General features: G+C 35.6%; 12 protein-coding genes across 16 annotated transcripts; 5 read left to right on the top strand and 7 right to left on the bottom strand.

The window, feature by feature from the left end:
• Positions 1–5,702: 5,702 nt before the first annotated feature.
• On the bottom strand, positions 5,703–6,827 carry LOC132553692 (uncharacterized). The gene has a single exon (XM_060217952.1). The coding sequence runs from the start codon at positions 6,825–6,827 to the stop codon at positions 5,703–5,705; it is 1,125 nt and encodes a 374-aa protein (XP_060073935.1).
• Positions 6,828–59,639: 52,812 nt separating this feature from the next.
• Positions 59,640–66,117, top strand: LOC132553720 (kelch-like protein 26). Its single transcript, XM_060217993.1, has 2 exons — positions 59,640–59,768; positions 64,492–66,117. The coding sequence occupies exons 1-2, from the start codon at positions 59,640–59,642 to the stop codon at positions 66,115–66,117; spliced, it is 1,755 nt and encodes a 584-aa protein (XP_060073976.1).
• A 15,351-nt stretch (positions 66,118–81,468) lies between these two features.
• Positions 81,469–88,571, bottom strand: LOC132553724 (myosin essential light chain, striated adductor muscle). 2 transcript variants are annotated; one of them, XM_060217998.1, is made up of 7 exons: positions 88,474–88,571; positions 87,981–88,008; positions 83,926–84,072; positions 83,432–83,596; positions 82,743–82,829; positions 82,240–82,327; positions 81,469–81,560 (listed from the first exon to the last, which is right to left on the bottom strand). In XM_060217998.1, exons 1-6 carry the CDS (start codon positions 88,474–88,476, stop codon positions 82,284–82,286), a joined length of 474 nt encoding a protein of 157 aa, XP_060073981.1. In that variant the 5' UTR covers positions 88,477–88,571; the 3' UTR covers positions 81,469–81,560; positions 82,240–82,283. The 2 variants fall into 2 exon arrangements, with proteins under 2 accessions (XP_060073981.1, XP_060073980.1); XM_060217997.1 differs by having other exon boundaries at positions 81,469–82,327.
• A 2,667-nt stretch (positions 88,572–91,238) lies between these two features.
• Positions 91,239–132,779, top strand: LOC132553714 (protein toll-like). Its single transcript, XM_060217987.1, has 2 exons — positions 91,239–91,293; positions 129,036–132,779. The coding sequence occupies exon 2, from the start codon at positions 129,132–129,134 to the stop codon at positions 132,633–132,635; it is 3,504 nt and encodes a 1,167-aa protein (XP_060073970.1). The 5' UTR covers positions 91,239–91,293; positions 129,036–129,131; the 3' UTR covers positions 132,636–132,779.
• Positions 132,780–142,936: 10,157 nt separating this feature from the next.
• On the bottom strand, positions 142,937–170,748 carry LOC132553696 (structural maintenance of chromosomes protein 4-like). Of its 2 annotated transcripts, none has more exons than XM_060217956.1 (25): positions 170,601–170,748; positions 169,069–169,211; positions 168,288–168,482; positions 167,735–167,914; positions 167,195–167,359; positions 165,059–165,186; positions 164,258–164,398; positions 163,797–163,947; positions 163,115–163,258; positions 161,287–161,364; positions 160,328–160,449; positions 160,059–160,167; positions 159,708–159,839; positions 157,604–157,806; positions 157,218–157,402; positions 155,833–156,065; positions 155,337–155,463; positions 154,954–155,005; positions 154,093–154,230; positions 153,104–153,248; positions 151,978–152,151; positions 151,203–151,382; positions 147,382–147,614; positions 145,191–145,374; positions 142,937–144,627 (listed from the first exon to the last, which is right to left on the bottom strand). In XM_060217956.1, the coding sequence occupies exons 1-25, from the start codon at positions 170,746–170,748 to the stop codon at positions 144,472–144,474; spliced, it is 3,846 nt and encodes a 1,281-aa protein (XP_060073939.1). In that variant the 3' UTR covers positions 142,937–144,471. The 2 variants fall into 2 exon arrangements, with proteins under 2 accessions (XP_060073939.1, XP_060073941.1); XM_060217958.1 differs by lacking the exon at positions 170,601–170,748 and adding an exon at positions 170,133–170,199.
• A 6,639-nt stretch (positions 170,749–177,387) lies between these two features.
• On the bottom strand, positions 177,388–196,987 carry LOC132553713 (kinesin-like protein KIF28P). The gene is made up of 26 exons (XM_060217986.1): positions 196,946–196,987; positions 194,925–195,119; positions 194,371–194,595; positions 193,680–193,797; positions 193,240–193,351; positions 192,520–192,627; positions 191,540–191,658; positions 191,251–191,321; positions 190,721–190,781; positions 190,239–190,388; positions 189,858–189,973; positions 189,325–189,439; positions 188,976–189,039; positions 188,319–188,447; positions 187,430–187,590; positions 186,953–187,101; positions 186,170–186,184; positions 184,738–184,875; positions 184,314–184,449; positions 183,877–183,962; positions 183,438–183,506; positions 183,082–183,201; positions 182,115–182,252; positions 181,491–181,853; positions 180,364–180,420; positions 177,388–177,474 (listed from the first exon to the last, which is right to left on the bottom strand). Exons 1-26 carry the CDS (start codon positions 196,985–196,987, stop codon positions 177,388–177,390), a joined length of 3,144 nt encoding a protein of 1,047 aa, XP_060073969.1.
• Positions 196,988–205,860: 8,873 nt separating this feature from the next.
• On the top strand, positions 205,861–206,511 carry LOC132553691 (uncharacterized). The gene has a single exon (XM_060217951.1). It carries the CDS (start codon positions 205,861–205,863, stop codon positions 206,509–206,511), a length of 651 nt encoding a protein of 216 aa, XP_060073934.1.
• A 7,322-nt stretch (positions 206,512–213,833) lies between these two features.
• LOC132553646 (arylacetamide deacetylase-like) lies at positions 213,834–216,774 on the top strand. Its single transcript, XM_060217906.1, has 6 exons — positions 213,834–213,977; positions 214,305–214,409; positions 214,733–214,850; positions 215,279–215,342; positions 215,745–215,866; positions 216,125–216,774. The coding sequence occupies exons 1-6, from the start codon at positions 213,834–213,836 to the stop codon at positions 216,772–216,774; spliced, it is 1,203 nt and encodes a 400-aa protein (XP_060073889.1).
• Positions 216,775–220,386: 3,612 nt separating this feature from the next.
• Positions 220,387–221,828, bottom strand: LOC132553690 (uncharacterized). The gene is made up of 2 exons (XM_060217950.1): positions 221,759–221,828; positions 220,387–221,093 (listed from the first exon to the last, which is right to left on the bottom strand). Exons 1-2 carry the CDS (start codon positions 221,826–221,828, stop codon positions 220,387–220,389), a joined length of 777 nt encoding a protein of 258 aa, XP_060073933.1.
• An 18,501-nt stretch (positions 221,829–240,329) lies between these two features.
• LOC132553698 (uncharacterized) lies at positions 240,330–251,910 on the top strand. 3 transcript variants are annotated; one of them, XM_060217961.1, is made up of 8 exons: positions 240,330–240,475; positions 245,795–245,988; positions 246,642–246,750; positions 247,279–247,351; positions 247,828–248,013; positions 248,596–248,708; positions 250,649–250,736; positions 251,354–251,910. In XM_060217961.1, the coding sequence occupies exons 1-8, from the start codon at positions 240,395–240,397 to the stop codon at positions 251,446–251,448; spliced, it is 939 nt and encodes a 312-aa protein (XP_060073944.1). In that variant the 5' UTR covers positions 240,330–240,394; the 3' UTR covers positions 251,449–251,910. The 3 variants fall into 3 exon arrangements, with proteins under 3 accessions (XP_060073944.1, XP_060073946.1, XP_060073945.1); XM_060217963.1 differs by lacking the exon at positions 240,330–240,475 and adding an exon at positions 241,707–241,820; XM_060217962.1 differs by lacking the exon at positions 240,330–240,475 and adding an exon at positions 242,709–242,844.
• Positions 251,911–253,686: 1,776 nt separating this feature from the next.
• On the bottom strand, positions 253,687–256,186 carry LOC132553718 (mannose-P-dolichol utilization defect 1 protein homolog). The gene is made up of 5 exons (XM_060217991.1): positions 256,084–256,186; positions 255,066–255,131; positions 254,790–254,922; positions 254,385–254,589; positions 253,687–253,959 (listed from the first exon to the last, which is right to left on the bottom strand). The coding sequence occupies exons 1-5, from the start codon at positions 256,184–256,186 to the stop codon at positions 253,717–253,719; spliced, it is 750 nt and encodes a 249-aa protein (XP_060073974.1). The 3' UTR covers positions 253,687–253,716.
• Positions 256,187–261,997: 5,811 nt separating this feature from the next.
• On the bottom strand, positions 261,998–285,020 carry LOC132553695 (amine oxidase [flavin-containing]-like). Its single transcript, XM_060217955.1, has 15 exons — positions 284,583–285,020; positions 274,260–274,354; positions 271,480–271,617; positions 270,996–271,100; positions 270,707–270,798; positions 269,416–269,557; positions 269,099–269,162; positions 268,187–268,275; positions 267,356–267,515; positions 266,488–266,584; positions 265,928–266,039; positions 265,332–265,429; positions 264,606–264,717; positions 263,704–263,766; positions 261,998–263,449 (listed from the first exon to the last, which is right to left on the bottom strand). Exons 1-15 carry the CDS (start codon positions 284,629–284,631, stop codon positions 263,306–263,308), a joined length of 1,560 nt encoding a protein of 519 aa, XP_060073938.1. The 5' UTR covers positions 284,632–285,020; the 3' UTR covers positions 261,998–263,305.
• Between the last annotated feature and the right edge of the window lie 3,338 nt (positions 285,021–288,358).

The raw sequence follows: 288,358 nt of genomic DNA, 5'->3' as shown, positions 1-288,358 counted from the left end.
TGTTTCATGACAAAAAGGAGGCTACTTTATTAAACATTTCTATGATACGATTTTCCGAGTCATATAGGTATGCGTTGATTTTATATCATGAAATATATGACATTAAAATAATCTGATAACATCTACCGATATTTGTACAAAGAAATAAGTTATCTTTTTCCTATAAAAAGTCGTTATTGTATTAAGTATCCACAAACGCTGTCAGGAAGGAATATATTCATCATTTATAGACAATGCTTTTCGTTGATGAGTTTTTAGTATTCGTTTATTTATTCGTTTACATATCCCATCATGTGTCTATTAACAGTCATTAAGAGGCATTTAAACAGTTTACTCATCAATAAATCGATGCTAAGGGTTAAATAAATGACGTTTTTCATTAGCATTCTGACGTATAAATAATAAGCATTATAAATATACATTCAACACTTCATCAGTCTTCAAGTTTCCTGCAGTTATAGTTGATATCTATATTTCAATTAATCTGATATGATAAATGAACAATTTCTTTGCTGACTTATTCCTTAATTTTCAAATCCTCCAATTAAGTATTAGAAATGGGAGTCTTCAATCAATGATGGATATATAGACATACACCATTGTTTTACTTATATTTATTTTTGCTCACTTTGCTAATATTATTATCAAATGATAATAAAATGACTGCTCTATCAAACATATAATTTGATTGATTTTATTATCAGTTTAGCTATTCCATCCTATAGACAAAAATATTTCATAGTTACAGTTTTACAATTTTTACAGCATTTCATGAATTTTATTTTCTGCTTGTCATAAATCTGATAAACGTTTAATATATATATATTTATTGAGTTTTATCCTATTTTATTTTTTACGCCTACACAGTTTATCAGCACCATTCGTATCTCTACATTAACCAAAATAAACTTAATATAATTAATTAGAAATGTTAACGAAATGAAAATTAGTAATTGAAGAATTTAATTATGTAAAAAAAAGAAAAAGTAAAGTATTTTTAATGTTATTATCATTATTACATCGTTTAACTACTGGCCTAACTGACGAGTCATAGTGAGACATTTTATTTCTCGGACATTAACCCTTTACGTTTGTCATTTATTTGCTTTATATAATCGATGTTTAAAGATGAAAGTAACTCTGCATACAGGAAAAGTTATAAAGCATTATAACAATTCTAAGTAATCGTATTATGTTTCATAGAAAATGCAGCTCTTGGTTCTAATTGATTCTTGTATTACAACTATTAAAAAGTTAATCGTTGTAACACAGTAACACTATAGCATTATATCCTAATATGTATAATTGATCACATGGATTTTTGTTATCTATAACTTTTTTTCATAATGGACTCACTCCTGTTCTTACACTGTGTTGATATTGTGATTGTTATTAAGAGTATATATGAAAAAGAAGTCACATTTGGCTGTATGTGTCGTGACACAAAAGTTATCGACGAAAAAGCAAGACGTTCAAACCAATGAATGATGTACAATAACGACAAAAATATGCTGCCAAATTGTATCCTACAATATCTACATAAAATACCTCTAACGGTTTAGAATTCAACACTGTGTCATACTATTTGGTGTGCCACGTGTCAGCATAGGTTAAACACTACTAGTACCAACAAGGAAATAAAACCTTCTTACATTATAGGTCCAAATAAGAATCAACTAAGAAACTAAATAGATAAGAAGTCCTAATTATTTAGCTAATAATCATAAGAGATACAATTTAGTTAAAATATCACGTTAATTCCAGATTGATTTGTACGCTTGTAACGTATATTTGTATATGTCGCTGACGTTCAAACTAAGTTTTAAAAATCCATTGACTGTTGCACGAAAACATCTTATATATCGAAAAGTCGTTATGTAAAAAATGACACAAATGTTTGAAAATCATATCGATAATGAACTCCAAAATATATCTTATATTCCATAGAGTATTTTCTAAAACAAACAAGCTGCTATAAAATAACTGATATATCATGTATTTATCTTAACCTTAATTGTTATTATACCTTGAGCTTATCATTTCCAGCCGTATAAAACATGCCAAAGTATGGATACTGTTTGTGGATAGCAATTCAAATCTCGATAAATTATATTAAGTTGCTTAATCTTGAACAAACAAGGATATGTATTAAGATGTAGACAAAACTACTAAATAAATGACAAATACTTTCAATAACAAAATGAAATGATATCAGACAATTGGATTATAATGGCGATTGAAGATTTCCTTTATGGTAGGTATTGAATATTGATAACTGTATACTGTAACATGTAATGTTAGGCATTATTAGCGACTGCTGTATTGCAGATCATTAATCTTTGTCAACTACAAACAAGCCAACTTACAAAAACCTGACAATCTTTACTCTCTTACACTGACACAAATTAATCGCTGTTATATTTGAACTACAATTTTAGCTATTACAAACGTCAGGAAAATTAATTTTAAACAATCAAACCTCTACTTGTCAATCAGAAGTATAAAAATACAACAAAATTGTACCTTAAACAAGGAAACAGAACCTATAGTTCGTCAACATTCCCACACAAACGACAATTCAAATACCGAAATAACTAATATCTTAACAATGAAACATCTCCTATCTTGGCTATGGAATACATATTTGAATGAAGTTATATTGATTTTATAGATCATGTTTGCCATATCTATAGACACATCGTTTGTAACAAACCCCGATAGACTCCACTATGTTTACAATCAGTGGTATGATAAGCCTAGTGGTCAACGCTATACAGACGTATATGTTAGAGTAAATTCTCATGATGGTATATACTTACCAACACTGATGATAGGATGGTGTTTACTGGAAAAGAAATATTTATGCATTATAATTAACAACATTTTAAAGACAATACGGATAACTTGCCGTCTCAACAGTAGAAATCATGAAGTCTAATTAATAACAGAATTATGAAACGTTCAGTCATTGACAATTCAATTACAATTTTCATTAAAATTTACATATTTTTATTTTCATTATCATTTTTATCTATATTTGATTTTGAGTAGCAATTGATATATGAAGTGGAGTGTGTGTTCATCAGATCACGTGATCTATTTAACACCAATACGATAAATCACACTGATAATGTGCTTTCTCTAAAGTCATACTAATGTTTTGGTTGACCTTGGCTTTACCATGTTTTCTAGCCTGTATATCTCACAGTATTTGTTTAGAACTCATATGAACCTAATTCCTACCTGTATGAAGGTAAAACATTTCCCTATTGTATATTATAAATAACATAGACAAAAGATTATGATACAATTTAATTAGTTGTTTCTGGCTTAAATTATATTTGACATTTATTTCACTGCCTCTATTATGATATATTATACTACTGTAAAAGTAATTAAATGTTAAATATAAACCTATTGACATCATCTTTTACGTAATGTTATATAATAACAGACACAACATTAAATAACAACAACAGAATAGATGACAGTGTTGCTAACATTGCAGACTTATCAATGGTGAATGTTTGGAACTATAAGGAAGTATGTACGTTTCTATGTAAACCTCATACAACAATTATTCAAAATGTTTTAACAAACATATTACTTCAAAATATATATGACACTTTCCATCATTTTCAAACTGCCAATGTCGAGTTCGTAGTGCACAGTAATGATAATCTTCAGTATATTTCTATGGCAGGGAGATGTATTCCTTAATATTGCCGAAAATTTCGTATTTACAAAAAATATTTGCACACATCCGCCCAAACCCACCCAGCCCCCACCTTGCCTAAAATGGAAAAAGAAAAAAAAAGACTTTTAAAAAATTAGATTTTAAAAAAGTGAAAATACACAAAACAAAACAAAAACGAAAAAACGAGAAAAAAAAATCAAACAAAAACAAAATAATTGTTCTGTCGTTGTATTTTATTATATATTTATTTTCTTTTTTTTTTCTCTGTTCGTTTTTTCCACTTTTAACTCTTTATAAAGTGATCATATTTTTGTCTGTAATGACATCAGGGCCAAAGGATGAATATTTAGTCTATCTCACAAAAAACATGAGATACGTGTGATCGAGATCGCTAGTTTTTTGCTCTAAATCTTCTACTGATGGCATATTGGAGAGGTCATTACTATAAATGTTTGTATCTTAATTAAAGTTTCCTACTGACTCTAGTCTTCCTGCCTAAATAGTATAGTACAAAAGACTTTCTATAAAAACAATTTTGTAGAAGCCAAATGATGAATAGAGCTGCGGTATATACTTTTGTCCTTCTCTTCCGGGAAGTAAGTTGAATGACTTGAGTTATCTGGATCAAAATACCCAACTATTTCGTCAATTAAATCCAAAATGTATATAAATAATGTTAGAACTAAGAACTGGTTCAAGACCATGTGTGCCAAAATAGTTTAATTTCTTTTTATTCGGAGAATCGCAAAGTTATTAGAAAACACGAAGACTTAAATTCGATTTTGTAAGCAATAACAAGATCAATGTACGCATGTCCTGTTTTTGTCTTTCCTAGGATTGTTACGTCGTTATTCATTTAAAATGTGTTAATGTTGAATAAAATTATTAGGGATTTTAAATGATATTATATGAATCGATTCTCCTATAATGATGTTTCATTTTATTTTCCCGTTAGCATTATTGTCTATCGTAAATACCGGTTTTTTTTTTGTTTAAACATATTTTGTTGTCAACAAACAAGCAAACGTATCGGGCTCAAGTTATTACGACATTATATAAATACCAAAAAGTTTTCAAAAAAATATGTTTCATACCAAGCCGCTAGTAATGATAGATTTACATTATTAACAAACAAATGTTTCGATTGTTTACGAGTAGACGATTTATCACTGGCTGCTGGATAATTCCGCATTTGATAATTTACCAGATCAGTTCTGCTAAGTGCTTTTGTCTCACAGTTTATGATAAATGGTGAATTAAGATCAACATAAATAATACTATTCTGGTTTTTATAATGACTTTTTTTCTAAATAGACAAAATTGATATCTCTGCTTTCAACAATATTCTGCAATGGATATATCCTTAGATTGTACAAAAGGCATATCTGTAAACAGCACCTTTCAATACAAATTTCAGATAGAACTGCGGTATACAGCTGTTTCATCTCACAAGGGTCTAACTTAAGTCAAATCAGTCGAAAGAAACGTCTAGACAGGTAGGCTCTCTGCCATCATTTTTTATTACAAGCTTGAGTTTGCTTTTAATTATTTAAGATGTTGTCAAATAAAAAAAGAAAATGTATCAACACTTAATTAATTAATTATCTCCGAAAATCATGGAAAGGCTAATTCAAGGAACAGTTGGTCATTTCGAAATAATTCCATATTTTGACAATAAATAATGTATCGGCCATATCTATATATCAGGGTTCGTATTACATTGAGCTAACCTCACGCTAATGTCTCTGTGTATATTTAACAGGGTTGTACAATAGACACACATATAAATAGCATCCTTTCAATAGAAAACTAGAATTTGATATAGTAGAGCATAATAAACAAACATTAGAAATTGATTTATAGTCATAATAACCGAGTGAACAAACATTATAACCGAGTGAACAAACATTATAACCGAGTGAACAAAAGCTTTGTTTAGCATTATAAAAGTTAGTTTGCAAACACTGTTTTATTAAATGTAAGGTTGAACGGCCTAGTTTATTATTTAATATATTCTTTGATGCAAGCAACTGACTAAAATATCGAGGATAGTCCAAGTGATGTCACTGACATTATCCGTCATGTTAATGTCGAGGATAGTCCGAGTGATGTCACTGACATTGTCCGTCATGTTAATGTCGAGGATAGTCCCAGTGATGTCACTGACATTGTCCGACATGTAAATGTCGAGGATAGTCCGAGTGATGTCACTGACATTGTCCGTCATGTAAATATCGAGGATAGTCCGAGTGATGTCACTGACATTGTCCGACATGTAAATGTCGAGGATAGTCCGAGTGATGTCACTGACATAGTCCGTCATGTAAATATCGAGGATAGTCCGAGTGATGTCACTGACATTGTCCGTCATGTAAATATCGAGGTAAGTCCGAGTGGTGTCATTGACATTGTCCGTCATGTAAATGTCGAGGATAGTCCGAGTGGTGTCACTGACATTGCCCGCCATGTAAATGTCGAGGATAGTCCGAGTGATGTCACTGACATAGTCCGACATGTAAATATCGAGGATAGTCCGAGTGATGTCACTGACATTGTCCGCCATGTAAATATCGAGGATAGTCCGAGTGATGTCACTGACATTGTCCGACATGTAAATATCGAGGATAGTCCGAGTGATGTCACTGACATTGTCCGTCATGTAAATATCGAGGTAAGTCCGAGTGGTGTCATTGACATTGTCCGTCATGTAAATGTCGAGGATAGTCCGAGTGGTGTCACTGACATTGTCCGCCATGTAAATATCGAGGATAGTCCGAGTGATGTCACTGACATTGTCCGACATGTAAATGTCGAGGATAGTCCGAGTGATGTCACTGACATAGTCCGTCATGTAAATATCGAAGATAGTCCGAGTGATGTCACTGACATTGTCCGCCATGTAAATATCGAGGATAGTCCGAGTGATGTCACTGACATTGTCCGCCATGTAAATGTCGAGGATAGTCCGAGTGATGTCACTGACATTGTCCGTCATGTAAATATCGAGGATAGTCCGAGTGGTGTCATTGACATTGTCCGTCATGTAAATGACGAGGATAGTCCGAGTGATGTCACTGACATTGTCCGACATGTCAATATCGGGGTCAGTCCGAGTGATATTACTGGACATCGTCCGACATGTAAATACTATGGAAAGTCCAAATAATGTCACATTTTCAAAAATAGAAACGAGGTTAATAAGTATTAAAGCGAAAGCTTCAAGGTTGATGTATCATCTATATTATTATTATTATCTTGAAAAAAAAGGTTAGCAATCTGTTTTCCTGATCCTAACATGGTTATAATACTGTAGTAAGTAGTTCCTCTTGTTGATTTTTTATTCCTTTTTCTACATAAATTTGTACATGACATATAATAATCTATTAAATATATAACTTTAGATACCATACTCATCAATACTGGATTTTATAGCTGATGATAAATACGGGAACCATACAGCATTATAATACATGTCCGTTTAATCAGACATAAAAATATCATTGTCATACAAGATATACGTTCTTATATTTAATGTTTGATGTAGTGGAGATCTTCGTCAATTTCTACACCACCAATATCGTCACACGGAAATCAGAAATCACGCGGGTTTGTTTCTTTATGTGATTTTATATTGTTGATTGGATAGAGTCTTACAGATAAACAGCGGTAAGTCTTGTAAAAATACACAGGAGAATATTACCATTTTTAAGATTAGATACAGTAAAGCCAAACATTGAAATAAACTGCATCATTTTGTCCGTCAATGTCTTAAATTGTTTCATGTCGGAGTCGATTTGGGGAAATCAAAATTGACCGAAAAGTATGTTAATTAAACGGACTAATGACTAAATATCTACAGTAAATCTGTAGAGTGATTTCCAGCCTGGACAAATTCCTTACTATCATTGGTGTTCATATACTTAATAACAAAACTAGCATACCTTTTAAAATTTCCAGGAGTTGATTCGAGTGACATTTTCCTGGAAGATTTATTTCTCAGATCTGCTCTTTCCACAATAAGCTAACTTTGAAATACAGTCTCTATATAGAGACGTTACACAATCTTATGTTATGTCAGTAAGCGATATCAATTTTCACTGAGGTCGATAGTCTCGCCTGCTCATTATATGGCAGGTTGTTATTGAAATAAAATCGCAAGGTCTGCAACATATTTGAACACATTATCAGCCATATGTTATTGCATTCTATTTCTGTACAGGGACAAATTAAATGCAGACGTCTGTAAGAATTCTCCTCCCCAAATAAGGAAAGCAATAATAGAAATGAAAAATCACGTTTACAAAGGTAAAACATACAGGTTTACAAAGGTAAAACATACAGGTTTACAAAGGTAAAACATACAGGTTTACAAAGGTAAAACAGACAGGTTTACAAAGGTAAAACATACAGGTTTACAAAGGTAAAACATACAGGTTTACAAAGGTAAAACAGACAGGTTTACAAAGGTAAAACATACAGGTTTACAAAGGTAAAACATACATGTTTACAAAGGTAAAACAGACAGGTTTACAAAGGTAAAACATACAGGTTTACAAAGGTAAAACATACAGTTTTACAAAGGTAAAACATACAGGTTTACAAAGGTAAAACAGACAGGTTTACAAAGGTAAAACATACAGGTTTACAAAGGTAAAACATACAGGTTTACAAAGGTAAAACATACAGGTTTACAAATGTTTGCTACCGATTTTCTAAGCTATTCAATGTTGTGAGGAAAAGCTGGTTGTGGAGTTTGTGGTTCAATGATAAACTTACAAGATCTACAACATATTTGAATATTTTATTAACCATAAAGCAAAAACTGATATTATCACATTGTATTTCCGTAAGTATAAAAGTAAAGTGCAAACCCCCTAAACTCTCTAAATAAGGAAAAATAGTAATTTATAAAAATATTACATTTCTCGAAGCAAAATATGTACCTTTACAATTGGTTGCTATGCAATATAAACGTTTACAATTGGTTGCTATGCAATATAAACGTTTACAATTGGTTGCTATGCTATCAAAGCATCAATTAGTCAATATTTTGAATTTTGTTTTGCTCGATGATGGTTAAGATTTCGGATGATTCGCTAGAATCCATCCGGATTCTTTTTAGAGCATGGTGTTCATTAAACTGACCTTGAATTTATTGGCGGTTGTCGTCGATAGAGCAGAAAATGTTTACTATTTTGCATTTTCCAGAGTAAAGGTATTGGCACATTTCCAGTTACAGATTTTTTAAAAGAATTTTATCTGTTTACATTGTATTTTTGTACTGGTATCGAAGTTTTATTACATTGCGGTTACTTCATACCCAATGTAAATACGCTTCGATGCACGTGCTGATTTTTATAAAAAAAAGTTATGCTTATATTTGCATGTAATATCCAAAGATTTTCTAAAACATTTTAAAATCCAAAACATCTTATACAAGTCCTTACAAAAGCATTTAGTGCAATTGAATTGCCATATAACACCGGAAGCAGTATGTTGCTCCACTTAAGCCTTGACAACAAAATATTTCTAACAGCAAATTATTACATAGCTGATTTATTTACTCTTTGTAAATGTTTTATGTAATATAATATTACATTTAGATGTCTTACATGTCTCCTCACCATGTTTATATAAAACTAGAGATGTAATCAAACACCACTCATTTACAACCTGTAAAGGTATTATCTATATAATAGTGGTCATATCACCATCCTCAAATTGTACAAGTCACAAATGATATTTACACAACTACACAGTTACAAATATTCTAATTTGTCATCTGTGTCGTTCAGGCTCCAACAGAAATTAATGATAAAAGTATCGATTTATACCTATGTCACTACAGAATTATAACATATAAGTGTTAAAATTTTACTTATAATTGACAGTCATAAAACGTGTCTTATTCCATGATAAGTAGTAGTAATGTGATATAATAAGGTATCTATATTATAAATAGCGCAATTAAACTCTGTGTCAATGTACCAAATATTGACACTGGCACGTCAAAGATAGCATAATTATGACGTCACAGTTGAATGCTGAAGTTGAGATCAAACGAGAAATATAAAAAAAATCTAGAATTGAATTTTTTTCTGATGGTGATTTTTTGAAAGGTTTGATTTTAGAAAGCAGATAAAAAGCAAGAGACCGATGTTGCCGCACTACTTTTTGTGGTACAGGCGTCAGAATATGTGTAACAGGATATAGGTTATTTTCTCATAGTATTCTTACATTTTCCTGAATAAATATTCGTCTTTATTAACTGCATAGTAACGAAAAAATGAAAATGTTCCAAAATGCATTTTTCACATTAATGCTGAAATATTTGTTTCCGGGTCCCTAAAATCCGTGAAAGTGGTCATCAGGCCGGAATTCAAGAACTTGCAGAGTTGTACTTAAAGGAAGTAACATAGCAAACAGAAAACATTGACGCTATTAACCGAATCACGCCGTCAACTACGCCATCAAAAATGTAGTCCACGGTTGAAATGTCAAAAGAAGAAAGTCCAAAATAATATGTTTGCTTTCAGTCTTATTTCCGGTCAAAACATCACCGTCTATTGATGTATTCATTATAGAAAAAATAAAACCGCCAACCTTCATCACGAATGTTAAGAAAGCAACAACTCTATTAAGAAATGTCAATAACAATCAATCCAGGTATTGGGTAATGGTGAAAGACTCTTATTCACTGTATTGCTAAGTAAGAAGAGGGACATTGTAAAACATCAAGTGGCTATCTCCTATTCCAAGTAGATAAAGTGCTTTATTAGCTTGCCTGCATTGTATCACTCATTAAACTGCATTCAGCATAGCCAGGTATAGATCAGATGTACACTTACTTCTAGTGTCTGTCTGGTTATAGATCAGATGTACACTTCTAGTGTCTATCTGGTTATATATCAGATGTACACTTCTAGTGCCTATCTGGTTATAGATCAGATGTACACTTACTTCTAGTGTCTATCTGGTTATAGATCAGATCTACACTTACTTCTAGTGTATATCTGGTTATAGATCAGGTGTAGACTTCTAGTGACTATCTGGTTATATATCAGATGTACACTTACTTCTAGTGTCTATCTGGTTATAGATCAGATGTACACTTATGTCTAGTGTCTATCTGGTTATAGATCAGATGTACACTTACTTCTAGTGTCTATCTGGTTATAGATCAGATGTACACTTACTTCTAGTGTCTATCTGGTTATAGATCAGATATACACTTCTAGTGTCTATCTGGTTATAGATCAGATGTACACTTACTTCTAGTGTCTATCTGGTTATAGATCAGATGTACACTTACTTCTAGTGTCTGTCTGGTTATAGATCAGATGTACACTTATTTCTAGTGTCTATCTGGTTATAGATCAGATGTACAGTTACTTCTAGTGTCTATCTGGTTATAGATCAGATATACACTTACTTCTAGTGTATATCTGTTTATAGATCAGGTGTAGACTTCTAGTGACTATCTGGTTATATATCAGATGTACACTTACTTCTAGTGTCTATCTGGTTATAGATCAGATGTACACTTACTTCTAGTGTCTATCTGGTTATAGATCAGATGTACACTTACTTCTAGTGTCTATCTGGTTATAGATCAGATATACACTTCTAGTGTCTATCTGGTTATAGATCAGATGTACACTTACTTCTAGTGTCTATCTGGTTATAGATCAGATGTACACTTACTTCTAGTGTCTATCTGGTTATAGATCAGATGTACACTTACTTCTAGTGTCTATCTGGTTATAGATCAGATGTACACTTCTAGTGTCTATCTGGTTATAGATCAGATGTACACTTCTAGTGTCTATCTGGTTATAGATCAGATGTACACTTACTTCTAGTGTCTATCTGGTTATAGATCAGATGTACACTTACTTCTAGTGTCTGTCTGGTTATAGATCAGATGTACACTTCTAGTGTCTATCTGGTTATAGATCAGATGTACACTTACTTCTAGTGTCTGTCAGGTTATAGATCAGATGTACACTTACTTCTAGTGTCTATCTGGTTATAGATCAGATGTACACTTACTTCTAGTGTCTATCTGGTTATAGATCAGATCTACACTTACTTCTAGTGTCTATCTGGTTACAGATCAGATCTACACTTACTTCTAGTGTATATCTGTTTACAGATCAGATGTACACTTACTTCTAGTGTCTATCTGGTTATAGATCAGATGTACACTTCTAGTGTCTATCTGGTTATCAATCAGATGTACACTTACTTCTAGTGTCTATCTGGTTACAGATCAGATCTAAACTTACTTCTAGTGTATATCTGTTTACAGATCAGATGTACACTTACTTCTAGTGTCTATCTGGTTATAGATCAGATGTACACTTACTTCTAGTGTCTATCTGGTTATAGATCAGATATACACTTCTAGTGACTATCTGGTTATAGATCAGATGTACACTTACTTCTAGTGTCTATCTGGTTATAGATCAGATGTACACTTACTTCTAGTGTCTGTCTGGTTATAGATCAGATGTACACTTACTTCTAGTGACTATCTGGTTATAGATCAGATGTACACTTCTAGTGTCTATCTGGTTATAGAACAGATGTACACTTACTTCTAGTGTCTATCTGGTTATAGATCAGATGTACACTTCTAGTGTCTGTCTGGTTATAGATCAGATGTGCACTTCTAGTGTCTATCTGGTTATAGATCAGATGTACACTTACTTCTAGTGTCTATCTGGTTATAGATCAGATGTACACTTACTTCTAGTGTCTATCTGGTTACAGATCAGATGTACACTTACTTCTAGTGTCTATCTGGTTACAGATCAGATGTACACTTACTTCTAGTGTCTGTCTGGTTATAGATCAGATGTACACTTCTAGTGACTATCTGGTTACAGATCAGATGTACACTTACTTCTAGTGTCTATCTGGTTACAGATCAGATGTACACTTACTTCTAGTGTCTGTCTGGTTATAGATCAGATGTACACTTCTAGTGTCTATCTGGTTATAGATCAGATGTACACTTACTTCTAGTGTCTATCTGGTTATAGATCAGATGTACACTTACTTCTAATGTCTATCTGGTTATAGATCAGATGTACACTTACTTCTAGTGTCTGTCTGGTTATAGATCAGATGTACACTTCTAGTGACTATCTGGTTACAGATCAGATGTACACTTACTTCTAATGTCTATCTGGTTATAGATCAGATGTACACTTACTTCTAGTGTCTATCTGGTTATAGATCAGATATACACTTACTTCTAGTGTCTATCTGGTTATAGATCAGATGTACACTTCTAGTGTCTATCTGGTTATAGATCAGATGTACACTTCTAGTGACTATCTGGTTATAGATCAGATGTACACTTCTAGTGTCTATCTGGTTATAGATCAGATGTACACTTACTTCTAGTGTCTATCTGGTTATAGATCAGATGTACACTTACTTCTAGTGTCTATCTGGTTATAAATCAGATGTACACTTACTTCTAGTGTCTATCTGGTTATAGATCAGATGTACACTTACTTCTAGTGTCTGTCTGGTTATAGATCAGATGTACACTTCTAGTGACTATCTGGTTATAGATCAGATGTACACTTACTTCTAGTGTCTGTCTGGTTATATAGATCAGATGTACACTTCTAGTGACTATCTGTTTATTGATCAGATGTACACTTACTTCTAGTGTCTATCTGGTTATAGATCAGATGTACACTTACTTCTAGTGTCTGTCTGGTTATAGATCAGATGTACACTTCTAGTGTCTGTCTGGTTATAGATCAGATGTACACTTCTAGTGTCTGTCTGGTTATAGATCAGATGTACACTTCTAGTGACTATCTGTTTATTGATCAGATGTACACTTACTTCTAGTGTCTATCTGGTTATAGATCAGATGTACACTTACTTCTAGTGTCTGTCTGGTTATAGATCAGATGTACACTTCTAGTGTCTGTCTGGTTATAGATCAGATGTACACTTACTTCTAGTGTCTGTCTGGTTATAGATCAGATGTACACTTCTAGTGTCTGTCTGGTTATAGATCAGATGTACACTTACTTCTAGTGTCTATCTGGTTACAGATCAGATGTACACTTCTAGTGTCTGTTTGGTTATAGATCAGATGTACACTTACTTCTAGTGTCTATCTGGTTACAGATCAGATCTACACTTCTAGTGTCTGTCTGGTTATAGATCAGATGTACACTTCTAGTGACTATCTGGTTATAGATCAGATGTACACTTCTAGTGTCTATCTGTTTACAGATCAGATGTACACCTACTTCTAGTGTCTATCTGGTTATAGATCAGATGTACACTTCTAGTGTCTGTTTGGTTATAGATCAGATGTACACTTACTTCTAGTGTCTATCTGCTTACAGATCAGATCTACACTTCTAGTGTCTGTCTGGTTATAGATCAGATGTACACTTCTAGTGACTATCTGGTTATAGATCAGATGTACACTTCTAGTGTCTATCTGTTTACAGATCAGATGTACACCTACTTCTAGTGTCTATCTGGTTATAGATCAGATGTACACTTACTTCTAGTGTCTATCTGGTTATAGATCAGATGTACACTTACTTCTAGTGTCTATCTGGTTATAGATCAGATAAAAAAATACTTTGATCTAGTGTCTACACAGTTTTAGATTAAATTGTGATAATCTCGTGTTATAAGTGAGGAGTGAGGTTATTCATTCGTGATCATATTGCGGTATTAGTGTGGCGGTATGTAACTTAACTCCTGATCAGGTCGTGGTAATAGTGAGGCGGTATGTAACTTACCTCGTGATCAGGTCGTGGTTATAGTGAGGCGGTATGTAACTTACCTCCTGATCAGGTCGTGGTAATAGTGAGGCGGTATGTAACTTACCTCCTGATCAGGTCGTGGTAATAGTGAGGCGGTATGTAACTTACCTCCTGATCAGGTCGTGGTAATAGTGAGGCGGTATGTGACTTACCTCCTGATCAGGTCGTGGTTATAGTGAGGCGGTATGTAACTTTCCTCCTGATCAGGTCGTGGTAATAGTGAGGCGGTATGTAACTTACCTCGTGATCAGGTCGTGGTAATAGTGAGGCGGTATGTAACTTACCTCCTGATCATGTCGTGATATTAGTAGGTCGTTATGTTATCTACCTCCTGATCATGTTGTGGTATTAGTGAGTCGTTATGTAAATTACCTCCTGATCAGGTCGTGGTAATAGTGAGGCGGTATGTAACTTACCTCCTGATCAGGTCGTGGTAATAGTGAGGCGGTATGTAACTTACCTCCTGATCAGGTCGTGGTAATAGTGAGGCGGTATGTGACTTACCTCCTGATCAGGTCGTGGTAATAGTGAGGCGGTATGTAACTTACCTCCTGATCAGGTCGTGGTAATAGTGAGGCGGTATGTAACTTACCTCCTGATCAGGTCGTGGTAATAGTGAGGCGGTATGTAACTTACCTCCTAATCAGGTCGTGGTAATAGTGAGGCGGTATGTAACTTACCTCCTGATCAGGTCGTGGTAATAGTGAGGCGGTATGTAACTTACCTCCTGATCATGTCGTGATATTAGAAGGTCGTTATGTTATCTACCTCCTGATCATGTTGTGGTATTAGTGAGTCGTTATGTAAATTACCTCCTGATCAGGTCGTGGTAATAGTGAGGCGGTATGTAACTTACCGCCTGATCAGGTCGTGGTAATAGTGAGGCGGTATGTAACTTACCTCCTGATCAGGTCGTGGTAATAGTGAGGCGGTATGTGACTTACCTCCTGATCAGGTCGTGGTAATAGTGAGGCGGTATGTAACTTACCTCCTGATCAGGTCGTGGTAATAGTGAGGCGGTATGTAACTTACCTCCTGATCAGGTCGTGGTAATAGTGAGGCGGTATGTAACTTACCTCCTGATCAGGTCGTGGTAATAGTGAGGCGGTATGTGACTTACCTCCTGATCAGGTCGTGGTTATAGTGAGGCGGTATGTAACTTTCCTCCTGATCAGGTCGTGGTAATAGTGAGGCGGTATGTAACTTACCTCGTGATCAGGTCGTGGTAATAGTGAGGCGGTATGTAACTTACCTCCTGATCATGTCGTGATATTAGTAGGTCGTTATGTTATCTACCTCCTGATCATGTTGTGGTATTAGTGAGTCGTTATGTAAATTACCTCCTGATCAGGTCGTGGTAATAGTGAGGCGGTATGTAACTTACCTCCTGATCAGGTCGTGGTAATAGTGAGGCGGTATGTAACTTACCTCCTGATCAGGTCGTGGTAATAGTGAGGCGGTATGTGACTTACCTCCTGATCAGGTCGTGGTAATAGTGAGGCGGTATGTAACTTACCTCCTGATCAGGTCGTGGTAATAGTGAGGCGGTATGTAACTTACCTCCTGATCAGGTCGTGGTAATAGTGAGGCGGTATGTAACTTACCTCCTAATCAGGTCGTGGTAATAGTGAGGCGGTATGTAACTTACCTCCTGATCAGGTCGTGGTAATAGTGAGGCGGTATGTAACTTACCTCCTGATCATGTCGTGATATTAGAAGGTCGTTATGTTATCTACCTCCTGATCATGTTGTGGTATTAGTGAGTCGTTATGTAAATTACCTCCTGATCAGGTCGTGGTAATAGTGAGGCGGTATGTAACTTACCGCCTGATCAGGTCGTGGTAATAGTGAGGCGGTATGTAACTTACCTCCTGATCAGGTCGTGGTAATAGTGAGGCGGTATGTGACTTACCTCCTGATCAGGTCGTGGTAATAGTGAGGCGGTATGTAACTTACCTCCTGATCAGGTCGTGGTAATAGTGAGGCGGTATGTAACTTACCTCCTGATCAGGTCGTGGTAATAGTGAGGCGGTATGTAACTTACCTCCTAATCAGGTCGTGGTAATAGTGAGGCGGTATGTAACTTACCTCCTGATCAGGTCGTGGTAATAGTGAGGCATGTCGTGATATTAGTATGTTACTTACCTCCTGATCAGGTCGTGGTAATAGTGAGGCGGTATGTAACTTACCTCCTGATCAGGTCGTGGTAATAGTGAGGCGGTATGTAACTTACCTCCTGATCAGGTCGTGGTATAGTGAGGCGGTATGTAACTTACCTCCTGATCAGGTCGTGGTAATAGTGAGGCGGTATGTAACTTACCTCCTGATCAGGTCGTGGTAATAGTGAGGCGGTATGTAACTTACCTCCTGATCAGGTCGTGGTAATAGTGAGGCGGTATGTAACTTACCTCCTGATCAGGTCGTGGTAATAGTGAGGCGGTATGTAACTTACCTCCTAATCAGGTCGTGGTAATAGTGAGGCGGTATGTAACTTACCTCCTGATCAGGTCGTGGTAATAGTGAGGCGGTATGTAACTTACCTCCTGATCAGGTCGTGGTAATAGTGAGGCGGTATGTAACTTACCTCCTAATCAGGTCGTGGTAATAGTGAGGCGGTATGTAACTTACCTCCTGATCAGGTCGTGGTAATAGTAATTACCTCCTGATCAGAGTGGTAATAGTGAGGCGGTATGTAACTTACCTCCTGATCAGGTCGTGGTAATAGTGAGGCGGTATGTAACTTACCTCCTGATCAGGTCGTGGTAATAGTGAGGCGGTATGTAACTTACCTCCTGATCAGGTCGTGGTAATAGTGAGGCGGTATGTAACTTACCTCCTGATCAGGTCGTGGTAATAGTGAGGCGGTATGTAACTTACCTCCTGATCAGGTCGTGGTAATAGTGAGGCGGTATGTAACTTACCTCCTGATCAGGTCGTGGTAATAGTGAGGCGGTATGTAACTTACCTCCTGATCAGGTCGTGGTAATAGTGAGGCGGTATGTAACTTACCTCCTGATCAGGTCGTGGTAATAGTGAGGCGGTATGTAACTTACCTCCTGATCAGGTCGTGGTAATAGTGAGGCGGTATGTAACTTACCTCCTGATCAGGTCGTGGTAATAGTGAGGCGGTATGTAACTTACCTCCTGATCAGGTCGTGGTAATAGTGAGGCGGTATGTAACTTACCTCCTGATCAGGTCGTGGTAATAGTGAGGCGGTATGTAACTTACCTCCTGATCAGGTCGTGGTAATAGTGAGGCGGTATGTGACTTACCTCCTGATCAGGTCGTGGTAATAGTGAGGCGGTATGTAACTTACCTCCTGATCAGGGCGTGGTAATAGTGAGGCGGTATGTAACTTACCTCCTGATCATGTCATGGTATTAGTGAGTCGTTATGTAACTTACCTCCTGATCAGGTCGTGGTAATAGTGAGGCGGTATGTAACTTACATCCTGATCATGTCGTGGTATTAGTGAGTCGTTATGTTATCTACATCCTGATCATGTTGTGGTATTAGTGAGTCGTTATGTAACTTACCTCCTGATCAGGTCGTGGTAATAGTGAGGCGGTATGTAACTTACATCCTGATCATGTCGTGGTATTAGTGAGTCGTTATGTAACTTACCTCCTGATCAGGTCGTGGTATTAGTGAATCGTTATGTAACTTACATCCTGATCATGTCGTGGTAATAGTGAGGCGGTATGTAACTTACCTCCTGATCAGGTCGTGGTATTAGTGAGTCGTTATGTAACTTACATCCTGATCATGTCGTGGTATTAGTAAGTCGTTATGTTATTTACCTCCTGATCAGGTCTAGGTATTGAGTTGTTTCGCTATTCACCTTGTGTTCATGTCATTTTACTGTGGTGGTTTTAGGTTTCTGAGATACAATAAAAATTCTGTCATGTGTTGATAAGTGCCCTATTTTACTTTTTTTGAAAAATTGAAAAATATCATTATGTTTCCTGTTCTGAGCCGATCCTTTCTACTTGTGAGCTGTTATCAGTAGATTTACTCCTGCTTCTCTCATGTCGTAAACATGAGTCATAAAATGCATTTAAATACGATTCCTTTATTTCTACTGTACACCTGTATTGACACCAGCATGGTGAAGATAGGTTCAAAATAACACCATACACAACAGCAATCAATGTAAATTTGAAATTTACACCCAAACACAAGACAGCAACATGTTGTTGTCTGACAGTTAATCATTGACAAGTTTGTTACGTAACGTGGTGTGGACCGAAATGCTCCTTACTATTAACTTCACATATTTTTTGAACAAAATATAGTAATCCACTGAGAAATTGTTTATAATTCAAAATATTTTTTTACATTTTCCGATTCCTTTTTAACACTAAAATGTCTTATTTTGTTATCTGTTTATGTAGGATATGTTTCAAACAATGGCTTTGGCAATGGCCTTCAGTACCAAACAGATTTCCCTGAGATACTGTCGTTAAAAATTGTAAAACATTGTGTTTTTACACTTGTTGATATTAGGATTACAGACAAAATTACCCAGATCAGGTATGTTTCTTTCAATCATAAAAGTATAAAATATCTATATTTCCTTTATCAAATAAAGTGGTCAAAATGTACCTGTTGTCTACGAGATCAGAATAAGGCTTGGTATGACAGTTTTCATGTTTTTACATGTTTTAACAGTGTGTGCTAATATGGAAATATTGCGGTATGACCTTATTTGAACTTTTTGTATTTTAAATTGTAACGAACAAAGAATTATCTTGTTTGAATTTTTTACGATTTTTAATATCATAGATTCTAGTGTGGTCCTGTACGCTACATTTAATATTTAAATTTGCAACGATTATATACACAGAAAATCTTCCGAAATATCACATTTTATATAGAATAGGTGTTCTCGTGTACACAGAAAATGTTCCGAAATATCACATTGTATATAGAATAGGTGTTCCCGTGTACACAGAAAATGTTCCGAAATATCACATTGTATATAGAATAGGTGTTCTCATGTACACAGAAAATGTTCCGAAATATCACATTGTATATAGAATAGGTGTTCTCAGGTACACAGAAAATGTTCCGAAATATCACATTGTATATAGAATAGGTGTTCTCGTGTACACAGAAAATGTTCCGAAATATTACATTTTATATAGAATAGGTGTTCTCGTGTACACAGAAAATGTTCCGAAATATTACATTGTATATAGAATAGGTGTTCTCGTGTACACAGAAAATGTTCCGAAATATCACATTGTATATAGAATAGGTGTTCTCGTGTACACAGAAAATGTTCCGAAATATTACATTTTATATAGAATAGGTGTTCTCGTGTACACAGAAAATGTTCCGATTGATGGACAACGATTGTTGTTAAGACGGCTATGATTTCGTTTGTTGATCCGTTAGATGGCGCGGTTGATATCGCCCTCACTTTCTCAGGAGGATAGTTGAGAATAGATCATCACACAGACCGCAGAATGTATGGATTCATCCGGTTGATCGCTAACATAGTTTTGAGTACAGACCTCAACAAAACTGCATCGTTGAGAGTGTAGATGTTATAAGGTACAAAATGGTATATATGCCTGTTTATTCCATTGTGGATGAATATGCATAGTCCCGAAATAGAGACGGAATATAGCGATATCTAAACAAAGCCCATGTTATGCATGCAGCTTTAGTGAACACGTCCGATTCAGAAAATTAAACATTAACATCTTACAGGCTTTGCGTATCCGTGTAAATATAGTATAATTTACTTTATTTTTTAAAGAAATACTTATTTGAAACATATTTGCTTTGTTTGATAAAAGAAAACCATCTATGTTTTTATCTTGAACGGTTGAAATTGCGCTTCAATCCAGTGATTCGTGTTTTAAATTAATTTTGATTATCGGACGTTTTCAGGATTTTTTTCACGTGAATGTTTCATAGGCATGTTTTGCAATTCTGGACAGTTTTTAACAAGTGACTAGATCGAAAGTGCCTACAGCGGCCTATATCTAACAACCTCGTAGTCAAAGGCTGTTTTGTTTTGATACATGATTTCGTTTTGGTATGCCATACCTTTTATTCACTTGAACAGCGGTGCCTGTACTTGGAGTTATTATTAATTTTTTCAATACGTTTTTTCAATGATACGATTCGTGTAAATGGCTAGTTTTTCTCAGTCTCTTTCTTGCACTTTATATCCTAGCATCATTGAATGTTGTCATTTTTAACTTAATATTTTCCAGTGTCCTTTGTAATCATACATTTTATCTCAATTTGACTTTCTGGTGAAGAAAGTTTATAAAAAAGTAGACATAGAGAGTGCTATTTGGGATGAAATTGTGCACAATAATGTGTAGACAGAAATAAAGTCGAAGCAGGAAATATTCTTCGTGAGTCCAAAATTAATGAAGTACTCATTTGAATCTTAATATCCATTTATTCAGCTTCTACAGCATACCGATTGGGGAGTAACCCACTTCTAATATCTTTATGAAATGTTATTCGGACATTAAGTTACATAGTTGGTTGAGCAACAGGCCGAACCAACCTTTAAACATAGCTTTAAAATAATGTTGTAATAGAAGAATATGCTAGAATTTGCCAGTCATCTGAAAACCCACATATTACATATCAATCATGCCGTCTTGGGGTAAACGTCGTTAGAACAGATGTGAGATTTCCATCTTTATGTCCAAGCTTAGTATTTTGCAGACAATTATGCAGATGTCGTACTGTAGTAATTAGATACAATTTCAGCCATCAGATTTTCATACAAACTTTGACGTCAGATTACGACTTGAGGGAATGGAGACAGACTTGTCTTTCGTTTTCTTTTCACATTGACGTAAAAAGTGAATCTAATACCACGGACAAAAAATCTACTTAGAAGTCGGGAAAATGATCACATTTCTAGCGATGGTTGGTGATGTCTTCCAACAGACTATTGATATACTGCTATCTAGGCAGACTAGGGTTTTTTGTTCCCATACGTATCAACGTATCAAACAAATCCTAAAGAGCTTGGGAAGTCCTTTAGATCAATTTTGTATAAATATTGTATGGATGCTATTTTGTCTTCACATAGCAGCCATTGTTTAAACATTTGTCCATCGTACCTGTATATCATCAAAATCCTTACATCATTTACTCCACCGGAACCAATTACCACGGACAACTTCCCGGTAAAATGATTGAAAATGATGAGTTCGATTTCCCTCTTATGATTTTCTACAACCTACGATGTTATCATTCAATGGTATTTGTGAGAGCTGATGGATAATTTAAGAATTTCTTGACGTCAACAAGTGACAGAAATAGCCCTATAAACGTTTTTTTCACGGAGATATATATCAATATAGACTAGAGGAAGTTTAATGGCCATCGCCGTGATCTTATTGGGAAATGTTCTATTTTGTTTTTGATATGCAGTTAGACGTGTTCGGTACTCTGTAGTAAGTTTAATGTTATTGTTGTCACATTATTTACTTGGATTAACCAGGATTTTCTATATCTAGTATTTTCTGGGAGATATAGGCAGTGGTGTAAGATACCTGGTAGATATAACTATGTACATATCAAATATATAAACTACATAAAAATTGCTCTGTTTGAATATATAAATATCTCACTTATTATACGACTCCTTTCCTTCTTCTTCTTTTTTTGTGTGTGTGTGTTTTTGTTTACTGATGTGTAAACTGCTTGGCTGTACAGATATTTAGCGCGCCATATTGAGATATATTTGTAAAAAAATAAAAATATAGTTTTCACACTAGTAAACAACAAACACGACAGGAGATTCACACTCATTTCTCGCGCTGGTGTACACGGTATACGAGGTGAGAGTTCCTTCCCGCCAGATCTGTCGTGTACCGTAGTGTAAACATCAGTTTTATTGGTAAAGCCATATAGAAAACACACATCGAAATTGTAAATGTATATATGTAAATAACTTGAGCTGCACCACTAATACTGATTGCAACAACACTAAAACTATACAGATTTTCCCCATTTACATATAGTACAAAACCAAACAGTTATTTTCCGTTTATTTTACAAATATAAACTTTAAAAATGAGTTCGTCTTTGTCATATCACATGTGTGCTGAATGATATTGAAATGATTTACTGAAGGATATGTCGCTTCGCCAAGTGAGTCAGTCACGAGGAATTTATATCAGATGTTTTTATACGAGGATTTATTATTCCATATGAGATAATATGAAACCAGTTTTAAAAGCTTTATTTTTCCGATTCTTGGTGACAAATTTAAGATATATTTGATCACATAACTCAGAAAGGTTACATTTTGATTTGTTTTAAACTCAAGATACAAATGACAAACCAAATGGAGGCAGCCATTGTGTTGCACCATTTTCAAATCGTGACGTAAGATCGTTGTCCAGGTATTGACATCACCATCTATTTCTAAACAAATCGATTTTCTATGCAAAACTATTGCACGAATGAATTCATTGGATAACGGGCTGATTATGTGATGAAGATGTGTTTCAAACCAAACAAAACCTTAGGAGGATTTTCAACATCCAATTTTAAAGTTGGCGACGTTTTAAATTCAGAAACCGATTAATCAGAAACCAAGAAAGTAGTGACGTTGATTAATGAACAAATAAAGAAATAAGTTAAATTATCGGTATTTTCATCCATTTAAACAAAATAATTTCTTATTTATCTTCTGTAAATCTGAGTTAGAGATATCAGAGAAACCCCGCCGTAAAAAAATGTCAGTCATAATATGTCGGGGAAACGTCGAACGAAATCCTTCAGAAATGTCCTACTTTCTGATTGTCTGTAAATAACCTCGCGCATAACAGCCTTGAAATGTCTTGTTTTACATACTGTCTGTAGAGAGTCTGTATCAACAAAATGTCCCATAATCAAATGTCAGTGATGAGACTAAAGTTGTTATGTTTCTCCAGTGTAAAGTATTTTACGTTTGGTTTGTAATTACTTTTCTAATTCTCGTCAATAAATGTGAGTTTATATATCAACATGATATTTTAATAAGTATTTTTATGAATATACTAATTTTGATGTTGATATTATGTAAATCTTGACTAAATGAGATCACGCGCCCAAACATGCGTTATTTTAAATAAAAATCCAAGCTCTCCGGAATAACCTCCCTTCAATAAATGTTAAGTGAACGTTTCAATAATTTCAAAAAATTGATAAGTTACGGTTGATAAGTTAAGCTTGCTCAAAATCACTTTTAATAGGATTGATCATTTGACATTTTAAATAGATATTTACATTATTATTACATGCATATTACAACATGTTTTAGTTCATTGAATAAATAATGTCAGTATGCAAATATACGTGTGACCTCAGTTCTGAATAAAACCAGTCTTCGTGACTGAATTACAAGGGCCTTGAAATTCATGTTTTAGGAGAGAATGATGATTGTGAGCAAATTTTCACTTGATTAATCACAAAAAAGTATTGATGTTTTGCAACGGCAAACGTATACCTAAACACATCTTAAAGGTAATATATATATTTTTAATCACGAAGATACGATTATACCATTTTCAATAGATATGTAACAGCATGAATTACATATCACAGTAATGTCATCGACTGAAGTGACGCCCATACCCGACTAATTACTCCAATAAAAAGTGGAACAGTAGATACTTTCTAAACCTATAAGTAACTTGTGTGTTAAATGAATGTTACATTCCACATCTGTAATATACGTTTCTTTAATAGTTTCTTTATTTCTGTTTTTATAATGTCCTGTAATTATTTTCGTTTAGATAATTTCTGAAAGTCTGGAAAAAACAAGGACTATTAAACAATATAGCACGAGGCTTGAACTCTTAGAAAAATGAAAAAAAAAACAGTCCCTAACAATCAAGTCCACTATACACGTCACATGGTTGAACTTGTCAGCTGTTTGGTCATCTGAACCAATGTACCTGGTATTAGTGTCAGTACATCCTGAACTGATCCCAAGTGGAGGAAAACATCAACAAGAATCCCTTCAGTAAAGGTATATGGAGGTAAAGAATTTAAACAGTTGTCAGATTACAGTTGTCCATGTTGCATGTACTTGAGGTGGACAATGTTTTCCTGATAGCCTCTTGGTTTTCTGATAAAAAAATGCCAGGTTGCGTAGTCTGTGACACCAGGATAAAGTATATCGATATTTTGATGTACATGAATTTCATTTTAAAAAATCAATGACCGTCTGAACCCGTTTATATGGACAAAAATGTGATGTACAAACTTGTTATATAGGTAAATGTGTATAGGTATATCATTCAAGTTTATCAAATATTTATGCAAAACTGAAATCAACCGGATTCGTCATTGTATCCAGACAAAGGTCTATTTAGTGTTTCTGGAGAAATAGTGATTTAATTATGTTGTTGGAATTATGAATGATTTTCATTTTCTGATTCATAATGTATACGTCATTGATTGATGGAATTATGGAATGATTTAAAGATTTTTTTTATTGATTGATTGATTATTTTATTGATTGATTGAGTGATTGATTGATTGATTGATTGAGCGAGTGAGTGAGTGAGTGAGTGAGTGAGTGAGTGAGTGAGTGAGTGAGTGAGTGAGTGAGTGAGTGAGTGAGTGATTCATTGATTGATTGAGTGAGTGAGTGAGTGAGTGAGTGAGTGAGTGAGTGAGTGAGTGAGTGAGTGATTGATTGATTGATTGATTGATTGATTGATATTAGGCACTTTACAATGTTATGGCTGCCGATTTAAATACGTGTTAACAGATAGAGATCTGTCTTATTAATATCAATGCTTTATCCATCGCTTATTGTTAAAACACACTTGCTTCGCTACTTAAGTTGTTTACATTGAAAAATCAACTTAACAGTACACACACGCTCACACACACGCTCACACTCACGGACGTGATGATGTGATTCCGGATAATGAGACCCGTCTCTTGAATGCATTAGTCTGTTCTCGTGTGAACATCCGATGTAGAACCAGCACATGCGAAGGTACATAAGTCAAGGATTCTGGAACATCTCAATAATACAAATTAATGGTTTGATTACGACCTAGTTTCAACCATACACTGTCTTCTGCTCGGGATGACTCATTTACTCAGCGTGTGACACGGTCGTATAGGCAATACTTTTTCTAAATAATGATTACCATCCCTGTGTTTATACTTTACATGGACGACACTTCAACAACCTAGTCTTTTGACACGTGTTTATACTTTACATCGACGACACATTAACACTCGATTCGGTATTGACACGTGTTTATACTTTACATCGAAGACACTTTAACACTCTAGTCTGTTGACACGTGTTTATACTTTAAATGGACAACACTTTAACACTCTAGTCGGTATTGACACGTGTTTATATTTTACATGGACACCACTTTAACACCCTAGTCGGTATTGACACGTGTTTATACATTACATGAACAACACTTTAACAACCTAGTAGGTATTGACACTTGTTTATACTTTAAATGGACGACACTTAAACATCCAAGTCGGTATTGTCACGTGTTTATACTTTATATGGACGAAACTTTAACACTCTAGTCGGTAATGACACGTGTTTATACTTTATATGGTCGACACTTTCACTCTCTAGTCGGTATTGACACGTGTTTAGGCTTTACATAGACGACACTTTAACACTCTAGTCGGTATTGACACGTGTTTGTACTTTACATGGACGACACTTTAACACTCTAGTCTGTTGACACGTGTTTATACTTTACATGGACGACACTTTCACTCTCTAGTCGGTATTGACACGTGTTTGTACTTTAAATGGACGACACTTTAATACTCCAGTCGGTATTGACACGTGTTTATAATTTACATGAAAGACACTTTAACACCCTAGTCTGTTGACATGTGTTTACACTTTACATGGACGACACTTCAACAACCTAGTCTTTTGACACGTGTTTATACTTTACATCGACGACACATTAACACTCGATTCGGTATTGACACGTGTTTATACTTTACATCGAAGACACTTTAACACTCTAGTCTGTTGACACGTGTTTATACTTTAAATGGACAACACTTTAACACTCTAGTCGGTATTGACACGTGTTTATATTTTACATGGACACCACTTTAACACCCTAGTCGGTATTGACACGTGTTTATACATTACATGAACAACACTTTAACAACCTAGTAGGTATTGACACTTGTTTATACTTTAAATGGACGACACTTAAACATCCAAGTCGGTATTGTCACGTGTTTATACTTTATATGGACGAAACTTTAACACTCTAGTCGGTAATGACACGTGTTTATACTTTATATGGTCGACACTTTCACTCTCTAGTCGGTATTGACACGTGTTTAGGCTTTACATAGACGACACTTTAACACTCTAGTCGGTATTGACACGTGTTTGTACTTTACATGGACGACACTTTAACACCCTAGTCTGTTGACATGTGTTTATACTTTACATGGACGACACTTTAACACTCTAGTCTGTTGACACGTGTTTATACTTTACATCGACGACACTTTAACACTCTAGTCTGTTGACACGTGTTTATACTTTACATGGACGACACTTTCACTCTCTAGTCGGTATTGACACGTGTTTGTACTTTAAATGGACGACACTTTAATACTCCAGTCGGTATTGACACGTGTTTATAATTTACATGAAAGACACTTTAACACCCTAGTCTGTTGACATGTGTTTACACTTTACATGGACGACACTTTAACACCCTAGTCTGTTGAAACGTGTTTATACTTTACATGGACGACACTTTAATACTCCAGTCGGTATTGACACGTGTTTATACTTTACATGGACGACACTTTAACACTCTAGTCAGTATTGACATGTGTTTATACTTTACATGGACGAGACTTTAACACTCTAGTCGGTATTGACATGTGTTTATACTTTACATGGACGACACTTTAATACTCCAGTCGGTATTGACACGTGTTTATAATTTACATGAAAGACACTTTAACACCCTAGTCTGTTGACATGTGTTTACACTTTACATGGACGACACTTTAACACCCTAGTCTGTTGAAACGTGTTGATACTGAACATGGACGACACCTTAAAACTCTAATCAGTATTAACACGTGTTTATACTTTACATGGACGATACTTTAACACCCAAGTCTGTTGACATGTGTTTATACTTTACATGGACGACACTTTAACACCCTAGTCTGTTGACATGTGTTTATACTTAACATGGACGACACTTTAACACCCTAGTCTGTTGACATGTGTTTATACTTTACATGGACGACACTTAAACACCCAAGTCTGTTGACATGTGTTTATACTTTACATCGACGACACTTTAACACCCTAGTCTGTTGACATGTGTTTATACATTACATGAACAACACTTTAACAACCTAGTAGGTATTGACACTTGTTTATACTTTAAATGGACGACACTTAAACATCCAAGTCGGTATTGACACGTGTTTATACTTTACATGGACGACACTTTAACACCCTAGTCTGTTGACACGTGGTTATAATTTACATGAAAGACACTTTAACATCCTAGTCTGTTGACATGTGTTTATACTTTACATGGACGACACTTTAACACTCTAGTCGGTATTGACACGTGTTTATACATTTCATGGTCTACACTTTATTACTCCAGTCGGTATTGACACGTGTTTATAATTTACATGAAAGACACTTTAACACCCTAGTCTGTTGACATGTGTTTACACTTTACATGGACGACACTTTAACACCCTAGTCTGTTGAAACGTGTTTATACTTTATATGGACGACACTTTAATACTCCAGTCGGTATTGACACGTGTTTATACTTTACATGGACGACACTTTAACACTCTAGTCAGTATTGACATGTGTTTATACTTTACATGGACGACACTTTAACACTCTAGTCGGTATTGACATGTGTTTATACTTTACATGGACGACACTTTAATACTCCAGTCGGTATTGACACGTGTTTATAATTTACATGAAAGACACTTTAACACCCTAGTCTGTTGACATGTGTTTACACTTTACATGGACGACACTTTAACACCCTAGTCTGTTGAAACGTGTTGATACTGAACATGGACGACACCTTAAAACTCTAATCAGTATTAACACGTGTTTAAACTTTACATGGACGATACTTTAACACCCAAGTCTGTTGACATGTGTTTATACTTTACATGGACGACACTTTAACACCCTAGTCTGTTGACATGTGTTTATACTTACTTTAACATGGACATGTGTTTATACTTTACATGGACTTTAACACCCTAGTCTGTTGACATGTGTTTATACTTTACATGGACGACACTTAAACACCCAAGTCTGTTGACATGTGTTTATACTTTACATCGACGACACTTTAACACCCTAGTCTGTTGACATGTGTTTATACTTTACATGGACGACACTTTAACACCCTAGTCTGTTGACACGTGTTTATACTTAACATGGACGACACTTTAACACCCTAGTCTGTTGACATGTGTTTATACTTTACATCGACGACACTTTAACACCCTAGTTGGTATTGACATGTATTTATACTTTACATGGACGACACTTTAACACTCTAGTCGGTATTGACACGTGTATATAATTTACATAAAAGACACTTTAACACCCTAGTCTGTTGACATGTGTTTATACTTTACATGGACGACACTTTAACACTCTAGTCGGTATTGACACGTGTTTATACTTTACATGTACGACACTTTAACACCCTAGTCTGTTGACATGTGTTTATACTTTACATCGACGACACTTAAACACTCTAGTTGGTATTGACACGTGTTTATATTTGACCACGACGACACTTTTACACCCTAGTCTGTTGACATGTGTTTATACTTTACATGGACGACACTTGAACACCCTAGTCTGTTGACACGTGTTTATACTTTACATGGACGACACTTGAACACCCTAGTCTGTTGACACGTGTTTATACTATACATGGACGACACTTTAACACCCTAGTCAGTATCGCCACGTGTTTATACTTTACATGGACGACACTTTAACACCCTAGTTTGTTGACATGTGGTTATACTTTACATGGACAACACTTTAACACTCTAGTCGGTATTGACACGTATTTATACTTTACATGGACGACACTTTAACACTCTAGTCGGTATTGACATGTGTTTACACTTTAAATGGACGACACTTTAACACCCTAGTCTGTTGACATGTGTTTATACTTTACATGGACGACACTTTAACACTCTAGTCGGTATTGACACGTGTTTATACTTTACATGAACGACACTTTAACACCCTAGTCTGTTGACATGTGTTTATACTTTACATCGACGACACTTTAACACCCTAGTCTGTTGACATGTGTTTATACTTCACATGGACGACACTTTAACACCCTAGTCTGTTGACAAGTGTTTATACTTAACATGGACGACACTTTAACACCCTAGTCTGTTGACATGTGTTTATACTTTAACACCCTAGTCTGTTGACACGTGTTTATACTTTACATGGACGACACTTTAACACTCTAGTCGGTATTGACACGTGGTTATAATTTACATGAAAGACACTTTAACATCCTAGTCTGTTGACATGTGTTTATACTTTACATGGACGACACTTTAACACTCTAGTCGGTATTGACACGTGTTTATACTTTACACTGACACCACTTTAACACCCTAGTCTGTTGACATGTGTTTATATTTTACATAGACGATACTATAACACTCCAGTCGGTATTGACACGTGTTTATAATTTACATGTACGACACTTTAACACCCTAGTCTGTTGACATCTGTTTATACTTTACATCGACGACACTTAAACACTCTAGTTGGTATTGACACGTGTTTATACTTTACATGGACGACACTTTAACACCCTAGTCTGTTGACACGTGTTTATACTATACATGGATGACACTTTTACACCCTAGTCTGTTGACACGTGTTTATACTATACATGGACGACACTTTAACACCCTAGTCAGTATCGCCACGTGTTTATACTTTACATGGACGACACTTTAACACCCTAGTCTGTTGACATGTGTTTATACTTTACATGGACGACACTTTAACACCCTAGTCTGTTGACATGTGTTTATACTTTACATGAACGACACTTTAACACTCTAGTCGGTATTGACACGTGTTTATACTTAACATCGACGACACTTTAACACTCTAGTTGGTGTTGACACGTGTTTATACTTTACATGGACGACACTTTAACACTCTAGTCGGTATTGACACGTGTTTATAATTTACATGAAAGACACTTTAACATCCTAGTCTGTTGACATGTGTTTATACTTTACATGGACGACACTTTAACACTCTAGTCGGTATTGACACGTGTTTATACTTTACATGGACGACACTTTAACACTCTAGCGTTATACTTTACATGGACGACACTTTAACACCCTAGTCTGTTGACATGTGTTTATACTTTACATGGACGACACTTTAACACTCTAGTCGGTATTGACACGTGTTTATACTTTACACTGACACCACTTTAACACCATGGACTTTAACACCCTCTGTTGACATGTGTTTATACTTTACATGGACGACACTTTAACACCCTAGTTGGTATTGACACGTATTTATACTTTACATGGACGACACTTTAACACTCTAGTCACTTTATTGACACGTGTTTATACTTTACATGGACACACTTTAACACCCTAGTCTGTTGACATGTGTTTATACTTTACATGGACGACACTTTAACACTCTAGTCGGTATTGACACGTGTTTATACTTTACATGTACGACACTTGAACACCCTAGTCTGTTGACATGTGTTTATATTTTACATAGACGATACTATAACACTCCAGTCGGTATTGACACGTGTTTATAATTTACATGTACGACACTTTAACACCCTAGTCTGTTGACATCTGTTTATACTTTACATCGACGACACTTAAACACTCTAGTTGGTATTGACACGTGTTTATACTTTACATGGACGACACTTTAACACCCTAGTCTGTTTGACACGTGTTCACTTTACATGGACTACTTTACATGGACGACACTTTAACACCCTAGTCTGTTGACACGTGTTTATACTTGTACATGGACGACACTTTAACACTCCTAAAAGGAAGTATTCTCACGTGTTTATACTTTACATGGACGACACTTTAACACCCTAGTCTGTTGACATGTGTTTATACTTTACATAGACGACACTTTAACACCCTAGTCTGTTGACACGTGTTTATACTTTATATAGACGACACTTTAACACTCTAGTTTGTTGACACGTGTTTATACTTTACATGGACGACACTTTAACACTCTAGTCGGTATTGACACGTGTTTATAATTTACATGAAAGACACTTTAAAATCCTAGTCTGTATTGACACGTGTTTATACTTTACATGGACAACACTTTAACACTTCTAGTTGGTATTGACACGTGTTTATATTTGACCACGACGACACTTTTACACCCTAGTCTGTTGACACGTGTTTATACTATACATGGACGACACTTTAACACCCTAGTAGTTATTGACACGTGTTTATACTTTACATGGACGACACTTTAACACTCTAGTCGGTATTGACACGTGTTTATACTTTACACTGACACCACTTTAACACCCTAGTCTGTTGACACGTGTTTATACATTACATGAACAACACTTTAACAACCTAGTAGGTATTGACACTTGTTTATACTTTAAACATCCAAGTCGCTATTGACACGTGTTTATACTTTATATGGACGAAACTTTAACACTCTAGTCGGTAATGACATGTGTTAATACTTTATATGGACGAAACTTTAACACTCTAGTCGGTATTGACACGTGTTTATAATTTACATGAAAGACACTTTAACACCCTAGTCTGTTGACACGTGTTTATACTTTACATGGACGACATTTTCACTCTCTAGTCGGGATTGACACGTGTTTATACTTTACATATACGACACTTTAACACCCTAGTCTGCTGACACGTGTTTATACTTTACATGGACGACACTTTCACTCTCTAGTCGGTATTGACACGTGTTTAGGCTTTACATGGACGACACTTTAACACCCTAGTCTGTTGACACGTGTTTATACTTTACACTGACGACACTTTAACACCCTAGTCTGTTGACATGTGTTTATATTTTACATAGACGACACTTTGACACTCTAGTCGGTATTGACACGTGTTTATACTTTACATGGACGACACTTTAACACTCTAGTCGTTATTGACACGTGTTCATACTTTACATGGACGACACTTTAACACCCTAGTCTGTTGACACGTGTTTATACTTTACATGGACAACACTTTAACACTCTAGTCGGTATTGACACGTATTTATACTTTACATGGACGACACTTTAACACTCTAGCGTTATACTTTACATGGACGACACTTGAACACTCTAGTCGGTATTGACACGTGTTTATACTTTACATGGACGACACTTTAACACTCTAGTCGGTATTGGCACTTAGTAATTCTTGACTTCACGTATATAGCAATTCATGTTTTAAAATAAAATTTGATAAATAAATTGAAAAATTAATGAAATGTTAAAGGGATTTTTGTTAAAGTTGCAGGAGTACAAGACCATGTGTCCCTGCAGGGTAATCGTCTTCTGCTTCACTAACGACACCTGCCTTGTAAATCTAGACAAAAAACTAACAATAACAAAAGGAAGTATTCTCTCTAACGAAATCGTTGTTACAACCATGTTATTTATATTTCTAACCTACATATCTTGAGACCCTAACATACCAAGCAGTTGCCGTATTTGATGGAGGAGAAACAAAGTGGTCATTATCTAAAAGTTAAAATTATACAATACACCTCAACGAAAGTAAATCAAGGTTAACGGCTGACGTACACCAGTCTGTCGAACTGTATGGTGGATACAAACGATAGACATGATCAATACATTTCAATATTTTTCTCGCATTAAGTTGCATTATTACGGAGTGTGAAGCATGCTAGTATTTCCATACGTTATCAGTGGGTTTTAAAATGATAATCCTTGTCAAGAGACCCTTTGTTTCAATACTCCTTTTGTTCGTTAAGTGGAATCATACTTAGTGTAAGGCTTAATGTGAACGATGGAGAAAAAGTATTCCTTTGAATGTCCGTCGCATGGTTATTATTTCTGTGCAAAAACAAATGCTCCACGTTATAGTAGTATATTTAAACTACACAATGACCCATATTATATGAATTCTAGTGTCGATTTAAAATATGAATGGATTTATCTGACGTTAGCGTTTTATTAACAGAGAAATGAAATGCAGTAAAATATCGACTCTGCAAATGATTTGAATCCAGTGTAAGTTTAGGACCAAGAATCGGTCATTAAATTTTCTAGTAATGTAGGAAAAGTCCCAGCAGAGTCTGGATTTCGTTGAGACAAAACATGACCTTTTAATGTATGATCTATTTTTGCCTATAGCATATTGAATATCACTAATATTATTGGTGCGGCATCTCATCTAACCTGGTTCAGACAGTTTGAAGTAACAAAGCTATGTAACCGAGAACAATGCCTGGGATAATTTATTTGTTCTCAATATCAGATGGTTCTCAGTATTGAATGGTTCTCAGTATTGAATGGTTCTCAGTATTGAATGGTTCTCAGTATTGAATGGTTCTCAGTATCAGATGGTTCTCAGTATTGAATGGTTCTCAGTATTGAATGGTTCTCAGTATTGAATGGTTCTCAGTATTGAATGGTTCTCAGTATTGAATGGTTCTCAGTATTGAATGGTTCTCAGTATTGAATGGTTCTCAGTATTGAGATGGTTCTCAGTATTGAATGGTTCAGTATGAATGGTTCTCAGTATTGATGGTTCTCAGTATTGAATGGTTCTCAGTATTGAATGGTTCTCAGTATTGAATGGTTCTCAGTATTGAATGGTTCTCAGTATTGAATGGTTCTCAGTATTGAATGGTTCTCAGTATCAGATGGTTCTCAGTATTGAATGGTTCTCAGTATTGAATGGTTCTCAGTATTGAATGGTTCTCAGTATTGAATGGTTCTCAGTATAGTATGGTTCTCAGTATTGAATGGTTCTCAGTATTGATGGTTCTCAGTATTAATGGTTCTCAGTATTGAATGGTTCTCAGTATTGAATGGTTCTCAGTATTGAATGGTTCTCAGTATTGAATGGTTCTCAGTATTCAGTATGGTTCTCAGTATTGAATGGTTCTCAGTATTGAATGGTTCTCAGTATTGAATGGTTCTCAGTATTGTATGGTTCTCAGTATTGAATGGTTCTCAGTATTGAATGGTTCTCAGTATTGAATGGTTCTCAGTATTGAATGGTTCTCAGTATTAGATGGTTCTCAGTATTGAATGGTTCTCAGTATTGAATGGTTCTCAGTATTAGATGGTTCTCAGTATTGAATGGTTCTCAGTATTGAATGGTTCTCAGTATTGAATGGTTCTCTGTATCAGATGGTTCTCAGTATTGAAAGGTTCTCAGTATTGAATGGTTCTCAGTATTGAATGGTTCTCTGTATTGAATGGTTCTCAGTATTGAATGGTTCTCAGTATTGAATGGTTCTCAGTATTGAATTGTTCTCAGTATCAGATGGTTCTCAGTATTGAATGGTTCTCAGTATTAGATGTTTCTCAGTATTGAATGGTTCTCAGTATTGAATGGTTCTCAGTATTGAATGGTTCTCAGTATTGAATGGTTCTCAGTATTGAATGGTTCTCAGTATTGTATTGAGTATGGTTCTCAGTATCAGAATGGTTCTCAGTATTGAGTATGGTTCTCAGTATTGAATGGTTCTCATGGTTCTCAGTATTGGTTCTCAGTATGGTTCTCAGTATTGAATGGTTCTCAGTATTGAATGGTTCTCAGTCTCAGTATTGATGGTTCTCAGTATTGAATGGTTCTCAGTATTGAATGGTTCTCAGTATTGAATGGTTCTCAGTATTGAATGGTTCTCAGTATTGAATGGTTCTCAGTATTGAATGGTTCTCAGTATTGAATGGTTCTCAGTATTGAATGGTTCTCAGTATTGAATGGTTTGAATGGTTCTCAGTATTGAATGGTTCTCAGTATTGAATGGTTCTCAGTATCAGATGGTTCTCAGTATCAGATGGTTCTCAGTATTGAATGGTTCTCAGTATCAGATGGTTCTCAGTATCAGATGGTTCTCAGTATTGAATGGTTCTCAGTATTGAATGGTTCTCAGTATTGAATGGTTCTCAGTATTGAATGGTTCTCAGTATTGAATGGTTCTCAGTATTAGATGGTTCTCAGTATTGAATGGTTCTCAGTATCAGATGGTTCTCAGTATTGAATGGTTCTCAGTATTGAATGGTTCTCAGTATTAGATGGTTCTCAGTATTGAATGGTTCTCAGTATTGAATGGTTCTCAGTATTGAATGGTTCTCAGTATCAGATGGTTCTCAGTATTGAATGGTTCTCAGTATTGAATGGTTCTCAGTATTGAATGGTTCTCAGTATTGAATGGTTCTCAGTATTGAATGGTTCTCAGTATTGAATGGTTCTCAGTATTGAATGGTTCTCAGTATTGAATGGTTCTCAGTATTGAATGGTTCTCAGTATTAGATGGTTCTCAGTATTGAATGGTTCTCAGTATTGAATGGTTCTCAGTATTGAATGGTTTGAATGGTTCTCAGTATTGAATGGTTTTCAGTATTGAATGGTTTGAATGGTTCTCAGTATTGAATGGTTTGAATGGTTCTCAGTATTGAATGGTTCTCTGTATTGAATGGTTCTCAGTATTAGATGGTTCTCAGTATTGAATGGTTCTCAGTATTGAATGGTTCTCAGTATTGAATGGTTCTCAGTATTGAATGGTTCTCAGTATTGAATGGTTCTCAGTATTAGATGGTTCTCAGTATTGAATGGTTCTCAGTATCAGATGGTTCTTAGTATTGAATGGTTCTCAGTATTAGATGGTTGTCAGTATTGAATGGTTCTCAGTATTAGATGGTTCTCAGTATTGAATGGTTCTCAGTATTAGATGGTTCTCAGTATTGAATGGTTCTCAGTATTGAATGGTTCTCAGTATTGGTTCTCAGTATGGTTCTCAGTATTGATGGTTCTCAGTATTGATGGTTCTCAATGGTTCTCAGTATTGAATGGTTCTCAGTATTGAATGGTTCTCAGTATTGGTTCTCAGTATGAATGGTTCTCAGTATATGGTTCTCAGTAATGGTTCTCAGTATTGAAGTATCAGATGGTTCTCAGTATTGAATGGTTCTCAGATTGAATGGTTCTCAGTATTGAATGGTTCTCAGTATTGAATGGTTCTCAGTATTGAATGGTTCTCAGTATTGAATGGTTCTCAGTATTGAATGGTTCTCAGTTTCAGATGGTTCTCAGTATCAGATGGTTCACAGTATTGAATGGTTCTCAGTATTGAATGGTTCTCAGTATTGAATGGTTCTCAGTATTGAATTGTTCTCAGTATTGAATGGTTCTCAGTATTGAATGGTTCTCAGTATTAGATGTTTCTCAGTATTGAATGGTTCTCAGTATTGAATGGTTCTCAGTTCTCAGTATTGATGGTTCTCAGTATTGATGGTTCTCAGTATCAGTATTGAATGGTTCTCAGTATTAGATGGTTCTCAGTATTGAATGGTTCTCAGTATTGAATGGTTCTCAGTATTGAATGGGTTCTCAGTATTGAATGGTTCTCAGTATTGAATGGTTCTCAGTATTGAATGGTTCTCAGTATTGAATGGTTCTCAGTATCAGATGGTTCTCAGTATTGAATGGTTCTCAGTATTGAATGGTTCTCAGTATTGGATGGTTCTCAGTATTGAATGGTTCTCAGTATTGAATGGTTCTCAGTATTGAATGGTTCTCAGTATTGAATGGTTCTCAGTATTGAATGGTTCTCAGTATCAGATGGTTCTCAGTATTGAATGGTTCTCAGTATTGAATGGTTCTCAGTATTGAATGGTTCTCAGTATTGAATGGTTCTCAGTATTAGATGGTTCTCAGTATTGAATGGTTCTCAGTATTAATTGGTACTCAGTATTGAATGGTTCTCAGTATCAGATGGTTCTCAGTATCAGATGGTTCTCAGTATTGAATGGTTCTCAGTATTGAATGGTTCTCAGTATTGAATGGTTCTCAGTATTGAATGGTTCTCAGTATTGAATGGTTCTCAGTATTGGATGGTTCTCAGTATCAGATGGTTCTCAGTATTGAATTGTTCTCTGTATTAGATGGTTCTCAGTTTTGAATGGTTATCAGTATTAGATGGTTCTCTGTATTGAATGGTTCTCAGTATTAGATTAGCCTCAGTATCGGATGCATTGAGATCCATTGATATGCTAATGTTGGTATCTAGGGTTGTACAGTATAAGAATTTAATGAATAAGTAAATTTATCTCGTCTCTGGAATGAATACCAATTACAGAATTAAAATATCTATAGGAACATGACTATATCTACATGTAAACGTGTAGTAGGCATTTAAAAGCTGTTGTATAATGAGGCACTTGGCCTTGGTTGCAGCAGCGATCGATCTATCAACCAATTGACATTACATGTACGACCAAGAAACATTGCTTTACACGGTCTGATCTGACATTGCTCTGTAATTTACTGCCACTGTTTTAATGGCTTATGTAGACCTAAGTTTCCGGATTACGAACAACTATCTTCCTATTTGTCCTCTTAACCTCCTGACCTCCTAACCTCCTGACCTCAGTGTTTATTGCTAACTACATGTACACCGCCACCTTAAAATCTATCAGCAAAAAGAGTATGTTGTCTTTAATAATCGATAGAATTGTGTTCATTGTAATCACTCTCGTTATAACATACTATGTATACAACTGTAGGATGTAGTTTACTTCAGTATCTCACAATATTCTTCTTAACTTTAAATTGATATTATTCACTCGTAAGTTTTGTACTGTGCTTGGAGATGAAGATAACGATTGTAAAAGTGGATGGGTGGGTGGGTAAGGAGCGAGGTTGGGAAGGGTGGGGTTGGGTGGGGTAGGTTAGGGTGGTTTGGGGTAGGGTAGGGTAGGGTAGGAAGGTAGATAGGTAGGTAGGTAGGTAGGTAACTTAAATTGAAGTATTGAATGGTTGTCATAATGACGCATTCTATTTGTCAACCATAACACAAATATATTGGCTATGAATATAATCTAAGGGTTATTTAATAGTAGAGGTTTCTCTGTCTGTATCTGGTTCTGTCGGTATAATGGTATTTTTATATTTCGAAACAAAAAACCGATTGTTTTTCTTCGACGATTTGTAAAAGGTTATAGCCAGAAAATAAAGCGTCTATAACTGGGTAAAGCCTGTGTTATTGCCATTACTATACCATAGTGTATCATAAAAAAACATTGGATACAGAAAAACAAATGGATAGTAAAGGAATTAGTCAAATGTTTATTATATAAACAGATATCATAATACTATGTTATACAGGCTTCTCGTCTCCCTGCTCCTTCCTGTAAATGGTCGTCGACATTCTGGCCAGCGGAGGGGGTCGACCGCCATCCTCCTCCTATATATTATAAATACATGTTTTTTATTATGAGAACTTACATTCTATAGAAGGGAATAAAAACAAACAAGTTAAATATCTCCAATATCCATATATATATATATATCTTTATTTGATTACGATAACGTATGGCATCACAACAGAAACATTGTGACTCGTGTACTGTTCAAAGATCTACATGTGTCTGAAAGCTTTGGTGATGGGGACGATAACACAGGGAGCAAGATTGTACGATAAAAGTCAATTTGATAGAACAAACCTTTAGTTAATTATGAAGAATCTAACAAAGTGAACATGAATAAAAATGACAATATTTGTCATCCTAAATGATATGCCCATATTAGTCCATTTCAGCAAAAACTCTATAGAAGGATTTGAACTGAGATTTCAAACTTCCTCGTAAACCACGGAGAGTTGTTAAATGGTTATGTATAATAAATAATGTAAATGATAGATATAAAAAATACACACATGTTAATTATATGTATTTATATAAAGAAAACATTTTCTTATCGCTTCAGGCGCTTCATTTTTGCAGTCCCCAATGTCGACACTTTAGCAACTGTAGCGGTTGTGAACGCTGTCGTTCAGTTGACGTCGACACCACTGGGTTACTATATATGGTGGTTTTATTCTCTCTCTTAAAAAACACTTTGCAGTCATAATAAAACATAAAAAACTTCAACCTATTATGAATACTTTTTATGCCAAATGTCAAATAAAACGTCTTCCTTACCTATTATGAATAACTTTTTATGCTTTGATTAATCTGTACTTGTCTAGTTAAATATACTTAGATTTTACCTAAATGTCAGAATAAAACGTAAAAATAACTTCACACACCGGAGAAAGTACCTATATATATAACTTTGTTTATCAGCCAACTGACACAGGTGTACATATATATATAACATCTCTGTTTATCAGTTTGGACAACTGACGCAGGTGTACATATATATAACATCTCTGTTTATCTGTTAGGACAACTGACACAGGTGTATATATATATAACATCTCTGTTTATCAGTTAGGACAACTGACACAGGTGTACATATATATAACATCTCTGTTTATCACGACAACTGACACAAGTGTACATATATATAACATGTCTGTTTATCAGTTAGGACAACTGACGCAGGTGTACATATATATAACATCTCTGTTTATCAGTTAGGACAACTGACACAGGTGTACATATATATAACATCTCTGTTTATCAGTTAGGACAACTGACGCAGGTGTACATATATATATATAACATCTCTGTTTATCAGTTAGGACAACTGACACAGGTGTACATATAAATAAAACATCTCTGTTTATCAGGACAACTGACACCGGTGAACATATATATAACATCGCTGGTGATCAGGACACCTGACACAGGTGTACATATATATAACATCTCTGTTTATCAGTTAGGACAACTGACACAGGTGTACATATCTATAACATCTCTGTTTATCAGTTAGGACAACTGACACAGGTGTACATATATATAACATCTCTGTTTATTAGTTAGGACAACTGACACAGGTGTACATATATATAACATCTCTGTTTATCAGTTAGGACAACTGACACAGGTGTACATATATATAACATCTCTGTTTATCAGTTAGGACAACTGACACAGGTGTACATATATATAACATCTCTGTTTATCAGTTAGGACAACTGACACAGGTGTACATATATATAACATCTCTGTTTATCAGTTAGGACAACTGACACAGGTGTACATATATATAACATCTCTGTTTATCAGGACAACTGACACAGGTGTACATATATATAACATATCTGTTTATCAGGACAACTGACACAGGTGTACATATATATAACATCTCTGTTTATCAGTTAGGACAACTGACACAGGTGTACATATATATAACATCTCTGTTTATCAGTTAGGACAACTGACACAGGTGTACATATATATAACATCTCTGTTTATCAGGACAACTGACACAGGTGTACATATATATAACATCTATGTTTATCAGTTTGGACAACTGACACAGGTGTACATATATATAACATCTCTGTTTATCAGTTAGGACAACTCACACAGGTGTAAATATATATAACATCTCTGTTTATCAGTGACAACTGACACAGGTGACACAGGTGTACATATATATATATACATCTCTGTTTATCAGTTAGGACAACTGACACAGGTGTACATATATATAACATCTCTGTTTATCAGTTAGGACAACTGACACAGGTGTACATATATATAACATCTCTGTTTATCAGTTAGGACAACTGACACAGGTGTACATATATATAACATCTCTGTTTATCAGTTAGGACAACTGACACAGGTGTACATATATATAACATCTCTGTTTATCAGTTATATAACATCTCTGGACAACTGACACAGGTGTACATATATATAACATCTCTGTTTATCAGTTAGGACAACTGACACAGGTGTACATATATATAACATCTCTGTTTATAAGTTAGGACAACTGACACAGGTGTACATATATATAACATCTCTGTTTATCAGTTAGGACAACTGACACAGGTGTACATATATATAACATCTCTGTTTATCAGTTAGGACAACAGACACAGGTGTACATATATATAACATCTCTGTTTATCAGGACAACTGACACAGGTGTACATATATATAACATCTCTGTTTATATAACAGTTTATCAGGACAACTGACACAGGTGTACATATATATAACATCTCTGTTTATCAGTTAGGACAACTGACACAGGTGTACATATCTATAACATCTCTGTTTATCAGTTAGGACAACTGACACAGGTGTACATATATATGAAATCTCTGTTTTATATATAACATCTCTGTTTATCAGGACAACTGACACAGGTGTACATATATATAACATCATCTCTATATATATCACATCTTTTTATCAGTTAGGACAACTGACACAGGTGTACATATATATAACATCTCTGTTTATCAGGACAACTGACACAGGTGTACATATATATAACATCTATGTTTATCAGTTTGGACAACTGACACAGGTGTACATATATATAACATCTCTGTTTATCAGTTAGGACAACTGACACAGGTGAACATATATATAACATCTCTGTTTATCAGTTAGGACAACTGGCACAGGTGTACATATATATAACATCTCTGTTTATCAGTTAGGACAACTGACACAGGTGTATATATATATATATATATATATAATATCTATGTTTATCAGTTTGGACAACTGTGCTTTTTTAAAACAGGGAAGGTTTCAGTCTGTCTGGTTTTATTTTGCACGTTGTTCCACAGCCATATGATAATGAAGTTTCTAATCATACGTTGTCGCACTTGCATTTGGTTCATTTCTTACTCGCCGAAAACTGTAGTTGAGGGTTTTAAATATGTACATATCCCGTTTTTATTATCTACGACAGCTAAAAAAATAGTTTTATATTTTCATAAAGAAATGCACAGCTAGATTTGGAGCTGGATTGAAAATTCAAGATTTCAAGATTCAAGTTTCAATCTTGAATCTTTGGATTGGAAAACAAACTTTTTTTATCAATTCCTCTAGAAAAGTACTCCGAGAGGAAATAAAATACTATTGACTGTGCTTTTGTTTCCCGGCAGAGAGTCATACTTTAATTATAAGATAAAGGTTACCCTCGATCTTCCAGTACGTACGATCACTTACGACCATTTCACTAAACACAATTGGCTCACGAAGATGTACTGAGTCCAACCTCGTACTGGTTTCTTTCTCTCAAAAAAGAACCGGTTCTAAAACGTTTATCTCCTGTAAATATGTCGTGGTTTGTCTTTAATTTGGCTTCTTTGTCTGTACAATTACCAGTTCACTCAGGTGTGTTTGACTAAACAATCGTAAAATCGAGGTCACTAGTAATATATCGAACAAAGAAACATATCACGATTAATTAGCCAATCAGACAGGCAGTTGTGTAAGTAGCCAATCAAAAAATTCTATAAACAAAATAAACCAATCATTCAAGACAATGCATCAAGTAAAGGGACAATTAATCAATTAATGCATGAGGAGCGATACGAAGCATCAAGACCTGGTTTTGTCGAGGTTTGAGAGCTGTGTCTGGAGAGCGGTTTATACCAGCAATCGATTCCATGATGTACTAAGGACATGTGTACGTAATATCTTATCAATGCGTCACTTCAGTTATTACGGGAGACACGGCTAGTCTCCAATATTTCATTTTACCGTTAAGATAGCTTAAATACAATCATCCGATAACTTTTGTCATCTACGACAAAAATAGAAAACATGAGTCATCTTCATTGTATCGTTTTCATACATTACTGACCTCAACCCTTCCTGTTTTATTATTTAATTTTTTCTGTCTCATATATGATTATACTGCAATATTTTTATATCATGTTATATTCCCCCATTTTTCTTATACATATAATCGAATTTTTCAAACAAAACTTATCCAAAACTGAAACGTGGTTTCTGTAACGCTGTACACTATTTGGCAAGACATGAAGATATTATTTTTTAAAAAGAGACAGTGTGCGTCTGGATAATTTGATATCATACCAATTCAAGTCATTCGGGAGTCAAGAACGTGCTGGGTATTGTTACCATAGGGTCTAAGCAATGTCCACGGCAACACAAATGCATTGCTCCACATATAAAACATTGAAAGCTCTGTCTCTGTTATCTCAGTGAAGATATAAAACTATTATACTCTCAGTGAAGATCTCTCTCTCTCTCTCTCTCTCTCTCTCTCTCTCTCTCTCTCTGAAGATCTCTCTCTTATACTACAGTGAAGATATCTCTATTATACTACAGTGAAGATATCTATCTATCTCTCTATCTATTATACTACAGTGAAGATATAAACTATTATACTACTGAAGATATAAACTATTATACTACAGTGAAGATATAAACTATTATACTACAGTGAAGATATAAACTATTATACTACAGTGAAGATATAAACTATTATACTACAGTGAAGATATAAACTATTATACTACTGTGAAGATATAAACTATTATACTACAGTGAAGATATAAAACTATTATACTACAGTGAAGATTATACTATTAAAGATATAAACTATTATACTATTATACTACAGTGAAGATATAAACTATTATACTACAGTGAAGATATAAACTATTATACTACAGTGAAGATATAAACTATTATACTACAGTGAAGATATAAACTATTATACTACAGTGAAGATATAAACTATTATACTACAGTGAATATAAACTATTATACTACAGTGATATAAAACTATTATACTACAGTGAAGATAAAAACTATTATACTACAGTGAAGATATAAACTATTATACTACAGTGAAGATATAAACTATTATACTACAGTGAAGATATAAACTATTATACTACAGTGAAGATATAAACTATTATACTACAGTGAAGATATAAACTATTATACTACAGTGAAGATATAAACTATTATACTACAGTGAAGATATAAACTATTATACTACAGTGAAGATATAAACTATTATACTACAGTGAAGATATAAACTATTATACTACAGATATAAAGTGAAGATATAAACTATTATACTACAGTGAAGATATAAAACTATTATACTACCGTGAGATATAAACTATTATACTACAGTGAAGATATAAACTATTATACTACAGTGAAGATATATAAACTACTATGAAGATATACTACAGTGAAGATATAAACTATTATACTACTGTGAAGATATAAACTATTATACTACAGTGAAGATATAAAACTATTATACTACAGTGAAGATATAAACTATTATACTACAGTGAAGATATAAAACTATTATACTACAGTGAAGATATCAAACTATTATACTACAGTGAAGATATAAACTATTATACTACAGTGAAGATATAAAACTATATACTACAGTGAAGATATAAACTATTATACTACAGTGAAGATATAAACTATTATACTACAGTGAAGATATAAACTATTATACTACAGTGAAGATATAAACTATTATACTACAGTGAAGATATAAAACTATTATACTACAGTGAGATATAAAACTATTATACTACAGTGAGATATAAACTATTATACTACAGTGAAGATATAAACTATTATACTACAGTGAGATATAAACTATTATACTACAGTGAAGATATAAACTATTATACTACAGTGAAGATATAAACTATTATACTACAGTGAAGATATAAACTATTATACTACAGTGAAGATATAAACTATTATACTACAGTGAAGATATAAACTATTATACTACAGTGAAGATATAAACTATTATACTACAGTGAAGATATAAACTATTATACTACAGTGAAGATATAAACTATTATACTACAGTGAAGATATAAACTATTATACTACAGTGAAGATATAAACTATTATACTACAGTGAAGATATAAACTATTATACTACAGTGAAGATATAAACTATTATACTACAGTGAAGATATAAACTATTATACTACAGTGAAGATATAAACTATTATACTACAGTGAAGATATAAACTATTATACTACAGTGAAGATATAAACTATTATACTACAGTGAAGATATAAACTATTATACTACAGTGAAGATATAAACTATTATACTACAGTGAAGATATAAACTATTATACTACAGTGAAGATATAAACTATTATACTACAGTGAAGATATAAACTATTATACTACAGTGAGATATAAACTATTATACTACAGTGAAGATATAAAACTATTATACTACAGTGAAGATATAAAACTATTATACTACAGTGAAGATATAAAACTATTATACTACAGTGAGATATAAACTATTATAATACAGTGAGATATAAAACTATTATACTACAGTGAAGATATAAACTATTATACTACAGTGAAGATATAAACTAATACTATTATACTACAGTGAAGATATAAACTATTATACTACAGTGAAGATATAAACTATTATACTACAGTGAAGATATACTACAGTGAAGATATAAACTATTATACTATTAGTGAAGATATAAACTATTATACTACAGTGAAGATATAAACTATTATACTACAGTGAAGATATAAATTATACTACAGTGAAGATATAAACTATTATACTACAGTGAAGATATAAACTATTATACTACAGTGAATATAAACTATTATACTACAGATATAAACTATTATAAACTATTATACTAGTGAAGATATAAACTATTATACTACAGTGTTAAGACATTTAGTCTCTGTTTCCCGGTGAATTACAGTTAGTTGTACTGTAAGACATTTAGTCTCTGTTTCCCGGTGTAGTACAGTTAGTTGTACTGTAAGACATTTAGTCTCTGTTTCCCGGTGTAGTACAGTTAGTTGTACTGTAAGACATTTAGTCTCTGTTTCCCGGTGTAGTACAGTTAGTTGTACTGTAAGACATTTAGTTTCTCAGTGTTTCCCGGTGTAGTACAGTTAGTTGTACTGTAAGACATTACTGTTTCCCGGTGAAGACATTAGTTGTAGTCTCTGTTTCCCGGTGTAGTACAGTTAGTTGTACTGTAAGACATTTAGTCTCTGTTTCCCGGTGTAGTACAGTTACTGTAGACATTAGTTGTACTGTAACAGTTAGTTGTACTGACATTTAGTCTCTGTTTCCCGGTGTAGTACAGTTAGTTGCATTTAGTCTCTGTTTCCCGGTGTAGTACAGATAGTTGTACTGTAAGACATTTAGTCTCTGTTTCCCGGTGTAGTACAGTTAGTTGTACTGTAAGACATTTAGTCTCTGTTTCCCGGTGTAGTACAGTTAGTTGTACTGTAAGACATTTAGTCTCTGTTTCCCGGTGTAGTACAGTTAGTTGTACTGTAAGACATTTAGTGTTTCCCGGTGTAGTACAGTGTTGTACTGTAAGACATTTAGTCTCTGTTTCCCGGTGTAGTACAGTTAGTTGTACTGTAAGACATTTAGTCTCTGTTTCCCGGTGTAGTACAGTTAGTTGTACTGTAAGACATTTAGTCTCTGTTTCCCGGTGTAGTACAGTTAGTTGTACTGTAAGACATTTACTCAATGTTTCCCGGTGAATTACAATTACTTGTACTGTAAGACATTTAGTCTCTGTTTCCCGGTGAATTACAGTTAGTTGTACTGTAAGACATTTAGTCTCTGTTTCCCGGTGTAGTACAGTTAGTTGTACTGTAAGACATTTAGTCTCTGTTTCCCGGTGTAGTACAGTTAGTTGTACTGTAAGACATTTAGTCTCTGTTTCCCGGTGTAGTACAGTTAGTTGTACTGTAAGACATTTAGTCTCTGTTTCCCGGTGTAGTACAGTTAGTTGTACTGTAAGACATTTAGTCTCTGTTTCCCGGTGTAGTACAGTTAGTTGTACTGTAAGACATTTAGTCTCTGTTTCCCGGTGTAGTACAGTTAGTTGTACTGTAAGACATTTAGTCTCTGTTTCCCGGTGTAGTACAGTGAGTTGTACTGTAAGACATTTAGTCTCTGTTTCCCGGTGTAGTACAGTTAGTTGTACTGTAAGACATTTAGTCTCTGTTTCCCGGTGTAGTACAGTGAGTTGTACTGTAAGACATTTAGGGACTGTTTCCCGGTGTAGTACAGTGAGTTGTACTGTAAGACATTTATCAGCTCCAGGGTTAGTCTCTGTTTCCCGTGTTACAGTTTTGTTATGTTAATTAGCAGTGAAATGCTGTGGAATTTGTTGTGATTCCTTTCGGAGATTTATAAGGCTATGTATTCCTATGCCATCACATCTAACAAGGCTCTGTGGTTGTTGACCCTGTGATCAATTATATACCACGGTTAATATGTCAGCTTTGTCGACTTGTGATTTCCTTGGAATCTTGGTCAACGCAATTACCTTCTTTGTCGTTGTTAAAAAAAAACACTTTCTCTTTGGAATCTTGATGAGCGAAAAGTTACGCTTATAACTCCAGCCGTCTACCTCCTAAATAATTAGACAAGCTCTTTGTTGTGAAACTGACCTTGTAGACAGACCTCTCCACGGGTGATACCTCCTATCATTGATCCGGGCTTTTAACAACTGCCAAGGGATCAGAGACATGTACAATATAGTCACTCCCGAACCTAGGGTCATACAGCAAAGGCACGTCATGTAGTGTTGGAACATACTACGGCGATAGATAGATTCAGATATACATCTTGGGGTTATCTGTTAATTGTTTTAATTTGAATGAAGATTCTGTTGACGTGTTTATATTTTCTGCCTTATGTATTTAATATGGTCAATGAATATATTATATATTGCTGTAAAAAATCTCTACAAAATCATACTTATTAAGTGTTAACAAAACTGGAAACACGTTTCGACCAGTTTCACAAAGGAAAATTTGTGATTGTGCGCAATTTCATCTGTTGTGTTTCATATTTTCTGAAGGAAAGTTTCTTCACACATCATCGGTTTGACAGTTTTGTAACGTCAAGGAAATTATTGAAGATTTCAACCTGTTTTCATTAAAAGTAAATTATGAGTAAGAAATTCGGCATCGAGGTCCCTTCCTAAAGCCGTGAAATTCACACTAGTGAAAGAGAACAAACGAATTTATTTATGGCAAACGACCAAATGGTGTGAATTTATCACATATTAAATGGGCGCAAATGATGAAATGCGTACGAAAGTATGATTCCTAAAATGTTCACGAAAAATCAACTTTAGCTTCATCTTAAAATATTGACATCCACATCATGTCACTTACATAATAATCTACACTGCACCATCTTAATCTATGGGATGATAAAAACCATCTATTTGTCTATTGTGATCAGAACAATTATAAGTGAAGTGCTTTGTTTAACATACGACAGCCAGGTACTGAGGGGGTGGTGTGGAAATTTAAGATTCGTGCAACTGACTTTTGAAAAAGTACAATGATTATAAAACCTTATAACATAACAACACACGGAACAACAAACGATCTCAAACTCATCGAATCCGTATCTTTACAAGGAAGTAAAATCTTTAAGAAATGGGACAGAAGTATCTTATAATCTGGAAATTACACAGTTCTTTTTTACGTCGAAAACTGGAGGTTTTTTTTAATGTCCACATCTCCACAAAGAACGAAATATCACTGAACTCGCTCAATGACACCGACATGATTAATGGTATAGGATATGTTGTTTATGAGAGTATCGTTTAAAATGATTTACGGAATGGTTTTATATGCAATTTCTATAATTACAAAGAGTATATTTGGCTTGAAGCTGAGTTTTATGCACGAGTGTCAGTTATCTTAATATATATGTACATGTATATAATGATTGGTAGTATGACTCGGAGAGAGGCTAGTGTTTTGGTACAGACACAGTACAATATTTGAGAGAAGCACTGCTTCTGAATAGCTTATTAAATTAAATTCTTTACTTACATGTGACTTACACGATTCTTTAATATTGCATGGCTGTACAATTCTGTCAAATGTGTGTATGTTGGGTGGGGGCAATTCAAGTCACGGGATATACATAATGACTCGGTGATTTTAATATCGGTTTCGTCGATATTTTGAATCCCTCCTCTCCAGCTTGATTTCTTAAATTTTCAGTCTTTAGAATCACAAGGACGAAATAGTACGTGATGCAGTTTAATTCATTAATAGATACTATATACATCTTACCTAATTTTGTGACGGAATTAAATAAAAACATACATCTAATTATTTCTTTTCACGTGCTCTACAAAATTTAATTGACTTACTGAATATTTTCTTTTAGTTGGCATTTTAAATGTTTAAACAATCACACTATACATAGCTCTAAATGAGTTATTTTAGTATAAACGACAGTCTTGTTTACTTCTGTTGAATGGAATCTTTTCCCAATTTACATAATTTTAAAGGGAAAAGGATGCAAAATGGCAGAGTACATATATATTAATAGAATAGTCAGTGTTTATACACGAGGCGTGCCGAGTGTTTTACAACTTAATCACACACACACACCACACACACCACACACCACACACACACACACACACATACACACCCTCACACACCACACACACAACACACACACACACACACACACCACACACAACATACACACTACACACACCACACACACATCACACACACACACACACTCACACTCACACAGACACCACACACACACACCACACACACACAACACACCACACACACACACCACACACACAACACACACAGCACACACACAACACACACACACACACTACACACACAACACACACACACACACACACACAACACACACACACACACACACACACACACACACACACACACACACACACACACACACACACACACACACACACACACACACACACACACACACACACACACACACACACACACACACCACACACACAACACACACACACCACACACACAACACACACAGCACACACACACAACACACACACACACTACACACACAACACACACAACACACACACACAACACACACACAACACACACACACACACACACACACACACACACACACACACACACACACACACACAACACACACACCACACACACAACACACACACACACACACCCTCACACACACCCACACACACACAACACACACACACCACACACACAACACACACACACACCACACACACAACACACACAGCACACACACAACACACACACACACTACACACACAACACACACAACACACACACACCACACACACAACACACACACACACCACACACCATCTCACCAACAAGGAAGATAATTATGTTCTTTCCTTTATCCTCCTTCTAGGTTGTTAATCAGCGGCTTTGCAAGTTGTAATTTTTTTTATTTTAAGCTTCACATATCCAGTGTATCAGAATATATGCAGACAAAAGGATATATTTCAAATCATAATATCATTTATTTGTTTGTACAGAATTTTCCGACAAAAGGATAATTTCCTATGTGGCTACACATATCCAGTGTACAGAGGAGTAAACACAAACCTTTAATTTCCTATGTGGCTACACATATCCAGTGTACAGAGGAGTAATGCGACAAAAGGATAATTTCCTATGTGGCTACACATATCCAGTGTACAGAGGAGTAATGACAATTTAGGATAATTTATATGTGGCTACACATATCCAGTGTACAGAGGAGTAATGCGACAAAAGGATAATTTCCTATGTGGCTACACATATCCAGTGTACAGAGGAGTAATGCGACAAAAGGATAATTTCCTATGTGGCTACACATATCCAGTGTACAGAGGAGTAATGCGACAAAAGGATAATTTCCTATGTGGCTACACATATCCAGTGTACAGAGGAGTAATGCGAAAAAAGGATAATTTCCTATGTGGCTACACATATCCAGTGTACAGAGGAGTAATGCGACAAAAGGATAATTTCCTATGTGGCTACACATATCCAGTGTACAGAGGAGTAATGCGACAAAAGGATAATTTCCTATGTGGCTACACATATCCAGTGTACAGAGGAGTAATGCGACAAAAGGATAATTTCCTATGTGGCTACACATATCCAGTGTACAGAGGAGTAATGCGACAAAAGGATAATTTCCTATGTGGCTACACATATCCAGTGTACAGAGGAGTAATGCGACAAAAGGATAATTTCCTATGTGGCTACACATATCCAAAGTACAGAATACTGAGAAATCATTATCATCACCTGCTTCTTATTGGAGGTTTATTTATAAATCAGTACGGTTTACACACTTGTAGGACACTTAACCCCACAATTAGGTCAAAATTACAGTAATGCGAATTGGGACTTTAGGCAACGAATAAACCAGAACTTTAACAGAAAATAAAAAAGTTTTTTAAATGATGCAAAGAGTACAATAGATTGATTTGCTTGCTTCGTTCCCTGAGCAGGGTATATATATATATATATATATATATTCCTCGCTTTAGTCACCTCTAACAGGTAATTGAGTAGGTAACAAGAGGTGGACAGTCCGAATAGTTCGGGATATGTATCTGTTTTTGTTATCGAGACAACAAATACTAACAAAGTCGCGGGTAGTGTTAACCATCCTCGTTGGTATAAAGGATATTTTCTTGGTTAATCCCCTTCCTGTAAGAATAACTGATAGAAATATCTAAGTTATTATGATAAGTAAAATCTTCAGACCAAAGTTTCATGATATAAAAATATGAAAATAAGGAGACAAGGTGTCCAATGGCTTATCACTGTGGTCGCTTTACGAACTTGAAAGATAATTCTGAATTTTTTGTGCGCCTCCTTTAGGCCCGGTACTAAATAAAATAAACGGCTTCAGATCAATGCATGAGGTTTTACTGCCTTTACAAAGTATACGTTATTTACTTTCTTTGTAGCCCGAAAATATCCGGGATAATAATTCGGTCGTATTCATAAGAAATATATCAAAATATCCGGAATAACGGACAGACATATGTATGTAGAAAACGTTGACATACAAAAGATGTTGGCCTACAATGAGACACTTTTTGGTCTAAACTTTTTAAAATTATGTATGGCTTGAAATGACTCATCTACGTGACAGATAATAGAATTAAGTAGTATAGATAACTGTAAATAACTAATTTCGGGAAAAGAACTCTTGCACTTTTCCTCAATTTCTCAACGAAAAAATCGGCCGCGCACAGGGCCTACATTGCCTCATCATGCAGATTGCACTGTATATCAACATTTAGAAAAATAGAATGAAATTGAAATGCACAAGCGATTAATTATTTCATGGAGTGATACTTCATAATTAAATGAGTGTTGACTTCTACTTTATTTTCCAGTTTGATTCATAAGTAGCTTGAAGAAAGCGGGACGCATCCAGTGCTCTGTAATGCTGCGACCTGTAGCGCTCTTCAGTGGAAGAAGGTAAGGAATTTCGTAAATAATTTCAAATATGGCAGCCACACCAGACGAGTTGAGGTGCGCTATCGACGAACGAGAAAAAAAGGGTTAGTCCTATGTAATGCGATGAAATTAAATTACATATCAATCTGTCTTGTGACCTTAATGCTGTTAAATACCACTCGGTAACAAATCCTCGCCGTACGTATGCTGTCAATTGCACGCGAGCTGGACGGGAATGAAAAAAAAATCAATGACCTAGTTTTTAGTGAGCTCATGTGACCTTGGCCTAGTGTTGTGGCGAGTGGTAGGCACCAGGCGAGACTAGCCACTGAGAATATTAACTGTACATTGGATGGTATGCTGGGACGGTGAGAAGGTGCACATCTGAAGGTACATATCCACACGTGTTAGTTGTTTGTACATTTTCTAAACACAACTCCGACAACCTGTTGAGTGTGTATTGCATCTGTGCATGTTATTTTGCGCATGCGGACTACTTGTAAATAATGTTGTGTGTAGGTATCGAACAGCTGATTCTTAGGTTCACGAAGAGCATTCGTGTCTGAATGATAATGTCTTTGGTATTTCCATTTTTTGAGATATTGACATCAATGCACGTGCTTGGATTTAATATGATATAACGACGTATTAAAATCACAACCTCGGTTTCCACATAATGTTATTTGATTTTCGTTAAAGGATACTGATGAACCAAAAAATGGATTTCTGTGCAAATAATTTTGAGGTCAAACTTCTTTTTCATGTTAATGATATATTTTTGGCATATATCCACATCTAAAATTTCACTGTCTGTGGCCTTAGGGGAAAGAAACGTCTTTGTATTTAACCTGTGTAAAGCAGTTGTTAACAGGAATTATTTGTTGAAAAGAGAAAAAAACCAGTGATAGAATGTATATTTGTTGTTTGAAATCTGCTTCATCAATTTAATTTGGATAAAAGTAATGACCCACAAACTCCAAAGGGACATGTAGTAATGATTTTTTTTCTATGTAGGTCAGATAGTCAGAGACATGATGTGATGTCATTGCCACAAGTAGTCGGTAGGGAAGCAAATGTTGCATATAGATTACTGTGAGGTAGTGGTGGGTATCAGTTTTAATTTTACTGTTGATATTGGGCTCTTAAAAAATTATTTACTATCACTGATTATTAATCTGGATTGATTGTTTTTCTAGGCAAGTCAGTTTTCTGTCAAAAAAAAAGAAGAGAAAAAGTATTATGCTTCATTTTAGCAGTGTTCTTGTCGACTGTTCCTGCTACATCATCGTGAACTGAATAAATTACGCAACATTTTACCTGATTCATGAATATGATTCGGCATGATTTGAATAATACACAGAACTAGTCTAGAATGACAAAAACAAATCTTTCAACATTTTACCAGATACATGTGAATTTGATACAGCATGATTTGATTAAAATTCAAAGTACGAGGATAAAAAAAAACCTTTTCAAAATTTATCATAGCAGAAGTTACAAGTTTAATATCAAGTTCATGTTGAAATTTTTATGTAAAAATCAACAAAACTCCGAAGGAAATGATGAAATATATCTGTCGTAAAATCACTGTAAAAGAAATCTATGTATGGAAGTGAAATTTCAATAATCAACAGTTAAGTATGTAAAGACAAAAGAAGAAAAAAATTATTCGAAAACTATCATCAGTAATTAATTCTGAAAGATTTTTTTTCTGGTGATTCCAGAGCACCATTTCTAAAATTTGATAAGTCCAGTTACAAAGATCTAAAAAACTGAGTGAGTCCCACAGGAAAAGCACAAGTTAAGGATTTAAATATTTGAGTCTCAAAATTTTCTACATTAGTATATTTATGTGTGTTGACTTCTTCATACATAAGAAATCAACAAAACTTCAAAAAAAGTTTTTTCTTTTTATTTATTATTGATTATAAAGTTATAGTAAGAATATGTGAACATTAGTTCAGACAATCATTTAAACTTGTTTGTGAGTTTTGCAAACAAGATGCTGGTCTTTTATTTTTTAGAAATTAATGACCATGACAGAATTTCTGATTTCTCTTTGGGTGTTGTAACATACCGTTAAAGAATCAATTTTATTTTCAATCATTTATCAGTGGAATTTACTTCCTTCTTTTTCATGATTTGTTGTTGCATTGCAAGTGTTTATGTTCTGGTTTTTAGTCCATACATTGTTTTCTGGATGATAAACACTTCCTTGCCAGATTGACAAATGTATGTTCATGTACATTGTAACCTTCTTGAGGAAGCCATCTTTGGAGTCACCATTTTACTTCTACTTTTTTAACAGATTAAGAATATTTATAGCCAATTTTTGTTTTTGATAGACTTTGGCAAGTCTTCATTACAATACTCTCCCATAATTGAAATTTCGCTTTTTCTATTTTCATTGTAATAAATTTTATGTTCTAGAAGAAGATATTTAAGTTGGGAACTTTGATGTATTTATGAATTTGAGTTATCTACCATGTTGATATATGGTTTATTCAATATTCAGTAAGAAATTGTGTATATACCCTTGCCATCTTACAAAGGCCAACTTATAGTGAATGTTACACCTGTACAAAATGTATTTATTTAGATTTCTTTTTAAATATGAAAATTATTTGTTATGTATCTGTATAAAGAAAAAGAAATACTGTACCCTTGTGCTTATGTTTATGTGATGTAAATGATCAGAAATGGCCTGCTTATACAATGCCTATTATTTTCACTATCATAAGTGGTAGTGCTATATTCACATTATGAACATTTCTAAATACAGATTTCATGTGATTTACAAAATGCAGAATTCATGTACAATTTAAGGAGTTAAAATGAAAGAGACCCCTAAACATGGACAGATTGACAGGTATTACATATATACATGTCACTGTAATGATGGAAGGCTTAATCTTTTACCCTGTCCAAAGTTCGGCAGAAAATAATGATTGCACTTTAATGTTTTCAAAAGATTTTGTGCAAAATACAGATCTGTTCACCTGGTATGGTATTTGATGTCTGTCTGTAATAAACTTCTATTTTTGTCGAGATCTGCTACAGCTTTCAAGCTATCACTTTCAAACATGGTAGACTTAATCAGTTTGGCATGAGGTTGTGTTTTCCTGATCATGAACACAGTTTGGTTCAACTATATTCTGTTTTTTCATATAAATGTTAATTTTGTCTGGAGATTCAGTGATTGTTGGGATTGTTTTGTCATGGTTTCATCATTTTTGTCTGGGATTCGCTCGGATTTGAGGACCCAATATATCTCTTAAGTATTTGGTCTCATCAAAATTTTGAAATTCAAGTTCTGGACTCGCCTGAAAGAAACCTATGTCTCCTGATATGCTTTAGGTATTATCATTTATTAACATTTTGAAACAATAAGTTATGAATATTTCTGTGGCATGGGACAGGTACACACAATTATGTTGTTTCTCTGGCGATACCCTTGATCACTAAATGTACTTGTCAGTATTTAAGCATGTCTAGGCTTGAGACTGATTTCAAGAACAAGATGGCATGGTGTTGTTAGTTGCATAACATCATTACTAAATACTTCCTCAAATTTACAATATGAAAAAAACATGGTTTCTGTTATTGAATGTTTGATCAAATTGCTGTTTGATGCAAAAGTCAGGAGCTAAGAAGAGTGAAGAAAAGTAACTCTGTATTTGAGATTATACAATGGTTGATACCACAACCTCTCTGGGATCTCTTTGTTTCAGAAGGATGCATGTTAATTAATATGATTTTCGTTCAAAAATTTTCAGTACCTAAAATGTTGTCGTTTCTTTGTTTTTATATATCTATTAGATTTATTATTTATTTTAATGCAGAAAAATCATATTATTTTTTAGAATAACTGCTCAGAGATTATTTTTCTTCTCTTTCACTTTCCAGAAATCTAATCTTAAATGGTAATCGCAAAATATCACACTTTTTTAGAGTCAATCTTTTTAGACCGCCATCATCAGGTGGTGGGCTATTCAAATTGCTCTGCGTCAGTGGTCCATCATCCGTCTGTATACAATTATTGTGATCTTGAGAATCACTTGATGGATCTTTCTCAAATTGCATATATGTTTGTTCCCCTTGGTCCCTATTTGTGCCTATTGGATTTTGGGTCTGATAAAAAACATAATGCCCGAAAGGCAGCCATCTTGGATTTTTTCAATGAAGTTTGTTACCGCTATTTCTTAAAAAGCAAGAGACAGATCTCTCTCAAATTTTATATGTAGGTTCCCCATGGTCTCTAGTTGTGCCCATGTAATTTTGGGACAGTTCAGAAAAACAAATTGACTGATAGGCGGCTGTCTTGGATTTTGATTTTGATAGATTTTTATCACTATTTCTTGAGAATTATGGGAAGGATCTCTCTCAAATTTCATATTTAGGTTCCCCTTGGTCTCTAGTTGTTACCATTTGATTTTAGGTCTGATCAGATTAAGCAAATAGCCAAAAGATGGCCATCTTGGATTTTGATTTTGAAAGTTTGTTATTGCTATCACTTTGGAAGTCCTTGATGGATGTTCCTTAAATTTCAGATGTAGGTTCCCCTTAGTCCCTAGTTGTGCCAATTTGATTTTGGCACTGATGGGAAAAACAAAATGGCTGACAGACGGACATCTTAGAATTTAACTTTGAAAGTTGTTATCACTATTTCTTGAGAATTCAACATAGATCTTTCTTTCATTTCATGTGTATGCTTTCCTTGATTCCTAGTTTGTGCCTGTTTGATTTTGGTACTGATCAGAAGAAACAAAATGACCCACAAGTGGCCATCTTGGATTTTGACTTTGAATGTTTGTTACCACAATTTCTTGAGAACTACTCGATAGATCTTTCTCAAACTTCTTGTATAAGTTCCTTTAGGTCCCTAGTTGTGCCTGTATGAGATTGGGACTGATCAGAGAAACAAAAAGGTCAAAGGCAGTCATTTTGGATTTCACCTAGTAAAGATTATTATTGCTATTTGGTAAGAAGTACTGAATGGATATCTCTCAAATTTCATACATTTGTTCCCTTTGGTGTCTCCGTGTGTTTGTTTGGTTTTGGGACTGATCAGAATAAACAAAAGGGTTTCCAGACGGCCAGTTTGCATTTGGCAGGTAAAGATTATCATCACTATTTCTGCAAAGGAATGTTCGAATGTCTTATCATTAACACCAAAAGCAGAAAAGAGAGGGCAAAAGATCCAACATTCAAAGAGCAAACAAAGATCAAACAATGGTGGACGCCAAGATCCCTCTGGTTAATATTGTCTAATTTGCATATTTTGTGTGAAATGTGTTAATTTTTTATTGTAAATTGCAAAGTTAAGGTACAATACAATGATTTGAGGTGATAGATGCCATATCTACGGTGTAAGTTGTTACAGGTAGGTGGAACATGTCTACGGTGTAAGTTGTTACAGGTGGGTGGAACATGTCTACGGTGTAAGTTGTTACAGGTGGGTGGAACATGTCTACGGTGTAAGTTGTTACAGGTGGGTGGAACATGTCTACGGTGTAAGTTGTTACAGGTGGGTGGAACATGTCTATGGTGTAAGTTGTTACAGGTGGGTGGAACATGTCTATGGTGTAAGTTGTTAGAGGTGGGTGGAGCATGTCTACGGTGTAAGTTGTTACAGGTGGGTGGAACATGTCTACGGTGTAAGTTGTTACAGGTGGGTGGAACATGTCTATGGTGTAAGTTGTTACAGGTGGGTGGAACATGTCTATGGTGTAAGTTGTTACAAGTGGGTGGAACCAATTTTCCACAATACCTACATATAGAAATCATTATTTATCTAAGACAGTTCTTGTATCTAATTGCCAATAATATGTCACTTATGATTCTAATTAAGACGAGACTACCTACAGGTTGATGGTGTAGTTTCGATTCTCCTTGCTTTCACCTAATAATTTAGATTGTAGCATAAGAAACCTAGACATTCACATGTAAAGGAGACTTATCCTGTTTTATAGACACGGTCATTCATACTAAGCTCTAAAAAAGTACATGTACATATATCCTCTCAGTAATATCAATTTGTACGATTCTTTGATTAGATACTTAATTTGCAGGGACATTCCTTATGTTAAGCCATCCATAACTTGATACTGCAAATTTAGTAGCTGTTGTCAGTGTGGAATAAATAAGAATATTTACAAGATATGCTACAGGACATTATTACACTAACTGTATAAACATCCAAGGCACATAAAGGGCAGGTTGTAACGTTTACCTCTCCCCTTTATATTGAAGCTGGTTGTGTTCTGCAACACTACATGAATATTTGATACCCAGCAGGTGTGTTTGGGTTTATTGGTGGCCCTTCCCTCCCTTACACTGTCCAACATTATAAGCTCATTCTGTTCAATACACTTTTACCTGTGACCCATCTTTTCTCTTTAACCATATATTTAACCAGTATGTGATTACAAGGCAAGTAATATACCTGTACAATAATGAATATTTAGTCTGTTAGGTTAGCACACACCCCCTCCCCTAAATAAGCATTTCAATTTTGGAACAAAAAGTAGTATATATGCACATATGCACTGCACATAGATAAGATGGATATTTTAATCAGAGGCAGTGCTACAGACTGCATTAATTTTTCAATTTTCTCTTCACGATTACATTTTTTATTGGACAAGAAATGTTCGGTATTTGATATAGAGATTGTGTTATTGGCTGGTGAACTGTTAGTTATATTACTGATCATCATTGTCTTACATCTACACTTCATCATTAATTACAGGTCAAGCGATGTTAATAATGTTACCAAGATGACGGCAGAGCACCAGCGTGTGCAGGCCGAGGGATATGGAGACTCGGTTGTTACGCAAATGAAAAACCTTCGCACCAACAATGAGTTGTGTGACTTCAAAGTGTCGGCAGAGGGACGGACATTTGATGTAAGTACACATTTCACTGAGTCAAAACCAATGGTCAAAGGTTACACAATAAGACACCTTTATTTCATGTATTCATGATAATTTGATGTCGCTGAAATTCCTTGAAATCATTTGAGGATAATTTCTATGTCTGACTTACTTCCCTTTCATGTGTTTAATGCCTAATTTAAATCAAAACTGGCAAGACAATTAAGCAACAGTACCCGACTTCTGTCAAAAATACTTGTGATGATCTTCTTTCACGGATGATCTGAAGATGATAGGTCAATCCAGGGTTAGGCTTTGGATGGTTATGTAATTAGATTGTTGTTTTTGTTGCTCTCCCAAGGGAAAAATACAATAGGCTGTCTAAGGTTTGAGTCTGATAGAGACCTGATGTAGTTCAAGTCCTCATGAACAGATGCTGTATACTAGATTACCAGGTGTGAGCCAAGATATATTTACACATCCAATGTATATGTCCAGCTTCCTTTTGGAACAAATTATTTCATTAGAAAATATCAAACTGCTCGTGTTATATTTTTAAGCCCACTATCATCAGGTAGGCTATTCAAGTTAATTGATGCGGTGACCTGACCATCGTCCGTCCATAAAAAATGTCATAATTACCATTTCTTAAGAAGTACTTGATGGTGGCCATCTCAGATTTTGACCCCCTCCCCACCTTGGTACTTAGTTGTGCCTTTCTGATTTAAGGACTGACCAGAAAAACAAAATGTCTGAAAGATGGTCTGATCTTGGATTTTGGCCATGAAAAAATCGTCATTGGCATTTTTTGAGAAGTACAAGATGGAGCTTTCTTTAATTTCCTGTTTTGATTTTTTTGAGAGTTTGAACTTATACAATAAATTCTATATAACATTGAAATTAATAACATTGAAATTATATTATAAATTCTTTACAACATTGAAATTATATAATATATTCTATATAACATTGAAATTATATAATAAATTCTTTATAACATTGAAATTACATAATAAATTCTTTATAACATTGAACTTATATAATAAATTCTATATACCATTGAAATTACATAATAAATTCTTTATAACATTGAACTTATATAATAAATTCTATATACCATTGAAATTACATAATAAATTCTTTATAACATTGAACTTATATAATAAATTCTATATAACATTGAAATTACATAATAAATTCTTTATAACATTGAACTTATATAATAAATTCTATATAACATTGAAATTATATAATAAATTCTATGTAACATTGAAATTATATAATTCTATATAATATTGAAATATATAATAAATTCTATATAACATTGAAATTACATAATAAATTCTTTATAACATTGAAATTATATAATAAATTCTATATACCATTGAAATTACATAATAAATTCTTTATAACATTGAAATTATATAATAAATTCTATATAACATTGAAATTACATAATAAATTCTTTATAACATTGAAATTATATAATACATTCTTTATAACATTGAAATTATATAATAAATTCTATATAACATTGAAATTACATAATAAATTCTTTATAACATTGAAATTATATAATACATTCTTTATAACATTGAAATTATATAATAAATTCTATATACCATTGAAATTACATAATAAATTCTTTATAACATTGAAATTATATAATAAATTCTATATAACATTGAAATTATATAATAAATTCTATGTAACATTGAAATTATATAATTCTATATAATATTGAAATATATAATAAATTCTATATAACATTGAAATTACATAATAAATTCTATATAACATTGAAATTATATAATATATTCTATATAATATTGAACTTATATAATAAATTCTATATAACATTGAAATTATATAATACATTCTTTATAACATTGAAATTATATAATAAATTCTATATAACATTGAAATTACATAATAAATTCTTTATAACATTGAAATTATATAATAAATTCTATATAACATTGAAATTATATAATATATTCTATAACATCGACACTCATGTAAGAATTTATCTTGTTTTTGATTTTTAGACTGATTACATAAAATGGCTGACTGTTGGTCTTTTGTCTATGCCTTTTTAGATTTTATTGATAGGTTCCCCTTGGTCCCTAGTAGTGCCGTTTTGATTTTGGAAATGATCATAATTAACAAAATGGCTTTCAATGGATTTGATGTTTAAGATTATTATCACTATTTCTTATGAATTCCATACAATAAATAGCAAGCTTTTGTCAAGGCTGCCATTTTGAAAAACACATTTTAATCTTCATCTCTAGTTCAGTTTGTGTCATTGAGCTGGAAATTTGTTGGGATGTTAAGGAAAGGAAGCTGACAAAGTGTTGTTGTCATTTCGCCTCCTCAAAACCCTGACATAGCAGTCACAGTGACCTTTTAATAACATGATTCATGGTTGTCCAAGGCAGTACCTGTTTTATAATAGTTTTCAATCCTGAACAGAAATAATTATACATTAGCTCTTGACTTTAGTTGCAATACTCCTTATTGATGTTTGGATGAGGGTTTGATGTAGAATAATAATTCTTAAAGAAAATTGAAGACAAATTGTACATGTAATAATAAAATTTCAGAATATGGAAATGTGAGATTGTCTTTTTCATTCCTTTATTTTTAGAGCTACCATTATGTGTTAATTTATTTGTCTTGTCTGAATCTTAATTTGAACACATAGCTTGGGATATGGGAGTGTACTAATATAAGTAAGAGTGCTCTCCCCTTTTAAGTGTACTACAATGTTGCTCCTCCCATTTCTTGTAAAGGACATAATTTCACAAGTTGCTGAAGCACAATTATTATCTTTGTATATACATATACGTCTTAATTTATCATGTAGCTGATGGGTGCTTATTTTCAGTGTTATTGATATTTATTAAGATCCCAAATTCAATCGGTTTGAACCTAGAGTCATTTTATTTTGAACACACACTTAAGGTGTTTGAGGTAAATTATTGGCAGTCATCCATTGAGTGACTTTAATTGACAAGATTTACTGCCCTTAGGTTTTCTTCCCTAACAAGTCAGTTTAGTTACATTGCAGAAATGGAACTGCAGGACACTATTAATGACACATTGGACCTCAGCCTTTACCAGAGTTATTGCCCTTTGTTTATTGTGGTCTTGGCCATAGCTTTATCAATTATGGGTCTGTGTTAGCATTTTCTCATAGATACAGGATACATTATGTATCAATATATCTGCATATGATTCACCTTTCATCACTAGAGCCGGTATGATTTGTCTTCAAGAATCCAACTTCTGATGCATTTAGTACATTAATCAGTTTGGTTATTGATTATCACTGGAACAATGTGTTTCATGTATGTGTATCTATCAGTAGAATATTAGACTCTTTAATTGGCTTGATCATGTTTTGTGCAACACCTGAAAATGTTTGGAAGTCCCTGGCGATTTCACTTGTTTTTATAGCTTCTAAATTGTCACAGAAAAAACCTGTTTCCAGACAGAATGGTTTTAATGGCTGCCCACAGGGACTGTTGTAGACCTATTGATTTTTAGCCTGGTGGTCATTTCATTGTTTATGTCCACATGCTAAAGGTATATTAACCTCTTGTGACAAACAACGGCTGAAGAATGTAATTATTTTGCCTAATTGGTTCTGTTTTTGTAGCAGATACTTTTTGGTCAGCTAGGAAAGCCTTGTACTGATGGTTAGCGAGGAAAGTCTGGTACTGATGGTCGGCTAGGTACTGAAGGTCAGCTAGGAAAGTCTAGTACTGATGGTCAGCTAGGAAAGCCTTGTACTGATAGTCAGCTAGGAAAGTTAGTACTGATTGTCAGCTAGGAAAGTTAGTACTGATACTCAGCTTAGAAAGTCTGGTACTGATGGTCAGCTAGGAAAGTCTGGTACTGATGGTCAGCTAGGAAAGTCTGTCACTGATGGTCAGCTAGGAAAGTCTGTCACTGATGGTCAGCTAGGAAAGTCTGGTACTGATGGTCAGCTAGGAAAGTCTGGTACTGATGGTCAGCTAAGAAAGTCTTGTACTGAAGGTCAGTGAGGAAAGTCTGGTACTGATGGTCAGCTAGGAGAGTCTGGTACTCTGGTACTGATGGTCAGCTAGGAGAGTCTGGTACTGATGGTCAGCTAGGAAAGTCTGGTACTGATGGTCAGCAAGGAATGTCTGGTTCTGGTGGTTAGCTAGCATAAACATGGAATACCAGGGGAGCAATGCAAGCCCATTGGGCATCTTGTTATTGAAATAGAATTTGAACTATTTATTGAAATAGAGTCTAAACTATTAATTGAAATAGATTTTGAACTAACTAAAACATTTAAATGTGTCAGTTTCTTTGTTGTAATAGACTGTATTTTCCAGTCCTTTCATTGTTTTTCTAAAAATGTACAAGCCAAAGAATATTATAGTATTAGATATTATAAAGTGAAACAGCACACTCATTATATATTTACATACATGTATTACCACAAGGATAATGGCATATAGCACTGTGCTAAATTAATAGCATTTTCTTGGGTTAAAATGCATATTCTGTTTCTTTATTTAAAATACTCTTTTTTTATTTCACATATCCCTTGTCTTTATTTCACATTTTCTTTCTTATTATTTCTTAAAATACAAAATAATCAGAATACATGTATTATCAATAAGCTCATTGAGTTTATCAAATGGTTTGAATTTGTCAAATATAAGTTACAGGGGAGATAACTTATGTCAACTTTTCTAATTATTTTTTATATGGACAGGTCCATAAGGTCCTTCTTGCTGCCACAAGTGATTATTTCAAGGTCATGTTTGGAGGTGTCATGGCCGAGAGCAAGCAGAACTCCGTGGACTTAAAGGGAGTCACAGCTGATGGTCTCCAGCAAATTGTTGAGTTTATTTATAGTGGGGAAATGTCTCTTCATTATGATAATCTCACAGAAATCATCAACACTGCCAGTCATCTACAGGTTTCCTCAGCGATAGAACTCTGCAGTACCTACATCAAGTCCCTAATGACCTTTGACAATGCTGATGAGTTTCTTACCATAGCCGACACATATTCCCTCGAAAAAGTTCAATATCACTGGGATAACATGATCTTGAACAGTTTCTATGAGTTTAGTCAAACCCAAATTTTTCTAAAACTTGATGCCTCTTCGCTTACTAAGTACCTCGCACAAAATGCGCTCAGGACCTCGTCAGAGTATAAACTCTTTCAGTGCCTGGACAAGTGGTTTCGATACAGCCCAGGACGATTTCAAAATGATGGGCCTGATGTACTTAGTCACATTAGGTTTCCACTGATGACAGAGGCAGAGTTAGCTTCTGTGCAGGAGAATGAAATAATCAAACGGTGTCCAGGGGCTATCCAATATGTGGCACGTGGCTTCAAATACCACATCGACTGTAAAGAAGGACATCCAAATATCGAGGAAATCTCCACAATTCGAAGTGAAATCCCGTCACTAGTATTAGTTCACCATGGGTCATCATATATGCCATTTCAGATAACTGCACACAATCATATCTCAGGGGTTTTTTACCGTCTTTTCTCAGATGTTAATGGAAGCAGGGATTGTAGACTTGTAGTTGTGGACAATTTTGGTTACATATGTCGTGTGGTAGACTTCGGAGGGGGGACCTTGATGAGTTCTTTAGTGCGCTTTGATCCACGTCATTTAGTCAGTCAAGAACTTCGTCCAATGCGGCGGTTACGGATGGATTTCGCACTTGTTGCTCACAAGTGTTGCCTGTATGTATTTGGTGGTTCAACTGAGCAGTTCGCAATCTTGGACTCAGTGGAGTTTTATAATGTCACAACTAACATTTGGGGTGATCTACCTCCACTTCCCACCCCTCTTCACTCGTTGGCATCAACAGTGGAAGGTGATAGTATCTACCTCTCCGGCGGAGTGTCCAGTCAGGATCGGCAGGCGACCAACACATTCATGTGCTACTATCCAGCCACCCGTCACTATGAGTCACTTCCTGGCATGTTTTATGCACGACGTCTACATGATATGGTATCATTTCAGCAGAAAATTTATGTTGTGGGTGGCATCCCAAGACAGGGAGCACCCCTTCATGGACAGATCCCAATCGAGTGTTTCAACTTTTCAACCAATCAATGGACAATGCTATCATCCACGCTAAGTGGGCGATCTGTGGGTCATTATATGACATTTGAAGGACAGATTTTGTCACTTGGTCATGAGCACCATAATGCCACAGAGGATGAGATCTGGATCTATGATCCTGAAGTAGATGACTGGGTGAAACACGCTAAGGCACCTCAGCGTATGAACCTCACCTCAGCCATTTGTACTGTGTTACATGTTAATTATGATAATGAGAAAGTATGTAAAACTTTCTTGAAGGACAAATAGAAATGGTTCATGTAATACTGTAAATCACTTATATTTCGTGTGATTTTATTTTCGTGTTTATACACCAGGGAGAGTCAACCATGAATTCAAATACCTCGCGATTATTTTTACAGAAATAACTCTGGATGACAGTCCTGTTGATTTGGTTACCGATATCAGGGTCCTGTATGGTGCAGGTCTCTTGTAGCTTATCAGTCGCGACTTTAAAGACTTATTCAGAAATATGTCTTAAGAGGAATTTCGCAAAATAAAGTTTTACCGAAATCCAAGTGATTTGCAATACATAGATAATTGTAAAATATAAAGGTATTTTCAGTACAGTTTTCTTTAAACTTTAATTTAGTCACTTAAAAAAGGGAAAATACCTTGTCAGTAAAATGTTAATTATATCATCTATTTGAAAGGGTTTATTATGAATGAAATGGAGAATTATTTTTCATAGTGATACGTATCAAAGATTTGTCAGTCAAAATCGGTATGTGATGTATTGATGAATTCTGACAATAATGCTGGCTTTATATAGTTCAATGTTAAAAGATTTTCACCAAAGAATTATATATTAAATTCTTATAGGAATAAAATATGAATTTAAGTAATTTGTATGAACATGACAAATAGTTGAACAAGGGAGGTAACTCTAGTTTACACATTCAGAAAGTAGATGTAGTTAAGAATGAGGTGGAGAGATGCTATTGATTGATGTGATGCCATGCAGGTTACATACAGGGAAATGTACAGATATTGTTATATTGTTGGCAGGTGTAGCACAGTATACATATTATCTGTTATCTGGTATAAAAAAAGTTGATGTTTTTTCTTTGTTTTCATAAGAGCACATTAATTGTGATCTATACCAATACTGAAGTATTTTATTTTCAATGCAGAGAAGTCAAAATGGATTTGTTATTACTACCATTAGTCATTTGAAATGCAATTTTGTATTGCTAGTTTTGTCTATTGGCTCATGAACAACTATGATCATTTAAAACCATGATCTCCTTGTAATAGCTGGTAGCTTAAGTACAGATTGAGAATCATGAAGGAAGTTCATACATAGTGACAGTATAGCTGTTGTATATAGTGACAGTATAGCTGTTATATATAGTGACAGTATAGCTGTTATATCTAGTGACAGTAAAGCTGTAATATATAGTGACAGTATAGCTGTTAATAAATAGTGACAGTATAGCTGTTACATATATTGACATTTTAGCTGTTGTATATAGTGACAGTATAGCTGTTATAGTGACAGTATAACTGTTATATATAGTGACAGTGTAGCTGTTATATATAGTGACAATATAGCTGTTATATATAGTGACAGTATAGCTGATACATAGTGACAGTATAGCTGTTATATATAGTGACAGTATAGCTGTTATATATAGTGACAGTATAGCTGTTACAATGACAGTATAACTGTTATATATATTGACAATATAGCTGTTACAATGACAGTATAGCTGTTATAGTGACAGTATAACTGTTATATATAGTGACAGTGTAGCTGTTATATATAGTGACAATATAGCTGTTACAATGACAGTATAACTGTTATATATATTGACAATATAGCTGTTACAATGACAGTATAGCTGTTATATATATTGACAGTATAGCTGTTACAATGACAGTATAGCTGTTACAATGACAGTATAGCTGTTATATATATTGACAGTATAGCTGTTATATATATTGACAGTATAGCTGTTACAATGACAGTATAGCTGTTATATATAGTGGCAGTATAGCTGTTACAATGACAGTATAGCTGTTATATATAGTGACAGTATAGCTGTTACAATGACAGTGTAGCTGTTAGAGTGACAGTATAGCTGTTACAATGACAGTATAGCTGTTATATATAGTGACAGTATAGCTGTTACAATGACAGTATAGCTGTTATATATAGTGACAGTATAGCTGTTACAATGACAGTATAGCTGTGATATATAGTGACAGTATAGCTGTTATATATAGTTACAGTATAGCTGTTATATATAGTGACAGTATAGCTGTTACAATGACAGTATAGCTGTTATATATAGTGACAGTATAGCTGTTACAATGACAGTATAGCTGTGATATATAGTGACAGTATAGCTGTTATATATATAGTTACAGTATAGCTGTTATATATAGTGACAATATAGCTGTTATATATAGTGACAGTATAGCTGATACATAGTGACAGTATAGCTGTTATATATAGTGACAGTATAGCTGTTATATATAGTTACAGTATAGCTGTTATATATAGTGACAGTATAGCTGTTATATATAGTGACAATTCATCGTAAAGATATTTCTCTCTATTATTTACTATACTGGTATTGAATAAAACTATGAAGTTGAATTGACATCTCACATTTGTGTCATGTGGATGTGAATTGCCAATTAGTTGATGTGAATATCAGTAGAATATCTAGTACATACTTAGCTCTGTACAGGAAAACTTCATCCTTCATAGTCATTGTTCACTCGTTGTATTTGATGAGGAGACTTGTGAATTAAGTGCCACAATTTTAAAGTTCACAGTAAAATGTGAGGTGAAGCTCTGTTTTACCATATGATGAGTTGGGTATTTGTATTAACTCTCCTACATAACAGCAGTATTCTGAATACCATTGTGTTGTTGTGTCCATGTTAAATGCTGCTGTTACAAAGTTTTTAAAGGGGAATATGTTTTAGATATTACACACAATAGTCCCAATTACAGCCTCTTTCAAGTGGGTTTGATTGTTGTTATCATTGAAAGAAAAATAAAGACTTTTTGTATGTTCTACACATTTACAGTTACAAGGTAGAAAGAAATTCAAATGTTTCAAGGATCGTTGTATATTTTCTTTATAAATCTCTGTATTTCTATGTTAGGACCTGTTACCTATACATATACTTTGGAAAATTCATTAATGTCATTCATAATATCATGTTCTGAAGATACAACAAGATTTAAATTTTAACATAGTACAGACTATTATCATCAGAATGACATTGATCATTTTTAAGCTAAAGGTGACACAGTTACAGTTTCAGCCTATTGTCATAGACATTGGAACTAGCTGTTACTAACAATCCTTGCTTTCTGATTGGTGGAAATCTGTTACAGTTTCAGCCTATTTTCATAGACATTGGAACTAGCTGTTACTAACAATCCTAGCTTTCTGATTGGTGGAAATCTGTTACAGTTTCAGCCTGTTCTCATAGACTTTGGAACTAGCTGTTACTAACAATCCTAGCTTTCTGATTGGTGGAAATCTGTTACAGTTTCAGCCTATTGTCATAGACATTGGAACTAGCTGTTACTACCAATCCTAGCTTTCTGATTGGTGGAAATCTGCCAACAGACTATCATAGATACCTTTTTTTTTTCATTAAATCAGCATAACTAAGATCTATCTTAAATGTGTAGGACAATGATGTTATGTGAAACTATCAATTAAAGATTCACAATATTCTGTTATGTTTCATCAGATGTGTTCAAAGCAATCTACATGTTGGATATAAGGAATTTGTCATTATGATATATTTGTTAGATAAATTGTAAATATGAAAATATTTAAAATCAATATGTGTTTTATTATTACATCTAATTCTTATCATTCTGTCACCAATAGAATATCCATTGTCTAAATAAACCACAGCCATACAAATGTGCTCTTTTATGCTCTGGTGACTTTTGATGATAATAGTAAAATGTGTATATAACCATCTATATAGGACTTAATTGTTGTATCCCTGCCATAAGACCTACAGACTGGAGTTCACTGGTCTCAGTTACTGCCAATTCCTCATTGTTAACATAGATATTATTGTTCATAAAAAATAAGTAACTAGATAAAAAAAATAAACCTCACATACATGATCTACCTTCATTGATTCTATTTCGTATTATAAACTGTCAATGTCAAAAACCTGTTTTATTTTGTTTTATAAATATTTTTATCAATTTCTATAATTTAAGGTAGTGTAATATGGTTTATTGTGACAAATACATAATAGCACTTTGTGTATCTATTTGCAAATGATAATAGATGTTGATATTTAAGAATCATTGTTCCTAAGTTCAAATATATACTGCTTCTGTTCTTGAAAATACCAGCTGTGTTTATAATTTATGGTAAATATTTTATATAGCTTTCTACTATGTTGTAAGGTGTGACTTTATAAAACTTTGTAAAGGTAACATGTATGCAATTTTTTCAATTTCAAAATTTGGATGTCAAACTGATTTGAAGATGAAGGGTAGTTTTATGTGCATTTTATTGAGGGAATGAAAAATGAATGAAATTTTAATTTGATAACACTGTTTTTGGAGGGGGGGTTGTCTGCATGATTTAACAACATGCGACGCAAAAATTTTCATATTTCTAATGTGATTGTGATTGCATACATGATACTTAAAAGATGTCAGTTGATCATTATTAACAGTTCTTTAGTAGTACTTTTCAACTTGAATGTTTTATATCATATATCAAGTCAAGTTACTATATGCACATATTGTATACCATGCATAAAATTCAGTAGAGAATCAACATTTCAAAGTGCTCTAAAACGTAAATGATATACCTCAAGTCATTTCAGTCTGAACCTTCATTTACTGCGGACCTCAGTCTACCCTCTCACTCCCAATCTATAAACTTTTAAATCATTAAGATAGAAGAATCTTTCATTATGTCATCTTGAAGTATAGGCAATGTTGTAGACTCTTTGTTCAGTTGTAACAATATCTATTGTCAATGTATGGTCATTTTACCTTCTGTCTCTCTAATCAAACACTTGAACTGTAGAGATGGTGGGACTCATTCTGTTGGCTAATGTTTCACCTTCAAGGAGACAAAAAAAACTGTAATCCTTATCAGCTTTATTGAATTAATATTGTTATGGAAACAGGCAGAATTTATTGTATGTCTATAAATTTTTAAAAACTTTTGAATAATGATGTTTGAAGTATGTTTACTAAGGATGTTGGCAGTGAGAGGGTTAAACCACTGGAACACAGGGAGAGGGTAGCAATGGATACCTCATGATCTATTTTCATTCCATTTTACAAAAGAATAGTGTCTTTTTCAATGTTATAAGCTGTTTAACTCCATAGTCATCACATTCACAAAGTGCAGTATATTGGTGGTCTATGAAAACCCCCTTTCTGATTTTCTCGGGAAATTATAGCTAGCTGTGTATGCACTTGTTTTGTACAAGAATGTATTGCATAAAGGTTAGTTCACATATATAAGTAAATGTTTTATCAAAAGGTTTAGATACAAAACACTCTAGACAGCTACTAACAGTTTTTTTTTCTGTAGAACTGTAAGGCAACTTTGTTCTTTGCATTGTGTACAAATAATACTCATTGAATTTGTATATGTGGTAAATTTATAGATCTAGTGTAGTTGCTATATAGCCTGGGCTCTAGGACTATGACCAAACTGTCTCTCATCAAACATACGCCACTGTTCTCACGCAACAAACTCTCAGTCTACTCACAAAACACCAAACGCTCAGTGTATTACACAAAACACCAAACCCCAGCATATCTCGCAAAACACCTAAACTCCTATGTTCTCAGAAAACGTCAGACCTGATGTTCTCACAGTGCAGCAAACCCCCTGTATTTAAGGGTTTTACTGTAGAAAACCCTGTCACCAGGTTGTGTTCTTTTGCCTTTTTGAAATGTGTTGTTTTACTAAGTTGAAAGATTTCCCTGACATTGGTACTAAGGTCTACTTGATTCATCTGCTTCAGTTGTGCAATTTGTCTGATTTCACCAAACTTTTATGTTCGTACAGTGGCCTAGTTTTAAAGACATCCAGTTTTAGATGATCGTGTTTCCCTGAATGTTGTTGCACCAGTAAAGCACATGTTTTTAGATTTCCCTGTCTAAAGTATTAGGTTTATACTGCCATGTTCTATTGTATATTGTAATGCAGCTACATTTCTCTGTACCCTAAGATGCATTTTGTAATATTCAAATAGTATCGTTTAGTTGAAACAAATACTGTAAACATATTTATTTTTGCACAATTAAATGTCGATGCATTATCATTTTTAAAAAATATACAAAAATGAGTTTGTGAATTCACAAAAATTGCTTTACAAATGATACACAGAAACTGCAATTAGTGATATAATTTTAAGTGTGTAAATAAATCAGATTATTACAATATAAATGTTTACAGTTGTCAAACTGTTTTGAAGGAAAATTGCAATCTAGTTTTTTCTTCCACATTGTACAGAAGATTGATAATACTTTTTGGCAATACAACCCAAAACAAGCAGACAGATAGAAACAAAATGTTAATTCCTTGTCTATAAAAATTTCTGCTAATCTTTCTAATCTTTTGTTTCTTTGTTTGAGATAAGTTTGGTGCATAGTAATTAACCTTCACTTAGTTACAACATCACATAGATATAAAGTGGTAGGTCAACACATTGTACAATGGCACACATGTATCCCAGATCTGCGACGCGCACACTTAAATGATTTCATGGTTAGTGGACAAATACACATTACAAAGCGTCATATCTACCTCAATTTTACTCTCTTTCCTCTATTTCATGCAGTATCAATGACACAAATCTTGCAATAGCCTGTCTTTCTATGCTTGCTCTGTAGTGCTTATGACTTGTTGTGTGCTATACCTGTGTAAATGTTTCTGATACATTTATTGTTGTTGGTGATGCAGTGTCTGTATTGTTGTCCTTGTTCAGTAGGTTTTAGGGTCGTGTGAAGAACGTTAATAACAAGACTATTCAGCATTTCAATGACTGTTATTTTGAACAGTAGTGGTAAAGCAGTATCTTTGCTGAAGGAAAGGAATTGTGCTATGAAAAGTGAAATATCTTACTTGTGAAAAAAAAGATAAGTTCGGTACTTAAGTCTGAATGTTATGATATAATATTCAGCCATGAAGTTTTACTTGCTGGCAGGAAATATTTGAAATGTCTTGCCTAGCTATGAAAATAAAACGGATGAATTGAAGATATGGCTTTTGATGCCAAACTAGGTCTAATATCTTTGCAGCCATCAAAGTTAAGCTTATAATGTTTTGTAGTTTCTGCCATATTTTTCTTTGATCAGAAGCTTCAGAAATGTCACTGAAAATGGAGCAGAAAACAATTTTTTTTAAGCATGAACACAATTTTTCAAAATAATCATTTTCATAACGCAAATATGAAGTTGTTCCTTAAGAAAATTAGTATATATATATATGTGTGTGTGTGTGTATGCACTCATATATATATATATATAACAATGTCAGAATCCTATTGACTTTTAAATACCAATGACAATCGGTGGGGTTTTTTTTTTTTTTTTCATTTCATTTAACCTCGTAGTATTTCTCAATATTTTGAATGCTCCTTTTTCTTTTATGCTTGAACTAGTAGCTACATTTTACTTTCATTTGAACAGATATTTTGTTGAAGTCCTTGCCAGTTACACACAGGGGAAACATTCTTATTTGTGTGTCATTTATCATATAAATGACATATACATCGTTTTTGCCTGCTTTGCATGACCTTTTCCTGACAATCCATTACCTCTGATTTCACCTAACAATAAACATGTGGATTTCATTTGCTTTCAGCTTTTTGTTGCTTCATTTGTGTTTAAACATAGCACCTGTGCATCTTTTATACTGCTTATTGCTTGTCGTTTTTCAGACTTTTCTCTCCTAAACGATGTATGCTTGAATTTGTTGCATGTTTTTATTTAAGGAAAAAAGAAACTAAAAATATTACAAAAGATACTATTGAAAGTTTTAGTGGGGTTAGAATTCGGTGGTTTTCAATGACATTGTGAAGGCACTTGTTTTATACATAAAAAGTAACCTCAAATTTACATAATTCTAGAAATATAAATTCTTATCGAAATTTAAACTCTTACTGGTTCATGGGCACATGGACTAGAGAAAAATAGTATCCCACTAAAATTGATAATTTATCAGTATCTGAAAGGTAGAAATGGGGATCTCTTATATAGGACGTATCTGTTGATGAAGCCAAAAAAAAACCTAGCTATAGTCACTCTGATTCTTATTTTCTCGTGTAAATACTATTTCTGCTACAAATTGTAATATCCTCTACATGTACATGTACGTTTGTGTCAAGATGTAATGCATTTCCTTCTTCAGTGGATCTAAACATCTACTCTTGTATAAAAAACGTTTGAAATTTACACATTTCTGTCGCTTAACAATAAGTTAATATAAAGGTTCAAGGTTGTAGTCACAATAACGAATGTAAAAACTTCGATCAATTTGATTTTTGTAACTGATGTCATAATTTCTTTGTCAAAAAATCAGTCTATGAAAATTTGGTAGGGAAGCTCATAAAAGGTCAAATATTGTTAGAAGGAAGCCAAAACATATTTGTTGGAATAACTTTGTAAAGATTTGAACGTAAAACGAAACGCAACAGTCAGTATGTTCGACCGAAGTATAGACGATATATATTGTCGTAATATAATAGAGACGCTGAGTAACGTCTTTTTAAGTCTTTGAAAATGAGGAACACGATAGATAGGAACCTATAATGACATGTCGGAATAGTCTAAATACACGAATACTGTAAGAAAACACGAAAAAGATGCAAGGAAAAGTTACTGCAGGAAAATAAAGATTAAGTAAGTATACTTGGGGAAAAAATGCTACAAAATTACTCAAGGAAAAATAAGAAAGGAAAAAGATGTAGTAAAACTTATCAAAGGAAATTAAAACAAAGAAAAGGGAAAGCAGGTAAAATGCAGAAGGGAAATTCAATTTAAAATAAGAAAATAAAAGCATTAGAATAACTGAAGGAATGCTGTTGGTTTCGATGAAATCGTAAAAAATGTAAACGATGTTATATAGTTTTGTGGAACTTTGCTTGCTACACTTCTATGCTTCGTTGATTACTGATGGATATCAAACCTCGCTGTGTCCCGTTCCACACACCCACTATTTGCACAAAAACAAAGATGGTGTAGTAGTGTATTAGAAATTAACGGTTTCGTGATTATGAAAATTATGTACATTTTAAAAATGATTATTTTCAAACGTTACCTAAAATCTTTAAACAGACATTTTGAAATAACACAGTTACCTCATTACACACGTGGCCTGTTGAAAATTTAGCTCAATGATATGTCCAGAGCTTTATAATGTTTATATATTGATAGGTGGAATTATGTGCCACTCACTTTAGATTTGAATAAAGTTATTCGAACAATTAGCCTAGCTAGATGTCAAATTCATGTAGACAATGAAAAATAGCTATAGTGTTATATCCTGTTTTCAAGTCCCTTGAAATGCATTTTCTAATTGTCCCGATCATCGTATGAAAAAAACTGGTTAAATACATGGGATCTGTAAATAACTCGATATTAAGGTATGGTCTTTATCTCGAACTGATACCTCGAAGACCTCTTTTGACTTGAAGTGCTCCTCTGGTCCAAATCTTTTGTCTGTCCTATGATTTCCTGGAATACTATTACTTGAAAGTCTTAGACCATCCCTCCTACTTCAATATGATGAAGTCTGACTGTAAATTTTGTAGTTTGTATTTTGATATTGTAATATCTATAGAACATTATCTGATCTTAAGTAGGTAACATCCCACAACAGTTTTCATAATGTGTTGGATGTATTTAAACATGAGATGTTTACTATTGTTGTTCAGGTGTCGTGATTACACGTGTGTTCAGTCACCCGGCAGTACAGTCAGGATAAGTATAAGATAATTACAAGGTACTGAAAACCGGCCTGCTCAAGTTTCTCTTGTTATCATTTTGTATATATTTATGCAGTTTAACAAATGTGTGAAGTTATCAAAATCAACTAGAACTCAGGATAATCCTTCATTTTGTTTTACAATGAAAAAGAACCTCATACTGGATAATGTTTTAAGACGTATTCACATATAACGTGTGTGTCGGTGTATGTATCCCTCTTAAGTGTGTTGTTCATCGCAATATTTCATTTGTGCTGCACTTCTGTGTCGTAAAATTTAAAATGCAACTTTTTCAAGGTAAACGACAGTAACAACTATAAACACATCTTTTCTAGTTCCTAGTAATTATAACAGCATTTCCTTTTAAGCCATTCATTAGGAACACCTCAGTGCTTACCAAACAGTCATAATCGTTAATGTGTATAAAGATGATTTTACGTGTACCATGTTTTGTTGGGGGAATGGGAGTGATATGATTATAATGACACGGAACTATTTATAAGTACGTATCAGAAATGAGGTAGTGAGGGATTAATTGATACAATGATATCGTCAAGCAGTTTATTGGTCATTTGTACAACAGGTAATTGTATATATATATCCGGTGACAGCTATAGGTGCCTAGTTACAAACAGTAACTTCACGTCGTACATAAGCATTATACAGAATATGAATTATAACAAAACAAATAATCAATTAGTTTACATGGAAGGTACTTCTTGCTGGTTTAGATAATAAGTTCGTTCATATCAGTTTGTGGTGTTATTCAAATAAGTCTTCGCTGGGTTTTTTTTCTGTCATGAAATTTAACCATGTACGATATAGAAATACCGGTGATAACACATTACATACTATGTATATATAAAACTATTGTTTGTCTGTGTGTTATACATTGATATATAAGTAGAAAGAATTCAATAGTTTTATCTATAAACCGATGAAACAATCGATTTTATCTCCTGTCCCGTGTTTACCAAGAAATTAAAGGCGTTAAGAATGATTATAATGCTACCGGTGATATTGTTTATCTAGACCGAAAATTTTTGTTTTAAAATTATAATTCAATGTTTATCTTTACATTAATTTTACTAGTTGATATTCAACACCATGAAATGTGAATACCAGTAACAACACCATGAAATGTGAATGCCAGTAACAACACCATAAGATTATCATTTTAGAGAAAGAAATTTTCGGTCTAATTGTTTATCATATAAACCGGTGTATTGTCTCTATATAGCACCCGGTGATTAACACGTCTTTCCTTTGTATTGAAATATTGAAGTAACTTATTGAATGCAAAGTATTTACATAAAAAACGACTTCTATGTTCTTAGTGTGTCTTGTTGATGCGATTAGATAAACAAAACAGAAATATACTAATAGGATAGCGGTGCATATACCTTTTGGTAAAATGTTAAAATTTGTTGGAGTTGAAGAACCGGTGGATTACTATGAATAACATTTTATGTTTGATTTTTTTCCTTGAAATGGGAACTTAGACGTGGAGATATGCATGTCGTTTATTCTGAAAGTTGTCGATTGGTGTGCATATTTTGTATTTAATTAGCACAGCTGTCCGTGTCCCGGTGACCTCCCATTCATATCGTTGTTAATATTGTGCCATGTATGTAGTAGTATGCTGTGCTCTATAGCTACACATTATATTGTTTATGTTTTAAGCTGTTCTGTAGTGTTACAATTAGATATTTGAAATAAAGTTACATTTTACACCAACATATCTGTGTTGCGTTTATCATTTGACTTGTAGAAAGATGAGCTTGTTTCAAAAGCCTAATTTTATCCATTTGATTTTTAGGTCACCTTAGAGGAAGTCTCAAGTGACCTATTTCAATCTTTTGTCTAGCGTCGTCCGTCGCTTGCCATTGGTCGTGCGTCATACACAATTAAGAGCATTTTCGACTTCTCAGTAACCAAAATGCCTAGAGTCTAATATGCTAAACTACTTAACAGACAGAGTTATCAGTTCCGTTTAATTAAAGATTAGGCCAGTGTATTGCTGGGATAAAGGGCTGGAAAGTTCGTTCCAACAAATGGTCTATTTTCATTGGTGTCTAATATGCTAAACTATAAAACTGACTTATCTTTTCCGTTTTATTGAAAATTTAGCATTCAAACTTACAAACATAAAAAAATCTTTGTAAATATGCTTATATCAGTTTTGTACTGTCTGCTCCAAAGCTGGGACTGATGGACAGGTTCTGAAACTGGCAAAGTCCTGAAAAACCTCCGGTGACCGTTATTATTAGATTCGTTAAACAGCGTTAACTTGTCGAAGATCAATCAACATTTAAAACCCAATACTCGCTTCAGGAGGTAGATGTCACATCTTTCCATCTGAAAGAAAGAAGGTGATTTTGTCAAATTTTCGATGATGTGTGATTTTTTAAAATTACGTGTATTTTAAGTTGGTGCTACTCTTCAACAGAATGTAGACGTGTCTTCCACGGATATGAAGCTCTGGGCTTGTCGGACGTGAAGCCATTTCACTAGTTCAATCTGTGCTCTTAACTGTTAACACACAACTCTGAATAATGATAATAAATCTGGATATGTAGTGTATCCCAAGGTTTTGATCTTGTGTGAATGTCGGATGGATGTGTCAAGTTGATAGCTTAATCTGTGCTCTTAACTCATGACTCTGAATAATGATAATAAATCTGGATATGTAGTGTATCCCAAGGTTTTGATCTTGTGTGAATGTCGGATGGATGTGTCAAGTTGATAGCTTAATCTGTGCTCTTAACTCATGACTCTGAATAATGATAATAAATCTGGATATGTAGTGTATCCCAAGGTTTTAATCTTGTGTGAATGTCGGATGGATGTGTCAAGTTGATAGCTTAATCTGTGCTCTTAACTCATGACTCTGAATAATGATAATAAATCTGGATATGTAGTGTATCCCAAGGTTTTGATCTTGTGTGAATGTCGGATGGATGTGTCAAGTTGATAGCTTAATCTGTGCTCTTAACTCATGACTCTGAATAATAATAACAACAAATCTGGATATGTAGTGTATCCCAAGGTTTTGATCTTGTGTGAATGTCGGATGGATGTGTCAAGTTGATAGCTTAATCTGTGCTCTTAACTCATGACTCTGAATAATGATAATAAATCTGGATATGTAGTGTATCCCAAGGTTTTGATCTTGTGTGAATGTCGGATGGATGTGTCAAGTTGATAGCTTAATCTGTGCTCTTAACTCATGACTCTGAATAATAATAACAACAAATCTGGATATGTAGTTTAACCTAAAGGTTTAATTTGTGTGACTGTCGGATGGTAGTGTCATTTAGATTGATGACTCAACTTTTATTAGATCCAGAGGAATATTTTAATACATAATTTGGCTCCTTTATATCCAATTCTGAATTTGTTGATAGCAGCAATTGACTCGTGTGTCTTTTTGTCTTCGAGATTGAAGGTGTTATGTACTGCCGGTGTATCATTCTGCCACAGTCATTTAAATGGTGGCACAACAAATGTATTGTACATATTGACATTTCTAAGAATCATCGGATATATCAAAATTACGAAATTTATTCAATAGTGGGGGCTGGTGCTTCTCTCCATCTGAATTTGATAATTCTATCGAAAAATTTTGATTCTCCTTATTCGGTTTGGAAAATTAGGCCCTGAGTATCATTGACAATTCCTAACAAGAGGAAAGCGCCGTATGATACAATTAAATTCGTTCTATGTATATTCTGCATCTTATTTTAAATTTGTATTAAAATGGTCAATTCACTTCTGTGTCTTTCATGCAATCTTGTTTCATTATAAACAAGATTTTCAAAAGATGTGTGTGTGTACTCAAATTGTTTCTTTTGAAAGAAATAGTTATAGATTGCTCGTGTCGTCATCTTATTCAATTGTTGTTGGTCTATAAATTGATAACTTAAATACTTTTTTCATTTTAACATTTTGCTCTGTCACTTTTTACATATCATGATTGATTCAGATTTACTCGACGGGTGTCGTCGTCGTGTTTCCAATTACCACTTTGACATTTCAGTACTATCTCGTTTACCACCGTGTAACTCTGTAGAGAGGCCAGTAAGACTGTAATATTTCACACGAGTCCAAGTCATGACTGATTCTCTGCGATTTCGTATTGACACTCTATCGTAAAGTCATTCCTTTTCGGGGAGTTTTGATTTCCTTTTTATTATTATTTTTTTAAAATTTTTTAATCTACAAACTTAAATGTCCTCTAATAGATAAACAGGTTGAATAAAATATTTCGTGAGCATGATTTATCCACAAATCAAATGAAACCGAAGTGCTCATTTTTTGTACAAGGTTTTGAGCCCAATGAAAATATGTGATTTTATAGTACATAACTATTATAATGTCCTTTTTCATAAAAATACTCGCACCAAGCAAATGATTAAGAGCGTATATATCTACTGCGCTACTGGTTATGATATTCTGTTAGAATATCTACAACAAACACAACGGAAGTAAATGTCAATTCCCTTCTAACAAAGAAATCTAGAATATATCAAAAAGTACCATTTATACTATCAGTTGTTTATATATGTAGACGCCATAGTAAGCTTTTTATCATCGGTTCTTAAGGCGCTTTAATAAACACCCTTTTGACTGTTATTTTCTTTACTTTTGAATATTGACCGATTCTAACGTCGATTTTGTTTATGCGAATCTTCACGGTTCACTTGACTTCTTCTATAAATCAAGCACTTGACCCCAATTTACTGGGTTTCATTCCATAATAACCATCACATGTGAAAGTTATGAGAAAAGTCATGTCGTTTGCTGCCAAATTTGAGCCTAACAGTGATCGCAGTGGTGTGTACTTAGGAACCCATTTACACATCACGAAGGCTATTGCTACATTTACTGTCGGTAGAAACCCCAATGGATTCGTCATTTGTTTACAATGTGTAACAGCTAATGATGTTCATACATTTATTTTCTTTCAAATAAGCTGAGAACTTTTAACTAAAGTGTGTACATGAAGAATTATTTTTCTTGCATAATCAACCAACGTTTTTATTCACTAATTGGATTTCAGTAATTGCCCGATGGATATCATTTTAGTTTGATTTTCTTTGAATTTGTTTTTTTGGTTTTTTTTTTTCTAACTTTTTCGTCTTCATGACAATGTGATTCATAGCCGACTTAAATAGTATTGGTTGTTGACAATAGTGACTAGATTTTTACTTTTCTTTCGATCACTTTGGTTTTTTCATGGTCGCTTCCTAGGCTGCAACATTTAGACCCTTAGCATCACTGACGAAACCTAGAAGGACGAAGCAGCTGTTGATTCATTGTCTCTACTGTATCTCACTCTAAATTTTAATCTAAATTTGCTATTCGCTTGTTTGTCAACAGTACAGTCTACTTTAATGATTTATTGTATGTTTTTTACTGGTGACATTGAAAGAAACAAATGAGTAAAATACCCAACGTTTACATTTGACACTTGTTCGCATATCGCAAGACCATGAAATAAAAAACGAATCTGCATTTCGGAACGCCGTAAGTGATAACAATAGGAACTATAGCACAGACAAGTGCTTATAGAATTGTTCGTCCAGAACCCAAGAGACTGGTACATGATGAAAGGAGAAATAAGACAGAAGAAATAAGTTCATTGGGACAGGAAGTTATTTTATTAGTTGTTGTTTTCCTATTCTTCCCGGTGGTTAAGTCACATTTCCTGAATAGATCACCGACATTTTCTGTAGATTGAAGAAAAGACTACTTAATGAAAGTTTTGGAAGTGTGGACTGCGTACAAAGTCTATATATAAATAAAGGTAAATCTATTCTACTAGGTTTTCACCTTAAAATGAGGTTTTTATGCCACAAAATTATACATATAATATGTACAAATAATGTGAGAGGTATCAACAGAAAACGGTCATAGGAAGAAACATTTTATTTGGGAAAATAGTAAATATTGCACTAGTTCACACTTCGAGGCTGCAAAAGGGAATATCCTGTTCACATAGTCCTCAACCTCATTCATTCTTTACAAACAACCTTAACATACTGTACAAAATCGGGCCACGTGACCCGGAAGTGATGTCTAACCGGTACCGGTTAAAGGTTGATATATATATAAATGCAATATAAATTAATAACATTTAAATTTGTAACATAATTAACACGGCAAAATTGATGTTGAGTGAAGGGAAAGTCTTACAAAATACGGGGATGCTGTGTACATACTGTTGTTAATATTTGATCTTATTTCTGGCACTGAAAGCTGACGGCATTTTCTTTTTCTATTCTTGTTGTTTGATGTTTTTAAGCATTTGGATGACTCGGAAGCTGGCAGCATTTTGTAAGACCTACCCTTGAACTTTTGACTGATCGATGAAACGAAATTTCTTTTTACAAAAAATGTCAATTTTACTCTTGGAAACGGCTTCACATTAAAATTTCGAATGCGGCAATCGCTTATTTGTCTGGGTATGGACCGGCCATCACTTTCTTCACGAAGTCTGAAAGAAAGAAAAAATATTATCAGATAAATGAAACCCTCATCGGCGTCAAACAATCAAACAAGAAGCACATAACAGATATGACATTGTTTATACGTCCATGACGTTTTCACATAAGACGTATAACTATGTACAAGTATCAATATTTTCAATTTTACAATATCCACTCTTTGATATCTAGACAGAGGGTCAACACTTTCTTCTATATCTAGAGGCAATGCTTCAATCATCACGGAATCTATATTTATTTTGACAAGATAACGCAAGACGTTTCACCAAGGACCAGCAGCAACAGATACAACAACAGGTTACCAACAATTTATACAGAAACAGGTTACCAACAATTTATACGATAACAAGTTACTAACAATTGATACAACAACAAATTACTAATAACAGACAACAGGGTACCTACCTTCGTATTTCACGTTTCCTTCCAAATCTTCCTGTAAGTCTGTCAGTCTGATGATCTCGTCAACGTCCTCATCTGACAATTTCTCACCTGTAAATGTCGAACATTGTTAGTGCAGTCTATAAATAGGTTTATAGATTAACGAGATAAGAAATACCATTGTGTCAACTTCTTTGATACTTTGCACCAGAGATGATTTTGACTAAAACAGAATATCCACTTTATCGGATAGCAATTAGGGTTATGTACACATCTAATCTATATCTGTCTTATAATGTAAAGGCTTTGTAAGAAACTTCCATAGGTACTATCTTTCAAATCATCCGATGATAAGTTCCCAACATTTAAAACTATACTGTATAAATGTGTAACAATGTATACAGGGCACAAGACTCGGTGTACATCTGAAGCAGGCCAGGATCTTCATTAACCCTCTGAGAACAATACTTTGATGCCAACACCGAAATTTAAACGTACATTTTAGTGAAACTTATATGGCAATTTGTCTGTACCTTACACAGTGAAAAAAAAACTTGGTGAGGACATCCCTTATTCCGTAAGTACTTCGTAATGTGGACATAAAACAGCTATTATCTAACGCGGTGAGCACGTGCCTAATTCATAAATAATTCCCCAACATGCATCCTCAATTCCTTAAATAATAGGGCGTATTGGTATGGAGCAATTCTTACCCAAAGCGGTGAGGACGTGCCTAAGTTCGGCTCCGGAGATGAATCCCTGTCCTTCCCTGTCGAAAGTCTTGAAAGCCTCCATGTAGTCGGCAAATGTTCCCTGTTCACAATCCATGAGACCCTCGTAGGCGGGGAGGAATTCTTCGAAGGGAAGGGACTTCTCGCCTACAACCAAGTATAATATATGAAGCGTTTTGGTGTGTTATTCTGTTTAACACGAACGTAACTAACGGTGGGACTGGTTTAGAAAACGTTCTTATAGTCCAAACGCTTCAAGGAGTATAGCAAATTTAGTGTGATTCTAAAGATCTGTATATCAACTTACACCTTGGATTTTGCGTTTAGTGTTCCTTATCTGGAAATGACATATATCGTCACAAATCGCTTGATTTTATTTTCAGTAATTAGCATACTTATCGTTTTATACATGAATATATGAATTTGGACAACAGATAATAGTAACCTTGGTAACTGCACTTAAGATGATGACGTACCCATTTTGTGTGTGCCTCCTACGGCGAATACATCCTCATTCCTGGGGTTGATTCCCAAACACCTGCACACATCGCCGAGCTTGAAGGCATCGACAGCTCCGTCGCGACCATCCCAGAAGTCAAAAAGTTCGAAAACATCCTTCAGGTCTGAAATATTATACAAAGTACATACAACATACATGATACGTTCATCATTACATTATCTATATTGGTCCTGTATTTAACAACTTCCCACTATTAAAAATTGCTATAATTATATCCGTACTAATCAAGATAATTTGTAGTAACGAGAATATTCATGACTGGAATAAAGAACGTTATAACTTTTTAAATACATAAATACATTGAAACCAAAGTTATTTTTGACATAAAACAATAAATTGTGACATCCATTAATGTAGTTTGATTTTGTTGAAAAGAAATTAGATTTGACTGCAACGAATTAACAAAGGTGAGGGATTAAATGTTTTGAAGAAAGTTGGAGATTTTAGAATTCGAGTTAATGATATCAATAGAGTTAAGGAAATTGGTGATATAAAGATATAGGTTTCTAAAGAGGGCGTGGTCCTAGCGTTAGCCATGGTGGACGTTAAGTCATTGACGTGTTAGTCAAGCTGTTTTAAAACAAACGGTTGTAAGGGCACGTGTTAACACTAATTTCCGTGTTATGGGAGTTTATTTGAGGGTTTCAGCGGTGCCCGTTATCAATTAATGTGGTTTAAATATAAATACAACCATTTATCCGTGGTTATTTCATAGATTTAAAACGATTATCCATACAAAAGCATCTGAGGGCGTGGAATTTGTGTTAGCAGGTTCAACGTGATACCAGCGACCGTGTTAATCAAGCTTTCTTTGAACAAAAACAATTTTAGGGGGTTACGCTTGTTTACGTCACTGGTCGCCATGGATATTATTTATTTGTTATATTTTGACTTCGATATCAAAGTGAAACTAGCACGTCCCAAAGGATAGTATAACACTACTGCCTTATCTGTTCTTATGATCTTATCTAAGCTGCAATAAGTTTACATAACACAGTGCGCATTGTCATGACAACGCATCACGTTTGTAGGTATAGGATAATGTATGTAATGGTTTGGAAAGCTCTGGGATATCTCCTGCTGGTGTTCGTGGTTGTGTGGTATGTATCTTAAGCCAGACGGTAATTAATGAAGCCATCTTTCTAGTATCCGCCATGATACATTGAGCCATCTGTCATTTATAACGTGCACTATTTTTCTCGGGCGCAGTCATATCACATCGCGTGTGTATACCTGTACGAGTGTGTGTATGTGAAGTGGCCTGCATCGCGCCGCACCATGTATGGATATAGGACGCCCACTACCATGTGTTAGTGCTACGACAGAGCGTTTGTGTATACATACATCCCTCGTGTAGGTACATACATACAAACACTGTCGGTAATTATTAGCACGTGTAGCGCCCATCATGTACGCACGAATAAAGGCCTGTAGTGTCTTGTCTATCATCATGCCGTGGCGTTCATCACTACAACATAGACAAGTCGGATCGTACCTAACGTCATAGGCTAGGTGTAAATGCCAGAAACCCTAAAACGACCTGAACGTACCTAACGTCATAGACCAGAAACCCAAAAGCGACCCGGAACGTACGCAATCTCACATGTTTAAAGTTATACCCTGAAACGACCCGGAACTTACCTGACGTCATATACATATAGTTATACCAGAAATACCTTAAACGACCCGGGACGTACCTGACGTCACAGAATTAGAGTTATACCAGAAACCCTTAAAACGACGCGTTACGTACCCAAACGTCACAGAATTCATAGTTATACCAGAAACCCTTAAAACGACACGTTACGTATCCAAACGTCACAGACATACAGTTAGAACAGAAACCCCTAAAACGACACGTTACGTACCCAAACGTCACAGACTTACAGTTTCCCATAAACACCTAAAACGACACGTTACGTACCCAAACGTCACAGACTTACAGTTTCCCATAAACACCTAAAACGACACGTTACGTACTTAATATCATAGAACAATTCAATACCGCTAGCTCCTAAAATGGCTCGAAATGTACCCAACAGCACTTTATCATAACTAAATCATTTAAACCCTTTTTACATTTTTACTTCAGTTAATCAACTAGTCATAGAAGAACATTGACATCAAAGAGATTTGGAAACTGTCCGAGAGATTTCAGTCGATCGGCTTATCAAATTCGAAATTCCGCGGTTAAACATTTAAAGTTAACAGAAATCTTAATAAATCGCTAGACTGCTACAAGATAAGTGAAGATCACAAGTTCGGTAGACCTAAACCAGTTTACATGGACTTTCTATACTTTTACTAGGGAAATATCACGTATTTAGGGACAGGTGCACGAGGTGGCGCGATCATAACCTTCAAAAAATGGCCATTTTCTTCCCTTTTTTTAAGTGGTGAAGTGAAGATCGGTGTTTTGAGAACGAAACCCTTGCATTGTCAAAATTTGTACACTCATATGATTGTAGGCATTGATATGGAATCTCTCAAAAGGTTACTTGTGAAAACAGACTTAGAATTGCTGAGTGGATTTTATACACATAGCGTAAACATGGAAAGCACACCTCGAGTTTTATAGGAAGAAAAGATATGGACAATTGAATCACTTTGGACAGGGAACTGGTGCTATAAGGAAATCTCGCTACGCTACATAACTGTTTAAGTTATTAGGAATATGAAGTACGAAACTAAACGCTGTAAAAGATGTACAACAATAAGAAATGTCTATAATATGGCAACGAGCCACAAGTTAAATGAATATTTCCTTGGTAAAATTCCAAGTCATATATATTATCGATCTGTCAGTGAAGTTATTGACGCGGGAGGTTATCGACATTGATTACACTACATGATCCCCACTACACCTACAACGACTTTCACCCTCTCTACTGGGCTCCTGATGGGGCGTATCATATTTCCGTTTTGGCACGCGCCGGTTACTAGGGGAGCGGTTGTTTTTCATTCCACCATGGCGATGCCGAATCTCGGTTTGCATCGTTGCCAACCTCTCGTTGCAGAAATAATACACGTGTATGACAGAAAACGAAGATGGCTTTGCATCTGTGTGTATTCCACAAAGTCCAGCATTCATATTGCACATATTTTCATAATTGGTGTAAGTGTGACCCGTGTCATTTCTATCACGTTTCAGAATTTAATCCAAAGAACATATGTAGATATCACACAATAATCCAGCCCATTAACAATCGGAATGTATCTATATCATTCATATATCCTAGAGGATAAGTAAACTCCGTCATATTTTTTTCATTCGGAATCAACTACAAATACATTATCCTAGAGGAAAACATCCAAAACTAGAATCCGTCACAATATTGAAACAAACGTTAATATCCCATAGCAGGCATAATGAAAACTCACGTGCTGTTCCATTTCACACAAGTAAGTAGGGTGTTGCTGAAAGGATATTAATAAATTCTAAACAGAACCATCACAAATGGTCAGTCAGCTGCTAATAGGGATTAGAGTGACCAGCGGCTAATGTACAGACTTGGTGAGGAACTTCTAATAGGTCAGAAAAGGTTCGTTCAAATATATGTTCACATCCAGCCTGATAAAGCATGCATTTTTATGTAGGAGATTCTTCCCATGGTATAACCAGCGTGCATTTTATGTAGATGTTCTACAATTTGTCAGGGGTCAGACCAGGTAAAACAAATAATGGCAACTAGTAGATAGACACTAGCTTCTGGTGTATTGGGGTTTCAAGGGAAATGGGATATTAAAATAAATAGATATTCTGTTATTTTAGCAGGCTAGGCAGCACTATATGGTGTACAAGAAACCCTTGTCTGAACAAGACGGATGATATAAGATTATATAGATTGGAAGATAAGTGGGTGTTGGTAGGAATCAGCTGTATTGGGTTGTTGTGTTTCAATATACAGGGAGGTTACAGACCGGGATATACTGGGATATCAAAATACGGAATAGTAGTTAGTACTTTTGAAGGAAAAATGAGGGAGCACATCTACAAAGGTCAAAGGTTACCGTCGATTTCGTCTTGTGAAAGCTTCGGCTGGAATAAGATAATTCAAACATGACGTCATAATTATGTATATTAGAGCACTATTATATTGCTGATAACAAGTCTAAACTATTTGTATTTAATTAAGCAAGCTTTTGTATGCTATAAATATATACATTTGTAACTTCAACTTATCTTTGCATGCCTACTCAATACTATAATATCCAAGACAATCAATTTAGCGTCGCTGAAAATTGCAAAGCTTCCAGAAACTAAACTAAGATAGCCTGCAACTTGTATTAAATACGAACTACAGTTGGTTAAAACAGAACACTTTATGGCACTACATAATATGATGCATAGATAGCTGATATATATGTAACAAGTTAATAAAAAAAATGTTAAAACTGTTCTAATAATGCAGTATCCGATATACACTAACAAAGATTGTAAATATTGGAAGACAATCTACAAGAGGAAAAGTGTAGATAGTAATGAAGTGTTAGTCAAACTTACCATCTTGTTTAGTTTGTGGTGAGTGCTGCCGCCTGTGAAATTGTAAGTCCTCTAGTGAGCCGGAATGCTATTATGCCGTGAGATTTCCAGTACGTACTTAGTGCTATATATAGGGTAAGTCGACTCTTAACAGAGGGGAGGCAGGTAGCAGCACACACGTCCAAAGGATAGGGTTTCAACATCTGCATCGATGAATGATTATCATACAGCGTCGACACGCTTCTATGATCGTGTAACTGATATGCTATCACACGCAAATTATTTAGATTTTACTGGTATGATGTATCATGTTTGATTATACAATTTATAACGGCTTTCTATTCTACCCGAAATAATGTTAATATTCCGGAAGTGACGTTATCATAAGACCTACTGTACAGGAACATGATACCCCAAAACTATAATTGGACTACACAAATTCCATACTCAGCGATAACGTTTTCGTTATAAGCGTAAAACGGATTTATTTTCTAAATTTGCGTTTTGGTTACCAATGTTAGAAACGTTTCGATGTGTAGTTATCATAATAAGCGGGTATTTTATTTGCATAGTAATGTTCGTGTTTGACTGCAGTTCCTATGTTTTGGCGCATTCGAGTACACAGGTGTGCACGCGCTGCCAAGGTCGAGTTGCTCAAATAAGGTAATCTCGACCCGTGTTCTACCAAGGGAAGAAAAGGGATAGTGCGTATGTAGGTGGTGTCTCTGTCGATACACGATCCCCAGTCGTCGTGACGGGGGAGGGGAAATTACACCAGCTCTCTACTATAAAGGCCATGGCACGTGTACCATATTAAATGAAGGGTTGCAAAACGCCATGTCAAAACCCGAGCATTGATTGTTGACATAACAGAAGGAGGCCACGATAGGGGGGGGGGAGGGATGTTATCTCAGACATGCACTAATTTATATATCTATATGTTCATATACATGTGGGTGTTCACGGCCGACATATTAGTTCGATCTCTGCTCTTGAGAACTATACAAATCAGGGGAATTGACAGACCATGGTTTGTATAGATTCCATAGTCAAAATACCAGTACATTGTACATGAGCCATGAAAATGTCTCCAACACAACGCCGTACATGTATCGAAAGCGAGAAGATGGAGCTACGTACTTCATCCGAAAATAGGCAGAATGTGGACTTTTAAAAGAACTGCATAATATCATCTTAAATAAGTTTTGTTTAAGAATTTGAAACTTTAATTACAATACAAGGATTCACTTTCATTGGCTGTTGTTAGACAGTTTGGTACATATATTCCAAATGATACATTAAAACAATGATTTTTGTATGATGGGATACTTCTGCTCTCCTGTTATTTTATATCGGATTACCGTGACACGAATTTTGTGTAGAATTATTTCAGCAAGTCGTGCTATTTTGTAAATCTCACGCGACATTTGGACAAATAGTATCGGTTGGTTGACATAATTATTGAGAGTCAGGTCAAATCATTTGGTTAAAGTCTGTGATAATTTGATTTGTCCTATTGTGAAAATTATTGACTGGTCAAAATAATTTGAACAAAAGAGGCATTGGTTTTACAAAATATACAGCTTCTCACAATAATTTGCTCAAGACGTTATGTTACGATAATACAACCTAAAGTAACTGGATGTCAGAAATATGTTACCATATTTATCTGATACAACATCGCCCCTCCCGGTACATACAACATTATATGCCTCGGGTAAGCGAATCCATGTGTGTACATCATACAGGGTCAATAATTGTATACGACCCAGTCTTTGTGAAAATACAAGGAAGTCAAAATGCCGATGATCCTGTTTCAATGTAAATAAACCAATAACCCCGATACGTGAATCACATGTCATATGTAGTATAAATACGTGAAACTGATAATGACCTATGACCTACGATTTACGACCAATATGATTATAATAACTGGATCTTAATACGTTAGATATGTAAATACATGTCTATTCATAAACAAAAACATCAAATCTACACATAACTATGTTCTAGTATTAGAGGGTTTTAATAACTTTGTTTTAACATGTACAGTACACTACGCTGAGAGCTTCCAATAATAAGTCATCTTACTGTTTCCCAGAACTTACGATATCTTGTGTATATCAGAAAATTTCTTTTCATGAGTATATTTTTCCCTCACACATTTCACATGTATAGGAATTAACCGTTTCATTATCAGAAGGGAGTGAAACCAAATGTTGTTCAATGTTACCAGTGTTATAGAAAACTATGAAACTATTCGAGGTTCAGACATATTTGCTTACAATAGTTTCTCTACATATTATTTAGAGCGACGTGGTACCATAGTCTGATTTGTTTATCTTAACTAGGATATATATATATGTTTAAATATACACGTGATTTCACTTGATCATACGCGCAAATTCTCATCATGATCTAGCATGAAGTCAACACAGTAAACCACGTTTATTTATTTACTCTTTTGATAAACTTTGCTTTAACGACGAACTTACGACAAGGACCCAAATACAACACATAGGTAATATATACCTACATGTGTCATCATGTTTAAATCTGCATACACTTTCTTTGAATTTTTAAAATTTCCGTAACTTATGCGTGTAAAGAAATATTATCGTTTTGAAACACATGGCGATGAGTATGCTGTCTTATCTACCACGTGTACACCATTCCCGTAGTGCCCCCGCTATAGTGTAAACATATCGATTAGATCGAACAGCGGCGGTGAGGTAACACATGTTGTATTTGATATATGCTAATGCGGACCGTCGCTGTGAACGAAGGATTCTACCCCTCCTCCCAACATGGACGGCGGGGGAGCAGACGGGAACACAGATGGTATGTTGGACTAGCGTGAAGCATTCACTTAGACAGATAGCCGTTTGTTATTACGACAACTTCGATTTCACAAGCGGAACTGACTCTGGTTCGAGATTAAATGCATCCCTCAGTCTATGGTGATACCGTGACGTCGGATAAGAGTCGTTAGCCTTATGTGTTTGTTAGATCCGACATCCCAATACGTGATGTTTTGTATGTATGATGATATATGACATTATCTATATAACCATATACTCCTTTCTGTTACAGCATTGTTATATCGCCTGATCTATGAAAGTTGTCTCGGGTGTTCGCATTACTTCGCTAAACTTCTATATTTGATCTGAAACTTATCACTTGGTCATACACATATACATGTTTTCGATGTCAGATTTTTAGCAGATACACTGCTGAAGTTTTCAGTCAGGAAACCTTGCCAACACATCGTTCATTATTCCTAGGGACGAAATACCAATTAATCCCGCTGGAGTGTTCCAATCCTGTTGTTATGGATACTCCTTGATGACATTGATTAACACCGTTTTTTCCTTTGGTTGGCTAGTTGTTCAAATAATTCTACCGACATTCAAACTGCTTACTGCCATCCTTACTATCAGGAAAAACAATGTTAATGTCTTTTTGTCACACTCTTCGTGAAATCCGAAGAACTATAGACATTTTTACCAGTTTTGAGAATTCCCCTCTGAAATAGATCTCTCCTAGCTGTAACAACATTTATTTTGTTTATATATAAATATATATATAATCCTACTAGGTAATCACGGATCAGTCCTCAAAACGTGGAACTACAATATCCGGTATGATAATGTTATTGTAAATTTACCTGTGAATGAAAACTTAAGGGACTGTGTTGTATATTTATAATGTTGTATCCCTTCCGTTAGAACCGGTTCTTACCTACTTTATGGCAATTAAACGACGAGGTTAAATTAACATACACGTAAATTAATGTTTTTTTACGCAGTTACATTAAGGATTTAGTCAATAAATATTCCAAATTTAATAAATACTAAACAGCACGTCTTCATTTCGTACGCGAGTTAAGTACTGTATATATGTGTGATGATGGAATTTCTGTTTAATATTCTTGCAAATAATGATCACTTGGGAAGTTGTAAAGGGGTGCTCGCTTCATGTGCCCCCAACAGTCCCGTCTATGATGAAGATGTTACCAATCGCTGCCCTCGATCTTTACTTTGAACTCAAACAACAGAGACGATTAGTGTCTTTACCTATGAGCTGTATGTTTAGTGAATTTACCATTTCTAGACCGTGACATCCTTTCTCGAGCCGATGATAAATACATGGATATTGTCCGTATCTTGTATGCAATGATTCATATTAATGAGTTAGCAGAAATTGTACTCACAAGGACATTGCTGTCACCGGGTACGAAATATTCCATATCTGTAGGGGTATGATTCGTGTCAGCAAGATAGCATGGGGCACGAGAGCACGAGAGCGCATGTGCACGGGGCAAAGATTGATATTTGTTATACATATGTATATACATGTTTCTTATGTTAGATAAACAGAGCCCATGCACACAGAGGATTAGTTAATTTCCGGCATAAAATGTAGCTGGTTTTTTGTTTAGAAAATCTAGATTGCGTAATCACGAGTTCGCAGTGTTTCTGATGTGCAGTATCTCGATATTGGTGTGCAATATCATTGGGAAAATTGTTTTCGGGTATTCATGTTACAAATATTGGGCGAGAATTGTAGAAGTTCGCAAAATGTCTTAAACACGCAGTTATTAGAGAAATTACACCTCACTGGTAGACGAATGATTTGGTATACAAGTTTTCTTTGCATGTTAGAAAGAAACAACTTCACTGAGATTACTGTTAAGTGAATCCAAAGTCAACAACATTTTTAGAAATATTTCGATGCATGACTTAGACAAAATATCCCGACTGAATCTGTAAGTACCGGATTTAACCATACACCTTCCCATCTCCGTGTTTTCAAAGCTGGCATATGCCGTGTCGTACAACGTAATAGAATACCGCAGTGCGCACGTACATGTAGCACCTGCACGAGCCAACAGATGGAGAAATGCTTCTCGGGCGTTCAATATTAATCCGTGGTGTTTAGGGCGGGGTTGTGTAAGAATGTTGTAAACTAAGGAAACAAAGTCCTATGATGTTTTGAGTGATGAATGATGCATTACACTCATGATGAATCTGTTCAGTCAGTAAATAATATAACGGTTTGCTACAGCATTAGTCCGGGATCCACTGTGGAGTGATAATTTGACGTTGTAAATACATCAGATATATACGGCATGTTTCAACATAAGCTTTGCCTGTAGATGCGAAAAGAAGATTTCTTTTGAATTTCACATATCGTTTGGAATAATCTTTTGAAAATTATTTTGGGTAGTTTACATTTTCAAAGCGAGTGGGAAATGCCGTCTGTAAATTCAAATATTTGATAAATAAAATTGTATTTTGATATGCACGTAAATATGGACACATTACGCGATAGGGTTTATTTCTACGGTATACACGTATGATAAGTAATTATATAACTATAAAACATGAAATGATATGACATTGGAAGTGTTAGACTCATCGGCATTGTTAAATGTTTTGTTTCTTAAATTGTATAAAAATAATCAGAGTATTGTGTAATATTATCGCACATACCAAAGGATATGTCCCTGGTTCTGAGCTCCTACCTTACATGTCCATACTTTCTTATCAACTAACGCAGAAAAATTTGAGCTGACGTTTATTTCTTTAAAAAAAACACCAACACGCACACACAAAAACATGCTTACAAAGATGAAATTCATCAAATATCATAAAACCTGAAAAATATTGCCGCAGTTTTGTAGAATTGTTCAGTTTTCATCTGAACAAGCGTAGGGATGTCTTCCCGCGCTGACATGTTACTGGTGAGGTGTAGGATGGAGTCGACGTGCAGCATCTACGTTTACACGTGCATTGCTCGCTTTTTGCCGACGTTAATTGTTCCGACATAGCCGTGTGAACATCTTAGGTGATACACGTTCTATGTGCCAGTCCTATTTATAGAACAAATCATTCCAAAGATCCCTATGTATCCAGGTCAATGCTAACATCTCGTTTATGAGCGATGAAACATTAGTGGTATGAGCGGTTTTCTACGTAATGTCAGTTTATTGGTAATGCTCTGGCAAATATTGCTTATATAATACTAAAATATAACGCTCCGGTAATTTTTCAAGATAAGGACTTCAGATAATGATATGAATGGTTTGTTATGGTGGCAAAAATGACATTGATCTGGTAGGCCCGTGGTGATGCACTATCGAATGTCATGTAAATGTATTGTATAACTACATTTAGAAGTTGGGAGTCGATTACATCAAAGAACATACTTGTAGTTGCAGAAAACCACAATCTTGAAAACAAAATAAAACACTTGAGTTGGATTGAAAAAAAAATCTTAAATAGTGATTCTTTAATGTCCAACTCCAACTGGGAGACCCGCCGTGTCCCCACACACGTCACAACATTTTTTGTTTTAATTGAGAGTAAACCTAACCCATTTAAATTAACTTCAAATGCTGTTTTCCGTTTCTTTTTGGTCTGATATTGGACATTGTTATAAACGCATATTTCCAATGTATGGGTCTGTCGTCCCGTCTATATATACACATACCACAGGCCTGATGGACATGCGTAGGTAAATCGACATTATCCTCTACACACTCTGTTTCACCAGACCTCGTTACATATACTACCAGATACCACTGTAAGTCTTACATTATACACTACCCGGTTCCTTGTAGTTTGTTAGACAAATTGCAACACTTAAACATCATCCAAAACAAGGGGCACAAAATAAACGTGATCGAAATACATGAGGCTTGTTTCACACACATAAAACATAACAACTATAGACGGACATGTTTCATAGTAATTCTGAAACATCACACACAAGCAAAATACAAATTCATCGTCGTCGTCGTCATCGTCGTCGCAGCAGCGTTTGAAATATTGCGAGAGAAATGAAGGTTAAAGTTATCTTCTCCATTACCCCAGTAGTATAAGAACATACCCTCAGAATGTTAACACAAAAATACATTTGTAACCGAATAAAATTGTTGATGGCTTAACTTTTGTTCTATCATGTACGTTTTCACATTTGTAGCATACAACGTTCCCGAAATTTCAGTTTTGGAAATGAAATATCGGTATCATTGAAAAGATAATTAACACCACATCTACCTGTTATATCAAATTTTCTTCGTCAGAGAACCAAGTTTTTGTCGTCACAGAAAAGATAAATTACATCACAACGATCTGCTATACCAAGTTTTCTTCGTCACAGAACCAAGTTTTCTTCGTCACAGAACCAAGTTTTCTTCGTCACAGAACCAAGTTTTCTTCGTCACAGAAAAGATCATTAACACCATATCCAAATGCTATACCAAGTTTTCCTTGAGCGAGAAATATTGTTTAGTAAAATATCATTAATTATATCTAGTTCGATGGATCAACGATGCACGAGTAGATTGATTGAGAGAGGAATGAGGGATCTGTAGCGGAGACAGGTGTTTTTGTGCACGTGCCAAAGGATTTTGCTATAATTGGAAACTTTTAATCATATGAATGCCAGTTGATGTCTTAACTCTGAATGCCACAGTTCTACAAGATCGGGAAAAAGCAACAAGATTGATAAAACCTGTTGATCACATTTACATGCACATCCATTTACTGTTTGCGTAGAATGTTGGCAGAGCCATCGATGTTTGAAGGTAACAATGGATCTCTCAGACCGTGACGTCACAGTTCACTGTCTCTCCACATCTGACTACACTTACGAGTACATGACCATATAAGGAGCCAGATTGGAAGTTTAGTGTCCGTAAAGGTGTGGCTGTTCCTGAGTTTCCATAGTGATCACGTGTTTAACATGTTACACGCGGTGTTAAATATTTTATCTCGTCCTGGTGACCGCTGGAAAGTACATTGAAGCTTAGAGCCTTCTATGAATTAGTGATGATGTAGTCTGATTTAAAGTTACTTCTTAGTGTCAAATAAGGTGTGCTTTTCAACCAAACCGATACTACAGCTTTGGTGACCTAAATTAACTCCTTCCTCGGAATTCCCTCGTTCCACCTTTTCATACTAAGATGGTCCATGTGGGTACATTAGAAATATAAAGCTATGGAGGATATTTATCCGAAATGTCCACATCATATCGTGAGAGACCATGTATTAAGGTGAAATGGGAACTCCAAGACAGTCTATTGAGAACCCAAAACTAGTACATGTATACAGCATACTGTTCACTTACAGAAAATGGATGTGCAGCTTGATATCCAAAACGATAACTTAGTAAACAATTTTGTTTACCAACACCTCCTTTAATCTATGTAATGATTGGCATGTTGTTGAGTTCTTTGCTAATGTATTTAACAATACGACCCTTGTATCATTAACTATCTAGCGCACAGGTTTGGTAACCAGGCTTCTTATAAAAATTAATTTACCAAAGACGATTTATTCATTTTCCAATATCACGTTTTCATTATTAATATTATCGATGTATGAGACAATATGATTTATCATACCTTAATACTAAATTCTATGAAAAGAAAATGTTGTCGCCGACTCGGCATGTTATTCAACAATTAGTCAGTACAACTAGATAAGGGTTTCTTTCATGTTGTGATCAGATATTCCAGATATAGAACTATTAATCTGTCTCCAAGCAGAACCATGATTCTGAAGAACCCCTACGAACATTTTCATCGGTTTGCACACTGGAGGCCGTATCTCCGATAAAATCATTTAACTATATCCACTCTGTACACAGCTATAACCCTTTTTCTAATTAAGGAACCCAATGTTCGTTTTGATTATCTTGGCTGTTTTCCAAGAAACGGAATCGAATAATATAGACATGTGGCCTTGAACTTTCCCATTCAAACTGTATGTTTCGTGAAGACTGAAATCGTGAGAATGATTGAATTCTTGACTGACAGTATATTTATGACAAGATATTCCAACAGACTAAATCATATCCATCAGAACAAAACGCGGGGTTCTCATGGCTGAAATTTTCATACGAGGACGATTTTTCCACTGTGATGGTATTGTCAGAATAGATAACATAGACAGTGTCAAGGCTTCAAGATTTTTACATCAGATTTCCGGTTCTGCGCCGAGAAGACGTCAGATCCCGAGGACAACATACCGCTTTACTGCGTGATAAATGTAAAACATTTAAATGATAAAAATATGAATTTTCATAGTCACTGTTGTAATATTTTTAATTATTATCTAGTATATCATTTCTATGATACGGAGGAGGAAATGTTGAGTACAGGAGGGAGACAATTTTGTGGGTAGAGCGCCGGATTAAGACCCGAAGTGTATGGTTTCCTACCATGAATGTGGACGATTTGGTGACTCCGTCTTTTACAGTCGTAAGACATTTCATTCCGATATATTTGGGGTAGCATATAGCAGACCTTGTCAAATGTAAAATGGGGTACCCCTGCTCTTATCTGGAAATCTACAACATAACATGCTCCCTAGCTACTGGTGGAATGACCGAAAAACCTACAAATCAATGTAAAATGGGGTACCCCTGCTCTTATATGGATATCAACATGCTCCCTAGCTACTGGTGGGACGACCGAAAACCTACAAACCAATGTAAAATGGGGTACCCCTGCTCTTATATGGATATCAACATGCTCCCTAGCTACTGGTGGGACGACCGAAAAAACTACCAACCAATCACAACAGGAATCTACAACATGCATCATATTACACATATATAAATAAATAAAATAATTACGACAAAGAATGAACAAATACATTTAGATGAAGACCATTACTACTGTAAAAGGATAATAAGACCAGGTGCTCCTGAAGGTGAAGCTTCATTTGTTGTGTTCGCTCTCGCCATATTTATCTATGCCAACCCTAATAGAAAAGTCTAATATTGACTTTCCAATAAGGACCACATAAAATATGTATAAAGATAAATCACAAGAAACATTGTATCTAAAACTATCAAAATGGAAAATTGAATTTTATGTTTATCAAATGTATTGTAAATGTGATGACATCAAAAATAATGCATTTTGTATTTTATGTTTAGATGCACTGATTTAAGTATATATGAAGTTCAAAGTAAAAGGTGATGTTGGCTTAGTTAGGAGATAATTGGTTATTACACTAAAATTTGCTTGGAAGTTTTAAGAATTACACAATTCAATTTTTATATACGTTTCAAATGAATACAGAAGGAATCTGAAGAATTCCGCAGTTCGTTCGCTTCTAGAAATCACTTAATTCATTTTTGGCTCTTGTATTGAAAACAAATGCCAAGCAAAACTAAAGAGCGATAACATTTATCTCTGTTGACAACGGATAGATTTAGCAAAGTTGCAAAATCGAGATTGGCACTAGAAAATGCCAAAACATTCTGAAGGATTTATTTGTAAATATATTTGAATTTCAGTGATAAAATCTCATGGGAATTGGTACAACTGTTGTCAGGTTGGTTGGTTACTTAACATAAATCTTTCTCTTTGGTTAAAACAAAGACTGTGCTCCAGAATTAGAATTTACTGTCGTATTCTGAAATGTTTATGATAAGTCAGCGATAAACCTTAGAATTGATTTCTCTCAAAGTGGACAGTTCAAGTGTACTTCTTGAATTTGTTTAGAAAACTCGAGATATTTTGTGATGTTGCAGGTTACACCCAGATTCACATTTTCTATTTCTTAACATTGTTTGTCTGCTCTGCTGATTTTGGCTGTTCTGGGCACTTACATCTTAAAGATATATTAATGTTTTTCTTTTTTGAAAACAATTCATACTCATGGCTATCAATCTATTTAACAGTACAAGTAAGCCGACGGTGATAGGAAACTTGTTTTTTCGTCTGTCAGTCATTCAGGATATGTCAATGATAAACAGACAAGATATAAACGTTTTCCAATCACATCGTCCCCTTGTGATAACCAGTCACGTGTCGATTAATGAAGCATATGATCTCCTTTGTACACATACAGGTCTGATTTGCCTTAAGATAGAAATTGTTTCAGGGTTGAATGACGGACGTGATTTCCATGAATACGTGTCTTCGACGTTGATCCAGATCAAAGATCCATCGGCATTGAATGTAACGTTATGGACGCTATTTAGACAAGAAGTGTCCTTAACCTTCAGACAAATAAAAAAAACACTTCATATGCACTGTAGTATTATCGACTTTACTTGACCTGGAATTTTTTCCAGCCAGAACATCGGCTGTGAAGTACTGTTCTAAATATATATATAACATCACGCGTAAAACGAATTTAACAATTAATTAACAAACATGATGCATAGTTGTTATTCGTGTACATTATCGACACGTATAGTTCACCACCATCAAACGCATGGCCCGTATTTATTTATCAAACTGAATTAAGGGGTTAAGAAAGATCTGTGATATGTTCGTTAAAACATCTGTACCAGTTTTGGAATTGGACCATCAATTCTCTATAGGATTTACTCGCATCTTTGCGAGAAGTTAGATACATCTGCAGGTTAACGTATGTTATTTCATCTCAATACGTATATCGCACAAAGTCTAATATACGTAATAGTGGGTAACTCAAAGCCAAGATATAGGAATGCTAGATAGAAAAATGCGGTGATGTGTTTTCGTGCCAGCGCACGCGCAGTTAGGGATTCTAAATAACTTCAAAACTAAAAAGATTTAATCCGCCACGTGCAAGATGTAGGTCAAATGAAGTAATGAGGGAGAAAAAGTAATAACTTGATATCAGAAGTAATAATATTACAGTGAAATTTCAGTTGAATCATGTTTCGACAAACTAGACGTAGAAAAAGACTTGCCAGCAGTGTATGTACATAGTGTACAATGGAAACAAACTCGTAAGCGTTAAACACCGACAAAAACCCGTGAGGTTTAGTAGCATGGTTCTTGACATCGTATAACAATGGCGTCATGCTTGCAAACAAAATTCATGAAAATACCAGAACAATGGCCACTATCATGACGCTTATTTAGTATTACTGAAGACACTGGTAAAAGTCCTTTTACAACATTGAGGTGCTCCCGTCGTTTTACTACACTTGCGAGCACGAATAAACACGCGAAACTGCGTCGTAAAAGGTCGCTTTCCATCGCCTTTTACGTTATCGGCTCCCAAATTCGGAACCAAACAGCCGTGGCCTATACACTACATACTGGTGTGTCAGTAAAGGTTTAAGGCTACTTTTCATTGTTATAATTAATGGTATATGAAATCACGAACAATTAAATTGTAGTTTGTAGGATTTACCATCAGTTAGAGTTAGGGTAATATACTATTTGCTGTTTTACAACTTTATGTTTCGTGTTGATATTAAATGGTGTAAGGACAGCACCATATACATCATATTCATGAATATAACACACAAATATCGTTAAAACTTGTTTCTGCATGAATTATTATCTGGCTGGTCGGATGGTGCAGTGGCGCATTTCACGATGACATTCGGAGCTTGAATCTCCGAACGGACGTGAAAATGTAAGGAGTCACCTGTCCGACCATTGGGTTTCCGGTATTTCCGGGTACTCCGGCGTCCTTCCAAGGAAAGACTCCGCGTGCTTCAATCCATGCCAACAAGAACATTAGTGTAAGTTAGATAACTTGTCATACTGCCTTTAGGTTAACGAGGTAAAGTTATCTGTCACATTAATGTGTCAGGGTTAAAGATATATGCTACTTCATCAAGGCACAGTTATAGATGTATGCTACCTCGCTGTATAAAAGTTAAGGACTGTATGCTATCAAAATGTATAAGAATTAAGACTTTACACTGCCTTACTGTATTATAATTAATATGCATGGTTCATGCTTGGTGCAACAAGTGATCTGTAGCTCCTGGAAATACGATTCTATACAGGCACAGAAAAGGGGGGAAACACAATCTAAAACTATCTAAAATTGTCTTATACCCAGCGTTAGAACAGTGCTTTTATAGATGGCGCCACTTAGGCGTCATTGACAATGCGAACAGTAACGAAATAATTCCACGAGAAAATCATTGAATTGATAGTTTAATTTACATTTTGTATTCAAACCTCCATTACCTAATATTTAGAAGGTAAGTTAACATCTCGCATTTACAACTGGTATAAGAAATCACAGATTTTATTCCCTTGCGCAAGCCTAATCGTCGTGCGTAAATATCAATAGAGACACACGTTTGTGTTGAAGCTTCATCTAGAGTCTTATACCACGCAAGTGTTAACATATACAAGGTTATTTCTTCTTGACATAATAAACGTGTGCCAGTAAAAATTACGTCTTTCTGTAGGAACGAGAGCAACCTTCGTTAATGTGAAACTAAGTACCTGAATATCAAGTGCGTAGTTACGGCCCATACCGTATATTATATTTGAGGATTTTGGCAAAGACGGTTTGAGGTCATATTACCGCATGGCATAGGTAACACTGACACTTTTCGCAGTAGAATACACTATATCGTATTTTTAAATGGCGCCATACTTCTTGTCTTATTGTAAAGTGTGGCGCTTTCTTTTAATGAAAGTGGATAGTCCAACTAAGTTATTTATGGGATTTGGAAGGTTTCCATTTAATGTGAAATTAATATTACATTTGTATAAGAGTTTTCACTTAAGATGTTTCATACAAACCTAATTTGAAAACATTTTGGGAAATGACTTGTTCGAGATAAAGCCTATTCCATTAAATTATATGAGTTAAAAAGGATTGATGTTAGAGAGGTCGTTAAAACCGATATAAGTTATAAAGAATAAGTTTTATAGAATAATAACAGTTCTTAACTAAACACTTACACGCCAGTAAATGTCGTAAGATAATCCAAAAAGATTTAAATATAAAATATTTGAAATTCTCGATTCGATCCAAATTACGAATCCCGCGAACGAGCTTACATACGACCTATGATAAGTCAAGTTGCCTACGTTTACGAATACAAAATAGAGGAATGTGATTGGTGATCAGATCGAACGACAAGCCAATCAGGTAAGTGAACGACATTAAAGCCGAATCGACGGTAAACGGAGAAACAAAAAACAAAAAAAATGGCGCTGCTCCAAATGAACAATGATTCGTAAAGATATTCTTCTCAAAGTTACACTTGTTGTCATTCAGACATAGGGTGAACATACGGGTACTGTGTCAAACTTTGACGTGCGGTGTTGTCAGGTGGGGAATCTCCATGCTGTATGTTGTCTGTGATTTCAAATCATTTTTATATCATACATGTACTTGAACAAAAATAAAACAAAACAGATTATTCTGGTTTTCAAAGGAATAAATGTATCAGTATCAAATGACAGTTGACAGAACCAGAAAATACAGGAAACTTTTGTAGATGCATAGAAACACGAGAACGGTATACACTGTAACTGGTGGGTCATTCATGTGCCAAACAGGATTCAAAACACATGGATCAAACAACAACAGCAACAACTGTTAGCTATCATATCAGATACATGATAGAAAGGTTTGGCATATCACAGCAGGAAAAGGTGGAGGGCTACCGCAAAATAGTGGTAATGTTTGGCGTATCACAGCAGGAAAAGGTGGAGGGCTACCACAAAATCGTGGTAATGTTTGGCATATCACAGCAGGAAAAGGTGGAGGGCTACCACAAAATCGTGGTAATGTTTGGCATATCACAGCAGGAAAAGGTGGAGGGCTACCACAAAATCGTGGTAATGTTTGGCATATCACTGCAGGAAAAGGTGGATGGCTACCACAAAATCGTGGTAATGTTCCGCATATCACAGCAGGAAAAGGTGGAGGGCTACCACAAAATCGTGGTAATGTTTGGCATATCACAGCAGGAAAAGGTGGAGGGCTACCACAAAATAGTGGTAATGTTTGGCATATCACAGCAGGAAAAGGTGGAGGGCTACCACAAAATAGTGGTAATGTTCGGCATATCACAGCAGGAAAAGGTGGAGGGCTACCACAAAATAGTGGTAATGTTTGGCGTATCACAGCAGGAAAAGGTGGAGGGCTACCACAAAATCGTGGTAATGTTTGGCTACCAGGAAAAGGTGGGTAATGTTTGGCATATCAACAAAATCGTGGTAATGTTTGGCATATCACAGCAGGAAAAGGTGGAGGGCTACCACAAAATCGTGGTAATGTTTGGCATATCACTGCAGGAAAAGGTGGATGGCTACCACAAAATCGTGGTAATGTTCAGCATATCACAGCAGGAAAAGGTGGAGGGCTACCGCAAAATCGTGGTAATGTTTGGCGTATCACTGCAGGAAAAGGTGGATGGCTACCACAAAATCGTGGTAATGTTCAGCATATCACAGCAGGAAAAGGTGGAGGGCTACCACAAAATCGTGGTAATGTTTGGCGTATCACAGCAGGAAAAGATGGAGGGCTACCACAAAATAGTGGTAATGTTTGGCATATCACAGCAGGAAAAGGTGGAGGGCTACCACAAAATAGTGGTAATGTTTGGCGTATCACTGCAGGAAAAGGTGGAGAGCTACCACAAAATCGTGGTAATGTTCGGCATATCACAGCAGGAAAAGGTGGAGGGCTACCACAAAATCGTGGTAATGTTTGGCATATCACAGCAGGAAAAGGTGGAGGGCTACCGCAAAATCGTGGTAATGTTTGGCATATCACTGCAGGAAAAGGTGGATGGCTACCACAAAATCGTGGTAATGTTCAGCATATCACAGCAGGAAAAGGTGGAGGGCTACCACAAAATCGTGGTAATGTTTGGCGTATCACAGCAGGAAAAGGTGGAGGGCTACCACAAAATCGTGGTAATGTTTGGCATATCACAGCAGGAAAAGGTGGAGGGCTACCACAAAATCGTGGTAATGTTTGGCATATCACAGCAGGAAAAGGTGGAGGGCTACCACAAAATAGTGGTAATGTTTGGCATATCACAGCAGGAAAAGGTGGAGGGCTACCCTAAAATCGTGGTAATGTTCGGCATATCACAGCAGGAAAAGGTGGAGGGCTACCACAAAATAGTGGTAATGTTTGGCATATCACAGCAGGAAAAGGTGGAGGGCTACCACAAAATAGTGGTAATGTTTGGCATATCACAGCAGGAAAAGGTGGAGGGCTACCACAAAATAGTGGTAATGTTCGGCATATCACAGCAGGAAAAGGTGGAGGGCTACCACAAAATAGTGGTAATGTTCCGCATATCACAGCAGGAAAAGGTGGAGGGCTACCACAAAATAGTGGTAATGTTTGGCGTATCATAACAGGAAAAGATGGAGGGCTACCACAAAAATTGGGGTAGAAGTCTATCATTAATAGGAACGAGGGAAGGAGGGGGGCACTGACTCTCGTACTTCTATGACCAAGTGTTAAACAAAGCGTAGCAGAATTGACTAGTGTACATAGGATTATAGTAGAGTTGACCATAAAGTCATCTAAATGTCGCACATTAATCTTCTACTGGTTGTGTTATGAGAACTTCTATTCTATTGACATCAACTTTTGTTCCAACCAAATTTCTTTGTATGTTTCATGCTTCTTAACTCATTGTTGTAAAGATTTTTTTTATAATTCCTTATTCGTTGTTGTAACCAAATATCTATGAATTTACTAAGATATAATATATAATTTTAAATACGATCAGGAAGGATGTTCATATCGTCCGCCCTTACACAATTATTGTTATCGCTATTTCTAGAGTACTAGCTGGGTCACTTTTAACATTTATATTTCATTTGTCCCGAGTAGTTTAATGTTTTTTTGTTTTTTTGTTTTGTTTTTTTTTTTTTTTTGGGGGGGGGGGGTAGCTTAGAAAATTATAATATGCGACAAGCGGACATCTTGGAATTTGACAGTTATACATTTACATCGTAATTTCATGAGAGGTTCCCGATGGATCATCATCAAATTCTGTGTGCATTGTCCATTTTGGGACTAAACATTTAAAATGTCTGGTACGCGGCCATTTTGATTTTGACTGTTATGTTTTGTTATTTTCATTTCTGAAGAGGTTCTTGATAGCTCGTTAATAAGTTTGGTCCCTAGTACTGAAGATCTGGGACAGATCGGGAAGTAGAAATAGCCAACAGGCTTTAATAGGAGAGACACTTATAGTTTGTTATCGTTATCGTCATGAGAACGCCTTGATTGGTCATTTACGACTTTCATATGGAGTTGTTTCCCCTGGTCCCTTGTAAAATGACCAATGGTTAATGGTAAAATGAAATGTCAAATCTGATTGGATGGTTAATTCTGAAAGTCCATATCACGTTCCCCGTGATCCCTTGTTGTGTAGAAACTAGTCTGGGATAGATCATGTCACTTTCCCCTTGGTCCCTTGTTGTGTAGAAACTAGTCTGGGATAGATCATGTCACTTTCCCCTTGGTCCCTTGTTGTGTAGAAACTAGTCTGGGATAGATCATGTCACGTTTCCCTTGGTCCCTTGTTGTGTAGAAACTAGTCTGGGATAGATCATGTCACGTTCCCCGTGATCCCTTGTTGTGTAGAAACTAGTCTAAGATAGATCATGTCACTTTCCCCTTGGTCCCTTGTTGTGTAGAAACTAGTCTGGGATAGATCATGTCACGTTTCCCTTGGTCCCTTGTTGTGTAGAAACTAGTCTGGGATAGATCATGTCACTTTCCCCGTGATCCCTTGTTGTGTAGAAACTAGTCTGGGATAGATCATGTCACTTTCCCCTTGGTCCCTTGTTGTGTAGAAACTAGTCTGGGATAGATCATGTCACGTTCCCCGTGATCCCTTGTTGTGTAGAAACTAGTCTGGGATAGATCATGTCACGTTCCCCGTGATCCCTTGTTGTGTAGACTAGTCTAAGATAGATCATGTCACGTTCCCCGTGATCCCTTGTTGTGTAGAAACTAGTCTAAGATAGATCATGTCACTTTCCCCTTGGTCCCTTGTTGTGTAGAAACTAGTCTGGGATAGATCATGTCACTTTCCCCGTGATCCCTTGTTGTGTAGAAACTAGTCTGGGATAGATCATGTCACTTTCCCCTTGGTCCCTTGTTGTGTAGAAACTAGTCTGGGATAGATCATGTCACGTTCCCCGTGATCCCTTGTTGTGTAGAAACTAGTCTGGGATAGATCATGTCACGTTCCCCGTGATCCCTTGTTGTGTAGAAACTAGTCTAAGATAGATCATGTCACGTTCCCCTTGGTCCCTTGTTGTGTAGAAACTAGTCTGGGATAGATCATGTCACGTTTCTCTTGGTCCCTTGTTGTGTAGAAACTAGTCTGGGATATATCATGTCACGTTCCCCGTGATCCCTTGTTGTGTAGAAACTAGTCTAAGATAGATCATGTCACTTTCCCCTTGGTCCCTTGTTGTGTAGAAACTAGTCTGGGATAGATCATGTCACTTTCCCCGTGATCCCTTGTTGTGTAGAAACTAGTCTGGGATAGATCATGTCACTTTCCCCTTGGTCCCTTGTTGTGTAAAAACTAGTCTGGGATAGATCATGTCACGTTCCCCGTGATCCCTTGTTGTGTAGAAACTAGTCTGGGATAGATCATGTCACGTTCCCCGTGATCCCTTGTTGTGTAGAAACTAGTCTAAGATAGATCATGTCACGTTCCCCGTGATCCCTTGTTGTGTAGAAACTAGTCTGGGATAGATCATGTCACTTTCCCCTTGGTCCCTTGTTGTGTAGAAACTAGTCTGGGATAGATCATGTCACTTTCCCCGTGATCCCTTGTTGTGTAGAAACTAGTCTGGGATAGATCATGTCACTTTCCCCTTGGTCCCTTGTTGTGTAGAAACTAGTCTGGGATAGATCATGTCACGTTCCCCGTGATCCCTTGTTGTGTAGAAACTAGTCTGGGATAGATCATGTCACGTTCCCCGTGATCCCTTGTTGTGTAGAAACTAGTCTAAGATAGATCATGTCACTTTCCCCTTGATCCCTTGTTGTGTAGAAACTAGTCTAAGATAGATCATGTCACTTTCCCCTTGGTCCCTTGTTGTGTAGAAACTAGTCTGGGATAGATCATGTCACTTTCCCCGTGATCCCTTGTTGTGTAGAAACTAGTCTAAGATAGATCATGTCACTTTCCCCTTGGTCCCTTGTTGTGTAGAAACTAGTCTGGGATAGATCATGTCACTTTCCCCGTGATCCCTTGTTGTGTAGAAACTAGTCTGGGATAGATCATGTCACTTTCCCCTTGGTCCCTTGTTGTGTAGAAACTAGTCTGGGATAGATCATGTCACGTTCCCCGTGATCCCTTGTTGTGTAGAAACTAGTCTGGGATAGATCATGTCACTTTCCCCTTGGTCCCTTGTTGTGTAGAAACTAGTCTAAGATAGATCATGTCACTTTCCCCTTGGTCCCTTGTTGGTCTGGGATACTAGTAGATCATAAGATCGAACTGACCAACAGGTGGCCATCTTGGATTTTGACGGTTATCAATCGCTACTTCTCGGACTCGATCCCTGTGTTCTCATGTTATACATAATTAATTTAGGAACTAATACCTTAAACAAAGTCACCGATAGGTAACCATATTGCATTTTGACAGTTTATCTTGTTTTTGTGCTGTTTCTGGAGAGGTACTGATCTCAAATTCATTAATTTTACCAAAAGATTAATTCACCTTTCAATACTACATCTGATCGAGAATCCAAAAATGAAAGGGGAAAATAATATAAAAGAAACCAATTTTATAAATGTCTCCTTTTTTGCTTTGTATAATGAATTCATTGTTACTTTTGTGATAATGTTTTTGCTCGAACAGTAATCTAAAATGTTAGCAGTGTGTGTTGAATTATCATCCTGACCCTGACGTGTATACCAAGGTAGGGGGAAAAGTGAGAGTCTTGGTGTACACTGAACGTTAAAATGGTATCATCACACCTGGCTGACACCCCTCCTCCGCTCTCCTCTCAATTAATATTTTGTTCTTATCGATCTGACTCCCTACCATTGCCTTGTCGATCCACAGCCTTTCATTCTGTGATATCATACCTGACTCCCCCCTCCTTCTCTCCCCTCTACCCTGGCCATGTCGATCCACAGCCTTTCATTCTGTGATATCATACCTGACTCCCCCCTCCTTCTCTCCCCTCTACCCTAGCCTTGTCGATCGACAGCCCTCCGTTCTGTGATATCATACCTGACTCACCCCTCCTTCTCTCCTCTCTACCCTGACCTTGTTGATCCACAGCCCTCCGTTCTGTTATATCATACCTGACTCCCCAATCCCCCTTCTCTCCCCTCTATCCTGGCCTTGTCGATCCACAGCCCTCCGTTCTGTGATATCATACCTGACTCCTCATCCCCCATCCTCCTTCTCTCCCTCTACCCTGGCCTTGTTGATGCTCTGTGATATCATACCTGACTCCTCATCCCCCATACTCCTTCTCTCCGTCTACCCTAGCCTTGTCGATCCATAGCCCTCCGTTCTGTGATATCATACCTGACTCCCCCCCCCCCTCCCCCGTACTCTCCCCTCTACCCTGGCCTTGTCGATCCACAGCCCTCCGTTCTGTTATATCATACTTGACTCCCCCCTACTCTCCCCTCTACCCTGGCCATGTCGATCCACAGCCTTTCATTCTGTGATATCATACCTGACTCCCCCCTCCTTCTCTCCCCTCTACCCTAGCCTTGTTGATCCACAGCCCTCCGTTCTGTGATATCATACCTGACTCCCCAATCCCCCTTCTCTCCCCTCTATCCTGGCCTTGTCGATCCACAGCCCTCCGTTCTGTGATATCATACCTGACTCTTCATCCCCCATCCTCCTTCTCTCCCTCTACCCTGGCCTTGTTGATCCACAGCCCTCCGCTCTGTGATATCATACCCGACTCCTCATCCCCCATACTCCTTCTCTCCGTCTACCCTAGCCTTGTCGATCCATAGCCCTCCGTTCTGTGATATCATACCTGACTCCCCCCCCCCCCCGTACTCTCCCCTCTACCCTGGCCTTGTCGATCCACAGCCCTCAGTTCTGTGATATCATACTTGACTCCCCCCTACTCTCCCCTCTACCCTAGCCTTGTCGATCCACAGCCCTCCGTTCTGTGATATCATACCTGACTCCCCCCCCCGTACTCTCCCCTCTACCCTGGCCTTGTCGATCCACAGCCCTCCGTTCTGTGATATCATACTTGACTCCCCCCTACTCTCCCCTCTACCCTGGCCTTGTTGATCCACAGCCCTCCGCTCTGTGATATCATACCTGACTCCTCATCCCCCATACTCCTTCTCTCCGTCTACCCTAGCCTTGTCGATCCATAGCCCTCCGTTCTGTGATATCATACCTGACTCCCCCCCCCCCCCCCCCTCTCTGTCTCCCCTCTACCCTGGCCTTGTCGATCCACAGCCCTCAGTTCTGTGATATCATACTTGACTCCCCCTTACTCTCCCCTCTACCCTAGCCTTGTCGATCCACAGCCCTCCGTTCTGTGATATCATACCTGACTCCCCCCCCCCCCTACTCTCCCCTCTACCCTGGCCTTGTCGATCCACAGCCCTCCGTTCTGTGATATCATACTTGACTCCCCCCTACTCTCCCCTCTACCCTGGCCTTGTCGATCCACAGCCCTCCGTTCTGTTGTATCATACCTGACTCCCCCCTCCCCTTCTCTCCCCTCTACCCTGGCCTTGTCGATCTGCTGTTCTGTGGTACTGTACAATGGCACAATCATACCTGGCTTATATCAGGGATCTGGTAATAATTAACGGGCATTCTTCCAACATACTTCCCCAATCAACGCACATTCATAGGAAAACATATAGACACACACACAAAGGGAGGTTGTACGTTGAGAGTAGAACACGATGTGTTGTTGAGTATCATAACGGTCACCGTCATCCTAGCATGCATATTTTGAACTTGAGACGACCTTCAAAATAATAAATAAGCAAGATATTTCAGGGACAAACGATGTTGTTTGGTTTCTCCCAGTGTTGCTATTTCTACTTTCTACTTTAGAACATAGGACTTAATAAGGCAACGAGTATTCATAGTACAATTAGTACTGCTAACCTGTGGCAAGGTATGTTAGATGTAGTAAAGTTGTTGATTGTGTAGTCAGTACTACAGACGTGTGGTCAGAACTGGTTCATTGTGTAGTCAGTACTACAGACGTGTGGTCAGAACTGGTTCATTGTGTAGTCAGTACTACAGACGTGTGGTCAATACTACAGACGTGTGGTCAGAACTGGTCCATTGTGTAGTCAGTACTACAGACGTGTGGTCAGAACTGGTTCATTGTGTAGTCAGTACTACAGACGTGTGGTCAGAACTGGTTCATTGTGTAGTCAGTACTACAGACGTGTGGTCAGAACTGGTTCATTGTGTAGTCAGTACTACAGACGTGTGGTCAGTACTACACAGACATTGTCGTGGTTCAGTGTTCGTGTTATACCAGAAACATGGTCAGAACTGGTTCATTGTGTAGTCAGTACTACAGACGTGTGGTCAGTACTACAGACGTGTGGTCAGAACTGGTTCATTGTGTAGTCATTACTACAGACGTGTGGTCAGTACTACAGACGTGTGGTCAGAACTGGTTCATTGTGTAGTCAGTACTACAGACGTGTGGTCAGAACTGGTTCATTGTGTAGTATACTACAAACATTGTCAGAACTGGTTCATTGTGTAGTCAGTTACTACCAGACGTGTGGTCAGAACTGGTTCATTGTGTAGTCAGTACTACAGACGTGTGGTCAGAACTGGTTCATTGTGTAGTCAGTACTACAAACGTGTGGTCAGTACTGTTAGAAACGTGTGTCAGAACTGGTTCATTGTGTAGTCAGTAACATTGTCAGAACTGGTTCATTGTGTAGTCAGTAGAACTGGTTCAGTGTTCAGTTATACCACACGTGTGGTCAGAACTGGTTCAGTGTTCAGTGTTATACCAGAAACATGGTCAGAACTGGTTCATTGTGTAGTCAGTACTACAGACGTGTGGTCAGAACTGGTTCATTGTGTAGTCAGTACTACATTGTCAGAACTGGTTCAGTGTTCGTGTTATACCAGAAACATTGTCAGAACTGGTTCAGTGTTCATGTTATACCAGAAACATTGTCAGAACTGGTTCAGTGTTCGTGTTATACCAGAAACATTGTCAGAACTGGTTCAGTGTGTAGTCAGTACTACAGACGTGTGGTCAGAACTGGTTCATTGTGTAGTCAGTACTACTGACGTGTGGTCAGAACTGGTTCATTGTGTAGTCAGTACTACAGACCTGTGGTCAGTACTACAGACGTGTGGTCAGAACTGGTTCATTGTGTAGTCAGTACTACAAACATTGTCAGAACTGTGTGTTCAGTTCATTGTGTAGTACTACCACAGAAACATGTCAGAACTGGTTCATTGTGTAGTCAGTACTACTGACGTGTGGTCAGAACTGGTTCATTGTGTAGTCAGTACTACAGACGTGTGGTCAGAACTGGTTCATTGTGTAGTCAGTACTACTGACGTGTGGTCAGAACTGGTTCATTGTGTAGTCAGTACTACTGACGTGTGGTCAGAACTGGTTCATTGTGTAGTCAGTACTACTGACGTGTGGTCAGAACTGGTTCATTGTGTAGTCAGTACTACTGACGTGTGGTCAGAACTGGTCCATTGTGTAGTCAGTACTACAGACGTGTGGTCAGAACTGGTTCATTGTGTAGTCAGTACTACAGACGTGTGGTCAGTACTACAGACGTGTGGTCAGACCTGGTTCATTGTGTAGTCAGTACTACTGACGTGTGGTCAGTACTACTGACGTGTGGTCAGAACTGGTTCATTGTGTAGTCAGTACTACTGACGTGCCGTCAGTAATGTTAGATGTAGTTAAGTTGTTCATTGTGTAGTCAGTACTACAGACGTGTGGTCAGAACTTGTTCATTATGTAGTCAATACTACAGACGTGTGGTCAGAACTGGTCCATTGTGTAGTCAGTACTACAGACGTGTGGTCAGAACTGGTTCATTGTGTAGTCAGTACTACTGACGTGTGGTCAGAACTGGTTCATTGTGTAGTCAGTACCACTGACGTGTGGTCAGAACTTGTTCATTGTGTAGTCAGTACCACTGACGTGTGGTCAGAACTTGTTCATTGTGTAGTCAATACTACTGACGTGTGGTCAGTACTGGTTCATTGTGTGGTCAGTACTACAGACGTGTGGTCAGTACTGGTTCATTGTGTAGTCAGTACTACAGACGTGTGGTCAGTACTGGTTCATTGTGTGGTCAGTACTACTGACGTGTGATCAGAACTGGTTCATTGTGTAGTCAGTACTACAGACGTGTGGTCAGAACTGGTTCATTGTGTGGTCAGTACTACAGACGTGTGGTCAGCACTACTGGTCCATTGTGTAGTCAGTACTACAGACGTGTGGTCAGAACTGGTTCATTGTGTAGTCAGTACTACAGACGTGTGATCAGAACTGGTCCATTGTGTGGTCAGTACTACTGACGTGTTTACTACTACATATAACCCCAGTCCCGATCAGATTTAGTAAAGCGTTTTCCTGTGTACTTCATATAACCCGCGTCCCGATCAGATTTAGTAAAGCTATTTCCTGTGTAGTTAATAATACTACATATAACCCCAGCCACTATCAGATTTAGTAAAGCTATTTCCTGTGTAGTTAGTAATACTACATATAACCCCAGCCCCGATCAGATTTAGTAAAGTTGTTTCCTGTGTACTACATATAACCCCAGCCCCGATCAGATTTAGTAAAGTTGTTTCCTGTGTACTACATATAACCCCAGCCCCGATCAGATTTAGTAAAGCTGTTTCCTGTGTAACCCCAGCCCCTATCAGATTTAGTAAAGCTATTTCCTGTGTAGTTAGTAATACTACATATAACCCCAGCCCCGATCAGATTTAGTAAAGCTATTTCCTGTGTACTTCATATAACCCGCGTCCCGATCAGATTTAGTAAAGCTATTTCCTGTGTAATTGGTAATACTATATATAACCCCAGCCCCTATCAGATTTAGTAAAGCTGTTTCCTGTGTACTACATATAACCCCAGCCCCGATCAGATTTAGTAAAGTTGTTTCCTGTGTACTACATATAACCCCAGCCCCGATCAGATTTAGTAAAGTTGTTTCCTGTGTACTACATATAACCCCAGCCCCGATCAGATTTAGTAAAGTTGTTTCCTGTGTAATTGGTAATACTATATATAACCCCAGCCCCTATCAGATTTAGTAAAGCTGTTTCCTGTGTACTACATATAACCCCAGCCCCGATCAGATTTAGTAAAGTTGCTTCCTGTTTAGTTAGTAATACTAAATATAACCCCAGCCCCGATCAGATTTAGTAAAGCTATTTACTCTGTTGATAGTAATACTATATAAAACCCCAGCCCCGATGAGATTTAGTAAAGGTATTTACTGTGTAGCTAGTAATATTACATAAAACCCCAGCCCCGATCAGATTTAGTAAAGCTATTTACTCTGTAGATAGTAATACTATATAAAACCCCAGCTCCGATCAGATTTAGTAAAGCGTTTTCCTATGCAGTTAGTGCTACATATAACCCCAGTCCCGATGAAATTTAGTAAAGCTATTTCCGAGGTAGTTAGTGTTATTAACCCTTGATATGGCCATTATCAGTAATGAAGCTCTCCCTGGAAAGTCTGAGCTACGAACCCCTGACCAGGGCTGAATGCCATAAAGCTAAATACCCTGCTATGATCGGGATATGTTGTAATGTTAGGATCCCTTAGTCTCTCTCGAGTCGTCTGATGGGATTATTTGCTACAGGTGTTTTTTCTTCTCGATGATGACGAATGTTCCCCTGCTGTTTTTATATCAGTTCTAGTACACAGTAACACACTTCCAGGAACGCCGGTCTGTATTAAGACATCACCCATTCCTATACATATGGAGCGACTGGATGCATGGCCACGATGAATAAACAAGATAGATATTTGATCGATATTTTTATTCAAAGGCAAGCTTTATGTTTTTTTATCAAAATGGAAATCAAAAAAAAAAAGTTATATTCGTAATTGTCACAAGAGCTTTATTGGTTCCAATCAAGCATTATACATAATGGGGTCAAGTATTAATCTAATTTTTTTTTAAATATCTTGGAAATGATTTAAACTAGCTGTTCATCCGAGAGTATAATTGTATTATCTATACTTTTCAATAGCATCAATATCTGATACAAACATGCCTACGTCAAGTCTGAAAAGCATGCAGTGGGAAGGGAGATAACTCTGGCAATATACCGCCGACAACATATCGTAATGAGTTCGCTATTTGACTGCAGCTAAAAAATATCAATTAAATTTCTAGACTTAGTAAGCCTATTTACAGTTCTTATGTTTATTTGTCTCTCGGGGCATACCTCTAATATTAATTTCTAGAAATCAATATTTAAACAAATGATTTCATTGTTTGCAATTACACCACGTGATCGATTAGGATCTCGGAAAAAACAAAATAGGCTCGATACTTGTTATGTTAGCAGTTAATTTTGGAGATGGGCGTGGCATTATGTGTTTGACTAAGTATAGAGAGAGGTGAGGATAAACACTATTTAGGGTCTGTAAGGTCAGACTATTTGTAGATGACACGACTGATTTTCTCTGTCGTAGGGACGTACCAACATGTTAAGATATGATATAAGGAAATTTTCCATTTTGTCAAACACGTAGGTATGTATCTGAAAAACTACTCATCTTTGACGGATGTATCGAATTACGTCCTAACACGTAGGTCGGATAACAGTGATATTTAGAACTTAAACTTTTGTTCTCATTTTTTATTTTAATGTGGATTTATAAAATTTTCATCTTAACAACCCTTTCATTTTTAAAATAAAAAAAATTGAAATATCAACAGAAAAATAAAATCTAAATATTCTAAAATCAATAAAAGTGCATTTTAAGTGATTTGTGATGATGATTCACGTAAATTCTTGTTGAAATATAACAAAGCATTCCCGAGAAATTGTTGTCGCTATGACAAAATGCAGACCTCACGCAAAAGTTTTAATATACATCACAACGTTCCACTGTACTTTTAAGTACAGCTACAATAGTAAAGTATATTACAACAAATGTCTCAAAATGTACGCTATAATTTATTCCATCTCAAATTCCTTAGTTTGTCCTACTTCTTGTCAAGCCAAACTAGCACTAGCATTCCTACAACATAAGGTTACAACACCGGAGACATTACAAATAATACAGAAGTCTGGAATTCCTGTACATACAATAATGCTTTCTGAAATTAGGGTTTATTGTTCGTCTATTGATCCCAACTATTGATATTACTGGATTACAGATTGTCTGTCCATTCATCCCGACTATTGATATTACTGGATTACAGATTGTCTGTCCATTCATCCCGACTATTGATATTACTGGATTACAGATTGTCTGTCCATTCAGCCGACTATTAATATTCATCCCGACTATTGAAATTACTGGATTACAGATTGTCTGTCCATTCAGCCGACTATTAATATTCATCCCGACTATTAATATTACTGGATTACAGATTGTCTGTTCATTGATCCGACTATTAATATTACTGGATTACAGATTGTGTGTCCATTCATACCGACTATTGATATTACTGGATTACAGATTGTCTGTCCATTGATCCGACTATTAATATTACTGGATTACAGATTGTCTGTCCATTGATCCGACTATTAATATTACTGGATCACAGATTGTCTGTCCATTCATCCCGACTATTAATATTACTGGATTACAGATTGTCTGTCCATTCATCTCGACTATTAATATTACTGGATTACAGATTGTCTGTCCATTCATACCGACTATTGATATTACTGGATTACAGATTGTCTATCCATTCATCCCGACTATTGATATTACTGGATTACAGATTGTCTGTCCATTGATCCGACTATTAATATTACTGGATTAGAGATTGACTGTCCATTCATACCGACTATTGATATTACTGGATTACAGATTGTCCGTCCATTCATCCCGACTATTGATATTACTGGATTACAGATTGTCTGTCCATTGATCCGACTATTAATATTACTGGATTAGAGATTGACTGTCCATTCATACCGACTATTGATATTACTGGATTACAGTTTGTCCGTCCATTCATCCCGACTATTGATATTACTGGATTACAGATTGTCTGTCCATTGATCCGACTATTACTATTACTCATTCATCCGACTATTGATATTACTGGATTACAGATTGTCTGTCCATTCAGCCGACTATTAATATTCATCCCGACTATTGAAATTACTGGATTACAGATTGTCTGTCCATTCAGCCGACTATTAATATTCATCCCGACTATTAATATTACTGGATTACAGATTGTCTGTTCATTGATCCGACTATTAATATTACTGGATTACAGATTGTGTGTCCATTCATACCGACTATTGATATTACTGGATTACAGATTGTCTGTCCATTGATCCGACTATTAATATTACTGGATTACAGATTGTCTGTCCATTGATCCGACTATTAATATTACTGGATCACAGATTGTCATTCCCAACTATTGATATTACTGGATTACAGATTGTCTGTCCATTCATACCGACTATTGATATTACTGGATTACAGATTGTCTGTCCATTCATACCGACTATTGATATTACTGGATTACAGATTGTCTGTCCATTCATCCCGACTATTGATATTACTGGATTACAGATTGTCTGTCCGTTGATCCCGACTATTAATATTACTGGATTAGAGATTGACTGTCCATTCATACCGACTATTGATATTACTGGATTACAGATTGTCCGTCCATTCATCCCGACTATTGATATTACTGGATTACAGATTGTCTGTCCATTGATCCGACTATTAATATTACTGGATTAGAGATTGACTGTCCATTCATACCGACTATTGATATTACTGGATTACAGTTTGTCCGTCCATTCATCCCGACTATTGATATTACTGGATTACAGATTGTCTGTCCATTGATCCGACTATTACTATTACTCATTCATCCCGACTATTGATATTACTGGATTACAGATTGTCTGTCCATTGATCCGACTATTAATATTACTGGATTACAGATTGTCCGTCCATTCATCCCGACTATTGATATTACTGGATTACAGATTGTCTGTCCATTGATCCGACTATTAATATTACTGGATTAGAGATTGTCCGTCCATTCATCCCGACTATTGATATTACTGGATTACAGATTGTCTGTCCGTTGATCCCGACTATTAATATTACTGGATTACAGATTGTCTGTCCATTCATCCGACTATTAATATTACTGGATTACAGATTGTCTGTCCATTGATTCAGATCTACAGTTTATAGATCTGTCAAGCCAATCGGGTTTGAATATTTCTATCTATGAATATGAAAAGATTATAAAAAGATAATTGTTATTCTTATTTTTTGAACGAACAAAAGTAGAATAAATGAGAAAGAGATTTAAAACGACTATATTATGTAGCTGACCATCCACATGCCGTTTCCCGTAGTTGTAGACTTTAACAAAATATTCGAAATTTAAATTGACTTGATATGAAAACGTATTCTTGTTTTTACATATTTGTAAACATTAATGTATTGTAAGTTGATCTTTCGTGTGATATACCTAGAAACTAAGGTGTGGTTAGCATCACTGTCGATCTGGGTGGTAACACTGGAAAATTTTCAAACGGTAACTTAGGCATGACTTCCTGTTTCTATATATAGAGCAGAATGTGTCCATTGTCAACAGGACCATGTAATGGAGTTCTGTCAGATATCGAGAATAGTCAGTCTACATGGACATGTTACATGGTGACGGACAGCGTCATCTATCGTGATCCTCTCATAAAATAACTGAAAAGTCCTCAATACAGAACCACTGACCTGAAACGTTCGATGTTTTATTTTCGTTTTTCTCAGTCGCCCTTTAAATTTACATGTTTAGGTCTTGACGAGGTCCTAGAAGGACGAAACAGTGGTTTGGTGCAGTTAAAAATTCATGATTTCACTCTGTTGCATCTAATTAATTTGTATTTAAATGTGCTATTTAGTTGTACCTTTTGTAAACATTTCTATTCAAAGTATCTCTAAGCTCGTTTTCATGCTTATGGACCAAAGTTTTGTCATATATTTGAAGAAAAGAGAATGACAGACGACGGAAATGAATAGGACTCTTTGTTGAAACAGAAGAGAAATAAACATCGCTTCATTATGAAGCCTGTTCTAGTATATCATTGTCCATAGAATAACTCCAGCAAAAGAAAATAAACTGGTCCATTCAAAATTACAACTTAATGAGTACACTTTACGGTTAGAAATACCTATAAAAGTAGAAAACTGTTTATCAGGTAGCACTTTAACAGAACCGGTACAAATTTAACCTATCTATCAAACATTCAGTTTATAAGAAAAAATCAAAAGTTGGAAAAAAACTCAAAGAGGCTGTGTACATCTAAAACAGAGATGTCAAAAAAGTGCAATCTATCGAAGACAACGGAGAATATAGATCTTTACGATAGATAATAGCAAAGTATTGGTCCTACAGATATAAAATACATACAGAGATCTTGGTAAACTTTTGTTTGAATAAGCATCCGGAAGTTAAATAAAGAACAGTAGACACAACCAGCCCTTTTAGAAGAATTCCGGGCCTAGTTATAAAATCTTAGTAAGAGATATTGACTTCTCAAAACGTATTACCAAATCATCTGGAAAGCCAAAAACTGACGACCATCCTAGTAAATATATGGAAAGACAAAGCTAATTGACCCTGTCCCTAATGGTAGGTACAACGGTCAAAAACGGGAACATCAAAGGTAAAGACAGAGGGCAGCAAATGTCTAGCCATTCCAATCAGTAAAACCAGTCTACTTGTCGGGAACTGGTTCAAAATTATAAATTATATTACTAATCCCAGAAATGATCCGTAAAGTCTTATTTTGATCTCTACAAATTACATAACGTTTCCGGAAATGGAATATGATATGATTCATTTTATCAATTAATTGTAACATCAAATATTTTAATACAAAATCTGGAATACTTACATGCTCTCTCTTGTAAAAGTATCAGTTTAATAATTGCATAGTATCTCCTGTAAAAGTCCTAGTTTAATACTGACATCATCTCTCCTGTAAAAGTACAAGTTTAATACTGACATCATCTCTCCTGTAAAAGTACGAGTTTAATACTGACACAATCTCTCCTGTAAAAGTCCGAGTTTAATACTGACATCATCTCTCCTGTAAAAGTACGAGTTTAATACTGACATCATCTCTCCTGTAAAAGTCCGAGTTTAATACAGACATTATCTCTCCTGTAAAAGTCCGAGTTTAATACTGACATCATCTCTCCTGTAAAAGTACGAGTTTAATACTGACATCATCTCTCCTGTAAAAGTACGAGTTTAATACTGACATCATCTCTCCTGTAAAAGTCCGAGTTTAATACTGACATCATCTCTCCTGTAAAAGTACGAGTTTAATACTGACATCATCTCTCCTGTAAAAGTACGAGTTTAATACTGACATCATCTCTCCTGTAAAAGTCCGAGTTTAATACTGACATAATCTCTCCTGTAAAAGTACAAGTTTAATACAGACATGATCTCTCCTGTAAAAGTACGAGTTTAATACTTGCACAATCTCTCCTGTAAAAGTACGAGTTTAATACAGACATCATCTCTCCTGTAAAAGTACAAGTTTAATACAGACATTATCTCTCCTGTAAAAGTCCGAGTTTAATACTGACATCATCTCTCCTGTAAAAGTACGAGTTTAATACTGACATCATCTCTCCTGTAAAAGTACGAGTTTAATACTGACATCATCTCTCCTGTAAAAGTCCGAGTTTAATACTGACATCATCTCTCCTGTAAAAGTACGAGTTTAATACTGACATCATCTCTCCTGTAAAAGTACGAGTTTAATACTGACATCATCTCTCCTGTAAAAGTCCGAGTTTAATACTGACATAATCTCTCCTGTAAAAGTACGAGTTTAATACAGACATGATCTCTCCTGTAAAAGTACGAGTTTAATACAGACATAATCTCTCCTGTAAAAGTCCGAGTTTAATACTGACATCATCTCTCCTGTAAAAGTACGAGTTTAATACAGACATCATCTCTCCTGTAAAAGTACGAGTTTAATACTGACATAATCTCCCCTGTAAAAGTACGAGTTTAATACTGACATCATCTCTCCTGTAAAAGTCCGAGTTTAATACAGACATCATCTCTCCTGTAAAAGTCCGAGTTTAATACTGACATCATCTCTCCTGTAAAAGTACGAGTTTAATACTGACATCATCTCTCCTGTAAAAGTACGAGTTTAATACTGACATCATCTCTCCTGTAAAAGTACAAGTTTAATACAGACATGATCTCTCCTGTAAAAGTACGAGTTTAATACTGACATCATCTCTCCTGTAAAAGTACGAGTTTAATACTGACATCATCTCTCCTGTAAAAGTACAAGTTTAATACAGACATCATCTCTCCTGTAAAAGTACGAGTTTAATACTGACACCATCTCTCCTGTAAAAGTCCTAGTTTAATACTGACATCATCTCTCCTGTAAAAGTCCGAGTTTAATACAGACATAATCTCTCCTGTAAAAGTACGAGTTTAATACTGACATCATCTCTCCTGTAAAAGTACGAGTTTAATACTGACATAATCTCTCCTGTAAAAGTACGAGTTTAATACTGACATCATCTCTCCTGTAAAAGTACGAGTTTAATACTGACATAATCTCTCCTGTAAAAGTACGAGTTTAATACTGACATCATCTCTCCTGTAAAAGTACAAGTTTAATACAGACATGATCTCTCCTGTAAAAGTACGAGTTTAATACTTGCACAATCTCTCCTGTAAAAGTACGAGTTTAATACTGACATCATCTCTCCTGTAAAAGTACGAGTTTAATACTGACATAATCTCTCCTGTAAAAGTACGAGTTTAATACTGACATGATCTCTCCTGTAAAAGTACGAGTTTAATACAGACATAATCTCTCCTGTAAAAGTACGAGTTTAATACAGACATAATCTCTCCTGTAAAAGTACGAGTTTAATACTGACATCATCTCTCCTGTAAAAGTACGAGTTTAATACTGACATCATCTCTCCTGTAAAAGTACGAGTTTAATACTGACACAATCTCTCCTGTAAAAGTACGAGTTTAATACTGACATCATCTCTCCTGTAAAAGTACGAGTTTAATACAGACATCATCTCTCCTGTAAAAGTACAAGTTTAATACAGACACAATCTCTCCTGTAAAAGTACGAGTTTAATACTGACATAATCTCTCCTGTAAAAGTACAAGTTTAATACAGACATCATCTCCCCTGTAAAAGTACAAGTTTAATACTGACATCATCTCTCCTGTAAAAGTACGAGTTTAATACTGACATCATCTCTCCTGTAAAAGTCCGAGTTTAATACAGACATAATCTCTCCTGTAAAAGTACGAGTTTAATACTGACATCATCTCTCCTGTAAAAGTCCGAGTTTAATACAGACATAATCTCTCCTGTAAAAGTACGAGTTTAATACAGACACAATCTCTCCTGTAAAAGTACGAGTTTAATACAGACATCATCTCTCCTGTAAAAGTACGAGTTTAATACAGACATCATCTCTCCTGTAAAAGTACGAGTTTAATACAGACACAATCTCTCCTGTAAAAGTACGAGTTTAATACTGACATAATCTCTCCTGTAAAAGTACAAGTTTAATACAGACATCATCTCCCCTGTAAAAGTACAAGTTTAATACTGACATCATCTCTCCTGTAAAAGTACGAGTTTAATACTGACATCATCTCTCCTGTAAAAGTCCGAGTTTAATACAGACATAATCTCTCCTGTAAAAGTACGAGTTTAATACTGACATCATCTCTCCTGTAAAAGTCCGAGTTTAATACAGACATCATCTCTCCTGTAAAAGTACAAGTTTAATACTGACATCATCTCTCCTGTAAAAGTACGAGTTTAATACTGACATAATCTCTCCTGTAAAAGTACGAGTTTAATACAGACATAATCTCTCCTGTAAAAGTACAAGTTTAATACAGACATGATCTCTCCTGTAAAAGTACGAGTTTAATACAGACATAATCTCTCCTGTAAAAGTACGAGTTTAATACTTGCACAATCTCTCCTGTAAAAGTACAAGTTTAATACTGACATAATCTCCCCTGTAAAAGTACGAGTTTAATACTGACATAATCTCCCCTGTAAAAGTACGAGTTTAATACTGACATCATCTCTCCTGTAAAAGTACGAGTTTAATACTGACATAATCTCTCCTGTAAAAGTACAAGTTTAATACTGACATCATCTCTCCTGTAAAAGTCCGAGTTTAATACTTTCACAATCTCTCCTGTAAAAGTACGAGTTTAATACTTGCACAATCTCTCCTGTAAAAGTACGAGTTTAATACTTTCACAATCTCTCCTGTAAAAGTACGAGTTTAATACTGACATCATCTCCCCTGTAAAAGTACGAGTTTAATACTTGCACAATCTCTCCTGTAAAAGTACAAGTTTAATACTGACATCATCTCTCCTGTAAAAGTACGAGTTTAATACAGACATCATCTCTCCTGTAAAAGTACGAGTTTAATACTGACATAATCTCCCCTGTAAAAGTACGAGTTTAATACTGACATCATCTCTCCTGTAAAAGTACGAGTTTAATACAGACATCATCTCTCCTGTAAAAGTACGAGTTTAATACAGACACAATCTCTCCTGTAAAAGTCCGAGTTTAATACTGACATCATCTCTCCTGTAAAAGTACGAGTTTAATACAGACATCATCTCTCCTGTAAAAGTACGAGTTTAATACTGACACAATCTCTCCTGTAAAAGTCCGAGTTTAATACTTGCACAATCTCTCCTGTAAAAGTACGAGTTTAATACTGACATCATCTCTCCTGTAAAAGTACGAGTTTAATACTGACACAATCTCTCCTGTAAAAGTCCGAGTTTAATACTGACATCATCTCTCCTGTAAAAGTACGAGTTTGATACTGACATCATCTCTCCTGTAAAAGTACGAGTTTAATACAGACATAATCTCCCCTGTAAAAGTACGAGTTTAATACTGACATAATCTCCCCTGTAAAAGTACGAGTTTAATACTGACAACATCTCTCCTGTAAAAGTACGAGTTTAATACTGACATAATCTCCCCTGTAAAAGTACGAGTTTAATACTGACATCATCTCTCCTGTAAAAGTACGAGTTTAATACTGACATCATCTCTCCTGTAAAAGTACGAGTTTAATACTTTCACAATCTCTCCTGTAAAAGTCCTAGTTTAATACTGACATCATCTCTCCTGTAAAAGTCCGAGTTTAATACTGACACCATCTCTCCTGTAAAAGTCCTAGTTTAATACTGACATCATCTCTCCTGTAAAAGTCCGAGTTTAATACTTTCACAATCTCTCCTGTAAAAGTACGAGTTTAATACTGACATCATCTCTCCTGTAAAAGTACGAGTTTAATACTGACATAATCTCTCCTGTAAAAGTACGAGTTTAATACTGACATCATCTCTCCTGTAAAAGTACGAGTTTAATACTTTCACAATCTCTCCTGTAAAAGTCCTAGTTTAATACTGACATCATCTCTCCTGTAAAAGTCCGAGTTTAATACTGACACCATCTCTCCTGTAAAAGTCCTAGTTTAATACTGACATCATCTCTCCTGTAAAAGTCCGAGTTTAATACTTTCACAATCTCTCCTGTAAAAGTACGAGTTTAATACTGACATCATCTCTCCTGTAAAAGTACGAGTTTAATACTTTCACAATCTCTCCTGTAAAAGTCCTAGTTTAATACTGACATCATCTCTCCTGTAAAAGTCCGAGTTTAATACTGACACCATCTCTCCTGTAAAAGTCCTAGTTTAATACTGACATCATCTCTCCTGTAAAAGTCCGAGTTTAATACTTTCACAATCTCTCCTGTAAAAGTACGAGTTTAATACTGACATCATCTCTCCTGTAAAAGTACGAGTTTAATACTGACATAATCTCTCCTGTAAAAGTACGAGTTTAATACTGATATAATCTCTCCTGTGAAAGTACGAGTTTAATACTGACATCATCTCTCCTGTAAAAGTACGAGTTTAATACAGACATAATCTCTCCTGTAAAAGTACGAGTTTAATACTGACATCATCTCTCCTGTAAAAGTCCGAGTTTAATACTGACATCATCTCTCCTGTAAAAGTACGAGTTTAATACTGACATCATCTCTCCTGTAAAAGTACGAGTTTAATACTGACATCATCTCTCCTGTAAAAGTACGATTTTCATACTTGCACAATCTCTCCTGTTAAAAAACGAGTTTAATACTTCACTTCGAATTTTAGGAGAAGAAAAATATATATGATTGTTTAAGTGATATGTAGTAGACAATGTTTACCAATGTGACGACTTCCTGTTTTCAAGGCTGCTGATAAAAAGTCGTTTCATTGAATACCAGAAATATGTCTACCAGATCACGTCAGATTTCATTCAGTCATCGTTCTCGTGATTTGAATATTAATTCCGTAAACGAGTCTGATAAACAACACTAGAAACGATAAAAAGATATACATGTCCAATAGACGTTATGTTTTTTTCAGTCAAGACTGCTACGCTAAAAGGTCGTTAAACCCTGATGGTTTATAAAATACTTAAGAAATGAGAGCGATCGCAATAATGTGACACTATCAAGTAGATCACTGTTGTTAAACCGGAAATGGTTATATGAACAGGAAGCAGTATTTTATTGTATATAATGTTGGTTGGAAATTTAAAATATGAAAATAATAATGTTCATGAATTTATTGTTGTTTAATTTAGCTTATAACAGGAATTGAGTGTTAAATATGTACATAGTATATTGCACCAAATATGACCTTTACATGTCCAGCACTGCATAGGCAAGTAGGAACTTATGTAAACAATGGTAGCCAGAATTCATATAAACAAATGTGATGTGTATATATAAACAGTGCAGTACAGTTAGAGTAACGATGATTGTATAAATATTACGTAAAATATTTCAAGGTCATGAGAAAATAATAGTTTAGATAGTGAATTGTATATAGTTGCTTAGTACAGCATTATGAGTATGTAAGATAAACATGACCGATTTAGCAGATGTTAGGTTCTGCGTAATTGTTAAGTATTTGATTATTATATATGTAAATAGTGACCAATATGCGTCTGAAGACTGGTAGTACCAATTGTCATTCCAGACAATAGCTTCCTGGGATTGGGGAATGGACCAATCAACGGTCGTTGCACTAAATGTGCATCCCCAATCCATCAGCACTTATCCCATACACAATAACAAATGGTGCCAAGATTCTGCATTTTGTGTCCAAATTGGTATCATTTTGACAGAATTTTGATATGGTTGGGTCGCCAGGATCAACCATTGTTCTTGAGGAATTTCAACCTGCGGAGTTGTCCGACTTTTGGCTTCCCCTATAAATACTCTGCAGTTTTCACTGCTCATGGCACTTGGATCTAGGGATGCCAAAGGGACAACTTCCGGTTGTGGGACTGACTCTACGGAAGCGTGATAGGGAGCGAGCCTTCTTGTGGACTTCACTGTGCTATATATAAACAACAAGTAGAAAGGAATTTGGACTTGGCTTTTTCTTCAGGAACAAAGCGCGAGCGGGGGCACAGTGGAGTTACAATAATAAACAGAACGAATTATCATAATTTTTATTAATGCTGACTTGCTACCCCACTTCTACTATTTCAAAATTTCAGCAGTAATTAAAGCCGATACGACCGCGAAGTGAGTGTCAGACAATTGTTTACAAAATCATCCCTTAGTGAGTTAAACCAGCTTACACACTGACGCGATAACAACTCGCACAGGAAGAAAATTACACCCACGTGTTACCCGGGGGGAGGGGGAGCTGGTTATTTACTCCCACAAATTAATAATAATAAGATAATAAAAATATAAGATATTCTGAAAGTTCGTTATGGTATTTACAGGGACGCTTTTGATACACAGCTACCGTAGGACCACTTGACCGTTAGACGTGGTATATATCGGGGCTGTCACTCCTGCCTCTGTCGCCATGTCCCATCCCTTTATAATACACACACTAACGATTCTCTTACTCATCCGTGTATAGTTATTTGATCTCATTCGAGTTTGCAGCTAAAGTAAAATTGTTTCTTTTTAAAACACTTTGTGTCCAGTGGTAGAGGAAGAAATACGCAGACTTGCAGCATATGTGTGTCGGACATTAATGTTTATGACAATTCACAATAGTATACAGAATAAGGTTGTTTATCATGTGAACACATCGCGCTGATTTAGACATGGTTGATCGGTCACCAAAAAAATTCGGAAATCCCACTTTTGGGTAATTACCTGGTACTGAACTTCCGGGGAGTTACAAACAAGTGCTGTGCGTATCGAGAGTGTTTATACCTACAGTATAACTACAATATACCTACAGAAAGGTAAATATCTATTTTTTTAAATTACATTACAGATATAATATATAATATCTTAATTTAAAGTGTTAATTCATAATAAATTATCACAGTTTTAAACGGTATTAATAAATTTTTTTATGTATTGCTGAGGAACATGTCCTGTTGACTTAAAGGCCTTATTCAGATGATGCTGTGTCTTTTGTTTATCATATTCCCTGATAATATAATTCTGATGTGTCCCTTTAGAATGACTTATCTAAAGACCATATTCAGAAGATATACGATTTTCCTACAATATTCCCTGATGATCTGTTTCAACGTGTCCTTTTATACTGATTATTTAGAATGATGTTACTGACAATTTAGAGCTCGCCTATAGACAACACTAAATATAGCGAAATTATATACAATGTGAGGGTTCCCGAATGCGCAGACACCCCTGGTCTAGATCTACCACGGATAATAGACATAGCAACACATTGCAGAACACGACAACGGTTTACCTGTGTTTACCTGTCCTAGGTACGCCCAGCACAGACCCATTAGAATCGATTACAATCTTACAATAAAGTACACGAAATGGAGAGCATACATACTTGTGGATTGTGGGGGGGGGGGGGGGGGGGGGGGGGGGGGGGGGGGGGTTGGGGGGTACAACCAATGGAATGATTAGTGGACCGAGAGAGAGAAATATGGGATCGCGTTTCACTTCTTCATAGAATACAGAGCTCTTCATATTAAGCGTTGGACAATTCAAAGTGATATCTCCACAGTATTGATATAAATCTATGACAGTTACCATGTATTTCTGAAATCATCAGGCCATCACGTGGTCAATACTAGGCCAATCTCGTCCATCAAACGCTCAAAGACAAAACATTTCTCTTAAAGTCAATGTATGTTTAACTACGATATATGACACTTAAAGTACCTAATTCACAATGATATAACCAGTCTTCCTTTCTCGGTAATTATATGGACAGTGGGTTCGAAATTTGTGCCAAGTCCCTGTAGTATCGATGTGGTGAGACTTGATCAAATTTTGACGACGATTAAAAAAAATACGCAAGATCTTTTCTAAGGACAATAACTAACCACAAGAACGCTGAAGTAAAGGAGTGTGTCGGACACAGATTTATTGTATAGTTAAAACCTCTTACGTAATCTCTTAACATACAAGTGCACTTAAATGTCCCAATGTAATTACAAAATAGATAATTTAACTGAAATATGATACACCATCAGTATTATATCAGTAATAAATATAAAATTGCATGCTATATAAGTTTCCTCAATTGTAATACATCACTGTGGTTTGGGTGTGTGCATCACGTACGGATCTTTAAATCCGTTGACAATTAATTAGACGTTGATATACATATAACATTAATTTGAGATCATACCTTATATGTGACAGAGGAACTGCTATCAGCCCAAGAGCCGAAGGCCCAAGTGCTAATTAAGTCTGCTTAATCAAATGTGTTGTAACATAATTTTTTTCCACACATGTTGATAACGTCATATTTAATCCCCATGACGTAGTATCGACTCGGGCCGAGAACTAGTTATCAGCCCAGACTGGAAAAATTTGTGTAAAAACCTCGGGCACTGATTGACCAGGTAAACAATAGCTGTATCACACGAAAAAATATACTATCAGGGACAATACTGTGATAATCTTTCATTTTGACCACAACAACTTACAACTTACAAAACCACTTCTCTAATGACGTAATATTTGTTGCAAGGACGCATAGGGTTATAAATCAAGCAGGTCATTTAGTTGTATATTTTAGTCGACTCGTACTCCGCACAGTCAGGTCTTCATGTAATTGTGTTAGTACAGAGTTAAAAAACCCCGACATTGCTCCGGGTTCTACCGGGTTGCAGTTCGTCCAATAAAATCTATATGACGGCCAAATGTTTTTTCTTATGTCGTGTTTTCAGCCGGCTTATTTATTTTTCATTCGATTACGTTGTTTATTATTTGCTGTCAACAAGGACACATGGCTTCATGTAAATACGATATGTTATGGACCGTTATATTTCTATGTGAAAGCCATTTAGGGGGGTGGGGTGTGTGTGGATATACACCGAGATTTTAGTGACAACTATAAAACTAAGCTTAAAGTCAGAATAGAAGGTTCATCTGTGGTGTGATGTATTTCAAATCATCAAACACTGCAATGGTTATCTATTTCTGGAATCTATGAATAAATCTGAACGTAATTTACATGATAAATATAGAGCTATCTCTTATCTCAAATAACAGATTCAGTCTTGATACAGCTAGAATGTAACGTGTTTGTTTTTATTTGCAGCCTGAAGAAAAGACCTCCGAATCGAGAAGTTACCTTAATCTGTCACGGCTCGATGGATCACGAGGACATAACGAATAAATAGCTTACTGACCGCTTATGCTGCAAGTTGACCGCCGATTAAACATGGGAACTATCCAGAAATATGACATACTGATGTTAATAGTCTTAAGTATAATCATTGCACTGCCGATCCATTGCTTTGGTCAGACGTCTCCACAGAGTACAACGGCTTGTCGTTACGTGAAACGGGATCATGCACAGTTCCCAAGTTTGTACAAGTACCACGGACGCGACGTTCCAACAACCGCCAAATTTTTTATCTTCACCAATGACAAAGACACTAACGAATGTACAATCAATACAACACGATTGATTAACTTTTATGATTTCCCGTCCGAACAGATCGTAACAGCCATGTTTGTTTTTGCATGTAAAGGACCTCTCCATATTGTACTTACAAACATCCACGCATTACAGGACGCGTTTTACAACGTGATCGGATATTTCCAAGTTCAGGGGTGTTTATTTGATATGAAAAGTCTCCACCAATTTTCCGATGCATTTGATATGCGTGTGGTGACTTTTGCCGGAGTTCCGATATATAATATCACTGATACATCGGCGTCAACCAAACGAGGACTTCTAGGAAATGCTGTCGCTTTGTCAATTGATAAGAAATCCGACAACAATAATGGTGATATTTCAGAATTCTTGGAAGGTGACCACACCTTCCCGGAAATGAAAGAGGTTTCCTTCCTTCACCTGGATTGGAGAGAGTTACCGTCTGGTATGAAACAGATTTTTCCTTTTCTTGAATCATTAGATATACAGAACAATAATTTTACAAAACCTCCTGACTTGTTTCCCTGGAATAACGCAATTTCTCGTCTCCCACGAAATCTGTCTCGGTCACGTTATTTTCAAAGTCAGTATAGTTTATCACTACATATTGATATCCAACCAAATGTTTACCGACGATTTTATAATTTGGATAACAACAATATTGAAACGTTAAGTGAATACAAGTTTCACGGCACTCTCCATATGATTTCTGTAAACAATAACAGCCTTTTGGAGGTAGGTGAAGAATGCTTTCGTAATGTCACAGATCTTCAACATGTTAGTTTAGCTAACAACCTACTTACGTCACTTCCGGGAGGACTTTTCCGTGGCCTCACGTCGCTTCGTCATTTGGATATCAGTAACAATTTCATCGAGAAGTTACCGGACGGGATATTTGATGACTCTTCCAATCTAATCTACATCAACTTGGCTTCAAATAGAATATCCTCTCTCGGTAAAGGATTATTCTTAAAACTCCTCAGTTTAGAAACGCTGCTTTTAGACAGAAATAACATTGCTGTTATTAACGAAGCATCTTTCCCGCTTCACTCGATATCATTAAGCCATATAGGTCTCAGTAGCAATCCACTTCGTCAAATTCCAAATATTGCTTTTTACATCCGAAGTCTGCGACTTATAGATCTGAAAAACACATCTATCACACTGGCGAATTCCTCTGGTCTGATCAATGAGATAGACTCTACTTTACTGTTGGAGAGCGTAGTCGAATCTGCAAGTGATTCTACGGTAGATATATTCGAACGTCCAAGTCAGTTACGGGAAATCGATCTATCGGAAAATTCGATTGAAAGTATCGATCTGTCTGGCAATATTAGTGAGAGTTGTAAGCTTAAACTTATCATTCTTCTCATACATTTTCATTTCAATCTAAACAACAATCCACTCAGATGTGATTGTGGTATCATCCCACTCATCAACGTAATTCAGCAATACACACATAATGCTACAATAACCAGGAACGACTATTTCTTCCGTGAGTGGACATGTGTCTCTCCAAAGGCATTAGATGGACGGAAGTTACTTATGGTCAAGAAGGAAGAAACATATTGTAGGGTGAATGTTTCGTCGTGTCCAGTGAACTGTCTCTGTCATCAGTGGAGTGTGTCACATATCATCATTGTTGACTGTAGAGACACGGGCATGATGTCCCTGCCTCTGCGTCTTCCAGGGGGTGTTCTGGATCTCTGGTTTCAGAGAAATAACATAACGAAGATCGAGAAAAGACACTACTTCCCACGTGTTCGAACATTGTCACTAAATTCAAACCAGATCAGCCGTATTGAAGGAAACGCAGTATTACGGTTAAATAACGTTGAAAACTTACATTTGTCCTCCAACAATCTGATCGGTCTACCAAAGCAGATACAATATCTCCAGCTGGCCGAACTTTCCATCACTGACAATCCATTCCTGTGTGATTGCCACTCTCTGTGGATGAGAACGTGGGTCGAGCGTAATAAAGACGTTGTATTGGACTTCACAGCAGTGTCTTGTAACACACAATTGGGCACAGCAAGACCAATACTCAAAGTTCCCACCAGCGAGTTTGTGTGTAAACATGACTTTGACGTCAGAAAACACGTGATCATTCCAGCCACTGCATCATGTGTCTCTGTTAGCCTCATTCTTCTCGTCGTCGCTCTTGTCTGTATTTATAGACTGGAAGTGAAAGTATTCCTCTACATTTATCTTGGTGTCCGTCCGTTTGATAGGGAAAATAGACAAGTAAACAAACCTATTGATCTGGTCGTTATTCATTCGCCTCAAACTCAAGCATGGGTGACAGATAATGTATCACCACTGGCAGCGAGAAAAAACCTACCCAATTTTCACATTTTTTCTATTTGTGCTGATTGTGTGGCCGGATTTTCCTTCCAAGATAACATTGCTAGTCTTGTGGAACACGCACGCAAGGTTCTGATCGTCCTATCAAAAGACTTTCTGGACGACAACAAACTTCAAATGGCATGGACAGAGATTAAAAAGGAAATACCTGATAGTGGTACAGGGTTTATACAGTTTGTAACGGACGATGTGCTGGCTGCTGATCTGCCAGATCCCGAGATGATTCGAGTAATGAAACACACACGCTACCTCAGTATTAACGAACGGTTTATGAAAAATAAGTTGTATTATTATATGCCTTTAAGCAAGACATATGGAGAGACTCCTTCACGGCCGATGTTACAAAGGTTGCTTGAGAAAAGAAACAAAAACCTAGAATGTATAAACAGTAGCAATATTTCAATATTTCTGAGTTACTCTGAAGATATTTTAACTTTCATTATCACCTCATTGTGCCCACAGCTACAGAATTGTGGATATTCATTGTGTTTACCCGATAAAGACTTCACCCTCGGCGCAGCAAAGGAAGAAAACATACTACAAGCTGTGACTAACTCACAACACACGCTCTTTATTGTGTCAGGAAACACATTTGTGGACGAGTGGTCCTTGTTTACTTTTCGTGCGGCTGCGCAGAGGTCCCTTAGAGAGAAATATAACCATCTTATTGTCGTGTTAACGCATAGTGTGAAAGCAGACTCGGTTCGAGATGAGGAACTCCGTCATTATCTCAAATTGCATGTGTCGCTAAGTTTGGACGATGAAAATTTCTTGCGAAAGCTTAGATTTTCTGTACGACAAGTCCAGAGTAGTGCCCATCAAGTCAATGGTGACTTACTGATAGCTACAAACAATGATATAGCTCTCACTAATGTAGTGTTAAATGTGTGATGACTTAATTTCACTGACTTTACGAGGATTATGTGTCTCATAGTATTATGTTTGTAAAGTTTCGTTCACTCAATTCATACATACACAACATTATTACGCTCCAGTTTTAGCATTAAGGAATTAAAACTAAATTCGTATTCGTAATTTAAATTATTGACCAAAATTATAAAAAAAAAAAGGTAATGCCTGCATCACCAAATATAACTAAAATAGAAATTCTACCGTGTATTATCAAGGGCTATAGTACATGCTGATACGATGACGTGATCCGTCGTTTATAAAGGTGTAGAAATGTAAAACGAAAATGGGATTTAACTGTGTCACTACTGTCGCTGTCATATTGTGTTCGAGGGTACAAAATGGGATTTAACTGTGTCACTACTGTCGCTGTCATATTGTGTTCGAGGGTACAAAATGGGATTTAACTGTGTCACTACTGTCGCTGTCATATTGTGTTCGAGGGTACCAAATGAAACGCCTCGATTTCAAAATCATGGCGTGACGTTATACAGGGCTAAATTTTAGAGGTGTTTCTAGAGCCAAAGAAGTGGTCAAGCTGGACATTGGAAATTGACTTTGAATAAATATCTGGATAGATGAGAAACTGGATGGAGATATATATATGTCTATATATATATAAAACACGTACAATTAATAACAAAATTAATGTTTTTACCGTGATGTCACTTTAAAGTCAAAGCCAATGATATGAAGCGGAATAAAACCTTAAGGATTATACAAAAGACACACAAGTGAATATCACATTAATTAACATCATACAAGGAAACCCTTCCCCAATAAGAATAGCCATCATATAAAGGTGTCTTTGTCAGATTAAATACATTTCCTGTTAAAACACATTACACTACAGTAGTGTGACAGAATACCACAAAACGTGAGAATTTCAATGTAAAAACTTCACAAAATATTATAATTACAATTATTACGTTAATGAATTAAATAGCATACAATAAGGAATGTGAAAGTGCATAAAATTACGAATTAGAATGACTACATGATATAGTCACACTGTACATTTGTTTGTTAAATAAGTTAACATACCATGTAGCTGGAAAATAATGTTTGAAAAATACCGTGCAGATTAGTAATTATCTCGGTGTTTAATTGATAAGGCAGTTATACTTAGTCTACAAGATACATTAAAGTATTTTCAAGCACGTGCACCAATATTTTGGTGTGTAGCTATTTGTTACAGCCCAGGCTCATTATATGTTCTATTTATTTTATAATATGTCGGGAGAGGGCGTTTCACAAGATGTAATAACTTGTGCCTGACCCCCTTGTTACTGAGAATAAAATATACTGAAACTAACTCTACCAGGGATCTTTCTGCATCGAAACAGCAAATTAATATCATTGAAAATGGCTAATATAATGAATATGGTCTTTCTATCCGACCAACATAAACTACACGGCGTATCTGTGTCTACAATAGATCACTAACTAGACAGTGTTTATCTATCGGGACAACATAGACTAGACAGTGTTTATCTATCGGGACAACATAGACTAGACAGTGTTTATCTATCAGGCCAACATAGACTAGACAGTGTTTATCTATCAGGTCAACATAGACTAGACAGTGTTTATCAGGACAACATAGACTAGACAGTGTTTATCTATCAGGACAACATAGACTAGACAGTGTTTATCTATCGGGACAACTTAGACTAGACAGTGTTTATCTATCAGGACAACATAGACTAGACAGTGTTTATCTATCAGGTCAACATAGACTAGACAGTGTTTATCTATCAGGACAACATAGACTAGACAGTGTTTATCTATCGGGACAACATAGACTAGACAGTGTTTATCTATCAGGACAACATAGACTAGACAGTGTTTATCTATCAGGACAACATAGACTAGACAGTGTTTATCTATCAGGACAACATAGACTAGACAGTGTTTATCTATCAGGCCAACATAGAATAGACAGTGTTTATCTATCGGGACAACATAGACTAGACAGTGTTTATCTATCGGGACAACATAGACTAGACAGTGTTTATCTATCAGGACAACATAGACTAGACAGTGTTTATCTATCAGGACAACATAGACTAGACAGTGTTTATCTATCAGGACAACATAGACTAGACAGTGTTTATCTATCAGGACAACATAGACTAGACAGTGTTTATCTATCAGGACAACATAGACTAGACAGTGTTTATCTATCAGGCCAACATAGACTAGACTGTGTTTATCTATCAGGACAACTTAGACTAGACAGTGTTTATCTATCAGGACAACATAGACTAGACAGTGTTTATCTATCAGGACAACATAGACTAGACAGTGTTTATCTATCAGTGTTTATCAACATAGACAGTGTTTAGACTAGAACTCAGTGTTTATCAGTGTTTATCTATCAGGACAACTTAGACTAGACAGTGTTTATCTATCAGGACAACATAGACTAGACAGTGTTTATCTATCAGGACAACATAGACTAGACAGTGTTTATCTATCAGGACAACATAGACTAGACAGTGTTTATCTATCAGGACAACATAGACTAGACAGTGTTTATCAGGCCAACATAGACTAGACAGTGTTTATCTATCAGGACAACAAAGACTAGACAGTGTTTATCTATCAGGACAACATAGACTAGACAGTGTTTATCTATCAGGACAACATAGACTAGACAGTGTTTATCTATCAGGACAACATAGACTAGACAGTGTTTATCTATCAGGCCAACATAGACTAGACAGTGTTTATCTATCAGGACAACATAGACTAGACAGTGTTTATCTATCAGGCCAACATAGACTAGACAGTGTTTATCTATCAGGACAACATAGACTAGACAGTGTTTATCTATCGGGCCAACATAGACTAGACAGTGTTTATCTATCAGGACAACATAGACTAGACAGTGTTTATCTATCAGGACAACATAGACTAGACAGTGTTTATCAGGCCAACATAGACTAGACAGTGTTTATCTATCAGGACAACATAGACTAGACAGTGTTTATCTATCAGGCCAACATAGACTAGACAGTGTTTATCTATCAGGACAACATAGACTAGACAGTGTTTATCTATCAGGACAACATAGACTAGACAGTGTTTATCTATCAGGACAACATAGACTAGACAGTGTTTATCTATCAGGACAACATAGACTAGACAGTGTTTATCTATCAGGCCAACATAGACTAGGACAACATAGACTAGACAGTGTTTATCTATCAGGACAACATAGACTAGACAGTGTTTATCTATCAGGACAACTTAGACTAGACAGTGTTTATCTATCAGGCCAACATAGACTAGACAGTGTTTATCTATCAGGACAACATAGACTAGACAGTGTTTATCTATCAGGACAACATAGACTAGACAGTGTTTATCTATCAGGACAACATAGACTAGACAGTGTTTATCTATCGGGACAACTTAGACTAGACAGTGTTTATCTATCAGGACAACATAGACTAGACAGTGTTTATCTATCAGGCCAACATAGACTAGACTGTGTTTATCTATCGGGCCAACATAGATTAGAAAGTGTTTATCAGGACAACATAGACTAGACAGTGTTAATCTATCAGGCCAACATAGACTAGACAGTGTTTATCTATCGGGCCAACATAGACTAGACAGTGTTTATCTATCAGGACAACATAGACTAGACAGTGTTTATCTATCAGGACAACATAGACTAGACAGTGTTTATCAGGCCAACACACACTAGACAGTGTTTATCTATCAGGACAGCATAGACTAGACAGTGTTTCTCTATCAGGACAACATAGACTAGACAGTGTTTATCTATCAGGACAACATAGACTAGACAGTGTTTATCTATCAGGACAACATAGACTAGACAGTGTTTATCTATCGGGACAACATAGACTAGACAGTGTTTATCTATCGGGCCAACATAGACTAGACAGTGTTTATCTATCAGGACAACATAGACTAGACAGTGTTTATCAGGCCAACATAGACTAGACAGTGTTTATCTATCAGGACAACATAGACTAGACAGTGTTTATCTATCGGGCCAACATAGACTAGACAGTGTTTATCTATCAGGACAACATAGACTAGACAGTGTTTATCTATCAGGACAACATAGACTAGACAGTGTTTATCTATCAGGACAACATAGACTAGACAGTGTTTATCTATCAGGACAACATAGACTAGACAGTGTTTATCTATCAGGACAACATAGACTAGACAGTGTTTATCTATCAGGACAACATAGACTAGACAGTGTTTATCTATCAGGACAACATAGACTAGACAGTGTTTATCTATCAGGACAACATAGACTAGACAGTGTTTATCTATCAGGACAACATAGACTAGACAGTGTTTATCTATCAGGACAACTTAGACTAGACAGTGTTTCTCTATCAGGCCAACATAGACTAGACAGTGTTTATCTATCGGGACAACATACTCTAGACACCGTTTATCTATCAGGACAACTTAGACTAGACAGTGTTTATCTATCAGGACAACATAGACTAGACAGTGTTTATCTATCAGGACAACATACTCTAGACACCGTTTATCTATCAGGACAACTTAGACTAGACAGTGTTTATCTATCAGGACAACATAGACTAGACAGTGTTTATCAGGACAACATAGACTAGACAGTGTTTATCTATCAGGACAGCATAGACTAGACAGTGTTTCTCTATCGGGACAATATAGACTAGACAGTGTTTATCTATCAGGACAATATAGACTAGACAGTGTTTATCTATCGGGCCAACATAGACTAGACAGTGTTTATCTATCAGGACAACATAGACTAGACAGTGTTTATCTATCAGGACAACATAGACTAGACAGTGTTTATCTATCAGGACAACATAGACTAGACAGTGTTTATCTATCAGGACAACAAGACTAGACAGTGTTTAGAACATAGACAGTGTTTATCTATCAGGACAACATAGACTAGACAGTGTTTATCTATCAGGACAACATAGACTAGACAGTGTTTATCTATCAGGACAACTTAGACTAGACAGTGTTTATCTATCAGGACAACATAGACTAGACAGTGTTTATCTATCGGGACAACATAGACTAGACAGTGTTTATCTATGTTTATCTATCAGGCAGGACAACATAGACCAGACAGTGTTTATCTATCAGGCCAACATAGACTAGACAGTGTTTATCTATCAGGACAACTTAGACTAGACAGTGTTTATCAGGCCAACACACACTAGACAGTGTTTATCTATCAGGACAGCATAGACTAGACAGTGTTTCTCTATCAGGACAACATAGACTAGACAGTGTTTATCTATCAGGACAACATAGACTAGACAGTGTTTATCTATCGGGACAACATAGACTAGACAGTGTTTAGACAGACTAGACAGTGTTTATCTATCAGGACAACATAGACTAGACAGTGTTTATCTATCAGGACAACATAGACTAGACAGTGTTTATCTATCAGGACAACATAGACTAGACAGTGTTTATCTATCAGGACAACATAGACTAGACAGTGTTTATCTATCAGACAACATTCCAGACTAGACAGTGTTTATCTATCAAGACTAGACAGTGTTGATCTATCGGGACAACTTAGACTAGACAGTGTTTATCTATCGGGCCAACATAGACTAGACAGTGTTTATCTATCAGGACAATTAGACTGTAATTATCTATTGAAATCAGACAACGTTCCAGGTTGAGTTACGTCAGACACTGTTCCTGGTCAAGTAAAGTCAGACAATGTTCCAGGTAAGTAAAGTCAGACAATGTTCCTGTTTAAGTAAAGTCAGACAATGTTCCTGGTCAAGTAAAGTCAGACAATGTCCCAGGTAAGTAAAGTCAGACAATGTTCCTGGTCAAGTAAAGTCAGACAATGTCCTAGGTAAGTAAAGTCAGACAATGATCCAGGTAAGTAAGGTCAGACAATGTTCCAGGTAAGTAAGGTCAGACAATGATCCAGGTAAGTAAAGTCAGACAATGATCCAGGTAAAGTAAAGTCACACAATGTTCCAGGTTAGTTAAGTCAGACAATGGTCCAGGTAAGTAAAGTCAGACAATGCTCCAGGTAAGTTAAGTCAGACAATATTCCAGGTTAGTTAAGTCAGACAATGTTCCATGTAAGTAAAGTCAGACAATGTTCCAGGTTAGTTAAGTCAGACAATGTTCCAAGTTGAGTTAAGTCATACAATGTTCCTGGTCAAGTAAAGTCAGACAATGTTCCAGGTTGAGTTAAGTCAGACAATGTTCCTGGTCAAGTAAAGTCAGACAATGTTCCATTTAAGTAAAGTCAGACAATGTTCCAGGTAAGTAAAGTCAGACAATGTTCTAGTTAAGTAAAGTCAGATAATGTCCCAGGTAAGTAAAGTCAGACAATGTTCCAGGTAAGTAAAGTCAGACAATGTTCCAGGTAAGTAAAGTCAGACAATGTTCCAGGTTAGTTAAGTCAGACAATGTTCCAGGTTAGTTAAGTCAGACAATGTTCCTAGTAAGTAAGGTCAGACAATGTTCCAGGTAAGTAAGGTCAGACAATGTTCCAGGTAAGTAAAGTCAGACAATGTCCCAGGTAAGTAAAGTAAGACAATGTTTGAGATTAAGTAAAGTCAGACAATGTTCCAGGTAAGTAAAGTCAGACAATGTTCCAGGTTAGTTAAGTCATACAATGTTTGAGGTAAGTAAGTAAGGTAAGTAAAGTCAGACAATGCTCCAGGTAAGTAAAGTCAGACAATGTTCCAGGTTGAGTTAAGTCAGACAATGTTCCAGGTAAGTTAAGACAGACAATGTTCCAGGTTGAATAAAGTCAGACAATGTTCCATGTAAGTAAAGTCAGACAATGTTCCAGGTTAGTTAAGTCAGACAATGGTCCTGTTTAAGTAAAGTCAGACAATGTTCCAGGTAAGTAAGGTCTGACAATGTTCCAGGTAAGTAAAGTCAGACAATGTTCCTGTTTAAGTAAAGTCAGACAATGTTCCAGGTAAGTAAAGTCAGACAATGTCCTAGGTAAGTAAGGTCAGACAATGATCCAGGTAAGTAAAGACAATGTTCCAGGTAAGTAAGGTCAGACAATGTCCCAGGTAAGTAAGGTCAGACAATGTCCCAGGTAAGTAAGGTCAGACAATGTCCCAGGTAAGTAAGGTCAGACAATGTCCCAGGTAAGTAAGGTCAGACAATGTCCCAGGTAAGTAAGGTCAGACAATGTCCCAGGTAAGTAAGGTCAGACAATGCCCCAGGTAAGTTAGGTCAGATAATGTTCCAGGTAAGTAAGGTCAGATAATGTTCCAGGTAAGTAAGGTCAGACAATGTCCGAGGTAAGTAAGGTCAGACAATGTCCCAGGTAAGTAAGGTCAGACAATGTTCCAGGTAAGTAAGGTCAGACAATGTTCCAGGTAAGTAAGGTCAGACAATGTTCCAGGTAAGTAAGGTCAGACAATGTCCCAGGTAAGTAAGGTCAGACAATGTTCCAGGTAAGTAAGGTCAGACAATGTCCTAGGTAAGTAAGGTCAGACAATGTTCCAGGTAAGTAAAGTCAGACAATGTTCCAGGTAAGTAAAGTCAGACAATGTCCTGGGTAAGTAAAGTCAGACAATGTCCCAGGTTGAGTTAAATCAGACAATGTTCCAGGTGAGTAAAGTCAGATAATGTGCCAGGTAAGTAAGGTCAGATAATATTCCAAGTTAAGCTTAATATGTTTCTCTGATAAGTATTCACAAAATTCTAGAACAAAAGAATATCCACATGTAGACAAAATCGCAAGTGTTATTCAAATTCGGATGAACGATGACAAGAAGAGTACAAAGAAAATGGTAAATGGGAACCTTATACAAAGATAACAAAAAAAGATATTTATCAAATATCCTAGGAAAATCCAAGCAATGCCATGTCCTCAAACAGAGAATCAACGAACCAACAATTAACGAACACATTAACGCACATATACCTTCACATCTGACAAAGGCAACTTCTACATCTATCTACGTGATCATGACGAACATACCTTCACATCTGACAACTTCTACATCTATCTACGTGATCACGAACATACCTTCACATCTGACAACTTCTACATCTATGTGATCATGACGAACATACTCCCATAGTTTTCATCAACCGTTATCTCTCAATAAGTTTTCCTGCAAATGCCAACATATGTCACCGAAATTATGATCTTGATAACAAGGTCTAGAATGAAATATCAACTGCGACTTGTAAAAAGAATGATGCAAGTGGCTGATGTAGAAAAAAAAACCTCAATACATGCTACATGAAAGACTAGCTTTCGGCATCAGTGAACAAATTGAATGCCTTTTCTCTGATATGTATATAAAATCCGATTAATATTAATATTTCTGAATCCTGGTTTTCTATTACAAAACCATTAGAACCATCAAATATACAGTTATGAGTATCAACATCCAGTAAATGACGAATGGTATGTCAAGTGAAGGATGACTCATAGAAAGTGATGTGTTGTATAGACTGGAAGAGGGCAAAACGCTTAATTACAAAGAATCCTGATGGCAAGAGGGCAGTGTCTCCGATGGTGTCCTGAAAAGAATTCACCAGCTGCTGCATGGAGACCACATCTCCATTTAACTCTCTTCACAGACCGATGTATACTCCAACAAAACAATATATTTACATGAAAATCCTAAACAATAATAAACAAGAGGCCCAATAGGCCCGCGTTTCTAACTTGTTAGGCAGCTTACAAGACATTGTCAGCGGGTAAAGTCAATTTCTGCAAACTACTACACAAATAGCATGACCCAGTACCAATTAATTGATGAAACGTGAAATTTCAAATTCTTAAGATATTTGACACCTATGACACTTCACCCCCGTTCATCCCAGCAAACCATTGTGCCATTAACAGAACAGTAAGCATTTGAAGATTTAAACAAAAAGTCATTAAAAATCATATTATTTAATGAAGACAGTTTTAAATCTTAATTGAATATGATTTGATGGGGATTTTGTAAATTGTCAACATCTGCCACAGCTTCATTTTTTAACCCAAAAATAAACTCAAGTAATCAAAATTTTTATTTTGTAACGATTTAGCGGTTTACTCCTACATCTTAACCGTGTATAAATTTCTTGACATTGCCTTTGTCTAGTTTTTACTCCTTCAATGTGGTGGGATCATACAAATATAATGTATGTTTAGTGTTACTGAATATGGGAGATATCACAACATATCACATATGCCATTTAGTCTTTGCGAATGATGTCCAATGGACAAGAAATATCAAATTGGACATCAACAGCACTGCATGGTTAATCATTTACCTCCAAAGCAAGTGTTGTTCTTGTGGATCAAAAACCAAGTCTGTCGATTAGAAAAGATGTACTTCATCACTTACACCCTAAGCGAGGTGTTCTTATGGGCAAATAGCATTTTTATACCATGGTTAAATGATACTTTACATATGTACCATGAACCATCAGGATTACGTAAGAAAGATTTTATTCAAGTCATACATTCTCAAATTTTCGCCTCAGTACCAACATCGACTTGGAGATTAATCTAAATCTGTATTAAATAAATAATAGAAAAAGAAAATAAATCCATGAACCGATGATTTACAATCCAATAAAAAACCTACAAGTGGCTTTCTTACCAGTTATTTATCGTTTGGATAGTTCCCCTTCTATGCACAACTAAGTACAAGGTCTACTCTCAGGAAATCAGGAAAACAATGACAAAGTGGATCCTACATGTAAAATTTGAAAATATCCAAAGAACTTCTCAAGAGATTGTGCCAACAACCTGTAAATGTCAAAATTCAAGATGGCCGATTGTCAGCCATTTTGTTTTCCTGCTAGTCCCAAAATATCCAAACAAGAAATGACATAAGGAAAACGCATGTATGGAAATTGAAAAGTCCTTCCTGTCCTTCTCAAGTAAAGAGTAACAAGATTCTTGTTTATACCTGGATAACTAAGATAAATGACACGTGACTTGCACAGCCCAGTTTCTAAAAAATAAAAAGAAGTACCATTTTCCCCCCATTTTAACCTTCTCCGTTGTTTTTATTTCAAAATATGCAGTTTAGTCCATAACCAGACTGGCTGTTAATTGGTTATTTAACACATAATAAACTAATTGAAATTACCAAAAACAAATAGATGTGTAATGGTAATGCACACGTTTTATAACCCTCGTCTATAACAGGTATAAAGACAAACAAAAACGGTGACTATCCATGCCATCTACACTAATGAAATGAGGTCATAACAAGTCCTCCTCTTGAACAAATAACATTCAACAATACATGTTGTTTTTGTTTTATTTTTCTGAATTATATGACTTCATATTCATTTCATTTCAATCAAAGTTGTTGCCAGGGTCACAATTCTGGTTGGTAATTCCTGCAGAATGTATGCTAATTTTCCTGTAAAGTATTCACTACAATAATGTACATATGGAAGTACACATTACATGTACAATGGTTTATCAATAGCCTACCTGGGGAATACAAGTCAGTAAGCCTGAAGGATTCATCAAATTAGGCAGACGTTCTATCTTTATACATCAATATCAGACATAAATATATAAGTACTTGAGACATGCCGTATTTGTAATCTAATGTACACTATATGTATACAAACATAACAAAACTACATTCAGGATTTGGAAAGACAGATAGAAAAATGTAGGAGGAAATAAAAAAAGTATACAAAAATGGTACAGTATTTACCTGTACAACTTTACTTCTATGTACACATAGATCACACATATAGTGAGTCGATCATAACACATAAATACCAACATTTGTTTACCTGGAAGTAGAAAAACTTTGTAATAAAGTTAGTAATTGTTCATGTTATTACTACTGATGAACACTCTAACCCTGTTATTTTTATCATTTGTAGTAAGTATAACATTTGTATAATATTATCTACTAGACATATGTATTTTGGTATACTACAATAGACGTGATCTAAGTTAACTAATGGTATCTATACAAAGGGAAGTAACTCTTAATAGACATGATTTTATTAATTAAATGGGGACTCCATCTAAGACTGAAAATAGAAATAGAGATAAAATCCTGGAATTAAGGTGAACTATTTGGTAATCAGGTTATTAACTAAGGAACATATATTGGATATAATCATTTCTGCATGTTAGTATTTAACAAATCATGGCACAAATTGGATTTAAATGTTTTTCTGTGTTAAGCAGTCAATAAATGTAAATATCTGTCTGGAGATGTTTAATCCCCATTCATACTTCACTATCATAACAGTTTTTCTGTCTTCAAAACCACTTTTGTCCAAATGCCCCTTTAAATCAAACAGCACTGAAAGGTTGAGTAAGACAGCACAAGTTGATGTTTATGTTACACTTAGAGGTTTTGTCACAAGTTGATGGTTACAGTTCCCTTGTTGTAATGTCAGCCACAAGTCAATGGTTAGGCTACGCTTAAGAGGTTGTGTCAACCAAAGTGATTTGATGGGTTCATTTCCCTTACAGGTTACAGCAGCCAGTAGGAGTCGGTGGTTACGCTACACTTAGAGGTTTTGTCACAAGTTGGTTACAATTCCCTTACAGGTTACAGCAGCCAGTAGGAGTCGGTGGTTACACCACACTTAGAGGTTTTGTCACAAGTTGATGGTTACAATTCCCTTACAGGTTACACAGCCAGTAGGAGTCGGTGGTAACCCTACACTTAGAGGTTTTGTCACAAGTTGATGGTTACAATTCCCTTACAGGTTACAGCAGCCAGTAGGAGTCGGTGGTTACACCACACTTAGAGGTTTTGTCACAAGCTGATGGTTACAATTCCCTTGTACAGTTGCCGTGAGGAGTCGGTGGTTACGCTACACTTAGAGGTTGTGTTAGACGGTTTGGGTTGATGGTCACTGACTTGGTACAATTGTCTGTTTTGTATATACCTACGAGGCGGTCGGCCAATTCAAACATGTTGTTTCTCAGTGATATAATGATGAATTGTGCATTCTTTGTCCTCTCCTGGAATTATAAAAATGGAAATAAAAATGACATTTGGAACGATCGAATAAAGATTAGAAAATATCCAAACTTATTCAATGGGTTTAACAGATAAGATATTTAGGTTAACTGTACAGAAAGGAAATTATCAATTACAATTATCTAAATCTCATTACTAATGTCTCAGCTTGTACCTCAGTTTAAAGTTATGTAGCAATATCTTAATCTTAACTAAGACAGAGTTGTTGATATTAGAATAACGATATTTGGATTTAAATAAATAACCTCTGCAATTTATATTTCTTAATGACTGTATCATTATCTCTGCAATTTATGTGAGACCTATTACAATCCAAATAAAACAGCAAAAATAGAGCTCTGCTCAGTTTGATACTCCCCTTCAACACATGTATCTTTTAAAGCACCTCTGTATCTACATGCATGTTGTCAGTATACTGATACAGCACTGTTCTTCAAAGACATTTCAGTATGGTGATTTAAGAAAAAATCTCTTATTTTGGCCCATTCAACAGCAGACACAATCACTAATGTCTCATGACAAACAATTAAACATCCAGACAAACCTTGATGTAGTTCGCAACAATGGAAACGTTTTTGAAGTCCAAAGCAGCATCTATTTCGTCCATAACATAGAGCGGTGTTGGTTTGTAATGATGAAGAGCAAACACCAAGGCAAGAGAGCTGAGTGTCTTCTCTCCTCCAGACAAGTTAGATATATTCTTCCACGATTTCTTGGGTGGTCGTACACTGTAACAGAATACATAGAAATTTTTAATGATTCTAAATCCATCAAAGGTCAATAGCTTTTGGGATCATGTCAGGTGTTTAATATTTCTTCATGTGCAAACAGTGTCTTTTGGCTTTCGTATACAACAATGTATGAGGTATTACCAGAGCAGAAAAGGCTAGGATATTTTTGTTTTCTGTGATCTTTTGTCCTCAAAGTTCCAGTGTATTCTGTATTGTGACTTTATCATAAGATGATAAATGTAGCTATCCTTGGGAATGAAGTACAGACAAGGAGATGAAGTGAACTTTTTTATCTTGATATTTCTCTCCTCACTTTTGAAACATGAAAGGAATATTCCATTTCTCTACCACAATATATTCTTCAAAACAACAACTACTGACAAAGATACTTTCATAATTAGAAGCTCATAACCATCCTTTAACAAAGCTCGTAACCATCCTTTAACAAAGCTCGTAACCATCCTTTAACAGAGCTCGTAACCATCCTTTAACAAAGCTCACAACCATCCTTTAACAAAGTTCCTAACAATCCTTTAACACAGCTCGTAACCATCCTTTAACAGAGCTCATAACCATCCTTTAACAAAGCTCGTAACCATCCTTTAACAGAGCTCGTAACCATCCTTTAACAAAGCTCATAACCATCCTTTAACAAAGTTCCTAACAATCCTTTAACACAGCTCGTAACCATCCTTTAACAAAGCTCGTAACCATCCTTTAACAAAGCTTGTAACCATCCTTTAACAAAGCTCCCAGCCATCCTTTAACAAAGCTCCTAACCATCCTTTAACAAAGCTCCCAGCAATCCTTTAACAAAGCTCCTAACCATCCTTTAACAAAGCTCATAACCATCCTTTAACAAAGTTCCTAACAATCCTTTAACACAGCTCGTAACCATCCTTTAACAAAGCTCGTAACCATCCTTTAACAAAGCTCCTAACCATCCTTTAACAAAGCTCCCAGCCATCCTTTAACAAAGTTCCTAACAATCCTTTAACAAAGCTCATAACCATCCTTTAACAAAGCTCCCAGCCATCCTTTAACAAAGCTCCTAACCATCCTTTAACAAAGCTCATAACCATCCTTTAACAAAGTTCCTAACAATCCTTTAACACAGCTCGTAACCATCCTTTAACAAAGCTCGTAACCATCCTTTAACAAAGCTCGTAACCATCCTTTAACAAAGTTCCTAACCATCCTTTAACAAAGTTCCTAACAATCCTTTAACACAGCTCGTAACCATCCTTTAACAAAGCTCGTAACCATCCTTTAACACAGCTCGTAACCATCCTTTAACAAAGCTCGTAACCATCCTTTAACAAAGCTCGTAACCATCCTTTAACAAAGTTCCTAACCATCCTTTAACAAAGCTCCTAACCATCCTTTAACAAAGCTCCCAGCCATCCTTTAACAAAGCTCCTAACAATCCTTTAACAAAGTTCGTAACCATCCTTTAACAAAGTTCCTAACCATCCTTTAACAAAGTTCCTAACAATCCTTTAACACAGCTCGTAACCATCCTTTAACAAAGCTCGTAACCATCCTTTAACAAAGCTCCCAGCCATCCTTTAACAAAGCTCCCAACCATCCTTTAACAAAGCTCCTAACAATCCTTTAACAAAGCTCCTAACAATCCTTTAACACAGCTCGTAACCATCCTTTAACAGAGCTCGTAACCATCCTTTAACAAAGCTCCTAACCATCCTTTAACAAAGCTCCTAACAATCCTTTAACAAAGCTCCTAACAATCCTTTAACAAAGCTCCTAACAATCCTTTAACAAAGCTCGTAACCATCCTTTAACAGAGCTCGTAACCATCCTTTAACAAAGCTCCTAACAATCCTTTAACAAAGCTCCTAACAATCCTTTAACAAAGCTCCCAGCCATCCTTTAACAAAGCTCCCAGCCATCCTTTAACAAAGCTCCCAGCCATCCTTTAACAAAGCTCCTAACCATCCTTTAACAAAGCTCATAACCATCCTTTAACAGTGATAAGTATCAAACCTGAACACAATTCCCTCAGAGAATGGATCCAGAGAGTCGACAAGCTCCAGTTCAGCATCCCCACCAAGGGTGATCATCTGGTACATCTCCTTCAATTTGTTTGTGATCACGCTAAAACCAGCCATAAACTCATCAAGTCGTTGTTTGCGTAAATCCTCAAAGTACTTCCTTTGTTGGTCACGAACATCAGTAATCTGGTCAAGCTCACCAACACGTTGTAGATACAGTGATTCCTGTTAAATGTAATGCATATCAAAGGTCAGAGTTCAAGTAATTATGCCTTAGGATAACATATTACAGTTTAATATAACACAGAATCTTGTTACACTTTTAAAGTATCAAATTTGGCACAAGCAGCAGGTTCCTACCCTGTTACTAATTAGCTGACAGAATCAACATCATATTGATAAAACTAGAAACGGAACTGGTATCTAAGCTCTCAATTTTGGTAAGAAAATATTTGTATTAATCTGTCTTGAGATTTTAAAAAGTAATGAAAAAAACTATCATCCTAGTTAAAATCTATCATCTAGAAATCTAATGGTCCTAGAAATCTATCATCCTAGAAACCTATCTAGAAATCTATCATCCTAGAAACCTATCATCCTAGAAACCTATCATCCTAGAAACCTATCATCCTAGAAATCTATCATCCTAGAAACCTATCTAGAAACCTATCATCCTAGAAACCTATCATCCTAGAAACCTATCATCCTAGAAACCTATCATCCTAGAAACCTATCATCCTAGAAATCTATCATCCTAGAAACCTATCATCCTAGAAACCTATCATCCTAGAAACCTATCTAGAAATCTATCATCCTAGAAACCTATCATCCTAGAAATCTATCATCCTAGAAACCTATCTAGAAATCTATCATCCTAGAAATCTATCATCCTAGAAACCTATCATCCTAGAAACCTCTATCATCATCCTAGAAACCTATCATCCTAGAAACCTATCATCCTAGAAACCTATCATCCTCCTAGAGAAACCTATCATCCTAGAAACCTATCATCCTAGAAACCTATCATCCTAGAAATCTATCATCCTAGAAACCTATCATCCTAGAAATCTATCATCCTAGAAATCTATCATCCTAGAAACCTATCATCCTAGAAATCTATCATCCTAGAAACCTATCTAGAAATCTATCATCCTAGAAACCTATCATCCTAGAAATCTATCATCCTAGAAACCTATCATCCTAGAAATCTATCATCCTAGAAACCTATCATCCTAGAAACCTATCATCCTAGAAACCTATCATCCTAGAAACCTATCATCCTAGAAACCTATCATCCTAGAAACCTATCATCCTAGAAATCTATCATCCTAGAAACCTATCATCCTAGAAACCTATCATCCTAGAAATCTATCATCCTAGAAACCTATCATCCTAGAAACCTATCATCCTAGAAACCTATCTATCATCCTAGAAACCTATCATCCTAGAAACCTATCATCCTAGAAACCTATCATCCTAGAAACCTATATCCTAGAAATCTATCATCCTAGAAACCTATCTATCATCCTAGAAACCTATCATCCTAGAAACCTATCATCCTAGAAACCTATCATATCCTAGAAATCTATCATCCTAGAAACCTATCCTAGAAACCTATCATCCTAGAAACCTATCATCCTAGAAACCTATCTATCTATCATCCTAGAAACCTATCATCCTAGAAATCTATCATCCTAGAAACCTATCATCCTAGAAACCTATCATCCTAGAAACCTATCATCCTAGAAACCTATCATCCTAGAAACCTATCATCCTATAAAACTATCATCCTAGAAACCTATCATCCTAGAAATCTATCATCCTAGAAACCTATCATCCTAGAAACCTATCATCCTAGAAATCTATCATCCTAGAAACCTATCATCCTAGAAACCTATCATCCTAGAAACCTATCTAGAAATCTATCATCCTAGAAACCTATCATCCTAGAAATCTATCATCCTAGAAACCTATCATCCTAGAAACCTATCTAGAAATCTATCATCCTAGAAACCTATCATCCTAGAAACCTATCATCCTAGAAACCTATCATCCTAGAAATCTATCATCCTAGAAACCTATCATCCTAGAAACCTATCATCCTAGAAACCTATCATCCTAGAAATCTATCATCCTAGAAACCTATCATCCTAGAAACCTATCATCCTAGAAACCTATCATCCTAGAAACCTATCATCCTAGAAACCTATCATCCTAGAAATCTATCATCCTAGAAATCTATCATCCTAGAAATCTATCATCCTAGAAATCTATCATCCTAGAAACCTATCATCCTAGAAACCTATCTAGAAATCTATCATCCTAGAAACCTATCATCCTAGAAACCTATCATCCTAGAAATCTATCATCCTAGAAACCTATCATCCTAGAAATCTATCATCCTAGAAACCTATCATCCTAGAAACCTATCATCCTAGAAATCTATCATCCTAGAAACCTATCTAGAAATCTATCATCCTAGAAATCTATCATCCTAGAAATCTATCATCCTAGAAACCTATCATCCTAGAAACCTATCATCCTAGAAACCTATCATCCTAGAAACCTATCAGCCTAGAAACCTATCATCCTAGAAATCTATCATCCTAGAAACCTATCATCCTAGAAATCTATCATCATCCTAGAAACCTATCATCCTAGAAATCTATCATCCTAGAAACCTATCATCCTAGAAACCTATCATCCTAGAAACCTATCATCCTAGAAACCTATCATCCTAGAAATCTATCATCCTAGAAACCTATCATCCTAGAAATCTATCATCCTAGAAACCTATCATCCTAGAAATCTATCATCCTAGAAACCTATCTAGAAATCTATCATCCTAGAAATCTATCATCCTAGAAACCTATCATCCTAGAAACCTATCATCCTAGAAACCTATCATCCTAGAAACCTATCATCCTAGAAACCTATCATCCTAGAAACCTATCTAGAAATCTATCATCCTAGAAACCTATCATCCTAGAAATCTATCATCCTAGAAACCTATCATCCTAGAAACCTATCATCCTAGAAACCTATCTAGAAATCTATCATCCTAGAAACCTATCATCCTAGAAACCTATCATCCTAGAAATCTATCATCCTAGAAACCTATCATCCTAGAAACCTATCATCCTAGAAACCTATCTATCATCCTAGAAACCTATCATCCTAGAAACCTATCATCCTAGAAATCTATCATCCTAGAAACCTATCATCCTAGAAACCTATCATCCTAGAAAACTATCATCCTAGAAAACTATCATCCTAGAAACCTATCATCCTAGAAATCTATCATCCTAGAAACCTATCATCCTAGAAATCTATCATCCTAGAAAACTATCAGCCAAATATAATGCTTTTGCACCTTTGGGGTTAGGCAGAAGTTCTGCTCCTTTTGTTAAGACGGAAGAAGTCATGTTAAGATTTTAATTTGTTTGACGACTTTGACCTTGAATAAGGGTCAAGGTCATTATGCTTCTAAGACTTTTAGTTCCTTAAAAGAATCTGAACATAGGTCAAGGCCATTTCTTCCTGCAAACTTCGTCAGGCTTCATTCAAGGAACATACTAGCCAAATATCAAAACATTGCCATATTGTTAAGTATCTGATACAGCTAGCTTGTTGGTAAGTAACAGAGTAGATATATATATTGTACATTTAGAAATAGTTTCATTATACTCCCTTACTGATAGCGTGACATTACAGTATACTTGGTTTTCACGACCAAAATCAGCCTTGTTTACATTCCTTGTTGTACATTATGTATTTTAGCTGTATACAAAAAAACACTGGAAAGTCTCTAACCTTTTTCCTATATTCTGCAATGGCAGCCATGTTGGGTTTCATCTGAGCTAGTTTCTCCTCTAAGACTGTGATCTCATACTGAGTGGCTTCCTTATCAACAGTCACCAGCTCTTCATCCTCAATAGTGGGTAGATCTGTATCTCCCTTACCCTCTATAGAGGTCAAGGTCAGCTGACCAATCTACAATAAATCAATCGTGAGTATTTATGTAACAATCCTCAATAGTGGGTAGATCTATATCTCCCTTACCTTCTATAGAGGTCAAGGTCAGCTGACCAATCTACAATAAATCAATCGTGAATATTTACGTAACAATCCTAAATAGTTTATCTCCCTTACCCTCTATAGAGGTCAAGGTCAACTATTAAACAATAGTTAACATTTACATAACAATAGGAAGATGTTTAAAGATAAAATTATAACAATCTAGTTACACTTTTTAACAAATGGAGTCCCATTTAGTGTAGCACAAGCAACAGTAGAATAGAAGGCTCAAGAATTCAGTATTCAGTATATAAATTCAGCAGATTGGTAAATATTTTTCATTTTAAAATTCCAGTAACTAACATGAGAAACACTTATGATTATCATCTGATCATATTGACAGTATATGATTGATATCAGATTTTAAGTAAATGAATGACATAAAAAGTGCTAGGGTTGATAATATCAACAGAAATACAGTATCATCTACTACCATCACAACACCAAGGCTACCATAACAATAAAGTCAACTTTTAACTTGTTTTATTTAAATCACAGGAAAGAAACAAACCTCTTTTTTCCAATGTTTAATTTTCTGTACATTAGATTTGATAATTCCATCAAATTTCTCAAGCTCGTGTCTAACATCAACCACTTCTTTCTGCAGCAGATTCTGCTCCTCCTCGTGTTTAGCAATCTCATCCTTCACCCCACTAAGCTCATCATCTGCCTCTTTTATTTTGTCCTACAAGACAAATTTTACATAGTACACAAGTATCACACAATTTCTTTCGCAACTTTTGTCTTCCTTGCCGTTCAAAATATGGATATTTAGTCTATTACTGAAGTGGTTTGGAAGGGATATCTTTTTACTTTCTTTTTTTCTAAGCATAATGTTTTTGTGTTGTGTGTTGTCAACTTTAACTTTGCCCATAACCATTGCATCATAACAGCTACGGCTTTCATATTTGGTATGTGTTTTCCTTGTAACAAGTCCTTTCTGGTACTAAAATGTCTGACCATGTGACCTTAACGATGACCTTTAACCTATATTTGAAAAACTTACAACATTTGCCTTAACTATTGCACTGTAGGAGGTAGGCTTTAATGTTTGACAGAGTTGTGACCCTTGAACTTCAAAAGTTCTAATAATTCAGTTTCCATGCATTATCTCTGCAACCATTGCAATGATTTGATATTTGTAGTTTCGCTTATCTCAGTATACAAAAACATTTTGTGCATAAGTGTGAGTTCAGATTGCAATGAAACCATAAGTTTTTTGCAAAGTGTGCATCCAATTAGCACATGCCTTACACATTAGTTTTAATGTCCCACTTCAGTATTTCTTTGCGACTTGGGGCATAGTGTTTCATAAGTATATAGATTTTCTTATTTTGTGTTTAAAAAAGAAAACAGATTGATTATCATAGCAAAAAAAAATGCAATTTTCTATAAGAAAGAAAGAAAGGTTAACTAAATTTAGGCAGGCATAAGCAGAAATAAATCCATTTAGAAAGTATCTCAAATTTTAAATTTCACACTTCATGGAAATTTTACATCATCAAACAGTGCTGAAACACCTATGAAGTTAAGGACAAAAAAACCCCAAAAATATTCACATTAATAGACAGCTTTCTGCATGAAGTTATAAATTACTTAGATGTTGAGAAATGCCATTATCTTGTAATAAGATGTACCTTTAAATCCTGGTAGTTCTGTAAAACAGATGTGGCATCTTCTTCCAGCTGTTTGAAGAGCGTGTCCAACTCTTCAATCTTTTTTTTGTTATCCTCAATTTCCTCTTCTACAGACTCCACTTTCTCCTCTGCTTTCTTTAAATTCCTACAAACAGACAATTTACATCAAATTTTACAATACTGTTTATATTTTATGTTCAAATGTCATCAATTACCAACAACACATCTCTTAATTAAGACTTTCATTCACAATAGTGATTTAAAAAAGATATGCAATTCTCAAAGGCATCAGTACATGATATACAAAATGAACACAAACCCGCCCCCAACCCCCAGAAAACTTGCACGTATATATAGATATTTATATATGTAAATTGGAATATATATCAAATCTATTGTTGCTTGTAGTACTTGTATGAAACAAATAATTGAGAATAGTTCGGAACATTTTCTTCAGTAATGTCAGCAGAATAAAAGTTCTTTAAATACAACCAGTAGAAGATTTGAGCATAAAGTTGTGATGAAATCGATGTTTTCTATAATCTGATTACCACCATGTTACACCGTTTTTGACTTTAGCATACCAAGGATTATAGCACAGGTGAAATCCTAGGTCATTACTTAGCATCTCGTACACTACATACGTCAGTGATAGTACACTCCACACTGATCATTTGTCTAATGAAGGTGACAGTGTAGTCTTTGAAACATCTCACTCCAATCATGAACTGGTTGTGTATTAATAACTTTTATTCCGTAAATGATTAAGAAATTATACAGATTACAAAAAAATCTATCTTAGTTCCATTCTTGAAGCAGCACTCTCCTAAAACCTAAAAAATTTCCTTTCAGCAAGATTTTGAGCAGATCCACTGTACATATCATGTCTAGCAAATTCTGTTGACTTTGTGTCAATTCATTTATCTAAAATAAGTGCAAAAACAAATATCTCAGCAGGTGAACACAAGACAGGCAGAATACCAACATACCTGGCTGTAGTCTTCATTGCCACCTGTGCTTTTGTGATTTGACCTGTGACCTGGTCAATGTGGTTGGAGACAGCGTCAACCCTACTCTGGACAGCCTGCATCTTGGATCCACCGATGTCCATGATCTCATTGTGTAATCTATAAAACATTTTGAACTCTTGGTGACTACATATGTGGTAGTTATATATTATGTCAACAGGACAATCACTGACTTTTTAAAAGACAATATTTCTACTTGCCTTAATTATATAGGAACGAGTTAGTACAGTTTACTATATCTACACATCACTATTGTCTCCTAAAAGACTGCAACTGCGGACAATGGAGGGACCAGGATTGGTTCCATACAAAATAGTTGACACTATCACTCAAACATTTAAGTCCAATGTTCCAGACCACTATTTTTCTAACCTTACCTATTTTACCAATTAAAGTTACATGTTATATCCTTGATATTGTGATCTCTAGTATCTTAAAATGAATCATTAGAAGAATGGATGTTAGAATGAAGCCAGTGAAAACAGTGATTACCACCCAAATCTTATACTCATAGCTTGTTAACAATTGTAACATCCCCATCAATATCTTACATTGCATGGCCATCAACAACACGGTACATTAGCAGCATTTTAACTAATGTATTCTTGCTATCAATATCTTGTATCATGCAGATAACAATTTAATTATATTTTCTGTGGTTATTGTTAATTCTATGTCAAATGAGAATACAACTTCATTAATAATCCACAGAAATATGTACACCACATGTAATATGCCAGTTTCAAGCTAATCTCCTGTTTTCATTATCTTTAAAAAAACTACAACCAGTGAATTACAACATAAAAGAAAACTTTTCGTAACCTTTGAACTTCCTTCTCAATCTTAGCAGCTACTCCAGAGGCTTTCTCATATTCTGTAACAGAAAAGATGTCATAGCATACTTTAGATTATAAAAAAAGCGATGATTTTGATAATTGCCATGACAGCAAACCTAAAGGGATAAACTATTTTGATTTTCTGATTTTCACACAAAAGCTTTATCAGTCAATGTCGTAAAGATGGTATCCTCAAATAAAACCTTTGCCCCGGATTCAACAGACGCTTCTTTGAAAATGGAGTTTAATTAGAAAAAAATGTAGGCAAATTTAGGAACCAATTTGAGAAAAGTATTTGTCAGTTGGTACAAGAGTTATCTTTTTAATCGTCTATCAAATTTGACAGATCAGTCAATTAAATATAAATACCTTTTTTGTATTCTTCCACTTTTTTCTTCTGCTGTTGGAGTTCCTTTTCATCAGGGGCTGCAGCCTTAACTCTAGCTTCTTGTTCTTTAATTTGTGAGGTTAAAGTTGTCTCCTGTTCAGACATCGCCTGTAATACAAAATGTGGAGAAAGAGTTATGTACATTCTTCAACAAGATGACACAGAAGTTGAAATGTCAATTTTTGTGAGGCATAAAAGACTTTTCCACTATTTTAAACTTAGATCTGATAGCGATCCCTCATTAATAAATGAAAAATGAGATTGTTTTAGGCGAGTTTTTTTATGTAACAAAATACATGTATAACTATTCTTAGATTCTAAATGATTGATTCAAATCTAAGTTTTAAAAATGATTTCTCCAACAAAATTTACAACTTTACCAATCTGTTTTTTATTGTTTCTGCATTTTAACAGTCAGTGTATGTGGTGTTGTGTGAGTATATATCTGTGAGAACTGACTCCTACTAAGTGACCTACCTTTATATCCATCTCACACTTATCTATGGTGTGTTTAGTGTTGTTTAGGGATTTCTCCTGCTCCCTGATCAGATCTTCCAGTCTTTCTTTATTGGCCCGGCTCTGCTGAGCATCACTTGCCAGCTTTTCCAGGGAATTTTCCAGGTTGTTTAGTTCCTTGGGGTCAACATCTGCTACAACAGCTGAACCCATCCTTCCTTTACACACCGTCTTCCCTCCTCCTGACATGGTACCTACAAACAGCAACCATCAATTCAAGTTGATTTTAAAACAAGTCTGAAATCTGATATGTAAACTAGAACATCTGACAAGGTCATGCACAGAATACAATTCTATAAATTATACCCTACTTCTGGTGGAGGATAAGATTTAAATCATCATGTGCAATGTTTTTCCTTAAAACTAGAGTGTGTCTGTAAGGCCACACCAATTTGAATAGTAGTTCTATGGGAAATTTTGGAAAAAAACAGGAGTGAGAGGAAGGGGGTTTTTAAATTAATTTTTCTTCTAATTTGGTAAATTTTGATGTGAAGGGAAGTAAAATTAAACAGCGATGGAATTTAATGCCTCAAACAGTGCACACATTGAATCATTTACATGATATTGTACTGTAAGTAATGTTTTGCATGCTTTTAAGTTATCTCCTTTGTACTGGGAACATTCAAACACAAATATTTCATTCTAACAAGTGTTGAATATTTCACTTGAAAATGATAATCATTTTTCACTGCACAATGTTCTAAAATATTGAGTTATGAGTGGAAAGGTAAAACAAAACATAAACAAAAACAAACAAGGGCTGTCAGAGACAGGTTATGATCCCTGATTGGAACAAAATTTAAGAACGAAATATAACAAAGGGTAATAAGAGAGTTATTATTCTTGTACACTTCCCTTCTACTCATTGATATCGATCAACCTAGGAATTTTCATGTTGATACCCCATATAGTTTTAGTGTAATGCTCTGGACAAAATTTAAGTATGACAAAAATAACAAAGACCAATAACTCGTAAATTAAGCAAAAAAGAGTGATTGTTCTGGAGCACTGCACTTCTTGATGTGATCTACCTATGAAGTGTTATTTTGATACCTCTTTTAGTTTTTGTGTTATGCCCCGGACAAAATTATGACAGATGAACAAACGGCCATATGAACAAAGCGGCCACTATATGCTCTCCCTTGATGTTGAACTATGATAAAACCTATTCTCAAAGCATCACAGTAATTATACTAACTAGTACCCTACAAACCTTCATAATCACCCCTCAATTGGGCAGCACAAATATACTTCATTGTCTTATAAACCAGACTTTGGTCTTGACCTGGTCTTTTCACAAACCCTTTTTGTCTTCTCCACAGTATCAGGGATCCTTGCATACCTACCTGACTGGTCAATGAGCTGTCCTTGAAGTGTCACCACCCTGTAGCGTGTCTTTCCATAGGCTATCCTTGTGGCTTGCTCAAGGTCATTGGCTACAAGCGTATCCCTCAGGGCAAAGTAAAAAGCTGGTAAGTAGCTCTCATCTTTGGTCTTCACTAGGTCAAAGAGGCGAGGCACATTCTCTGGTCTGTGTACAGAGGTTACATATCAACATCAAAAACTGAAGTTATAGGTTAGAAATATTGACTTATAACTTGGACCACTTCAGTGTATAAGTGAACAATTGCTAGTTTAATAGCAGCACCTGTTTTATTCTCATGGCTTACTATCTATGTATGACTTTTTTCAGCGTCTGCTGTAGCAGTTATTGTCCACAAAGTATACCTACGGAGATATTTTTCTCTTGGTGTGTTCAGTCCACTTGGCCATCTTATCAAGACCTATGAAGGTAGCGGACCCAATGTTGTTCTTCTTGAGGAACTGGACACATTGCTGGGCTGTATTAATAGTATCCACAACAATGTGGTCGAGAGCTCCACAAGCTGTTGATATGGCAACATCGTACTTCCCATCAATTGCACCAAGGTCACCCTGGTAACACAAAATTATGCACAGGGATATTAACATGAAATTACACACAGGGATATTAACATAAAATTACACACAGGGATATTAACATGAAATTACACACAGGGATATTAACATGAAATTACACACAGGGATATTAACATGAAATTACACAGAGGGATATTAACATGAAATTACACACAAGGATATTAACATGAAATTACACACAGGGATATTAATATGAAATTACACACAGGGATATCAACATGAAATTACACACAGGGATATCAACATGAAATTACACACAGGGATATCAACATGAAATTACACACAGGGATATTAACATGAAATTACACACAGGGATATTAACATGAAATTACACACAGGGATATTAAAATTCAATTTTAAAGAGTCAGCACATAACATATCACCCCAATAGTGAACTAATCTATATTCATGGCCACTATAACTTAATGGAAGGTGTAATGTCTCAAATATTGTAACCGTTGCAGTGTATTAATATTTTGAAGTGTAACATGAAGAAATTTCATGATAATAGAAATTTCATTGATTCTTTATCATTCGCTAAAAATGGATTCATGGACGATATGGACCCAAGGAAAGACAATACTTCACTCAGTTTACAGGTGACAGCAAAACACAACACTTCACTCAGTTTACAGGTGACAGAGAAACAACACTTCACTCAGTTTACAGGTGACAGAGAAATACAATACTTCACTCAGTTTACAAGTTACAGAGAAACACAATACTTCACTCAGTTTACAGGTAACAGAGAAACACAACACTTCACTTAGTTTACAGGTGACAGAGAAACACAACACTTCACTTAGTTTACAGGTGACAGAGAAAAACAACACTTCACTTAGTTTACAGGTGACAGAGAAAAACAACACTTCACTTAGTTTACAGGTGACAGAGAAAAACAACACTTCACTTAGTTTACAGGTGACAGAGAAAAACAACACTTCACTTAGTTTACAGGTGACAGAGAAAAACAACACTTCACTTAGTTTACCAGCTGAAACATGTCATTATTTAAGATATTTCCACTTCCACTGCACATCATTGATGTTTAAATGCAAATGCACTTTCACAGACAATTTCAAAATCCTATCACTTTCAATGAGTGTATGTCAGACTGCAACAGTTCTTGACAATGATTAATGGAAAGACAAGAGACAACACTTCATGACGTCTAAAAAAAAGAGAGTAAAATTCTGGTATATCACACTGAATTCTAAAACCTTATTCTATAATGTTAGGTGTGATTTATACTACAAGAATCCATAAACAATTTCTTTTTATTTCTACCTGAATTACAGAATAATCCACTATACATTTGTTGATTACATTGGATCTAACCATCACCAGAGTAAAGTAAAATGTCACACTTTTATGTCAACATTTGATTTTGATTTAGACTTGACTTTAAACACACGGATTACTTAACATTTTCAAAGAAAAGTTCAAAATTTGAACTCTTCCATTTGTCATTTGACAATAACATAAGGTTTACATCAATGGAGAACTAATTCAATCCCTACCTGTGTTTAACTAATCCTACTTCAATATTTGTTTTTCAATTCATCTTGTTCTGTATATCAATTTGAGAGCAAGGAATCACTTTCTAGTTTCTAAATGCAGTATCAGTGCTGACAAATTTAACCAATTTCTATAGTATTGCTGTGCACCATAAATTTACAGTTTGTCATAATATAGAGAAAGATTATAAAGTAACTTTTGCACCTCAGGGCTTTGAAGTTTTCAGTTTTAAGGCATTAACTTATTTAGTAGATGAGCTGAAAAATACACTTTCCTTTCATCTGTTTTCTACTGTTTGGGTATATATATTATATCTATTGTCCTGTACATGTGTAGAAGATACTTTGTATCACACTTACCAATCTCCCACAAACACCAGGCATCACTCCCCGCTTCTTGGCTTCCAATAAAGCCTCAATCACTTTGCCTTGTCTCTTAGCTGCCTGTAGAGAGCTTCGAGTCTCTTCTACTTTGGTCCTGACACTCCTTAACTGTATGATACAGTTGCGAAAAGATTTTTTTTCCTTTCAAATATCTTTGTTAATACAGTGAAAGTATAGGTTCATGTTAATAGAAAATAGACATGTCTTCACAGATCCAGAAACTGGACAAAATTTATTGCATTCTTCCAACTGATGCAGATACAGGCTGCAGTAAAATTCAGATAGATATCTCAGTATTGAGGTTTATCACTGTCATCTCAAACTTACCTCATTCACACATTTAAGTTCTGTAGCTGTGGCCAGCTCTATATCCTTCTTGGCTTTTTCAATAATATTTTCAGTTTCTGGTAACTTCTTTTTAAGATCTTTTAAATAGCTGTGGAGGTAAAATGTTCATTTCAAACCAATGTATGCACTATTCATGAGAAATATTTTGCATATATAATTACATATACAATTTCTTTTTAACAAACTGCGGATTTCGTTGGTTTTTTTTTTTTTGAAGAAAATGAGGGAGAGAAGATGAACATACTGACCTTTGCCTGTCTTTTACAGTAGTGGAAGCTTTATTTAGGTTCCTCTGCATCTCCTCTAACTTAGAGGTCTCACTTTGCTGAGTACTAAGGTAGATATCCAGCTCTGACTGAGCAATGTTTAACTAGAATATACATTAAATGGGAAAGTGTTTAGGTAAGGCTACACTTAATCAAATTCACCTGAAATGTGCAACTGCAACTATTTTTTTCTTCAAGTAAATAATCAATATCTAAACAATCATACAAAAACTCCTGTTGGTCTAATAAAACATTTAAACAGCGTTTTTTATCACTTGCCTTCATAAATTAGAAAAATAAAGGATTTCCCCAAAAACTGGGAAAACATTCTTAGTTTTTGCTTTGTTTTAAGAAATAACACACATTTTAGCTCATATAAGAGAAGTAACCTTTTCAGCTGTACAACTGGGGAAAAAATCAATGTAAATGTAATGGGCAAATGCTTTTACATAGATCAGTATTTATAGATACTAAAAAGCGGTTCTGGTGATAAAAGGAGAATTGTCTAACCAAACTAAACTCGGTGATATCAACAGTGGTTGTATAACATATTCAAAACAAAAGATGATTCAAGAAAACAACAGATCAATGAAAATGCACTAATATTTGTAAGATCTTTATCAGGTGAGTCTACAGGTTTCCATGAGTCCCATTAATTATGGATATAACGGGTTTTCAAAATCTGAGTCAGTCCCACAGGAAAAGCACAAATTTAAAAAATCACTGAAAATGACAAATCTAGGTATGACATTAACCAGTCTATAGTGTGAAATCAACCAATCTTGAGTGTGACATTAACCAGTTTTTAGCATGACATAAACCAATCTTGAGTGTGACATAAACCAGTCTTTAGCGTTACATTAACCAGTCTTTAGCATGACATTAACCAGTCTTTAGCGTTACATTAACCAGTCTTCAGCATGACATTAATTTTCCATTACCTTTGACTTGGTGTCGTTAACAGATTTCTGTAGCCCCAGTAGTTCTTCTTCCTTTTTCTCTTTTTCTTCCTGTAGACCCTGTCAAGTAGAAATATTTGGGGGCTAACATATGATGTCATTTTCAGTTATACAAATTGTACTGCAATAGGAAAAATCATAAGTAACAATATAGTTACATTTTTTTTTTACGTCCAAGCCCCTCTAATTCTCAATGAAATTAAAGGATGCAATTTTCGCCCCTTGTAAATCATTATAGAAATGAAATAAGGTATCACAACGATTACTGAAGAAGAGAAAAAGTTGTCAGACATTTCCAATTAGGAACAAGATTTTATATTCAACAAATGTCAGACAAATTTTTTTTTCCATGTGTCTTAATTATCAACAATTAAATGAAAAAAAGGCATCGCAAACAATACAAATTCCCTCACTCCTATTAATAATCAAGTACGTTTAAGAGCACATCCCAAGGGATGGTGCATCTAATAGTCACTCACTCACGCCCGTTAGCCATGTGGCATGTAGGGCGGCATCTAACAGTGTCTAGTTAAAACTCTGTTCAGAAATGAAGTTGCTAGAATGATGGCAAAAGGTGAACATACATGCAAGTGAATGCTACATATCCCTCTGCAGTCACAACAGGGGATAATCAGGCTGAAAACAGTCGGATCATTTCTCTGATGACTTACTTTTGTCTCTCACACCAGGGGATAATCAGGCTGAAAACAGTCGGATCATTTCTCTGACGACTTACTTTTGTCTCTCACACCAGGGGATAATCAGGCTGAAAACAGTCGGATCTTTTCTCTGATGACTTACTTTTGTCTCTCACAGCAGGGGATAATCAGGCTGAAAACAGTCGGATCTTTTCTCTGATGACTTACTTTTGTCTCTCACACCAGGGGATAATCAGGCTGAAAACAGTCGGATCTTTTCTCTGACGACTTACTTTTGTCTCTCACACCAGGGGATAATCAGGCTGAAAAAGGTTGGATCTTTTCTCTGATGACTTACTTTTGTCTCTCACACCAGGGGATAATCAGGCTGAAAACAGTCAGATCTTTTCTCTGACGACTTACTTTTGTCTCTCACACCAGGGGATAATCAGGCTGAAAATGGTTGGATCTTTTCTCTGACGACTTACTTTTGTCTCTCACACCAGGGGATAATCAGGCTGAAAACACCAGGGGATAATCAGGCAAAATGGTTGGATCTTTTCTCTCACAGATAATCAGGCTTACTCTTTTGTCTCTCACAGCAGGGGATAATCAGGCTGAAAACAGTCGGATCATTTCTCTGATGACTTACTTTTGTCTCTCACACCAGGGGATAATCAGGCTGAAAACAGTCGGATCTTTTCTCTGATGACTTACTTTTGTCTCTCACAGCAGGGGATAATCAGGCTGAAAACAGTCGGATCTTTTCTCTGATGACTTACTTTTGTCTCTCACACCAGGAGATAATCAGGCTGAAAACAGTCGGATCATTTCTCTGATGACTTACTTTTGTCTCTCACACCAGGGGATAATCAGGCTGAAAACAGTCGGATCTTTTCTCTGACGACTTACTTTTGTCTCTCACAACAGGAGATAATCAGGCTGAAAACAGTCGGATCATTTCTCTGACGACTTACTTTTGTCTCTCACAGCAGGGGATAATCAGGCTGAAAAAGGTTGGATCTTTTCTCTGATGACTTACTTTTGTCTCTCACAGCAGGAGATAATCAGGCTGAAAAAGGTTGGATCTTTTCTCTGATGACTTACTTTTGTCTCTCACAACAGGGGATAATCAGGCTGAAAAAGGTTGGATCATTTCTCTGATGACTTACTTTTGTCTCCGTCTTCAAACTTTCCATCACTTCTGCCAGTTTTTCCTCCTCCTTCTTTTTGTCTTTTTCCAGTCTCTCTAGTTTACGACGATGTTCTGCAATTACTTGTTCCGTCTGCTCTGGCATAGCCTTGAATTCTTCCACCTATGAAAGAATCCTTTTTATGTTAAACAAAGTTTTGATTTCATTTCTTTTTTTTTCAAATCAGAAAATTGTAAATTATCATCTCTTATTTAGAATGACAAAGAAAACTTCACAGCAAATGTATTTATGTCCCCACTTTGACTCTGCTAAATATGCAGAAAAAAAATATGAATGAGTTAATTAAAATGACTTTGTTTCTTCAAGATTTGTACAAACTTCAAATCAATTTGAAATTGCTTAAAGGTGTTCTTGATAATTTCCAAAATCCTTCAAATCTTGATGTCTATTTATCTAAGAGTGATTGATAGGACTGGACTCGTAATTTATACTCTATACCTGAACACTGACCTGACTTGTACTCCTTACAAAGCCAAAGTTGGTTTCTGTAGTACTTACTCTTTCTAAGAAACAACTCTAAGTGGAATATCTTAACTTTGATGCCGAGGGATGATTAACATTTAGTCTCACGTTTTCTCATTTTGCATAACTATTTTGTGAACTTCTTTCTTCACACTCCTATGCACATGTTTAACAATACCTTCTTTTTCTCTTGTTCTAACGTCTTCTCCAGTTTTTTAGCTTTGGACTTGGTGTGTTTCATGTCCTCTCGACATTTCACATCCTGTTTTTCAAATTCACTGAATCTTTCCTTTGCCTCATCTCCTTTCACAACCAACATTTCGTATTGCCTACATTGGACAATAGTAGTCAATGAAGAATCTCTAAGGCTGCTGAGTATGTTCATTACTATATATGGCTTTAATCATTTCTCCTGTTTAACTTAATTTAGGGCATATCAATTATAACATCAATACTTGTAATTCACCATCAATAACAATTAAATTGTGACAAAATAAACACTCAGCATCAGTAAACAACAAATATTTCAGTTTGTGAAATTTTCCCAGTACTCAGTGTCAAGTATTTCCTTAATAATGACCAGATTGTATGTTTATATTATTTGACAGACACTACTAAAACTTGATCTAAATTTCCTACTTTAGGATTCGTTTATGCTCCTTTTCCTTTGCCTTCATGGCATCTGTGATGGACTGCATCTTTCCATTGACCTCTTTCATCCCTTCATTGATTTTGTTATACTGCTCTGTTGCTTTTTCCTCATTCACAGCACACTCTTTACTGAAATCAGTATAACAAACAAGCTAACTTTATACAGAGCATACATCATGTTAAAGAGTGGTGACTATATCAGGAAAAAAACCCATCAAATTCTTGTCTGCTGAGTTGATCAAAATGGAAAACTGGAAATAAAGAACTGATCTAGCGGACGCCATCAGAAAAGTCACACCACAGTCTCCTTTTGTGATTTTTGTCACAGACGAAATAAAAATTACATATTTCAATAATTACAGAGTAAAAATAAACCCAATCCCATTACAACCATTTACGTTATTGTTGCTTTACTTCCTACACACAAACAGGGTATTGAATTAAATATGTGCCAGGTTTAGGTGGTGGAGATAAGCCAGAGTTCCCAACGACAAACCACCAACCTACAGTCAATACCTGATGACTGTCCCACTGAGACCATGCCCCTATTTGTACAGGTAGTAGTACATAGTATGATAGTATTAAAAATTCTGCTTTAAAACTGCTGTACAATTGACAAACTTCACTGAAATATATATTTGTTGAATACAGTTAGGACTTGTCTTAGCAATGTATATGATCCATATAAGTAAATATGTGCATGGATCACTGGAATAACAGAAGTTTAAGTAGTGGCTGAGTATAAAACAGTATTTTTGTTTCAGATGAGCCAATCAGATCTAAACTCACATATATTTCTGGTACAGTTTGTTTTTGTGTCGAATGATCTCATTCTCCATAGACAGAAACTCCACAGCTTCATTCTTAGATCCTTCTAAATCATCCTTCTCCTTTTCTACCGCTTTTACTCTGTTCAGCTACAAAATAGAGAAAAAGTTTTCAGTCTATTTCCTTCCTGATTTTTTTCTCTATATTTCCCTGAAATCAGTAAACTTAGAAGAAAATAAATCAGCAAACTGTGGACTAAGGCAAAAATACTGCTGTATTTGATATTGACCCAAAAGTATAAAAGAGAAAAAAAAACCCACATAATATATTTATTGACTGGGTATTTGGATATGATTTTGCATGCATGCTTGTGCCTCTTATTACCCCATTCCGCAACTTAAAATATCTGAATGACTGGTGACCATGACTGGTGACCTGGACCGGAATGTAAATAAACAATATTTCACACTTGTCTTTCTTTTCATTGGAATAAGCCATTTCCCCTCTCCACCGACCGGAGTGAGTTAGTCAATGACAAAAGAAAAAATATTTTAAGGATAACCTAGTTGAGAAAAACAAATTAACCCAGACAAGAAATAAACTACTCATCTCAAATTTTTATTTTTTTCAGGATCCCTTGAATGTTTTATCAGAAATAACTTGTCAAGTATTCTAATCCAGTTTCAGCTGCTATCTGCCAGGTGAAACAGGATTTGAATGATAACAATATAATCAGTTATGTCATTTTCATTCTGGTAAAAGATTTTTTGCCATCTGAGCATGAATTCGTTGCTGTTATATTTACGGTATGAATGTTTTTCTGCATCCTCATTGCAAAGTTACTGATCACCAATCTTCTATTTGTCATCAAAGATACTTTCTACCAAATTAGGTTGGTGTTATCCAACTACAAAGGCATGAATTAATCGTTCCAACTGTTGTATAAACATACAAATTAAACCACATGTGCTTATGGTGAAACACTTTTACTTGTTTTGATTGGCTGAAACAGTGAACTTTGACCAACTGGACACTTCAAACACTCTCTGTAATGAGTAGACACAATCAGTGGTTCACAATTTCATTTGTTAAAATCTGATTTTGATTTCCATGTATTTCTGAAATCGTCAGTTTTGCCAATTAATCATTATCATATTGATGAAAGTCACATCATTATGTCCTTAACTAATCATAATAAAGTAAGCAAAACATGGGTACAGAACAGGTCAATTCATCTTCAGAATAGCTATTTCAATGTGATAGAAACAGGTCAGGGTATTGTTTATAAGATTCAAAACATCTGTTATTGCTCATGTTTTTTCTTCTATTTTTTAAAAATAGCTTTCTTGAATGAAAAAATACCATATACCACAGCCAGTCGTTGTTTAACCCCTGTATGTTGGAGTTTTGATACATATCTTGTACATTCTAGGTTTATTTTTTCCTCTAAAAGAGTTTTTGATACTGCTTTTACTTCTATTTAACATTGATTTTCTGGGTGTTTAACATTCTTGAAGATCTATGCTGAAAATCTGTATTTTTTCATACCAATTTTTTTAAGCACCATACCAGTATGTGTATTTCCTCTTTAACAAAGGTGGTCATGTAAGTAAATTAGTGACAACTATAAACAGTGTTTGGTTTTCAAGTAATGGTCCCAAATTACAACCACAGGATAATGGTTATTAACTATGAGTGTGATTGCCTGAGGATGCAGACAGACAACCACCTGGGCACCCCATAGCCCCTTACAAATGACACGAGACTCACCACTGAGGTAATAGCAGGTAGTGACATGATCACGCCACTTTGTGTATATAATGAGGTCAGTGTCAAGATGTCTGGGTGGATAGGGCTTCACTGGCAATTCAAGTCACTGTAGCAGTGACATGTCAGTTTATTTTGGCAATTCAAACTTTTGCCAATGTAATTTTTAAATCGCCAAAGAGTCTTCATTTTCACCATTGGTGCTGATGGCAACTGACAGTGCAAGCCAAGTAAAATACCAATAAGTATAGAATTATACCTTGGATTAAAAAACAACCATTCTTATAAAATTTTCGTAAATCTCAATTTTTTGTACAGGTATGATATTTCTTATGAAAGCAAAAGTATGTTTCATTCACTGTACTTTCATGTAAGTTTCTAACACTGTACCTTTTCACCCCTCATTTCATTCAGGGTTTCTACCCGTTTGGCAAGGATTTCAATGGGCTCCTTGAAGCGGTTACTGCCAATAATGTCTTCCAGGAATTCTAACATGCCATCTTCACTTTCTGTCAAACCTTTAGGTTTCATCATGGCAATCTGCTCGACCTCACCCTGGCAAAATAGATAAATCAATGTTATTTTTAGAGACACAAATCATCTTTCTTCAGGCATGTTTCACATTTATCATCTGGAAAAGGGATTAGATTAAATGCCTGAATCAAATTAAAGAATACAGCATTTTTACCACGCAGATTATACAAAGACTTTTTGCTTTGCCTTGCATGATTGAGGGATCTCTTGCATGACTGGCAGCACATGTAGAATAAGACCAGGTGTTCCAGAAGGGTAAGAGTCTTCTGCTTCATCAACATCACCTGCCACATAACAACATTCAACTTAATATTGCGCAAAGAAATAGAATATTCCCCTTTGAGATCATAAGTTGCCAAGGTTAGAATCCCGGCGCTAACAAGCATCCTGTATTACCTGTAGAATGAGGAAACGATTGTGGTCAAGATCAATGCCACTACTTCTTAGGACTACTGCCACTTCCTTGTATGTATGCCGCTTGCCATCCACAGTGTAGTAGGAGCTATTATCCTTGAATGCTGTTCTGGCTACAACAAACTTGGAGTCAGGGACCACCGTGTACTCATCATCTCCAGGCTATAAAAAATGTCAAACAATAGATCATTTAAACTGTGCGATATTTTACACTTTTTATAAAAAGATTTTCTCAATACAAAATTCTGTTAAGAGTTTACTCAAAAACATCCTAAACTGACAGCCATTTAAACAAAATCACCAGTTAATGTCAGCCAGTTTCGGAATTCAAAATCTGAGAGGAAAAAGATCTGCTAATAGTATCCTGATTGAGCTGTAAGTTTTTATCTTCAACTCAGATCACAAAATTCTAAATTTTCTTTTTAAACAATGACAGATATTTTAGCAGAGATTGACAAAGATGTGAAAATTTCACAAATTTTTAGCATAAAGTAAAAGGCATACAAAAAACACCTATTACATTTCATGTACATACCCCTGTGTCAATGATTTTCTGGAAGTGAACACTGACTGTACATCCCTGAATGTTTGTGTGGTTCTCACTGTTGTGGATAAGAACGCTAATCTTTTTTGAACGGATCTTGTTGGCACGGAAACCAAACACAAATAACATGGAGTCTATCACATTAGACTTGCCACTTCCATTTGGTCCAATAATAGAAGTGAAACTCTGGAACAGAAAAAAAACCAAGGCATGCAGGGAATAAATATCTTGAATGAAGATTTTTGTGACAAATCTGGGGTCAAGATAAAGATTGATATTTTTTTTCCAGATGGTAAGGATAGCCTGAGGCTTGTTGATTTTCTAGCTGGATCGTTTTAGCTGACAGGTTGATTGACTAATAAAAATAATGTCAAAATTCTTTACATCATAATAAAAACAAAAGAATTTTTCTATTCACAGGAGCAGAAATAATCTTCTATTGGCCATTCAATTTTTTACAATTTTTATTAAAGGAAGGCCTTCCTTTCTTCAGACATTGACTAAAAATTGTTGAAAATGATTTGGGAATATGTCTTGATCACACAATCAAGCTTTGAAATCAGGGTTTTCCATAATTTTGTTAGTAGTAGGCGGTGTAGTGAAAGTAGGAGGCAGGCCTGCCGTGTACGTGTAGTCGTGTACAGAACATTATTACGGAACTGGATTGGTGTAGGCGGCCAAATGATCAAGGTAGCCGGTCAAACTGGCCGGCGACCGGCTCTTATGGAAAACCCTGGAAGTAAAGACTATAGTGACTTTATTAGTTGAATACCTTGTGGAATGGTCCAAGAGTTTGGGTACCAGCATAGGATTTGAAATTTTCATTGACAATATGAGTGATCATCAGACGGGGTCCATGTATCTCATATGTTGCAACACTAACAGCAGCAGGAGGAATTTCTATTTCTCCAAAATCTATAAATGAGTAAAGATAAAAGTTAGTGTTAATATACACTTATGTCATTAGTGTTTTCCAAACAACCACATCTTGTTGATGTTATTGTCAGGTGTGTTAGAGCAATTTTTCACCAATTTTCTACAGAAAGAACAGAAAAGAATATGTTTATTTTTGTTGAATAAACATAATAAATACAAGAAAATAAAAATGGGTCTGTTTGGCTCACTACACAGCTGTACTATAATTAGTTGACATGTATTCTGATTTGCATATTCTACAAAATCTTGTCTGTTCATGTGAGAAATCTTAATTGTGTAAAGCCATGGCAAGTATTGATAAAATTGATTGATTTGAGACAAACTCATTGTGAATATGAGCATTTAATTCATATTTCATCGTATGATATATGTAATATTGTTGTTATAAATGTGTCAACATAGATTTAATTGGCAAGACTCCAAAAAAATAACAACACCAAATTATAAAATTATAAATAGTACTCCATATTTTCATGCTGTACAGTATCGTTACCAGACATTTGTCAATATGTCTAATATCTGGTGTAGAAGCCTGAAGATACAAAGTCTACCTAATTTGAATATAAAAGAGACCATCATTGGCTTATTTTTTCCCTGGTATAATACCCCATCAACAACCTGGGTTGGTTTGAGACAGGGTTTCCTTGGAAGAGCTGGTGACTACCTCACTACACAACATACAAGAGGCCATTCTAGCATCATCCAGAGAAGATGGGAATAAGTGTATTGCTAAAAGACACATTCATGACAACTGAACCACTTCTTAGCTTCCTGGGGAATTTAATCTCTATTCTAGTATTGAATGTCAAACCACACACTCCAGATTTTCATCTGATATTGCATAGACTAGGTAAACGTTCTATCAACAGAAGTACAATGGCGATCACTGAAGGAACCAACCAGATGTGTACAACTGATGTTTCTAGAGGTCCTGTGTATTTATCCGCTGACACATTTGACACATTTTCGTCTTTGTTGTAGGTGCACAGTATCCCGATAAAAATAATAAATCACTGTTAAATCAAACAAGATGCACAATGAAATAATGTAAATCAACGTTCTTTTTTTTAACATTATCACATTTAACCAGAGATATTCTCGGACTCTTTCATCTGCTTCCATTCGGAAATATTTCTGCTTCATGAAATATATAACGACTTACACAGCTGTCAATGTTCCCCCAGAGTAAATGACTTCGAGTTTGTTTCATGATGTCATGTCACAAGAATCGGGCGTTCTACATGTGAAATTTAAAACGGTAGGTTTACATATGAATATGATTTTGCTTTATATGAAGCATATTACTATATTTCAAATACAGAACGCTCTGTTCCAACAACACAGCTGAAACATGACTTGTTATTTCACCTTCGGGATTGAACTGACGAGACGCAACACTGGACATCAAATCGCCTTCAACGGTGGGATCGGTATCAGCATCATTTTCCACGACTTCCATAGGTTCATCCACCGTTTGAGCCGCTTTTTGTCCCTTCTTTTTCTTTGGAGCAGGCATCTTGAGCTGATCTCTAATGTTTTGAAATCAGTGGAATCGAAAATGGCGCTCAAACCTCGGTAGACCGGAAGTTGTTTTCATTGGTTTATATAAATCGGCAAACACCGGTAATTTCCGGTCGCCATAATGATTACTAACAGTACAAACTGTGATCTAGCAGTGAGCCAAAACTACTTCATTTCAAACCTTAAATGATCAGATTAAATTTTTTCAGATATTCACAAATACACGTGTGCTGATTTCTTGACAGTAAATTAACACCGATTATAGTATATCTGTGACTAATAAAATAATTGCACCCAGTATACAGTGTCATTCATAAAGCATCGAATCAGGTAAACATAAATCCGTTATAAAATATATAGTGTCTCAAAATTGAATTAGATTATATAAAATTTATGTTATTTATGACAAGTTGTATGATCAGTTCATACAAACGCTTCCAGGTCTATAAACGTGTTACTCACATAGACCTACCAAGTTTACCATTCCCGGTCTAGAATTTGAAAATACATTTGAACAGAACAACTCATTTTTACTGCAGCAATCAAAATCTGAAGATAAACAGCTGCAAACTCTTGATCAAGGTTTCGGATCGAAAGGGAATACAACATCTACACAGTTAACTATATCTTAAAGTAACCCATTACACTAAGGAAAGAAGAACAATGAAAAAAAATTGATTAACCACAGCAATTTTAAAAAGACATTTTTCTCTACTGTGACAATGCTTCTATCCAATACATACACATAGTTTTAAGATTTATATCAGCTACGACAGAATCGCACATCTATGCGATATTTATGGGCGGTATCTTACTACGTCCTGTTTTCCTTTCGTTACACGATGTAAGATCCTATAACTGTATGTTAAGGAAAATAGTTGTCTTCAACACGGAGAAATAAATAATTAACATATTATGACATTTGATACTGAACGGATGTCTACACGGTTAAAATCCGCTAATTTGCCGAGTACTGGGAAAGAGATTTTTTTCACACGAGAAGAAAAAAATATTTTTTGGAAGAAATTCAAAGCAAAACAAACATCCCCGAGAAATGCAATAAAAGTACTTCTGACGAATTAAATGAAATGTCTGTTTCAGAAATTAAGGCTAAATTAGCAGGCTTGGGTATCAAACCAAAACTTCGAAAAAAGAAATACTGATAGATTTATTCTTGGAGAATGTACGGAGTCATATTGACTGAAATACACACTACGGTTTCAGGATCATTGACTTTCTTCTCTGTGTCGTTATATTTATTTCACTCTCTAATCGACACCGAAATTATTTACTATGATTTATGTGTACATTGTGTATTGCTGGAACCCGATAGGGATTTAAAGTAGTACGAGTTATCTCCCTTAAACAGGCAAAATTGCTGGTAATGAATGGAGCGACATCGGCCTGTTTAAATAAAAACACAATAGACATTTTGATGAAGCTTGACATTATTCTAGTTCTCGACATCATTTACTACGTCAGGTGAGTGTAGTATCTGGGAAAAATCTAGTTATCTTAGCCTTTTAATGGGATTTCTCCTTCAGGCGTTATCAGCTGGAAACTTATACGTATGATATCTATCAACTACATGTACCAAGGAAAAAATCCAGACTTTTTAAACAGGAGTGAAGCCCCTCATCGGTACTGAAATATGTTTAAAAACTAAACGAAGACAAGTACCATTAGATTTCTTTTGTAAGAAAATTTGTTACTGACTGTAGATTTAAAACCTCGAGCACGTGAAGAAACGAAATTTAATTTATTTTAAATCGAATGAAACAAAAGAAGCCAGTCATCGCCCTTTAAACATATTTAATTGAAAAAAAAACCATTGGGCACAAGTTATTTAAATTATGTAAAGCCCTCTTCCGCATATTACCAACAAACAGTTACAATTGATCAGATAGCTAACTAACACTTAAATAATTTATATATATTAACATTCTACAGTCATATACCTGAAAGTAAATTTAAGGATAATTCCTTACCTCACAACTTTCCTATACTTACAATTTCGTTTCATACATACGCCCGAAATATACGCTGACATTTTTGTGATTGGAGACGATGTAAGAATTATTAAATTGATATTTACACTTCATTTCACATCTCAAACAACCAACGATTTAATTGTTACATATTTTATTGTTTCCAAAATAGAAAAATACCACGTGATCTCCCTTCAATAATGATAATAAAAACTCATTCGATTCAAGAACTTTGCAGCTGAGAGCCGGGATTTTACCACTGTGCTACCGTGATGTTATGTCTTTTGTCTCTCTGCTGTTGTTAGGTGCAGCATTATTTGGCTGTACTCTATCTATCTTTACATCTGTAAGGACATAGTGACGTTTGGAAGCAGTTTGGCATCTGTTTTAGTCTACACTTCACCCATTCAAAAGAAACCATCTACTTCTTGAAGATAATTAATTTCTGATAGGACGGATGGGGAGCGTGATAAAGAAAGGTCTGCCACTGGGTGAGAAAGTTAACTGCCCTTGGGGTGTATAGCGATTAGTACCTATGTTTAATCCTGGTCTTAGTACTGTCCATTCATTTTGTCTTTGTTTTATAATATCTAAATCTTTGAATAATACAAAAAGATTGTACTGCTGCCTTGTCGATTTTCGCAAAGCTTTTGATAAAGTTAATAGAGTAAATCTCTGGTTTAAACTTTCAAAACTTGGAATAAGAGAAAAACCTCTTAAATTTGTAAAGTCTGTGTATCTACATGTAAAATTAAATGGTAACCTGTCTGATTTCTTCGTTAATAGTGTCGGACTCTTACAGGGAAATATTATCCCCGATATTCTTTTCTATAAACATTCATGATTTTGAATATTTTTTTTATTCAAATATGTAAATCTTGTTACGACTTTGAAGAATTAAGCTGATATCTACTGTTGTATGTCGCTGACCTTGTTTTATTTTCTGAATCTGTGGAATGTCTTCAAGACTTGCTTCATAATCTAAATGTCTATTGTAATGAATGCTGTTACTGTAAACCTATATAAAACTAAATCATTGTTTCCCAAAAAGATGGAAGATTACATGGTAATGAGAAATGGTATTACAAGGGTTGTATGATTTCTTGTGTTGATCAGTTTTCACATTTAGTAATTTTACTAAAATTCAATAACACATTCAGTTGTAAGCATTTGGCTGTCCAAGGACGCAAATCTTTTTTAGCATTACTTTCCAGGTGCTCTTGTTTAAACCATGTTACATCTATTTGATACTTCTGTGGTTAGTATTCTTTATTGAAAAACGAAAAATGTAGTTCTTGTAAAGGACCTGATGTAGAACATGTGCATTTGGATTTTGCAAAAAAAGCTGTTAAAAATAAAGAAGTCAGCGTGTATCAGTATGGTTTATTCTGAATAGGGACGGCTTCCTGGAGCAAGAAATCCGAGAATACGCGACGCGGTATGTCCTCAATACCTACATATACCTCATAACTGCTTCATGATATAGATACATATATATATGTTGTGTTTGGTGCCGCCACTACGCTGTCTGGTCAGTCACATGAAAAAGACATGATGTTAAGAGGATAAATACTTTGATATTAATTTTATCTATTTTTAAATTCTATGTGAAGATGGGATCCGAGTTTTCAATTAACTAAAATGACAGGTTATTTTGACTTGGTTCCAACTGGATGCTCGTTTCATCACATTCCGCCACACTAGTGGTTTGTCTCTTTATAACGAATCTAGTTGAACAGAAAATGATGTCAACCCAAGCATACATAATTAGATTTTACACCAAATATAGCAAAAGAATGAAATAGTGATACCGGAACTGAGTCGACTTGGCGCCATTTTGAACGCAGGTCATTGTTAATTGATAATTCACACATGGACTAGCAACGATTGCTCTTTATATAGACAAGATCACATGACTTGGTACAACTTTTCTCCACTAGTATGTGCATTACTATCATGTCCGTCCGTCCGTCCATATTCCAGATATTAGATTACGAGCACCTACGCTAAACTGCTAGGATCTGATGTCTCTGTCGTGACCATAATCAAGAAAATAGTCCCTCTTGGATGACTTGATTTTGTTTTCATACAAGACTGAATTATTTGTTAAAATGGATCACAAAAATCTTGTCCAGTACTTCTATATCACTTTTGGATAACAAGAAACATTGAGCATGACCATCGTATATATCTATCTATCAGACGTGGAGATCATTAACAAATAAAATTAGCTTACATCAGCCGCTGGCCTTATTGTTTTCCTACAAGGAAACACTGATGATCTGCTTTCTATTAAGCTGCTTAGTCAGTGTGATGTTTACATTCATCCATTTTGAATTTTCCGTTTCCAGATGTTAACATTTCTGTTTCCTCAGCCTATAGTGTTGTCATGTCTCAATCTAATGATTCTTAAAATGACGTCTCTAGAGAAAGTTTGCCGTAAAGTAAATGATCACCACTGAGCACTTTACAAATGTAAGGTTGTGGGTCGGGAATTTCTGTGTGAGCTCCTTAGTTCTTATTTTAGTATACTTAGTATGTTTTTATAAATTTTGTACGAAATAACAAACAATTAGGACACATATTCTTATTGTTAAAAAGTAATTTATTAATGATTTGACGTGTAAAACAGAAAACAAATACATGACATCGACATAAGGACACAGTCTGAACGCAATCCAACATAAACGCAGTAAGATTAGCAGCACTAATATTATATAAATCTAGGAACAAACAATCTGAACAATTATAAAAATCATAATGACGGTACCTACTGAGACGGTACCAATACCTTCCAAGAGGTACCTATCGAGACGGTACCAGTACCTTCCAAGAGGTACCTATCGAGACGGTACCAGTACCTTCCAAGAGGTACATATCGAGACGGTACATACCAAGAGGTACCTATCGAGACGGTACCTATTGAGACTGTACCTATTGAGACGGTACATACCAAGAGGTACCTATCGAGACGGCACCTATTGAGATGGTACCTACCAAGAGGTACCTATCGAGACGGTACATACCAAGACGGTACCTATGAACTGGTACCTACTGAAATGGAACCTACCGAAATGATACCCTTACATTGAACAAACATGTCCATGATTCTGGCCTATTTTATCAAGAATAACATACTTTAAACGGTTTATTTTACCTTACTTTAATTGTTGTTCAAATATTTAGGGAAACTGTTCACTAATATAAATTAAAAAGTTAGAAAGGTTGTGAAAGAGAATTTGACGCATAATACTAGATGCAGATTATTCTATATCAGGCGAAGAGTTTTTCACTAAATTCAAATAGTTACCATTTAGTAATATAGTTAAATATAACAGTACATATGATGTACAAAGTTATTAACAAACTATGTCCAAATTATCTGGACTGTAATGTATTAGTATCTAGTGTTCGCTAAAGACAGACCAGGTCATCTACTGGACAGAAATGTGTCACCCCTAAATATAAAACAGAAAAGTGTAATGGACCAACACTTTGGAATCGTTTACCAGACAATGTTAGGCAGTGTCAAAACCTGAAAAGTTTTAAAATTGAATGCATATAATTATATGTCAAACTTTCAAACATAAAATTCCACTGTCTGGAAGTTTTAGAAGATCTTATGATCGCAACTGTATCTTATTATTTTTTTATGTGTGTTTCAAATGCTTTATACACATTCATCGTGTATCTATTATTATAATCTATTTCATTTAAGCGTCTTTTTAAATGTATTTTACAGTGATATTTATATTTATCTGTGATGTTTTAATTTTACTGATTATAAATATCGACATTTCTGATGTTGACCACTTGTAAGAAGAGCGTTATAAACACAAAATGTCATCAATCTTAAATTCAGTCTTTTATTATTATCATCATTTCTTAATATTGTAATCATTATTATTATAGACTGTACCTAATGAAACAGTATCTACCAAGATAATGTCTATCGAGACGGTACATACTGAAACAATATCTACCAAGACAATGCCTATCGAGACGGTACGTACTGAAACAGTATCTACCAAGACAATGCCTATCGAGACGGTACGTACTGAAACATTATCTACCAAGACAATGCCTATCGAGACGGTACGTACTGAAACAGTATCTACCAAGACAATGCCTATCGAGACGGTACGTACTGAAACAGTATCTACCAAGACAATGTCTATCGAGACGGTACGTACTGAAACAGTATCTACCAAGACAATGCCTATCGAGACGGTACGTACTGAAACAGTATCTACCAAGACAATGTCTATCGAGACGGTACGTACTGAAACAGTATCTACCAAGACAATGCCTATCGAGACGGTACATACTGAAACAGTATCTACCAAGACAATGCCTATCGAGACGGTACGTACTGAAACAGTATCTACCAAGACAATGCCTATCGAGACGGTTCCTGTCAAGACGTTACCTTCCGAGATCTGCCACACATTAATCTGTATGTGAATGCCAATAACCAGTTGAACTACTCTTTGGTCACACATGATTTATAAACAAACCTTGGTTTGGTTGGTATCACAGGTTATATGATATGTGAGTATCTTGTCCCATTAATACAAGAGCTAGGTTGATATCACAGATAAGCTCAGAGTTTCAGCTTGTATAGTGATCTAGTGAAACTCTGAAAACTATTGTAAGATACAAGCTTTGGATGTGTTGCCATGTTCCACCGTTTGTGGCGCCGATGGATCCAACGTCCTCTCTAAATCGGACACCTGTTGGATAAAACACATTAAACAATGACATTACAACCATTAGTATATATCAAAAATGTGTATTCCGATATTTAAACAATAAAAAGTTTTTTTCTGGGGGCTGACTGTTTCTCTGACGTATTTATATTTTATTACTGGCTTAATTCAAAGATTTACATTTGGTATATCCCAGAATGATCAGACATGTGGGATACCCTAGAATGATCAGATATGTGTTATACCCTGGAATGATCAGATATGTGGTATATCCTGGAATGATCAGATATGTGGGATATCCTGGAATGATCAGATATGTGGTATATCCTGGAATGATCAGATATGCGGTATATCCTGGAATGATCAGATATATGGGGTATCCTGGAATGATCAGATATGTGGGATATCCTGGAATGATCAGATATGTGGGATATCCTGGAATGATCAGATATGTGGGATATCCTGGAATGATCAGATATGTGGGATATATCCTGGAATTATCAGATATATGGGATATCCTGGAATGATCAGATATATGGGATATCCTGGAATGATCAGATATGTGGGATATATCCTGGAATTATCAGATATGTGGGATATCATGGAATGATCAGATATATGGGATATCCTGGGATGATCAGATATGTGGGATATATCCTGGAATTATCAGATATGTGGGATATCATGGAATGATCAGATATATGGGATATCCTAGAATGATCAGATATGTGGGATATATCCTAGAATGATCAGATATGTGTTATACCCTAGAATGATCAGATATGTGGGATATATCCTAGAATGATCAGATATGTGTTATACCCTAGAATGATCAGATATGTGGGATATATCCTAGAATGATCAGATATGTGTTATACCCTAGAATGATCAGATATGTGGGATATATCCTAGAATGATCAGATATGTGTTATACTCTAGAATGATCAGATATGTGTTATACCCTAGAATGATCAGATATGTGTTATACCCTAGAATGATCAGATATGTGTTATACCTTAGAATGATCAGATATGTGGAATTATCAGATATGTGGGATATCCTGGAATGATCAGATATATGGGATATCCTGGAATGATCAGATATGTGGGATATATCCTGGAATTATCAGATATGTGGGATATCCTGGAATGATCAGATATATGGGATATCCTGGAATGATCAGATATGTGGGATATCCTAGAATGATCAGATATGTGGGATATATCCTAGAATGATCAGATATGTGTTATACCCTAGAATGATCAGATATGTGGGATATATCCTAGAATGATCTGATATGTGTTATACCCTAGAATGATCAGATATGTGTTATACCCTAGACTGATCAGATATATGGGATATCCTAGAATGATCAGATATGTGTTATACCTTAGAATGATCAGATATGTGGGATACCCTAGAATGATCAGATATGTGGGATATCCTAGAATGATCAGATATGTGTTATACCCTAGAATGATCAGATATGTGGGATACCCTAGAATGATCAGATATGTGGGATACCCTAGAATGATCAGATATGTGGGATACCCTAGAATGATCAGATATGTGGGATATCCTAGAATGATCAGATATATGGGATATATCCTAAAATGATCAGATATATGGGATATATCCTAGAATGATCAGATATATGGGATATCCTAGAATGATCAGATATGTGGGATATATCCTAGAATGATCAGATATATGGGATGTCCTAGAATGATCAGATATGTGGGATATCCTAGAATGATCATATATGTGGGATATCCTGGAATGATCAGATATGTGGGATATCCTAGAATGATCAGATATGTGTTATACCCTAGAATGATCAGATATGTGTTATACCTTAGAATGATCAGATATGTGGGATACCCTAGAATGATCAGATATGTGGGATACCCTAGAATGATCAGATGTGTTATACCCTGGAATGATCAGATATGTGGGATACCCTAGAATGATCAGATATGTGGGATACCCTAGGGATATCCTAGAATGATCAGATATGTGGGATATCTTAGAATGATCAGATATGTGGGATATCCTAGAATGATCAGATATGTGGGATATCCTAGAATGATCAGATATATGGGATATCCTAGAATGATCAGATATGTGGGATATATCCTAGAATGATCAGATATATGGGATATATCCTAGAATGATCAGATATGTGGGATATCCTAGAATGATCAGATATGTGGGATATATCCTAGAATGATCAGATATATGGGATATATCCTAGAATGATAAGATATGTGGGATACCCTAGAATGATCAGATATGTGGGATATCCTAGAATGATCAGATATGTGTTATACCCTGGAATGATCAGATATGTGGGATACCTTAGAATGATCAGATATGTGGGATATATCCTAGAATGATCAGATATGTGTTATACCCTAGAATGATCAGATATGTGGGATATCCTATAATGATCAGATATGTGGGATATCCTATAATGATCAGATATGTGGGATACCCTAGAATGATCAGATATGTGGGATATCCTGGACTAATGTACCTTCCCATCAAAACTTTCATATTTCTTTCAATCTATTTTCTTTTTCTTCAGTCGTCTAATAGGTTGTAAAATTTGGACACATCACTGACGAGTCCTAGAAGGAGGAGATGACTGTATAATGAATTTTACGTCAATATTTTGTCCTACTGTATCTTTATCAAAAAGATTGAACAGCGTTGCTATAAAGATAATCAAAATATATGTGTTTACATTTTTTGGATGCTGAATGCCTGCTGATTGTACAAAGGACCCACATTAAGAATTAATTAGATCAGAGCCAAACGATCAATTATCACCAGAACAAACCCCCACTAGAAGACCAGCAACATTATCGTTTAATCCTGAAACGTATTCAGGAGGTTACATAACATACGTACATTTATGGTAGATTTTCCGTTTCCTCTCGTCCTTGCTAGCAGCTCCTTGACAGCTTCCTAGTGAAATAAAAATATGAACTCTTCATACGTTGAAGAAAACAACATAATGAATATTGTATAATAAGTTGTTGGGTTGCTGATTAAAGAAAAAGGAAAATATGAAGATACAATATACTATCATTCACATAGCATAGTTACTCACAGTACCTTGAGTTTAGGGCATAGTTACTCACAGTACCTTGAGTTTAGGGCATAGTTACTCACAGTACCTTGAGTTTAGGGCATAGTTACTCACTAGTTACTCACAGTACCTTGAGTTTATTGCATAGTTACTCACAGTACCTTGAGTTTAGGGCATAGTTACTCACAGTACCTTGAGTTAAGGGCAAAGTTACTCACAGTACCTTGAGTATAGGGCATAGTTACTCACAGTACCTTGAGTTAAGGGCATAGTTACTCACAGTACCTTGAGTTAAGGGCAAAGTTACTCACAGTACCTTGAGTATAGGGCATAGTTACTCACAGTACCTTGAGTTAAGGGCATAGTTACTCACAGTACCTTGAGTTAAGGGCATAGTTACTCACAGTACCTTGAGTTAAGGGCATAGTTACTCACAGTACCTTTGATTTAGGGCATAGTTACTCACAGTACCTTGAGTTTAGGAATATATATCGTCACAAATATCTTTATTAATGTCGTGTGTTGTTGAGTTGATGAAGTTCATAATTTTCTTATTTACGATAGATTTGACCTTTATTTACATTCTATCTACATTATTTATCAATTAAAGAATTACCGTTATGTGATCTAATCTATAACACTGTTATATAAAAGGCCTTCGGCGTCCATCGACCCAGAGGATTATCGAGTCACCTACATTTACATTTCCGATTTAGATTTTTGACTTTGTGTTTGTTTTATGTACTATTTATGTAATGTAATTTATGTAATATTTGCGTCTTGATAAAGGGGCATATTGCCTCGAAAATTTAACAAATCATTTGTCCGTATTGTCGTTAGTACTTTATTGATTATATACATATATAATAGTGTATTAAGCTATGATGATGTACCAAACAATGACTTCACAATGTCTTTGTGTGTAAGGAGAGCCTTCAATACAAACCAGTGTTTTCTTGTTATCCATGTTTTCCTGGTGTAGTTGTCTCCCTCTAGATTTAAAACTCTCTATTTCCTGCACCTTTTGAGACATTTCCGCTTTGTGAGCATCTATCGTCTCTTTCAATTTTGTTTCAGATCTCTGTTTTTCACTTTCTAATCTAGAAAGATCGTCTCTTAATTTCTTTTCTTCTTCTTTCGACATATTTGACATGTTGTCGCGTACATCACTCTTTTGTCCACTAAGTGGCGGCACCGGAATTATTATACCATTTGTCCCATCAGCGGCATCAACATCATGCTCCTTCTTTCTTTTCTTCTTTTTCTTTTTCTTCTTTTCCCCAGTGTCCCCGTCTTCTAACGCAGATTTCTGTAATGAAACAATGTAATTCAAACGCAATTTTCATCTTAATTTACTGACATATCAAATAAAGAAAACTTACTAGATGATTGAAAAATAAACATACAACATGTGTATATAGGTTTCGGACCGAACACAGTTGGTGAGGAGGCGCACATGAAACACTTTTTACAGTAAAATATAATTTTAACAATTAGCACATACTTTAATGCTTGCGATATGTTTAACATTTGTTTTTTAACCATTAAGAAATTATTCGTTTTCACCTACCCCTATGAAAGTTTTTTCTCGTATCATCAAGTCCTTTGTTGGTAGAAGACCTGTGTTTCCTTTTGACGGCGATTGCTCATCCTTTTGTCGTCCCCAGACTTCAATCACTAGATGACGATCTTTCAAATAATCCAGGAACTGTAACATTGAAAAAAAAATGAATAAAACGTCACCAACAACAACTAAAAACTGATGGCAAAAATACTATCTTTAGCAAATGTCCTCCTATACTTTTAGAAATATTCATGATTAGCACTGCTAATTGATAAACACTATCAAGTTATAACGACATTCGTATCAGTTTTGTCGTCGTTAAAGTCATCGTTATTTTTTATTTATGTTAAGTAAAGTGGAGACTACTTAATTTATAAAGCGAACATGAAATTGACCGACATACAAACTAATTTTTGATACAAAATATATATGATATATACCTATTGTAAATAGCATTTACACATTGAATGTATAGCCAATGGTAATTGACAAAGACCTATTAATTCTGAAATACTTTCATTCCCGTCGTTAGCAATACAAACAAGACATTGTTCGAATCATTTTACAAACTGTATTTGAAAACCAAATTGTACAGTTAATCAAAGTATACGAGGAAGAATCCTCGCTCACTGAAAGTTAAGCAATGATCATGAAAAATACTGAAATGGAAATATACAACATAAATATTTAACATTAAATGATGAACAATAAAACTAACCATAGAAGACGATAGACAAAAACATTATTCAACACATCAATACATCTACATCTTATTTACAAAATGAGTAAAAATTGATAAAATATCTATATTCTCCTTACCCAATGTTTGTAAAAACTCTGCTAGTCACCGTCAGGTTACAGGACGTATGTTTGTATATTGCCAGTTGTTTAGAATACAACACGCTCTAAATTGTCTTTCCTTTTCTAACAGAATTCTCAATATTAAGAAAGAAAGGAGAATTGTCCTTCTTACCTGTTTTGTAACAGGGTTTTGTACATAAAATTGTTCAAAGTCGAAATCTGGAGTCATCCCTGCTACCTCCTTCGTTTGAACATAGTCGTGATCCAGGTAAAACTTGAATTTGCAAAATGACTGGAAAATAACAGAACATATTACATGCTACATTTTACATTATAACAACAGATATTGTTATATACATTTGATTAACTTCCAAAACAAAATCGACCAAAACACCTTGAATAATTACACCATTACATATATACATGATATCGGTAATTGTTTACAGGCAATTTGCATGAGAAATGCAAACATGTTTCAGATTTTAAAACTTGTAAATAACTTATAGTAGTTATTTATTGCAATCTTACTTTTGTAATATTTGTAGGTAGTCCTCTTGCTCCGTTAATTTTCAACAAGAAAGTCAAATCTTTGCCAATCTGAAAAAAATAGCAATTTATAGTCATCACGTTTGTGCAGGAGAGCCCCGAGTAACGACAGAACATCTGCGTGGGTCGATCAGGCAGGTGACCCCATCGCTATTCACATCCATACGCGGGAAACAAATCAACGTCGTCTAGATGAAAGTCAAGCGAATGATTTGCTACATCACAGTATGCTGCTGGGTTGCGTCGATTTGAGTCATTTTATTGTAAGATAAAAGCTAGACTTACGTGTTAAGTAGTAAGTGTGCATGTTGTGTTGTTATCAAACTTTAATACATAAAGTTGTAGTGTTGTAATACTTATTGTTATTTATAGCAAATCTGATATATAGACTAGTGATCTTACGAAAATAAAAACAACCTACTAATTCTGTTGTATCTTCCAGAAGTTCAATATCCTCCAAGGGTTGCTTGTTTTTATCACATGGAATCACCTCCAATTTTAAATGACCTGAAATAGGTATTCAGATATGTTAATGTAGTTCATTACTTCGTCCATAAAGTGTATTTTATTGTCAGTTTTGAGTTATTCATATGAACAATATACGCACAAAGATCATTACATTATAGTGTGATCATATCCATGTCATATCAACTTAAAATATTAAATTAAGGTTGATAAAGTTATCAGAAGAGTTTATGAAGTTCAATATGTAAGGTAATCGTGTATAAAACTCTAGATACCAGCATTTATCTCGTATTCAATTAAAATGAAAACTTCTTTTGACTTGAAACGTAAACTTGAAACGGTTTTACACCACCGCAGAGACAATCTTAAATCATATTGTAGCCCAGCCAATACCTTTGATTGTTGTCTTGTGATCGTGAATATCGGCGTTTTCCTCTATACTGCATTTATATGCAAGTGACAGTAGGTTTAGATGTGCTACTCCGATCATGATTTCTGTATCAGCCGGCTCCCAGAAGGGGTCATCTTCCTGAAGAGATTCGAGTGAATACTACTAACTGGAGTTTTCTTTAGTTATCATATTAGTGTGTATTTCCCATATATAACATTAAACTTATAAAAGATAATGAAAGCAACAACTAAAAAAATAGTCGATCTTTTTTTTTCTTATTTGTAAAGACTTTTTTTATCGTCTGTTTGACTTTGTACGTTCGTTCAGCTTACTTGTATTCTTTTGGGTTTTGTTACAAACATGTTGCACAAATAAACTTTCGAGATGACTTGTATATAATTTTATTATATATAGACGAGCTTTAACCTTTGAAACTTTCCAGTTGTCGTCCTTGGAGATAAAGTCCTGGTACAACTGCTGCATGAGTGCGTGCCGATGTATAGCCTTGTCTTTAGTCCACATCCAGTGGTTACCAGAGACGAGATCCTTCACTTTCATCCGCACCTAATATGGGTATGATATGAATTTATATGTGATCTAACTATCTATTCCTTGAAATAAAGTTACACATTGCATTTTATTCTGTACTGACTCACACTTATAAAGAAACATGGGTTTGACTACATTATATTATGTTATCCTATTTATTTCCAATTGTTCAGTTAGATATGATTTACCCACAAGGACAAACATTTTTTATGAATGCACGATTGCTTAATATACTTATATACACTGTAATCTAAATGACTCGTACAATAATTTCGCTTTATAAATGAAAATTACATTTCAACTTAGTTTTGATTTGTTTCCTCATCAGTTATGTATGATTATGAATGTAGTGTCGTTATGGGTTCCGAATTGAATCATTACAGATTAAACTATGACCAGCGAATCAAATCACAACAACAATGGCGTTTCAGGAACCAGTGTATTTCAGGTTAATCCCGTGCTTTTATACAAGGGGAGATCACTCGGACTCATTCAACTTGCTCACACTAATAATTATAATATAGAACACTACAGTGAATTCATTCTTATTTATAAGCCAGTGTCAATCAATATATTTCAATTGGTCTTGCCCAAAGCTTACAAGGGAAACGTGAACGTGAACGTTACTTACTTCTAATTATTTGATATCTTCTGATATCGATTGTCGATCAAAAAGTTTTCCAGCCACACACCATAAATTTTAATTCATGTTGACATAGTTCATGATAAACACTCGTACCTGACGTTTTTCTGATATCATTAGACATAAAAACTATGAAATGTATAGAATCAAATTATGGAACTAGTACACCTCTCATTCTAGAAGTGTCTCGTATGATTCGACATGTAGGCCTGTAGGATCATTGACGGGTCCGAATAGGATGTATGATGTATGGTTTATTCAGTATTTGGCTCCATTGTATCGAATTCTAAATTTGTATTAAATGGTGCTTTTCATTTGCCCTTTGTAGAGTTTTATTTAACAGAAGTCACGATGGAACAGTATTTTCTCTCCGAGTGCTGAGCGCGTAGTGAATGCAACAATGACGTCACACTTAACACACGCTTGATGTCATTTGCTTGTATCAAAGCATTTCTCGTTAATATAGTTGTATTCACAAATATGATATATTACACAAACATGAGTGCTAAACATTAAGAAAAAACAGGTGATCTAAGATATTAATTTAATAATGATTTTCCAAACATTGCAGTCACTGGAAAGGGTTGTGCTTATTATCATACACGTGAATGGGAATAAGAGAAGTGAATTTAAAAGTTTATGATACGTTCGCTCATTAGTTCTCACTTCAGTGATATCCGCCTGAAACAGTTAACATCCAATTAAATCATTATTATGGTTAAAAGTAGGATAGACACACAGATTCTTACCTCAAGAAATACTGACAATTTATAAAAATGATATCAGAATAAATACAGTATAATCGAAAAGACATAATTATCTCCCATTTCTATAACTTCGTAATAGACAGTCAAGCCATTATTGATGACGTAATATTGTGTTGCCAATTAGGCAGTCATGTACGTAGGCCTACTGAGGCAGTAAAACTATGTTAGCATCTGAAGATTTTAAATGGAAGTGCTTACTAATGAGAAGTATTTCCAATTCTATTATATATATATCTATTTCATGCTATGTGTTGTAGAAAGCGTTATATACTGGCTGCGATAGAAGATCGTTAATGTGACAGCTGAACTGTCTCTTATTGCTATGGAGGTGATCACTACGTTTCTCGTTTTGAAGCATTTCAAACATGCTTCCTTATTATTTTCAGTGCAAAATTATTTATGAACGTACATTAAAGAGGTTAAACTGAATAAACCACACAGGTATTATACTGCTGTCCACTGCATGTGTGTGGACTCTCATAAAAATGACGTCAAACGTCTTACGCTGACCGGCTGCCTTGATGGCTATGTATTGGTTATCATTAAATATGACGTTATATAGGTAGGGTAAATTTAAAGTCATTTTAACGAGGAAATTCTTAAAATAATAGCTGCATCATGGACCACATTCAATTTGCTCGTTTTTTTTTAAAAAAAATGTTTTATTATTTTAAGATGGTACCTCTGTAGGGCCTCTGTATAGACTTCGAAATGAGGGAGCTAGTAAAGCGACCTCAAACTTTACTTTCTTGTCCATTTCCTCAGACATGGCGTTGGCTTCATTCACGATCCGGAGTACCTGTGTGACTTCTTCTTGTAAAATCAGGTCCTCTGCAACGACGCAATTAATTGAAACAAGTTAAATATGTTATTAAAGACAATTAACAACTAAGGCATGTGCAAACGGTACCGTGTTACACTTGAAGGATGTAGTTTTGCTTGTGAACACAATTTTTCATTTCACTTTGTTAATTACTCTTTATATTAATGATCAAATTATGTTTTTTGACACTTCAGTATTTTTTTCTTTGTCTATTGAAACCATGTTATGAAAACCAGAGAACTATTTCTTATTAACGATAAGGTAAAGAATGAGGTCCTCGACATATTTCTGAATTTTCTTTATCCGACCAAGTATCATCGTTTTCCTGCAACTAACCTTTAGACGTGCCATCTTTTGAAACCAGGCCGGCCATCATAGCCAGCTCCTGTTGCGCCTGATCGAAGGTTGGAGTGTTGATTTTACCCCCACTTTCAGCAAGTTTTGCAGCTTCAGAAGGATGATGGAAAATGTATAGAGCATTCGCTCCGAACAGTACCCTACACCATTGATGATAAAGAATCAATAAAAATGAGATGCTTTCAAAAATAACCGGTATTGTAATGAGACTGAATGGCAATCGGTAGCATCCCAGAAAGAAAGTTACATACAAGCACAGGTCAAGTGTCATGGAACGCATACGAAATCAAACAATCGAATGTGCATTAAATAATGTATTAATCTTGGAACCGAAACCTTTCCGATATTATAATTCAGCCTTGGTGCAGTGCATATAGGTGCAATTATTGTAACACGCGCTTCTGCAAATTTTCGTTGGTGTGAGATCTGAATTTCTTTTATAATTATTAGTAATTAAGTGTTCTGTCACAAGTGTATTGATTTTTTTTTCTGTGCATACCGTTTTCTTGTACCGTCATTTAACTATTTGAATATCATTAATTAAGAACATATCTGAGGAAATAAAATTTCCACACAACACCATTAATAGTTAATCTTTCAGCACAACTAATACATGGTTAAATTATGAGGAATAAAATGCATGCCATATTTACATACAGGTCTAAATGTTTTGCCTAACAATGTTGTTTGAAAGCTTGAAAATACAATAGATGGAAGACAATTACATTTTTCGGTGGTTTTGTTCAAATATGTTTTAATTAGTTGTCAGGAATGACTGATCATAAACTCACAACCCGGAGCATAATATTAGTCATGTATAGATATTAAAATTATGTTAGTTATGCTGTGTACCGTGAATATAGCATACCTGTCGTGATGATGTAGTCTAGTCTCGGCTAATATCTTCTGACCATTGACGGTCACTTTGGCGGTATCAACTGGTATAATTAGCACTGACCCATCTTTGTTCAGGATCTCCGCATGGTTGGGTTGGATGCTGAAGATTTAAATTAGAATATGTAATTGTTTTTATAAAGATCTTGATCTAACTTTGCAATGTATTTTTCTTTCTTTTAAGATCTTGATATAACTTGGTAAACTTTTAAAATTGAAGTCTGCTCAAAGGGATGCAATATTAGACTCAGTAATTGGTCTTAACTTTTGCTGAATATGCTATGCTTTGTGTGAGAGCGGTTACAATTGCCATAATTTAAAGAACATTCTTGAAATTGGGGTCTGAATCCAACAATCCTATAATTGGACGAGTGTAATTTGTGATGATGAATATGGACGAATCTTCTATGTTGTAACGTCTCATGGACGTCTTAGTCACTTGTCATCATTGCATTATGATGGTAGAATAAATTATACTATACTAAGATATTTCAGATTGATGGAAACAGTACCAATTCGATATATAAGGAACACACTGTCATTACGTACTATTGTAGGCTGCTGTTTGTGTACAGCTGAGGACAAAAGTGGAAAGGAAAGATTATGTTTTCTTAACATCTTAAACACTCACCCCAAGCCTGCAAGTGGTATATCTGCACCTGATTCTGATGCCTTTCTACCTATTAGAGCTTTGTCTGAAGAAGATATACGAAACGTCAATTTAAGTCATACTATGCTGACAAAAGGCTTTACATACCTTTAGAATTAAAAAAAAACTCTTTTCAATGTTTGAAAATGGATTTCAAATCTAATGTATATCACACTATTAGCCAATTATATATAGTTACTGTAAATACCTGAACATTCATGTGTGCGACGAAAGCTAGAGAGAAATGCTATATATTCAATTATTTCACTACATGTTCATTATATCATTACGTAGTTTTACGTCTACGAGAATCAAATAAAATATTAATCACCTTTATCGCAAAAGTGGACGACCATTCCGGAAAGTGCAGGATCCTCATTAAGATTCCAGAAGTGCGGTGTAACTTTCTTATGCTCCGCCAACCTTCTTTCATCTTCAATTTTCGCCTATAAATCAAAAGAGTGGAAGCCACAATATCATACTAATTATCATACTAAACATATATAATTATTATTTATATATATAATTGTTATTTCAATATTCTGAAAAGAGATAACGTGTTAATTCATAATTCGGAATAATTTGCATTTTCAATAATTTGATATCATAGAAAACATACAATGTTCAGTTAATCATAATTTAACATGTTTTGAAATTTATTATTTATTATGAAATTGAAGTGCATGCATATGCATTTTCCCTAACCACTTGATATTTTATTCACAGTAATTGTGAAACGCCACAGAAACATTTACCTCCATATAATTACTCCTGCTCTCCGAACATGGAGTTTATGTAGATAGTGATGAATAATTCACCAATACTTCTATATAACTTATAGAGTTGGATGGAGTGTTGACATACCTGGTTTTCCTTCTGGGCTATCTCTAGCTTTTGTTCCCAAGTGGTTTTCATCTCTTCCATTTCCCTTTGGTTTTGTTGAAGTTGTTCCTCTAATAATCGTTTTTCCTCACTTGTGACTACAATTCAATACGTACTTTGATATTTACACATAATATACTGAAACCTGCATTAGCGATGAAATGACTTCGTTACACAGATACTAATTGAATATGAACACGTCGTAATAAAAATGAACACATCGTATTGGAAATCTGATAATATCTACATATATAGAAAAACAAGGATACTGTCAACTTATTTTACGATTAAAGCAGAATAAAACAGACCTATTCAACTTTCCAGTCTTTTTTTGTACTCTGTCTATATACAGAAAAAATGTACCTCCTGAACTTTCTCCCTGTATTGCACTGATTCCGCCTTCCTGTAACAGCTTCTGTAACCGCGCGTTTTCCTCTCGTAGTTCTCGAATAAGTTTGTCTGTGGGATTTTCGTTGACAGTCGCTGTAGTCTTGATCGCTTTTGCTCTATCAGCTTTATAAACAAGAAAACATCAAATCATGGTTTTAACGAACAGTTTGCAGTTCTCCGCCGACTATCATATTGATTTGTAAATAAAATATGTAACGATGTGGATTGAAATGAAACGTTTGACTTTTTAGTTATATCGTTTAGCATTCTGATTACAGAATGGTGTATTTTAACGCTACATAATAATAACGACAGTTAACGAATAACAACCCAATTCTTCTATCATAACTACAAATCATGTTTTACAACAGACTATCAAAAAAGGAAAAATTGTAATATAAAAAATCGATAAGACAGAACCGACAATTTTGTCAATATCAAGAAATGTTTCTTACCAAACCTGAGAGTGGATAAAGTTTCTTTGTAATTGATATCAGCAGGACTTAGTGCAGCAATCTAGTGAAACGTAGTAGATATTTGTAAGTATCTAGATACAATAGAGAAGGTCGCGTTTGATCCTAATAATATTGTTATCTAGTTTTGAATTTTGCAATGTGAACAAAGGACATATACAATGAATGTTTTAACTATACATTAAAAATTGCAGTCATTAATCTAAATCAAACATGCAAACTCTCAAAAGGTATTGAAGAGGAATGTTCAACTTCAAGAAAAATATCAACGTGAAGGATTACTCCGTTATATTTTGTTAGTATTTATTTACAATCTTCATAAAGTAATGCAATTGTGCCAAAACAATCAGACCTAGCTGCTTGTTATCAATTCAGAATACAACATATCGCTTATTAAAAACATCTACTTGGCAATAGTCTAATATGAAAACGACATTAAATGTTTAATATTTGGTAAAAGAAAGTATCAATTATGTGATATAACTAGGGGTAATATAAATGTTATGACTTACCATGATAGTCTTACTGTTGCCACCAAGAGCATTCTTTAACAATTTCGTCAATGCTGAATCTCTATACGGAACTGCAAAGGATTTTACGTCAAACTTCAGAGCAGATTTATGAAGTTGAAATGCTCGAAAGTATTTAAGTATAAATTCATTAATCGATATATATTGAAAATAACTACTTAAGCAAACTAAACTAATTCAAAATATGATAATTTGCATAAATGTGCTCATTTTAAATCTCATCTACCTAAAATTGAGTTTTGTTTACAAAACATATAAGGTTGTAACTTACTGAAAGGCTTGCTCTTAGCTAGAGCATTGATGACATTTCCAAGTGAACTTAGAGACTGGTTAATGCTACTGCCTTCTTTAAGCCTGTCTCCTTGTGCTCCAGTACTCGCAACTCTCTCGCTGATAAAATGAAACCATGCTTAATCTGTATAAACTACATGCAAGTTAAGCTGAGCAAATTAATATGTTTTATAATGTAAGCAGGACAAGGTAAAGTCGCACTTCGAACACACAGACATTGTTACGGGTTTCAAATAATTAATTTAATGTAGTTTGCTTAACAAAATAATTTTACGGTACTGAAATCACTATAATTCTTTCTTGACCTCAATAACATTTGTAGTTGTGGTATCATCCCAGCATCGTGTTATTCTCATTACGTTATATCAACACTGACTACATTTCTTCAGGTAGCACCTGTTATCAGTCTGTTTTATTTCAGCCCTTCGACAAGTCTTCTATTGAGTAAAAATAGGAGAATAGAACAATAACATCTGATAAAACAGAGACGAAAAGTAATATTTATCAAATGTAAATTTTATGTAATTTTATTAAGTTAATTTAACTCGAGAATGGGTAACGATATTGACAAAATACATTCTGATTACAACATCCTAATATGTTTGTCGACTGCACGATAATCGTATCCCATTGTGCTCATTTTTCACCACACATTCATTACAGCTTATCTAAAAAGACATTTAACGTGAAAACATAAACCAGAATATCGTTCAGAGAACACCTTTAACATGTACATGTGTGTTACTCAGGTAGAATACCTGTGACTCCATACCGACTTGGCGAAGGGAAGATTTCTGTTTATCATAACGAGTGAAGAGTCAGACTAAACACAGAAGTCTATAAATAGCAAGGGCATTAACATTGAATGCCTTTAGTTAAAAAAGGTACATAAAAAATCTTGCTTATTCTGTCGACCAGATAAATGAGGGTTCTGGTCTACAATTTGGGGTCTTGTCTTACCTGCCAGCCAAGTCCACGAGGTTGATAACTGATGTCTTTGTCATATTCTGACCAGTGCTATCCTTTGATTCCTGTTTGAAGTGGATGGCCACGATGGTGTGAGCGCGGCTGTAACAAAACATTGCGATTTCAAAACTCTTACACATTATACTGATGTAGACAATGGATATTTCCTACACACATTTCAAAAATATCCGTATTCCTATTAGATGGTGGACGAGATGCAATTGTATGCTTCAATAGTTTTGTAGAAGCTGAGAGTACGAAGTACAGGTCGCCTTACTAGCTTACACAAGTGGGAATTTTCTGTTAGTTGAGCGATGGCCTGACCAGTTAGAGATCGTAGGGTTGTTAGTTCGAACCCTGTCACGCGCAGGGTATTTTCATTAATCATTCCTATTATAGTTTTACCACTTATTCTTGTTTTACTTGTCTTTTCGGTTAGAGATTATAGGATAAAAAATTTCTATCTAGATCAACACAAAAACAGATAAAACTGTACCACCCTATTTCTCCATTTCTGCGAACGTATATTTATCCAGAAACAATATGGTAACTTTTTCATTCAGAGTTGACTTTATGCAAGATACACTTTGCATTTGTTTGTTATACACAGTGAATAGAATAATATATATTTTAGTTTTTGCGCCGATTTTTATAACGTTACTACAGTTCGATATAAAATGACGTCACGCATCTGAATGTAAAGCTTGTACAGACCTGCTCGTGGCGTTCATGTTGGTGGACGCTACTGTTCTGTTTTTCGTGCCTTCATTGATTTTATTTTCAATTTCCGGGTAACTGTTCACAAGCGATTTCATAAGTCCTTCAACTGCATGAAAATATAATTCGAAACTTGTATTGAATGTTGAGCATCTTTGAAAAATACATGACATTTTGTAAACGATAACGAAGATTTGATGAGAAATTTTCGTTCGAATGTCATTTTCCTTTGGCACAAGGTCGAAAATGTTGCCATTTAACCATCTATATTCAAATCAAAATATAACCTTTCTGAAAACAATTATATTAAATATATGTTAGAACGGACAGAACAAATAATATACCTGCTTCAGTCTCTATCAAAACGCTTTAATCTTTCTGGCACTATAGGGGCTATAATTTTAGCGATTCTATATGAATATTTTCAGTTTTATTACCGTAGAAGCCTCGTTTTGGATCACTCTTGATGTTCATGCTTCCCCTGTTTTTAATTGTTTTGGAGTTCAGCAAATCACGCACCTGTTCGTTGTAAATTTCTAACATGCTGATCATCACCTGTTCAGTACAGGAAAAAACAAATATTTTCATTAGCACAACATTTTATAACAAAGTCCTAATTCTATGAGAGCTTTTCAAGGTCATGAATTTGGACACGATTTTACTATCGACATAACATAAATGTTCTTTTTCTCTTGGTATTGAGAAGAAGCCCGCTGAAGAATGTAACACCTTTGACCTTAAAAGTTGGTCAAGGTATCTCATTTGGACAAGCTTGAAAGCATATTGACTCAATGTCTTGACCCTGGGTCCTCTTGGTTATTGAGAAGAAATTCTTTAAAGGAAAGGGCGTCGCACCACGGCATATTCTCACTTGGCCGTCGGGTATATGAGCGAGTAAAATGGAACCATGATTAAATTTGGTAACAAAAATAAAATTAATGCTGTATGCATATTTGTAGTGTCAGTTGCTAAACATTAGAAAAGTGTATTATAATACCTTACGATGTCATTCAAAATTACCTTTACTGGATAATCGCAAACTTTTGACTATTGTCGCGTTCTAAAACACCTTGTCGGGGATACTGTTCTATACGTACAATTAGCTATCACACAAAATATATATTTTACCTCATACACTCCCTTGTCTTTAGTGTCACTGACATCGGATCGTTTTTGGTCGATAGCCTTGAAGAGCTCGGTACAGACCATGGGAACGATCCCTTTATTGGCTTGGTAACCGACCATAGAGTATGTCTTTCCACTTCCGGTCTGTCCGTACGCAAACAGAGAACAGTTGTAGCCCTTCCAGGCATTGTCAAGCACTCCTTTGCCAAGGTCGTCAAAGACTCGTTGCTAGAGAGAAACAATTTGAACAACTATCACGTGATTCCGTTCCTACCAATATTACAATATACTGTGATGTTTTACTCAGCTGTGATAGATCTAAATATAGTTCTGATGACTTTATGTGTATTTTCCGTTCCCCAAGAAATAATTTTAATTAGATACAAAGTAAATTGTTTACATGTTGATTAAGGTATGCTATGTGTACAGTTAAAACCATACGAAGATAGAATTCCTCAGTATTACAGTACATGATAAAAGAGGAGACATGTAACATCATATCTAAACAAACAAGTTCAAAGGTCAAACCCGATCAGATTAGTTTATACTAAATGTACCTGATCGGCATATTTCGGTTCTGCCGGTTCCATATATCCATCCGGGCGCTTCGTGTATCCATCATGTGACCAGTAGGAATAATCAAAGTTGAATTTCTTTGGTTCCGCTTTCATATCCTCGGGGTTGAAAATCTCCGTACATTTTCCCTCCATCTTGATGACAGGAGTGGCATTTCTGTCCTCCTCTCTTTCATTGTGAGCTAGTGTCAAGGTCAATTCGTTAGGATCATGTACTGAAGTAGCCTTACTGATGTATTGTAGATTAAATGACATTGCATGTTATGAAGGTTGCTATATATATTAATACTTTGTACATGTATCAAACAGTTGATGTTTGTTAATTTTATGTATAATTTCTGGTTAATTAAAATATTCCTATATTTAAACAAAAACTTACATGATCTTCTGATACAAAATTATGTAATAGGTGTTACCTTTGTCCTCACATTTTTTTCGTGCGTGTGATCACTGAGGAGAAGGGGGGATAATTCTAGGATCCGATATAATGTAAAAATTAACAGCGATTTCACACACTTGTGAAGATGTCGACATCAGTAGGATGATAGACGATAGTCAATTGATGGTGTGGAACATCTAATGGTACAACCTGCCAATGTTTTGACAAATGTGCACTTTTTGAAAAACCTGAAAAGACATCTCTGTGTCTGTATTGAAAAGAAGACATCATTGTTTTTATTTTTGGTTTTTCAATATTATGTTTTAAATTTTCCCTGTACTTGATACGTCGCTCTAATTGTTTTGATGATATCACTTCATGTTTACAATTTGTGGCATTGCTACAGTATTACTGTGTTATAAGTGCAAACAGCATAAGTGCATAACAAGTAATTACAAAGATTGAAGTTATCTCCCTTTATAATAGGATGAAAATTACTAACTTTCTCAGGATCAGAATTTGATAAAATTCAAAAGCTCTTTCTGAAATAAACACCAATGGAAAATCCGGACTCAATGGAAGATCCGGACTCAATGGAAGATCCGGACATACACAGTAATTATCAGTAACCTTATTTGCTAACTGTATATATATCGTATATCTAGTAAACAATCGCGCAGCGTACATCTGTAACTATAGGTCTGTAACACTAATACCTAACCTTGACATATTTTTTATACTGTGTGACATGAACGGTGACAACGATTGAACATTGCCTTTTGTATCAACTCCACTTACGTGTAAGAGTGTCAATATTTGGCTGTTGTTAAGAGTAACGCCAGCCGTTACAATGATAAAAGTTATCTTTCGCGGAAATGAAATCACCATTGTTACGTTATTTTGTTTACAGATAACTATGATATCTTATACCATCTAGATGAGTACTTCTATAATTTTCAGGAAGTATGTCAATTTAAGTTTTAAGTCTTTGAATGATTTCTTTATTTTTGTTTTTAAAGATCATTATGAATGCTATTATCACAACAATTATTCAGAACCATTACATTGTTAGAACTTTAAAAATGTACGATCAAAACTCGGGCCCAATAAACGTATGTGTAAATGTGTCTGTGAAAAGTCATGACCAGATTGCTGTGTCATTTGGTGTGGGACTAATACATTTAAATAGCATTTTTCGTTTTATTTCCTTGGTAGCAAACCAGGCATGTCTTATCTTGCTATAGTATATAGTATATATAGCATACTATATCTAGAGATAGCTATGCGTGTATGTACAATAGACGCCCCAATAGAATCACACATGGGACGCTACCAATTAAAATAAACCCTCTTCTGACAGAATTGATTTACAGCTTTGAAACCATTTTCGAAAAACAAGCAAATGTTTTGGTTAGACTTATTAAACTACGATGATCAGTACATAAATATGGTATGTTTCCACAAAGTCTTTGTATCAATAACTGAACCGGAAATAAAGACTTGCCTGACGATTAGCGATTGCGCGTGCTTGGCAACGCTGAATCGATTGTACTTATGCTGCAATCATCCTCAAACACATGTGATCATTGATGACACTGATAAACGAATTTATTACAAAGGATATGAATGGCCTCACTCGAACTGCTACCTTTACGTTTTCCGCCATCGTCCCTTATTCTCGGAACAGCTCTCTCCTTTATCTTAGTTTCCTTCTATGAATTCCTGTAGACTCGATATTCTAATCTACACAGTTACCTGTCCCCATATGGTAGACAAATCTCATGGAATCCATGTGTCTTCGAACGGAACACAAATGTCTTAAATCATCATTAACAATAACATATCCCGGGTACCATGTGACAACACGGTGTATATGTTTTCTTGTCAGTCTTCTTCGCCTTAATGTGATATACGTAACACGACAGTAACACAAAGATCAATGAGATCAATACTATTGACTGGTATGAGATACACGTGTGTACATGTGTGTATGGTATAATTAATAAGGCGGGTACGTCAGAACAACACACGTCGTGTTTTGGTAGATGATCGTCGGCAATTTAATCGATTGATATACCCTGTGAGACGAATACAAAGCGTATTTACACACCAACACACACACACTACTTAAAACACGACTCGGATCACACAATACTAGTTCTCGGTTAGATACACCTTAAAGGACTTCAAGTTGTATAGTTTCAGGTTAATACAGGACATGTGCTCGATACGGACAAGAATACACAGAGCCTTAAATATACACATTCATATTATAGCCATATTGATTATCTAAATAAAGCTTGAATTGCAATGATAAATACGTTATGTATGTAATCATGAAATATGCTATACTACAAGTATTTTTATTCTACAACAAAACAAATGTTTCTGAAATATATTATTAATGCATAGAATTTCAGAATTCCTCCGAGACCGCGACTTTTTCCTAGGTTTCAACTTTGATGAGAAGTTGTACAGTGTATAATGGAACCCTCAGTAGGTACAATCTAATTATAATAACTTATATCTCATATATCTTGTATGATATGAGGGTTTTTAGGATAACATTAACGAGTGGTGTACCACTAATAAATCATAAAGTATTCTACAGGAAAAAAAAATGATATCTTATAAGTATCAAACAAGTTATGTAAATCGATATCATTGAAAAGAAGTTCTTCAACACACGTCACCAATACACGTCATCAACATACGTCATCAACATACGTTACCAACACACGTCACCAACACACGTCATCAACATACGTCATCAACATACGTTACCAACACACGTCACCAACACACGTCACGAATAGACGTTGCCAATATACGTCACCAACACACGTCATCAACATACGTCATCAACATACGTTACCAACACACGTCACCAACACACGTCACGAATAGACGTTGCCAATATACGTCACAAACATACGTCAACAACATACGTCATCAACATACGTCACTAACATACCTCACAAACAAACGTCACAAACATATGTCACAAACATACGTCACAGACATAAGTTATCAACATACCTCACAAACATACGTTACCAACATACGTCACAAACATAAGTTATCAACATACGTCACATACATTCGGAGATTCGAACTACATGGAGATCCGGAATACATGGAAGATCCGGACATACACAGTAATTATTATTATATTATCATTATACCTAACCTCGACATAGTTTTTATATCGTGTGACATGAACGGTGACAATGATTGAACACTGCCTTTTGTATCAACTCCACTTACGTGTAAGAGTGTCAATATTTGGCTGTTGTTAAGAGTAACGCCAGCCATTACAATGATAAAAGTTATCTTTCACGGAAATGAAATCACCATTGTTACGTTATTATGTTTACAGATAACTATGATATCTTATACCATCTAGATGAGTACTTCTATAATTTTCAGGAAGTATGTCAATTTAAGTATTAAGTCTTTGAATGATTTCTTTATTTTTGTTTTTTAAAGATCATTATGAATGCTATTACCACAACAATTATTCAGAACCTTTACATTGTTAGAACTTTAAAAATGTACGATCAAAACTCGGGCCCAATAAACGTATGTGTAAATGTGTCTGTGAAAAGTCATGGCCAGAATGCCGTGTCACTTGGTGTGGGACTAATACATTTAAATAGTATTTTGCGTTTTACTTCCTTGTTAGCAAACCAGGCTACACCAACATATGTCACAAAACATACGTCACCAGCATACGTCACAAACATACGCTACCAACATGATACGTCACAAACATACGTTACCAACATGATACGTCACAAACATACGTTACCAACATGATACGTCACAAACATACGTTACCAACATGATACATCACAAACATACGTTTCCAACATGATACGTCACAAACATACGTTACCAACATGATATGCACAAACATTCGTTACCAACATGATATGCACAAACATACGTTACCAACATGATACGTCACAAACCTACGTTACCAACATGATACGTCACAAACATACGTTACCAACATGATACGTCACAAACATACGTTACCAATATACGTCATCAACATACGTTACCAACATGATATGTCATCAATATACGTTACAAACATACGTCATAAGCATACGTTGAGTTGTCTTTCGTCTTTTCTCAAACATTTATGCATATTGTGGAGATATTGGTTCCAGTGTTTTGCTTTTTCGCCTAAGCCTGTCATAACTTACATCTGTCCATTGTTAAATGTTGGAAATTCCAATGTATCATTAGACCACGCCCCCTACACGTGGAGATGTATACGTGTCTTTCATTGGCCAAGAGCGATGGTACATTCGAGGACACACGTAAGTATGTATAGTTAATAATATCTGATTTTATAGAAAATGAAGTAAATATAGCAAAAATAAATTATATAGTTCAGATTGGAGAATCGGTTACACAAGGGTTATTTACTGCAGCAATCATTGGTATTATCTCTCAACTACTATTAGATTCGCCTATGTGCCGGGTACACACAGAGCGTACAAGTGCAGGTGGGCAGGTGGTAAACGTTTGTATGGATTTGCTAATAAACGTGAGGACAAGCTTAAGGATCGATGTTAATTTACAAACAAACAATTTTTTAAGATGGTTTGTACATAAAAATGTCCTAGGTATATTTAATATGTGCTATTACTAAATCTTTCAGCATCAACAAACGTTTAGACGACTGCTTCATTGATTTCCTAAAAGCACTTGACCGTGTTGATCGTGTTCATTTGTGGTTCAAACTATAAAATATTCCAGGAGGAAATCCTGTACCTGGTTTTTTCCTTTGTCAACGATTGTGAATGATTCTTTATAACGCACTGTAATTTACATTATGAATTTTAAGACTTCATTTTATTCATTATGCTGACGATATGGTGTTATTTTTAGAGATTATTCGGGTATTACAAGATCTACTGAATAAATTTTGAAAGTTATTCTGAGAAAAAGTAACTTATTTGTAAGGCAATACATTGAAGTCGCCGTCACAAATATGAATAAGATTATTGACATGTAGATTCCACGAATATTCTGTTATTGTCAGCTGTGTATGTACAGTCATGCGTACTCATTACTCGTTTAGCCAATATATATTACCTCATTTAAAACAAATTTTAGTATTAATGCCATTCTTTGAACTGCAATTCATATTTCATCTAACCGAGAACCTTAATCCATTCGTAAAATCATAGTAACAACATTTAATTATCATAGAATACATACCACATTTAGATTAAATTTGGACAATTGGGAATTAAGATTTGAATACTCAAATTTAGAAAATCTCAATACATGTTTCAAATCTTTAGGTCACTACTTGGGACAACTGACAACAACATACACTGTGTTGGAACTACATACTTTGTGTGGGATTAACATACACTGTGTGGGAATACGTACATTGTGGGAACTAAATACTTTGTGTGGGAATAACATACAGTGTGGGAACTAAATACTCTGTGTGGGAACAACATAAACTGTGTGGGAACTACATACTCTGTATGGGAACAACATAAACTGTGTGGGAACTACATACACTGTGGGAACTACAAATACTGTGTTGGAACTACATACTTTGTGTGAGAATAACATACAGTGTGGGAATTACATAATTTGTGTGGGAACAATATAATATGTGTGGTAACAACATACACTGTGTAGGAATTACATAATTTGTGACGGAACTAAATACACTGTTTGAACAACAGGCACTATTTGGGAACAACATAAACTATGTCGGTGCTACATATACTGTGTGGGAACTACATACTCTGTTGGAACTACAAATACAGTGCTGGAACTACTATAGGCATCTATTGAAAAGCTAATTCTAAACCGAATGAATGTTATAAGATGTTATTGCCGTGTAAGTATGATTTCCTTGTATCTTATCGACTATAAAAGACGAATGCTTTGTAAACTTACGTGATAACTACACCCTGGACACACTTCCTGTCGGTGATCTAAATTTATCCATTGATGAGAATGAAAGTATTTTCAGATGTGTCAAACATTTTATTTATAAAATTTAATTCTTCTCAGGCTAACAGTACTGTCATATTGTCCCAGAGAGTCACATCTTGTTTTCGCCTATATTGTGTTTACAATTACTTCATCGATTATATGTATTTCTAATTGTATACAACTATATGTACCACTTATTTCACGGTAATTAGGTCAATGATATGTAACCTTTATATCTATAAACCATAAACTTTATTTGTTTTACAACAAATGCGAAACAATTTATTCCAAATTATTCTAATCACTCTTGTTGGCTCGGATGTAAGCGCACGAAGGGTTAAATTATGGGAGGAAACCGGAATATCCGGGGAAAACCCACGTGGCCGTCAGGTAAACCATACATTTTCACATCCATTCCGGGAATGGAACCCCAGACGGCTAGGTGAAAGGCGAGTGCGTTACCACTGCGCCACCCGATCACCCGACACTTCATGTAACACTTCATCATGGAAACGCTTAAGTACGTAATTACAAGTAAATACAACATCTGTGGTATAACTTAGCATCGTGCAACCTCCCCCCATCCCCCTCTCCCTAATAACCAAAAAGATAAGACCAGGTGTTCTAGAAGAGTAAGCATCTTTAGCTTCGTCGACGACGAGTAAATCTTTGTTAATCCAAGTAAATAATGTCATGTTTCCAAATAAGTACACAGGAAACAAAAACGGGATCAAATTAACGAGCATCAAACACGTCCGCCATCATACTGCACAAAGAAATAGCACACAGAATAGGAACACACATCGCCTTAAGCCTTCCATTTATGTTACCATCATACTGCACAAAGATAGAATATGAACACACGTCGCCTAAAGCCTTCCATTTATGTTACCATCATACTGCACAAAGATAGAATTTGAACACACGTCGCCTAAAGCCTTCCATTTATGTTACCATCATACTGCACAAAGAAATAGCACACAGAATAGGAACACACATCGCCTTAAGCCTTCCATTTATGTTACCATCATACTGCACAAGGATAGAATATGAACACACGTCGCCTAAAGCCTTCCATTTATGTTACCATCATACTGCACAAAGATAGAATTTGAACACACGTCGCCTAAAGCCTTCCATTTATGTTACCATCATACGGCACAAAGAAATAGCACACAGAATAGGAACACACGTCGCCTTAAGCCTTCCATTTATGTTACCATCATACTGCACAAAGATAGAATAGGAACACACGTCGCCTAAAGCCTTCCATTTATGTTACCATCATACTGCACAAAGATAGAATATGAACACACGTCGCCTAAAGCCTTCCATTTATGTTACCATCATACTGCACAAAGATAGAATTTGAACACACGTCGCCTAAAGCCTTCCATTTGTGTTACCATCATACGGCACAAAGAAATAGCACACATAATAGGAACACACGTCGCCTAAATCCTTCCATTTATGTTACCATCATACGGCACAAAGAAATAGCACACAGAATAGGAACACACGTCGCCTAAAGCCTTCCATTTATGTTACCATCATACTGCACAAAGATAGAATATGAACACACGTCGCCTAAAGCCTTCCATTTATGTTACCATCATACTGCACAAAGAAATAACACATAGAATTTGAACACACGTCGCCTAAAGCCTTCCATTTATGTTACCATCATACTGGACAAAGAAATAGCACACAGAATAGGAACACACGTCGCCTAAAGCCTTCCATTTATGTTACACTGATAGATATCAGATCTGTATAGACTTTTTCTATCATTTCATTTTGCTGTACCGTGTACCTACTCGTTTTCTGTCTTTTCCCTTAAAGAATGCTACTTAACGCTTGTCTTGAAATCTTATACTACAAAGAGCTGTTTGCCAGATTCTATACATTTGTATAAAATGCAATGTTGTTTGCTGCGATTGCATTTAGTACACCAAATTATAAGTCTGGCAATGTCAGTTACAAGCTGCACACAAATTTCACCTGACACCCGTCAGGCTATCGCCTATCCAGTATTTCTCATTCTCTGTGTTGAGGGGATATAATTCGATAAGAAGGCAATTAGATAGATTCTTCTTAATAGAGAATCTTTGATGGTTGCACATCGCTGCAATGATGATATAAGTTTTCATCAAATTGAGAAATTCCTACATTTGAGTGTTAATATATAATATATGATATAGAGGTATATCAAAATGTTATTACAATGAACTTTTATTGAGTATTGGTCGAAGCTATGAAATCACAATATGAAATTAGTTTCCTTGGTTCTCGCTTATTGATCAGTGACTGATGGGCTTGGGTTTTGAATCTACACCCAATGAATGTGTGGTTATAAAAGAACGAAAAGATATCCCATTGATCCTGCCTGATAAAGACATGATAACAGAAATGATATTTAAGATTTTACTGGAAAAGGACGAATGAGATCTTCAGAAGCGGGCGATGAAGACGTTCAGAAGCTGGATAGACAGGAAGGTTCGAAGCAACATTTAAATAGTTCGCTTGTTTGTTTGTACATCAAAACGACCATATTTTACCACATCTGTTGCAGTATAAAACACACATATCTGTCGTCCTCTAGGTACAGCTGTCAAAGTCTGGAATGAGTGTAAGAGATAGAATTATTGAGAAATATAAAGTAAAATAATATAATTAAGTTAACACAAAGTTATTCCACTCCCTTCAGTAGAATTCTATACTTGTGAAAAACAAAGCAATTTATATCCATAAATAGATTTAAATTCATAATCTACTTTTTAGCAGACACTACAATATGATAGTAAAGTTGAAAATATATCTGTCTATTTGGTAATTGTACTGACTATGATCGCCATCACAAAGCAGTTATACAAGATATAAAAATCGAAAAATCATTGCAAACAATTGTAAGAAAACGTGCTTCATCTATACGTGATATGTAAATTCTGCAGGATTATATGATCTCAATCCCATTCACCGTTTTATCTATTATTTAAAGTGATGATGTAGATTCTATTTAAGGCTTACTCCACCCTAGCCAATCTTGTTTTGACATTTAATTCGACAAATTTAAATCTCCTTCAGTTACTTTTTACGTTTCAACAATTAAGGCACTTAGGCATCACTCTTGAGATGAAACGGTTGCATGAGGGATTTTAAATCATTACTGGGTTTTACTGTATCTTACTCCAATTGTGTTATATCATGTTCCAGACATATTCCTATGTCAGAAGAGACATGGAATAGATCTGCAGCCTTGAGCGACCATCTTACATACCACGCTTTCCACTAATTTTTATCCTGTTGAAATAGACTTTAACGTCCGAGATGCTTCCATTTTGTGTTGCACACAACTGGTCACTGTATGTGGTACATATACCTGTTTCTCTGTTATAGGAGAACGAAGAACAGCCCCGACACAAACTGGCACAATTGAGGGAGGATCGCACCCCCGACACACTTGATAATATTTGTGCGCTGTAAATATCCTCGACGACTCCATCACGCGACGAGAAGGCCGACGTGAAAAACCCAGGCTGGTCAAAACAGATCGTTTGAGGAATATTCAAGATGTATGTCGATAACACAATAATGAATACGGTGTTCCGAACTTGTATCATATTGACAACTGAATAGTTATCAATAATGTTTAGAACAAAAATATCCAATCACACTTTTTAGTCTATACACTCTGGGAGTACTCTATGCAGTCCTAATTTTGTTGTCCTCACTGACGTTCACCAACAAAAAAATATTTGTTTTCCTTCAAACTACCTTCTGACTTTGTAAAATCACATAAATCAAACTAAAATAAATTACGTCAAAGATACGTTTTTATAGAAGCATGTAGAATCTGTTCCTCAATTGCTATCAGAATTTCATCGGTGATGTCACGTCTCCCATTGAGAAGAGAATGCCCAGTGAATATGCTTTGAAGGCTAATACAGGAGCAGCTTGCCAATGAAATGCTTTTCCTTTGATGATATTGTCATTACACATTAAATCGCTGTAAACTTCATTTAATCCTCGATCGTCAAAGTGTACCTTCAGTTATTGGAACTACTAAAACCATTTATTATGGAGGTGATAATAAAGCGGTGATTATTTTACCATTACGGCATAACTTATCCTTGTTTTATAACATTCCTATTTCACTGATTTCGAACTAAGAGTGATAATGACAATAAAAGAGTTCTTTCTCTGTAGCCTATCTGACTCAGTTGCTACAATAAATCTGAAGAATTTTTCAACAATCACGTGACATCATATTGTTTTCGTTTTACTATATTGTTACCCCGGATTCATTTGAAGATAAGAATTAATTTTCCTGACATGTATTGATGAGGGTGCTATTTTTATTATTTTTCCTTACAATCTTGACATAATATTGTTTCCGTTACCACGCTTCATTTCACGATATGTACCTGATATGCATTAATGAAGGTGCCATTTTCTTTCTTTCAGTTGATCGTGTTACTATTAAGAAAGACAGCCCAGGATAAGACGGAAAGTTAGGAGAGGAAGGAGGGAGAAAAGGAGAAGACGGAGGGAGAGGAGGAGATGAAAGAGAAAGTGGAGGAGAGGAAAGAGGAAGAGGAGAAGAGGAAGGAGAAAGAGGAGGACAGGAAGGAGGAAGAGGAGGGGGGAAGGCGGGAGAGGACAGCAAGGAGGAGAGGAAGAGAGGAGGGCAGGAGGAAGGAGGAGAAAGTGGAAGAGGAGATGAAGGAGAAAGAGGAAGAGGAAGAGGAGAAGAAGAAGGAGAAAGAGGAGGAGAGGAAGGAGGAAGAGGAGGACAGGAAGGAGGAAGAGGAGGGAGGAAGGCGGGAGAGGACAGCAAGGAGGAAGAGAAGGAGAGGCAGGAGGGAGAGGAGAGAGAGAGGAGAGAGGAGAGAGAAGGAGGAAGAGGAGAGAGAGAGGAGAGGAGAGAAGAGAGAGAAGGAGAAAGAGGAAGAGAGGAGAGGAGGAGAGGAGAGAAGAAGAGGAGAGAGGAGGGAGAGAAGAGAGAGGAGAGGAAGGAAGGAGAGAAAGAGGAGGAGAGAAGAAGAGGAGGACAGGAAAGAGGAGGAGGAGAGGAGAGAGAGAGAGAAGGAGGAGGGGAGGGAGAGGACAGCAAGGAGGAAGAGAAGGAGAGGCAGGAGGGAGAGGAGGAGAGGAAGGAGGAAGAGGAGGAGAGGAAGGAGGGAGAGGAGGAGAGTCAGTCACCATTACTAAAACAATAGAAGGGTTCATTACTTCCTGTAACATATGAATATTTAAATCTTTACCGAAATCTCCAACCATTTATAAGATTAACAAACCGTAGAGGAGAGGAGGAGAGAAGTGTAAGAAAGGAGAGAGTTGAAGACCTTCTAATGAAGAGAAAAGAGAGAGAGAGAGACAAATCAAGAGAGAGAGACCTAAAAATAACTTTGTCGAAACGAGAGAGACATACACTTGACGGAGAGAATTTGAGAGTTCATTGGAGAGAGAACTTAAATCTTTTGTCAAAGAGAATTTCAGGAAGAGAGAACCTTTCTCCAAGATTAAAAAAAAAGACCAATACTAATCCCAGCACCATTACTAAAACAATAGACTTTTCCTGTAACATATGAATATTTAAATCTTTACATCTCCAACTTTTGTAAGATTAACAAACCGTACCAGAAAAAATCTAAATGCAAATAAATAATAAAAATCAAAACCTAAAAATAACTTTGTCGAAACGACGTACACTTGACATATCAATTTGATTCGTTCATTGGTAAGATGAACTTAAATCTTTTGTCAAAATACCATTTCAGTACTATCGAACCTTTCTCCAAGATTAAAAAAAAACACCAATACTAATCCCAGCACTCTCCCTAGACTTTCTGGTAGTTAAGCCATGCATAACTTTTGTTTACTGAAAAAATCTAAATGCAAATAAATAATAAAACCCTAAAATAGCACGTTGTAACATACTGGACCCTCTAGGGGTGGGTATGTCCTTGCTTAGAATGGCCTGTTCAAGTGCCACTTTGTCGAGATTAGTACATTCTCGCTTCCAATCGGCAAGGAAGCTTATCACAATACAAGTGATAAAAGGTTGGACAGTTCGCGGAATCCTACCTTGATAAGCAATTTAATTAATACTACTCACACCTGATATACGTATCCGTTCAGACAATCGAAGTGGAAGATAGTGTGTAACCAGTGCGCCACCCGACCAACCTTGTGATGATAATGAAGATGATGCAACGGTGTCCAGAAGGAAAAGAAGTTGATGACGTCAAACATTGCTATATGTGGATATGTCGCCGTGTGTTTTGTTAAAATCTTGCACAATTTAAGTAAGATTGAAAAAATAAACAAAAAACAAAAAACGAAAAACAAAAAACAAACAAAATGATAACAAACAAAAATAAAAAAAACAAAATACGCTTCAGTGAATTCATCGATTCGTCGTTTTAAATGTGCATTTTTTATCATATTGCTCGCATTTAGGCAGTGACTATTTCATATGACCCGTACACTCAGGTTATATATATCGGACCAAAACAAATTGATATTTGCCGTTCGTAATGTCTGGGTACAATTGATACCTTATCGTTCTTTAGGAATATCTGACGATCACGAGGACACACCTGATGACCATGAGTGAGGACAACGTGTATCTGTCTTTCAGAAATCGGTTGATGGATTAACTTAAGTCTTACTGCAGTTCAGACACAATAAACTACATGGTAGATGCTGTTTTCTCATGTTGGAATAGATCCTCTAAAGCCAGTGATATTGTAGAATAACGGGAAATACACATTCCTGTCGAGTGCCCCGACCAGGAATCGAACCCGGGTCTCCGGCGTGATAAGCCAGCATGCTATGTCAGCTGAGTGACAGAGACCGTATTTAATACTATGTACAAGCCACGCCGACCCGCTCCTTTTACAATATTAGCTCTGCTATTGTGGTTGTCAAATGCACTGAACGCGTGTTTATTTGAAATTCAGGTTTTTGTGAAATCGGTTAAAAAGTCTTCATCGTCACAAAACATCATGACTATCATTTTTTAGTTACAGATTCTGAGTTTTGTTTGATAAATGTGACATTGTCTATAAAATACGTCTGCAGTGTACAGAGCTGATACTGATGTCGAACGGAGTAGTGATCAATATAAAGGGTTTTTGTCCGAGGCCATGTCGTTTAGACCTAAGGGGACACAATAGAGAGGTATATGTGTAATGTTGAACTGTGCTACCCAAATTAATTATACTTTTTAGCAGGAACTCTCTTCGGGAAAAAGTGGCAGTTTTTAGGAGCGCCTACTAACTTTTATTTAACTAAAGGCTGATAGGGACAACTAGATATCAAGGAAAGCCCTTAGTACCTTTCTTACATCAACACGCCGAGGACACTAGATTTGATAAATCCTTTTGTTCTTAAACGCGAAGATGTCTACTTTGATACCCTGATCTCTTTATACCATGAAATTAATTATACTGAACACAAACACGAAACACAGAAAACGACAGCAAAGGTATATAAATATAGAAGAAAATGTCACTAGAAAAGGTAGACCGAACAGCAAGTCTCGCAATAACATCTTATTGCCTTTCATATCATATTACAGTTTGAATTTTTTCCATTCATCTATAAAACTGTGACAACATAGAATCAGCATATGAAATTATGAAACGTTAACAAGAATATGGGGTCGCTTACTCGAGTATTATATAAAACAATATCGGCGAATACATGTGATCTAAAGAAGGTAGATAAAAAATGTAAATACCTTTTGGAGAATGTGTTTTAAGATAAAACAACATCATGAAGAAATAAATCTTATTATGATACTACATCTTACATACTTTATATTTTGGATATACATCTTAACATCGTAATTACAAACATGAACGATCTATATGGTCCCATACATTGACATGTCAAAGTCATGCTTGACTGGAATTATGATTTTCTTCGATAGAAAACAGATTGGCTGTAATGTCTGAGACGTGATCTGTTGATGCATCGTATCAACACTAGCTGACCTTCAGTGGTAAAGTGCAGCGATAAATAGGATGATTGTAGATTTCTAATTGACGTTATACTGTTGGTGGGTTATTGGCTAGGACCCCGGAAGTTTTGGGTAGGATCAACAAAGTTTTCATGAATTGTCATTGGATTGGCAGATATGATTTACGGGAATATGGCTTTGCGACTGACTTGATTTTTAGAACCTGATAAAAACTTATTTAAGATTGTTTCTTGATCTCGTAAAAAGGCTTTATTTAACATTAAAAAGTTTGAAGCACAGTGACACTCTCTTGTTCAATGATGAAAATTATTCTTGACTATTTTCTATCACACGAAATTCAAGAGTTAAACAATGTTAAATAAAGTATTTAATCTCTGTGTGGATGGAATATACTTCGAAGCTCCTAATATGGTTGGCGGTTGGTGCCGTTGTAACACACTCGCCTTTCACCCAGCCGTCCGAGGTTAGATTCCCGAGAACGGACGTGAAAAGGTATAGGGCCACCTTCCCGAACATGTGGGCTTTCTTCGAGTACGTCTTTTTACTCCCACAGTAAGACCCCTCGCGCGCTTCCACCCGGGCCAACAAGAGTGATTAATACAAGTTGGAAAATTTTGTTTCACAATTGTTGTAAAATAAATAAAGTTTATCATTATTCGCTTGTAATATCAAATCTAAATTTAACATTTTTATATCTTTATTTCTTATCATTCAAGTATCACTCGACAGTTTAATTAAAGTGACGTTTGTTGGAAAATAATTCCCCCTAGAAGTAGCAGAAAATGCCTGTTATTAAAGAAAAAAGCAGTAAGATAAAGGCGACAGTCCTGTTACAAGTAGTTATATTTACAAAAACTATGGTATGCTAACCATACTTACGCGTGACCTATAGTTATTCAGTAGTAGTTACTTCCCCTTGTGGAACTCAATGTGTATACATTTGTTATGCGTTTTGCAATATTGGAGACCCAAACTCTCCGTGAGTTAGAGAGACCATAATGTAAGTTTTTTTTTATGAGATCGTTGAATTATTGATTTGATTAGTGATCGAACGTAACAGACACCATTCTCGCTGTGTAGTTTAGTAAGATTTATTACATGACAGTGAGTTTCTCGCTGTATTTTGTTGATTGGAATTTTGCTAGTCGTAGTCAGGTCGATTCGTCCCAAGTCAAATCAGGTGGTTTCCGTTTATTTTTACGATTATTCCCATTGTAAACATACTGTAATTCTGTCTTATTTCTGTACTTTTCAGACCTTCACTGCTTATAATAAACCGACGTACACTAAACTTTGGCAGTCCGTGTTTCGTGTGTCATATCGTCCCGGTCCTATCCCCGTACATGATAGCACTAACATTGGCACCAGACCAAACGTTTGGAAATTTTTGCCACCTGACCATTCGTACTTAATTCGTTCTTCTTTAAAAAGTCGACCTAAAATTAACACAGATGACTATTACTCAATCAGACATTCACGTGTTGCTGAAAAGAGAAGAAAGAACATGACGAAACATGGTTGATATTTGTAACATTGAAATATAGACACCAGAATAAACATGAATACACGTCCAATCATAATTGGGTTTGAAAGTACGTCTACAGTAAAAACGATAATTAATCAATATGGTATTTTTTTCGTTATACTTAAATATTCCACCAAAATACAGAAAAATATACATCATTTCTTTTGTTAGGACTTGTAAAATCTTTGGGATTCATTGAGAATATACAATTATACTGACTCGCTTCATTTTTATCAGAAGTATGTAATATACTAAGTGAGTGGTCGGGTGACGCACTCGCCTTTCACCTAGCCGATCGGGGTTCGATTCACAGAATGGATGTGAAAAGGTAAGGGTCACCTGCCCGACCACGTGGGTTTTCCCCGAGTGCTCCGGTTTCCACCTACAATAAGACCCCTCGCGCGCTTACATCTGGGCCAACAAGAGTGATTAGTATAAGTTGGAATAACTTGTTTCGCAATTGTTGTAAAATAAATAAAGTTTTTATTATTTATTTATTACTAAGTGAGTGACTCTGTGCGCGGCGTTTTTATACATGGCTGAACGGTATCGTGTCATAGTGCATTTTATTTGATAGTGTTTATAACACAAACAATGCCATATGTTTTGTAAATAAAATCACGTTGAGATGTTTTCGATTTGTTTTATATCCATCCAAACCGTCACCATGCATTTACTTAATGTTCAGCAGCGTCATAGAAAGTTTATTTGCCTTTTCTGTAAAAGACGCTTCTGTAGATACACATAAGGTAAAGTGGACAATACAACTTCTTTAATTTACTACATACTTGAATTATCATTTATCAAAGTAACGTTAAATAGGATTCTGAGATTCAATGGCGATTATCACGTATTTCGTCACTGCTGTTCTAAAAGGCTTTTCCTGTTTTCTGTTGACAACTTGAATTCCTGTAAAATTTTTCGTTGCTTTTTGTGTATTTTTTGTGTCTTTTGTTTTTTTGTTTTTTTGGGGGTTTTTTTTGTGTTTGCCAAGTAATGATTCATAACGACATACTTTATACAAGTTTTACGACGGTTGTTCACCAATACAGGCAAAATATTTTTAAAACAGAAACCCTTTTGAGTGTCTACTCAGCAACACTTGGTCGTTATCGCCAGGGTATGGTAATAAGCGATGATCTGACAGCAAGTGCATATAAGTACTTAACATTGCCATATAAGTACCTAACATTACCATATAAGTACCTAACATTGCTATATAAGTACCTAACATTACTATATAAGTACCATATAATAAGTACCTAACATTGCCTATAACATTTGCTATATAAGTACCTAACATTGCTATATAAGTACCTAACATTGCTATATAAGTACCTAACATTGCCATATAAGTACCTAACATTACCATATAAGTACCTAACATTGCTATATAAGTACCTAACATTGCCATATAAGTACCTAACATTGCTATATAAGTACCTAACATTGCTATATAAGTACCTAACATTGCTATATAAGTACCTAACATTACCATATAAGTACCTAACATTGTCATATAAGTACATAACATTGCCATATAAGTACCTAACATTACCATATAAGTACCTAACATTGCCATATAAGTACATAACATTGCTATATAAGTACCTAACATTGCCCTATAAGTACCTAACATTGCTATATAAGTACATAACATTGCCATATAAGTACATAGCATTGCTATATAAGTACATAACATTGCTATATAAGTATCTAACACTGCCCTACAAGTACCTAACATTGCCCTATAAGTACCTAACATTGCTATATAAGTACCTAACATTGCCCTATAAGTACCTAACATTGCTATATAAGTACCTAACATTGCTATATAAGTACATAACATTGCCATATAAGTACATAGCATTGCTATATAAGTACATAACATTGCTATATAAGTATCTAACACTGCCCTATAAGTACCTAACATTGCCATATAAGTACCTAACACTGTCATATAAGTACCTAACATTGCCATATAAGTATCCAACATTGCCATATAATTACCTAACATTGCCATACAAGTACCTAACATTGCCATGAAGTGGAAGATTGCCTGTAAAATATAACACAGATTGCTGTTTTTAAGGTCATCATTATCCTAAGATTTCCTGTCTGATGTTGAGACCTGATAAACCACAAATTCGCATTTTTTTTTCTTATTTTATTTTGTGAATTGTTCCCCCTTTGTTCCTCGGAATTATTGGAAAACGATTATGTTTGCAAATATATAATTTCAATATCAGCAAATTGTATCTGTTTCGTCTCTGCCACATTTTTCGTTACCAGTAATTCGTTACTATTTCCATTGTCTGTTGTGACGGATGTAGTAGGACGTTTGTACCATCGTCGGAAAGTATGATAACCTTGCTGGAATGTTATCTAAGACGAGAGTTATCATAGATATCATCGTTATAGTTTATGGCCTTAGTCACTGTGATATCAAAGCACACACACACACACACACACACACACACACACACACACATACGGGTAGATTTGTATCCTTTGACCTTTATCGAACATGCTATACACTTTCGAAGGGCAAGATTCCGGAGCTTCATACACTACAGTTAACAGAAAGAAGTGTTTTCGTACCAGGTATATACAGAACTTTATATAAAATGTAAACCATTGCGATTCTATGTCCAGGTTATACGTAAGTGTCTGTTAGTTTAGTTATATTCGCTATACTTTATCTGTACGTTTGTGTATGTGATCACATTCTACTATCAGTCAATACAAACATCGAGTTATCTCCCTTACTTAGTGTGAACTAGCGTGACAACATTAAATATGTTTCGACTTTCGATCTTGGTACTGAAACAAGGTCTGTCAATATGCTTCATAATATGTGAGATCTGAAGAGACAAAGTACATTTACACTAAGCGATGGTCAATTTATAGACTCTGTCGAGGATGATTTAATTTTACCGTAAGGTCACCTGAAATAGTGTATTAAAATGAGCTGTTTTGTTAACATTGTTATTTGTAGATCTGTACTCAAATCACGACATGCGCGTGCAGAACGTTTTGAAATTGTCGGCAGTACTGCTGGTGGGCGTGGCTTATTATGTATATTATCCTTTCCCCGCTGATGCTGACGAACCGTGGAAAATGATGTTGTCTATGGTCCCGATACGGATCGTTAACCATGTGGTAAGGGGTGAAACCATATCGAATTATTACCATCGTTATAGCGTTTTCATGTGATGGATTCAAGCGTTGATTACAGTTATCATTCCTATATTTATTACGAAAATATGTCTTTTACAACGTACAGAAATGAGGCTCTGCAATGACATTTTTCCACATCAATTTTGGGTGAGGAAATATTCAAATTAGTAGTTAAATGAAGATACTTCTGTCAGTTGTGTACAAACCTTGTGTGATAATGGTGATAAAAGGGAGTAGTGACATCGCTTGACTTGTATCTATTGGCGTGAGATTTAATATTCAGCCCGCTTTCATTTATTTACCATGCAGTGTGCCTTTGAAGAAAACATTGGTTACTCGTCCTCTGTCCACTGCAGAAGATGGTTTTCACAATTCTTGACTACAGATCGAGAACTGAGTGACGAGGATTTGGAGGTAGGAAAAGTTTGGAAGAGTATTGATAGAATACATGCTAGTTCAGTTCAGTTCACATTGAAGGGAGGAGAATCAATCTAAGGTTGATTGGTCTGATAAAGAAGTTTTAGGCTTTCAATGAAGGACAACAGAGAAACAGAAAAAGCAAATTGTACAGAACATATTCTTTCGTCAGAGAAAATAATATTCGGAATATTTCAAACAGATTGTTAAGAGTAGGTATATTGCAGCTTCCTTTGGTTAAGGACGTACGTTCAGACATACTTATCCCGTACAGACCGTGGCTAATGTAACGTCATCTCTGTAAGTCTATTTCCTTACAGGTAACGGAGCCCTTATTTGGAGGTGTAAAAGTGAGACTCTATATTCCAAAAGATTCCAACCGAGATCGTACTGGCTTTGTGTACATACATGGTGGCGGATGGTATTTGGGCAACGTCAGTATGTATCATTGTTTAAAATACTTAACACTGGCAGACTTGACTTATTAGAAGTAATCCTCACAAACACATCAAATAGTCTATTATATAGCATAATGTTCTCGCCTGTCTCGGTACGCTAGTATTGTAGCATATATGTTACAGGTGTGTGAACTCTTTTTGTATCATTTTACTACGTTAGATATGCATACACAGAAATGTTGGATTTGAAAGTGTTTCGTGTAGTACAGCTGTCTTGGTGAGAATGATGTAGTAAAGATAATGGTGGTTAATTCCGCGACAGAAATCATGGAGATACAGCACAAGATATGTCATTATATTCCAGATATATATAAATTCTGTTCTCACTGTCTGATCTTCTGTTCAATTCCTTGTTCGTGTTGTTCATTACAAGATAAATATGATTGAGGACGTTTTACAAACCTACAGATATATACGACAGGAAGACACGGGATATTGCCAGGTCTGTGAAGGCAGTAGTTGTGTCAGTAGAGTAAGTACTATTTGTTTTGAATCTCAAACATCTCGCCTTGACTGGTCCAAGATTGTGCCTGCTTGTGATACTACCATTATCTAATCACTTATAGATGACGTTGATGTAATTATATCGAATAAAATACAAATTTCAATTTCAAATGTTTTTCATGAAACGTACATGTAAAAGCGAGGTTTGATGGGAGAGAGCTAGCCGAATGTAAATGACTTGGCTTTTAAGGCATGGCTGTTAAAGGGTACATCGCTAACATTAAATTTACAGCAAAATTTTAATGTCTACATATAAATAATCTTAAACGTTTGTTCATTCGCTACTATGACAACAATTATGGTGGCTATAATACGAACGCTGATGCGATTTTGATCGATTTTATTTACATAACAAGTTATGTTTCCATAGTTACCGACTGACCCCGGAACATCCGTTTCCTATTCCACTACAAGATTGCCTAAATGCTACAACTCATTTCCTTAGAAACGCTAAAGACTACGGAGTGGATCCAAGTAGAATCGGAATTGGAGGTACAGTTTAGTTGGATCAGAGAGATAACTTCAATGAATTAACTAACAATTGTATTAATGATGAAATGTGTAATTCCATACACAGAAATTGTTTCATTGACAAATATTTCTTTTCACATGTATAAAAAAGAAAAACCAATTACTTCTTAAGATGACGAATCAGTAACCAGTTATGATGAGAGGAATAGTAGATATTCACCACAGGAAGATAACTTATTCACACTTTTTATTCGACAAATGTATTTATCTTGTGTTTAGGTGATAGTGCAGGGGGAAATCTTGCTATGGCAGTAGCGGTGAAACTTTCACAGTCAAGGGACACAACTCTACCATCTTTACGTACCTTGTCACTAGTATACCCTGCATTACAGATGGTTGACTTCAACTTGCCTTCCTACCTCGCCTACACAGAAGGACCTTTCTTACTTAAGAAGCAGATCATGATTTCTGCATGGCTTAATTATGCCTTCGGCAATGAGGAACACATAACAGAATTTTTTAATAACAGACATATGTCGCCTGAGTCGTGGAAAAACATCAGACATTATGTGGATAATTCGTTCATTCGGGGAAATGTTGGCGCCAAGCAGATTAATGACAGATTAAATTTTAACGAAAGTCTTGCTAAAGATGTAGAGGCTATTGTATCTAATCAGTTTCTGTCGCCATTATTATCGACTGACGAAGATTTACGGAAACTCCCGAAGATGCTAGTGTTTACTTGTCAGTATGACCCACTTTTAAACGACGGTATGATTCTTGTCAAGCGTCTCCAAAACCTTGGTATTCGCGTTTCCTATCAACATTTTACTGGAGTTCAGCACGGGTTCTTTTCATCAAGATTTGTCTTGGGTAAGGGAAAACAGGCGTTATCAGCGTATAAAGATTTTTTGAAGAAAGAACTTTAACGGAGACTTTGAAAAAAATACTTATAAAACAGACGATGTCATTGATACAAGAATAATTGTTTGGTGTTACATTCTGTACATCTGGGACAGAACATGACCATGTTTCATTACAGGCAGTATTTCAGTCAATAATGTTTCACGCTGTCAACGTCAATCAATTATTTACACCGGTTCAACGTCATTCACTACTAAAATGATAACATTGACTTTAGATTTATGACACTTTGGGATTTTATCATCACGGATGAAACCTAAAAACACGTTACAGCTATGTGTTTACTTTTCCACTTATTATTTACTTAAACTAAACTGTCTGTTTTCGTTGTTGTATACCTTGTTCTCATTTGAGAACTTGACATTATTTACTTGGATTGATAAAGATTTCATGGCGGGTGTCGGCGATGAAGAAGAATACGTTCACTGTTCCGGAACACCCTGCCTTTTTCTCTTGTACTTTTTCAGGTGTCTCCGAGCAAATCTTTCTTTTGTTCATATTTTGCCCTAATTTTATGTTTTATGGAATTTTAGTTTGAATTATGATTATATATATAGACATATTGGTATTTTCTTCGTGGTTCTTGTATTGAAATATGATATTTATACAAAGTGTTTTAAATGGTAATAGTCAACATTACGTAAACTAAACAGGAATCATCAGTTATTCTAAACCTGAAAAAAATCAAAACAACAAATAATAGAAAATAATGTTGAAAATAAAAATATTGGACACCAATACTTTAGGATATCAGTTAAAACCATGAACACAACAGGTAAACAGAAACTTTATTTGTAAAAAGTACATCTAACAATAACAGATTCAGCAGATATATCTTAGTTTGTTTATATACAAAAATATCGTCTTCCAATATTAGAATTGTGACATTGTACATGGACATTTTGTTTTAAGAACAACGTTGAAATGAAACAATTATGACTGTTTCTTAAGTATTGCTTGTTCTCTGTAAAAAAAATGAAAGTCACTGCACTTTTTCCAGAGTTGCTTATTTCTATCTTTAACTTCAAATCAGTTCTAATTAAATGTTAAGACAATGTCTCTTGTAGATCATACCAATAATTTACTATTCTGTTTCACCAGTACTGGGTAATACTTACAAAGCGTATTCGTCGTTAAATAATGGGTGGTATAGATGTATATTTCAGTGAGTAATAATCGAAAGCTACCAATGTTTAACCCTAGTCACACTTACAGTTAAATTTAATGAAGTAAACTTATCGAATTGTGATAACGTCTTTAATCGTTGTTATTAACCAGGAATGTTATATGTTAATGATTTACAAAGGAATAGAAAAAACAATTTCAATAATTCGTGGTCGGTGAAGAAATTGGACGGAGATAATATTGCATTTATTTACTACTTTAAGTATCAATAATATCTAATTGCTACAATTAATTAAGAAATAACAAATAATACAAAATTAAATCTAACATTAAAGAATGAGATACTTTTCGGGTTTATTAAATAGTAAATCGGAGACTTATAGTTCAGCTTTAACTCTATCTAATGTCAATCAACTACGATATCACAATGCGCTTTTTAATAGCAAGCAACACATACAGCTACTTATTGTAAAATAGATAATGGCACAAACTGTGTCCCATGGTCAAAGAGTTTAAAACAGATTGAGCATACGCAGTGTATTTCAAAGTACAAAAATATTATACACAATAAACAACACCACACATCAGAAGAAGCCGATAAGTATATATAAAGATCCCATGCAATTAAGCAAATGCTTCAATTTGTACGCAAAAGTATTTTTGTTATTTCACCTAGCAAAAGTCGGGTCTTATCTACATTAAAGAAAACATGCCACATTTCGATATGATATTTATCAAGCAGGCCATTTTGAAACATAACAAAAATCACGTATTTTCAATTCTATTTTACCTTCCAACTAACTTAATTGTTCCTTTGTTTACGTTCTGTCGACTTGAAAAAAGTAAATCTCCACAATCTTATCTTTCAATCTAAAAAAAATACACAGACTGAATTTTATAATCAGCTACCAGAAACGATTCGATATAACTGAAGGCCAGAAAGTTGATCAACCCCTTTTTATAATGTACAATTTGCTGTTTTGAGATGAAAACATGTATTAAATATTCAAAATATGAAAAAAATTCTACATTTTAACAAGTGCATCTACATTAGAATTACGTTGACAAATTACAATATTGTTGATTACAAAAATATATTTAAGTGTCAAAGGCAGTAAATGGTATTTAAAATAGCTGAGACCTGGTCTATCACGTAATAATATATACCTTTAAGCTGATTACGCAGAACAGAATTTTTTAATCCAAGTTTTAAAAAATCGGTTTGTCTCATTTGTCTCTTTCCGTAGTTTAATATAATCAGATTCTTTTCATTTGAAATATCTATTGCAAAACTGATCAGGATAATTTGGATACATGTATGAATTCCTGTAAAGTTGTATACATGTAATCAGCTTATAATCTATCACAGAAACACGTTGCGTTGACGTATAACTTTGTTAAAATAATGTGATTTTAAATGAAAAGATTTATATTTTATATACAGGTCAGACAAAAAATATTAAAGAAAAACCTGATATTCAAAAAAGCAACAACATATTTAACTCATTATATAAACTTTAACGTACAGTCTGTATCAGTAACTAATATACATATAGGACTTTCCTATATACATATAAGGCTTTACCAATTTACTCATGTCTACCACAGTCGACGGCAGGGAAAACGCATTACCCGGGACAATTAATGATATAATTTCGCTAAATCTGGATTTGGAGAATTGCCGTCAATCTGACAATGATATCATTATGTGCGTTTTTATTTCCGTATCCGACATTGTTTCTGAAAATATGTGTCATTTTCTTATATCTTATGTTTAAACCATACAAAAGTCCTCCCCTTCCCGATCGTCTTTTCTACAGTCTCTTCCCGTCCCTAGAAAATTTCTTCTCTTTTGTTATTCCACTCTCCATCTTAAAATGAAATGATAATTACTACCAAACTTTATAAATAAATCACTTGTTTGGTTTTGAGATCTTCTACATTGACTTAAAAAATAAGAAAAAAACTATAGTTAAAGTTATGTTTATCCAAGCATTCAATTCTTCAGGATGATAATAAATAGGTCACATTTCGATTAAATCAATCACAAGTCTCAATTTTTTTCCTGTTGTGATGACCTTAGCCAAAATTTCCAAATGGTACTGAAACAAGATTCATAGATAATCAGCGTTATTTATAAAAACAAAACAAAACTTCAAACCAATATGAACATAAACCTGCACAATATTTGATACAAGAGGGTTTTATATTGACAAACCTTTCTTAAAATTTAAACATATTAAACATGATCGATTTCTAGGTTGCTGCTTTTATGATCGACTTTAAAAAAATATGAAATGTTCACACGTTACATGAACCCTTTGAATTGTAATGAATTACTATTCTCAATCTGTCACGATCACCTTCGATTTCCATAAAAAAAAATATCGTTTTTGCCAAAAATACTAATCAGGTTATCTTTTATACTGAATACCTAACATATACCTCATTGTCAGTAATTCGGTACACCTCTTGTGAAATCACATTCCTCTTCAATCAGCTACGAAAACGAGCCTCTTTGCCTTCTTGTAGCCACCGCCAGGCCGATAGTGGTCCTCTTGTCTCAGCAACTCTGCCGCCTGCTTCGCCATAGCATAAGATTCCATTGCATTCCTGGTCCGGTGGTCATTTCCAGGGTTAGAGACGGTGTTCATCATTGCCCGGTTCATGGCAGGCTTGGGTGAAAAGGCATCGTAGGGTGGAGGAGGGCTCGGATGGTTGTTCAAGGCATTCCGTGGCTCAGCTTTACGAGGGGGAGGAGGTGCAGGCTTGCGTTGATATAAATTCTCCTGTTCGTCTGGGACCTGCCACGGCAGGGATGTGGTGGTGTTTTCCCGATCCATTGCCACTCTGACGTCAGAGGCAGAGGTCTGCTTAGCACCCTTTCTCTCTTGACGCGGTTCTACACTATCGGTACGTTCGGTGACCGGTTCATCATCATCATCGTCGATATCCTGGCGGTCTAATTTCGACATTTCCTTGTGCTTCTTCTTTTTCAGGTGTCGTCGACATTTAGCAATGCAATAGATGAGACTGCACCCACCATACACAAAGACCAGAAGAGGTAGAACCAGGTACATAGCAAAGTTATTCTTGTCATCGTAGAATTCCTCGATTTTTTGCCAGATACTTTTATCCGGTTCCGGTGCTGTGCTGTTTAAAAGCCTCCTTCCGATAAAGCCGCTTTCAGGACCATTCTCTGTAAACCAATGATATATTACACCACATAAGTTGTTCTGATGAATCTGCACCAATATAACTCCAGTCAAGTCGTTATTGAAATCCAATAATATACATGTAATGTATAGACGTCATTGCTATAGAGACTAGATTGTTCGATATAGGGAAAGTGTACTGCACTCGTTTCAATCATACCAGCAAATCGGGAATAGGATTACTCAAATTGCCCTTATTGAACTTATTACATGCGATTAGCAAAACAATAGCCTCAAAAGTCATGTAGTGCAGTCAAATAATTCTCTGTTATAGCAGTGACAGGAAGGTATTACTGTATTATGAGACATCTCGGTCTGCAGTTAAATTCTAACGTACAACATACCGCGTTTGAAAGTTAAAGGACACTATCTGATAAAAAGGTACGATGCTTTAACGTCAGGTCTCTTCAATTACTTCTTCAGCTAAGAAATCCTTTTTATATAGTAACTGGTAGATACTATTAGCAGTGAAGTACAGTATTTGACTTTGCGATAGAAAAGGTAGAAAGAATCATTCCTATTTTGTCTTTCTTCATTTATGTCATTTGGAATTTCATTTATGTCAGTTGGAATGATGAAATATCACATAATTTTTAAATCGTATATTAAAAATAAACTGACACGTAAATGCGAATGCAATATAACCCACCAGCAGAGGCTATGATAGCCAGTCCGAAGCAAATTCCACAGACAAGGATATAACTGGTTGTGCCTTCCATCCTGCCTAACTGCTTCCCTGACAATTACCGTAAACGGTTACGTCCAAACCTCCCTGTAAAACAAATCGTAACTTAAGCAGCTGTTGTACACCTTATTGTCTTTCTGACGGTAATCACATATCTGATGTACATTATTGTCGTAAGTTTGATACAGGTAATAAAATGGAAATAGTTATACAGTACAGATACAGCACACAGAAATAATGGCAAAAGATAACTCATTGTTGAAACTGTACATCAAAATAAAGACGAATTGCATTTTAATTGTCATAATAAAAACAGTTTGCAAAATTAGAACATTGTACTGTTCAAAAACAAAATTACAAAAGTTAAAGAGAAATCAGAAAATCATCATTTCTTTTGAAAAGGAATCGGTTTATAAGAAATCGGTTAAAATGTTTTCAATAACACCTATGATTCGTGATATATATATCATATTTATGGTAAATATTTCACCGAAATGGTTTGCACCAGCTTACTGATCGACCATACCTTTGGTCAATTTTTACTGGAAGGCTTATTGCATTAATTCAACCGTGCATGTATAAGTATCAACAGTTTGTGTGTATAATATTGATAGCTCAAAACCAGGGATATGTCAGTTAGGTTTGTCTGTATTACAATGATAAGTCAAAACCAGGGATATGTCAGTTAGGTTTGTCTGTATTACAATGATAAGTCAAAACCAGGGATATGTCAGTTAGGTTTGTTTGTATTACAATGGTAAGTCAAAACCAGGGATATGTCAGTTAGGTTTGTCTGTATTACAATGGTAAGTCAAAACCAGGGATATGTCAGTTAGGTTTGTCTGTATTACAATGATAAGTCAAAACCAGGGATATGTCAGTTAGGTTTGTTTGTATTACAATGATAAGTCAAAACCAGGGATATGTCAGTTAGGTTTGTCTGTATTACAATGATAAGTCAAAACCAGGGATATGTCAGTTAGGTTTGTCTGTATTACAATGATAAGTCAAAACCAGGGATATGTCAGTTAGGTTTGTCTGTATTCCGTGATAAGTCAAAACCAGGGATATGTCAGTTAGGTTTGTTTGTATTACAATGATAAGTCAAAACCAGGGATATGTCAGTTAGGTTTGTCTGTATTACAATAAGTCAAAACCATGGATATGTCAGTTAGGTTTGTCTGTATTACAATGATAAGTCAAAACCAGGGATATGTCAGTTAGGTTTGTTTGTATTACAATGATAAGTCAAAACCAGGGATATGTCAGTTAGGTTTGTCTGTATTACAATGATAAGTCAAAACCAGGGATATGTCAGTGTAGTTTGTCTGTATTCCGTGATAAGTCAAAACCAGGGATATGTGAGTTAAGTTTGTCTGTATAACAATGATAAGTCAAAATCAGGGATATGTCAGTGTAGTTTGTGTGTATTACAATGAAAACTCTAAATCAGGGATATGTCAGTGTAGTTTGTTTGTACAACATTGTTAACTCTAATCATGGATACGTCAGCTTGGTTAATGTGACATGAAGACAAAATTCCATGTGCTTCAGCTTAACATTGATATGGCTGGTAGGATGTTGATCAGTTTGTATATAAACAAAATACCTATTACATTCTACAGTTTTGTCAATATTACTCCGGGATAATCGATATTAAGATAATGTATAACTGGTCGATAACATATAAAATCTAAATATATAAATCAGAGAACAAACATCAGTCTGGACCTGATCAGTATAGTTGTAATCATCTTTTTAAAATATTGAGGTCGTTTACGTTTAGAATTATAAATAAAACCGACCCTCAGAGTTAAGTACGGGTAACATGGATGGTGTATTGTCTGTGTTGGTTACGATCAATAGTTTACTGCTTTACCATGCCAAAAGGCAATCAAACCACGAATTAAATAAACAAAAACCAGGCTTAATAACCTAGCGAAGGTATTATTACATCGGGACGTGTTTTGGTTGTAGAACAAAAGTTCTTATAACAAAACCAGTAGAAGATTAGTGTGACGTTTCGATGACAACACGGTCACCTTCATCTTATAACAAAACCAGTAGAAGATTAGTGTGACGTTGCGATGACTACACAGTCACCTTCATCTTATAACACAACCTGTAGAAGATTTCAGTGTGACCATGACTACACGGTCACCTTCATCTTTAAACAAAACCAGTAGAAAATTAGAGTGTGCCGTTTCGATGACTACACGGTCACCTTCTTCAAACAAATGACCAGGGTGGAGCGTACTAGCACTGACGTATGTAGTGCACGAGATGGTAAGGAATCGACCAACTTTTTCGGTTGCACTATAATCCTATGTACACTAAGGTCGAAAATAGTGTGACGAGATGGTAAACAGAATATAGACCCCCATCCCCTCACCCACGACACCCCACCCCCACCCCTCAGAAAAAAAATCATCAGATGGTAAAAATGTAATGTGGTCAATTCGGCCACGCTTTGTTTAATCTGTTTACCATCGAGTCTTCTGTACATTTTGGTATGACAAAAGTCACCAAAACTGAAGTTGAAATTTTCACCTAGAAATTCAATCGTTTTTGTGAATTAACCCTCGGTATTTCACATATATGTGAATGTTGTTTAAAAACCAATTCTAATTAACCTAGACATAATTAGACACCGGGCGAGCAGTGTATGTGTTATAATATTGATATCACATCAGAATCGATCGCCGTACAGGACCGGCATGTTACAACCATACATTCATTTGAAGCCATGTTTAATTTTTGTGACGTGTCTCTGCATATAAAACGGGCAGGAATGGTTATCGATTTCTATAAATTAATCATGTCCTGTTGATGAGCTTTCAGTTTCACAATTATAAAGAGCCATTGGGAAATAAACACATACCGTGTTTTGTTTGGGACTGTATTCAGTCGTTCCTACACTTTACAGCAGGCTAACTAGTGTGTTGACATATATTATTTTAAAACGTCATTAGATGAAGTTACCTATGTATGTATCAGATCGATAACATGTCGCGTGTCGTTAAACTAGACGTGATTAGAACCATGACATGGAAAGTGTTATGTTGTTATTTCACGTTATATGATTTTATGTTTTCCAAAGGGATAGCATATAGTCGTCGACTTGTCCGTCCGTTTGTCCGTCTGTCATAGTTTTGTCCGGAGCAGAACACAAAAAAATATAAGAAGTATCAACATTTATAACAAATTAAAGTTACTAGATAACAGAAATGCAACACATTAATGTTACTAGATAGCAGGAACCTAACATATAAATATTACTAGATAACAGGAATGTAACATACTAATGTTACTAAAAAACAGAAATGCAACACATTAATGTTACCAGATAACAGGAGTGTAACATATTTATGTTACTAGATAACAGGAGTGTAACATATTAATGTTACTAGAGAACAGGAATGTAACATATCAATGTTACTAGATAACAGCAGTGTAACATAGTACTGTTACTAGATAACAGGAGTGTAACATATCAATGTTACTAGATAACAGGAGTGTGACATATCAATGTTACTATATAACAGGAGTCAATGTTACTAGATAACAGGAGTGTAACATATTAATGTTACTAGATAACAGCAGTGTAACATATCAATGTTACTAGATAACAGGAGTGTAACATATCAATGTTACTAGATAACAGGAGTGTAACATAGTAATGTTACTAGATAACAGCAGTGTAACATATCAATGTTACTAGATAACAGCAGTGTAACATAGTAATGTTACTAGATAACAGGAGTGTAACATATCAATGTTACTAGATAACAGGAGTGTAACATATCAATGTTACTAGATAACAACAGTGTAACATATCAATGTTACTAGATAACAGCAGTGTAACATAGTAATGTTACTAGATAACAGCAGTGTAACATATCAATGTTACTAGATAACAGCAGTGTAACATAGTAATGTTACTAGATAACAGGAGTGTAACATATCAATGTTACTAGATAACAGCAGTGTAACATATCAATGTTACTAGATAACAGCAGTGTAACATATCAATGTTACTAGATAACAGCAGTGTAACATAGTAATGTTACTAGATAACAGCAGTGTAACATATCAATGTTACTAGATAACAGCAGTGTAACATAGTAATGTTACTAGATAACAGGAGCCTAACATATTAATGTTACTAGATAACAGGACAATTTGTACACAATGTGAACAAACATTCGAACTTTTGTCGTCCTTTTCAATATTTATGATAGTATGTAATGTTGATCATTCCAACAATGGCGTGAAAAGGCGACAACAATGATCCTATCTTATAATATCGATTGTTGATATACCAGGAAGATAAGATATGTTAGAAGGCTTGTAATATCCGTCCATTGTTCTGTAATATACCTATGCTATCTTTTATAATAGAAAACACACGGATGAAAGGACAGACATAAAAAAGAATGTCCCAGATAAGGTTAGAGTGAGGATGACATTTCAATTATGATATCTTCAGTGTAGAAATAATATCCAAAGATCACTCGTACTGCCACGGAGATCCCATAGGATTTCCCTCTTAGGATACAGTGGGAAAGACCAGGCCATATTGCCGGAATAGTCTTCATAGGGTAGAGGGTGGGGAGTAGGAGGGAGAGGGGGGAGGTAGGAGGGATTGGGGGAGAGGGGGAGGTAGGTGGGTCGGTAGGGTTCCACGGTCACATGTCACATACATTTTTCAGTAATATTCAAATAGGTTTATTTATTCAAAGAACCGGATGAATGAAAATTAAAAACAAAAGTATTCTGTCCGCCAGATAATTTTCAATATCGAATGACTTTGATTATCATATATTGACAGCAATGTGATACAAATAACACTTTGTCAACACAGTATGTGTCATTAAACTACTAGTATAACGGATGTCATCAATGGTTAAGATAACCTTTATCTTTCCGGCACATAGACGTGCATGTCCTATGGTTTCAACAGAGTACATCTGGTATCTAGTGGTTACCAACATAGGGATTTATAAACAGAGGGATATATTGGACGAAACGGATATATGACACGACGGGTTCAAGATCTATTACATATCAACACAATATTTACATAATAGGATGTTTCCTGAATAATTCATTGACCAATACAAAACATTCATGAGGTCTAGCTTGAGTTTCAAAAATGTGTTGAACTAATATCAAGTGACAGACATATATTTATTGAATATAATTTTAAACAAAGCGTATATTGTTGCCTTCTTGTGTATATTTTTTTCAATAATCTGTTTACCATCTCGTCACACTATTTTCGACCTTAGTGTACGTAGAATCATAGTACAGCCGGAAAAGTTGGTCGATTCCTTACCATCTCGTACACTAGGTACGTCAGTGCTAATACGCTTCACTCAGGTCATTTGTCTGAGGAAGGTGACCGTGTAGTCATCGGAACGTCACACTCTAATTTTCTACTGGTTGTGTTATAAGATGAAGGTGACTGTGTAGTCATCAAAAACGTCACACTCTAATTTTCTACTGGTTGTGTTATAAGATGATGGTTACCGTGTAGTCATCGAAACGTCACACTCTAATTTTCTACTGGTTGTGTCACAAGAACTATAAGGTGACCGTGTAGTCATCGAAACGTTACACTCTAATCTTCTACTGGTTGTGTTATAAGAATTAACATGTTCCCTCAGTTTAGGACGAATTCACAACGTATTTAAATTAACCGTGTTTTGCGAGAGCGATCAAACCCAGGGTAGATGTTTCCCTGTATAGAATATGGGGTCACACTTGTTTTATATCTATTTCATACTTTGTCTTTTAATGTTTATTTGTCTAGCTTACAATCTTTCAATATCTTAGATATTTAAATCATGGCCAAACTTTGGATGCTGACCTCAACATATAGAATAGATATAGAACACTGCAAGACATAAGAAACAAAAGTCACATATATGCTTAGCTACTGAACGAGTTGTCGAAATGAATAGTTTGAAAAAGCAAATAGAACTAGCATCATCAATTGTGTAAACCTAAAACCTCGGTCATATCACAGCTATAACAGTCAATTATTAGGGGACGCACGCTATGTCGTTCATTAAGTGAAGTCCTGAATCAGATATATCCGGAACTCATTGCACTTGATCGTTGGAAAAGATACTCAGGATTAAGGTTTAGAAACTTGACCGATATGTTAGTTACACCAGGAAGGAGTTCTAGAACAACAGTCCTAAAAATTGTACTGAAATGATTACCAGTGTGTGTCTCTATATAATCACGGAAATATGTCGTAGAGTCTCAATTTATAGATATATGTAGATTTTCTAACATCGATAAGAAGTTTACTGTCGTTGAGAATTTATCTGTTGAAATATCTCCCATACATTTTTTAACAAAAACTATATGTATTTTCAAAATTCTTAAGAGAATGAACGACACAACACCCACATGTCGTCACAAACTCCCACAAATTCATTTGGGACACTCTTATTGAACATTCACAAAAGTAGGAACGGCTATTACTGACAATATGCTAACGTCATAATTCACAAAATTGTCTAATTAATAATCATTTTTATTGAATAACAAATCAAGATAAATATTATCAATAAAGAAAGTCTGTTATTTTCCATTTGTGAAATGTTTAACGATAAGACACAGACGTAATAATGAGTTTCAATTATACCTAGATACTGTTCGTTACCTGACATTTTCACAGAAATAGTGCCCAGCGCCATATTGAATCAAACACCTGTTTGTTTATTTGTAGTTTCTGTCTATCTGATGACATTTAAATTTGTCAACAATATCCTATATGTATAATGATTTACTACTTACCTGTAAAATTGATATGTAAGTATCAAACTGTCTTCTGTTGATTCACTGCCTTATCATATATTATGCTGGTTTTCTCTTTAGCACAGCACCGACATATTCTGTCACATTAAAATTGAATATATTCTCTGAAGGTCTACAGAATTGGATCAATATTCCAGGGCAGTGTTCCATGAAACTGGAACCAAGCCGTCATGACAGGGGCCTCACATAGGGTGTGTTAATCAGTACAGCTCATTCTCAGAAAATTCTTAAAATGCTAAAGTTATATTTATCATTAACAAAATACGACATACATCCTACATCGGAAATCAAAATAGATTTTAAAAAATACAACACAGTTCAAAAAAATGTTAATATTTCGGAGGAAAAATCATGAGCTCTGCGTATTACACACAACTGATGTTAACTAGTGGGATCACAAGTAATGTTAACAAGTGGAATCACAAGTGATGTTAACTAGTGGAATCACAAGTGATGTTAACTAGTGGAATCACAAGTGATGTTAACTAGTGGAATCACAAGTGATGTTAACTAGTGGGGTCACAAGTGATTTTAACTAGTGGGGTCACAAGTGATGTTAACCAGTGGAATCACAAGTGATGTTAACCAGTGGAATCACAAGTGATTTTAACTAGTGGAATCACAAGTGATGTTAACCAGTGGAATCACAAGTGATGTTAACCAGTGGAATCACAAGTGATGTTAACTAGTGGGGTCACAAGTGATTTTAACTAGTGGAATCACAAGTGATGTTAACCAGTGGAATCACAAGTGATGTTAACCAGTGGAATCACAAGTGATGTTAACTAGTGGGGTCACAAGTGATTTTAACTAGTGGAATCACAAGTGATGTTAACTAGTGGAATCACAAGTGATGTTAACTAGTGGGATCACCAGTGATGTTAACTAGTGGAATCACAAGTGATGTTAACTAGTGGAATCACAAGTGATGTTAACTAGTGGAATCACAACTGATGTTAACTAGTGGGGTCACAAGTGATGTTAACTAGTGGAATCACAAGTGATGTTAACTAGTGGAATCACAACTGATGTTTACTAGTGGAATCACAACTGATGTTAACTAGTGGAATCACAAGTGATGTTAACTAGTGGAATCACAAGTGATGTTAACGAGTGGAATCACAACTGATGTTAACTAGTGGGATCACAACTGATGTTAACTAGTGGAATCACAAGTGATGTTAACTAGTGTAATCACAAGTGATGTCAACTAGTGGGATCACAAGTGATGTTAACTAGTGGAATCACAAGTGATGTTAACTAGTGGAATCACAAGTGATGTTAACTAGTTGAATCACAAGTGATGTTAACGAGTGGAATCACAAGTGATGTTAACTAGTGGAATCACAAGTGATGTTAACTAGTGTAATCACAAGTGATGTCAACTAGTGGGATCACAAGTGATGTTAACTAGTGGAATCACAAGTGATGTTAACTAGTGGAATCACAAGTGATGTTAACTAGTGGAATCACAAGTGATGTTAACGAGTGGAATCACAAGTGATGTTAACTAGTGGAATCACAAGTGATGTTAACTAGTGGAATCACAAGTGATGTTAACTAGTGGGATCACAAGTGATGTTAACTAGTGGGATCACAAGTGATGTTAACTAGTGGGGTCACAAGTGATGTTAACTAGTGGGATCACAAGTGATGTTACCTAGTGGGATCTCAAGTGATGTTAACTAGTGGGATCACAAGTGATGTTAACTAGTGGGGTCACAAGTGATGTTAACTAGTGGGATCACAATTGATGTTAACTAGTGGAATCACAAGTGATGTTAACTAGTGGAATCACAATTGATGTTAACTAGTGGGATCACAACTGATGTTAACGAGTGGAATCACAAGTGATGTTAACTAGTGGGATCACAAGTAATGTTAACTAGTGGGATCACAACTGATGTTAACTAGTGGAATCACAACTGATGTTAACTAGTGGGATCACAAGTGATGTTAACTAGTGGAATCACAACTGATGTTAACTAGTGCGATCACAATTGATGTTAACTAGTGGAATCACAACTGATGTTAACTAGTGCGATCACAAGTGATGTTAACAAGTGGAATCACAACTGATGTTAACTAGTGGAATCACAAGTAATGTTAACTAGTGAAATCACAACTGATGTTAACTAGTGCGACCACAACTGATGTTAACTAGTGGGATCACAAGTGATGTTAACTAGTGGAATCACAACTGATGTTAACTAGTGGAATCACAAGTGATGTTAACTAGTGGGATCACAACTGATGTTAACTAGTGGGATCACAAGTGATGTTAACTAGTGGGATCACAAGTGATGTTAACGAGTGGGATCACAAGTGATGTTAACGAGTGGGATCACAAGTGATGTTAACTAGTGGGATCACAAGTAATGTTAACTAGTGAAATCACAACTGATGTTAACTAGTGCGATCACAACTGATGTTAACTAGTGGGATCACAAGTGATGTTAACTAGTGGGATCACAAGTGATGTTAACTAGTGGGATCACAAGTAATGTTAACAAGTGGGATCACAAGTAATGTTAACTAGTGGAATCACAAGTGATGTTAACTAGTGGGATCACAAGTGATGTTAACTAGTGGGATCACAAGTGATGTTAACTAGTGGAATCACAATTGATGTTAACGAGTGGGATCACAATTGATGTTAACTAGTGGGATCACAAGTGATGTTAACTAGTGGGATCACAACTGATGTTAACTAGTGGGATCACAAGTGATGTTAACTAGTGGGATCTCAAGTGATGTTAACTAGTGGGATCATAAGTGATGTTAACTAGTTGGATCACAAGTGATGTTAACGAGTGGGATCACAAGTAATGTTAACTAGTGGGATCACAAGTAATGTTAACTAGTGGGATCACAAGTAATGTTAACTAGTGGGATCACAAGTGATGTTAACTAGTGGGATCATAAGTGATGTTAACTAGTTGGATCACAAGTGATGTTAACGAGTGGGATCACAAGTGATGTTAACGAGTGGAATCACAAGTGATGTTAACTAGTGGAATCACAACTGATGTTAACTAGTGGAATCACAAGTGATGTTAACTAGTGGGATCACAAGTGTTGTTAACTAGTGGGATCACAAGTGATTTTAACTAGTGGAATCACAAGTGATGTTAACCAGTGGAATCACAAGTGATGTTAACTAGTGGAATCACAAGTGATGTTAACTAGTGGGATCACAAGTGATGTTAACTAGTGGGATCACAAGTGATGTTAACTAGTGGGGTCACAAGTGATGTTAACTAGTGGGATCACAATTGATGTTAACTAGTGGAATCACAAGTGATGTTAACTAGTGGAATCACAATTGATGTTAACTAGTGGGATCACAAGTGATGTTAACGAGTGGAATCACAAGTGATGTTAACTAGTGGGATCACAAGTAATGTTAAATAGTGGGATCACAACTGATGTTAACTAGTGGAATCACAACTGATGTTAACTAGTGGGATCACAAGTGATGTTAACTAGTGCGATCACAAGTGATGTTAACTAGTGGAATCACAACTGATGTTAACTAGTGCGATCACAAGTGATGTTAACGAGTGGAATCACAACTGATGTTAACTAGTGGAATCACAAGTAATGTTAACTAGTGAAATCACAACTGATGTTAACTAGTGCGATCACAACTGATGTTAACTAGTGGGATCACAAGTGATGTTAACTAGTGGGATCACAAGTGATGTTAACTAGTGGGGTCACAAGTGATGTTAACTAGTGGGATCACAAGTAATGTTAACTAGTGAAATCACAACTGATGTTAACTAGTGCGATCACAACTGATGTTAACTAGTGGGATCACAAGTGATGTAAACTAGTGGAATCACAACTGATGTTAACTAGTGGGATCACAAGTGATATTAACTAGTGGGATCACAAGTGATGTTAACGAGTGGGATCACAATTGATGTTAACTAGTGGAATCACAACTGATGTTAACTAGTGGGATCATAAGTGATGTTAACTAGTGGAATCACAAGTGATGTTAACTAGTGGAATCACAAGTGATGTTAACTAGTGGAATCACAACTGATGTTAACTAGTGGGATCACAAGTGATGTTAACTAGTGGAATCACAAGTGATGTTAACTAGTGGAATCACAACTGATGTTAACTAGTGGGATCATAAGTGATGTTAACTAGTGGGATCACAAGTGATGTTAACTAGTGGAATAACAAGTAATGTTAACTAGTGGAATCACAACTGATGTTAACTAGTGGGATCACAAGTGATGTTAACTAGTGGAATCACAAGTGATGTTAACTAGTGGGATCACAAGTGTTGTTAACTAGTGGGATCACAATTGATGTTAACCAGTGGAATCACAAGTGATGTTAACTAGTGGAATCACAAGTGATGTTAACTAGTGGAATCACAAGTGATGTTAACTAGTGGGATCACAAGTGATGTTAACTAGTGGAATCACAAGTGTTGTTAACTAGTGGGATCACAAGTGATGTTAACTAGTGGAATCACAAGTGTTGTTAACTAGTGGGATCACAAGTGATGTTAACTAGTGGAATCACAAGTGTTGTTAACTAGTGGGATCACAAGTGATGTTAACTAGTGGAATCACAATTGATGTTAACTAGTGGAATCACAACTGATGTTAACTAGTGGAATCACAAGTGATGTTAACTAGTGGGATCACAAGTGATGTTAACTAGTGGAATCACAACTGATGTTAACTAGTGGGATCACAAGTGATGTTAACAAGTGGAATCACAAGTGATGTTAACTAGTGGAATCACAATTGATGTTAACTAGTGGGATCACAAGTGATGTTAACTAGTGGAATCACAAGTGATGTTAACTAGTGGAATCACAAGTGATGTTAACGAGTGGAATCACAAGTGATGTTAACTAGTGGGATCACAAGTGATGTTAACTAGTGGAATCACAACTGATGTTAACTAGTGGGATCACAAGTGATGTTAACTAGTGGGATCACAACTGATGTTAACTAGTGGAATCACAAGTGATGTCAACTAGTGGGATCACAAGTGATGTTAACGAGTGGGATCACAAGTGATGTTAACTAGTGGAATCACAAGTGATGTTAACTAGTGGAATCACAAGTGATGTTAACTAGTGGGATCACAAGTGATGTTAACTAGTGGAATCACAAGTGATGTTAACTAGTGGAATAACAAGTGATGTTAACTAGTGGGATCACAAGTGATGTTAACTAGTGGAATCACAAGTGATGTTAACTAGTGGAATAACAAGTGATGTTAACGAGTGGAATCACAAGTGATGTTAACTAGTGGGATCTCAAGTGATGTTAACTAGTGGGATCACAAGTAATGTTAATTAGTGGGATCACAAGTGATGTTAACTAGTGGGATCACAACTGATGTTAACTAGTGGAATCACAACTGATGTTAACTAGTGGAATCACAAGTGATGTTAACTAGTGGGATCACAAGTGATGTTAACTAGTGGGATCACAACTGATGTTAACTAGTGGAATCACAAGTGATGTCAACTAGTGGGATCACAACTGATGTTAACTAGTGGGATCACAAGTGATGTTAACTAGTGGAATCACAACTGATGTTAACTCGTGGGATCACAAGTGATGTTAACTTTACATTTCAATAAAGAAAATAACTTCTTATTTATAAGTCCTGTATCGTGTCTAGTTCCACATATAACTTTTTGTAACTAATTAGTATTAAGATGTTATGACGTGTGGCTGGTCATTTTAATTCATTGTACTCTTTCTAATGTAGAATTACACATACTTATACGGAAATAAATAAATAAATAGACAAATAAATGAATAAATAAATTATGTTGCTTGGAGGTGACTGACTTTATTTTCACCACTACTTCACCAGGATAATGTTAAGTTTGATAATTTCCTCAATCGCCTCCTAGATAAAACAATTTTGTCCTTTTCCTCGCTGACGAGTCGTAGAAATACAAAGCAACATTATTATGCGATTTTAAAAGCTAATTGGCTCTACTGTTTCTAAATGTTAAGTATTGAAACGTACTAATCATTTGTGAGTATCTTTGGTACCATCCTCTGGCATCTAAGCAGTATTATTGTATTAATACTGGGTTGTCGATCCCCACCACAGGCCCCAGTACCTACCTGTCCCATACAGGTAGGCTAGAGATACAACGGCTGCTTGACACTGGTGCCATCGATTTTTTAGAAAAAAGGACAAAATCAATGACACGGCTATGTTTGTACGATCTTTTATTCTTAAAGTCGGCTGATATCGATTACTAAATTTATATTGTGATTCTATACAGACTTAAACGGTTGGCATGTCCAGTGTCGGATACCTTTCAACTCGTTTTTGTAGGCCTTTCTATTACGAAGATGTCCAGAGAGATAAAGTCCTTGTTTTACGTAGGTGTCCAGAGAGATAAAGTCCTTGTTTTAAGTAGGTGTCCAGAGAGATAAAGACCTTGTTTTAAGTAGGTGTCCAGAGAGATAAAGACCTTGTTTTAAGTAGGTGTCCAGAGAGATAAAGTCCTTGTTTTAAGTAGGTGTCCAGAGAGATAAAGTCCTTGTTTTAAGTAGGTGTCCAGAGAGATAAAGACCTTGTTTTAAGTAGGTGTCCAGAGAGATAAAGTCCTTGTTTTAAGTAGGTGTCCAGAGAGATAAAGTCCTTGTTTTAAGTAGGTGTCCAGAGAGATAAAGTCTTTGTTTAAAGTAGGTGTCCAGAGAGATAAAGTCCTTGTTTTAAGTAGGTGTCCAGAGAGATAAAGTCCTTGTTTTATGTAGGTGTCCAGAGAGATAAAGTCCTTGTTTTACGTAAGTGTCCAGAGAGATAAAGTCCTTGTTTTAAGTAGGTGTCCAGAGAGATAAAGTCCTTGTTTTAAGTAGGTGTCCAGAGAGATATTGTCCTTGTTTTACGTAGGTGTCCAGAGAGATAAAGTCCCTGTTTTAAGTAGGTGTCCAGAGAGATAAAGTCCTTGTTTTACGTAAGTGTCCAGGGAGATAAAGTCCTTGTTTTACGTAAGTGTCCAGAGAGATAAAGTCCTTGTTTTACGTAAGTGTCCAGAGAGATAACGTCCTTGTTTTACGTAAGTGTCCAGGGAGATAAAGTCCTTGTTTTACGTAAGTGTCCAGAGAGATATTGTCCTTGTTTTAAGTAGGTGTCCAGAGAGATAAAGTCCTTGTTTTACGTAAGTGTCCAGGGAGATAAAGTCCTTGTTTTACGTAAGTGTCCAGAGAGATAAAGTCCTTGTTTTACGTAAGTGTCCAGAGAGATATTGTCCTTGTTTTAAGTAGGTGTCCAGAGAGATAAAGTCCTTGTTTTACGTAGGTGTCCAGAGAGATAAAGTCCTTGTTTTAAGTAGGTGTCCAGAGAGATAAAGTCCTTGTTTTAAGTAGGTGTCCAGAGAGATAAAGACCTTGTTTTACGGAGGTGTCCAGAGAGATAAAGGCCTTGTTTTACGTAAGTGTCCAGAAAGATAAAGTCATTTTTTACGGAAGTGTCCAGAGAGATAAACTCATTGTTTTAAGTTAGTGTCCAGAAAGATAACGTCCTTGTTTTAAGTAGGTGTCCAGAGAGATAAAGTCCCTGTTTTAAGTAGGTGTCCAGAGAGATAAAGTCCTTGTTTTACGTAAGTGTCCAGAGAGATAAAGACCTTGTTTTAAGTAGGTGTCCAGAGAGATGAAGTCCTTGTTTAAGTAGATGTCCAGAGAGATAAAGTCCTTGCTTTACGGAAGTGTCCAGAAAGATAAAGTCATTTTTTACGGAAGTGTCCAGAGAGATAAACTCATTGTTTTAAGTTAGTGTCCAGAGAGATAACGTCCTTGTTTTAAGTAGGTGTCCAGAGAGATAAAGTCCTTGTTTTAAGTAGGTGTCCAGAGAGATAAAGTCCTTGTTTTAAGTAGGTGTCCAGAGAGATAAAGTCCTTGTTTTAAGTAAGTGTCCAGAGAGATAAAGTCCTTGTTTTAAGTAGGTGTCCAGAGAGATAAAGTCCTTGTTTTAAGTTAGTGTCCAGAGAGATAACGTCCTTGTTTTAAGTAGGTGTCCAGAGAGATAAAGTCCTTGTTTTAAGTAGGTGTCCAGAGAGATAAAGTCCTTGTTTTAAGTAGGTGTCCAGAGAGATAAAGTCCTTGTTTTAAGTAGGTGTCCAGAGAGATAAAGTCCTTGTTTTAAGTAGGTGTCCAGAGAGATAAAGCCCTTGTTTTAAGTAGGTGTCCAGAGAGATAAAGTCCTTGTTTTAAGTAAGTGTCCAGAGAGATAAAGTCCTTGTTTTAAGTAGGTGTCCAGAGAGATAAAGTCCTTGTTTTAAGTAGGTGTCCAGGGAGTCAGGCTGTTGAAATTTTAATCAATGATCTGTTTTATGTCGATATATTCACCTCATTAGGAGTTTTCTTTTGTCATTGTGTGATATAATATTGGACTTGTTTGATGCTTGTTAGTATAATGGTTTAGTACTTGTATTGTTAACCTCTCTTTATTTTGGACTCTGATATTTGGTTTAGTCCCCGAGATAGACTTTAACCTGCAGGCCACGTTTTAATTCATTCGAAAAGTAATACCGTTCAGAAAAGTAGTACCGTACCGCTCAGAAAAGAAGTACCGTTCAGAAAAGTAATACCGTACAGCTCAGAAAAGTAGTACCGTACCGCTCAGAAAAGTAGTATCGTGATTATCTCTTGTTTGTTTTTGTACAGTTTTCGACTGATCAAGAAGCAGAAGAAGCATTCCTTCTGAAACACCTTGTCTTATTCCTGCACTTTATCAAACACCTTGTCTTATTCCTCCGCTTAATCAAACACCTTGTCTTATTCCAGCACTTTATCAAACACCTTGTCTTATTCCAGCACTTTATCAAACACCTTGTCTCATTCCAGCACTTTATCAAACACCTTGTCTTATTCCAGCACTTTATCAAACACCTTGTCTTATTCCTACACTTTATCAAACACCTTGTCTTATTCCAGCACTTTATCAAACACCTTGTCTTATTCCAGCACTTTATCAAACACCTTGTCTTATTCCAGCACTTTATCAAACACCTTGTCTTATTCCTACACTTTATCAAACACCTTGTCTTATTCCAGCACTTTATCAAACACCTTGTCTTATTCCAGCACTTTATCAAACACCTTGTCTTATTCCAGCACTTTATCAATAATTTCTATGTAAACTGATTTCGTTAGCATGTCGGTACTTTCTTATTGTGTATGGATAATCGACGTCAGGGTGATTTATCCATAAAACTTATGATGTATAAACAGATATCAACTGGACGCTGGTCATTACACTTCTTTGTCCAGATATTTCTTCTCCCCCCGGGCCGACTATGACGTCATTCCGCTCTATATCCCTCACATTTCCCGTGGGAGAATCAATCACGAATTTAAATCAATGACGATTATTTGTACAAAACAAACGGTAGATGACAATCATGCTGATTCAGTTACCAATATCAGAGTCTGTATTTAAAGTCGTTTCTATACCACTGTTCTCAAAATCATGTATTCGTGTCAAAGACTTTCGTGAAACATAAATAGACTGATCTTACTGACTCGACACTGACTATAATTTCTGTTCAGTGGGCAATGGCTTCGTGGAGATTTAAAAAACTGTTGATTTTCCATTCACAAATTCGAACTGTTGGTTTCTGTAAAGATACTGCTTTCATGATATTCTATTAATCTAGCTGGAATATGTTTTTCTATTGTTTTAGATATAACACCGATAAGTCTGACTGGCCGATAGTTTCCTGTATTTGTACAATGCTATCATCTACCCGTTTTTCTAAGCTAAAGATGACTTCCCGCACGTTAGCGATTGGTGTATTCTCATATCATACGTATCTATAACGCATTTACACGAATATGTCGTCATAGATTTAGATCGTCTAAATGAAAGTCGTTAATTGCATATTGTCCGGTTATATCACTTCGTTAAATCATAACATATTGTACTCGACTGAAGTTTTACAAAGTAAAAAAATAGATGTAAAAACTGCATAGTTTGAGTTTGATTATGTTATACCTAGTACAAATATATATCGTTCTTACAAGCAATTTGTATCCAACTAGTCCGTATAAATATCCGTAATCCGAATGTTGTTCGTCGAAAACATAGCGTTTGGTATTTTCGTTCGATACCATGACTTATGCAGAAGATGTATGATCATATTCTAGATAATGATAGTCTTACTACCCTAACTCACGGTGTTGAGGTATAGCATTTCATTCCATAATCACAGCCACACATAAGTATGTCTATAGTGTCTCTTGTGATGGTACACTCTCTTGTGGGTAATGAGCGTTCATTATTTCTAGCATGACCAATATCCCTTCCAGCAGACAATAGGAGATCGATTGGAAGTAGCCTTTAAGATTAAAAAGAACATTTGGTCGTATTCTACATTCTCCGGGCGTACCATTCCGAAACATTTGGTGGTATTCCACATTCACTGGGCGTACCATTCCGAAACATTTTGTCGTATTCTACATTTTCCGTGCGTACCATTCCGGGACATTTGGTCGTATTCTCCGGTCTCCAGACGTACCATTCCGGGACATTTGGTCGTATTCTCCATTCTCCGGTCGTACCATTTCGGACATTTCGGTGTATTCTCCATTCTCCGGGCGTACCATTCCGGTACATTTGGTCATATTCTCCATTATCCGGGCGTACCATTCCGGTACATTTGGTCGTATTCTCCGTTATCCGGACGACCATTCCATTTCGGTGTATTCTCCATTCTCCGACATTTTTGGTCGTATTCTCCATTATCCGGGCGTACCATTCCGGTACATTTGTCTCCAGACGTACCATTCCGGTACATTTGGTTGTATTCTCCATTCTCCGGGCGTACCATTCCGGGACATTTGGTCGTATTCTCCATTATCCGGGCGTACCATTCCGGGACATTTGGTCGTATTCTCCATTCTCCGGTCGTACCATTTCGGACATTTCGGTGTATTCTCCATTATCCGGGCGTACCATTCCGGTACATTTGGTCGTATTCTCCATTATCCGGACGTACCATTCCGGGACATTTGGTTGTATTCTCCATTCTCCGGGCGTACCATTCCGGGACATTTGGTCGTATTCTCCATTATCCGGGCGTACCATTCCGGGACATTTGGTCGTATTCTCCATTATCCGGACGTACCATTCCGGTACATTTGGTTGTATTCTCCATTCTCCGGGCGTACCATTCCTTAACCCCAGGTCTTATATAGCGTCTATTGTACTCAAATTATTTGATGTCTCCTGCTGGGTATTACGATGGTAAATGATAAAAAGCCTGCCCCATCTATCCCAATTTTGTACTGTAAATAAATAAATAAAACATCCGTGTTCAGTAATTTCATTTCTATAAATCTGACCTTACAGATACTTTTGATGATAATTAACAAGTAAGAATTAAATATAAAGAATGTCTAATAGCGACAACGATATAGGTTTTAAATGTCGCATTCACTGGTAGTATTAAGAATTGTTCATTCGGCACGACAGAAAGGTAACCAGACATTAATTACTGCCTTGAAGTTATATAGCTTTATAGTATTATAGTATATAATTGATGTGTTTCATTTCATCGAATCCTAGACGATAAATTATGTAATATAGAGGAAGCAAATAAGATGCTATTTATATATACACTCTCCCCAGTAAGCTAACTATCGAGGACGTCACAGGAAAAATGTTAGAAAAAGGAATAACGTTGTTTAGTATGGACAAGTAAATGACACTATACAGGCGAGGCTTTGTCGTGTTACGCTGAACATCTAACACAACATGTGTGATTTAATGACTGATGGAATTGGGGCTAGTGAAGTTATAACTGCAGACATACCTGATACCAGCAGTGCGATAAACGTAAGCTTATTTATAGTTACCATTCTGATGAAATTTTCGAATTTAGAATTTCAGATTTTTATTTTATTTTACAGAAGACCCAACGAATTTCATGTGAAATGAAAATCCCTGTATGTTCCTATTTCTAGTTTTTTATGGTGTTAATTACATGGACTAAAATATATATGATAAATAAGTTGGTTACATTCCCTAGTCAACTGATACTGTCAAAAATTACATAGTGTTGTATTGTAAAGAAGAAGATTAAAGAATTACGTAAGGACCACAACTTTTGTCCCACTGATTGACACTTCTGTTGTAACTTACATCAACAATAATGACTAAGTGGTTAATGATATCGACAGTTTGAATAGTTTCTATAAAATGTTATCTATTTCTGTATTCTTTATCTTAACTCTGAGTTCTTAAGTAGCATGGTTCTATTGCCCTCGGTACGTGTATATAAACACTTGGCAAATTTAATCTTTGCTTTGTGTCTGTTTGTTTAATATTGATTTGATTACAATTAAGGGGAGCTGACTCTTAAAACTGAAAAAAAATAAAAACATGTTTTTGTAAAACAGTTTAAATTGTTGCAAGAAAGATTCAAAATTAGGACACGTTTAAAAGATAGCAATCGGCTGTATCATTCGGAATCTGACCGGTCATCGTCCAGCCACCGTCCAGTCACCGTCAAGGCACCGTCCCGGCATCGTCCAGCCACCGTCCAGTCACCGTCCAGCCACCGTCCAGTCACCGTCCAGCCGCCGTCCAGTCACCGTCCAGCCACCGTCCAGGCATCGTCCAGCCGCCGTCCAGCCGCCGTCCAGTCACCGTCCAGCCACCGTCCAGGCACCGTCCAGCCGCCGTCCAGCCACCGTCGAGCCACCGTCCAGGCACCGTCCAGCCACCGGTCGGCCTGACAAAAAGTGGATATTTAGTCGTAATTCTAAACAAGTATAAACTAAACTGACTAATTCGATGTTATATTCAGAATACTGGAAATATCTGTATCATTAAGTAATATAAATCCTAACCTGAACGGTCCGTCCCTCGTCACAGTTAGCGCATCATTAATAATGTTACCGCGTCAGAGCTGTGTAATAATCTATACCCTAGGCGATATTGTTGCGTAAATTAAGAACTTTAATAATTTTTGTACATAAAATACCGGTTGTAACACGTGAGGTCACATTAAGTACATTACTTACGCATAATTAATAAGCTTCCTAACAGATCATCACAGTCTTGGCTTTTCTATTCATACACATGGTATATAAACGATATGGCCGAGTTTGAAATTGCTGGCTTAGGCGTTCATGAAAATAGAACTGTGTTCATTCCAGATACAAGCAATGAGACATTGGTGAGTTTATAAACAGAATTTAGTATACTTTCTTTTATTTAGTATTACAGTTTCCTGGTCAAGTGCGTGTTATTGTAAGTGTATTTATATATGTGTTATATATAATGTATACAAAACCACGAAAATATATACAACCCAAAATAGGACTTGAAATAGATTTGCGCTAAAACTAATATACGAAACTGTTATATGAAATTATTTCAAAATCAATTTGTTAAACACAATTTATTGACATTGTCACGATTCAAGTCAATACTGATAAACGTACATATGGAATGCTATATATTTGCAGATAACCTGTTTGTTTGTCAGATGCTGTAATTGGTATTTGTTTTGGGAAAGGGTTTTAATAATGTTGTAATAACTTGTGTCCAATTCTACTGCTGACATTAATGGAAAAATAAACACGTGTGAATCGGTGTGAGAAATTAGGGTTAGAATTCGAACAACAGAAGAGTTTTCCTGTAGAAACTGATAACGATCTGTTAACATGTTTCTGTCAACAAACAATTAACATATGGGTATGAAATAGGTGACACATTCATCGTACTCACAAATACAAAACAACGCTACTGGTTGATATTAATTATTTTTGCTGGTTTGGATTCAAGTGCGCATCAATTCTTACAATGGAGGAGAGTAGTTAATCGCAGTACGCGGAGAAAACCCAAATTGTTAGGCAGGTGACCCCAACATGTCCGGTCGGGGAACTGAATCCGGGTCACTTAGAGGAAAAGCGTGTACGTCTTCACATCTCCAACCGATCACCATCGTTACAAAGGTATCAACGAGAAGTCGTGCTGTAACATACCGTATTCTGTATACGGTTTTGTAGATAGAGACAGTCACGTGATACATTGGTTTAACAAGGAAGACATTTATCTGTTCGCATCATTGCTACACCATTAACACTAACGACACGATTCACCGTATACCTGTTGTCATGGACATGCCAGACGGATTATACGGTGGCGCCCGTTGTTCTGGTTACGACACTGTAGATGCTAAGTATAAGCTATATCAAGTAAGTGTTGATAAGTACTGCTTCAAAACCACTGTCGATAAGTACTGATTCAAAAACCATTGTTGATAAGTACTGCTTCAATAACAATGTTGATAAGTACTGCTTCAAAACCACTGTTGATAAGTACTGATTCAAAAACCACTGTTGATAAGTACTGATTCAAAACCACTGTTGATAAGTACTGATTCAAAAATAATGTTGATATGTACTGCTTCAACAAGAATGTTGATAAGTACTGCTTCAATAACAATGTTGATAAGTACTGCTTCAAAAACCATTGTTGATAAGTACTGCTTCAAAACCACTGTTGATAAGTACTGCTTCAAAACCACTGTTGATAAGTACTGCTTCAAAAATAATGTTGATAAGTACTACTTCAAAACCACTGTTGATAAGTACTGCTTCAAAACCACTGTTGATAAGTACTGCTTCAAAACCACTGTTGATAAGTACTGCTTCAAAACCACTGTTGATAAGTACTGCTTCAAAAACCATTGTTGATAAGTACTGCTTCAAAACCACTGTTGATAAGTACTGCTTCAAAAACCATTGTTGATAAGTACTGCTTCAAAACCACTGTTGATAAGTACTGATTCAAAACCACTGTTGATAAGTACTGCTTCAAAACCACTGTTGATAAGTACTGCTTCAAAAACCATTGTTGATAAGTACTGCTTCAAAACCACTGTTGATAAGTACTGATTCAAAACCACTGTTGATAAGTACTGATTCAAAACCACTGTTGATAAGTACTGATTCAAAACCACTGTCGATAAGTACTGATTCAAAACCACTGTCGATAAGTACTGATTCAAAACCACTGTCGATAAGTACTGATTCAAAACCACTGTTGATAAGTACTGATTCAAAACCACTGTTGATAAGTACTGCTTCAAAACCACTGTTGATAAGTACTGCTTCAAAACCACTGTTGATAAGTACTGATTCAAAACCACTGTTGATAAGTACTGCTTCAAAACCACTGTTGATAAGTACTGATTCAAAACCACTGTTGATAAGTACTGCTTCAAAACCACTGTTGATAAGTACTGCTTCAAAACCACTGTTGATAAGTACTGATTCAAAACCACTGTTGATAAGTACTGCTTCAAAAACCACTGTTGATAAGTACTGATTCAAAACCACTGTTGATAAGTACTGATTCAAAACCACTGTTGATAAGTACTGATTCAAAACCACTGTTGATAAGTACTGCTTCAAAACCACTGTTGATAAGTACTGCTTCAAAACCACTGTTGATAAGTACTGATTCAAAAATAATGTTGATATGTACTGCTTCAACAAGAATGTTGATAAGTACTGCTTCAATAACAATGTTGATAAGTACTGCTTCAATAACAATGTTGATAAGTACTGCTTCAACAACAATGTTGATAAGTACTGCTTCAACAAGAATGTTGATAAGTACTGCTTCAACAACAATGTTGATAAGTACTGCTTCAACAAGAATGTTGATAAGTACTGCTTCAAAACCACTACGCCTACCTGTTCTCCTGTGTCTAGAGAAGGCTAAATTTGGCCTCGTTATTCATGACAAAACATCTGTGACCTTGAGTTTAATATTTTCTAGATCGCCACTTTCGGTTTGTAGAGCTACACCAAATGACTGACGAAGAAAAGACAAACAAATGAACACAATATGTAATGAGATGTAGATATCAAAGGCGATTTGTATCACCTGGTGTTATTCAAATAGCTATATAATGGAAACTATTTTGATTGGGTAAATTTGTCTTATGTTATCGGAATGTAAAAATTTCAAAAAAGTACACGAAAGTCAAGTTAAGACAAATCTGCTATTTAGCCTGCTGTCATTATTTACACAGTATTAGTTGGAAACGTGGAGTTTCACAATGGTGTTTCGGTTTCCTCATACTGCTAGCTTCCATCCGCGCTAACATATGATTAATATAAGCTGAAAGCTTGTTTCGCAATTGTTGTAAGATAAATAAAGATTATATTAATTGCAAAGCCAGTATATAATCAAATCGTATTTACACATGTACGTGTAACTGATATAATTTAATTATGTATTGTTAGATTTAACATTTGTGGCCAAAACTGATCTGACAACAGGCGTCATCAAATTTACAATATTAAGTGGAAGACTTCAGCTGTGTCAGGAAATACCAAGTAGTGTTACATCCGGACTTAGCTAAACTGCTTTACGATATTGTTTAGTGATCATTGTACGAGTCACGAATTTAACCAAACGATTCCTGGTTGGAGAGATGAATACTTTATGTTTACAGTGTTCAGTGCTTTCTGAAGCAATGATGTATGTACGTGTAATCTTCTCAATGATTTAAAAAAATGTTGTCATTGTACTTACATCGTACTCATGTGTTAATAACGGGGCAACTGAACAAAATCGCGCTAAACATAAAAAAGTGAATACTTTAATTATGGGGCTAGCCCAACTCCCCATCTAGATTCTGATGTTTCTTTCCAACAATTTGAATCTTCATCAGTCGCCTTCTAGGCTTCAAAATGTAGGCCCTTAGCGTCACTGATGAGTCCTAGAAGGACGAAATAGCTGTATGATACAGTTTAATTCATTGTTTGTCTCTACTGTATCTAACTCTTAATTTGCCTTAAACTGTTTTATTCACTTTTACAGATTTACATTTCCACAACCATCATTTGGTACGACTCTCCATTAAACTAAATTTAATTATCATAATTTACAGTCATGTTCTTAACCTTGAGCAACTTGTTCTATGTTTATCTTGTTCATATTTTGTAAATGTTTCATCTATTGTAATTTGAACAAATATGTCGGCTCTCTTGCTCGTCATCACGACTTTTTTCAGACGTAACTGTTTGGGTTATCATTAATTTTGATTTCGCGTATTTGTGTATGGTTTGTTAATATATAGATATATATATAGACTTGAACTCTAATGTGATCTGTGACGCTGTTAATTAGGTGGACCCTGGAACAGATGGACAGCCTCAACGCTCTGAGCTGAGAGTGAAACATGCACAACAGGATTCTCCAGAGGGGGACTCGTTAGGAGGGACTCTCGTTACATACACACATAAACAAGGCGATTTCATACATCGATTTGAGGAATTTGAATTATACGAACAATCTCTTCTGCGAGACAGCCTTAAAGTGAGGTAATTGAAATATTTGTTCAGGATTCTACATGTGTATGCATTATTAAACAATTTCGGGTTTTTATTCCTGTGGTAGCATATCACGAAATCTGTCGTCAAAAGAAGCGTACTAGTATCTGAAAACAGTCCTGTAATTTCTCAGGTAAACAAAAGTAATTAATGTAGAACGGAAACAGCTGTGAGCTTTCTGTACCATACAGACGACATTCTGAACTCAGGCTACAGTGATACTTTAATCTGGGTATAATAGACTCTTTATTATCCTTTATATTACAACTTAAGAACTACTTCTGATTTCTCGTTTAAACGTATAATCAACACGTAACTCTCCTTGTTAATGACTTGTGAATTAAAATTAGAAACTTTGCAATCGAATTAAGCTTTTTCTTTATGTCCTCTTAATAATTGTTTTCTGTATCTTTTTTCAGTGAGAAAATTGGAATATATTTACTGAAACTATATATATCAGACTGATTCCTATCCTGTTTCGATGGTATTTCCGTTGTTGTTTCTTTCAAAACATAAATACTTTATTTCTTGTCATCATCATTACTATTAATCAATAGATCCTACTTAATTTATGTGGAAAAAAATGATTGTTTATGATATACTATAGAATAAAATGTAGCTAACGACATTCCTAAACAATGCAGACAAAATGACCAGCTGGTCATAATGGATGAAATCATGGTGAACAATCTGGATCATCAAGCTGTTGTGAATCTGTTTCTCAACTTAAAGATTGGGCTCGAGCATGTTATGGTAAGTCATTTTCGTAAATCAATACCACCATCCTAATAAGATAATCAGTTAATATATTGATCATTCCTCGTGTACATTTCATGAGAAATATTTGCTATAAAATATTTCCTGTCTCAGCCACGGAAAAACGAAAAGTAAAACAGATACAAAAAAATAACGACAACGTCATACCAAGCTAAAACCATTGACTCAATTTGCTCAATTGTAATTAGTATGAAAAAATATTCCAGTCCGAAAGTGTAGTATTTAGCTATTCAAACTTTTATTTCAATAAATCTACGAAACAGTAATTAAACAAAATATGATATTGCGAAAACTTAGCCTTATCAACGACTGTTTGCCTCGACAGTACAAGGAAATAATATTTTGTTGCAAAGCATACGTCAGTGAGTATATCATTACTTTTCCGCTGAATGATTTGAAATCCATGGGTAGTTGTACAGATCATTATTGTCCTGAAATATGCTATTTGTTTACTGTTTACACTTGTATCGATGGCTGAATACAATGTTAAGTATTATGTTGTAGGTGGTTGGGAATTATCAGATGTCTAGTGACACCCTTCGGCAGATAACATTCTCATTGTACGGTTTCATTAAAGGTCAGTAGCTCTTCAAAACAGTAGCTGTTTTAGTCATCCTGTATACTTACCTACGTACCACAATATTATTAATTTATTACATAAATACATTTGTACTGCCCAACGGTGTTATTGTTAACGGTAGGCTGGTGAGCTGTTATACATAGGTTTTAGTGTATAACTTGCAAGCATTTAGTCGCTTACAACACGATGGAAAGTTCTAATTCAATTCCTGATTTTATATCATTTGTCATTCTTTTTTAATCTATTTGCAATCAGAAATATGCTGCACGAAAATTCAGGTTCAGTTCGGCAGTAAGAAACATTAGTTAGACCACGTGCATGCTAGGATATCATTACACGTTCGGGAATTAGTAATAAGTAACAATAGTGGTGCTATTACGGCGACGAAACGTCTTTAATTTAGACAAAAATATGTTATTTTGGTAACCTTAGGTCAGCTGTATAATTAATAGTATCCATTTGCAATCAAACAGAGGAACCAAAGAAAGAGGAAGAGAACGTGAAAATTCTCCACGTAGAGAATCACAGGGAAGCATCAATGTCTATGAAAACAGAAACCGAAGATGAGATTTCCATTTCACTGACGGCCGAACCACATTTGTATCTTTATAAAGACCTGTCATTTAATACGACCGGCTGTGTTGAGAAAGAAGTATCAGGTAAGGTGATCTCAAGAAAGTTATTTAACACGACCGGGTCTGTTGAGACAGAAACATCAGGTATGGTGAACTCAAAAAAGGTATTTGACACGACCGGGTCTGTTGAGACAGAAACATCAGGTATGGTGAACTCAAGAAAGGTATTTGACACGACCGGGTCTATTTTTACATGTAGTGACCAGGATCAAAACAACAAAAGAGAGGATGCCCTATCGGGGACAATTACTAATGCAGTTGGCGTTCCAGAAGTTCGGAATGACTTCTGTGGGAATTGAGATTTTACAGAAAAACACTTCATTTAAATTGGGTATCCTTATTTTTCTTCGCAAAAATACGTAAAATTAATTTATTGATACAGTTTTATATGCATCCTTCATTTGATCATCTGCATATCTTTGTATCGCCATTTCTAACATGTTATATTGTCGTTTTTTATTAAATTTGCGGGTTTTAGTATATTTTTGTTAAACATTATATACGTACGGAACATACAGAGCGTACCAGTTAATCGATACAGTTTCATTCCTCATTTGATATGTGTCTTTTTGTGTCATTTGTTTCTCTTTTACGTATGTTTTATAGCTCATTTCAAAAGACAGCGGTCATACACTTTTGTTGGGTTCGATGTTGTGCCAATCACAACATTTCAACAAAAGGATACCGGGTTTCTTGCTATTGACGAGAACGGCACGGTGGTATGTATACAATATATGCATTAGATATTTTAGGAAGTAGTGTTTACGGCTAAATACATTTTTTTTTCAAAATTAGCATAGTAAACTCATCATAGTAAACTCATCATAGTATACTCATCATAGTAAACTCACATAGTAAACTCATCATAGGAAACTCATCATGGTAAACACATCATGGTAAACTCATCATAGTAAACTCATATAGTAAACTCATCATAGTATACTCATCATAGTAAACTCATATAGTATACTCATCATAGTAAACTCATATAGTAAACTCATCATAGGAAACTCATCATAGTAAACTCATAGTAAACTCATCATAGTAAACTCATCATAGTATACTCATCATAGTATACTCATCATAGTAGACTCATCATAGTAAACTCATAGTAAACTCATCATAGTAAACTCATTATAGTATACTCATCATAGTAAACTCATCATAGTAGACTCATCATAGTAAACTCAAATAGTAAACTCATCATAGTATACTCATCATCATCATAGTAAACTCATCATAGTAAACTCATTATAGTATACTCATCATAGTAAACTCATCATAGTAGACTCATCATAGTAGACTCATATAGTAAACTCATCATAGTAAACTCATAGTAAACTCATCATAGTAAACTCATCATAGTATACTCATCATAGAAGACCCATATAGTAAACTCATCATAATAAACTCATATAGTAAACACATCATTGTAAACTCATATAGTTAACTCACATAGTATACTCATCTTAGTAAACTCATTATAGTTAAATCATATAGTAAACTCATCAAAGTAAACTCATCATAGTATACTCATATAGTAAACTCATATAGTAAACCCATCATAGTAAACTCATATAGTAAACACATCCTAGTAAACTCATCATAATAAACTCATATAGTAGTATACTCATATAGTATACTCATCATAGTAAACTCATAGGAAACTCATCATAGTTAACTCATCATAGTAAACTCATCATAGTAAACGCATATAGTAAACTCATCATAGTAAACTCATAGTAAACTAATCATAGTATACTCATCTTAGTAAACTCATCATAGTATACTCATCATAGTAGACTCATATAGTAAACTCATCATAGTAAACTCATCATAGTATACTCATCATAGTAGACTCATATAGTAAACTCACCCTAGTAAACTCATATAGTAAACTCATCATAGTAAACTAATCATAGTAAACTCATATAGTAAACTCATCATAGGAAACTCATCGTGGTAAACTCATCATGGTAAACACATCATGGTAAACTCATCATGGTAAATTCATATAGTAAACTCATCATAGTAAACTAATCATAGTAAACTCATATAGTAAACTCATCATAGGAAACTCATATAGTAAACTCATCATAGGAAACTCATATAGTTAACTCATAGTAAACTCATCGTAGTAAACTCATATAGTAAACTCACCCTAGTAAACTCATTATAGTATACTCATCATAGTAAACTCGCATTATAAACTCATCATAGGAAACTCATCATAGTAAACTCATATAGTAAACTCATCATAGGAAACTCATCATAGTAAACTCATATAGTAAACTCATCATAGGAAACTCATCATAGTAAACTCATATAGTAAACTCATCATAGGGAACTCATCATAGTTAACTCATCATAGTAAACTCATCATTTGTAGGTATGCTATTTCATTCGGCCACATCTTTCCAACATTTAATCAAATGTTTTCATGATGAATAAAATTTTAAAATTAATATTTCTAGGAAAATACAATATCGATGGTAATGACAAGCAACGATTAAGAAAGTAACATCTGCATTATGCCTAATACTGAAATTCTTTCAAAATAAATCTTGCTTTTATCCTCACGAGAAAAACGTGATAAATTGTCTATTTTATTTGGTTCATTCACAACTTACTTCAAAATATTGTTTTATCATACTGATAGGAACAACTTCCGAAACCCAATCCAAATGCCCACTTCGTTGCCAACTATAATGACTGGAACACCTGGTATATTAAATCAAGACAGAATGGTAACTATTGTTTGTGGAGAGATATTTCGTGTATTGCAACAATAAGATACTTAGTTTATTCAATATTATCAACAGAAGGAACAATTGCCATGCATCACTTCTTTTTGCCTAAATTATAAAAATCCGAACATCGGTTTGCAACAATATTTGGACAAATGGTTACATTGTGTAAGAAAATTTATAATCTTGTAATGGTGCAGTTTAAGGGTATATGCTATCGGGTATAGATGGACATTTTTCTTGCATCTGTTTGCAGCGCAACCTGAATTTAAAAAAAAAGAAAGAAATTTGAATTACTGCTTAATACTCTGGCTTGGAAAATTTACAATCTTATGAATTGTGTAGTATTGATAAAAAAGTTAACTGGTATCCATTTGATGTGTTTTTCTTGATAGTTTGTTTAAAATGGCCTGTATAGTTCAGAATATTTTCACGGGTCAAACTTTTCGTTAATGCATCGCGAAAATATCATCATCGCGAAAATATCAACGCCGCGAAAATAATCAGCTATACGGTATTTCCTGAATACCGAATTTAAAGCAGATCATGATAAGTTGGAGGCTTTGTTCACTTTGTATACAGCTGTGATGTGATTATTTTTCTGTTTTCATTTGTAGGGAAGTTCCTTGGTATGGAGAACGGACGACTATGTTCTATACGTACCGATCAGCATGGCCTTTTTCTACTTAACACTATCGGCTCCAACCGCTGATAATAGAGACTGAGCCATGTGTCCAAGAAAGCGACACAATCGAATACTGAACGCTTGTGTTTGATACAAATTAGAATCACTGGAATATAACCTGTACATATATTAAAGATAACAGTCAACATTTGAACCTTCATTGTGTTGAAAAAGCTGCAATGCTGTGACGTGGAAGCGCTGCAACACTGTCAGTAAAATCATCGTTGTCATCTGTTTATTTTATTCATCTACATTCTACCTTGTATATCAAAGGACACGTTTGCTTGCTTTCCTTCATATTTCAATCAATGAGTATCTTATCAATTAAGTTGAAAGCAGTGCTTTTTGTTTAAAGTGGATTTCGTCGTGCAGAATTGAAGTTAGTTTTGTCTTTGTTAGTAATGATCTGAGACTAATATACATAGAAAACATTCATGTCGCAATATAATGTTATACTGTGATCCAAATAAACATTTCTATAAGCGTTAATGTAGTAATGTCGTTAATATTTGTAACATCACTTGGCTTAATTGGCTAAAAGTGCAATGTTGTGATTCAAGGGTTTCAAACGGGGTGTGTAAAGCCTTCATTGACCGCTTTGAAAATGTGATGTGGATTTTTATGCTGGCTGTTTATAAGAAAAGGTTAGTGAAAGTTTGACATGCCTTTACCTATACAACATGAAAAATTTAGGTAGAACAGGAACACAGTAGAAATCAATGTTTACAAGATATCGGTGTTTTTCATTAGTTACATTATCTTAACATAGCATATTTGTAAACATGGCGACGTCATAGCAATTTTATTCCATTTTATTGATTCATTAAGAATCTGAATGAAACAATGTAACACTGCCTGGCTTCAGAAATGTGCTCTTAACTGTTAAATCACCTCTTGTTAAAAGTCGATCGCGAGAGTGACAACAAAAGGCAGAAAAATGAATGTGAGCATTTCAACTATCAAATGGATTATCCAACCTCTGGTGTACAAACTGTTCAACTTAACATTTAAATTAATGTTTCTTATTGACTTCTGTTCATGCAGGATAAAATGTAGAAATATTTATGGAATTGGCTGTGGGTTGTTCGAGGTAATGAGGATAATAGTGTAATTCACACTGTAAAAAACCCAATCAAATACCAACGTGTCAACATAAGCATAATTCAAATTCAATAAAACTAGAGCAAAGAAAAACAAAAATAAATTTACACGGAGATTTATGACAAATGTACAATATGAATAAGACACATAAGTTTCAGGATAAGAAACATCTACTGTTTCATTGAAGTTATTTGAGAGTAAGGCCGAACATTAATGAAATCATCCTTTTCATGATAATACGAAATCTAATGCTTTGTGTTACAGAACGGAATATCTTATTTTCTTCTTGAATTAAGGAATCACACAATATAATTCTAAATAAAAAGCGGTACATTGATGGATCAACTGGCCTTTTGAAGTTATGGAAAACATTAAAATGTAAGAATAAATTCTAACATTATTGAATTTTCTAATTCTGTTTTAAATATTTTGAAAAGATAGAAAATTCGGCAAACGTCTGGTTATTGCTAAGTAGGCTGAGAGATTTAGTTTCTTTTCATATGGAGTGAAATTGTCATTATTTCGAAATTATGAAAATATGTAAATGAATACATTGAAGAGTCATGGTTTTTAGATGATCATTTTATTTCATCAAGTATCACAAATGTAACATGAAAAACATACATAAAATTTTAATGTCCATTAGATAAATGCACACACAACACAATTACACTCAGTAACCCTCAATACGATTACTGTGTTTGGCAACATGATACTTACACAACATCAACACACTTAGTCACACACTGACAGCATATTTTACTAACATTTTGTTGGATACAACGTCACACTTAGTCACACACTGACAGCATATTTTACTAACATTTTGTTGGATACAACGTCACACTTAGTCACACACTGACAGCATATTTTACTAACATTTTGTTGGATACAACGTCACACTTAGTCACACACTGACAGCATATTTTAATAACATTAACATGAAAAAACATTTAGTAAACAATGATAACACTACTTGACTATGCAAATTATAAAACATATGGTTGACTAATTCACGCATCATTCACTTTCTTTCTAGGCATAATTTCCTTCCATTTCACCCTTCGTTCTCTACTTCTAAGACCAGTTCAACCATACTCGCACTGAGATTGCTCTGTATATACGTTCTGAAATGCATTATTACACACATTTATAACTGGCACATAAGTATTTTAATGTTCATTTGTAATAACACTAAGACGTTGCTACTTTATTTTGTGTCTTTGGCCTTGCATTTCGTCTGTAATATAACACCTGACATGTTAGTATCGTATTCAGTACGATAACCTGTAAAAATGTCAGGATCATCATCCAGTCTTTTGTTATCACTATTGATGTTGTCAATCGCCCACAGCTATGGACTATACACAGAAACGTTGAAGCAGCTGATAATTGTCCCGAGCTTTTGTTTTTATGGTTTGTGTATATTTGTATGACCTGAAAAAATCAATATAATAGAAGTTATGATTTACTTATATCTACGAGATGGATATTGTTATTGAACAGATTTCATCTATACAACAAGATAAAAGATTATTGTGTGACATCACATTGACTAAATATTGCAATTTCATTCAAAATTAAGCTTGATTTATTCATGAAGTAATGCTTGTATCTTGAACAGCTTTAATGTGTTTAAACCCAGCACAGAGTCACAGATCCTTCATATCAAATCTCAGTACACCTTTAGATCTATTGCAACAGAGAAATCCTTATTTGAGATTTCAAGGAAGGTAGAGGCTATTGAATTCTCATAATGAAATATGAAAAATGATATGTCAGATCTTATAATAACAAATATCTGGAAATAAACTGAAGGAATCCGGTACAAGTTTTTAAAAAATCTAGTATATTAATCTTACCCGACTTGCACCAATAGCTGGTAGGCCAACGATATTGATGAAAAATAAAATGTCACTGGGAATGACAGGCAATATGAGGACGATCATCACAACGATATAGAAAATCATAAAGGAGAGAGACGCCAGAGGGCGCTGGTTGTAACGCAGGAGAAGGCAAACCAGTATCACATTTTGCAGCATGAACACAAGGTTCTCTCCCCAGGAACTAAAACAAAATCACAAAATTTCAGAAAATTATATACTCGTATGGCAGGCGGGGAAAGGTATATCAGAATAGATTGTATGCTACTTCTAAGCAGTCATTACAAGTAATTTTTCAACATTTTGAAGGAAAGTTAATTTTGACATTTGCGACTTCCAATTAAAAATATTAAATGTCTGAGTGTGAAGAAGAATACAACTCACTTAATTGGGTATTCCTTCGACAAGGAGTAAGCTACACTTGAGGATGACGATTCCAACATCAACAACATACTGAGAAAGCTCACTCCAGAAGCATTCCGACGACGAAGTATTTTGAAAATCTGAGGAATTTGACCTGAAATTACAGAAATAAAAAGATATGTTCTTTGTAATATTCAATTTGTTGCCAACTATATATTTGCCCACCCTAAAAAAGTAAAAGTTTAGATATCTATCAAAAAAGTTTTAAGGTATAAGCTTCTTACACTGTATACTTACTGATTGTGGCGCTGCCGATGAGGAAATATCCCAGCACCTTCGTGAAGACGATAAACCAGCAGGTACCTGAAATTGTATCATTTGGTTTTATATATTGTGTTTGCCGCAATCAGTTTTAATGAGATTATTGATTTTTTTGGGGGAAAATTATCGGAACCCACCTGACGCGATATGTATTAATATGATTACCTACATATGTGAGAAAAAACCTCCATATTGACCAACAATTCATCAGTTCCTATTAATTTTTTTTATAGTAGTTATCTTTAAAAAGTTTTAGCTTGATCGTTTGTTACAGGTGGAGATCAAAATGGCTCTGATAGGCATTTGTTTGGCCTCCCGCATACAATTCTGTGAGGTAGTTATAACCAATTATAAAGAAACGCAGATCCAAATCAGAACGAAATCACCCCGTTATGGAATTATGCTTACAACGTCAGGTTTATTGACCAACGGATTTGATTTTCGAACGGATCAATACTGATGGTTAACGTTTACGTCATTTCGAGTTATCCAATCAGTATCTCTCGTTATTGCTAATTCTAGTTTAAACAAATAGGTTGTTTTTGTTTAGTGTATACATATATTAAGTACACTAAAGGCATAGATCACCTACTTATCAGAACGGTCACGTGATCCATGCCACGTAGGTTTACACCGGAAGTCAGAGTAGGTTCTTCCTTGTACATTTATGATACTTAATCAACTTGACATCGGTATTTTATTGTCGATAGCAGCACATTTATAAACCCCAAGTACAGATCATGTTGTTCTATATTTTCATTCAAACCTGCAAATCATATACTTTAATAGGTGTTGATAATTTCATTGCTGTTTCATCAAATTTTCCCTCTTTATCATATAGATGACAATCATTGACTGCACATCGTGAACATTTGCTGGATCGCCCCTTAGAAATTTATGAATAAGATAAAAAAAAAATCGTTATAACATTTTGTATACAAAATCCATCTGAATGCTCAATGTATCTCGATGTTTGTATTCAATTAGTATTTACCTTGCATTGATGGTCTTTTCTGTAAAATCTCACGGTAACACAATTCTGGTGTCTCGACATATCCCATTGACTTAAGTGTTGTCCCACTGTCGAAGACGTTCATTATAGCTGTGTATTGCAAGACTAAGAATGTTTAAAGTTGAATGGTCAAGTGTTGTATATAGAATAATTTGTAATACTAATAACAAGTTCTGTGCGTGGTATATATACACAACTGATATCAGATGGATGAGGTGATCATTGTACACAAATTATCAGTCTGTGTTGTTATCTAGTATACACAAGGCTGTCTGGAACAAGAGACACAGCTTCATCAGCTTAATTACATCTCCTAGTAACAATCTACAACATTAATGGTTCATTATCAGGAAAAATTAACTTATTATTGGAACATGTCACTAATCATGAAGCCCATTTTTTATATATAGATAAATTTGCTGTATAGCTCTTTCTAATTGGCATGGTTGATTAGTTGAAGGTATTGAAGAGATGAAGAGTCTTAATGTACCCGTTTGACCATCCCATAAGCTTCATACATGATACATATGTATAATTGAACTGACTCAGACACTTGGACATATGGATATCATTCGTCAGACGATAGTCAAAATCAACACATCATGTGTCCAGTTTGTGTGATATGTATAGTGAAAAAGGATGGGTTTATGTTAATAGCAGGATGTTTACAGTCTAAAGTAGTCTAATAAACACATCAACAATGTTGTTATTTATTGATTTCATAATGATAAATAAGGTGACGGTGAATGTCATACGGAGGTACAAAGTTAATCACTCCTTGATATATTACTGGTATATTTTTCATTAAGATATGTGTAAACTCTGATGTTCTTCAACGAACCATAATTACATTAATTACTTTTTATGAGAAGGTCTTTACATTATCAATATAACATGTTGTCAGTACGACATTATCATCCTTCCATCACCTCCATTTGTTATACTTCAATCACTTAGCATTATTTCTGATACGAATGGAATACAGTTTTGCAAAAGGTAAGTGTTCAACAGAATTCAAATTAACTTCAGCATAAGGTAAGTGTTCTACAGAATTCAAACATTATTTGAGCAAGACATTCAATCGAGTAACAAACAAAAATAGAACCTGTAGTTAAAGCCTAAAGCTGTCGGAGACATAAAAACCTAAGACCAGTTGTTCCAAAGTTAATTCTTCGGTTCAAAGACTAGGTCATCCGGACCTGAAGAATTGTATTGAAAAAATAATCTCTCCTTCTGCATACAGTTCTATAAAAAATATGCAGATATAGTGATTGAAAATAACTATTCTCAAATAGTGACTTACAAAATCAAAATTATTTAAATGCCTCCACAAGCAGTCGAACAAGAGAAATTTGCCTTCCAAGTCCTACGCTCTACCAAATGGTCTAAGATAAATTCCTCGTAGACAAGACGATTGGAAGATGCTAGCGATTTTAATTGGACAAACGTGAATTACTACCTCTGAAATAACTCTCTGGGCCTGTGGACCCATGGACACTTATAAAACCATGACTTGAGATTTTGCTCTGAATGACGTCAGTGTTTGCAATCTGAGAATCAACAGACGAATGAGATGCGTTATTCTGACCGTGATATCCTGATAATCGATTGACTGAATTACCCGATCATGAAGAACGATATGAACTATTAAAAGTTAATATGTAAGATTAAATTATTCAAAATTGTGCTAGACATAAGTCAGATGTTTCATAATAAGGTATCTGCCTGTGTTAATTTAGTACTGACATCTACTGTGAACAATTATGTATTGACCAGTGGCCAGAGGTATTCTTCGTTACTGATCTACTACAGATGTTCATGTATCAGTTCGCTCCCTGATTATATAAGTCATTACCTGGAGCCTATCTAAGTAGTTTGTGTGATGATGATGGTCAGTGTAACTTTATCTTGTTGTAAACAGCCGAATCTATTGTGCAAGACCTTGTCGACATCTCATGTATACTTCAATCCATGTTTACCTGTTAGCTAATGTGTAATAGTACTTCATAAGGTAATTAACATGGCTAGTGTGAATACGACCAAATTCTAGCCAGTATGTATCGGTTCCTGCAGGCATGTGAGTGTTCCATCTTCCCATAGTCTACATCTCAGTAAACCTTCAACACCCGAACAGCGTTTGGACTTTTTCATCTCCACTCATCACCACACAAGAACAATGTATCATTTTAGATACCAACCACTCAAAGTAGCCTCAAATGGATAAGCATCCCATCGTTTGAAAAAGTGTTTTTAATTGAAACGTAAACATATGAATGTCGGGTTAATGTTAATTAAAACACCAGATTTCATTTATCAATATATTGTTCAATGTAATTTGAAAAACAAGAAAACATAAAAAATAAGATAAAAATAAGTTTTTTTGCCAGCACGATATATACCCAACTGCAAGTTTACGAACTGGTTGATACGCCGCTGAGAAGCATATTGGGGGTAGTAACATGGATGAGACTATTCCGGGCACGTGGTCACAAGGTCGCATATATGTTATTTAATAAAAATGACTGTACCAGCCTTTGCACCATATATGTAACGATCAGTCATACCATGTGTGCATATATGTCTGACTTTACTTAATGAAACTAGAACATATCGCATGTGTGACTCGCTTGTACATTATACACAAATCATCACCCTGTTAACGCTGACCCTGACCCTGACAGTGAAATGCATTGAGGGGAATATGTAACAACTATAATCCTTATTAAAGATATCTCACCATTTTACATACCGGTTTATGAATTGACCATATACAGTACAGTACATACATAATCAGAACAAAATGCATTATATAATTCTGCTTTAAAGAGCTATAAAAATATCATATATCAAAGAAAGATATTGTACTTTGTGCTTATTGATAGACATAAGAAGACGGGTGCCAGGATGAACTGATTAGGTTGGATATTAAAAAGGGACACCTGAGTATGATCAATCTGTTGTGCAGAAACAGCATATTTGAAGTGTAGCTGATTTGACCAAGTACCCTAGTGGATTAGCAGACTTTTGCTGGCTAAATAAAATGTGAATGAAATCAATTCTCGTTATGTAACATTCGTCCGTGTTGAATTGTTAAAAAGACACACCTTTACTGAAATCAACTTCCTTTAATAGGTATGTGCCTAGCATTCGTCTTTTAAGTGTTTCATAGACACACCTTTACTGAAATCATCTCAGGATATTTATCAAATACAGAAAAGAAAATTACCCGGTGGTTTTGCTAGCAGAAGTAATGACATAATGGCAATCTGAAGAGTTGTATCTGACGGTCCTTCCGATCTGGTGTTAAGTCGTATCATATGATGATCTGTTGTTAAGTCGTATCATATGATGTAAGGACGATCTGAAGTCTCTCCATCATAAAACAACATTGTAATCGCCAAGTTGATGTTGTGGCATTTGACAGGTCTCTGGTCAAATAACGAGTTGTATACGACCATGCACGGTGACTCTCTGGAACAAGCCCAATCTTGAACAATTTACCTGATAGGTTGTCTCTTTATTAGCCGTCCATCACCAAATGCTTTATGCTAAACAGGTATTACTTTATTTTCAGTGCACTAAAGCGGACCATCGGCTGATATTGTTTTGTATATGCGTGTACACTATACGGTAATCCCTTATTAATTTCTCGTTCTTCTCTTTCCTTCTTTGTGATGCTCATTAGTATGCCTGTCGGTTCCATTGTCGTGACATGACTTATTTCGATTGACCAAGGTTTGCATGGCGGATGTCGTCGATGAAGCAGAAGACGCTTACTCTTACGGAAGACCTGGTATTTCCTTCTTGTTCCATTTCAGGAGTCTCCGTGTAAATCTTTCTTTTGTTCATATTTTGCCCTAGTTTGATTGAATTCGGGATTGAATTATGTTGATATGTTTGTGTATTCTTGTTGTAATATTCCGATTTCTCAAAATCAAAATTATGAAATATTGCATTACAGGATAATTACCTCTTAATTACGACATATCTATCGAAAAAAGGGAAATATATTTCGTCACCCCCTATTTTTTATCGACGTAGTATCAATGACGAATCCTAGAAGGCCCAATAGCTGCATGATGCAGTTTCATTTACTTTATCTCTCGACTGTTAAGAAATGTTCTTATGAAGTGTACGTGTTTTCAGAAATCTTTTCAGGCTACAGTGCATGTGAAGATGAGTTGTTATGTATAATTTTCCCAGATTCCTTTTTCGTACCAAATGCATTTCCCATAAACCTCACACATTGTGTTCACAAAGAAGATATTAGGACCTAGTTATTCAAAGCTTGGTAAAGTTAATCAGTGGTTAATGAAACATTTGAATTGTTACCATTGGAAAAAGTACTTCTAAAACGAAATCGGAACTCAAAAATATTAATCTGAACTGTATCAACAAATCAATAGCTTCGGAATGAAAAAGGATGTCCCTATTTTTGTTTAACAAATATTTTTTTATAATTATACTATCACTGGTTAATTCTAACAAAGCTTTGAGCAACGGGGACCAGACAGATAAAGCTGTTACAGGAAGCAGGTTACAAATAACTAGAAGTGATAAATTAGTAAAATAAAACCTGATTTAGAAATAAAATTATGACTAGTTTAAAGCCTGCATGTGTATGGGCTGTTGATGTAATTCATGAGTATCAATCGATTAGATGCTAGACTGCGATATCTGTCCATGTATACATACCTACACTTCAGACAGGCAAACTGATAATCAAATCTCACGCCGTGGCAAAGTATATTGGATTACCTTATTAGGGTCATTATCTGTGACACTATTTATTTGACCTCCATGCAAGGCTGTTTGCACGACAAAAGCTTTCAAGGTTGTCTCAACCCTAGACTTTATCATACCGAATTTCTGCACCGGATTAAAATTCTAGATATATTCCCTGTAGCATAATTCTGTTGCATGATATGCCTTGATGATGGTACAAAAGACACACAAGTGAATAGAATCATTAACTTCAATTTTAGATCAGATAGAAAAGAGCAGATCAAATAATTTCGTCCTTTTAGGACCAGCCTAAATCTTGAAGACCACGAGGCATTAATGAGACTGTGAGAACATTCAAAGTGATCGACAGAAAAGTGCAGATGGGGAAGTGTCCTAGCCCCATACTTCGTCAGCTATCTTAATTTTCTTATATCATATCTTTTTAGAACAACATGAAGTACTTATATTGAACCGTGCCACTATTTCAATGATGATAACTCGCACGTTCATCATTATACCAATCGTGCTTTGTTTCAGGACGGTTGTAAATGTGTAGTAGAATTGGTCATCTTGTACTGCGTGCGTACATTCATATTGATATTTTTAGTTCCCCTAATTCCCGATAGAATAATTAATTTTCTATTGATGTCAGCAGCCGGAGTGATATATAACGGTTATAACACGTGATGTCTCTGATTTGTTTCATTATCGGTACTTTTTGACGTTGGTGAGGGCAAATCGCGCAGTTCACGTAGGTAATGCTCAATTTTTATGCATTGTACGGGTTATTCAAAGATAATTTCAAATTCTATATTCATAAATTTTGGTTTCTTATGAAAAAAACATGGGAGAGCAGTTGGATAATTTTAAAGACGATTGTAGTCAATTACCAAGTATTCAAATGTAGGACGTATTGTTAGGAAAGATATACACAAATACATACATATCATTAGATCTGCGCTCGCCATATTTCTGTATTACAATATTACAAAGCAAAATCAAGCTGTAAGCTTATATGCATTTTATGTAACCAGATCGAATATTTCAATCACGGCAAATGCTTTTGAAACAGTGTTTGAATGCGAGTTATGCAAATGAGAAGGTCATGTCACTACGGCTGTAAATAGTACAAACTTAATACGGTTGGCACAAACACTATATAACACGTACATCTATTGACTATTTATTTATTATGATTTTTCGTAACATTACTAAACATTACAATAATTATGTATATATAACTACAGACATATACTTTCATGGGGATTTGTATGGTGTTGATATCGATGTAGATATAAATCACAACCTGTAATTAACCACATCTACATCTCGTACTCACAATGTTTAATCTCAGTCAACCTCTAAAGACGTGTCGTTATTCAGAACAGACTTCAAGGTGGTTATATACCAGAAAATATAATCGACGAGGAATTCGACATTGAGTGATGAGATATCTGCATTCAAACTTGAATATATGCACATTATGGTTGTCAAATTCACCCTGCTAGGTGACTACACATTATTCCACAAAGGCATCTCTTTCTAAGCACATTCCAACATAGCCAACTCAAATTTGTTGAAATCATCATCCAAATTAAGGATGAAGGTTATTTCAAAGGTTATCACAGAAAAATATTTTTCAGGATATTCCAGAAATCTGTTTGCCCTGACGAAGTCAGATGAGTTGGCACAGGCAGATACCTGGAGATCGGTTAAATGCGTTTTCACTCTAAGCAATATTTACTCTCTATTAGCCAATAGCGACACGTAAGCCAATGTAATGTCACCCATACATTATTCATTTGGCGTGATTTCAATATGATTTGCCCATGTGACGAAATTATACTAACCAAGCCATGTTTATGATAACAATACACGATAACTCAATACACCAGTACACTTAAACATCATTAGACAGAATTCATTACTGACGTTTACATTTTAGCTGTGGCATTATAACTTCCGTTAAAATTCTAGCTGCAGGATTATAACTTCTGTTAGAAGTTTAGCTGCGGGATTACAACTTCCTTTAACATTCTAGCTGCGGGATTGTAACTTCCGTTAGAAGTTTAGCTTTGGGTGATAACTTCTGTTGTTCCACGATAATATTCAAGGAAGGATCCAGATGACGTCACGTTACAAATTTATCTTTTAGACTAACATTGATCTTGGTATATACATGGGTATCATAGAACCTATTTAACAGGGCACCGGCAACGACTGGATAATTAATAGTATGCATCGGCGTCACCACAGCGGCGATTTAGTGTAAATATTGAATATTCAGGACAACAAGAAAACAACATCAAGATAATACTATTAACAATTATCTCATAAAAATAGTAATAGTATATATAATAGAATATCTGAATACCGTTCTGTATAAAAACTATCGTGATATTTGATGTTTATTGACAGTCTGTTTACATTACGTTGATATGAATAGTCAGGATATGCAATGGAGTTGATAGTATCATTATTATCGCATATGCTTAGTGTATATGTACATCCCGACTCCCACTGACGACATGGCGGACATCAGACCCAAGAACGTCAGGAAACCACCAACACTAGGAGAATGTCGCTCCCAGAATGTAGTCTGAAATGGCCTAGGCTGTATCACCTGGAAGTTTGACAAACATTCAATTATTTCAAACATGTCACCGATACAGATTAAAGAACTAATCTTTGTACATTATCAAGGTTTCTAACATTTTCAATATCTTCCTTTCATAAGTTCACAGGCTGTATATATATATATATTTTTTTTTTAATTTGAGATATCCCAACACGAAAATCTGTCACCAAACCCTTAAATATTTACAATGATGAAATCTTAGTCTTTAACAAAAATTTGGTGTGTGTATATACACATACCTTGTGTTCCGGTTCGGTAACCCAGATCTGGTCTTCACGAATTTTTCCGAGACGATTCAGGATCTAGAATACATGGGATAAGTCTTGGTATAGTATACATATGAACGATAGGTTGCTAACGAAATAACCAATAAGAGGACACAAAGTTATCAAGAGAACACATATCCATGTATCAGCCAATAGGGAAATGTCCCATAAGGTATATCTGATAAATTATGGTGTTTTAGCGTCGCTAAGCTTTGAGAGTTTCTTCCAAAAGAGGAAAAACAGTTTTAATCTAATGTATAATGTTTCCGCCATGACATGTAGATCTATAATACATGTGTGCGGTCTTAACAAACAACAGTAAACTTTGAATCTGAATTAAAGACAGCAGGAGGCAGTCCTTTTTGATGCCGGATACATGTACTCTGTAAACACTGTTTATAAAAAACGTATACGCATTTCAGTAGTAAGGCTTTCATGTATAACATACTATTGTAGGTTATCAAACTAACTTGTACTACAATCGAAGGTTCAACATGTTAAACGTTTGCTGTAGATCAATAACATTCAGTAATATACTAGGAAATATGTTGTATTTATGTAAATGACTTCTGATAATATATAGTATAGGCCCAATAATCAATACGTGTTTTGTTTCTGCATTTGATTTGATGACCATAAATGTAAATCCAAAACAGTTATCGCAGACCGATTCAATCAAGGGGTATTCAAGTTTATATTCCCGTATAATTAAATGGAGATGGAGGAATAGGCTTTTAACAAAAAATGGCTGAAGTAAATGTATGGTCTGTATTTCACCACTAACCACGGTTGTCGTTCCTAGCATACACTTTAGCAAGCACGTGCAAGGAACGACAACTCTTTGTAGAAGTAGACATTTTGATCATAAAAATAACCTCTCTTGCAGATCGTTCCCCAGCCTGTATGGCACCGTCCATATACCCTGACCAAGCTGTGGCAGTTTCTGTCCCGGCAAAATGGATTTTATCAAACGGTCGTCGCATCTCCCTTCACAAACATGTTAAAATCATTTTATTATTAAAAAAAAATATCCGATATGTTTCAGATATCAAATTTGATAGAAGCAACTCTTTATTTCACAACAGCATCAATAAGCATATGTTGATATGAAAATACCTGATCACAATTTGTATTGAATAAACTAATGGTAATCTATCACAAATAATCTTTGTCGAAGAATAGTTTCAGAATAAGTTTGTTATATTTCCTTAATCTTATTAAAACTTAATCTTATAATCATATGATCGAAATGAATGCAAAGTTATTATTCAAAATGTACGAAAAAGGGTTAAAATGCCAAAAAGAACATTGCTTGATATATATTCATAAATATTTCTAAAATATACTTTTCCTGGGAAGATTATCATCTATAAAGAACCACTATACCTGGGAAGGTGGAAGGGATATGAGATTGACCCTAAGTAAAACATATACACATGTATGGACTAAATGGTATTATTTGTATATGTCATCATATTTTGATTTCAGGTACGACGTTGGAATTATATATCAACGTTGCTTACGTTAAAATATCTCAGTTATATCCAAAAGTCAAACGACAATGTTAAATATAATAAAAACATAAACGAAATACAACGTACTGTCCAAATTTGGTGAGGAAACCTGGAGGCATCATGACTGTGTAACATCCTCCGGACCATTGTTCAGCCAGCCAGTTATATTCCTCGTAGTGAATGGGCTAGAAGTAGGCAATTTATCACAATATGTGATGTGTCAATATGCGGACATATCATTGGGATAGAGCTAACATTAGGAATGTGACAATATAACGACATCTTGCGGGGCTGGGAGTTGATGGGGACGGGGTTGAAGTGTAATAAGGACATTACAATAAACAAATATATCACAATATATATTGTTATATCTTGATATTACTTACAATCGTTTCAAACTGCTTACATATCTTACAAGATGAAATGGTTTTACTACGCGACTGCGCTGAATATGATGTGATGTTCTTATATGATTGCAACAAAAGACACACAGGTGAATAGCACATGTCAATACAAATGTAGACGTTGATGCATAATATCCAAATTATGAATTAAGCAGCCTTATACATCTGTTTCGACTTTCTAGGACTAAGAACGTTAATAATGATCAAAATTGGAATAAAACTGCTATTGATACGTTTCTACTTTAATCATTAATTATTTTCAGAAGACATCATATTTACATGCAGTGCCTCGTCTGTCTGGAACACTTTGGAGTACATTTGACATATCCTGAGTTTCCTCTCTTCTGCTGTCAAATTACAGAGCTTTCTGGCTTTATCAGCAAGAACGAACCTGAAACACAAACAAAAACATGTTAAACTTCAGTAACAACAAATTACAGTTTTCTGAATTCATCAACAAGAACGAGCATAGAATATAATTAATTAGAATTAAAAGTATAATCATGCTGTGATTATAATAATGTGATTATGGTGTGATTATGATAATGTTATGGATATATGTCGTTCTGATCTGACAGAAATCCAATTTCATAAAAAGAAAAAAACATTATTATGATCAATTCATAACGTGAATCTATAAACAAAGCCCTATCTTACCCATCATAACAAATATATTTTTCAAAAATATCACAAAGAACTGGAAACTATCCAAACAATATTCCAACCCTCGACATGTTTGTCCTTCACTACACATAAAGGAAAATTTCAAAATATATTCAGGAAATAAAATCGAAATACTAATTAATTCTGATAATTGTTTTATGTCAAACATGACTTACGACATAAGAGCGGGCTTCCCGCCTTCCGGTTTGACGTCATCCAGTGTATAATTAATTATAGATTCCTCGTCATCGATCATCGCTGAACCACAATAACCTGAAACGTATTTATTGGAGGACTTTAAAATCCTTTTGTGGATTTAAATCGGGATAACTAACTATCTGTGGCAGGAATTGAAAAAAATGTTACAGAAAACCATTGGGAAAGATCTAAATGGCATAAGTAAAATTCGACCTTCTTTGTCACACTCGTTTAATTTGAATGCAATTGATATACACTTCCCTAGTGTAGAATGACCAAAATAATAACAATATATCGTTCGCTAATGTGGCATAAATGCGATCTGGTAAATTATCAGGTACCTCCATGTAAGAGGTCATAAGTCAAGAGAGAGCATGACTCGAACGATTGCTTTTAAGGGAACGGGTTCACCGTGAAAAACACATTACACCGACTGTTGCCAGTCATGAATAATAAGAAAATAATAAAAAGAATACTGTTCGACAGCCAAAACCTTTGATTAATATGACGACCGGCATTACCTGCACTGATACATTATAAACAGTTTAAAAGAAAAATCCAGTGTAGGGAAAAACTTTCGACTGTCCTGGCAAATGTTTGATATTTCAGCTGAAATGTAGTATTACATACTTCAAGGCCGAATTCAACAATTGGCGAAAATTTTTTTTGTATCACAGGTCGAAAAACACTGCATACTGTAAGACCATGTGTTCCACAAGGATAAATGCCCTTTTTTACTTATCGAACTAGGATTTATCTGTTTGTCAGTTCGAAGCATTCTTGGTGTAATGCTTTATTCCGCAAAAAGGAATAAATCCTTCTAATCAGCACTCAAAGAATTTTTACCTCGATCCCGCCAGAATGGTTTAGTATAGTAGGTGAAGGTTTTAATCACAGAGCCCATAGGAACTCGCTGTATCATTTGGTTACGAAGGGACGGCAGGGGAGGGTCAAAGGTTATCTTACTTTGTAGTGGTAGTGGCACGGCGCTTATAACATAGGTAGCCTGTAAAGAAAACATATCTTCAATGTTAATCATTAATATGTTGACACTGTTGTCAATTTGTAATAAAGTACGGTATTTCTCGGTATTCTGCTACATTAACAATTACAGTATCTCTCGACCTACTACAATTTCCAAAGACTTATTGTTTTAAGATAAACATGCCATCTTAAATCTACTACGCAGTTCCCATGTTACAGATGCAATATACCTTGCAAAGTGTTTTTTTTTTTTTTTTTTGTTAAAACCATTAAGTTTGAACCATCTAGAAATTTTACAAGATGTGTCTTTCATTTGTACTTAGTCACGATATAAGAAATAAATGATAAATAAATGGGAAAAAATGCCGTTTACTGAATACTCTTGTCTGAATGCATAAAATCAAGGAAGAGATTCGTTTATTTATAATTAAGAGTTTGTGGTTCCGAAAATAACTACGCGGTGTTTTATTGATTCCATTGACATGATTGCTACCATTGTTTTTTTAAGTTTGTGTAATAATCAGATTTCCAGTGCTACCTTCTTATAGCTGGTGTCAGAATAATACGAGAGCATCATAGTAGGTTAGATTTATCGATTTATCAATTATTAATTTCTTCATTCAAACAAACTACTCGAACTGCAGATCAATGCATTTATCAATATATGTGCCTTATTGATAAAAAACACTATACCTGATATGTGTTGCCGTGTACGTCAGTGACCTTCACCATATTTTTCTCTTGTTTTATCAGACAAATTGGTTTCGACAGTAACACTCTATCTGAAATGTGTTAACCAAAATATGGTTTCACGTGAAAATCATAGAAACGCCAACATTGTACGTATCATACATAATAGGGCTAATATTGTTCGATGTAAAATCTTGTGTCGCATATCATAATTCATCAACTATTTCTAAACCCTGTTTATAATCAATTTATAAAATAAAAGGGATCATTTAGTAAATTATTTCGTTATTGAACAGCTGCTTATGGTCTATGATGCTTTAATCGTTTATACAGTTAAATGTCAATTATAACATCGATTGAAGACCCAAAAGGGAAAGAAACCAATTTACTTATACTACAGAAATGAAAACCATGATATGTGTGGTACATACAATTTATTGGGTTGGGCACATGTTATAATAATGATCATGTTACTGCACTCTTTGGACAAATAAAATGCACGTTGTGTGATAGAAAGAATGTTTCTTGAAATCTAGATATTCCGTGATTTTAAATACTGTGTAATGTTAAACTAGGTCAAAGTATGTCAAAATAAGCATAAAGTACCGGAGCTATATAAATTTCGAAATGCAGCCAGAATGAATTTATGCCATACGGACACTTTCCATATAAAACTGAACTATCTACTGTTGTTTCCCTCCAGTTTTAAAACAAAAAGAAATTCAAATAATGTTTTGTGTGTTCTTTTCTGCCACCCTCTGTAACATAATATCTCCCATTTGTGTAAATACCATCGCCCGATTATGTCCATGTACTGATGTGATGTGAATAAACTAAGTTGATGGCATTTGCACAAATGAGCAATTATAGGAAATCTATAGGTCGTAGCAAAAGCAAAAAAATAAGTGTACATACCATTTCCAAGTTTCTTTGCAATGTGTTTGCTAATTTGTTGTGAACCGCCGACGAACTTTCTCTCCTATAAATAGTTTCATTGAAAATATGACCAAAATATAAGGAATAAGTAAACATCAAATATTTTATAATGAAATGTACAAGTATCACCATAAAGACGGGAAGTAACTTTTGATAATGTTATCCTGCTGTTCTGATAGAAACATTTTTACATTTAATGCAACAAATTTAGAATTATTTTGATACGTTTTAATCACAATCACCGAATTATAAAAACAAATTATATATTTTATTACAATCATTACAAATGCAATTACCTGTCCGCCATTGGATGTGGAAAATATACGATGCGTGCCTCCACATTGTCTGACATACCACAGAAACCATAGCAACGAACATTCGTACGGCTCTGACGTCACATTCAGGTTCACAAATCCCGTGGCGAATCTTTTCACAGCACTTTAATAATGCAAACGTTGATTCAGTACAATTGACATGTTTTTACAACTTTACTTGAAATTACATGACCGCATTATTAGGTTATAGAAATTTGCGTAGTTTGGACAATTTGTACAGAGATAGTGTCCTTTCTTTACAACATAATGCATTCTGTCACTGTCTTCAATGCTGTTAGATATACAAAATGACATTATAAAGCTATTATGGACTGTATCCCTTCAGCAGTGATATATTGTTCAAGGAAAAGAAAAAAGTTTATCGTGAATCAATAAACGTGCAGTGTACATATGCGGTCCATTGAATAGAAGGCATTCGTAAAACACTTAAATAGCCAGACTATGTTGGAAGTTGGTTTGGTTTTTGTATTAAATAATTCCTCTATATACATTTCTATATGTGTATCGACCTGCTCGGTCATATTAGTGTTGTATATTCGCTGTATACAGCCAAGCTGTTACTTGTACTAGTTATACAGATATGCAATCACTGTTTTATCCGGTTTTAAACATAATGTCTGTAATTTAATTTTCATAAGGATACACTTATACTCATACTATTAAATGCTTGTAACATTGAAATTTATATATCAAAGGAAGGTTTACAAACTCTTTATACAATAATCCTTATGATATTATGTGTTTTGTATAGAGTTTCAAAAGATGCAGGTTGATGAAAATTATGGAGGAGTTTTGTGATTGCCATAGTGATTTCATTGGAACATTTTTTAAATTTCTTTGTGTTATATGAAGCTGGACTTGTTTGGTACTCCTTAGTTTGCCTGTTGTATGTGTTCTCATTTGCGAACGTGACCTAACTTACTTGGATTGACCACAGTTTAGATGGCGGGTGTCATTAATGAAGCAGAAGACGCTTACTCTTCCGGAACACATGTACTCTTTTTACTTTTCGGGAGTCTCTGTGTAAATATTACTTTTGTTAATATTTTGTCCTGGTTTTTTGAAATTTGAGTTTGGATTATGATTATTACAGTTTGGTATTTTCTTGATTTCTAACATAAATGACTCTCTTGATTTGCAATATATTATACAGGAGTGGAATAGCACCTTGAGGATAGTTACTATGAAATGAAAGTCTGAATGTCTACAGTACTGCATCATACAGGGAGATAGGTAAGGATACGTAACTCACTCAGTCCAGGCGTATCTATTGAGAAATTCTTGGACCGTCATATTGTCCCATTCCTCTGCATGTGGAGCATTCCATGGTGCTGCTTCAGGTATCTACCAGGCATGTATAAATATGGCTTAAGTATTTGACAAATGGAGATGGAACCTATGAATCATATTTATACAATGATGTTGTTTCAATGAAAACCATCTGCTATTTATTATTTATTTTAAATTCTTTGTAACCGAATATCATAATCAAAATAGGAAATACATTTCAGATGTCATGAAATGATAGCATTCGGTATTACCTCACTTCCCATCTCATCAATGACTCGAAAGACCTGGAGGAGGTCCAGATGCGCAATAAAACCTCCCATAGGCGGGAAAGAGCTTTTAAATCGTCTGCTGCTTCCCTTAAGAACAGAACACTTGAACTTTACACGCCGATATCAATACATCAAACCGCATCGAAAATAGGGATTTTGTCTGGGTAAATAAGTGGTTATTACAGGTGATATATTGTTATTCTGTTAGATGGATTGGTTCCTGTTGATACTTGTACTTGATTGGTCAGTATGAATAGCAACGTAAAATAACGACACTAAAAAAGATTTACATTAATTTTCTGTATAAGCACCGACAACGTGTACTACAGCATTGGAATAGATATCAATATATAGGTTGGATGAGGGTTCCGGACAAATGTATAAGCATCATATATATAAATAGAATGTTTCCGTTAAATAACAATAAACGATGTAAGCACAAATCATATGGTGATGATAAACCCACCTTTCTGTAGATAACCAGATCCTCCACTTCATTTGTAAGGTAAGTCTTCACTCCAAACTCATCCGCCATACGTAACAGCAGGTTCTGAGTAGGACCCACATAGGCCCCACCAACGTCCACGTAATTGATGACGTCATTCTAAAACAAATTTTAGAAGAATGCATTGTTAACAAGTTTTAACTATGGGTAATGGCTGAAACATAGCATACAGTTTATTTTTTTCTTCAAGGCCTGTCTGAGATGATTGTTAAGCAGCTTGTGATGAGTAAGACAATTTATGTAGAAATAAAAAAAATGGATTGTTTGAAATACACTCATGTGTTCATATATTTTCAAAGTTAAAAGGCCAACAGCTTATCAGAATGGCTACATTACATGCTTTATCCGTATCGGAAGAAGGAATAATATGCTGCGATTGTATTGTATCTATACGTGTGACAAGTGACAATTATCACTGTCGTAGGAAACTTACTATCTAGTCAGTTTACCATGAAACATACCTTCAAACACCAACCACAGTGATTTCTAATATTGCCTCATTAATTGACAGAAACAGGTAATCATCCAAATTATGAAAAACAAGAATCGCTTTGTTTTCGAAGAGTGCTTCTCTCAAATTGATTTCAAAGTCAATGGTTTCTTAGATAAATCCTTATAGATATTGGTGTAAAACATACGTGTGTACTAGATGTTCTTTTGGGGTAAAATATGGTATATGGGACAGGTAGATTACTATTTAAAAGACATCATCTGTCGAATAATCGGTTAGGGAATTCCGCCACGTGAACTTCTTCATGGTCAACACTAAAAATATTTTACATTTCAAAGCTGTATGATGCTTATATCACTGACGAGTTCTAGAAGGACAAAACGGGTAAATGATCATCATTTGACTATTCTGTGTCTAGTTTGCGATTGAATTTACGAACGTGGCCTTTACATAATATTTAGAAAAAGATAAGTACATGTTCTATCAGTGTCACAGTTTGATCTGAGCTTCTACCATACGTATCTAGATGTTAACTCGGCGACATATTATGGAGAACATATAGAGTGGAAAAGATTGTACAAAACACACACAAGTGAAAAAGCACCTTTCATTACAAATTAAGAGTTAGATACAGTAGAGCCAAAAGAGAATTAAACTGTATCATACAGCTGTTTCGCCCTTCTAGGACTCGCCAGTGACGCTAAGGGCCTAATGTCTTAAGACCGGAAGGCGACTAAGGAAAATCCAATGTGATCGAATGAAATGTCGACATATACTTGGGGAGGTACACTACAATACCTTTTTGATAATTTTACAAGTACAAAGTATATTTTGAATCGTTCCATCATTCGAATGAGGTAACAGTTGGCAAGGACATTGATCTACATGGTATATTATGGCTAAAATGTCATCAAAATGGACCGTGAGCAAATTTAAACGGATTTCTGATGACCCTAGGTATTCATCAAATATGATTTTCAATTAAAATTCTATTGACATGGCGTTGTTTTTTTTATTATTATTTTTCTTTCTTTTTCAAAATTATTAACATCTTGAGCAAAGCATATGTAACACCACAAAAAAATTCAGTGATAACTTTCAAATGATGACAAACTACTTATGTCAATGTTTAACATTCTTTAAAACAAAAACAAAACAAAGGCAAAAAAGTTAAAAAAAAAAAATGAATAAATACATAAAAAGTATAAAATATTTATGATATCCATTCATAGCCTATGATTACAATTGATATGTATATATCTATACTTCATAAAAGTGTCTATGGAGATGCACATAAACGTCTAGAGTAATCCGATAAGGTCGTTTCAGAAATTGAACAAAAGGTAAACAAGTGAATATCAATGTTTAATACTAATTTAACTAAGAGAAGAGTCAAAGTGCATAATACGGCTATATCGTCCTCCTAGGACTCGTCAGTGATTCTGCACCTCAATCAGAGGTTCACCGAGCACAACATGAATTCGGAATACAGGTTAGGACGTGGCATATCAATCACGACCTGACGACATAAAACAATTTAAAACAGGAAAGAGCTCTAAACCTGCATGAAATATGTGTCAGACACAGACGTTTGCTTAGTGTAATGCCTCGTAGTTATTGATTTCGATGCAGAAACAATTGGAGTATTGTACCGACATGTACTTCACTAATACGACCGAGAGTGGTGCTGATTTCCGCTTCGTAAAGTGATAGAAGACTTTGCCGCATATTTCCGTGACAGGTCAAGAAATTGCAGCTAAACGTACCGCTATAAACAATTAATCTACATTCCATAAACAACAACACATTGAAAGTAAACGTTCCATGATGAAAGTTATAAACACTACTTTACAAATCTAATATTCACAACCATAATATAAACGTTATGGTGTGAACAGTTCTTTGGAATTATTTCACATATCAAAACATAATAACAATACCAATGACTGATTTAATGTAGGGCAATCAATTCTGAATGATAAATTAGACATGTATGATCATTCCATAATAGTGAATTAAATAGATGTACATTTCATCTAGTATTTCCTAGATAATTATTGGTGATTCGTCTATTCTAAATCACGGCCAATTTCCGCATGACAATTTCAGTAGCTATAATGATTTCAAAAGAAGGACAGTTTGTCCAGTTTCAGCTAACGTCGTGTTCCCGATTTGTCTTTAATTAAGTGGGTTTGATTCTTGGTGCATCATGTCTTTTATTATTATTTACCATTAATCTCCCGACGTTGGAACAGAATAAGAAGGGAGGCCATACGTATGATATACTTACATGTTTGGTGTACGTCCTTCCGCCAACACGGTCCCTGGCTTCAAGCACCAACACGTCAAGTCCCTGTTCATGCAGCAGTTTGGCAGCCGCTAGACCTACAATTTGATTACAGGTGATTTACAATTTACTACATAGCGTAATTTACACAAATGATGTGCAATTTTCTTGGAACAGTGTGTGCAAAACCACAACTAAGATAAATGATTGTAGGGTCAGGCTACAACGGTACATGGCTGTAGAGACAGTTTACAACTGTACATGGCTGTAGAGACAGGTAACAACGGTACAGAGCTTTAGGACAGGTTACAGCTATACATAGCTGTAGAGACAGGTAACAACGGCACATGGCTGTAGGGACAGGTTGCAACTCTACCTGGCTGTAGGGATAGTTTACAACTGTAAATGGCTATAGGGACATGTTACAACGGTACATAGCTGTAGAGACAGGTAACAACGGTACATAGCTGTAGAGACAGGTAACAACGGTACATGGCTGTAGGGACAGGTTGCAACTGTAAATGACTGTGGGGACAGGTTACAAATGTACATGGCTGTAGGGACAGGTTGCAACTGTAAATGACTGTGGGGACAGGTTACAAATGTACATGGCTGTAGGGACAGGTTACAACGGTATATGGCTGTTGGGACAGGTTACAACTGCACATGGCTGTTGGAACAGGTGACAACTGTACATAGCTGTAGGGACAGGTTACAACTGTACATGGCTATAAGGACAGGTTACAACGGTATATGGCTGTAGGGCGGGTTACAACTGTACATGACTGTAGGGACAGGTTGCAACGGTACATGGCTATAATAGGGACAGGTTACAACTGTACATGCCTGTAGGGACAGGTTACAACGGTACATGGCTATAGGGAAAGGTTACAACTGTACATGGCTGTTGGGACAGGTTACAACTGTACATGCCTGTAGGGACAGGTTATAACTGTACATGGCTATAGGGACAGGTTACAACGGTATATGGCTGTAGGGCGGGTTACAACTGTACATGCCTGTAGGGACAGGTTACACCGGTACATGGCTGTAATAGGGACAGGTTACAACGGTACATGGCTGTAATAGGGACAGGTTACAATTGTACATGCCTGTAGGGACAGGATACAACTGTACATGGCTATAGAGACAGGTTACAACGGTATATGGCTGTAGGGCGGGTTACAACTGTACATGACTGTAGGGACAGGTTACAACGGTACATGGCTGTAATAGGGACAGGTTACAACTGTACATGGCTGTAGGGACAGGTTACAACTGTAAATGCCTGTAGCGAAAGGTTACAACGGTACATGGCTATAGGGACAGGTTACAACTGTACCTGGCTGTAGGGACAAGTTACAACTGTACATAGCTGTTGGGACGGACAGGTTACAACGGTACATGGCTAAAGGGACAGGTTACAACGGTACATGGCTGTAGGGACAGTTTACAACTGTACATGCCTGTAAGGACAGGTAACAACGACACATGGCTGTAGGGACAGGTTGCAACTGTACCTGGCTGTAGGTACAGGTTACAACTGTACATGGCTGTTGGGACAGGTTACAACTGTACATAGCTGTAGGGACAGGTTACAACTGTACATGGTTGTAGGGACAGGTTACAACTGCACATGGCTGTTGGGACAGGTTACAACTATACATAGCTGTAGGGACAGGTTACAACTGTACATGGCTATCAGGACAGTTTACAACGGTATATGGCTGTAGGTACAGGTTACAACTGTACATGCCTGTAGGGACAGGTTAAAACGGTACATGGCTATAGGGATAGGTAACAACTGTACATGGCTGTTGGGACAGGTTACAACTATACATAGCTGTAGGGACAGGTTACAACTGTAGATGGCTATAGGGACAGGTTACAACGGTATATGGCTGTAGGGTGGGTTACAACTGTACATGACTGTAGGGACAGGTTACAACGGTACATGGCTGTAATAGGGACAGGTTACAACTGTACATGCCTGTAGGGACAGGTTAAAACGGTACATGGCTATAGGGACAGGTAACAACTGTACATGGCTGTTGGGACAGGTTACAACTATACATAGCTGTAGGGACAGGTTACAACTGTAGATGGCTATAGGGACAGGTTACAACGGTATATGGCTGTAGGTACAGGTTACAACTGTACATGCCTGTAGGGACAGGTAACAACGGCACATGGCTGTTGGGACAGGTTACAACTGTACATAGCTGTAGGGACAGGTTACAACTTACATGGCTATAAGGACATGTTACAACGGTATATGGCTGTAGGGCGGGTTACAACTGTACATGACTGTAGGGACAGGTTACAACTGTACATGGTTGTAGGGACAGGTTACAACTGCACATGGCTGTTGGGACAGGTTACAACTATACATAGCTGTAGGGACAGGTTACAACTGTACATGGCTATCAGGACAGCTTACAACGGTATATGGCTGTAGGGCGGGTTACAACTGTACATGACTGTAGGGACAGGTTACAACGGTACATGGCTGTAATAGGGACAGGTTACAACTGTACATGGCTGTAGGGACAGGTTACAACTGTAAATGCCTGTAGCGAAAGGTTACAACGGTACATGGCTACAGGGACAGGTTACAACTGTACCTGGCTGTAGGGACAAGTTACAACTGTACATAGCTGTTGGGACAGGTTACAACGGTACATGGCTAAAGGGACAGGTTGCAACTGTACATGGCTGTAGGGACAGTTTACAACTGTACATGCCTGTAAGGACAGGTAACAACGACACATGGCTGTAGGGACAGGTTGCAACTGTACCTGGCTGTAGGTACAGGTTACAACTGTACATGGCTGTTGGGACAGGTTACAACTGTACATAGCTGTAGGGACAGGTTACAACTGTACATGGTTGTAGGGACAGGTTACAACTGCACATGGCTGTTGGGACAGGTTACAACTATACATAGCTGTAGGGACAGGTTACAACTGTACATGGCTATCAGGACAGTTTACAACTATACATAGCTGTAGGGACAGGTTACAACTGTACATGGCTATCAGGACAGTTTACAACGGTACATGGCTATAATAGGGACAGGTTACAACTGTACATGCCTGTAGGGACAGGTTAAAACGATACATGGCTATAGGGATAGGTAACAACTGTACATGGCTGTTGGGACAAGTTACAACTATACATAGCTGTAGGGACAGGTTACAACTGTAGATGGCTATAGGGACAGGTTACAACGGTATATGGCTGTAGGGTGGGTTACAACTGTACATGACTGTAGGGACAGGTTACAACGGTACATGGCTGTAATAGGGACAGGTTACAACTGTACATGCCTGTAGGGACAGGTTAAAACGGTACATGGCTATAGGGACAGGTAACAACTGTACATGGCTGTTGGGACAGGTTACAACTATACATAGCTGTAGGGACAGGTTACAACTGTAGATGGCTATAGGGACAGGTTACAACGGTATATGGCTGTAGGTACAGGTTACAACTGTACATGCCTGTAGGGACAGGTAACAACGGCACATGGCTGTTGGGACAGGTTACAACTGTACATAGCTGTAGGGACAGGTTACAACTGTACATGGCTATAAGGACATGTTACAACGGTATATGGCTGTAGGGCGGGTTACAACTGTACATGACTGTAGGGACAGGTTACAACTGTACATGGCTGTAAGGACAGGTTGCAACTGTACATGGCTGTTGGGACAGGTTACAACTGTACATAGCTGTAGGGACAGGTTACAACTGTACATGGTTGTAGGGACAGGTTACAACTGCACATGGCTGTTGGGACAGGTAACAACTATACATAGATGTAGGGACAGGTTACAACTGTACATGGCTATCAGGACAGTTTACAACGGTATATGGCTGTAGGGCGGGTTACAACTGTACATGACTGTAGGGACATGTTACAACGGTACATGGCTGTAATAGGGACAGGTTACAACTGTACAAGCCTGTAGGGACAGGTTAAAACGGTACATGGCTATAGGGATAGGTAACAACTGTACATGGCAGTTGGGACAGGTTACAACTATACATAGCTGTAGGGACAGGTTACAACTGTAGATGGCTATAGGGACAGGTTACAACGGTATATGGCTGTAGGGTGGGTTACAAGTGTACATGACTGTAGGGACAGGTTACAACGGTACATGGCTGTAATAGGGACAGGTTACAACTGTACATGCCTGTAGGGACAGGTTACAACTGTACATGCCTGTAGGGACAGGTAACAACGGCACATGGCTGTTGGGACAGGTTACAACTGTACATAGCTGTAGGGACAGGTTACAACTGTACATGGCTATAAGGACATGTTACAACGGTATATGGCTGTAGGGCGGGTTACAACTGTACATGACTGTAGGGACAGGTTACAACTGTACATGGCTGTAAGGACAGGTTGCAACTGTACATGGCTGAAGGGACAGGTTACGACTGTACTAGGCTGGGGGGGGCAGGTTACAACTGTACATGGCAGTAGTAGAGACACATTACGTACTGTTCGAGACCATGTTTTATATTCTCTCTCGTGGCACTGTAATGCTGATAACACATAAGTCTGCTACACTGATTACTTTATCTGTACATGACTAAATACAATGTATAGAAATGATACAATGTTCATCTTATCACTACAAGACTAAATACAATGTAATTGATACACTGTTCATCTTATCACTACAAGACTAAATACAATGTAATTGATACACTGTTCATCTTATCAGTACAAGACTAAATACGCTGTATTCGAGAAAGAAATTGTGAAGAAAAAACAGGAAGCACTTTGTACAAGTGTGAACAAAATAAGAAATGATGTCAGTTATTGTCATTACATAATCGATATTTGGATTAATGTCCGACAGTCCAGGCGTGGATGTATTCAGACAGTTACAGTTGTATTGATGTAATCCTTACAAGCATTGATGAAGTCGACATCACCATTCCAGTAGGAAATGCTTTAATATTAACAATACGAGACAGACAATTTCCTGTTACTGAAAGCCTCGCCAACTTACCAGCATACAAACGTCAATAACACTGACCAGTTTTCTTAATCAACATGTGGTTTGAAAACAGTACAATGTACTGGAATATATAATATAAATGATCAGACATAAAACCTACAGTGACCCTGCGAGAAATGCAGGGTCATTGTAGCAGTGAAAAGCGTGCAGAACATCAGATGGATGTAGTACCACGGGCTACTAAGAGTGAAGAAAACATTTACAACAGGACGGGCAAATCGATGTCAGGGTCTTGTAAAGCGATATCACTTAAAGGACTCACACTTAACGCTGGCGAAGGGGGAGGGTCTAATTACTTGTCGGGAACCAGTAGATATGTATTTTACTATATCTATATTCTATATCTGAAAAAATTCTTAAATACATGTCGTTGTTTTATTTTCCTGTCCCCTTGGTAGACATACCAGCTAAACGTTTCTATCGACATCGATTTTGTTGATGTTTTTACAAGACACCTGAACAGCAGACTTGCTTTACGTTTATGCTAAGCAAACCCAATAATGATTCGGCGAGAATGAGTCACATCTTAGTGGCGAATACATCGTATATATAAAATGTCGTTGTTCCTCGAGTCTTATGTAATGGAATCATACCAGTCATCTTCCCAAGTAGGTAATATCACAGACAGGAGGTGTGGGGTCCCAACTAGATAATATAATATCATAGACAGAAGGTGTGGGGTCCCAAGTAGATAATATAATATCATAGACAGAAGGTGTGGGGTCCCAAGTAGATAATATAATATCATAGACAGAAGGTGTGGGGTCACAAGTAGATGATATATTATCATAGACAGAAGGTGTGGGGTCCCAAGTAGATAATATAATATCATAGACAGAAGGTGTGGGGTCCCAAGTAGATAATATCACATACAGAAGGTGTGGGGTCCCAAGTAGATAATATAATATCACAGACAGAAGGTGTGGGGTCCCAAGTAGATAATATAATATCATAGACAGAATGTGTGGGGTCCCAAGCAGATAATATAATATCATAGACAGAAGGTGTGGGGTCCCAAGTAGATAATATCATAGACAGAAGGTATAGGGTCGAAAGCAGATAATATAATATCATAGACAGAATGTGTGGGGTCCCAAGCAGATAATATAATATCACAGACAGAAGGTGTGGGGTCCCAAGTAGATAATATAATATCACAGACAGAAGGTGTGGGGTCCCAAGTAGATAATATAATATCACGGATAGAAGGTGTGGGGTCCCAAGTAAATAATATCACAGACAGAAGCTGTATGGTTCCAAATGGATGTATTGCCGTCGTATTATTGTTACTATAATGTGGTGTACAAAGTGGCTGCTCTAGCCTCATAAAGCTATAGTGTGGTGTCTATTGTATATAGAACAATATTTGTGTTCCAATTAGGTAGCATCGACGTGCATGTCATCACAATCAAACATAAAATATAAACGAAAGCGAAGAGAATGGTCCTAATTGCTGTTTTATTTGTAAGTCAAAACAGACACGTCAATTACGTCCGCCGGCAAAGCCAACAATATAATATCAAAGACAGAAGGCGTGGGGTCCTAAGTAGATAATATAATATCACAGACAGAAGGTGTGGGGTCCCAAATAGCATAGGATGGTTCACACACAAGTGAATAACTCCTTTTGATTCAAATTTAGAGTTAGATACAGTAGAGTCAAACAATTAATTTAACATTATACAGCTGTTTTGTACTTCCAGGACTCGTTGGTGATGCTAAAGGCCTAAATTTCCAAGCCTAGGATGCGACGGAGAAAAATCCAATTTGATCTGAAAAAAAAGTTAAAATCTAGACGGCGAGGTGCACTATAGCCTCATAAGTGGGTCGCGCTACTGAACAAACGGTACATAAAATATTTTTAGAAATTGTTTAAATAACTAAGCATGGCTGCCATATACTCTTGGAATTTTCTGAGGCAAATGAACAGAGGCTGATAAGTTCGCATCGTACTCGCACTCACTTGAGATACAAAATATGGTGTCTGACGATAACTCTATGTAAACCTTTCGGTTTCAATGCGTACAGACATCTAGTATATACAACTACTGCATACATCATATTATATCTTAAAGTGCCCGCTGTTTCTAGTTTATTCAGAAGTGATTTCTTACAAAAAAATCTAACTTGATACGAAATCCAATTATTACTCTGTAACTTTCTCAATTGCACTTTAACTAGAATATTTGTTTTCAATTCAACGTTACCAACAAGCACATTGAGAAAATCAAATCATCTTACTAAGTGTTTGAATGAGATATCTCACCACTTGCCCATATTAAACTTTATCCCAGCCCTCGATAGGAGGATTAATGTTTGGGACAGGCCAACTTTTATGTTTAATATTGACACATTAAGCTCTATCAACGCAATTCGTTTTAACGATATAACCAGCTATAATAATATGATAAGGACATTAAAATTTGTAAAAAGTGTATATTCTTCAGGAATTTGAATTTTTGGAAAAATTGGAATTAAGAAGAAGAAAGAAAAAAGACATGATACCTTAATGTTACCAGGACAGACATAGCGAAGTGCTTACAATTGCTTTTACATAGTCTCTAGATATGACTTGCTCATCACTATGTGTTTATATATCGGAAATCAGATTTGCACAAAAGTGAGTGAAGCTTGCTTACATCACAGAAGTTATTTTATCGTGATTTAGATATATAGACATGTATGATATCTATAGGTAAGGTGATATAATATGTATATAAATTTGCAAATAATAAATAAAAACATCAAACAAAGTGTTCCTTCTTTGAAAAATTGTTATGCCATGACGTCGTAAATAGCCCCCAGGTGGCGCCACCTACTTCCTTTTGTATAATGCATTGTATGACGGTACAGTTGAAGTCGCTGCTTTTCAAACGCGGTGTATATGGTGATTTTTTAAAAATGCTTTATGAAATTCTGCTTTATCAAATTTCACAAATGAGAATTAATTGTGTATTTAATTTGATCTGATTTGTAATAACACACACACATGTTTGGCCAAATTTCATGGTTTGGAGATTCCAAAATTGAAAATTACAGCAGTGAAGGGCCAAAGTGGGGGATGTTCTAAATATCCCAACTAGAATATTTTGTAAATATATGAATATTCTAAATAATTAGACTAAAGCGGAGACTAAGGTCATACAACAGTCCATTTTATGTTACAATGCGGTAACATAGAGAACGTATATCGATTTAGATTTTACACCAGATTTTATGATGTAGAATGCATCCTGACCAATTGAAAGCAGCAGTTTACTTATATCCAGTCGATAGACGACAAACAAGCATTCGTATTTGTTCACCGCGAATGCAAGGTTCTCACAAAGACCTTATCATTGTCACTATGAATGGAAACAACAACTGGTAGCTGTATCATCAACAAGAGGCTGTCTATCTGTCACAGATGTGATGATTAAAATGTGTAAAGTGACTGCCTTATCGTCAGTCTCGACAAAATGTGTAATGTGACTGTCTAATCGTTAGTCTCGACACAATGTGTAAAGTGACTGCCTTATCGTCAGTCTCGACAAAATGTGTAAAGTGACTGTCTAATCGTCAGTCTCGACAAAAGGTGTAAAGTGACTGTCTAATCGTTATTTTCGACAAAATGTGTAAAGTGACTGCCTTATCGTCAGTCTCGACAAAATGTGTAAAGTGACTGCCTTATCGTCAGTCTCGACAAAATGTGTAAAGTGACTGCCTTATCGTTAGTCTTGACTAAATGTGTAAAGTGACTGCCTTATCGTCAGTCTCGACAAAATGTGTAAAGTGACTGCCTTATCGTTAGTCTTGACTAAATGTGTAAAGTGACTGCCTTATCGTTAGTCTTGACAAAATGTGTAAAGTGACTGCCTTATCGTTAGTCTTGACTAAATGTGTAAAGTGACTGCCTTATCGTTAGTCTTGACAAAATGTGTAAAGTGACTGCCTTATCGTTAGTCTTGACTAAATGTGTAAAGTGACTGCCTTATCGTTAGTCTTGACTAAATGTGTAAAGTGACTGCCTTATCGTCAGTCTCGACAAAACGTGTAAAGTGACTGTCTTTTCATCAGTCTCGACAAAACGTGTAAAGTGACTGTCTTTTCATCAGTCTCGACAAAATGTGTAAAGTGACTGCCTTATCGTCAGTCTCGACAAAATGTGTAAAGTGACTGCCTTATCGTTAGTCTCGACAAAATGTGTAAAGTGACTGCCTTATCGTCAGTGTTGACTAAATGTGTAAAGTGACTGCCTTATCGTCAGTGTTGACTAAATGTGTAAAGTGACTGCCTTATCGTCAGTGTTGACTAAATCTGTAAAGTTACTTAAAGTTACTTATTTCTTTGATACTACTAAATTATCATCTTACACTATACGATGTTACTTTGTCTGTTTATACCGCTACATAGACTAGATCATACATGTTAACAGGTCATGCCTATTTACTTGAGGACATTGCTGATGTTTGTGAGATATTGGACATGACATACATAAAGTCACAGCGCCTTTTAAAACAAACTTGCTAAATTTGAGTACACATCTGTAATCGCTTTGTGTTATAGTATATCGTGTAATATATCAGTCTTGTAAATAGAATCGTACTTGATTCATTTCATCAACAAATGTAAAGTTGATTTTAAAATGCTCGCACAACATAAATGATGTCGCTTTTTCCTAAATTCAGTGAAAAATTAAGTGCATACTGTCTGCAGATCAGACCTAGGTAAAATAGCAATGCATGCTACAGAAAGAGGTGTTATTGACCATGATTAATCGATTTCGGAATAATTGGGTAAGATCGATCAGTACTTCATGTACAAATCCTTGCTTCCCATTGTCTCTACCTTATCAGTTCATAAAGATATGTATTACTGTGCTAAAATTTGTACATCAGTTCACTTACGTCGTTTGTTATCACTTTTAAAATCACTGAAAACTTACCATAACGAAATCTGTGTCCTTTAGAATGTTACATCGTTATGACATACAGGTGTTACACAATACAGCTTTACAGTTGTATTTACATGTACTGAGCTGTTCTCGCTTGGTTACATTATGGTGACAATAGTTCATTGTGCTCTCGTAATGACCGGGAAATAGTACGTTATATTTACCTTCATCAAATATATAACAATGTATTACATCCACGTATAGTATACTGTGATACGATCAAAAGTTACGCAAGACGTGCACCCCTCGACCAAACATTTTGCAAGATCTCTTAAAACACTATTACAGGTTAAATAGGCCAACTTAGTGCGGAGATGTTATAAGTAGAAAAATATGACCAAAAAGCCTTACCGCTCAAGCCAGCACCAATGACGATAACATCCCGTCTTTTGTCAGCCATGTTGAATAGGTGTCGTCTGCTATTGACCAAAGTGAAAATTCAAAAATATATTCTTCATATGTAGTGTAAACATTCGAATTTGAACTGGAACTTGATAACCGTCTAATACATTGGTAGTGTAAATATTGTTAACTTAACACACGTACATGCACGTGTGTAAACGCGATCGATATATAAACAAACACGGTCACAGAACAGTAGCTTTACAAAAGCAGACAAATGCTGAACGCGCGCTAGCAGCACCAGCCAGTGTCCAAACTGATCTTCGGGAATTTACGGAAGGCTTACACATTAGTCGGCATGCTAAATATATGTCGATTGAGTGTAGTGCTGCCTTTACATCATTCAACACAAAAGACAATGCACGTGTGCTTGTTCACGACTACACACAAGTTCAATGTCTGTCGGCTCCAGGGTTATAAAACACGACAATCTCATTCGTATCTATCACCTATTGATTATTCCGGGAACACTCCAGTCACTCTCATTTATTAGGAGGGTCACCACAGCAAAATCTCCATCAACTCTCCGCTCGAACATACATAATTTCGTCACGTGCCAAGATATGACCGTCTGCTCGCGGAGTCTCGCGCGCGCTTCAGCCGCAGAATAACGAGAACGTTGCTAGGCATCTGCTCAAAGATGGTAATTTGTCTATCGAAATCATTGAAGTTTCAATAATTGATAAAGGTTTTTATTCCTACATAGCCGATAACATCTTAAAGAAGCCGCTATCGCGATGTTTAAGTAGGTTAGCCACTGCATGAGTAGCTATAACGTTGCCAGGTGTTCAGTTCATAAGAACATATAGCATTGATGTCAAGGCGAAATCTAGGAATTCAGACAAGGTTGCATCTATGTTCCAAAAGTATTGGGAAACAATGTTAAGTGTGACAACACATCAGTTTCTGTAGTTTAAAATGGCGGTCAAAACGGTAAAGAAAGAATAAGAAATGGCGTTAGGTTTTGGGTAAAGTTTTCCGGGTTTAGATCAAAACTACCTTTAAATACGAAAGAGCTCCAAATGAACTTCTTGTCCGTGCTTTCTTTGTGAAAGCTAATTTGAAACTTAAGTAATTGACGACACATAAGAAAACGACGTGATTTTTCTCTGGTAAAACTGAATAATTAGAAGAGAGATAAGCCAAACAAATATAATGCGGTAGATTTATCACAGCGGATAATGTGACGTGTCGTGTGGCTTACCTAGATAGAGCAAAGGTATTGACGAAACGTAATTCGTCTACCTATAGGAATTCCATAGAACAACCAAGCGGGGAAAATAATTCCATCAAAACATGGCACTGTCTTTTTAGTTAGTAGGCTAATGTTTCGGTTTTATGCATCGATTATAGTGATAATTTTATGAATAAAATGTTCTTTGTTGAAAACAATATCAGCTTATTTCCGAAATAAAAATCGCTGACATACAATGACAATAATACGACAACAATTCGACACGGGCGTGACGTGTCATGTGGCTTTCTCACGTTTTTAAGGTTTTTGAAAAAATTGTGTGTTTTCGATAAAACTAACAAATCATGCTTAACGGGAGACTCATTTAACAAACAAGCTTTGTTGTTGTCAGTTTATAATGTTCTCGCTGTTAAATGTTTACAACACACATAATGTCTTATTTTGAACGAACTTTTCTTTTATAATAGTTTGACCTACCTGTGCGCTAACGTGTTGGTATGTTTGCACTGCTATCAATCCTGTCTAGAAACTCCGACAATGACACACTGACTGCGAGGTTATCTGAGTTTACACGCTTACGTTGGCAGAAATCTATATTATATCTAGTAAACATGCTGACTTTTTGTGAAAGGACATACCATGTCTATACAGGGGGAGGGGTATGTTTTCCCTGGTGATGAAATATACAGCTTTAAGTTGGATTAATGAAAATCGGTTCATGTCGCCTATAAAAGGCATTCAAACGTCTGTGTTCATTGTGATACAGCCAGGACACAACGGATAATAACATACAATCATTTACCACTTAATCATCTTAGTAACACCGCTACAAGTGTGAGAGCAACCTTTAGGAGTCAGTAGTTGTAAACCGTGTCAGGCAAAATGAGAGATGAGTTTGGAAATATATTGGCAGTTCTGCTATTGATTGTCATCCCAGTACTCTATACTGTTGATTTGAGTATAATATATTGTTTTCAGGATCGTACAACATATGTGCCTCGTATGGGTTGTATTTTCAGTGTTTTCCAAACATCGTGTGGATTTTTGGAAGTTAGTGGAGTCAACTATGGACAGGAAGAGGGATACATCGCCATGGTTGTGGAGGGAAGCAAACATCGCACACCTTGAAACCAACTATATTTATTTTTAATATGGTTACAAACATACCCATCTGTTTACATTTTATCACTTTTATTTAAAATTTCGTCGTCCACTGTTTATGATAAATTTAATGCCATGGGAACAATGATGTTAATACATCAACATGAAAAATAGCAACATGTCAACAGAATTATAAAAGTTAATTATACAAGAGCAACATGTTTACGCAGAGAATCCTGAAATAGTACAAAATAAGACCATCTGGTCCTGAAAAGTAAGCGTCTTGTGCTTAACCGATGACCCCTGCCATGTAAATTATAGTCAGTCCACAAGCGTAATGTCACGCCCTCAAATGAGAACAATGTATACAACAATGGAACCAATGGCAAAACTAACGAGCATCAAACACGTCCATCTTCATATCGTACAAAGAAGTAGAGTATTTCTCTGTAAGATCATTTTGATGACCGTAAAACTTCTCTATAATTTTCATCAAACTTCATATTTTGATCCCCTGGATGGAATAGGTTTTTGCGTATCGAATTAACTGAGACATGTAAACGCCATAGTTTGGTGACGCAGGCGTTTTGATATCCAGAAATGGAAAATTCACAATATGGAAATTGAAATCATTATGTTTATTATGTAGCTTGTGGTTTCGTGGTAGGAACAGATCGAGATAAGCTGCTGATGTAGAAGAGTCTGTCGTGTCCTTGGTTCCAGTTTTGGTGTCTATATGCGATGGACGTGGTCAGTAAATTTCATGTTACTCAAAGACCCGACGTCATCAATCTAACATACCGGACGCTGTAGGTGCTAAAGGCCATGTACTGAACCACTTGGTATATAATACAGTGGTTACGGACATCGTCAATGTATACATACTGTGGTTATAGTCAACAAGTTAGGCATCTTACGATTTGTCAGAAGTGGCCTCCTCGGTCGTCAGATAAATGCTTAAATTCTGATATTCATGCCAAACATTGGCCAAAACACGGAGCTTAATTTCCCCTCCGAGTAACCATTGTTGGGCGAGAACATTTTCCAGAATGATATCCCATTATGACACTTATCCGAAACTTATCGTTCTTATTTATCAGATATATGATAATTACAACATTGTTTGCGTAGGCAGTGTACGTTCCTATCTAAATTTTGACATTTCTTTGGATCACTTTTGATTTTCTTTAATCGCCTCCTAGATTTCAAACTTTAGGAACTAAGTATCACTGAAGGGTCCTAGAAGGACGCAGCGTACCTAGATAGGCTACTTTGAGAATTTATTTATTTTTGCCTCGATTTTGGCCCCAACTTCACCGATTTTGAGAAGAAATTTGATTATCCTTCGCTATTCTCTAGATTTCAATATAATTGGAAATATATTTTTCTTTGGAATTTTACTGACAAAGCACACGGTGACCTGTTTTTA

The sequence above is a fragment of the Ylistrum balloti genome, unplaced genomic scaffold (assembly GCF_031769215.1).
Source record: "Ylistrum balloti isolate Yb309-2 unplaced genomic scaffold, AGI_CSIRO_Ybal_v1 Utg370344, whole genome shotgun sequence".
NCBI classification, from domain to species: Eukaryota; Metazoa; Mollusca; class Bivalvia; order Pectinida; family Pectinidae; genus Ylistrum; species Ylistrum balloti.
Note: the sequence above shows the minus strand (reverse complement) of the source record. Positions and strands in the feature narration are given on the sequence as shown.

Excerpts from the sequence above, each read along its gene's own strand:
- LOC132553692 (XM_060217952.1), bottom strand. The coding sequence starts at position 6,827 with ATGTCCAGTAATATCACTCGGACTGACCCCGATATTGACATGTCGGAC.
- LOC132553720 (XM_060217993.1), top strand. The coding sequence starts at position 59,640 with ATGACGGCAGAGCACCAGCGTGTGCAGGCCGAGGGATATGGAGACTCG. Across the intron at positions 59,769-64,491 it reads CAGAGGGACGGACATTTGAT|GTCCATAAGGTCCTTCTTGC; the intron begins GTAAGTACACAT and ends TTATATGGACAG.
- LOC132553724 (XM_060217997.1), bottom strand. Across the intron at positions 83,597-83,925 it reads AGGAGGCACACACAAAATGG|GCGAGAAGTCCCTTCCCTTC; the intron begins GTACGTCATCAT and ends ACTTGGTTGTAG. Across the intron at positions 82,830-83,431 it reads GCACGTCCTCACCGCTTTGG|GTGAGAAATTGTCAGATGAG; the intron begins GTAAGAATTGCT and ends CGACATTTACAG.
- LOC132553714 (XM_060217987.1), top strand. The coding sequence starts at position 129,132 with ATGCTGCAAGTTGACCGCCGATTAAACATGGGAACTATCCAGAAATAT.
- LOC132553696 (XM_060217956.1), bottom strand. The coding sequence starts at position 170,748 with ATGCCTGCTCCAAAGAAAAAGAAGGGACAAAAAGCGGCTCAAACGGTG. Across the intron at positions 160,450-161,286 it reads TTAACGACACCAAGTCAAAG|TTAAACATTGCTCAGTCAGA; the intron begins GTAATGGAAAAT and ends TGTATATTCTAG. Across the intron at positions 144,628-145,190 it reads TTGTTGCGAACTACATCAAG|GAGAGGACAAAGAATGCACA; the intron begins GTTTGTCTGGAT and ends TTATAATTCCAG.
- LOC132553713 (XM_060217986.1), bottom strand. The coding sequence starts at position 196,987 with ATGGCGGAAAACGTAAAGGTAGCAGTTCGAGTGAGGCCATTC. Across the intron at positions 193,798-194,370 it reads AAGACAAGGGAGTGTATGAG|GTGATGATCAGCATGTTAGA; the intron begins GTAAAATATATA and ends TGTACTGAACAG. Across the intron at positions 193,352-193,679 it reads TCCAAAACGAGGCTTCTACG|TTGAAGGACTTATGAAATCG; the intron begins GTAATAAAACTG and ends ATTTTCATGCAG.
- LOC132553691 (XM_060217951.1), top strand. The coding sequence starts at position 205,861 with ATGAAAGAGAAAGTGGAGGAGAGGAAAGAGGAAGAGGAGAAGAGGAAG.
- LOC132553646 (XM_060217906.1), top strand. The coding sequence starts at position 213,834 with ATGCGCGTGCAGAACGTTTTGAAATTGTCGGCAGTACTGCTGGTGGGC. Across the intron at positions 213,978-214,304 it reads TACGGATCGTTAACCATGTG|TGTGCCTTTGAAGAAAACAT; the intron begins GTAAGGGGTGAA and ends TTTACCATGCAG. Across the intron at positions 215,343-215,744 it reads GCAGTAGTTGTGTCAGTAGA|TTACCGACTGACCCCGGAAC; the intron begins GTAAGTACTATT and ends ATGTTTCCATAG.
- LOC132553690 (XM_060217950.1), bottom strand. The coding sequence starts at position 221,828 with ATGGAAGGCACAACCAGTTATATCCTTGTCTGTGGAATTTGCTTCGGA. Across the intron at positions 221,094-221,758 it reads GGCTATCATAGCCTCTGCTG|AGAATGGTCCTGAAAGCGGC; the intron begins GTGGGTTATATT and ends ATTGGTTTACAG.
- LOC132553698 (XM_060217961.1), top strand. The coding sequence starts at position 240,395 with ATGTGTGATTTAATGACTGATGGAATTGGGGCTAGTGAAGTTATAACT. Across the intron at positions 248,709-250,648 it reads TTGACGAGAACGGCACGGTG|GAACAACTTCCGAAACCCAA; the intron begins GTATGTATACAA and ends TCATACTGATAG. Across the intron at positions 250,737-251,353 it reads TATTAAATCAAGACAGAATG|GGAAGTTCCTTGGTATGGAG; the intron begins GTAACTATTGTT and ends TTTCATTTGTAG.
- LOC132553718 (XM_060217991.1), bottom strand. The coding sequence starts at position 256,186 with ATGAACGTCTTCGACAGTGGGACAACACTTAAGTCAATGGGATATGTC. Across the intron at positions 255,132-256,083 it reads GAAAAGACCATCAATGCAAG|GTACCTGCTGGTTTATCGTC; the intron begins GTAAATACTAAT and ends ATACAATTTCAG. Across the intron at positions 254,923-255,065 it reads CATCGGCAGCGCCACAATCA|GTCAAATTCCTCAGATTTTC; the intron begins GTAAGTATACAG and ends CTGTAATTTCAG.
- LOC132553695 (XM_060217955.1), bottom strand. The coding sequence starts at position 284,631 with ATGGCTGACAAAAGACGGGATGTTATCGTCATTGGTGCTGGCTTGAGC. Across the intron at positions 271,101-271,479 it reads ATCTGGTTATCTACAGAAAG|GGAAGCAGCAGACGATTTAA; the intron begins GTGGGTTTATCA and ends TCTGTTCTTAAG. Across the intron at positions 263,450-263,703 it reads TTACCGAACCGGAACACAAG|GTGATACAGCCTAGGCCATT; the intron begins GTATGTGTATAT and ends TCAAACTTCCAG.